The sequence below is a fragment of the Danio aesculapii genome, chromosome 17 (genome assembly GCF_903798145.1).
Source record: "Danio aesculapii chromosome 17, fDanAes4.1, whole genome shotgun sequence".
Classification (NCBI taxonomy): domain Eukaryota; kingdom Metazoa; phylum Chordata; class Actinopteri; order Cypriniformes; family Danionidae; genus Danio; species Danio aesculapii.
In genome coordinates, this window is record NC_079451.1 from 34,677,653 (window position 1) to 34,923,390 (window position 245,738).

The 245,738-nt window shown below is 36.5% G+C and overlaps 5 protein-coding genes and 1 non-coding gene across 8 annotated transcripts in view; 2 read left to right on the forward strand and 4 right to left on the reverse strand.

Annotated features, from left to right (window-relative positions):
- The window catches only part of bcl11ba (BCL11 transcription factor B a), a 60,990-nt gene extending 55,621 nt beyond the window's left edge, over window positions 1-5,369 (reverse strand). For 2 of the 3 annotated variants that reach the window (XM_056476798.1, XM_056476795.1), the window contains exon 1: window positions 4,299-5,368. In XM_056476798.1, coding sequence (XP_056332773.1) covers window positions 4,299-4,356 — 58 coding nt within the window. In that variant the 5' untranslated portion in view covers window positions 4,357-5,368. Of the gene's footprint in view, window positions 1-4,298 lie in introns of all 3 variants that reach the window. The other variant, XM_056476796.1, reaches the window with a different exon arrangement.
- A 43,095-nt stretch (window positions 5,370-48,464) lies between these two features.
- Window positions 48,465-87,086, reverse strand: setd3 (SET domain containing 3, actin histidine methyltransferase). The gene is made up of 13 exons (XM_056476806.1): window positions 87,015-87,086; window positions 83,756-83,883; window positions 82,965-83,057; window positions 81,346-81,494; window positions 77,992-78,064; window positions 75,608-75,864; window positions 68,499-68,557; window positions 66,046-66,160; window positions 64,670-64,744; window positions 59,748-59,914; window positions 57,412-57,497; window positions 54,768-54,928; window positions 48,465-50,842 (listed from the first exon to the last, which is right to left on the reverse strand). The coding sequence occupies exons 2-13, from the start codon at window positions 83,856-83,858 to the stop codon at window positions 50,390-50,392; spliced, it is 1,791 nt and encodes a 596-aa protein (XP_056332781.1). The 5' UTR covers window positions 83,859-83,883; window positions 87,015-87,086; the 3' UTR covers window positions 48,465-50,389.
- Window positions 87,087-89,473: 2,387 nt separating this feature from the next.
- Window positions 89,474-172,070, reverse strand: ccdc85ca (coiled-coil domain containing 85C, a). Its single transcript, XM_056476802.1, has 6 exons — window positions 171,112-172,070; window positions 117,395-117,474; window positions 107,330-107,434; window positions 97,963-98,058; window positions 97,102-97,200; window positions 89,474-95,496 (listed from the first exon to the last, which is right to left on the reverse strand). Exons 1-6 carry the CDS (start codon window positions 171,815-171,817, stop codon window positions 95,407-95,409), a joined length of 1,176 nt encoding a protein of 391 aa, XP_056332777.1. The 5' UTR covers window positions 171,818-172,070; the 3' UTR covers window positions 89,474-95,406.
- Window positions 172,071-188,826: 16,756 nt separating this feature from the next.
- On the forward strand, window positions 188,827-199,314 carry hhipl1 (HHIP-like 1). The gene is made up of 9 exons (XM_056476799.1): window positions 188,827-189,382; window positions 192,141-192,787; window positions 193,753-193,896; window positions 193,996-194,324; window positions 194,499-194,625; window positions 196,363-196,508; window positions 196,648-196,729; window positions 197,208-197,290; window positions 198,481-199,314. Exons 1-9 carry the CDS (start codon window positions 189,092-189,094, stop codon window positions 199,038-199,040), a joined length of 2,409 nt encoding a protein of 802 aa, XP_056332774.1. The 5' UTR covers window positions 188,827-189,091; the 3' UTR covers window positions 199,041-199,314.
- Window positions 199,315-201,342: 2,028 nt separating this feature from the next.
- Window positions 201,343-201,415, forward strand: trnat-ugu (transfer RNA threonine (anticodon UGU)). The gene has a single exon. It is a non-coding gene; the product is annotated as a tRNA-Thr (tRNA).
- A 37,868-nt stretch (window positions 201,416-239,283) lies between these two features.
- ism2a (isthmin 2a) overlaps window positions 239,284-245,738 on the reverse strand; it is a 39,179-nt gene continuing 32,724 nt past the window's right edge. The window contains exon 6 of the mRNA XM_056476801.1: window positions 239,284-242,916. Within this exon, the coding sequence (XP_056332776.1) occupies window positions 242,399-242,916 (518 nt within the window). The 3' untranslated portion in view covers window positions 239,284-242,398. The remainder of the gene's footprint in view (window positions 242,917-245,738) is intronic.

Here is a 245,738-nt window from a genome sequence, read left to right on the forward strand (position 1 = left end):
CGACTTACCCATTTAAGTACATTTAGGAAATATGTTTTTACACTTTTTCAGCACTGCCTTCCACCCCCTCTGGCAGACTTAGAGCTCCCCCTAGCAGGTCACAGCCTGCACAGGCTGCACTGCAAATGTAAGGTGGCCCAGTTCAGCATACAGAGAAATGAAATAAAAACAAAGATGTTTGACTGCCTGAAGTCTAAACTAAATCAATAATATGAGAATTCAAAAAGGAAGCATATTGTAACATCGGTTTAGTTTAAAAATGTGCCAATTTCTTTTTTATTCTAAATAAAATCCTGGGTTTTTAAATTTACTTTGAATATGCAAACAAATAGTATATAAAACATAAGAAAAAAAAGGGGGAGACTATTTATAATGGATTTCTGCAGCTGCACACTTTTCTAGTTATTAACACTGTTAAAAAAAAGAATTCCTCATTTAGTTACTATAATCAAATCTTACTGTTTCTATACAAACAGGTAAGAATGAATTTAAGTTCTCTCATAAATTAAATTCTCTCAGATGTGATGACATGGAGTCATGGCTAAAATTTATGCTCTAAATGTAATTCAAAGCAAAGTTTGGATAAAGAGAGTTTCCTGTGCTGGCAGGTCTAATGTCAAACATGCATCTCAAGCAAGAGCTGAAAATTTATGTTACAACTTTATAATTCTGCAGCTTACTGGAGGAAAATTACCTTCTCGCCATCATCCGATTTCCTTCATTTGAAGACGACATCTGTTAACTTGCTTTTAGATTTATTTTAAAGCACTGCAATATAAAATACACTACAGTACATGTGTGTGTGTGTGTGTGTGTGTGTGTGTGTGTGTGTGTGTGTGTGTGTGTGTGTGTGTGTGTGTGTAATGACATGAAAAATTGAACAGGTGTCAAAATCTAATTTAAATTTAGCCAGTTTGGTGATGAAATGTACGCATTTTCCTTTTATTATTAAATTGGCCAGAAAATATAGTAACTACTAAGGGTTAACGTGTAACATTCAAAAGCCCTTTTATATTAGAAATACTCTGCTATGCATTTTACCTCAGCCACCATAATAGAACATACAATTCAAACATAAATAAATAAAAATACACTAAACACTGCAACCGGTCGCATTTCACGCTGAACTAATAAAGCAGTGGCTTTATAGAAAATGCGTTTGAGTGGCGTAATGTAGCACACAACCACAGGCTGCTAAACCATTAAAACTACTGATGAACAGCATTGCAAAGTTTGCACACCGAGAACACATAAATTAACATGTGGACGTAAACTACACACACACACACTCTCTCTCCTGAACACTTGAGCAGACAAAAATTGCCTCTAACTTACTCGAGGCTAATCCAGCTAAGACAGCATGGTTAACAAAAGCTAAATACCACAGAAGACATGCTGACGAGCAGACATGCACACACACACTCACTCACACCCTTGTTTACAGCTTCAAATATGTCCCTAAAAAATTCACTTTTGAGGTCGGGACCCCATTGCATTTGACCTTGACATTTAAACGCAAAATTTGCCTGTTACACAGAAAAAATATAGCAAATTCCACATACTTTTTTCATGATCTAAAAGAAGATCTATCATATAATGAAGCCCATATCAAACAGAACACGAATGAGCAAGCTGGCACAGGGTGTTTAAACACACACACACACTCATGCCAGTGTGCATGAAGAGTTCATACAGTGCATACTTCGAAGAAAACACTCGTTACATCAAAATCATAGCCACAAACATCAATGTGATGAGAATTGAAAACTATGAGGACAGAACGCAGCCCTGAGCGCAGATGATATCTGCTAGCACCTGGCCTACATGCCCTCTGCATAAAAACCACTAAGGCATGATACGTTTGAGGAACCTCTCTGAAGTTTATATATTCATTCACCGGTGATGCAATGAACACCTTTCAATCTCTGGTGTCTAAAAAGGAGAAAGTCGACCCCCTTCCTTTCTCTCTCTCTCTCACTCACTCATTGAGTACATGTAAAAAAAATACACAAAAGCTTGATGTCTAAACTGGCGTCTGCTTTACCCTGTGCATGTCTGCATTTGTGTTCGTTTGTGTGTGTGTGTAGGTGTGTGTGAGAGAGATAGAGAGAAAGCACTCAGGGAAAGTTCTTTGGTGTAACTGGAGCATTCTGAAATTTAAAGCCCAAATTAATAACCACAGCCATTGTACATGCAATGACTGATGGGACATGTGATAACTATAGCGAGAGGAATTGAAAAAGGGCCGTTTTCTGCTCAAGCAGAATGATTGTTTTACATGCACATTGATCGGATGGTGTTTATGCACTGAAAAAATAAAATGGGTTTGCATGCATGCACATGCTGGTGCACGGGGAAAATATATAAAACTGACTGTCACAATTGCATACATGCAAAAAGGGACGCCATGCCCTGTGGCAAACCGAGCAATGCAAGCCAGATAATGTGAATTAAGCTTTCAATAACATCTCCATTCTAATTCGGTTATATGTCATAGTCATATTCATAAGACTCAGTCATATTTGTAAACTCGACAGCAAATTCAAACACACAACGCACAGGCATGCTAAATGTTTACAGTGCGACCGCGTACATATGTGTACGTACAGTTACAGATTAAGCCATTAGCGAAAGAATGGTGTGTGTTAGTGTGTATATGCACAGCAAACATGGCCCTAACTCTACAACACAAAACAGATTTGGGTGGCATTACATCACTGGGCTCTGCTATGAATTATCTATGCTCTGTAGACTATGCTTAAGAATGAATATAAAACTAAATCTGGATGGGTTTCATTGTTTTTTTGAGTTATCTGATTTTTTTGTATTATTACAACAGCGTTGCAGGACAAATGCAGACATTTTCAAATTAGTTGCTGAATATGTGTGTGTATATATTTATTTAGTCTCCTGCAAATGTTGTAAAAGTGTCTAAAATCTAAAAGCAGGAAAAGAATGTAAGCTGTCTGTATTTGTAACTAAAGTCATGACTTCTGTATTACATTACCTACACTTCACAGTCACAACCTTCACTCGGGGGCAAAGCCAAGTGTCAGAAACATTATTAAACCTGCTTTGTTTCTTTGTATACTCGGGCTGATTTTAAAAGCTGTTGTTTTTCCGCACAAAATTTTAAAGCAGTGCATAAAAAGTTGAATTGTGTAAGAAGCCAATTTTAAAAAAAGCTTTTTTTTTTTTTTTTTTTTGTATAACAGCTAAAGTGAAAGCAAGCTTGACATTTGTATAAAATCATTTGACATCAAGATGACAAATGAATTTCACTTTAATTATTTCCTTTGCTTTGACACATTTACATTCAAGTCTAACACTTGGAAGAAGTTATATTTCATTATTACAATCAATTTTAACTACTTAAAAAAAAAAAAAGCTTATTGCAACCGTGTGTGCGCTGCAAAAGCAAAACCTTTAACCGTCCATGTGCTTGGTGGTTACAGGTAGCTTCTCACCTTCAGTACAGAACTATTAAAAATGCCTTGCAAAAAGTGCAAAAGTCTAGTTTAAATCGAATCATGAAACATTGTTACAGTGCATCATGATTTGAGAAGACAGGCCTACAAGTTGAGCATAATACTTTTGAAAGCAAAAGGAAATGTTTTAAATATATATTTAAAATTGCAATAGATTATTTTAAAAATCAAACATATTCTAATAAATTGTCTAATTTATATTTCTCGATTAAAGCAGAGAAAGTAAAAAGATATCACATTGACTCTAAATTAGCATAATTTATTAAATTATGCTTATTTATTAAGATTACCCACACCTCACTAAACTGTTAAATTAACATTACAAAAACTTAGCAAATACTTAAATAACTACAATTTAAAGTTTTAAATCTAACCTCATGGCCTGCTAACAATTGTTACATTACATTAATTGTTAAAAATAAACTGTTTGCTATTAAAAACCAAACAACATAACTGGGAATAATAAAACTTTAAACAGAGACTAAATTAAAAGATTTGTATTTTTTATATAAAAGAGTCAGCGTAATTCTTCTTTTTTACTTTTTAATTATTTTAAGCAACACTAAGCCAGTAAATCCGACTTTTTGCTATAAGCAGAAATCATAAATTCATTAAGAATTAATTTAACAAATTTAGCTAACTTACTGCGTTACATTTTCTTGCATCTAAATGAATTTACGCATTTTAATAAAACCCGTTAATTAATAACACTATAAAAACTCTATAGTACATATCGTTCGTCTCATCACAATAAAAATGGCCAAACATCCTCTTAAAACACAAATAAGTAAAACAAAAAGACAGACTTACGTGTTATAATTTCTCTTTGCGACAAATGCTGAGGGTTTCCCTGCTTGCGACGGGACATTGCCCTGGCATTTACACTGGCATCGCCCAGAGACCCGCACAAGGAATAGTCGGCTAGCCTCTTCGGTCCTCCGTGTCCGTGGCGTGGGTTTTTTCCCCCCTCGGCAGCAAACTTTTCCCGGGACTTCCAAAGAACTGCCACAGCTCCGAGCCGTGGATAGAGATAGGGGTCCCGTGAATGTGAGAGAAGTGAAAGTGTCTTTGCGCTCCGGCTCTCCAGATGACCAGAGACGCGCTGACGCTCAGTACCTCAGCGGCACACACACATGCACTTCAGCGGTGTGCCGAGCGCGATCTGTCCGAGGGCGAAAATATCCTTGACGACTGACAGTTGTGAAGAAACCACTGGAAATGTCTTGGCGTGTAATGCCCGGTGCGTTTGGAAAGGTTGGACCCTCTAAAGTGTCTCTCTCTCTCTCTCTCTCTCTTTCTCTCTTCGTCCTGTGCCTTGTAGATCAGTCAAATTTTTTTCGAGTCCAAATAATTCTAAAAAACGGTCATTACTTATTAGATTGGATGAAATGAATCCAATTTCTCCTTGAGTTGGCACTTGAGCGTGCCAAGCACTGGACAGTTCTTCTTCTTCTCTCCTGGGCTCTAAGTGCATGCGATGCCCGGTTACTTTGCACTCTCTCCAACTCTTTGCACTTGCTCCCCTATTCGGCTTTGCGCACTGGAGACCAGGGACATGGACTTGCCACCTCCTTTCCAAATGAATGAAGCTTTTTTTTCTTCTTCCTTTTTCTGCCTGTATGAAGATGGCGGAGTCCTGCTTCTCCGGGAGCTCTCTGTGTCTCTGTGGCGAGGGCTGCCTCCGTACAATGGGATAAAATTCAAGTTCAAGTGCGGACGTGACGTTAAGTCTACAGTGGGAAAGAAAATTGGAGACTGCAAGAGCACTGGGGGCGACTAGTGGTGGCTTTTCACAACTATCGGATCACCAGAACAGTGGTGGAGAGCGTGGACATCGCGAGCCGCTGTATTACACACACACATACACACACGCACGCACACACACATACATACACGCGCACAAACACACGGCACCTGATAGACCGGCGCACTGCTTGTCTGAATCTGCTTTACAAATAAAACAATGCGCTACAACGATGCAATGAATTTAAAGGGGAAAAAGCTTCCACATGGCTTTTATTTTTTTAAAAATGCGTCTGAACGTGCATTAGATATTTTTAATAAATAAATAAATAAATAAATAATTGAATTAGATGATTTTGAAATTGACTTTCAGTCTTTAACTGTAAACATTAAAATCAGTAAAATCAGATGGAAAAGATTTAAAGCACGGATAGATGCACGAAAATACACTTCAGTGAGACATAAGTGTGATGTTTACCTCATAAGCAATAATTACACGAGACAAGACAAGCGCTGATATACTCGCAGATCACATTTCTTCTTATTGTGTTTTATGTCCTACAGAAATGACATTATTAAATTAAAGCGACATTTGTGGAGGGAGGAAAATCAGAAGGGAGAAAAATATTGTGATGTGTTCAGTCGACATTTCTTAATCCTTTCTAATGTACATTTTTATCACTTGAGTCAACATATTAGTGTCTTTTTTTTTTCAAATGAGATCAATGAATACTAGACTGTTGCACTTGTGGAAATGCAAGACTGAATACTAGAGGAAACGAAAACAGGGAGGTGTGTTGTGCAAATACTTGCATGATTTGAGTTTACTGGGTGAAATGCAAGCCATGTTTCTTTGCTTCTGTTTTACACTCCACGTATATGAAAGCGGGTCAGGTGGCTTAGAATGTTGTTGTTTTTTTATCATTTCTCATTGAGATTTAGAAGCTGTAAAGCAGAAAGATGATTTATTTGAGATTTAATGTGAGTGAAAATATAGGATAAAAGTTCTTCAGTTTTTCTTTTAGGCTCAGCTACATTTTTAATGTCTAATTTAAAATTATTTTAGTTTTTTTGACATTTATAAATCAGTTTTGGTATTGGTGTCTACTGCAGGTTATTAAAACAAGTTATTTAAAGGATTCTAAAGGTTTTTCTATTTTTTAAAACCTTTATTTAAAAACACTATTGACTGACATGTTGACAAATGACACACTGTGACAATTACTAATTAAAACCAATTCACTTTTGGGGTAACAATCTATTTTAAATGCAGGAAATTACCTGTAATCACCCTTGTTTGAGAGTCTTAGGGTTAAACAGGCGTTCTCACCGATGTCACAGTATATAACCAGCTAGTTTGTTCAAATTGACATTCCAATTAAAAAATTATAGGTCACACTTTAGCGTTCATAAATGTGTTAACACCGAGGCAAACTAATGAACTACATGCACTAAATGTGTAATTATTTTCTAGAACTGCGTGTAATTAGGCATTCTTTTTGTTATTGCTATAGCATTTAATTATAGCTACGTGTAATACGTGAACATGTTTAGTGTAAATTGAAACCAATTAGATAGACATTTGAAAACATGCTGCGGAAAAGTAAGTTAATGGTATGGGATTGAAGGGAAAAGGACGAGTTATTACCGTTTTTAATTCGCATGGAGACTATATCTACCTTCAACAGTTGATGTATAATAGAGGCAAGGCACTACCAAAGGCGTCCGACTTGTGCCAGTTCAGAGGCAGGTAGTTTTCAGGCGAATCGCCCAGATGAGAGCGCGTCTGCGTCGATCCATCTGCTCAAGATCCATCATAGGAGGTGACGCTGGGTGGCACAGCCTCGCCAACAATGCCATATATCCTGCCACTGTCTCTGATAAATCCTCCACCCTGAACTCTGTAAACCACACAACAACTTTAAGAATCACTTCTTTGAGGATAGATAGATAGATAGATAGATAGATAGATAGATAGATAGATAGATAGATAGATAGATAGATAGATAGATAGATAGATAGATAGATAGATAGATAGATAGATAGATAGATAGATAGATAGATAGATAGATAGATAGATGAGTTGACACATATCAAGGAAATAACCAGAGTGATTTTCATTTGAGGTGTTGTCAAAAAAAAACGAAATTTTCATGATTTACAAGAATGTTTAAAGCTAGAAACATCATCTTTCTGGAAATCAAGACTGGAGGAGGTTGTTGCTGATACGGGATGTGCTAGTGCTGGATTATTCTTCCTATAAAAAAAAGCATGAAATGTTCTCTGAAAGACAGTGTTGCTCACAGCTGAGAGTCCTGTTTTATTGCATGAATTCATTGGACACGTCCTGTACTTTGCATTGAATTATGTCAATAAATTTCTCTGTTACGACAGCTTTGGCTCAGATCACAAGTAGGAAACTCTGTGCACCAACTTTGTAAGCCATACATTACCAGAGAGAATGTGTGAATGATGTATTTGGTTCTTATTAGGATATATGTGGAGATAAATGTGAAGTCAAAGCATCTGAAATGATGATTAATATAAAATGATGAATTTATCCATTTGATTTCTGGTTGTAAATTTGCTTTTGAGGTTAATAACAATACCTGTATTTTCTCAAATGTTTATGACTAACTTGGCATTTTCATTAATGGTTCGTTTAATTGATTTTTATACATGTGCCGTTAAAATTCATTGTATGCATCTTAATTAAGTCCTAAATTTGAAATCATAAATGACTTAAAAACAAATAACTAACAGAGTAATTTGCAGCACAGACCACCTTGCTCAAAAATCAAATATTAAAAGCACAAACTTTAAATTGTAGTTTGCACCAGAATTTAAATCAGTGATGATTTTATATTTCAGTGCTTTTGTCATTTATATGTTATATAAAAAGCAGGATCCTAAACTCTCATATCTTTTGTTTCATTTGTGTGTCCAATACACTTTACAAGATGTATTTATTTGCAGTCTATCGCTCCGTGCTGAACTTGCTATGCAACAGTACCCTCTATTGGCCAGTTACTGACACGAAGATTTACAAGCATGGGTCTCAAACGCTTAAAAAAGCCACATTTGGTCCTGAGTTTTGGGTTAGAAATATTATAGTTCTTTGCTAAGGTTTACGATTGTGTTTTACTCACTGACCCAATGATAGCAATTTTTGGCTGGTGAGATTTTCTGGAGACTCTCAACCTAAATGTAAGGTTACCTGTGTTCATCATAGCTAAAGAAAAAAGTTATCCTCTTTTTTATGACTGGCTTCTTGGACTCACCTTCACTTCATATTTGGTAAGAATTGGATATACCTCTTCTGGGAACTCTGCAAAATGTAATAAAATATTGGATCTGGTCTTTTTTTTTCTAAAACACCATAAAGACTAATAGTGTTGTTTATTTTATAAAGATTTGTACGTTTTTTTTTTCTCTCTCTTTCTCTTTACATCCATAGCTGTGCCTTTTGAAGGTCATATATGCCTTGTATGTCACCAGTTTCCCATGTTTCATGCTTTATTTTACATTTTGCACAGATTGTTGTTTCATGATGGGTTTGTCTTGTCTGTTTCTCGTTTTTCTTTCTGCTAAAACCATAATAAAAAAAATACATTAAAAAAAAGCCACTAAAAAAACTAAGTTAATCGGACTAGCAAAATTACTGGGTCGAAATGGATTGTTTTTTTTCCTGAAAATACAAACTGACCCAATTAGTACACAGTTCTTGTTTTCCCTTGACCTGTTGTATTTAACTTAAGAAAGAGAATATAAAACTACATACAAATGAGAATAAATACTTTTTAAGAGGGTGTTCTAACAAATTTCTTTCATTACAAATTAGATTAATTCTGTTTAAAAAAGATGAGTTTTCCTTCAGTTTACAATATAGACTTGTCATATGTTGAACGGTGCAGTCTATTCACTTTGGGCCACTTTCATTTTATTTCATTTCAACATGATGATCAACATAAAATGATGAATTATTACACTATACTTATGTTGATTGTAAATTTGTTGTCAATGTTAATAACAATACCTGTATCTTCTCAAATGTTTATGACTAATCTGGCATTTTCATTAATGGTTTGTTTCATTGATTTTCATACATGTGCCATTCAAGATCATTGTATGCATCTTTGAAATCATAAATTGCTTGCTCAAAAATCGAATATTAAAGGCACAAAATTGTAGTTTGCACCAGAATTTTAATCAGTGATGCTTTTATACTTCAGTGCATTTGTCATTTAGATTTGTAAGTTTTTTTTTCTCTCTCTCTTTTTTTTTGTGGGTCATGTTTGTCTTGTATATGTTACCATTTTCCCTTGTTTCATGTTTTATTTTACATTTTGCACAGATTATTGTTTTATGATGGGTTTGTCTGTCTGTTCCTTGTTTTGCTATGTCTGCTAAAACTATGACAAATAATAAAAAAGCCAAAATAAAACAACCAAGTTAATTTGGAATATCAAAATGTATTGTGTCCAAATAGATTTTTGTTTAAATAAAAACTGACCCAATTAGTACACAGTTCTTGTTTTCTTCATCTTTAACTTAAGAAAACTAGAGAATATAAAAACTACATACAAATTAAAAAATACTTTTAAGTGGGTGATTTAAACAAATTTCTTTCATTACAATTATAATATTATGTGTAAACAAAAAAGATGAGTCTCATCAGTTTTACAATATAGACTTGCCATATGTTGAACGGTGCAGTCTATTCACTTTAAGGAACTTTCTTATTTTTACTCGACATTTTGTCATTCCTTAAACATAAATGCTACTTGGAAAAACCAACAACACACCAGCAAACACAAACATCTTCAATGTGTTTCTTCACAGAGGGCAGTTATTAGTTATTGAAATAAACATGCTGATGAAAACGGACATGTTTGCAAATGTGCATGTTGTTGTGCATATTAAACATGATTAAATATTCCGTAAAAAGTAACATGATGCAAATTGTGAGAAACAGCACAAATCTTCCTCCATTTTTAAAAATCCCAGAACAAAAAACCAAAATCGACTGAAAACGACAATGAATATGAATACAAACACAGCATCTCCTCATCATAGAGCTCATTATGTGCAGTCTATGAAGATCCATCTTATTTCATCTGTCCCAACTCTCTCTCTCCCTCACCCCTGCTATGTCACCAGTACGAGAGAAACATTAATCTAGTGAATCTGAAGGAATGTCAGCCTTAATTGCTGTTCATTGGGGGGAAAAAAGAGAGATAAAACGGAAAGACATGGCTTTGTCAAGCAATAAAAGATGTGAGCGATAAGACCGACTGATAAATCACATCTCAGCCTCCTGTCATCTCTCTGAGCTCAAGGCCCGGTGGCCATCTTGTGGGCGTCTCGCCTCTCCTCAGGCCTGCAAATGAATCCAAACAGGTTTGTTTCTGCCCAGGGGCTTCAGAACATCTCCTATCACCGACCCCTGTTGGGACAACACACTTTCCGGGACCCGACGAGTGGGTCCGGGGGGTAAAACATGATTGTTTGAAAAGAAAAATGGCAACAGAGTGTGACTAAATCGGTTTGCTTGGCAGCCGGACAAAGGCTCGATTCCTCCACTCCCGAGAGAGTACGCGGGCCCACAAATCCTGGCATCAGATCGGAAAGTTGAACGTTGCCAAAGCGGCACATTCACAACAATTAGCTACCTTTTCAGTCCCAGCCCCCTGGTTATCCATCCCCTAGGTGGTTATCTAATCGTCTGCTTTTGTTTAGAGGAACGGCTCTCTTTCACTCTGGGCTGACATCATTTACGGCTGCCGGCTGCGCTTCTCGAAATCTGCGGAGGAGTGGCGGCCCATCAACCAGTCTAAGCAGATAAACAGGGACGTTCACAACCTCTTAATGCAACTTCGTAGCCTCTCTGCTGCTCAAAGAGCTGCCAAATAGGGCGAGCGTCTACTTTTGTGGAGCAACTTTCAGGAGAGGTGGTGGAGAGCCGGCCTGTCTACTTAAAACCGCCACGGGGAGGGGAGATTCTGGCGTTGAGGAGACCACAGGGATTAAACTGAAGAAATACAGTATAGAAGATCTCGTCTTTATCCTTCAGCCTTATGGCTGATGTCAGACTGACTGCTGAGTTTTGCTAGGCTGTCCCCCTTTTCTGTACTTCAGCACATTTCTTCAATGCGGAATTTGTGGCATAAAGCTGTCCGGTGACACTTTACATTGAGGTTAGGTTAGTTAATGGGTTAACCTGTTAGCCAGCACTCACTTTTGGGGATTTACACCTACCTACATTTAAATAGTAACAGTTCTTGACTCCAGTAAGCTACAAACACAAATTAGGTATCATTGGAAAGAACTTTACTTTACTATGGTAAAGGGAGAAGTTTCATGCTCAAAAATACAAAAAGTTAGATTATGAAGTAATGAGAAAAATAAATAGTATTGTGTTCAATATTTGTTTTTCCATACACAAACACAGGAACACATTAATGTAATGTCCTAGAAAAAATATACATTGAAAGCCAAGTGTTTCATACGTTTATATTTCTATTGATGAAGATAGCAATGGGCAAAATAGATTTCTGTAAAAAGACTATATCAGTGTCCTTCTTTCCCTCACCATCAGAGGCACTTTCTCAAAAATGAACATCCCATACTAAAACATTAACAGTTGCTGAATTATTTGGTCTACATTCACAGTTCATGTATCTTTGGAAAGAAGACACTTTGGGCTTTATTATCCATCATCTAGAGTTTATAATGCTCAAAATGAAAAAAGTTATTAATGCTTAATCAACATTTACTAACAATAAGCAAAGCGTTTGTTATAGTTTTCCGAATCTCTGTGAGCAATATTGTTCATAAAACCCATACTGTTTATTGTTAGTTAATGTTAGCTCATGTCCGTTAATTAATACTTAATTAAAACTCATACAAATTTTAATTAGTTAAAATATGAATCTTCATTAATTTATAAAAAATTTTTCAGCTAAGTCCCTATTTATCATGGGTCGCTACAGTGGAATGAACCGCCACTATTCCACCATAGGGTTTTACACAGCGGATGCCCGTCCAGCCGCAACCCAGTACTGGGGACATATGAAATTTTGTCAGGCATAATAAAACAAGAATCATTTGATGACAAATTAAAACAGAAATTATTATTTAAGGATTATAAAAGCAACCCCAAAAATACTAATTAAATTATCATTTCTTTTTATCAAATCTTTTTACTTTCACCACTACTGCAAACTATTAGGTTATTCAAAAAGTCTGTTTGAGTTTAATGTATAATGTATGAGTTTAATGCAAAAATTATCATTTAAAGCAGAGATGTCCAAATAAGGGCCTGCGGGCTAAAGTTGGCCTATTGTAATATTTGATTTAACCCACCGTCCTATCTGAGAGGAGAATGAGAGATGATGGAGAGGGTTGGGGTGAATGTCTTTAAACACAGAGATCGTCATTTTAATTTAACGAAACTTTTTTGTTTGTTTTAATTGCTTTTTATTATTATATTTAGAGAAAACTGAAATGAAATGTTTCATTTAAATGTTGTAAATTAATCTTATTTCATTTTAAAATGTAAATACTGTCACTCGACAGATAAAGGACTATGCAGAACATAGGTGAGCAAATCAAGGCAAAGATTAGTGTAGTTCTGTTATAAATGAGATTGTTTTGTTTTAAGTTCATTATAAAATGTTTAAAAAATAAAAAAATAAAAAAATAACACTTAAGCTAATGTTTTCTAGTCATTGTTAAACATTATTAAATCAATTTGTTATTTAAATAAAATTACCCATAAAAAATATTTACCTTCGGCCCACTAGCCTCAATCAAGTTTGGTTTTTGGCCCTTTATAAGAAAACGTTTGGTCACATCTGATTTAAAAGGATAGCTTTTACTCACCCTTTACTTGTTTCAAAACCATTAACGTCCATACCAATTATTTTCCTACTATGATGGAAATGGATGGTTACAAATGTTCAGCTTTCTTCAAATATCTTCTGTGTGTTTAATTGAAGAAAGAAACAGGTAAAGGGTTTGAAATCACTTGAGGGTGAGTATATAGTGCATAAATTTTCACTGGGGGAATTATCCCTTTAAGGCATCTAAGACCTTTATCATTCATTCATTCATTCATTCATTCATTCATCATTCGGCTTAGTCCCTTATTTATCAGGGGCCGCCACAGTGGAATGATTCGCCACTTATCCAAAATGTATTTTACACAGCGGATGCCCTTCCAGCCTGAGAAACATCCATACACACTCATTCGCACACGTACACGATTGACAATTTAGCTTATTCAATTCACCAATACCGCATGTCTTTGGACTGTGTGGGAAACCAGAGCACCTGGAGGAAATCCACACAAACAAGATCTTAAAACACTTTAACCTTCTCATAGTATACATTCCACATCACTTCATTTCTCAGTCTCAAACATTTTTGGAGGGAACAATTAATTCTTTATAAACTTTCTGATATTCTACTTGTTCTATATTCTACTCGTTTCTGATATATCTACTTGCATGTTTTGGCAACTAAATGGCAGAATTTCAAGTCCAAGATGTTTCAACCATGAATCAAGGCCAATCAGAGACATTTTGATTAGTCACCTCTGAAAACATCAGATCGGTGCTTCAATTTTATGAAAGTCAGTAAGGCGTTACAAACATTTTATCACGTTGGTAAACTATTCTCGACATGATGTCAATAATTAGTATTTGAGAAGTGGTCAAGGCAGACGTTCACCAACAACCAGTGTAGACAAAGGCTGGCATTCTGCAAATGCATTACGGATCTACAAAAGGTCAGTTTACAGAAATGTAATATATTATTGACTACTCTTTTAGCCATTCAGCATCAGTTCCTTCTTTATTAGCATTTTCATTTTCTGTGCAATCTTTAAACTTTACTGAACCATTTGCATTCACACACAGCTATATACAAACTTCTATAAGCATATACTATTCAGCACAATCTCATGGAAAGTTACATTTGTAAGTTTACAATCTCATTCATAATGTGTCAATTGGTTCACTATAGTGCAGATTGAGTACGATGACAATATAGGGTGCTTTCACATCGGTGGTTCAGTTTATTTGGTCCGGAGCAAAGGCAACAAATTGTTGCATTTTTTCTGCCATTTTTTGGGTCCTTTTCACACCACATTGATTGCTTTGGTCCGAACAAGTTGAAAAAAAACCAAAATGCAGTCATGTGACAAAATCCACATCACTCATTGGCCAGGAGTTATTGAACGTATTATCCTAAACTGCTTTTCGATTAGTGAGAATTACATGCAAGAAAATGCCAATGGAACTACCACAAGTTGACAAACTGTAGACACAAAATGTCGCTTTTTACTATGGAGGGATGACTGGGAAGGCTGACTATATGCCTGGTCATAGTATACTATATAGTTTGTATACGTCACTTTAGACAAACTATACATTTTGAGAATGAAGTACAGCTGTGGCTGGAAAACATTTTTTTTAACCGGCAAAGGCGCATCGCGAGTCACTTTAGGAGGAGGCGTGAATTCATTTAGCTAAACTGCGACATGGTCATCTTCAGGAAATAATGGCAATGATCCATCAGGTAATGATTTTCCCTCTCTCTCTCTCTCTTGGTTTAAAACTAATGGTGAAGCACTGTCAACAAATATTTTTCCTCCACACCCCATGAGATGGGACAGCGTATCGGACTACGGCAGCTGGATTAGTCCAAAAAGGTGCAGTACTTTTTGTGGTTGGGTCTGTTTTACTTCGGACCACGTGCTAACCAAAAACGAACCACTCCAGGGTTCGTTTGTAAGCGTAGGTCAGTCGGTCGGTCGGTAGACAGACAGACAGACAGACAGACAGACAGACAGACAGACAGACAGACAGACAGACAGATAGACAGATAGATAGATAGATAGATAGATAGATAAATAGATAGATAGATAGATAGATAGATAGATAGATAGATAGATAGATAGATAGATAGATAGATAGATAGATAGATAGATAGATAGATATGATAGATAGATAGATAGATAGATAGATACTTTTTGCGGTTGGGTCTGTTTTACTTCGGACCACGTGTTAACCACAAACGAACCGATCCAGGGTTCGTTTGTAAGCGTTGGTCGGTCGACAGACAGACAGACAAACAGACAGAGCTGACCTATTTCCCTGCCCCTATGAATGAATGAATTAGTTTTTATTTATTTATTTTTTTTTATTAATTTATTTTCTACTGCTGTACTCTTTGCATATTTGTAATCATATATTTTCTGTATTGTTGTTTGGCCTAATATGTGTTACTTTTATCTATAATGTTATTTTAATTGTCTATCTTATTATTATATATTTTTTATTTGTTATGTATTTTTTTCTTAAAGAATATTTTATTGTATTACTTTTTCAGAGAGAGAAAAAAAAAGTGAGCAAAATTGTATTCTGCTGCTAGTTTGATGCAGTTGATGTCTAATGATTCTATATATTGGTGCTGTGGCTCTCTGACTAATATTTATTAATAAAAGCAGAGTTAAACTAAAAAAATCGTGCATTTTCATACAAATCAAATCACATAAAATCATATGAATTAGTCAATACATAAAATATTTATGTTTTCTTCTGATATCAGGTTGCAACATACCATAAAAAGTAACAAATTAACTTGGATTTGATGGTGACTTTAAATCTGTCGTAACATCTACATCTCCTCTGCGCATTGGTCAGGTGAGTGTGTGCGCAGAGGTTACCGTTAGATACAGTGATGAATAGCGCGTTCACCAACTCCTGCCGTCCTTACACAGAAGTCACTCCAGGTTCAACAGCGATAGCGCTGCTCCAGCCGTAAATATGGGGCTCATTTACATCAAGCGATGACAAATGTGTGTGGTGGGATTGCATACGCGCGTGTCCTCCCACCGAGAGCTCGCGGGATGGTTCGGGGCTGCACCATATCAAAAGGCCTGACACGCTTTCAACAAGAAGACCAGGCGCTACTGCTGCAAAATACTAAAATGATGACACAAATTAGTTCTCATTGTTTTCTTGTGGGCATGTTGCACTGATGCAATCATAAGCAACGCTCACTCTGCCATTTTTTAAGTGTCAGGGTACAGAAAACGATGGCAATATCCGGTTGTCTTACTATCACAACTGAGAAACAGCTTTGCCACATCCATACAGATATCTGCAAGGTGAATTAATAAAGCTGTAGATCATAAGAGGTCATGCATTACAGTGAGTTTTCCAAAGTTAAGCATAACATAAGGCATAACTGTGTCTTTACAGGGCCATTTCTTTTCTGAAATGAAGGTAGCTGCAATATATAAAAAAAAGATAGCAATATTCAATAAACAAAATCAGTGAGCTGTGTAATTTCAGCGTCACTAAAAGCAAACCCAATTTCAAAACAATACTCATTTTCAAAAGTTTTCGAAATTCTCCACTTTAAAGGTGATTTATATTGTCACTGTACTCAAGTTTGCACTATAGTGAACAAATGAACACATTGAATAATCAATAACGTACATTTCCCAGCTACTATTCAAGTAAAGCACATAATAAAGAAATAAATAAAGAAATGTGAGAAAATAAGTATTATCAATAAATAAACACCTACTTTTTTAAATAAATAATACTAATTTCTAATCTATTTAGATAAGTACAATTTTAAATATAATAAATATTTGTTCTTTAATAATTGCTCATTTTAAATGAAAAAAAAAATGGTCATACAATTATATGTATGAGCAATATCACACTCGTAGCAGTGCGATGTGGCTGTATATCAGCACTGGCGGGAGGCGTGCGCGTTGGCATGAGGCCGCAGGCTGAGTGCTTAGTGCCCTCACCAGTGATGATATACAGCCACATCGCACTGCTAAAAGTATGATATTGCACAAACTACCAGATTACTATGGTATAAATACAGCACTACAAATACTGGGAAATCTCTGTAGACTGATGGAATTTCATGCTGCAGCCTCATGCCAATGCATGCCTCCCACCAGTGCCGATATACAGCCACATCGCACTGTTACTCATGTGATATTGCTCATCTATCTATCTATCTATCTATCTATCTATCTATCTATCTATCTATCTATCTATCTATCTATCTATCTATCTATCTATCTATCTATCTATCTATCTATCTATCTAAATAATAGCATAAGTTAAACAATTATAATATAGTAATTATATAATATAATATAATAATAATAATAATAATAAATGTTTATTATTATTATTATTATTATTATTATAACTATAATTACAATATCATATCAAATACATGGATGAGTTGGCGGTTCAGCATAATAAGGGACTAAGCCGAAAAGAAATGAATGAATGATGATGATGATGATTTTTATTAATAGGCTAATATCTTTTTCCCAGTTATGATTCTAGTAATATAAAGACGTGCAAGTAATTAAATAAATACATACATATTGAAAAAAAAATATTATATTCTTAGACATTATTATATTTCAATTAAAGAGATGCAGTTTTAACTTTTTAATAAAACTCATTTAATTTTTTTTTAATCATTTTGTTTATGACATTAAAATAAGTTTCTATTTATTATTTTAGTATTAATAAGCAAGTAGACATACTAACTTTGACAGCCCTAAAAATATATTTCTTATATATATTATTCTTTTTTTATGTCAAATGACATGCAGAACCCAGGCACCTTTTTAAATACCCTCCATTTTCAGGATTTCTAGCAAATATTCAATTAATCTGCAGTCACAGATGTGCATGTATCAGGCAGTCCCTGAATGCGGCTCATCCAATCAGATTGTAACCTCAACTTTTTTATAATGTAAATAAAGTTTCCAAAAACCAGTCAGTGTTCACACCACCATTTTAGCAGTGATGCAGATTCTTTCACACCACACCATAAGCCATGGACAAACTTATCAACTTGTAACACACACACACACACACACACACACACAGTGACCCCACAGCTGAACCTGCTCTATTGTTTGTTGCTGTGACTTGTTATCAAGAATCAGCGTTTCGAGGGACACCATACATACTTTACACAAATAGGCCTTTGCGCACACACTATCTCTTAGACGCACACACAGACGCACAATCTTCGCAGGCCCTGCACTCTGATGGTGAATAATGGCGTCCTTTTTTGAAAGCGGCAGTTCCAGCCCTAGTCTTCTACATCCAGCACCATCAGCACTTTAGAAGATTAAGTCCTACCTTTCCTTATCACACCACGCTCCCTCCTGCAGGCTCGACACGGGGTCCTCGCAGGCCGGCCGTGTCCCCCTCTACTACCACTGTCTCGACAGGGCCTTAATTTTGGCCTCTCCGCAGACTATCTTCTTGTTTCGCATTTCTTTCCTCCAAGCTCATCTCTCTCAGCTTGTGCGATTCATCACCCCGGGATCAGCGGCAAACGGCCTCTCCGTCATTGAGCGTTATCATACCATCTCAATGTCAGACCCTTCAGCCAGTCGGTGCCACAGCGTGCTGCGAGGAAGAAGAATAAGTGGGAAAAAAACATCCTTGCTTAGTGCTAGGGCTTTGAATATAGTTAAAAATGGATAGTAAATATCAAAATGAGCGAACAGCATACGTATGAACGCTTGTTTTATTCTTCAGAATTAATGTCGTCTTTGTCAGTCAGAAAGAATTGAGGAATTTTGATTGTGGCTTCTAACATGTTTGTACAAACCAAGGCACTTCATTTTGTGAAAAACACAGTTATCGAAATTAGATAATAGCAATGATTGTATAGCATGAAGACAGATTACAGTTGAATAAATAAGTATGAAGTGAAAAATGACTCTTAATGGCTTTAGCACACCTGCGTCCATCACTAATCTTTTAGTGCTCTAGTATCGATCTTGATTCACTCTTCTTGAGTCTTTTCAACTGTTGTAGTTGGTTTCCTAGCCATAACTTTGTCAGCAATAATATTCCATAGATTTTCAATCAGGTTAGGATCAGGATTCTGGGCTGGCCATTTCATTATTTCAATGTCTTCAGTTACAAAAATTACTTTACTGGTTTTACTGTGTTTGAGGTTCATTGTCCTGCATTAAGGCCTTGTTTACACTAATACAGTTTAATTTTAAAACACCTAAGTTTTGCTACGGTTACACCATCCGTCAACACTACCCTGGAGTTTGAGCGCCAAAAATAGCTTTTTGAAAACGCTGAAGAGGCCGGTTTCATTTTAAAACGCTGCTGCTGTGTGTTAGTGTGGAGGGGGGAAAACGGAGACATCTGAAAAGGGTGTGGCTGAATGGGGCTTTTTTCTCAATATTAAAGGGCAGTTATGGTGAAAAATCTACTTTTCAAGCTGTTTGGATAGACATATGTGCATGTATGTGTGTATAGACCATCATATTGGGGGTGATATAAACACACCCAGTCCTTTTTTTTTCAATTTAGCAACATAAAAATGGTGGACAAATTGGAGTGGTTTTCAGACAGACTTTACGCAACTTTAAAATGTTTAAAACAGTGCACGTGTGTAATGAATTACAGCCATTTACTTCAGCTTTACTTCATCAGCACAGTCGCGTGTCACAACTATTTTAAAGGAATAAGCTTCAATCCCGGTTCGTGGACGTTAAATCAGGTTTATTTTGTACATTAACATAAAGAATTACATACAGCAGTGGATATTAACCTGTATCCTGTCACATTTGCGTGCAAAAGAGTGCAAGGCTAAACGGGCGCTCTGTTTGTCCGTGAGTGTTTGTGTTGTGTGCTGTCTGCTGCGGTGTGTGTGCGCGTGTGTGTTTGTGTGCGCGCGTGAACTTTGTGCGACTCTCGATGCAACTGCACAATAAATACTCATTGGTTTTTAGTTCTTACTGTAGTATTTCTCACCAACACTACGTGAGATCTGCTTCCTTTAAGTCTGTCTGTTGTCTGACGCAGCCGACGGAGGAGATTAGGGCAAGCAGAAAGGCACGTAGAAACGATGGGCGGGGAGGACTAGCCTTAAAGGCCGCAGTACAAACAAAATAGCCCCCTAGTGCAAAAATGTATAAAACAGAATCTTGCAAAAGGTATAATGAAAAATCTAATTGGTGTTTTGAGCTGGAAACTTTACAGACACATTCTGGAGACGCAAACACTTATATTAAATCTGAAAAAAGGGCTAACCTGGGTGCCTAGATTTTAATCAGGTTTAGATCAGGGTTCTGGGCTGGCCATTTCCTTATTTCAAAGTCTTCAGTTACAAGGAATTACTTTAGTGGTTTTGCTGTGTTTAGGGTTCATTGTCTTGCATTAAAATTGTTGGATGAATGCAGGAAACACTGAAAAAAAAGATTAATTAGATTTACTAAACTCTTTTTAAGGGGTTGCAAACAATTTAATGAGCTGATTTTAAACAAAACAAATTAAGTTGAACATTACTAAGGGTAATTTGTTTGTTTAAATTGAGCCCATAATTTGTTTGCAACCACTTACCTCAAATAATGTAGGAAATCCAATGAATTATTTTATTTCTACGAAGTGGCCTTCTACGTAACAGAAGAAAGAAACTCAAAGATCTAAAACCAGGGAAAAATGAGGGAGAATAAATTAAGTGATTTTTATTTTTAGATGAACTATCCCTTTAACTTTTTTAAACTGTGCTTCAATGAATTTAACTCATGAAATGTGATTAAGGGTAACCTAAAACTAAGCAGTTCTCTAATTTTTTATCTCCACTGTGTATATAGTCCATTTCCCTTCAGCTTAAAAGCATGAGCATGCACAGAAAATATCTTTCTGCAATGCATAAATCAACCACTTTATCCTAATAACGTTTGATAGGGACCACAGAGCGTGTGTCTCCCCTAATGTGTTCGTTAGAGGAATGTACTGCCTTGTATCCGAGTCCGCTTTAATCCCTTATCAATACAGTGCTTGCCCTTAATTATGCAGAGGTGACTGATAAATTAGTTTAGACAGAATTGTGATTATCAGTTCAATCGGCCCCTATCTGAATTAAAATCGATGGCTCATCAGCACACTACATGCTACACTGGTGCAAAAGGTGAAAAACACAATACAATAACGTAGGATGTGGGTGATATCACTTCATACTCCAGTTCACATACATTTAATTTGAAATAGATTTTTTTTTCCTTGTGGTCATTATGCAGTTGGTTAAACGGATGCCTCTTTGTTTTAGAAAAGTAGCAGGGAGTAATAAGACAATGACTTGTTGGGGTCGAGGTGAGATTTCTGAATTTGGATATAGAAAGCCATGACCCGGGACAGGAAAACAAGTGCTGGGAAAATACAACATGTGCTTCTATTATTATGAATCTCTTGCCATGTATGCCGATGTAAATGCCACAACAATAATAAGTTATTTTAGCTGTTTGTGATTTGCAGAATAATGATTAAGGAAAATGATTTAATTAATTAATAATGACTATGGCATGAGTTAAAAAAAATAATATCCATACTTAACACATATATGATGGGAACATTATTTTATTCTGGCTGTTTTTAAATAATTTTTATTGCTTAGTTTAGATGTTCACTTGAAACATTAGTTAATAATGTTTTTACTAGTACTATGTTTTAATGTGACTACGCTCTAGAAAATAACTCATTGGATGAACTCAATTTAATTGAGGGCAGGATTTCCATCCAATTAATTTGTTTAGCACCAACTACAACAACTATTTGCACAATTAAATGCAATTGAGTTGGTCCAACATGATTTTATCAAATAAAAGTTTAAATACAGTTGTATTTATATTTAACTTGAACTCAAGGTCTGATAATATCATGTATGTCTATTATGTGTCGTACATTGGAAGTCTCTTTTGGAAGTTTTGTTTGAAGTTATAATAAATGAACTAAAAGAGCCATTTTTAAAGCAAATTTCATGAGTTACATATACAGTTGATTGAGACTGATCTCAGAACTCATTTTAGGACAGTTATTGCTCACTGAGCAAAGCAACAAACTGCATTTTACTAATTAAGCTGCCAACATGGGTGCTTCTGTAAGGTGGTAACCTCAAACTCAAAGCATTACATGAACTCTACTAAATCTTCAAACTGAAGTGAATATTTAACTCTAACAAGTCTTCCTAATAACTTTAACCACCTGAGGTTACTTTTATTGTCAACATGTCACTCTCTTAATTCAATCCCAGGCAAAGCATGCTGGAAACTACAAATCCTCTAACCAGGTAGTTGGAATAAATGAAATTCCCTTCATGCTGTCCCAACACAAAATGCGTAAGTTAACTTACTGGTTTACAAATTTAAGTAGACTGAACATAAAACAAATAAAATAAAAACAAGAATTGTGTTATTTCAGCTCATTTTAAACAGGTAGTTTGAACAAGCAGCAGTAATCTTTTTTTTTTTGAGTGTAGATTTTTACAAGTGTAAAAATCTGTGTTATAAAAAAAGTGTTTTTAATACACAAATAAAATAAAGCACTGTGTCTCCTTTAATGCGTGAATAATTTAAATGAGAAATAAAATAATATATGTTTGATATTTAATGAATAATTTAAATGAGAAAATAAAAATGACCAAATATGGGTCAAATGACTATTTTCTGTCAATTTAATTCTGCCAGTTAAAGGTGTGTTGAAGGAGCAGTATCAACAGATATAAGCAGAGAGTCTACTAATACTCAAATAGACCATCAAAATAAAGTGTTAACAAGTGCACTATAAATAAAAATGATTATTATTATTGTTATTATTATTATTATATATTATTATTATTATTATTATTATTTATTAAATCATTCATTCAGCATAACAAAAACATGTCTCCTCACAAGTATTTGTTAAAATATATAAAAACATTGTAATACGGTATTTAAAAAAGGTTGCTACAATTATTGTTGGGTTCTGAAAGTCCAAACTTACCACAGGACCACCACAAAACATCAAAACCTACAAAGAAGAAGAAAAAAAAAACATTAAAGACCTCAGCATCCATTATTGCGCAAACTAAAATGAATAAATAAATAAAAATAAAACATACACAAGCATATCCAACATAAAAAAAGCTTTTCGTAAACAACTGGCCACTAAATTGTCGATGACAAAAATAATGGTCCATAATGAAGCAAAGCAACAGCATGCAATACACGGACATCCTTTGTTATCAAACTTTTGGTGGGCCAAACAGAAGAACTGTTAAGTGTTTTGGTTGTCAAATGTAGTCATGTTCAAAATGCGTGGATTATTTTTCAGCCTTCGAGTCAGATTTGAGCCGGACCCCTTCATTAATTACAGGATTTGACTCATTAACTACCCGCTACTGCCCTCCTCTGGTCGAATGCCTCACAGTGGTGAAACTGACAAGCCATTGTGCTCCACTGTACAAGTAATAAGTGAGAGGAATAATCATCTTTTAACTCAAATCTACACTCCCGCATGTCTCATTTAGGTATTATAGAGCTATTTGCAAAAGCAACAAGCAATCAGTCGTGTACAGAGCCTTAACACACCTCAATTGTATGATTGCCCGGGCTCCGTCTAATGCCAGTTCTGTTCATAACTCCTGCTGGTGTGTGTGCTTAGCACCACTCACTTTATTAACAACAGCCGAGGTAGCACAGTCACATTTAAAAAGGTTGCCATTCCACCAATATGAAAGCACAATTAAATATTATTTGCCTACTGAATAATAGATGAAGAGTATCTGTGTACAGTTCAGGAGCCTAATTCCTGTTAAAGTACAAGTCTTTAATCAAGCAGTAATGAGCACTGCTATGTCAACAGGCGTTGTGCCTATCAGCAAAGAATAGAGAGAATTACCATCGAAGGCCCGTGCTGCCGAGAGCCTGTATCAATTTTAATGTAATTATGCTTTACTAATAACATTCAACTCATTATAACAAGCGCTCGCAGAAATTGATTCTGTAAACAGCAGACATGCACGGTTCTATTGGATTATTCTCTAGAGGTTTGTCCTGCTGTGTGGTATTTCAGAGAGAACGCTGTATGCAAGAGCAGAGGAGACGCAGGACTGTGCTTTAACAGAGTCTTCCATTGACCTGTCGGGTGTCATTTCAGCCACTGTATACAAGACAGTTCAGTCCAAAATGGATAAATAGGGCCAATAAATTGCTTTCATTGTAGGGAGTTGTGTTTCAGACAGGAAAACTTTCTAACTTGCTTTAAGTGTGTTCTTTTATTTATGTATTCATTAAAATGTACAGAATTTTAATTAAATGACTACATTTGAATCACATTTCACTCCCTCAAGGATTTAGCAAATCAGATGGTTCTTAACCCTTTGACTGCCTGCTCTACTAAATGGTTGACCATGTTTTCCTGTTTTAAATAATGACTGTTAAAATCATTTAAAGAATGAATGTTGTAAATTGCTTACACACACACAGCATTGTTGGTTTACAAAAAATAAATGAATAAATCAAACAAACAAACATCCTGTTGCACTACTACACTTGATTTTGGTTAATTTGGTTTAAGAAAGCATGTTAAATGAGAATCTGAAATATTTTATGGCATTTAAAAAAAAAAAGATGATTAAGTATTCAAAAATGTTTTATTTTGATTGTCTTTTAAAATAAACAGGTCTTACACTTACAGATTTTTCATTAGTATATGTATTAATTCCGGTACTTTTACCATAAACTGAAACTGTGGGATGGGTTCAAAAAATCATTGAGCGACATTAGGAGTTAATAAATGCAATCCAAACATTTTTTCTTGGTGGGGTATTAAAGGGTTAAGATTAAAATGTTAAATGGTAATTTAAAATGTAAAGGATTTTTGTGTTTTTGCAATGCCATATGAGAGCAGTCAGTGCCATGAGAAGCAGACACAAAATCAGTCATTTGAGGCTGCAAACATTTATAAAAATAAAGTTAAATTCATTTATTCATTTTCCTCTGGCTTAGGTCCTTTTATTCATCAGGGGTTTGCCACAACGGAAATGAACCGCCCATATATCTAGCATAGATTTTACACAGCGGATGCCCTTCAGCTGCAAACCATCACTGGCAAACTCCACACAGAAATACCAACTGGCCCAGCCAGTACTCGAACCAGCGACCTTTTTGCTGTGAGGCGACAGTACTAACCAATGAGCCACCATGTCACCCCATTAAGTAAAATTATAAGTGAATTTTGTTATATGTGCATTTGGCAGAAATAAAGTGACACAATTTAAAAAAAAACATTTAATGTTATTTAATTTTATTAGATTATTTTATATTATCATTATTATAATATTTTGTGAGAAATTTTGCAGTCTTTAATGAGTTGAGTGACTAAACACAGTTTTTAAACCTGCAAAACTTCTTAAAAAGTTCCATTCTTGTGCATGTTCAATATATTCAGGGGCTAAAAGTAGGACAATGGTCATGACTAGTATCAAGTTAAATCATACAGTCATTTTAACCCTTTATCGAGCAAAGAACTATATATGGAAACTTCATTGACACTGATTACAATGCACTTTACATAGCAACAAATGCTGCTGCTAGATTTATTTGTAATAGTAGGAAATATGACCACAATACCCCTCTTCTAAGGGGCCTCCATTGGCTGACCATCCAATTCAGAATTGATTATTAAATGCTTTTACTGGTATTTAAATTCCTTCAAAATCTAACCCATCTCTCAGAGCTGTTGCATTTTTACTTGATCCCATAAATTCAAGGGATCAAAATGTTCTTTTAGTTCCTCAGTCCAGACTTACACATATAGGGGACAGAGCTTTCTCTGTGGCAGGTCTTCGGTTACCGAACACTTTGCCCCTTGAGATTAGAATATCTCCATCACTCTCTATTTTTTAATCACTCCTAAAAACGTACCTATTTAGCATGACTTTTTATTATTGGTTTAATAATCCTTTCTACTGCTTCATTTTTACATTTATTCAGTCGTTTCTCTTGGTGTATTTTTATGTTTTTATAATGTCTTTTTATTTTACTTTGACTTGTGTACAGCACTTTGGTCAGTCTTGTGACTGTTTTTAAATGTGCTCTATAAATAAATGAACTTAAACTTATTTTATTTAGTCATAAAAGTTCAGATAAAAAGTTCAAAAGTTGTGTAATAATCCTGGGTTCTTTAAATGAGTGCCCTATAAAGGCTTAAAAGCTTCATTGGCTAACAGCTATGTCATATATTTTCATATTGGTGCATGACATACAAGCACCCAGACACAACATAATATTGGGGAATTTTATTATTTATTTTTATTATTCGGGACATTACAGCTCACCTTCTAACTTATTTTGTATGGCTATTTGAGGCCTGATGCCTTTTGCTTTAATGGAAATGTGTAAACATTTTTGGTAACGTCAATTTGTGTAATACATGCTTCAGTCATTTATGTATTTATTTAAATTGCATCTAATTTATTAATAAACATATTTAGGTTTTAAGTGTTTTGAGGAATATTTTGTGTATTCTGACCTAAGTATTCTCCTTGTTTGTACAATTCTTGCTTGTTTGAAAGTCTTATTCGCTATGAAATCACAGTCTGATTTGGAAATCTGTCTGTTCAATTGAAAAAATAAATTGGTTCATACTCAAAAACAGCCATGAAAATCAAAGAAATAAAACAATACAAGCCCTTAATGACTCTGAACATACATATATGAACAGGCGGTCATGAGAAGAGCGTAAATATTAGTGCTGATTCCATCCTCTTTTCAGTGAATATCAGCTGTTACCATCAGGAAAAGACTGAGAACGCCAATGTGTAGAGCGAATAGATTGAAGTTTTCATTTGTTCCTACCTTGATAAAACTGTTGAACTCTATCAAGAACAATGCACCTGTAGTACATTAGCACCTGACTGTGTTCTGTGCTTTATATATTTCATATTTATATATGATCTTATTTTGTAAACAATGTATGTTCTTAATTATTTTGCTTGTTTTATTTATTTTATTGTCTGCTTAGAGCAATGTTGTAGCACTTTTTTGCCCAAGACAAATATCGTCTCGGGGACAAATAAAGTTTATCCTTATCCTTATTCTCTGATTAGCTATTTCAGAGGTTGTAGGTCAAACGATACATCTAATTTGGCTTTACTTTCAGGCTATATGTAAAAACAAACACCTATCTTACTGTGTCTATCGGTACTCTTAATCTGCAGTTTCAAACTGTTGAATGAATATTCTTTCTCGCATAGGCGGACTAGTGCATTCACAATGGTGTGAACCATAATAGGGGTGGTCAAATATATATTTATATTATCTAATATTTCAATTATTAACATTTATTTAAAATACAGATCAGAGCAAACTATTTCTCAGTATTAAAGGGCTGACCCCCCATGCATCTTGTTTTCATATCTAACCAACCTTCTGTTATCTAACCAACCTTCTGTCTTGCTACAATCCAACTCGCTCTTTAAGATCTCAAAACTCGGGGCTTCTGGTAGTACCTAGAATAGCAAAGTCAAGTAAAGGAGGTAGAGCCTTCTCATTTATAGCTCCTAAACTCTGGAATAGCTTTCCTAATGACGTCCGAGGCTCAGACACACTCCCAATTCAAAACTAGATTAAAGACTTATCTGTTTAGTAAAGCATATGCTCAGTGCACCACTTAGCGGGCTTCCACACAGGTTTCTGCATCTTGTTTATGTATACTATGGACAGCAGCTACGCTAATTATTCTCTTTTACTCTCCATTTCCTCCTGGGGATACTCTTCCTGAGGCCCTCAGACTTTGCAGAGTCACTGTTTCGATCCAAGTTTGGGGGCAAGCGTTAATTAGGGGGGTCAACCCCACCCCAACCCCCCCTGTAATTCGCACCCTGGCTATAAGTATATAATGATAAAAATTTCCAATAAAATGAGTACTAGGAGCTTTTCCAAAGTATAACACTGAGCAGCCCGGTTAGCCCCGCTCTTCCTCTGAAAATTGTTTTAGAAAGATCTTGTGTCCTGCCCCACTGAGCTTCTCCTTGAGCTGGAAAGACAGAGAGGAAGAGAGAGACGAGGTGATGCCACATTCACCTCTGATCAACTATGATTTTTCACACTGCACCGGTGAACTGCACTTTTCACAGTCCGCTCAAGAAAAATGGGAGATGCTTTAGTGTCCGACCGGATTCTGCATCACATCCACTTCCCCGCCGCCCTGACCTAGAAACAGAGGAGCCGGTGAGCCCGCTGACCGGTGAAGGGGGCGAGGGGCCGCTGAAGGGCCGCTCAGGTGGACGCACCAAGGAGAAGAAGACGAGATGGCTTGTGGCACACTGGATTTCCAGCTGACCAACTCTTGCCACTGTCAGGACGAATGTCTGTGGCAGAGGGGAGGCCAGTGGAGCTGAAGTCACACCTCAGGGACTGGAGCTACTCCGCAGGGTCACAGTGTTTGACTGGAGCAGTTCAGGAGAAGGTGAAGGAGAGGTTGATACTGAACATGTAGTCTTGTGTGGACACACTTTTGACCACAAGCTGAACCGGGTCAATGTAGGGTCAACAAATGTCCAGTTAGATTGGAAATGTTTACATTTTAAAGTGAGCAGTCACAGTTTAGAGGTGTTTTAAGGTAATTCAATAAAAAAAAAAATTATAATAGTATTAAAAATAATAATAATAATAATAATTCCAGAATTATGTTATTTGTACATTACAAAGACAAAAAAAATCTAATTAGTGTTTTGTAAATTATAATAATCATAAATATATAAATACATGTTAAAATACATTTTAAACAAAATTAAACATAAAAATTGTCACGATCATCAGCGATCCAGCCTGTGCAGATCGCTGGTAAACACACAGTATCGCATAGAACAACAAATCCACCATTATAGGGACTGGATTTGATTTATTTATCTGGCGTGGAGTCAAACTAGCCATGACTCCAAAAAGTGCGTGACTGAAGCAGACACGTATGATATATATTTTAGGGTCAAGTACTTGAATGAACAGCTGACAAACATGAAAGTAAGAAACAGTGATGTCAGGACTGTTTTACAAGTGTGAACAGTGTAACACAACATCTCACCCTCTTTGTACAGTTCCTAGTGTTTGGCACTGTTGACAGTCTCTCTTGAGGACTTCTTTCACCAGGTTTCATGTAGCTTGGTCTCAGAGGGCATGATGGTCTGACAGTTACAGTGTCCATCTGAAAGAGAGCATGACTTTTAATGGCTATATTCACACTGTGAGTGTTTAGGATTGACAGACACTTTTATGAACTGTAAATGTGTTTTAAATTGACTCGTTGACTCAGCAACCAACCAAAATGGCTTGAATACAGTCTATATGAATTGTGCAACTTAAAGGGAAAACTCATCCAGAAATAAAATTAGCTTTTGAATGGATAGGTAAACCAAAACGAGTTCCTCACAAATGGGTTTGGAATAAGCGGAGAGTGAGTAAATAGTGGCATTCAATTTAGAGTGAACGGTCTCTTAATTTATCTAACCTTAACATAAATAGTACAAGATTTAGGGGACATTTGTTAAGTAGAACATAATACTTAACAATTTGTAGTCCTTGGAGATTCATAAACCTGAAGACTAATAAAGTGAAATGATCACTCTTGGCAAGAAACTGAACATTATTTATTTATTTATCATTAATAATTTTAATCTAGCATTAGCAAACAATCCTTGGCCTGTTCACAATAGTCATGTTTACAAACTTACAGGTCAGCTGACGCTCTTTAGTTAAAAGTCTTTGTTTGTTATTGTGTTTGTTTATTTATATAGTGCTTTTTGTAGATTGTGTCATGGCAGCTTAACATAGTTCTAGTAAAGTCCAGATTTCAGAGTTGAAGTTCAGTTGGTTTAAATTTCATTTCTGAAAGTTCACCACCGAAGAGCAACTCCACCTAAGCCCAGCTCCACAAGTCCAATCCGAGCAAGCCAGTGGCGACAATTAAAAAAAAAAAAAAAAAAAAACTTCAAGTGACGAAGTGAGGTGAAAAAAAAGAAGAAGAAAAAAAAAGAGCAGCATCCAGGATAAGCACAAGTAACATTTAGATGAACAACTACACAACACAAACTTCCTCTCTAAACAAACACGATCAGCTCACGTGTAAGTTAGAATATATTATATGTACCTCTTCCAAATAAAACTAGGTTCTACTACAAAAAAAAGGTTGTACCATAGTAGGTAAAATATTCTTTGATATTCTACTGAAGACATGGTTACATCTTGGATGCCCTGGGGATGAGTAAACAGCACATATTTTTCACCCACATGGTTAAGTCTGCAATATTAGAACCTCTGATAAAATGTAAATATTAATATTATTCAAATTAAGTATTTTGTATCATTTTAAGGTCTCCCGCCATTATTTCTATTTTATTTACCTTTAAATAGCAAAACTCCCAAATTTTACGCTGCTGATAAAACCATCATATGCTAGTAAGGCATGTTTTGATGCTGGTTTTGCTGGTCTCAATGCTGGTCAAGACCAGCACTGAGACCAGCATTTGGACCTGCTAGACCAGCAAAACCAACATTTAAATCAGCAAGACCAGCATTAAAACCAGCAAGGCCAGTATTTAAACCAGTAAGACCAACAACAAAGCATATCTTACCAGCATATGTTGTTGTTTTTCAGCAGGGTACCATTTTGGCTGATGTCCTACTTTGGTTTGTGACTATCAAATATGTCAACGTCTAAAGCTTTAAACCTTATCATATCTGACAACAAATTGTCTTTACTCAACGGATTTATCTGTTAAACCTTAAATCAACCGTCTGAAGAGTGTTTTTACCCCAGTAAAATTGTACAGCATTTGAGTTGCAAAACCGACGCGTCAGTGACGGTAGTGAATCTAAATCTTCGGACGACACATAACTCAAATCTGCATCTCTTTAAATGACTAAAACCACACATTAAATATTTTGACGATCGTCTCTTGCCCTTATGTGACGGGTCCATTTATACAGCAGGAATTCACGGAAAAGTCATCATGAGTTTTGAAAACGTACGAGGTTGAGTTCACATATTTCCCTCAGTTATGTCTCCCGTAAATAACCAAAATGTCTGAACGCAAGCGTATTAATGATTCAGATGGGCTCGACACCCTTAACTCAGCTGCTTTATGAACGTGGCCAATGTTTGTTCTCTCTGGAGAAAGTTTCATGCTCCTCAAAAAGCCACATACCGTAACACATGCCTCTTCTGTTTCTCTTCTCCTTATGTCTGTTCCGTGCAGTCGTAGGGTATATTGATCTCACAAAAGACCAAAATTCGTTTTCCCCTGCACAGAGATGTAATTCTTTTATTACAGAAATGTACCGAGTGAAAACAACACCAACACGCTCTCTATCACTTTCGGAGCGGCACGAGCCAAAATTCTATTATGGGAGAGCTGCACCAGATACAATGAAGTATTTTTCAGGGATCTTGAGGCAACAAAGTATATAAATGCCATAAATAAATCTATGGCAGACAATTTTAAGAGCATTAAAAGTTTGATCTCCTTCAGGGGAGGCCGCGGGGGACTTTTTGAAGCAGTAATTATTCATCAAAAATGAAATGTCATATTAGTTTGTCCCGGTCTAATTTGATTTCACGTTGATGAATTTTTTTTCCGCTTCGACAGGATTCAGTGGGACAAATGTGGTGCTCTCCTCACATCATTTTCTCTAATAAAGACAACATTTGTTTTGAATATACAGACGAGGAGTTCCGAACAATGACAGTAATTAAAAGCATGGAGCCAATCACTGATTATGTCTGTAATTGCATCTGATTACAGCGATAGGGAAAAATGCGAAACTACATGTCCAGTCTCACGTGATCCTTCAGAAATTATATGTGATTTGATTATCATGAAAGAATTGACTTAAATTGTTTTTACTCTTTTCATTAATAATAAAGCAGGTCTTAAGAGACAGTAAAAATGTTATTAATTTATCCACCCATGGAGGATGCCGTGTGTAAATTATTAAAGAAGAATTTTAGCCAAACTATGGAAATTTATAAAGGGCAAGTCAATGGCTACCGGCACTTTGAATGTCCAAAAATCTACACAGGTAAACAAAATAATATCCATGGCAGTACACTGAGGTTTTATGAAGTCTACAAGAAATAAAACATTGTTTGAATAATTTCTGCTTAATATACCTCAGCAAATTGTCATGAACACATTTGGCAACTACAGTATGAGGGACTCTTCATATAGAAGTTTAAAGAAATTCCATTTAACTAGAACTATTTTTTAATATCATGCAAGATTTTTATCTTAATGCATGACTAACTCAATGCATCCTTTAGTAAAGTGTTTCTTTATTAACCCTTATGTACTGGTGGGGAGGTTTTAACCTCTCTGGGGGTGATTATTAATTTGGCCATAAATTGTGTCTGTGTTCGAGCTAGTGGAATGATTTTTGGTGGACAATCTTATTTTGAGAAATAGCTTTGTATATATATAAAAAAAACTCAATACACAATGGACAAATTTGCTACCTTTTTGTTATGTTAGAGATGAAAACATCAATCTAAAATAAACTTGCTGTAAAATTGCATAAATAAATAAATATATATATATATATATATATAATATATATATATATATATATATATATATATATATATATATATATATCTATATATATATATAAAATATTTTTTCCATAAATCTAGATAGATCAAAACTACCAAATTGCTTAGAAATTACAGGATTTTAACTCTTTAATTGCCAAATTCATAAATGATGTCAACGATTTGGTGAAAAACACACAAAAATGATGTATTTTCAATATAAAAAGTAATTGTGGACCGCATTGCGTTTTGTTTTTAGTTTTTATCGAAGTCCTGCATATGTGAAACAATGATTGATTTCATCTTTTCTCCCTTATTACTGTCGGTGGCTGTTTTTGCCCTATTGACTTCCATTATAACCACAATTTTTTGACTGCAAAACCACGACACCATATAATCAAGCATTTTTGATTTTTGGTGATTTTTCCTGTTGGAAGAGGTTAAATTTGTCATTTTACTGTTGATCATAAATTGGCACCATTAACTCTTTAAATAGGCCTGCAAAAAAATTGATTCTGGATTTTACAGTGCATCTGGAAAGTATTCATAGCGCTTCACACACCTGTCTTTGGGAATTTTTGCCCATTCTCTTCGCAGTATCTCTTCAAGCTCTATCAGGTTGGATGGGAAGCGACGGTGTACAGCCATTTTCAGACCTCTCCAGGATGTTCAATTGGATTTAGGCCTGGGCCACTCAAGGACATTCACAGATTTGTTGTGAAGCCACTCCATTGATATTTTGGCAGTGTGATTTGGGTCATTGTCCTGCTGGCTGTGAATACTTATGTACATGTGATTTTTCAGGTTTTTTATTTTGAATAAATTTGCAACAATTTCAAAAAATATTTTTTCACATTGTCGTTATGGGGTATTGTGTGTAGAAATTTGAGGAAATAAATAAATTTAATCCATTTTCTAATAAGGCTGTAACATTAAAAAAAATGTGGAAAAAGTGAAGCGCTATGAATACTTTCCGGATGCATTATATAACAGCAAATTAAAGTGTGTGTATGTGTGTCTGAGTGTGTGAGAGTAACCTTTGTGCACTTACCTTGTTGTGTCTGAAAAAAACAAAATATGCATCTCAGCTCTCAGAACTACATGGAGTAAATAAAAACAAAGACTGTGTATTTATGCACCATCAAATGTGGTTATAATGGAAGTCAATGGGGCAAAAACAGCCACCAACAGTAAATAGGAAGAAAAAATGAAATCTAACAATGCATCAAAGCCAATGTGTTAGTAATCCTTCACATGATGTGAGAAAAGGTTAAAAAATCCAGTCCACAATTACTTTTTTATGTTGAAAATACATCATTTTGTGTGGTTTCTCACCACAATCAGTGACATAATTTGTGGAATTTGGCAATTAAAGATGTTTAAAATCCTGTAATTTTAAAAAACAATTAGCAGTTTTGAACATGACTAAGGCTGTTAACAGATTCTGCAACAACAAAAAGTATCTGATGCATTTTTACAACACTTTAATTTAGTGGATGTTTTTTATCCCTAACTAACAAAAGGGTAGTAAACTTCAACAGTGCACAAGGGTTTAAAACAGAGCTACATAAAAGATAAAACAAAACTTAAACAGTGTTCTAAATGACGACACCTTATCACAGGAAACTGCAATAAATTCAGTGAGATATGTAATCTTTCCATACTTGTACATAGCAGCCCACAAGGTATGGATGAAATGAAGTCTGAATCATCACCTTTCTGATCAGCATATAAAGCACAGAGGATACCTGCATGGACAATTTATTTCAGCATGTAATTCTGTTTTGCAACCACATAGCAATCCGACTTGGCTGCTTTCAAATATTTGACATTTCTTACTTATCTTCATCTACGATCTGGTCTGTTTATCATCCATGGTGGACCACTGATGCTGGCTACATTAGCACCAATCCAAGCAGATAATGAGGCGAACATACTGTAGACCTGCATTGCAGAAAAGATGCAAAGTGAGACCACTATAGTGGGCTGACATGTCCTTTGAGTCCCAGACATACCTTGTTAAGGGTATTAGGATCAACATAGTGATTGATCTACATGTCAGATCAGTAAGTGAAGGCTGTTTAGAGTCAGCTGTCCGCAGCTCATTTTCCATCTAGAGGTCAATTAAGACACAGAGAGGTGAAGAAAGGACTAGGACGACTCCTTTGCAGTGCATAGACCCAAACATGGAGCCCGTATTACACAGCCACATGCATTGCAGAAACACAAACCAGGTCATTTGATTGCCCAATGTCACTGCATGGGGGAGGGTTCTGTCAGGATTGACAGAGATTCTTCACTATGAAGTACACAGAAAAACAAAAGGAGGGGTGGTGGATGAAAAGATGGTATGAACGCAGGTAGAGCTTCATCTTGACTGGGCTGAAGGCTGTCTGTAGTCATTCAGTACTGCCTCATTTCCATGTAACGCACGGGGCTTTTCTTTTTCATTAGCGGCGCTGGTGAGCACACAAGGAGTCAACCGTGTGGATATTCTGACACCCCTACAGCACTCTATTTACCACAGCTCTTCAGTGATGTATCAAGGGGAACGTCTTCCCGGCATAAATATAGATGCAGTCGGATTAACATATCAGGAGGAGAGCATGATTAATGTGAGATTACACCGGATAGCACTGCTGCTTTTTCCATCCTGTTGAGTAATGGACTTTGATTTGATTCAAATCATCCTTTGCCCATCAACATAAGCAGCTGCACTTAAGAGAGAGATGGGACGCTTGACTGCTCTGACCGCATGAAATGCAAATAATATATGCACGTTTGTGAATAAAGTTGTGTTCAATTCGCTCGCTTATCACAGGTCTAGGACGGCGTTTGTTGGTCTTGCAAATCTCGGAAGAAAAATGTGCTGGACATGAACAATGCAACTGTTTTGTTTAATATAGATGTTTTCACTAGGTTGGTGATTAAATGTAGATAACATGTCATATATCTAGCAGAGACATTCGGAAATAAAAACCTTAACACACACACATTAACAGCCAGACAATAACATGCCTATCAACTGCAGAGTCACATCAACAATTTTAGTCCAGCCAAGTCACATTATCCTCTAAAAACGTCTACCACATTGTCAGTACTGAACATTAACCCAATACACATTAACAACATTTAGGAACATGCTAATCACCACAAATCATGTCAACAACTTTTGCACATCATCTTTAGAAAAATGCAAAAATTCAGTACGACCGTACTAAACATCCAATAGCAATATCCAACAGGCCAGGGGGGGTTCGGGTGGTTTGAAAGACCCATCCCTTACTGACAAAGGTCCAGAATTTGTCCATACATGAGCTCATTTGTCCTACTTTGAATGCTAATCCAAAATGAATTGTGAAAATAACCCATCATAAAAGGCTTTAAGACTGTCGGTACGGGATTTGGGATGCTGAATTTTCCATTCTGGAGTCACACCATGCCAAATTCAGCATCCCAAATTCTGACTGAGGAAAGCTGAATGTGCTGGCCAGTTTGTTATTTGGCTAATAAATGACAATAGGCTACAGTTTTTCATTTAAATCTTAAACAAATTCCTATTTTTTTCTAATGATATATGCTGATATAAATCAGTATTTTAAAAATAAATATTGTTTTCATAATTCTTTATTCTGAATCTTTAGGAAATGTTTTTGGTACATCAAAAAGTGTGGTAATGATGACCATCCGACAAGCTAATCCCTCTCAGAGTAGTACTTAAAATGTCCCTAAAATGCATATTTAAATCTCATAATTAAATATAAAATGGCAAATAACTTCAAAAAGAGCCACGTTTTGAAAAAAAGGAAACACCCCTTTCATAGCCCCCTGGCTATAGGCCTGTTCAAGCATACTTAGCAACCACCAACAAACATGTTATCCACAACATAACACATTAAACATGGCGCAGAACCTGTTTAAGACTACTTTTGGCTGGACAAGTACGACCTCTTGTCTTTATAAATTGGTAAAATCTCAATTGTAAATTGCATGTTAACATCCTAACTACTGTAAAATCCAATAAGTTAAGGCAACTCCAACCATTTGAGGGAACCTATTGCAACAAACTATTTGAGTTTAAAATCTAATCTATATGAGTACTGTGAACTTACTCCATTTAAGTTGAAGTAATGAGGTATTTAATTAACTGATTGCCTTCAACGCGGAGTTCAAAACTCTTTTCAAATGAGTAGAATTAACCTTCAGTAAATTGAGTAAAACTACACTCATTTCATTTGATACAGTTGACTGTTGACTTTTACAGTGTACTCAAAATACTCTACCTCTGAAATTTTATCCAAGTAATATATTTAAAAAGAACTATTTGTGAGTACTAATTGTCCTTGTATTGCATCAACATGGTATAACCACTATAAAATCCTTAACAACTTTTACAAGTACTACACTGTAAAACCCAACAGTCAACTTTATCAATTGAAATGAGTGTATTTAACTCAAAATTTACTGAAAGTTAATTATGAAAAAAAAGAGTTTAAAAAAAGAGTTTTGAACTCATTGTTGAAGGAAATGAGTAAATTAAATACCTCTTTACTTCAACCTAAATAGAGTTCACAGTCCTCATATAGATTAGTTTTTTTAACTCAAATGGTTAGCAATCGGTTTCCTTAAACGGTTTTAGTTGCCTTAACTTATTGGGTTTACAGTGTACTTATTATTTCTTTAAAAAAAAGCTTGTGAGTAGGTACAGCGGATGCCCTTCCTGCTGCAACCCATTACACTCATTTACACACATACACTACAGCCAATTTAGCTTACCCAATTCACCTATAGCGCATGTCTTTGGACCTGTGGGGTAAACCGGAACACCCGAAGGAACCCCATGCAAACACAGGGAGAACATGCAAACTCCACACAGAAATGAAAACGAGGCTGGGGGGTGACAGTGCTAACCACTGAGCCACTGTGTCACCCCCTGCAGAATCATTTGAACAATTTTTGCCCAGCCAAATCACGTCATCTTCTGAAAATGCCTGTAACTTTGTGAGCTATCATGCTAGCAAGCTACTACAAACTTAACCCGATATACATAACCCGAACAACATGCTAATCACAGAAATAATGTCAAAAACTTTTCCACACCATCATTACAAAAAAACTAAGATTCATTATGACAGTACTAAACATCCAATAGCAATATACAAGCATACCTTAGCAACAACCAACAACACATTAGCCACAACAGAATTATGATCCTGATCAGTGTTTCTCAACCACATTCCTGGAGGACTACCAGCACTGCATGTTTTGGATATCTCCTTCATCTGTCACACCCATTTTAGGTCTTTCAGTCTCTGCTACTGAGCTGATGATCTGAATCAGGTGTTGTTAGGGAGTTGGTTATGAAGACAGGAAAATGTGCTGAGTTGGTGGTCCATCATGAACATGGTTGAGAAATACTGACTTAGACTATTTTCGACAGGACAAATACTACTCATGTCTTTATAAATTGCAAAAATCTCATTTGCAAATCGCATATGCTAACTACTCAAATGACTCACAGGAAATATTTTAAGAGAACTTTATTTCTGAGAACTAAACATCCTCGAAACACATTAACATGCTAACCAGTTAACAGTCTACCCAAATATACTAATAAACAGTATATTAATAGAAATCTTGTTTGTTGCCATTATAAAAACACTTCAAATGAAGATTTTTTGGGGGGCTATTACCATATTATCAGCTTCATTTCAGTAATTGTTAACAAAAAGTGCCTCTTAAGTGAACTGTTCATTCCAGAAAACACGAAAGGTACAAAATGAACATGACACGTTGTGGTGCATAAGAAACCCAATAACCTGCCCAGCCCCTGACCATCTCATTTATTTTAGTTGCTCTCTACACCTTAAGAGATACATCACAAGTCTGCGTGTGCATATTGAATTTCGCATCCTCCAATAAATTGCCGGGGCCAACATATTGATATTTTCAGGCCTGATCCCTGTTTTGCCTCCTTTCTCCTTGAGAGAGAGAGACACCCGCAAAGGGTTAAATCCTCCCCCTGTTCTGCCCCGTGCCACTGCGTCGCTCTCGCTCCCTCACTGTGTCTCCCTGCATCCATTTGCAAATGATCTCGCTTGTCTGCATATTGTCACTTGCAGCCTGCCCACACATTCATCAACTGTCGGCCGGCTCGCCGCGCACTCCCCGCGCCCTCTACACTTAATTGTTCCCACTCTGACCTGGGAGAATAGAGAATGATGTTTCCCTCATTCATGCCGGTGCAGGGCGAGGAGAATTAACAACTCTGTGGGGATGGCCGAGCTGTGGTACGGTCGGTCAGGCTCTCGCCTCTTCCCCCCTCTTTGTGTTTCTGGGGCACGGTCCTAGCCTATTATCAGAGGCAGGCGAAGATTCTCTAGTCCTATATGAATAAATGAGACAGAAGATAGGTGGAGATCTTTCTTGGGCCGCAAGTTGGAGATCTAGATATAGCGGTGTAAACAAATGGACAAGGTTATAAGAAGTTTCAATAGGGAGTCATACTAGTATTTTCAATGATTAAACATTTAAAAGCCAATCAGAATCAACATTACTTTAAAGTGCTAAAGCATTTAAAGCAGCAGATATTTGCAACACTGAATGTCATCATCTGTTAAGGTGTGGACAATGTTAATGTATTATCCCAGTTGCCTTTATAATGCCAAACTTACGCTGTGAAGGTAGTATAGAAGCACTTCTGAAGTGGCATTTATAAGACTTTGTTGCTGCTTAGAGGTGGCATGAATGGATTTACACAGCAATTACATTTGTAAATTTTGATACTAAAAACTAAAGCAGGTCTAAGCCATAATGGCATTTCCAGCTATTTCATTTACACAGCATCCCCTAGGGGTTGAGGAGGAGTTGAGCAGGCATATTTGAATGTGGCTTGGTTGAACTGAAAATGAAGCTGAACATCTCCCATGGCCTGCACAATCACCAGATCTAAATATTATTGAACCACTTTGGGATGTTTTACCCATGTTTGGTTTGTCCATATTTGACCCAACATTTTTTTAGTGTAGACCCACTAAATGAATGGCAAACCCATGGCAACAGAATAAGTGTTGCTTTGTTGGGCTGGATTAATTAATTAATTTTCTTTTCGGCTTAGTCCCTTAATTATTCCGGGGTCGCCACAACAGAATGAACTGGCAACTTATCTAACACATGTTTCACGCAGCGGATGCCCTTCCAGCTGCAACCCATCTCTGGGAAACATCCATACACACTCACTCACACTCATACACTATGGACAATTTAGCTGCATGTCTTTGAACTGTGGGGGAAACCGAAGCACCCGGAGGAAACATGCAAACTCCACACAAAAATGCCAACTGACCCAGCCGAGGCTCGAACCAGCGACCTTCTTGCTGTGAGGCGACAGCACTACCTACTGCGCCACTGGATTAATTGATTACTTAGTTATTTCTTTGCACATTACAGAGGGATAGTAATAGTACACTGTTTTTAATTAAACAGTTTTAAAATTAGTATCCTTGAAAGAAAGTGGCGAGAAACAACACTAACATTTTTACAAAGAAATTTTAGCAGGCACAAAAGTAACCTCAACTTGTCTGCATAAAGATGCCTTCATGCCACAGCAAATGTGCAACAGAAACGATTATAAAATGGCATTTTGGTGACTTTATTGCTATTTTTTTCATATCATGCAACAATCAAGTGTTTTTTTTTACAAGAAGCTGTTAAAAGTAAAGTTTAAAACCACTAAACACATGCTTTTGTTTTTATTTTTTGTAGTGTAGCAGTTTTGAACATGCTGCACTCTACACTACCTGACAAAAGTCTTTTCCAGTTAAGAGCAAAAAATTCTAGTTAATCATTTGGAAAATTTAACTGCATCCCAATCCTCACAAATACTGCAGAAGACCTATTGGAACCAGCATGGACGCAAGATTCTCATAGAAATCAGTCAAGTTTGGTGCAGGAAAAAAATCATGGTTTGGGGTTCCATTCAGTAAGGGGGCGTGCGAGAGATCTGCAAAGTGGATGGCAACATTAACAGCCTGAGGTATCAAGACATTTGTGCTGCCCATTACATAACAAACCACAGGAGAGGGCAAATTCTTCAGCAGGATAGCGGTGCTCCAGCCTCCACATCAAAGTTCCTGAAAGCAAAGAAGGTCAATGTGCTCAAGGATTGACCAGCCCAGTCACAAGACATGAACATTATCGAGCATGGAGTAAGAAGAAGGAAGAGGCATTATAGATGAATCAAAAGAATCTTGATGAACTCTGGGATTCCTGAATGAACTCTTTCTAAGCCATTCCAGATGACTTTATTCATAAATTACTTGAGTCATTGCAGAGATGTATGGATGCAGTCCTCCAAGCTCAAGTCATACACAATATTAATTCTTTTTCCACTGCACCATGACTTTATATTCTATACTGTATATTATTTCTGTTAAGTGACAAGACTTTTGTCTAAGCAAAGTCAGAGCTTACTGTCCTAATTAAATAATTAAATATCAAGGCATGATCATATTTTATTTTGGTAAAATAAGCGTAATCTAGAGGTCTTTGCCTTTCATATAAGCCACTTCTGATACCAAATGATCAATTAGAAGTTATTATTTGTTGTTCCTTAATCTTCTATAGGCAACAAGACTTTTGTCAGGTAGTGTACAAAAGTTATTACTATATTTTTGGTGGGCAAAATTAGTATTAATGTATTAGTGACCAGTCATTTTTAAACCTGGCCCAAATTAAACATTTCTTAATTAATTAAAATGTAATTTACAACACCATTACATTTTTTTAAAACAACAGTTCAGTCGACATTCTTTCAATTTTTGACTTGCGCATTTTCTTCGCTCAAAAAGACACAACTATGTTTTGCATAAATCCCAAATCACTGGACAATTTAATAAGCATAAGCAAAATTAATGTTCTGTTTTCAGTCCTGTTAACGATTAAACAGAAGGCAATAAATAAAATATGACCAGTCTTTTTCACGGAAGACAGTAAAATTGTATGTCATGTCAACTGCCCGTCCAAATATATAACCATCGTCCCCACTGGGGCCTCTGCTCTGCTCTGACGGCGAGGGGTCAGTCTGCGTATGCATGTCACAGGCGAACAAGCCTGCACTGGGAACGTCACACACAATGGATTTATGGTTTCTTATCAGCATGCCATTTGCATTTGCGAGGAGATCTGCAGCACGGGCCCATTTTCTCTGTCTGGATAGCAGAGCGGCCTCCGCCGGTGCCCAGGGGCTCCTCAATGCATCACTCGCTCCCTCCTTCGGCTGCTAAACATTCCCACTGCATTAGCTAAGACAAGACATCAATTATACATGCCGTGGTTTCACTGTTGCAAAATACTATTTCCAGTTGGCTTAAATAGGATTAAAAATTAAATATTGCTTGCTGAAAAGGAATATGAAATCAGCTTGAACTTCTGCTACTTTCAAGCAGGACGTTTGGGGCCAGTGCAGAGCAAAGGGTCTGTTTTAGACGAGCCGCGTGTGTGTGTGTTGTCCATGTGATGGCAAAAAAGGGAAGACTTTTAATTAGCTGTTTTTTTGGTCTAGCAAATATTTACTCGAGCATCTCACAAACAAGTGCTTTTAAAAGTTTGATTTAAAGCAGCCCTAACAGATGGTGAACCAGGCGCTGGCTCGTAACTCAACTCCTAGCCGACTTTCAGTGTGACCACAGGGTACCATTGCATATGTTAACTCGGAGGAAAAAGACGCTAATATTGGTATCAGTTCAGCCATTAAAACCATAAACAGCATATTCAGAGCTACAGCATGAGAATGAGTTTGCTAAGAAATAAAGAGCCTACCTACCACCGCCACCAAATGTTCCTCACACTTCTCTTCATAGACCAGAATGCTGCTCTTTCCGCATGTCAGATTCATAAAGAGCAGAGGTCGAGAGTGGTGTGGGCCGGTCACGCCAGGCCAGGCCTCATGTCTCATCCCCAGACCTTCAGTCCTGCCTCTTCAATTATGAATAGCTACTTCCATTACGAGTGCCACATCTGCTTTAAAAGGGCACACTTGCTCTAAGGAAAGCGCATTTTGGCAGTCATCCTGGTGTTGTTTTTTTCTCTGCACTTTCTTACACAGATACTAACTTTAAAAGGAAACTGTTTAATTAAAAACAGTGTACTATGCCTGCCTAATGTGCAAAGGGATAAATTAAAGTAAACAATTGGTCCAGTCCAACAAAGCAATACTGCTTCTGCTGCCTTGGCTTTGGAATAGGAATTGAACGTCACGTTTGTCAATTCACTTAGTGGGTTTACACTCTAAATAAATGTTGGGTCAAATACGAACAAACCCAACACTGGTTCAAGACTTGTGGAGCTGCGCATCAATGGATTTGCTCTTCAGTGTTTGGACTTTCAGCAGTGAAAAGTAAACCACAATGAACTGAACTAAACTGAACTTCAACACTGAAAACTGGACTGACACAGAACATTATAGTAAATTGAAACTATGTTGAGCTACTTTGACACAATCTACATTGTAAAAGCGCTATAGAAAGAAAGAAGAAATTAGGCTTGCTGTGTGTATTGGTACATTATCATCCTGGCACCGTCTTATGTTTGACCAATTAGTTGCACATGGTGCTCCAGAATGGTTTGGTAGTCTTTGGCAGTGATGCGCCCATTTAGCACAAGTATTGGGTCTAGGGAAAGCCATGATATTGGAACACAAACCATCACTAATCCACCCCCATTCTTCATTCTGAGGCAAAAATCTGGATGGTATGCTTCATTGGGGTTTCTCCACACCATAACTCTCCTGGATGTGGGAGGTATTGTGAAGGTGGATTCATCAGAGAACAATAAATGTTTCACATGGTCCACAGCCCAAGATTTTTGCTACTGACACCACTGAAAGTTACGTATGGCATAGACACGAGTGACCAAAGGTTTGGCTATAGCAGCCCGGCCATGTATAGCTCCCTATGAACCGTTTTGGTGGAAACAGAACGGTTGAGGTGCATATTTAATTATGCAGTGAGTTGGGCAGCTGTGGTTTTAGTTTTTTTTTTTTGGATAATCCAGGTTAGCTTCAAGACATCCCTTTCAAACAGCTTCCTCTTGCGTCCGCGATTACTCCAGTTAGATGTGGATCATCCTTCTTAACAGTATGCTGACATTACCCTGGATATCTTGCTGTCTTGGTCACAAATGCACGCCAACAATTTGTCCTCTGATACGTCATACAATGTCGTGTGCATTGCAATATTTTAAGCAAAACTGTGCTATTAAGCTGCAGTCACACTAGAGTTTTCCAAATTCTGTAGTACAGCGCTACGAAAAGGGGCTGGATTAAACTAAATCATTAGACATTTAAATAAGCGATAATGGTGATTGGTCCATATTTTAAATTTTAAGGTCATGTTTTGATCCTCGATTGGTCTCATGCCATCAAGTGATGCGATTTCACAGGTCAGAGTTCACCGAGGTTGAACTTCACAATGCAGCAAACTGCGAAACTTGTCACACGAGCTTGCGTTTCCAGTCTGACGCATTTGCGTACGTATGAATGGAAGTATATAGGGAGAAAAGTCCAGTGTGACTGCAGCTTTACTCTGCTAATTAGACCTTCATATTCTGCTCTTATTGGTGGAATGTGCAATCAATAAAGATGGGCCACCAGCCTAGCCATGAAACCTCCAACATTAAATTGGCCAGCATTTCAGCTTCATTGTCCAACCCCTGTATATCATCATATAATATTATCAGTGTAAGCATCTGTTGGAGATGGAGATTCAAATAGGACCTCATCTTTATTGGGTATTGTTTAAACTCGAGATATTGTGACACGAACACTCTCAGAGGAAAACTCAGGACTACAATAAAGCCATTTGATGGAGTTCAGAAAGGCCACCTACTGCTATAGATAACTCACGTTGCAGGGAACTATATTCTTTGTAACAAAGCAGATCTTTTTCTTGTTCAAAAAGCAACATTACACACTTTAAAGCAGAAAGCGTAATGAGCATAATATGACTGCTTTATATGCTGTGCAGTCAGGCCTTTACAGAGATATGGGTGACTAGTTTGAATATCTATAAAGACAAAAAAAAATCTTCAACAGTATGGCCTTAAAGAAAGAAGACGTTGATCTGTGAGGCAAGAGATTATTTCAATAAAGCTGCATCTACAAAAATAAAGAAAATGTATACACCGCCCTCATAAAATATACCTTAGATGCAAGGTCAGAAAAAACCACAGTAGCTACATGAAGTTACATTTTCTTCTCAGAGGACACCCAAAAATACACCTAATGGTGACCACGTTAAAGGGTGGGAGAACACAAGACAGTTCCTCTGTGATTCTTCAAGGGCACTTTATAAATATGACCGTTAACACGTTCCAGCCACGCAACATCTTAGCAGCAGCTGAAAAACCACGAGACGGAAGTAGACTCAAGTATTCTCACACAAGAACAAAATTGCCTTCTCTCACCTCCGTGGCTCTTTGCCTCAACTGGAAAATATATCTAACCACCTAATGTTGAATATACCAAACTGTTTACAGAGGTAGCTTTGGGGGGGCTTTCCACAGGTAGAGTAGTACAGTACAATTTACCAATAATCTTCAATTTGAAACAGGCCTTGTGTGTGAACTGTAGACCTGCTCTTCTATATCTAGATGACAAAGACCACAAACAATGGTTCTGAATTAAAAAAAAAGAAAACAGCTTAAGAGACTGCACACTTTCATGACACATTTTTGCCATTTTGGATTAAGGTTTGGGAATTGAAAACTAGGTGGGAGATTCGTCAAAAAATAGAAAGAAAACAAATAAATAAAATAAAGTTCCTCAGCAGTACTTGTAGGCATGTGTGGGTAGTTGAGTTGGATTCAATACTCCATCAGACTATCAACACTGATCAGAAGGTGCATTATGGAAGTGTTAAACCAAGTACAAAAACAAACAAGTTCACAAAATTTCATAGTTATGTCTGTGAATGTCAATTATCTGTAAGTGTATCAGTATATTAGATCAGTGACACTGCTTCTGTTGAACTAGGAGGACGTGGAGATTCAACCAGGCAAAAACAAGTTCCTCAGTGGTTATGACCCAGCAAGCATTTAAAAAAAAAAGAGGTCTAATAGATGTCTAAACATAGTCATTTTGGCGAAAAAAAGGCTAAATTTGGTCTGTCAGTGAAAATGTAATAGACATCCAAGAATAGGCCAAAACTAGACTAGTCATCAAATAAAAGGAAACGAATGACTTCACATCAAAAGTCTGTCTATTTGACAACTAGTCTAGTTTTGGGCTATTCTTAGGTTGCATTTACACTCCAGATCTTGATGGTCAATTCCGATTTTGTGACTGTATCAGATTTTTTTTATTTTTTTTTGCTGACCTGCTTGCACCATCTTTTAAAAGTGATTCGTATCCGATTGTCTGCATTTACACTGCACACGGCAAAGGCGCAATGACCTGGGAAAAAAAAAATATAAAAAAATTTTTTAAAAAAGAAATTTAAAAAAAAAAAAAAAAAAAAAAAAAAAAAAGAGCGGGCGCTGACTGACAGCTGATAATAAGAGCGTTCTTTTCTCAATTCCTGTATTTAATCTATTTGCAAGGTTACATTTAATTTTTTTTTGTAATCCTTTTTGACAAGTTGTTTTACTATAGATTTTGACAGAAAAGTCCGCATTTTGCCATCCTCTCTTAATCTAGGCTTTTTTAAATCAGTGGGCATTTTAAATGTCATGTCCATAGCGTGATTTGTTCATGTGATGTATGCAACAGTTTTATATTAGCTTATATCGTTTACATGATTGATATTGCGCTCTCTCTCGCTCTCGTTAACATGCTTAAATACTTGTTCTACATGTCAATATAAAGCTTTTTAGTTCTCGTGTGTGAGACTTAAGGTTTGCTGAGGTCTGTTCTGAAATGAAAGCGTCAGAGTTGATGTCATTCGCTGTGGGTTTTTAATGATGCGTGATTCACATTGACAGGTGAAATTCCAATCTACCTGCTTACACTGCAAACACGAGGGCACAGATCCGATTCATATCGGATACATTTCAACATATGAACAAGGCCTGAATCTGATTTGAGTAAATCGGAATCCATGTGATTTTTTCCTGTTTACATGTACAATGAAAATCTGATTCTGAACTCAAAACATGAGATTCACCTCCTAAATAAAAATGTTTTTTGCTGTATTTGAGTCAATGGGTTGCTATGTGGATATTTTAAATAAATAATAAACAACTTTTACATTATAACTGCATTATTGGTAGTTCGGTGAATCTTGTTGACTAACAGTGGACTGTTACTCTTGGTTCTCAGAAACACTCCCTAAATCTGAAGCCAAATTTCATCACTTTACCAGAATCAAATGTAAACATTTCTTGCCTCCAAAAGCACAAAATCTGGACTTAGAACTTGAGATGCAGCTTGGTTCAGACTACACAATATCAGTATCATCTTAGCACAATCAGTTTGATATAGTCACAGTCATTCGTAAATGACAATGGGCATCAAGATGCAATAATTAATAATCGTTTTCTATTTTTATATGGTGCATCACAGTGAGTGAAAACCGAGAATTTGTCTGGGATGCTACACAACACTCTAACAAAAAGACTTTTAGTCATCCATCACAGGTTTCATTACATCTTTGACGCTGACAAGTCGGAGCACGGAAACTCTCCTGTACACAACTTTCAAAAATGTGAGGAAAGGATTCTGGAGCAAAATACTCCAGTCAGTCGCTAATTCCACCTTCTCAATTATCATCACACAAATTGTTAAAGTAGGCAAATGAAAATTAGTCATGAAGCAATGTGTAATCTCACAACTATTGACTACAGAATACGAATTTAAGACTCAGGAGTTAATAACCCAACACACTGCAACAGATAAAAAGGAAATTGTGCAGTTTGAACCCATCATGAAGTGTTGCAGTCTGTACAAGAGCAATATGAAACATTTAGCAATTAATTTGGAATTTTAAAATCAAATTGTTATAGAAATGAGTTGAAACTCTGGATGCCAATGTAGATGGTTTCCCAAGGCCCAGAAAAACCCTGAAATGGGCTCTCCAGTGGCACTGGGCTATAAAACCCTTTCTTGAACATTTCTTTGCCATTTAAACCGTCATCTCTCCATGTTGATAACAGTACTGGTAGGGCGTCTACCACTTAACGTGCATGTAAATGTGACCTTGTAACCTCTGAAAAAAGCCCATCTCTCTGAAGTACGGCACGTGTGACATGTATTGGTAAATACTTGCATGACAATGGGCCCTCTGCCCGGGGCCTGACGGCATTCTATATTAATAGAAGCGCTGTGTATTATTCATAGGCAGAATTACTTTGGTGGCATGGTCCCAGGCCAAAGGGAGCTCCATGCACTCCTGCTCTCAACCCTGACAAGAGGAATACTAACAATACCGGACATGTGCAGGGCTGCCCGAGTTTACCACTGCCCACACTATCGCCCATTATAATAATCTATTCAAGGATTAAAGGGGTTTTATCTTGAGCCCATGAATAATGAATGTGGAATTTCAAAATTTAATTGCCCCGAATTAAATGATTCAAGATAATGTTTCTTTTATAAATTTGTAATGGGGCTTGGGGGGCAAAGAATGAAAAAAAAAAAATACATTAAATAAAACCTTTCTTCCTCCCTCCAAATGAAAGGACAATGGACGAGTGCCCTTATGTCTCCTAATGTTAATTTTCTTTCCGTCTTCTTTAAGACAGAAAGACAGGTTAAAGATTTTTTTTTTAAACAAGAAAGCACTCCACCTTATTCGAGTCAGGTGAAAAATGCACAGAAGTTTAATCTTGAACTCCTTGAAGACAGACTCTAATGGCTCTTACCTATACAGTTGCACTGGTGTACTGCAATCCGCTGTGTATCTTCCTTATGGCTAGATCACATTAAAGATTTGAGAATAAGTGTATTAAAGCTGTTAGCTTTCCAAAGCTATAAATCTATATACAGAAGCAGCAAGAACAAGTGACAGGCTTCTCAAACATCTTTCAACAAAAAAAAAAACCATTCTGAAGAGTACATTGAACAGTGCGGTTTAGTTGGGCAGAACACTTGAACAGAAATGCTGTTTCAATTTCAATATATGTAACAGGGAAAAAACAACAACATAACAGTGGGGACATGTTTTGCTTAAAGACTTTTAGAATAATATTGGATCCCCTTTACTGTTCAAAGTCTTCTAAAGCCATACAATAGGTTTGTATGAGGAGATCATCACGGTAATATATGGACTTAAAGGGTTAATTTACCCCCCAAAAAATGTAAATTACCTCACCATTTCCTCTCCTCCATGTGGTTTTTATAGTTTCGTTCTTATGTTGAACACAAAGAGAAGATATTTTGGTGGTTGATGGTATCCATTGACTTTTATAGTAGGAAAAAATGCTATGCAAGTCAATGGGTGCAATCAACCAGTATTCTTCAAAAGACCTTCTTTCGTGTTCAACAGAAGAAAGAGAAGTGAATGGTGAGTAAATGTAGATGTAATTTTTGGGTGATCTGTCCCTTTAAATTGAAATCTGTTTAGTCCAAATCAAATCCATCATATGATTTTAGAAAACGTATAATATTGTGCGTAATTTGTACATTTGGAATAAGAAGCCAAAAAATTTAAGCTTTGTAACTGTAGAACTTTCATTTATGGGTGACACATTCCTTTTATTAAAAGTCCCCAATGTTTTGTTGTTTAAAAGTTGACAAACCTGCACATTAGCCAGTGGAAAAAGTCTTTCTGTATCTGGAAACCAACTAAATGACATTCGTTAAGGCTTAAAGATGGCTGCAAAAGTTGCAAGACAAATGCGAGAGGATTTTGGTGTTGCGGTGAATACTTACATAAAAATCAACGAAATAAAAATAGATTTCCCAAAGATCAGGAAGAAGAGAAGTTCGTTCTCCGAGATCAAAGTCTCCATGTCTATTGACTGCAAAACGGTCTTGTGAACACCTAATAAAAACATACTCAAGAGTGAATGGTTTTAACACACAAACTTTGAAGTACATTCACAGCAAGTAATAACCATACGGCCATTAACAACTTCTTATCTTCTAGTTCAGGTCGCAACTAACTAATGCTCACTTTGAGAATGACTGTTTTCTGAAGTGCACGAAAATAGAACTGTTTCGGTAAGCTTACTTTTTATGCAAGTAAAGTAGCTAGCGTGCAGCGAGGCAGTGACGATCTCTCCACAGATCGATGACAGAACATAAGAGTAATGATTGTCAAGCGGCACTAAACGTCAAGCGTGTTTCTGGCATGATCTGTAGGAAAATTCCCCAAGTCAGCATTTTGGATGGCTAAGCAGAAACATCCTTGGCAACATTACCATGTTAAAGTCTTCGATATACATTTTTCTCATTTTGTGAAGTCCAAGCAAGCCTTCATCTAGTCCATATGATTGGTTACTTCCTCAACTTGTTGTCTGGCAACACGAGCAAAGCTACTACAAAGGAAACCAAATGTGGCACCGATTAAAAACTCAAACAAAACAACAAAAATAAAACAACAGGCTCTTTATAACTTAAGCTAGCTCACACTTAAGCTGCATTTAATAAAAAAAAAAAACATAATTAAACCTAAATCCTTTTTTTTTTAGTTTAGAAAGCGTTTGCTCCTACTTGTCAGTCTCTTAAACCAAAATAAATAAATAGCAGGAACTAAGATAGCCAGCGAGATCTGATCAGGACTATTTGTCAGCATCTTTTGGTTCACCTTCAGTCCGTTTGGCACTTGGGTCATGCTTCTCAATCTCCTTTACCACTGCGCCGCCTCCTGGAGGATCCTCTTGAGTACCGTTGAGATCTTTACACTGCCCGTTCAGGACAGGGATTTTGGAGGAGTTCATGCAGACAGCGTCAGGTGTGAGTTGGTTCATCTCCTCAACATGCTCCTCTTCTTCTTCTTCCAATTTGCGCAAGATGATGGGGAGTTTGGCATCTGCGTTCTCCAAAAGGGCGATGTCGCTTTCTTCATACAGAGGAATCTGCGCTCCTTCGTCCAGCTGCTTCTGGAAGTGCAGGCGTTTGGCCCGACCGCAGGACACAGCATGCTCCAGAATCTCTTTTTCTGCTAGCCGTAGCTTTATAGCGATGCGGGAGTGCAGGGACAGGTCAGGCTTCTCCAGCATAGAGCGATCCTCCTAAACAAAAGAACAAAAGAGATCTTAACTCATGATTGCCCTATGGGATCATTGTTTGTTAACCAATTAACTGCTTATTATAAAATCATGTGTCATACAACTCTTCCGATCAGTTTAAAGACCTTTTTTTAAACTCTGACTGGATGAAACACCTTTAGTCTCCTAGTGCAAACACTGCCCAAAGTTTATTCAGCACTTTTTTAAAAAGAACAAATATAAAGAGTATGAATATAGCCTTTAAGATATATATATATATATATATATATATATATATATATATATATATATATATATATATATATATATATATATATATATATATATATATATATATATATATATATATAAAATGGAGATGGGGAGAGGGATGGATGGATAAAGGCATAGTGCGGGATGGATGAATAGATGGAAGGATAGAAAGATAGATGGATGAATGGAGGGATAGAGTGATGGACGGATGCATAGATAGAGCAAGATGGATGGATAGATGAAGTGATAGTAATCGATGGATGGAGAGATAGATGGATGGATGGATGAATAGATAGATGGAGAGCGAGAGATGGATGGATTGATGGATGGAGAGATTGATGGAGGTATGGATAGATGGACAGTAAGAGAAGGATGGATGGAATAATGGAGTGAAAGCAAGTGAATGATGGACCGATGGAGGGAGAGTGAGATGGATAGATAGATGGAGGGATTGAGAGATGGATGGAGGCATAGAGCAAGATGGATGGAGGGATAGAGTGAAATGGATGGATTAATGGATGGAGGGATAGAGTAATAGATGGATTGACAGCGAGAGACGGATGGAGGGATGGATAGATGGACAGTAAGAGAAGGATGGATAGATGGAGAGAAAGCAAGAGAAGGATGGACAGATGAAAGGAGAGTGAGATGGATAGATGGAGGGATAGGGAGATGGATGGATGGAGGAATAAAGCGAGATGGATAAAGGGAAAGAGTGAGATGGATGGGTAGATGGAGGGAGGGATGGATGAATGGATGGATGGATAGATAGATAGAGATGGATGGATGGATTAAGGCATAGCGCAAGATGGATGAATAGATGGAAGGATGGATGAATGAAGGGATAGATGAATAGATCGAGATGGACAGATGAAGGTATAAAGGGATAGAATAATGGATGGAAAGCGAGAGATGGATGGATTGATAGCGAGAGATGGATGGACAGATGGAGGAAGATGGATGGATATATGGAGGGATAGGGAGATGGATGGAGGGATAGAGCGAGATGGATGGAGGGAGAGATGGATGGAGGGTAGAGAAATAGATGGATGGAGAGACAGAGATGGATGGATAGATGAAAAGCGAGAGATGGATGGATTGATAGCGAGAGATGGATGGAGGGACAGTAAGAGAAGGATGGATGTAAAGATGGAGGGAAAGCAAGAAAAGGATGGACAGATGGAAGGAGAGTGAGATGGATGGATGGATAGTTAGAGATGGATGAAAAAAGGCATAGTGGAAGATGGATGAATAGAGAGATGGATGGATGGAGGGAGAGATGGATGGAGGAGTAGAGAAATAGATGGATGGATGGCGAGACAGAGAGATGGATGGATAGATGAAAAGCGAGAGATGGATGGAGGGATGGATAGATGGACAGTAAGAGAAGGATGGATGAAAAGATAGAGGGAAAGCAAGAGAAGGATGGACAGATGGAGGGAGAGTGAGATGGATGGATGGATAGTTAGAGATGGATGAATAAAGGCATAGTGGAAGATGGATGAATAGAGAGATGGATGGATGAAGGGATAGATGAATAGATTGAGATGGATAGATGAAGGGATAGAGGGATAGAATAATGGATGGAGAGATGAGAGATGGATGGAAAGCGAGAGATGGATGAAGGGATGATAGAGGGACAGCAAGAGAAGGATGAACGGAAAGAGGGAGATGGATGGATAGATGAAGGAATAGAGATGGATGGATGGATAGATAGAGCGAGATGGATGGATAGAAAGAAGGATAGAGGGATAGATGGAGGGATGGATAGAGAGATGGTAAGAAAAAGATGGATAGAAGAATGCAGGGACAGCAAGAGAAGACTGGATGGAGGGACAGCAAGAGAAAGATGGATGGATGGATGGATAGAGTGAGATGCATGAATAGATGGAGAGATGGAGATATGAATGAAGGGATAGAGCAAAATGGATAGAGGGATAGATAGATAGATTGATGGAGGGATAGAGTGAGATGGATGGATAGACTAAGGAATAGAGAGATGGATGGGGGATAGAGTAATAGATGGATGGATGGACAGTCAGAGAAGGAAGGATTCATGGAGAGATGGAGGGACAGCAAGAGATGGATGGATGGATGGAGGGACAGCGAGAGAAAGATAGTTGGAGGGATAGAAAATGTTCAATGAATGAGGCTGAAGGATAGAGGGAAAGAGAAAGAGGGATTGCTGGACAGAGAGGAATGGATGAAGAGAGAGGGTGTATGTATATGGATAGCGTGATAAAAATGAATGGATGACAGAGAGGAATGGGTATATGACAGAAATAGAGTAGTAGATGGATGGGTGGATGAAAAATGAGAGGGGAAAGGATTGGTGGATAGATGAATGGAAAGAGATCGATGGGTGCGAGTGCGAGTAAACATTTTTAATGTTACAACATATTGCTAATTATAATAAATGGGGTTCATTAGATCTTTATCCTCACAGGACATTATTGGGAAGGAAAACATAAGTTTCAATGAAAACAGTTGAGAACCATTTCTTGATCAGCATATTGCAATAGATGCTATATTAGACTGATTTCACGCGGCCGCCATTTAAAAAGTGAAATTGAGGCATGCGGTGGGAAGAAACCCGGAAGTATCTCCTGAGTGACACAGGAATGTTGTGTTCCTGGAGAACTCAAGAGAACACAAGAGAACTAGAGAAATCAACACAAAGTTATCATTTCACCATCTTCCGAGTGACCCGAAGGTCCGTTCTGAATGATTAATAAAAAGGGATGTCAGACTTCATTTTCAGCTAAGTTAAGGGAAATGGCACTAGTTAGCTAACGTTATCTTTCCCAAAAACACATGGTTTAGATGCCATTTATCAAACTCAAATTAATAGACTGATTCTGTTACTATATTAGACCCATTACAATACTGAATTTTAGTACTGAAATTTATAAAAACCGTTTAATTTCCCGCTAACATATAAGCACTGTAGAACGCAACACCACTGATTTGCTATAGTGTTTACCGGTGCTCAACAGAAATGACTGTGATTGGCAGTGAAGGTCATCAGTTCATTGCACTTCAGCAATGTTTACCGAGTGCAATCCGCTGATGAATCGACTGATCTTTGCGACTTTAAAACGCTCCTGTGTCTGTCTATCTGTGTTTGCACTCAGTGAAGAACGGTGAACTGATGACCTTTACGGCCAATCACAGACGTTTCTGTTGAGCACTGGTGAATACTATGGCAAATCAGCGGTGTTTAGGAAGGTGCTCAGCGGCGCTTAAATTTTAATGGACATTTTTAAAAGTTCACCACCGGGACAACACTATTACAGGTATTACGGTGTTTACCTGGTGCCATGAACTGAAGCCTTGGAGGACTCTCTTTAAGAGATTGTGATTTTGTTTGATGCTTGTAATTGTTTAAATTAAATGTAACTGAATGATATTAAAGTGATGTTTACACCATATCTGCACTTTGAAACCGCACCAACAACTGGACGTTTGTAGTCAACAGCATGTTGTTGCAATCTTTACAGAACTCATCCTATACTTCCGGTCTTCTTCCCACCGCAACCCCGCTTTCATATTTTAAAATGGCAGCCGCGTAAAATAAGCTTTTGGTTCTCCTTTCAATTACACCTTTTAGACGACTTCAAAATGTCTAATAACAAGTGTGTGAAAAGTTCAGGGATTGTTTGCACTGTTCTAGCACCTCTGAGGCCGTCTTGTAGGTTTTGAGCAGCAGCGCAGCGCGTGTTTCCAGGAACGTCCACAGCTTGATTTCGTTCTCCCAGCTGACAGGGAACTCGGTGTTGCCCAGGGTGAAGATCTTGTTGATGGCGTGATCGCCCACCAGGTAGTCCCTGAGTTCCTCTGCAATCAGAAACGCACACCTCTCTGGTTAAGGGAGTAATCTGGCGTGCGAGAGAGCCGGCAGGTCTGATCTGCGGCGATTATGTAAGGTATGATTACACGGCTGCTAACGAGATGAAAGAGCTTGCCGAATGAGTGCTTTTGCGCGTGCACATCGCTGAATCCTGTCACACCAGTAACATAGAAGCCCCCAGCACAGGGGCTTCGCTTCGTTTAAAAATTAACATAAAAATTCTGAATAATAGATCAGCTCAGACTTAAGAGGTCTTGCCAGAGGACATGGCCTTGCTTTATGGGATTTATGACAAAAACTTCTTCTACATGGATGCTTATAAATATTTGACTGTGGCAGATGTGTGGAAGGACTGATCCAGAGTCAGTGTCTTAATCAATTAAACACCTGAGGGGCACTTGTTTAGCCTTCGTTGTCCCTTTTAGTTGAGTGTACGATTGTGATACACTCAAAAAGGATTTTGCAGCTTCTTCAAACTACTTATTTAAAATGAGCTGAAAAACAATTCTTAAGGTTTTTTTGGGGACAACTTAATTGTTTTATGTCTAATCCACTTAAATTTGTAAAAATGATTACAAGTTAACTTAAGACAACATGAAGGAATTGTGTGGAAGCCATCTTTTTTTATTTTTACAGTGTAGGAAATAAGGCATCTTGCTTTCTATTTTAAGACTCACAGGAAAGGCTGGGTAATCAATTGAAAAAAAAAAATCCAAAATGAAATTCCTAAACTCTAACCTATGTAATTTTCTCATGTTGGTCATTTTGTTTTTTAATCCTTAAGCATTCTTTTGCGTGTGGACAAACTGAGTGCCTGACAGTGTCCCTGAAAACGCAGTGAGAATGTTGTTCATATAAATGCGGCAACCTGACCAAAAAAACAAAAAAGAGGAGAACGCAAGTCTATCATACTACAGGTAATTCATATTCTTTGTTCCTGGTTTATTAAGTATTGCCCCCCCCCGAATAGTTCCCGAATTTGTGTATCATGTGCATTTTTTCCTTGAGCAAATCAGTTCGAGGGAACACAGACAATGTAATTAATATTTAGAAGTCAGAAAGTTTATTAGAAGTAATAGTTATTTTTATTTTTTTTAATGAGCTATAACTTATCTACCATCACTCACTCAGCTTCAGCGTTTCCCTAAATTTGTAATATTATAAAGAATAGAAACATGCCCTATCATTAGAAAAAAACCTTTAATAGTTGAGTAAAACGCTAACAATGAAATATGGGGTGGGGTGGGGGGTGTTTTCATATTCACAATATAATAAATATTTACAAGGCAACCAGCTGAATCGAAAGAGAAATTTAGAGAACATTTAATTTAATTAATGATAATCTAAACAATAAAGATATGCTTTTTCAGAAGAAAAAGACGTTTAATATTTGAGTGTAGAATGCTAACAGTGAAATATAAGGGAGAAAAAAATAAGTAAATAAATAATTACACTGAAAACAAAATAATCGTTCAATATTACGTGTTTGTAGGGATGGATTTTACTCAGAATTAGATGTTCCCTGTAATAAAACAACAAGAACTCTGGAATCTGAAGAAAAAGGCCCAGGATAGACTTTGACACATTCATGCCCTCTTTCCTGAACTTTCCTTCAATCTAGTATTGATAAATACTCAGGTGTGACTGGTAACGAGGTTTTGTTCACCATCTTTGATAAATTTTGATAAAATCCAAACAGATGAGTACATTTTTAAGTCTCTGGTTAACTTTGAGAAAAAAGCATTCATTGCTTTCATACTGCTCTCAAGCTCAACACTATGTTTAATTTGGATTTCCATCTATACTCTTAGATTAATCTTTGAGTAACTGATGTTGTGCATTTACTTCTAAACTGGCTTTAATCTTTTGATTCTGTAATTGGCATGATACACCTTCATCTGGAAAAGGTGTTACGTTTTCGTGCATTCTGAATTCTCCTGAAAACGTTTATATTCAGTAGATTATGTGGAGGCTGCTGCTACATTGAAAAATCCAAACGAATTGCATGAGACTGTTTGGAGAAGTCGGCACTTCAGGTCGGAGCTATTCGATTTCTGGCTATCGCTGGTTTAGCAAGTTGTATGGAAATGACTAAATCAACTACACTTTTAGTACGAGTGAGCAAGAGGCAACCGGACTAATTGGGTATAAATTAACCCTGCCTCCTTCGTGAAACACACGTAAACCATGAGACGTGAAAACTCTGTGCAGCATTGGGTCTCTAATGAACATGTAACTGATGTATAACTAAATTGATTCATGAACGACAAATGTGACCCGTTCCTAATCTAAATTTGTCACTTAAAAATGGACTCAGATTGAATTCGAAGTTGAAAACAGCTATAAATACATAGTAATAGGTAACAATTATTTTCAGAAGCGCTAAAAAGGCTTACATGCATTTAACCTTAGACCATTCAGACGGATTCCATCTGGTATGGTGTAGTTTAAGGACAACCACAGATCTCACCTTCAGTCATGCAGAAGACTCGCAGGAAGGCCAGAAGTTGAGCAGATATAGGCGGCTCGCTGCAGTGCAGGGCAAAGATACTGGACCTGAGGAGGAGAAGAACCAGAAAGGGTTCAAAGCAGCATATGACTTCCCCCCCCCCCCCACCTCTCTCAAATTAAACCCCAATTAACTCCAGCGGAACGGGCAGGTGCTAATGGAAACCTCCTGCCTGCACGAGACCGCGGCGCTGCTCCCCGTCGCATGACAACTGATTGATCTGAAGCGATGAGAGGCCACTGAACCTGATGCATTTTTAAAAACACGCTCAATCATTTATAATTTACCGTTTAATTACTGGAGCATATCTATGGCCTCTTCCTGGCTGACTTACAGTGGGATGAAAAGCAGCATCTCGGATCTAACCTGAATCAAAAGGTAATTTCATATACGGCTGTTTGTGGATGTGTTTTCCTTTTTTGGAGACTTAAAGGACATTGATCTGTGTGACAGAAAGATCACTGATAGTATTACGCTACAGTAGAAGAGGTTTTACACCACTGTAATTCTGTTACACTTGGATGATGATTCCAAGAGCTGTATAACTCACTACTGAGATGTCTAGGACTGAAGGGAATGTGAACATCTTACACATTACATTTACAAAAAGAAAACTGATTTTCTATGTATACTAAAAATAGATGATGTAAGTTGTGTGTGAAATGTTAACAAGAATAATAAATGATCTGCATAGTAATATTTACTTTGAGTGCCCAGTTAAATAATCTATCCACAAGATTTTTTATATAATTGATTATTAATTACATTTTTTATGATTCAAATGTTTTTATTTTATTCAATAATTGAACAGTACCATCATTCATTCATTTTCTTTTCGGCTTAGTCCCTTTATTAATTTGGGGTCGCCACAGCGGAATGAACCGCCAACTTATCCAGCACATGTTTTTTACTCAGCGGATGCCCGTCTAACACTGGGAAACATCCACACAAACACTATGGACAATTTAGTTAATTCAATTCACCTATAGCGCATGTCTTTGGACTGTGGGGGAAACCAGAGCACCCAGTAGAAACCCACGTGAACACAGAGAGAACATGCAAACTCCACACAGAAATGCCTACTAACCCAGCCAGGGCTCGAACCAGCGACCTTCTTGCTGTGAGGCGATTGTGCTACCCACTGCACCACCGCGCTGCCCACAGTACCATCAGTTTACACATTTTTACACTCTTTTAACACCTTTCCCCTCCCCTCTGTAACAGCAGCAGTTACAGTAATTAGATTAGTTGCTATCATAAATCAATAAATCCAGTAAATACAGATATATAATATAGTCTTAGGAGTGGCACGGTGGCACAGCGGGTAGCGTTGTCGTCTCACAGCAAGAAGGTCACTGGTTTTAGCCTCGGCTGGGTCAGTTGTTATTTCTGTGTGCAGTTTTCATGTTCCCCCCGTGTTTGTGTGGGTTTCCTCTGGGTGCTCCGGTTTCCCCAACAAGTCCAAAGACATGCGCTATTGGTGAATTGGGTAAGCTAAATTGTGCGTAGTGTGTGTGTGTGTGTGTGTGTGTGTGAATGAGAGTGTATAGATGTTCCCCGTGATGGGTTGCAGCTGGAAGGGCATTCGCTGCATAAACCATATGCTGGACAAGTTGGTGGTTCATTCCGCTGTAGTGACCCCTGACTAATAAAGGGACTAAGCCAAAGGAAAATGAATGAAGGAATGAATGAATGAATATGAACTCCACAAATAAAAAAAGCACAAATACAGGTAATAATAATAGTAAAAAAAATAAAAAATCATCACAATAATAATAGTAATACATAAAAAAATTAAATAAGATAATTTCACTTTTACCTTGCGTCTCACCAGTGACCTTCTTCATCCTCCAAAAACACCAAGTAGTTTCCTCATCTTCTCTGACAAGCGTTCAATTTAATCTAATGTCATTTTTTTTCTATATGCTGCCATATTTGCTTCCGTAACTTATTTTTGAAATGATGGTGGACCTGCTGAACGCCATCCTATTGCTTTTTTTTATGTAACCAATTGTTTGAATAATTGTTTTATATTTAGCCGTTTTCACTTTTTTTCATTTTTATAGTTTATTTTTATGTCTAGATATTTTACTCTTTTAGTTGTACTAAATTAATAAAGTGCTTCAAATAAAAAAATTTATAATAAAAAAAAAAGTTTACTTTGCAACTAGCTGAATAAAAACAAAGTTTAAATATTAGCGTACAATTAAATGTATTTTATCTAACATAAATTTAATTTAAGAGGTCTAATAATATATCTGTAAACTGTGGACTATATTTCTGTACAGGATACTCACGCAGGAATCCCTGCACGTGCCAGAACCTCGGCCTTCATGGCATACAGGCGCTCACTCTTGCTTACGCCCAGCTTAATCTTCACACGGTCGTGTGCATTGTCCTCAAAGAAGAAGCCATTGTGGATCACAAACTCTGCATTGGATCTTGTACCATAGAATATGTATATCTGAGGGAAAACAAACAAGAAAGGGTATAGTTCATCCAAAAACAAATGATCTATTAATTCTCAAGTGTTTCAAAAGATTTGTTAGTTTCCTTTTTTGTTGTTGAACATAAAAGATATTCTGAAAAATGTTGGTAGTCATTGAAATTAGTGCTGTGCAATTAATCAAAATCAAACCGTAATCATGATTTTAAAGACTGCAATTACTTACAAAATTTTTTTTAAAAATAAATAAAAAACATTGCAAAAGGCATATGTAGTTGAAGTCAGAATTATTAACCCCCATATAATTTTTTTTCTTTTTAAAATATTTTCCAAATGATGTTTAAAAGAGCAAAAGAAATTTTCACAGTATGTCTGATAATATTTTTTCTTCTGGAGAAAGTCTTATTTGTTTTATTTTGGCTAGAATAAAAGCTGTTTTTAATTTTTTTAAAAACCATTTTAAGGTCAAAATTATTAGCCCCTTTAAGATATCTATTTTTTCGCTAGTCTACAGAACAAACCATCGTTATACAATAACTTGCCTAATTACCCTAACCTGCCTAGTTAACCAAATTTTAGTTAAGCCTTTAAATGTCACTTTAAGCTGTATAGAAGTGTCTTGAAAAATATCTAGTGAAATATTATTTACTGTCATCAAGGTAAAGATCAAATAAATCAGTTATTAGAGACGAGTTATTAAAACTATTATATTTAGAAATGTGTTGAAAAAATCTGCTCTCCGGTAAAACAGAAATTGGGGAAAAAATAAGCAGGGGGCTAATAATTCTGACTTCACCTGTATATAACACAAATACTGAATGCACCCAAGAGAAAGAGCCTAACTGTCCTCTTTGTGTGAAAGGCTTGCTAGCCAATTGAATTAGCACTCTCGTTCTGCCCAATCACCATTGCCCAAATCAAACATGTGCCGTGCACGATTTAAAAAAATAACTACTACAACTACTTTGTGGAATAAGGATGTTTATAAATTATACAAGTCTACATGGTATATACAGTAGGCTGTAGTTATATAGAAAGTCAGTGTGGCCAGACTGGGTGGTTTCCCGCTCAATTGGGCGAATATGAATTTGATAGTAGGGGTAAAAACTGGTATAGGTGGGTTTAGAAAATTTGGTATTGGTATGGTAAAGCCGTGTTTCCCAACCCTGTTCCTGGAGGCACACCAACAGTAAATATTTTGGATATCTCCCTTATCTGACCTATTTATTTCAGGTTTTTGAGTCTCTTTTAATGTTCTGATGAGGTGATTCAGGTGTGTTTGATAAGGGAGAGGTTTAAAATGTGTACTGTTGGTGTGCCTTCAGGAACAGGGTTGGGAAACACTGTGGTAAACTATGGTAAACTTTATATGCAACTTATTAACAAAACATAACTGTGCGCTCCTACTCCATTCAGTTAGTAGTCACCCGTGCATAGCGCAAACCACGTGGACCCACCTGCAAGAGGAGGTAAAGGAAATTTCTATCGAAATCTGACTCCCCGGTTAATTTCGATTTAAATAAATTAAATTAAATATTGATCTAATATTTTGGTCGTTTTTCTGTGCGTTTGGGCAGGTTTTGGACAGAAAAAGTCAGCTATATCTGAAAACACTATAGAAAGTGAGTAATAGTCTTGTGTTCCTTTCATTTAAAGAATTTTGAGAATATTGAGCTGCTTATTAAATTAAATCACAAACCGAATTGAAGTCAGAAAAATTGCCCCAAATCGCACAGCCCTAATTGACATCCAATACTGGTGGGATACTTTGATACTCTACACGTCAATGTTTAATGGTTTCCAATATTTAACCCCAACAGAAAAAAAAAATAAAAAATCTCATGCAGGTTTGGAGCAAGACTAAAATGGGGACAATTTTCATTTTTGAGAGAACTATGCAGTTAATGATCCTATAGGCAATGTCTTTCACTTCAAGATGAAAGAAAAATAGAAAGGACAGGTCTATGGCGACAGATGTACCATCACCCAGTAGCCCTAACAAGACAATCTTTTCAGACACCGCTCACGCCTTCCTCTCAACACTACATCCACAACATTTACAGATAGTGCTGTGCAGAGAGAGAAAGAAAGGGAGATAAAACTGTGCTGGAGAGAAAGAGAGAAGCACAGTTCAATCCTGTTCTCAACCCCTCCACATGGAGCTCCGGCCCAGTGCGAAATCAGCAGCAGGAATCAGGGATCAAACGGCTCTGTACGGAGCGACGGCCCCTCCTACTCCCCCAACACTTGTCCGAGTGCTACACTCCGGCCCCCGCACTCGCTTTCTTCTTACACTGGCTGTCTCTGCGAATCTTATCAAATAATTCACATTCTGGAGAGAGTGGGGGTTTATACCTGGCCTGTCACTGTGTGCCCCGTATATCCGCTCTCCCCATGGCTGGATCTGAATGCCTGCGCTCTGATATTACCCCCGGGCCTGCGTAATGGCCACTGGCTGATAAATGCATCACGGAAGCACAAGCATAGAGCAATAGCGCTGAGGTGAGAGTATTCAAATGGAAATTGAAAAATGTATTTGGTGGACAGAGCATGGCATGAATCCAACTGCTGATTTTTTTGTACCAGTCATATTGAGAGATTGAGATATTTCTGCTGTGAAGACCAAAGGTCACCCTAATCGTAGCTATAAAGGATTAGTTCACTTACAGAATAAAACTTTCCATATAACTGTATCACCCCTTGGCATCTAAGATGTTAATTTCTTTCTTTATTCACACACGCACATTTACTGATACCATGCGGGTGTGGTGATTCCAGTGATTATGAATAACATATGGATTTTATGGTCTTTACTTTATTACGGTTTTAAACTTGCAACACTCAGATTGTGCAGTTGATCACAGAGAGTTGGAACAGATCTTTTAATCCAAGTTTCTTTGCAAATCCTGTTCTGTGGACATGTTTATACGCGTAACTATGGAGATATGTTAATGCGCTCCTGTCAATCAATTGGTTAGGTGTGGAAAACCGCACTCCTACATCACATTGCGGTGGGCCTCAAAATCCCTGGGATTTGGATCCTATTTTAAAGGTGCTGTGTGCAAGTTTTTGACTCTTCATAAGCATAAAAATACCATAGTATGTTTGTAGATATTTAAGAAACATGCCAAGTGAACATTCTTGCTTATCTAAAAAACAAGTCAGATAGTCAGCTTTGAAAATGTGCTTTTGGAACGCTGTCTTTGTATTGGTTCTCTGGTCCCGCAAACTGCCAGTTTAGCCTATCAAATTTCAGCACCCTGGGTTGCCTTCATGGAAATAAATTGCATATTTCATTCATCCATTCAGAAAAGCTCTCAAAGTATGCGTCTGTGACCGAAATGCGACCTCCAGTGGACAGTAGCAGACTACGAAATGAGACGCAGATTTAGAGTTCCACATGAGGTTATTAATTAGCAAGTAATACAAATATTATGAATGTAAACATTAGGTGAGCAGGTTACATTGTAACCCTGTGTCCTAACAACATGCTGCATGACCAGATTTGCAGTGATCAGCAATTTGGCTGTTTGCACCAGACGAAACACGACAGAAATTTACAAACAGCCATTCAAAAGCACAGAATATGCACTCACTCATGAAATGGTACGATTTATAATCTAATTAATACATATTAAACCTCTTTAACATCATTAAATGTAGATGCTGATTCACTGATATGTGTTGGTTTACATTATTTCACAGTTCTAAAGTTCAATTTTAAACGATTTATTTTATTTTCAACATCTGAAGTGAACTATCTGCTGCGGCTATCAGTAGTATGGCCTTAAATGTCATTTAAAATGGCATTCAAACTCACATTATAAGCATTTTACACTGCATAAAGCACTACCCAATTCCCCTATACCACATGTCTTTGGACTGTGGGGTAACCGGAGCACCCGAAGGAAACCCACGCAAACACGGGGAGAACATGCAAACTGCACACAGAAATGCCAACTGACCCAGCCGGGGCACGAACCAGTGACCTTCTTGCTGTGAGGCGATTGTGCTACCCTCTGCACCACCGTGCTGCCCTAAAGCCTATATTTCTAATATATCAATTCGAAATGTTAACAAGAACAAAAACTCCTTTTAATATGGAAAATATTCCTTCTATCGCGTGCCGTTGCTTTTATATAGAACACGATTTAAACCAGCCTTGTTGGTCCTCAATCTGTCAACCTGCAATTGCGTTTCTTTTGATCCAGGAATGTAATACCTAGTTCAACCACTGGGTGCCAAACTTACATACTGCACCTTTAACATCAGGAAATTTTTAAAAATACATTTATTTCACTCAAATATGACAGTGGATATACTATAGCTACACAGTTTTGTCCAAACAGCTTCCAAAAGTTTTTTGTTTTTATGCGGTAAACATGCAAGTTTTTTTTCCTCATACATTATTTTGGACTTATGGGGTTCTCAGAGGTTTGAACATCCACACTGCAGTTTAAATATAGCTTCAAAGGGCTCCAAATTATCTCATCTGAGGCCTTTCCAAGCCAAACAATCAGTTAGTTGTGCACATGCACAAAGAATAGATAAATTTATCTGTTTCCTTATTCTGCATTGAAACCAACCACATTCAAACCACTGAGGTACACTATATGGAGCATAATCCTACAACATTTTTGTTAAACTTAATTTCTTTGTGACTGAAAAAAGAAAGAAATCTTTGATGACAAGGGGGTGAATATTTTATCAGGAACTTTTCATTCTGGACAAGAGTTAATCTTGTAGGACGGTGGATCTGTTGTGGGGACTCACCTGTTCGCCCTCTTTGTAATCTTTGAGAGCCACGCATTCACATCGGTCATCTTCTAGATTGTAGCCAGTTGTTATCTATAATAGAAGAGAAAATAGTTTATTATTGTTAGCTTCTGAATTACATTAATACTTTGGGGCTGTGTGTACTGTATGAAAAGAATACTTTTATTCAGCATCGAAGCATTAAATTGATGAAAAACGACAGTAAAGACTTTCTAAGAAGTTTGCATTTGTATTGTATTCTGTTTACAACATTAATAAGACAAATGTGTGACCAGAATCTTTTCAGTGGTCATGTACATGAACGGTATTTCAAATGGAGAAACAAATGGAAAACGAGTCTCTAATATAAAGCAGAACAAATGACACAAATTTGTAAGAGCCTTACAGACGTTTTCCATTTGCTCTACCACTTATTTAATATAAAATAAAACATAAAAAGAATAACATCTAGCTGGCGACATCAATATCAAATGCATCAAGACAAATAGCTGAGCCACAATGATGTGTTCCTTGAATGTAATCTGAGCAAAACCCTTTTAAGCCCGTTTACATATTATCACCATCCATTTGTTACCGAATTGCTTAAAATAGATGTCAAAATTAGGTGTATTAAGGTCAGGAGTAAAAAAAAAAAATCTAATTTTTGTGCTAAATGTTAAATACAAAAAATTTAGGCATAGAATTGCAAGACTATTTTATGAATTCTTTTTCCACCTACAGAAATATTATAACAGCAAAAAAACTAAAACAAATAAATGTCACTTAATAATGCTTATAGGGACAACCTACTGAAATAACACACCCTAACAAATGCAATCCTTCACTATTAAATCTCTCAAAATCCTAAGAAATCAAATAAACTTTGAGCAAATTGTACGAAAAACAGCTACAACACATACAATATGTTTTTATTAAACATTAACCAGGGGATTACCAGAAAACCATTTCATTACACATTTTAATGACCGTGATTTTCAATGCACACAATAATTTGAAAAACAAAACTTCATTTTAGGATATAAGTGCATTATGGAGTCATATGAACAGAGGCGATATATTGCTCTGTGGCAAGAGCTTCTAAGCGCAATCAAAGACAAATTATCCAAATAAATATAAAAGATCCCTTGGGTCAAAGGCATAATCTACCGAAAAATCACATTAGGCTTTGCCTCTGCATTGCTTAAAAGTAAATGTTTTTTTTTTCCATGTGCTTCTAGACTACAAGTGAAAGCACTGTAAACATGCAAGTCATGTAGTTATGATTAATGTGCATGTATGCAATGCATATGGTTGAAAAAAAATAAGGCTCAAAAGCCTTCTGTTTTAATGAATTCTGATGTGGAGTTCTCCATTTGTCACAGTGTTGCACTCACCAGGCCATTGGTGTGGTTGCACATGTCCCAGAGAGGGATGAGAGCCAGTGTGACACGACTACCGTCTGCTGTAGGTATCTGGTTCTGACGGGTCATCACAGAGGACACTGCCCACCTGATACACAAATGATACATTGCTTCATTACAGATTCAAAAGTGCTCTATGACATAACTAGTTAAACATATAAAACGAGTTCAAAAGATAGAGTATCCGTCTCATTTCAAACAGTCATCCCTGCATTTGGACTAAAATTGCTGCACATGTTAAAGAGTGAAAAACAAATGGAAAACACACTGTTGCACTTTTGAAATTTAAAGAGTTTAATGTGGATCAGTTTTTTAATAAAGGTGCAGTATGTAAATTTGACACCCAGTGGTTGAACTGGGTATTGCACTCCTGGATCAAAACACACGCAAGTGCAGGTTGCCAGATTGATGCCTGTGTACCTGACAAACGAGCCTAAAGGCTTATTTGAACCGTTTTCTAACTAAAAAGCAACGACACGCAATAGAAGAAATATTTTTTTTCATACTAAAAGGTGTTTTTGTCCTAACCAACACCTGAAAAACTTCTATTTTAGAAGTGGCTTCTATTTCAACAGGATGAACTATGATCATCTCAGGTACACCTCATGATCTTTATACAGTGTTAAATGCTAACAATGCGAGTTTGAATGGCATTTTACATTACATTTATTGCCATACTAACTTTAGAACTGTGACAAGTTACAAAACAAATATCAATCATTCAGCATGTACATATAATAATGTTAAAATGCTTAGTTTTTTGTTAGTCTTTTCTGAAATTATGTGCTATTTGATCAAGCATCTATTTCAGCATTTTTAAAAGTTCTTCCTTTGCATTTTCTAGCTTTTTTTTCTCTCCAGATGAATCTCATACTGCCTATAATTAGGCTTGGGATGATAACAGCCATTAAGGTATACTGCTGTTTCGAAAAGTTAAGGTTTTAAAACCGCCAAAACTTTCCCGTTCCTATGGTACATGTAAGATTTTTAAAAATGTTTTTAAGACATCCCAGTATCTCCAGCAGAAAAGATATTTAAAGATGCCGTTTTAAATTGTGAAGAAATCTGCCTTTACATACTGTATATAATATTCAGGTCTGGACTCTGTGGAGGCCATTTTATTAGTCTTTGTTTCATCAGCTGCTTTTCTCCCCAAATATGATTTCATTACGTTAGCAGTGTGTTTAGGATCATTTTCGTGCTGAAAAATAATATTTAAAAAAAGGGTGCTTTCTTGCAGGATTTAAATGACTGTCTGTACTTTCAGTATTCACGACCTCATCAATTTAAGCAATATTGACAAGAGCTCTGGCAGAAATGCATATCAAACAAAGGCAGAAACTCAGTATTTTTCATTCATTCTTCCATCTTTCTCTAACATCTTTCGCATGTCTTTCACACCCCCAAAAAAATCCAACTAGAACCTGTATTTTCTGGTTGTATTTTAATAAAGAAGAATGAGAAGTAATATATAATGTCATTACACCCTCATTAAAACAACAAATGTAACTGGGAGCCTTAGACTTTTACATAGTACTGTATAATAAAAAACTAAATTCTGTAGAAATTAACTAACACTTACAGTTTTGAACTACTGAGAATAAATACTCCAGACTTAAAACTTAAGCTTTCCATCACTCTTTAAGCCTCCATTGGCTAGTATACCCATTACAGTATGCTAACAAATTTAATTTTTGGAATTATTTAATTAATTTAATAAATTTTCATTTCAGGAGTACAGTAACATGACTTAAACACAAAGATCTTTATTATTTAGTAAAGGCAATGCTGATGTATTTATATGCAAAAAAAGTTCAACAAATCAAAACATTTGCATACTGAATTCTTAAATGTACATTGAGCCCAAAAAAATTATTGTTTCATATCTGGGGCTAGAGAGGATAAAAAGTGTAAATTACCAAGGAAAAGAAATATTATTATGTCATGAGCTGATATTACAGGGGGGGAACCCTTCAAAAAAGTACTTTAATAGTCCATATATCAGGCAACATAATGACCTTAGATCTGAATTAGCCTTGAAAAAAAGAAAAAAAAAAGCGTCTAACTAATCTAATCTAAATAATCTGGACATAATTTATTAAAAGAAACCTCACAAAGTCCACCGAAGACAACATTAGCTCTGACAAGACACTATTCCATTCTCTTCACACATTACCCAAAGGGAGCACAGACTTGCATCATATTCAACAATCTGAAGATGAAAGGGGACCAATGATAAATTATTCCTTCACAGATAATTTGGTGCTAATGAAAGAACAATGAGAACAAACACCTCATTTTTAAAGGCCATCGCGCAGCCCTACAACCAACCTACAGCTCGTCTTCCTGCTCTTTTCTTTTTTCTTGAACCTCAGCAGGGAAGAGAAGCTCCACTTTTTTTAACATGGTAGGACATTTCAACCAACCTGTAGTCGTCAAAGGTAAAAGCATCCTTCAAGGGCAGTTTGCTGGCGTTCGGATGAGTCTGGGAATTGAAGATGAAGAACACAGAAGAAAAAAGACAGAGTAAAGGACAAGAGAGAAGGAGATATGGAGGTAGAGGGGTAAAAGAGGAAAGAAAGAGAGGGAGGAGAAGAAAAAAAAACACAAATCAGTCAGTGGAATTTCATTATGTGGCTGCCTAACAGATCCTAACAAGAGTGTAGCCAGGCAGAGAGCGTCCAGTGGTGCTATGCAAGGATCATGGTGGCATTAGCCCCCCATACATCACTGTCAACTTAATTTGTTGTGCCCAGCAGCCGTCATAAATCTGCTTCATCAATTTGTGTGACAGAGAGCCACTGGTGCCACAGAAATCTACATTTAAAGCCACAGTCTCGCTCCCTCCAAGGGCTCATTTGCAGCGGGTGTCATGGAGAAGAAAAAAAAAAAGAAAGAAAGAAGCTACAATCCCGTAGAAAGGGAGAGAGAGCGAAAAAAAGAAGTAGGGAGCAAAGAATGCCAGGGTCTAATTCAGCCGGCCCGTAGCACCCTCCTGAACATGCAAAATGAGCCATAAAAATAGACGTAGGTATGAAGCTGAGAGTGAAGGATATTCTTCTTTTCCCCCACAGGTGCTCTCACGGCTGTGTGTGTGGCGCTTGTCCTGTGAAATGAAGCACTGTACTCCACAATGAGGCACTGTGCAAACTGTAATGGTGCTGATATGTATATAACACAATACATCAAAAAAGCTTGCGCTTGAATATCATAATCACGACTCAGGTGATCAGTCCATCACACAGAATGAGTGAGAAAATTGCCCAACAGACACCGGAACCAAAACAACATCAAAGAAAAAGTGAACTTGGTTGACTTCAAATGACATAAATCACTTATGCATCTGAATATAAAAGAACCACAAGAACAAGACTTCTCTTAGACGTGAGGTTTTTGCTCATCTACATTGCTAAAATGTCATATAAAGAATGCAACAAAGGTTTGTTTGCATCTTAGTTTTTTTTTTTTAGGAGCAAAGGCATCATTTCAAACATCTCATACACAATGGCATAAAGAACTTAATAAAAAATATATATAAAATGATTAACAATTATAAATTATTAGTAGTACACTACCTGACAAAAGTCTTGTTGTCGTTCCTAGTTGTAAGAGCAACAAATAATAACTTGACTTCTAGTTGATCATTTGGAAAAGTGGCAGAAGGTCGATTTTTCTGATGAATCATCTGTTAAACTGCATCCCAATCATCCCAAATAATGCAAAAGACCCATTGGAACACTGTATGGTCCCAAGATACTCACAGAAATCAGTCAAGTTTGGTGAAGGAAAAAAATCATGGTTTGGGGTTACATTCAGTATGTGGGCATGAGGGAAATCTGCAGAGTGGATGGCAACATCAACAGCCTGAGGTATCAAGACATTTGTGCTGCCCATTACATTACAAACCGCAGGAGAGGGCAAATTCTTCAGCAGGATAGCACTGCTCCTCATACTTCAGCCTCCACATCAAAGTTCCTGAAAGCAAAGAAGGCCAAGGTGCTCCAGGATTGGCCAGCCCAGTCACCAGATATGAACATTATTGAGCATGTCTGGGGTAAGATGAAGGAAGAGGCATTGAAGATAAATCCAAAGAATCTTGATGAACTCTGGGAGTCCTGCAAGAACACTTTCTTTGCTATTCCAGATGACTTTATTGATACATTATTTGAGTCGTTGTAGAGATGTATGGATGCAGTGCTCCAAGCTCATGGGAGTCATACACAATATTAAATCTTTTTCCACTGCACCATGACTTTATATTCTATACTGTACATTATTTCTGACAAGTGACAAGCCTTTGTCTAAGCAAAGTCAGACCTTACTGTCCTAATTAAATAATTAAAATCAAGGCATGATCATATTTTATTTTGGTAGAATAAGCAAAATCTAGAGGCCTTTGCCTTTCATATAAGCCACTTCTGATACCAAATGATCAACTAGAAGTCAAGTTATTATTTGTTGTTCCTAAAACTTGGATAGATGACAAGACTTTTGTAACAGAGTTTGATAGATTTTAAAATGATGGCAAATCTAAATTACTATGTTCACCTGCATCTTATGTGAATAACAAATATCAAAAACTGGGAATTTGTTTTTAATTTATTAGCATATAAAAATATAACAGAATTAACGAATAATGCTAAAAAGCTCAAAGACGTCTTGTTGTACAGACATCCAGTCAACACGCTGGAATACACGCAAGGATTTATTCACCGTGACGCAGCTTCAAACATTCGTTTTAAACCGGAAGAACGAATTTGCTCGAAATAATGCAAAAACAACCAATTTTCTCATTTTTAGTTAAATATATGTGTTCTAATAGTGTTATTAGCAATGTGAGACACATATATGGCTGTCAACATCTCAAAAAATGTGTTTTGATGTTTCGTGACCCTATAAAATCAAAAAGAGCATCATGCACACTCTACAAAACGCCTTAATTAAAAAAAAGGGTTCCCTATTAAATATAATGTGAGTGTTTCCAGGTAAAGCATTCCATCACAAATGTCTCTAAGATGTTTGTGTGCTTACTGGAAAAAGGAAACTTCTGTGAACCAAGCTGCGCCATTAGGCTTGCAAAGTGATGAACAGAAACATGAAATGTAAGCGGTCAGAAGTAGAGCCCAACTTTTACCTTCCACGTCTCTCCCCATTAATCAATTTCTCTGACACTAATTGAGCCCTGTATTCCCCCTCGCTGCTCTGGGAACCACACACACTGCTGGCGTAGACGCTGATATCGTGTGGTCACATCATATCTCTGCCTGTGACTCAGTGTGTCGGCGGAGTAGAGTCCAGTTTTGACACCGTTGATGTAGCCCTAGAGTAGCGCATGTGAAGTTGTAGTTCAGCTAGCCCTGCTGTGAGCAACCAGCCAAAGGTGTAACATGCACAGGTGGGTGAAGGTCTACAGGTCAGCAGAGAATTTGTAAAGCATGATATAATAACGGCAAAGCCTGACCAACGCCTTTCATCTGAAGCCCAACTCTGGAAACGGAGTGACTTGGAAGCATTGCTCACGAACGGTGATGGACAACCATTAAAAGATAAGAACAGGGTAAAGCCGGTGAGTCAGACTTCAGTGTCCTGAGCTTGAGCCTCACATTGCAGATGAAGAGAAGTGGTTCATGTTAGGATGTGGGGAGAGCCAAAAAAAATGGTTTTGACGAAAGTAATAGGGCAAATCTCCAGAGAGTGTCAAGCAGTTCTCTGCAGGAGGATTTGCTGAAGCCAGCTACAAAAATAAAAGGAAAAAAATGCATATTTGAGAATCAGTAACCATTAAAGGCCACCTGAAAAGGGTTAAACTGCTTTTAATGATATTTTCAGCCCTCTGAGAGCCAACATACTCGAGTGGCCAAGTACCGTAGTAGATTTAATTAAGGCCATAATTAGCTGAACACAGTGATAAACCTAAGGGGGGAGAGGGTGAAACTGGCTCCAGAAAGGCCACAGAGAGGTCCAGCTGGATCCCTCAGAGCTCTCTAGGCCTCTAGTCTAGGAAACATCCGTACACATGGTACCGAGGTTGTTTGAGACGAAACGGAGGTAGTTTTAGATGGCACGTTTGATGAGGTGTAGTTTTTGGAGATAAAGGGCAGCTGCACTGCTGCAGGTTCAGCTTGTGATGCATTAGCATCACCAGAGAGAGGTAATTCATCATGTGCCACAATGGCACTGCGGCTCAGAGAGAGACGAGGGGGGAACGGCCCTGTAAATCAATTAGAAAACAAAAGCTCCCACCACGAGTGCCTGCTCTCCTTAACGAGGACGGCGGGAAACGCAGCTAATTGGGCGGTGGCCTCCAGGAGGTCTTTCTGGATCCGAGATCCCCAAGCACCCCATCCGCCACACTGGCCGGCATTAGAGAGCTCGGCATCAGTGCGCATGCTGGGGTTCAAACGGGATTGATTTTACTACATCCTTTATATTAACGGTTTCAACAGTCCACTTAATGCACAAAACAAATGAAGTATACTTATAGGTCTACGTTGTCGTTCAACTCTGCACACTCTCCCTCATTTTTCGAGCTGCATCAGGAAGGTCAGACTGATATCTTCCCAGGTGCAAGAAGAGGGGGTGGGATGAGAGTGTACCACTGGGACCCCGTTCATTTCTCATCAACAGCGGCAGATGCAGCACACCAAGGTTACTTTGCATTCGCTGCATACCGGGGTCACCTTATGAGGTTCACCTCCCCCACACGTGCGCATCCAGCCCCAGCGAGGAAGGCACGACTATCATTGGTCCCCCGCGGACACAGGAGGCGCTTGGATAGTCCTCGGAGGGCGCCCGGCGTTGACAACAGCCTATCCCTCTTCACGCAGGCAAATATATATAAAAAGCTCCACAATTCCAGCAGGTGAAGGGCCTTGCTTTCTCAGTTCTTCCCGAGGAAAAGCAGGGAGGAGGGGGTGGCAGAGAGCAGATAAAGAAGGGGCGGTGAGAGGAAGCAGAGGAGAGGGGGGCTGGGGTTGTCAGTCATGTGTGGAAGGTACAATCAGGTCAATTCAATTCAAAGCCAATGCGACAAGCTAATTTTCCAGCCCGGTCATCTGCGGCCGCCTCAGAAGAGAGGCTGACATTGACAGTAGTCATTACAGTGACACTGGCTCCCAACCTGAAGTGCCGAGAGGAGAAGAGCGGACAGGACACTCACCAAAGGGCCAGCAAGACAACCCTCCCCCCATCTCAAGCTCTCTTTAGATGATCAAAAAGAGTTATATGTTCATTTCACTCTCAACTCCTGCTTGAGTGCACACAGAATGAATCTTTCTGTTCATTAAAAGGTTTACACGGTGCGATCAGTGTGTAATTCATTACGGCAAGAGGTCAGCAGGTCCTCCAGCATTATTAGAAACTTTAACAAAGTTCGCTTTGGAGGAAGTAACGTTTCATTTAGACTTGAATCCTTAGAAGCTTAACTCACTTCTGCCACCTAATGGACAATAAAACAATCACCGCATATATGAATTGATTAACTTTTTGATGACTGATGCCGAAGGCTTAAAGTAGCAAATGCATACATTTCCGTTTATTGTGCATCCTATTATTCGTCTCAGCTGCTGTATGGAAAACTGTATAAATACACTTGATTAAAAGTTATTAACAGAGTGCGAGGAACAATAATACCACTCCTAATTACGCTCTCACACTCCCACCCCTTTCATAAACTAGAAAACGTTTAATAAAGAAAATGTCAACAAAATGACAAATACATTAACCATTTGCATGAATATTTGATGCCTTATCTTGACAGTAATGTGAAATATTAGTTTCTTTTCTCTAATTGACAGTCATCTAATGAAAGAAACAAAATGTACCGGTAGAGATTTTGAATGAAAAGTGGGGAGAGCGTATTATTGCTTCCTTAATAGCCACGAGGAGGTCCAAGAACCAGCATAAATTTTATTGGACAGATCACAGTGCCGTTAAAATGAACTGCCATCTCAACGTGTCATTTAATAATTGTAAATCTGCATACTCAAGATTCGCATCATAACAGTGAAATTACATTTTATAGTAATATTATGCACTTTTTGCAAATAAAGTACACAAGGTTATGCTACCACTGAATATTAAGCTTGCATATTTGAGTGGACTTATGTAAAAGCTATGTTTTCCTGATTATGTTTTTTTTTATTAGTGAAAAATAATCAGATCATCACATTTGAAGTGATACAATTTTTACTTTACCTAAAATTAAATCCTTATTAATTCCTTTTGATTCTTTTCAAGCTCCCAGATCTAAAACATATGGACATGCAATTATTTTTCATAAGAAAGAATCCTAATGAATGACCATTCATGTTTTGCTTTGAGCGCTACTTTAAGGGACAAACATCTCCCCCTGCTGGCCAGAGGTTGCCACCGCAGCACCATCTCTGAGCCATGTCAATGGCAGCTTATCAGGGGCCCTGAAATTGGGTGCAAGAGGGCATTATAAAGCTCCTTTTACCCATCTCCAATGTGCCTTCTACGGCAGGGATCCTTTTAAAACTGGATTTCCTCACCTCAGCAGACAGCAGTGTAAAGGACAGCTATTCATGTGGCTTGAGAGTCTGAATAACTTGTGGCGCTGATTGCTTAAAGAGCTCTGCACTCAAACGGCTAGGAGTCCATGTATGAGACACAGATAGGGCTATCAGTCACCGCACTCATCAAAACTGCCATACGCATGGGCATAACTTGGAGTTTACCGAAGAAAGTTTGTATTTTTCGGTCTATTTTGAAGTGTATTCAAGGACATCCACAGCTGAAATGCTAGAGATGCTTCTTAAAGGGACATTTTACCATTTACTCACCCTCAAGTTTGCCCAAACAGATTTTTTTCTGTTGAGCACAAAATAAGATATTTTGAAGAATGTTGAAGATTGAAAGCACCATAGACATACGTGACGAGAAAAAAAAAATGGAAGTATCTGGCTACCGGTTTACAAAATGATTCAATATACATTTCTTTCTGTCCAATAAATAAAAAACCTGTGATGGCGAGTAAATAAATCATTAAAAGAGGTGCGTGATGGGTAAATGCCATAATATTTGGGTTAGCTATAACTTTAAATCAGGCCTATACAAATCCCAAAGTTATTTTTTACTGAATAATTAGAAAATAAATATGTAAAACAGTGTGCAGAATGAATTATTAACTGATTTAAGCCATAATATATTAAGATTAATTACATATTTTAAAGCGAGTTGGAATATTATTTAGATTGTCTGGATCAGCGTTTCCCCAACCCTGTTCCTGGAGGCACACCAACAGCGCATGTCTCTCTTACCCGACCCATTGACTTCAGGTCTTGGAGTCTCTTCTTATGTTCTGATGGGTTGATTCAGGTGTGTTTGATTAGACATAGGCTGGAAATGCGTGTTGTCGGTCTGCCTTTAGGAACAGGGTTGGGAAACACTGATCTTGATTACAGTTTATTGCAAATTCCTTTTCATTTGCCACTCTAAATTAAATAAAACCTAATGACTAAGTGATAAAAGCATTAAAATTCACACACACAGTGAGAGATGCAGTGTGACTTACATGAATGACTTTATAGAAGTAGGCGTATTGTCGCGCTGTGTTTTTGTATTGACTGAGCACGTCCTGTATAGCTTGTGTGGCCAGCAGGTGGCGCACTTCCTCCTCTTCAAAATACAGGGGTGTGTCGTACTCAGAAGGCAGGGTCTTGATGTAGGGCAGCCAGGGCGAGCTAGGATTGGCCCGTTCACATAACAAATGTAGAGCTAGAGTCACATTTCCCATAGCCTGGAGGATCCGGTCCTGGCTGTACAGTGGCCCTGTGAATAAAAGGTAAAGATGGGGGTATGTCTTTAAATGTTTTGCAGACAATTAAACACAGCTGTAATTGTTTTAATTACAGTTATGCTCATTTCACTCTAGGTTTCAGTGTGTACATGTATTTACAATATCAGAAATCTTGATATGTGCAAGACGTGACAGCTCTCATGATAAGCAAAAGGAGAAATTGGTTTACATAAATGGTAAACTAAGTTGTATTCTATCCTGTGGTGCTGCTGTGAACTAAAACAGTAACAAATTAACTTAAAAGTTTAAACTCTGGTGCATCGCCTTTATGCAACAGATGTAAGAAATATAAGAACACCATTATGCATATTTTTTGGAACTGTGAAAAGCTAAATGAGTTTTAGGAAACTGTACATATGTTTTCTGTGATGGTCCTGGGAAAGAAATATCACAAGACTCCTCTAATATATGTAATATATAGATACTTGGATAAAACATCAGACCCTTTTTTTACTAAAAGGGTAGGTCTGATTTCTTATGCATCTAGAAAATGTATTCTGTTAAACTGGAAACAGGAACACCCCTCCAACATTTGATTTATTTAAAAATATTATAAATGACGTGGGTGGCGCAGAGGGTAACAGTGTCGCCTTACAACAAGAAGGTCGCTTGTTCGAGCCTCGGCTTGGTCAGTTGGCATTTCTGTGTGGAATTTGCATGTTCTCCCTGTGTTTGTGTGGGTTTACCCCACAGTCCGAATACATGTGGTACAGGTGAATTGGGTAAGCTAAATTTGCCGTAGTGTATGTGTGTGAATGAGAGTGTATCGGTGTTTCCCAGTGATTGGTTGCAGCTGGAAGGGCATTCGTTGCGTAAAAACATGTGCTAGATAAGTTGGCGGTTCATTCCGCTGTGGCGACCCTGGATTAATAAAGGGACTAAGCAGAAAAAAAAAAAGATCAATGAATTATAAATGACACAGTGTATTTGGAATATTTAACAGAGTTTAAAAAACAAAACACACATATATTTAGAAACCTGTAATATTTTTTTGGACCCTTTATAAACACTTTGACCTGTACCTGCTGCCTATATAATGACCATTGTTATCACACTGACCAGTCATATGTTGTTATTTGATTCCTGTTTTACTGAACTTGATGTATATGTTTTTACATTTGTATACTCTGATGTTATTTAATGCTGAATATTCCCCTTGAATGTGCTGATTGTTATATTCATTGATTCATTTTCTTTTCGGCTTAGTCCCTTTATTAATCGGGGATTGCCAAAGTGGAATGAACCATCAACTTATCTCGCATAAGTTTTATGCAGCAGATGCCCTTCCAGCCGCAAGCCAGCACTGGGAAACACCCATACACTCTCGCATTCACACTCGCACATACACTACGGCCAATTTAGCTTATTTAATTCACCTACTGTATACTGCATGTGTTTGGACTGTGAAGGAAACAGGAGCTCCTGGAGGAAACCCATGCAAACATGGGGAGAACATGCAAACTTCACACAGAAATGCCAACTGACACAGCCAGGGATCAAACCTGCGACCTTCATGCTGTAAGGTGACAGGGATACCCACTGCGCCACCGTGTCACCCCAATTGCTTTATTGTAAAATGATAAATAATAAAAATGTTTATATAAAAAAAACTTGTAAACTGAAGTACTAAATGACTAGAACAACTAGAACAAGTTAAAAAGTCAAAAAGAAATATTAAAAAGTTGAAAATAAACACTGAAAACAGAAGAATACAAAAAGAGGTACATTTTAAGCTTTTAATATTTGTAAAAAAATGCTGACATTAAATAAGACATTAGAATATAACCAGAAATAATTAAATTTTGATATATATTTTTATAATAATAACATTTTAAAAATGATTTTAATTATCCATATTTTAAATATTTTTTATTATCTCAATTTGTGTTGCATGTTAGCACTATACACCTCCATGTCACTTGCATGTTCTACCAAATGCTGATCAAGTCAAATATGAGTTAAACATGCTGCTGATGGAACATTTCTAGTTTATTAAAGCAACATTTATATGACTGTGCTCTGCATATTCTATTTACAGATTTTTAGCGTGACATGTCATTGCCAAAGCTCACTATAAAGACTGACATTTCAGCACTCACCAAGGACAGAATTCTTGGCAGATTCCACAGTCATAAGCATTTTCCTAGGGATCCACAGAAACAGCTCCTCAGCCTGAAATGGACAGAAAGACCAAGAAAAAAATAAATAAAAATCACTGTCAGAAAACCCATTCAAATGCACCACCTCTTCCAATCTACAGTTTAATAATAACAACAACAACAACCACAACATTATTATTATTATTATTATTATTATTAACAACTCAATAAGATTACAGAGCTAGTCTTAAATGCAGTCATTTAAAATAAAATCTATATACTGTGTAAAATATTTAAGTAACATCTAGCAAAAGAAACTGACAATGTCAATGTCAAACCCCTATTAAAGGGTTGGTTCACCCAAATATCCAAATGACCTGTTTGGTTTTAAATCTTTCAGTTTCTTTCTTCTGTTGAACACAAAAAGAGATATTTTAAATAATGTTGATTACTGGTACCCATCCATTTCCAATAGAAGGAAAAAAATACTATAGTCAGCCAGCAACATTTTTTGAAACATCTTCTTTCATGTTTAACAGAAGTAAGAAACCTAAATAGGTTTTGAACAAGTGAAGAGTAAGTAAATAGAATTTTCATTTTTGGGTGAACTATCCCTTTAAGCCAGGATGTAAACGGTGACCTGTCATGATCAATATTCTCTATAGTCAATCAAGACTGAAAATTCCTCCTTAAAAAGATGAGAAACAGCTATGATCACCAAGCACAGGTCTGTAATTAACACTTAGTCACTGACCAACAAAATCATCCACACAAATGATTATCTACAGCATCAACTGCCAATATACGAGTGGGGTTATTCATTTCAAACACTCAGGATTTGACAGAATGCTCTGTTTGTGGGAGAAAAAGACAGAACATTTCACAAATAATTCCTAATGGATTGAATCGCGATAATTTGGGCTGCAAAATATATAATTTCAGCAGTGATATTATAATGTGTGAATCTGCATTGTTGCGCAGGCAATGTGATTAATCAAAAACCTCAGTTCAAAACACATGAGATTTGTGTAGCCTTTGCAAAATTTATCATAATAGAGTGAAAGATTTTCCATTTCTTTTTTAAGGCCTGTGACTGTGTAATTTCAAGCAAATTTAAATAATTGGGGGACAAGCAGAAATAAAATCTGTATCCAACAAAGATTAATAGTGTTTAATGATTTACAGTGACATTTTACCGTTAGGATCTATGGAAAACCACAAATCACTGTTTATTAATTGATTATTGATTTGATTCTTGATTTTCTGTACCTCAATGCTGTTGAAATCAACTTTCCTATATCATGCAGCCATTTTTGGAAGTGTGTGTGAAGCCAGGATGACTATCATTATTATGGCATTTGGTTGCATTGTATCTTTTTAGCCCAGTAAGCGAGAGAGAGAAAAAAAACAAAAAAAAAAAAAAAAACAAAGAGCTATCAGACCAACTTACAATTGAATGTTTGCACATTGCCATTGATGATGCACAAAATTCATAAGGAGAGCAGGAAGTGATTCTTCTACATTGGAATCTCTATCTGAACATAATTTTTGTTGTTGTTGTTGCTTATAATTATTTAAATCGACAAAAATGAAAAACACCATGCTGCTTTTAGAGTTCCAATCGTTTTTTGATAATAAAGGGGAAAAGGTTAAGAAACTGATTGACAAACGGAAAAAAAGATCTCTTCTAATAAACATTTTCTCAATACATCCATGTGTATAAACTTTATTTGAATGCCATAATTCATTTGACAGCAATAATAAAGATTATACAATATGCAGGAGAACGTAAATAACTTACCCTGCCATGAAATTGCTGCAATTAAATCTGTTTTGCAATAACAATTCATTATTGCCGTTTGGCGGAATAGAGTAAAGAACCATAACGTTAACCTCGAGATGTGCAGCAGTGCTGAATGTTTGTTGTTGGTCAAGTTCATCGACCAAACATAAAATAAATGCTACCCTTGTGAGCAAATCGAGATAATCGTTATGTAATGTGTGTAACACACTAGTGTTTACAATAATAATCGCTATGCGTCCACACTTTTGTATGCTTTCATTTGTTTTTTCTTGTATAAAGATACCTGGAAGATAATGTTATCTGCAAGAAAAAGTAAGTTATTTAGACTAAATAATATAGTTTTTTTAACCACATTAAAGTGTTTAATGTAGTTTATCTTTGTTAATTAATGCTACAACATACTGTAGTATGGTAATCTGATAAACTGTAATGAACACTGTAGTGTAAACTGTGGTGTATTTTGATGGTGTATAATTGTGGTGTAGAAAACTGTACAGTAGCCTATTGAATAATTTGTTTATTCCTATAGTTGTGTACAGCAAACATATAATTACTACAACAATTAAATTCAAGTAATTAACTATAGTATGGTTCAAAACCACTATAGTATTTTTTCATGCAAGTAGCTTACATTATCTACTGCCTCAATGGCAGGCAATTATACTATAGTTCAGTAGAACTATCATGCCCAACATATGTGGTTATTTTCTATTTAAATTTCTTTTAATATAAGATATAAATTACATAATAGGTCTGCACAATATATCGTTTCACCATTGATATCGCAATGTGTGCGTCTGCAATAGTCACATGGCAGGATCTTCAATGTTGAGTCGGCTTTACAGTTGATTATAATGAATGCAGAGTTGAAATATAATAAAGTAAAAATGGTAGTTCACACAAAAATTCAACTTTACTCACCATTTTCAAATATTTATAAGTTTCTTTTTTATGTTCAACACAAATAGAAGATATTTTAATAACTCATAAACAAATGAAGGGTGAGTAAATAATGAGTACATTGTCATTTTTGGGTGAACTATCCCTTTAAGGCCTGTGACTGTGTGAACCTTACAACATGTAAAACATCCGGCCACAAGACATTATAATGTTTGTAACTTTAATAAAGACTACATTATATACAATAAAGACTATGCAGCGTTGATTACTCAATATCTGTACCTGAATACTTAAGCCTCTCCAGAAATCTGTAAGTCACTTTTATCTTTGCTATATTTTATTTATCTATGCTTTTAAGTTATTTGTTATATATTATCTGAGATCCAATCCCCTCCAAAAATCACCCTAAAATGAGGAATTTTCCAAATAAAGCTGTATTCATAACGCAAAATAAATCCCAGAAATAGAAAACACTGCAATGTCTAATTTTTCTAATATCATGCTTTCCATGCATTCAGTCCTCCATCTGAATTTTGCGGGTCACCAGAATCACGTGATTGCAAACAACCTATACACCAAAATTATTTTTGCCCAAATAAAGAAAAAAGAAACCATCTCTAACCTATGAATTAGTTGTGAAAGTCACAAACCTTGATATCTTTGGTGGCCTTCAGACCATATCCTTCGTCAGCAAAGTTGGAGATCTCAAAACCATCACAGGAAGCTCTGCATTCCGCAGCCCAGGCCATCAGCTCAGAGAAAAAGTCCTCCCTGATTCCCTCAAACGATACAGACATCCCTAAGGAAATAATACAACCCTTTTTACAAGCTGATTTAGTTATTGCATGTATATTAAACATCAGCGTGAGAAGTTCTCTCTGTAATGATTTCCATTATTCTACGGCGCTCAGCTTTATTATGTAGCTGTAACACCACACAAGTGGACCTAAACGCTGCTACCTATTCCTCTTGTGTATCCTACTGCATAATATGCTGTCTAACATTTAATCTAATGGAAATGTATATGCTCTAATGCACATTGCGAGACTCCCGCTGAGTTAACTACTGCAATATACATCTTGGCATCACTATAACTGAAGCTATTTCTGTTTGCTACATCAACTTACTACATGTTATATGTTTTACATATTCGTTTCACGTTCTACTAATTAAACGAAACGCATTATCTTTTACGCTAATATGACTTCTTGTACTATCTTAAGAATGTTGTGCGTGAGAAATAATTCAGCTCCTCGGAAGACGTGGATTATTATTTTACTTTCTCGGTTTCTTGTTAAAAAACATAAGCTGTTTCTTGTGATCTCAACACCAAAGTTTTTTTTTGTTTTTTTCTAAACTAACCAAATGGTCTAGTACATCCAATATAATAAACCTGTTTCTTAACAAACAATGCTTTTTGCATTATAAAACTGACTTTTTTTTTGCTTTTTTTTTCATGTTACTTTTAGTCAATATAACTTATAAGTCAAAGAGGCTACTGATAGAACATCTCTAGAATATTATTATTTCAATAACTGTGCTCCCTAAATTCTATTTACACATTTTTCTTCAGTGGGAAATGTCATTGTATTTTATATTCACATAAAAAAATTAATCAGCTGTGATTCCTTTTCCTACATTCATTTACAGTGCATATGGAAAGTATTCATAGCTCTTCACATTTCCACAGTTTTATGTTACAGCCTTATTCCAAAATGGATTAAGTTCTTTTTTTCCTCAAAACTCTAATTAGCTGCTGAAACATCTCAAGAATGATCAGTGGAAACAGAACGTACCTGAGTTCAATCAGCTTTACAGCAAAGGCTGTGAATACTTATGTACATGTGATTTTTCAGGTTTTTTATTTTTAATAAATTTGCAACAATTTCAAAAAATCTTTTTTCACATTGTCATTATGGGGTATTGTGTGTAGAATTGAGGAAATAAATCAATCCATTTCGGAATAAGGCTGTAACATAAAGAAATGTGGAAAAAGTGAAGAGATATGAATATTTTCCAGAAAGCACGGTAATTAAGCTACTAATTTTATTCTGCTTTTTCTTTATGTTTTGCAATTGGACAACATTCAATCCCATTCACTAACATGGTGTGTAAAGAAATACAAAGATATTTTACAAAAGGTTAAATTTTGTGCTTCACAGAAAAGAGAAAACTATAAAAGCAATTAAACAATTCAATGGCAAATCACACAACAAAACAAATGCCCCCCATAACTGCTAAATCATATTAATGTGAAGCGATCGTGTACCTTTCTGCTTCTTGCGGATCTTCTCCACCAGAGCTCGAATCTGAACATATTCCTCCCACTCTTTCCCGGGAGAAGGAGCAGCGCTGCTACACTCTGAACAGGAGGAAGAAAAATGGAACATTCCAATAAATACTTATTTACCATTGACTTATTCTTAAATGAACAAAACCCAACAGGGGACTGCGAGGAAATAGGTTAGTGTTCCATATTAAGCAGAGTAAATGCTGATTAGTTCATTTTCTCTATCTGCTGTTTTTGTGAAATTTTGCAACATCTATTGGTTTGGTAGTCCTTGTACAAGAGTGCAAATTGCATTTCAAATAAACAAATGCAGATTCTCCAAAAATAGCATAACATTTTGGGTAGATGCATGACGTAGTAGTTCAAATCTGGATTGATTGAGCCAAATTAATCTATGAAAAACCACCTTACTCTTGACACTTAGCCTCAGATGACTACATTAATACAACAGTTTTAACTTGTTGAAATCACTGAGGCTCAACTGCAATAATAAATATTTTTACAATCCCATGATGTGATTATATAGCAAAATTCAAGCATTTGTGTGGTAGTGGTGCACATATGCAGTGTTGCTCCTCATACGAGTAATTCATAGCAACAATATTTCAGAGCCGTATTAATAACAATAACAACAAGTTCATTTTATACATACTTTAAGACAATAAAAATAAAAAAATAGAATAGAAAAAAGGAAACAGAAACATCCACAGAACTTAATGATTGTAACATTCATAAACTTCATATGTAAGTTTATAACGCTTTATACTCACTCTGCAGCAGTTCAGAGATTAAATTCATCATTTCTTTTGGAGAAACCACAGCGGTGGCTCCGGTGCCCGATTTCTGGGTCTTCACTCTGCTCTTCTTGCCCATCTTGCTGGTTTGGGAGAGAGGATGGCTGTGGAAAATATAAACTTAAGATTAAATATATTTCCTGTATTTAAAATTAAGCTAAAAACAGCTCCTTCATGCATCATAGAAGGTTGTGCAGTAAATGAACCAACAGTCTGAAAAGTACAGCACTCCACATCTCTTTAATAAATATTTACATTCAGCGGACTAGATGCCATATATTCAGAAATATATGGCAGAAACGTGCAAATGTTTGACATCTAAAATAATCTCTGAACCTGGAATTACTGCCAAGGAAGGTTAAAGGTCTCTGCGAGGGATTAAACGGATGGCTAAAGTGAGCCAAAGGGCACTAAATCAGGTACTTGATTGTAAACACTAAGAACATGAATTACATGAAGCTCATCAAATACAACATACTCGTGTCGTTTACAACAAATGAGTTCTGCAGCTAAAGTGAGCACTAAATAGGGCTGTAAGCAACCTTAATTGAGCACATGGATTACATGAAACCCATCAAATATAACATATGTATTATACTTACATGAAACATTTATGTTGTTAACTTTACAAATACTTTGGTATCTTTACTTTACAAACTTGCGCATAACACAAAAAGACGACTACAAGAACATTTATGTTAAGAGCAAGACATCAATCTTGAAAAACCCAATACAGTACTAGCAAAATCAAAGTGCAAAAGAAACATGGATTACACAATTGAGGTAAAGCTGGTTTTACATTCGCACATTCAGACTATCTCCTCAAAAATATAATTTCATAAAAGTATTCTTTGCCATTTCTAAACAAATCATATTAGAAGCCCATGACTATTGAAGTACAAACTTGTTCACGATCAGTTAAATAGTGCTAATGTTGTTTAAGTCATCCTTGCATGATATTTCAGACCAAATATTCAAAGTAGTGTAGTAAACAATATAGGGAGTATGTTACAAGTTGTTACTTTCCAAATTCATTCTTTCCTAATTCTCAATAGGAAATCAAATTAGCAGCCAATAGACTACCAAAAGTACAATATTGTTCAGAGTCAATAAAATTGTGCTAATGTTGTTTTGCAGTCATACTTAAATTCTATTTCAGATCGAATATTCAAGGTAATGTAGTAAACAGTATAGATAGTGGAGACCGAGTCACAAGTTGTCACTGAACGAAAGTGTTAATATAAAACCAACTTTACCTCAATGACTTCACAGAGATGAATCCAAAGGCACCCTTAAAACATCACTAACACTGTTTTTATTGGGGTAAAGTTTCATTCATTGTCCAAATTCATTCTTTCCTAATTCTTAATAGGGAAATCATAGTAGCAGCTAAAAGACTATCAATGTACAACATTGTTTAGAGTCAATAAAATACTGCTAATGTTGTTTTGAAGTCATACTTTACAGACCGAATATTAAAAGTAGTATAGTAAACAATATAGGGAGCATGTAACAAGCTGTCACTGAATGAACGTGTGAACATAAACCAACTTTACCTTAATGATTTCACAGAGATGAATCCAGAGGCCATCAAAACATCCCTAACATCGTTTTTATTGGGGTAAACTTTCCAAATTCATAATATCCTAATTCTAAATAGGGAAATCATATTAGCAGCCAATTGACTACCAAAGTACAACATTGTTCAGAGTCAATAAATAGCGCTAATGTTGTTTTGAAGTCATACTTGCATGATATTTCAGACCGAATATTCAAAGTAGTGTAGTAAACAACATAGGGAGCAAGTCACAACTTGTCACTGAACTAATGTGTGAATATAAACCAACTTTACCTCAGTGACTTCACAGAGATGAATCTAAAGGCCATCAAAACATCCCTAACTATGTATTTATTTGGGTAACGTTTCAAATTCGTTCTTTACAAATTCTAAATAGGGAAATCATATTAGCAGCCAAATGACTATCAAAAAGTACAACATAGTTCAAGGTCAGTTAAATAGTGCTTATGTTGTTTTTAAGTCACACTTGCATGCTGTTTCAGACTGAATATTAAAATTAGTGTGGTAAACAATATAGGCAGCATGTCACAAGTTAACACTGAATGAATGTGTGAATATAAAAAAAACTTCACCTTAGTGATTTCACAAAAATAAATCCACAGGCCATCAAAATATCCCTAACATTGTTTTTATTGGGGTAAAGTTTCATTTACTTTCAAGATTCATTATTTCCCAACTCCAAATAGATAAAATCATATTAGCAGCCAAAAGACTATCAAAGAACAACATTGGTCAGTGATTTAAATAGTGCCATTAATGTTTTTGAGTCACAATTACATGTGATTTCAGACATCACATAACTTTGCGTGGTAAACAAAACCGTGTCACAAGATGTCACAGCTCAAACTAACTAATGTGTATTATTATTGAATAAAAAAAACAACTTTATCTCAATAGTTGATGTTTTTTACTAAATGGCAGGCCAAATAGTATCACTGAAGAGCAAATTGGATTGGACACTCAAAAGTAAGCTACTTACGGTTGTAAACCAGCAGAGAACAGCGATGTAAATACACTGGCTGACAGAATTACTCAGTAGAAACATTCAACATAAACTCTGAAGACAAGATCAGAAAATTAGATAATGATTTCAGCAGCTTGATGCCTTAAATAACCCAGCCTGGCCCAACGCATCCATTCAAAACCACCAGTAGATGCTTCATCTTACACTGCACGCCAGTCTTCTTTTTAAACAATGAATTGTCCTGCGTTTAGACGCACGACTTAAAACCCTTAACATACACCCATTCATTCATTCATTCATATTTATTTGTATTCATCAAGCTATCTGTATGCCATGGCCCAAGTGTCTCAAAACCTGCTTAGTTACTTACACAGACATCATTGTAAAGCATTATAGCGCATTTACAACGTTTAAACAGCATTTAAAACATACAGAGTTGTACTGGACGCTTCAAGCAAGTCTAGGGCGGTCGGATATGTTCTCTAGATAGGCAGCTTACTAGGTTTTGAGACACATTCACTGAGTTAATATCCAGCATGTCTGTGTTTCGCAATTTGCTGAAATAGACACCCTCACAGCGAACATTTGTGACGCATCTGCAGCTATGGTGTTGATTATATGTTGGTTAATTAGAATAAACACCGTGTGCGTATTTGCAAACTATATTGATTGTAAATAAGCACCGAAACTACCTTCCAATTGACTGCAGGGATCCTCCTGTCAACCTGGAATTCAATCCTCTTCTGCTCGGTCTGCTGGTAAAACCTAACTTCCTCTGAGGTTGAGCAACGCCCCAATAAGATTTTCAAATAGCGTATTGGGCCGTAGTAGCGGTCCTCCCGCCCTAAGCTCGTATTGTGATTGGCTACTGTGCCGTACGTAACTATAAACGTGTGAGATGATTGGTGTAAATTGGTGGTTATGTCGCCTTGCCGAATTGAAGGCAATTTATTGGTTTGCGCTGAGGCGGTACCCGTTAACTGGGAGTTCACTGGTCGCGAGAGGAGTCGATCTGTGCCGTCGGATTGATAAGGTTGGTTTGACTACACAAACAGAAGACTTGTGTGTCTTGTGATTGGAAGTTTACTTTGGGTTCATAAAGTGACCATAAAAGGATAAAGTTTGCACATCGTGATTCGCGGAGGAAGACGTCAGTCACTGACACAATACACAAAAGGTATCGCTGGACTTTTTAAGCTGGGGTCTAGTGACCCCCTGAAGGGAGTCCGTGCAAATGTTTGGAGATACAGCTGAAAAACAAGTACCTGTAATACTTTTAATTGGCTGTAAAATTTAATGTATATAAATTAAAGACTAAGTAATAAATAATAAAAATAAACAAATGCATAAATAAATAACCCCATTACAAATACAAATAAATAAAAATAGGATTAAAAGAACATAAAAGTACATGATCATTAATAAAATATATCAAAAATGAATAATCAACTAATAAATTAATGTTAAAAACTTTTCCTCGTGTTGGCGTGGGTTTCCTCTGGGTGCTCCGGTTTCACCAAAGTCCAGACGGTATCCGTTAACTTGTTAGGTGAATTGGGCAAACTAAATTGGCTGTAGTGTATGTGTGTGAATGAGAGTATATGGGTGTTTCCCAGTGATGGGTTGCGGCTGGAAGGACATCCGCTGCGTAAAAACGTGCTGGATAAATTGGTGGTTCATTCAGCTGTGGCGACGCCAGATTAATAAAGGGACTAAGCCGAAAAGATAATAAATAAATATGTAGTAATTAAATTTTATATTACATTAAGTAATATTAAAAACATATCAACTTAATATTAAAACAAAATTGGGAAAAATAAAAGAAATGATTGATTTCATGAATATATTCTAAAATAATAATAACAATATTGTTTAAAAACAGATTGGCAAAAAGAATATGACTAGTAGGATGTGCGATAATCTGGATGATGTAGAAATATATTAAAGATAAAAGCGAGTGAACAATAGTGCTACACTGAAAAATAATCCTTGGGTTTACTCAATTTTTTTAAGTGGTTGTAAACAATTTATTTGGGCTGAATTAAAACAAACTAATTAAGTTGAACATTACTCATTTTAATTTGTTTGTTTAAACTGAGGCGACGCAGTGACACAGTAGGTAGTGCTGTCGCACAGGAAGAAGGTGGCCAGTTCGAGCCTCGGCTGGGTCGGTTGGTGTTTCTGTGTGGAGTTTGCATGTTCTCCCTGTTTTTGCGTGGGTTTCCTCCGGGTGCCCCGGTTTCCCCCACAGTCCAAATACATGCGGTACAGGTGAATTGGGTAAGCTAAATTGTCCATAATGTATGAGTGTGGGTGAGTATGGATGTTTCCCAGAGATGGGTTGCGGCTGGAAGGGCATCCGCTGCATAAAACATGTGCTGGATAAATTGGTGGTTCATTCCGCTGTTTTGACCCTGGATTATTAAAGGGACTGAGCCGAAAAGAAAATGAATAAATGAATGTTTCAACTGAAACCATACAAATTGTTTGCAACAACTTTGCAGACATTTTTTTTCAGTGTATATGAGAAATAGTTTACCAGAGTCTAGTTTGCCTTTCACACAACATACCTCTGAAAACAAACAGGGGAATTACATTTAGTAATTAAACATTATTTAACAAATAACATTTTTTCCAAGTCTTTCTCCAAGTACCAGATGGAAAAGATGGAACATCCTTTTATAAGAGCATCTGTGCAGTTGCAGTAAATCTCCAGCAGATGGCAGGCTCAACCTTCTTTTTGTTCATTTTATTCATTCATTCATGTTCTTTTTGGCTTTGTCTCTATTAATCTGAGGTCGCCTCAGCGGAATGAACCGCCAACTTATCCAGCATATGTTTTAAACATCGAATGTCCTTCCAGCTGCAACCCATCATTGGGAAAAACCCACACACATACACTACGGAGAATTTAGTTTACCCAATTCACCTATAGCACATGCCTTTGGACTGTGGGGGAAACTTGAGCACCCGGAGGAAACCCACGCCAACACACAGAGAACATGCAAACTCCACACAGAAATGCCAACAGACCCAGCCGGGGATTGAACCTTCTTGCTGTGAGGCGATCATGCAACCCATTGCGCCACCTTGTTCATTTCAATCAATTAAAAATAAACAGACATCCTACCAAGAGAAGGATTCTTTGTTTTATTTAAAATCTACAAGAGGGTTATTTGCAATTTATTTAGAATTTTATTAGCTAAAATACAGGTCCATTCTCAGCTACATACAGCTTAATAAAAAATATATAAAGGCATGCTAGTTACAGGTATTCTACAGTAAGAGTAGTTATTTACACAGCGCTGAATTGTCCTGTCCTAGAATACAACTTCATTGTTTCACATACAGATGAGCTACACAGGACATCCAAACATCAAATCCTCACTCGCAAAAGAAGCAGTGCGTTTGAAAAAAAAAAAGAAAACAGCCAAACGTCAGCATTTCAGATTCTGTTGTGCTTTAAACTTAAATACAAAATAAAAGTCAGTAGTTGCGAAGACTAGATCTGTTTGTAAAGGACACTTTTAAATGAGTTTCAAAAAAATAGTTTGAATAAACGATTATTTCCGGTAGTGTGTTCGCAATAAACACTTCACAGTTTAACCGAGACAATATTCACTGTTGTTAACAGCACATACTGTGATACTGACCCAAATTCAACGCATATTCTTACCATTAAAAGAAATAAGACATTATTTGATGTACTTATTGAAATGTTTGCTGCTCATTGTGTTCCCACACAAAACAAAAATAAAAAACACACACCACCAAAAGTCACCTGCTGCATCCAGTGTGAACAAAACCATCCGGATGTTATTTCAATCCAGCACTGCTCTCATAAATAAACAGTTTTCAATGAAAATCTGGACAGCTTCAATACAAAAATAACTAGATCGGCTGAGGGATTTCGGCGATGCTGGAAATAGCTTCGATTTAAACGAACAATACAAAATTATGGCTTATCGGGTCAGTGGTTTTGAAAAATGAGAGCTTTTGTGGGAATGCAGCAAGCATCTTTTGAGGCAGTTCTTGTGTCCGCAGATAATGGATCTGAATTGGAACACACAAAACTCAAAAGACACCTCATTTACTGCCCTCTTATTCATAAGACTTCGCTATGCCTTGTACAGCACGTACACACACACACACAAATGACAAAATATTGCTCAATAATTCTCATGAACTTTAGCTGAATTAGACATTGTACACAAAATGAGCTCATTATTAATAATGCAAACCTTAAACTTTCTCCAGTTTCTATCGCCGCATACTGTATGCTCAGATTTCATTTAGTATATGTAGAAACGTTAAAGGGATAGTTCACCTAAAAATAACATTTGTTTTGATATTCTTATCTTTAGGATAAAATTATTCGCCCTCCTGTGAATTTTTAATTATTTAAAGTGCTGTTTAACGGAGAGAGGATATTAATGAACATAATAGTTTTAATAAGTAATTGCTAGTGACTAATTTCTTTAGTCTTTGCATGGTGACAGTTCATAATGTTTTACTAGTTGTTTTGCAAGATATTAGCATTCAGCTTAAAGTGCAATTTAAAGGTTGATTAGGTTAACTAGGCAAGTCATCAAAAAATTGTTTCCTAAAGGGGCTAATATTATTGACCCAAGCAGTTTTATATATGTATTCATACACTCACCACCCACTTTATTAGGTATACCTTACTAGTACCGGGCTGGACCCTCTTTTGCTTTGAGAACTGCCTTAATCCTTCGTGGCATAGATTTTAACAGGGTACTGGAAATATTCCTCCAGGATTTTGCTCCATATTGACATGATAGCATCACACAGTTGCTGCAGATTTGTCGGCTGCACATCCATGATGCGAATCTCCCGTTCCTCCACTTCCCAAAGGTGCTCTATTGGATTGAGATCTGGTGACTGTGGAGGCCATTTGAGTACAGTAAACTCATTGTCATGTTCAACAAACCAGTCTGAGATGATTCGTGCTTTATGACATGACACCTGCTGGAAGTAGCCATCAGAAGATGGGTACACTGTGGTCATAAAGAGATGGATATGGTCAGTTACAATACTCAACACTCAGGTAGGCTGAGGCTTTGACAATATGCTCAATTGATACTAATAGGCCCAAAGCGTTCCAAGAAAATCCCCCATTTTTAAAATCCCCCACACCATTACACCACCACCAGTAGCCTGAACCGTTAATGCAAGGCAGGATGAATCCATGTTTTCATGTTGTTGAATTCTGACCCTACCATCCAAATGTCGCAGCAGAAATTGAGACTCATCAGACCAGGCAACGTTTTCCCAATCTTCTATTGTCCAATTTTGGTGAACCTGTGCAAATTGTAGCCTCAGTTTCCTGTTCTTAGCTGACAGGAGTGGCACCCGGTGTGATCTTCTGCTGCTGTTGCCCAACCACCTCAAGGTTCAACATGTTGTGCATTTAGAGATGCTCTTCTGCATACCTCAGTTATAACAAGTGGTTATTTGATTTGCTGTTGCCTTTCTATCAGCTAAAACCAGTCCGACCATTCTCCGCTGACCTCTGGCATCCACAAGGCATTTGCACCCACAGAACTGCCACTCACTGGCTATTTTGCAGTTGACAGGTGTACCTAATAAAGTGGCCGGTGAGTGTATATATTCTAGCTAATCAAAAAGAAACAAATAAATAAATTTACATTAAGCTTATTGACCTTATTCTTCAATGCGGGAGTGCGCTCGTTTTACGATTGTTTTAGAACTTCCGATTCAGTTGCCTATGGGAGAAATGACTAGAAATAATGAACAGCAGGAAATAGTCAAACTACTCGCTCTACAAACAAGTGTGCTCATGACTATACAAACAAAGCCGAATAATATAAAAAGAAAAGATCAGTTTGGAACATCAAGCAGCAGAACGAGCTGTTTTTAACATCTAACAATGAATGGAAGTAAATGAGAACGGAAGTCTTGAGCCAAAAAGATTCAAATGGCTGCGCCCGCTCGTACGCAAAGAATAAGGTGAATAGGAAATAATGTAAAAATGTCCTTGCTTTGTTAAACTGAACTTGGTAAAGAATACAAATTTCACGGGAGGGCTAAAAAGTTGGCCTTCAACTATAATGACTTTTTATTTTTATTATTCATTAGAAAATTAAACACTTTTTTGTTCCTTAAACTGTGGTCCTTGGTGATTCATAAAATACTGAGATACTGGTATGAGATACTGGTATAAGATACTGGCATTTTAAAGAGTAAAACATATACAGGCAACACTAAATTAATACATCTGAGTAAAAGGTAATAATGTTATATATAATGTTCAGTTTTTTGCACAGGTCGATTGTTCTGCTTCATAAGATCTCAGTGTTTAGTCAAGAGTTTTGGGTATCAATTTATTTGTATCCTTTGACTTGCATTTTATTTATCACCAATGACTAGCTTCAAATTTTTTCTAATATTTATAATAGTCATCTCGAATGCTCTGAGGATGAATAAACCACCAGCAAATGTCCATATTTGGGTGAACTGTCCCTTTAAGCTTGATGTATATCATCTGTTATTTCAGACTGAACAGAAAAACACACACAACACTTCCATATCTCCATTCATCTGGTGCAGTTTCTCTATTGCACCTATTCAGTATCTACAACCTTAAACTGCTGTCCAGTTCTTTACAGTTCACTCAACCTGTTGACCTAAAAAATATTCAACAGTCCTTGCAATTATATTATGATACCACAAAGGTCTCATATGCAATCGGAAGCACTCCACTGGGACACATTAGACTTCATCTGCTATCATTTGATAGACATAAATGAATGATTAAAAGCAGCTTTAGTTAATCACGATTGTCAGTTTACAGCTTAAAGTACATTTAGTATTATACTTTGAAATTTGAGCTGGCATTTATAATTATTGTTCAGAAAAATACTTATTTGAAGCTTCATGAGCTGACCTGCAAGGATCTTTAAAATAATAACTGTGCAGTCATTAGCTTTTTGTTATTTGCATTTATGAACTGTTTCAAAAGCTACTTCTTTACTTTTCTTTTGCAAGTTTACTGCTTTATATGCTATTTTTTATCTGAATGATCCAAAAAGAACACCCATTAAGCCCAGGTAAACAGAATTGATAACAAAATAAAACTTGGCAGGCAATTGTATAATTATTATGATAAAAGAAATATTTTGGTTTGAGTGGTTCAAATAAAACACTGTACAGTATTTAACCGTTCAGAAGTTTGGGCTTAGTAAGACTTCTTCAAATTAATCAAAAGTTAAAACACGTAATGTTGAATCTTTTTTTTTTTTTAAAGGGGACCTGTTCAGCCCCATTTTACAAGATGGTGTCCCTAGAGTGTGTATGTGAAGTTTCAGCTCAAAATAACCCACAAATAATGTTTTATAACTCTTTGAAAAAGACCCTTTTAGGCTTTGATACTAATTGTGCCGTTTTGGTGACTGTCGCTTTAAATTCAAATGAGATTGTGGCCCTAGCCCACTTTTCAAAAGAGGGCGGAGCTATAAATGCCTATATGTCAGCATAATAGCAGATTCAAAAACAAGACAAACATCCTATCCAAATAAGGAAGAGATCGTCACTAATGGGTGGGACTTTCCCTCTCTGATGACACGTACAAAGGGAGAATGTCAATCAAAGTGTTTCTGCAGACATTTCTGCTGATATCCCTAGAGTCTGTATGTGATGTTTTCAGCTCAAAATACACCACAAATAATGTTTAATAACTATTTGAAACTGCCTGTTTTAAGCTTTGATCCAAATTGTGCCGTTTTTGATCCAAATTGTGCCGTTTTGACGGTCACTTTAAATTCAAATGAGATTGTGTCTTTTCAAAATAAGGTAGAGCTACAAATGCCTATGTGTCAGAATAATTCAAAAACAAGAATAGCGTCCAATGCTAATAAGGGAGAGATCATCAGTAATGGGTGGGGCTTTCCCCCTCTGATGGCACGTACAAAGGGAAAATGTCAATCAAAGTGTTTCTGCCGACTGTTTTTATCAAGTTAGATAAGAAACTAATGTCCTTAGAGTGTGTATGTGAAGTTTTAGCTCAAAATACCCCACAAATAATGTCTTTAACTCTTTGAAACTGCCTCTTTTAGGCTTTGATCCTAATTGTGCCGTTTTGGAGACTGTCACTTTAAATTCAAATGAGATTGTGTCTTTTCAAAAGAGCTACAAATGCCTGTGTGTCAGCATAGTGGCAGATTTAAAAACAAGACTAATATCCTATGCTAAGATCCTCACTAATGGGTGGGACTTTCCCCCTCTGATGACATGTACAAAGGGAGAATGTCAACCAAAGTGTTTCTGCAGACTGTTTTTATCATGTGTGATAATAAAAAATTTGATGAATTAATTTGTACCAGTAGAAGCTGGTTATATTCACAGACTGTTGCCACACAACTGTGTTTATAGCCCTTATAAAAGTGATTTTTGCATAATAAGTCCCCTTTACATCCTGGTCTTCTGAATTTGGCATTTTATATTCACATTTTTTAGATGACATGAATCTTCAAATATGATCATCTTTGTATGTTTTTCTTTTTTATTAAGTTTTTTAAATATAATATCATACAATATTAGCATTTTACAGTATTTCGACCAAATAAATGCTACATTTAATTATTTATTTTCTCTTTTTTATTATTACTTTGTTTTTTAATCTTACAAACTCAACTTTTGAACGGTACTGTAAAGGCTCTATGAAAAATCGTGTTATAACTAAATAACATGGAGCGGTCTTGTGCTAAAATAAGAAAGCTTTCAGGAGTGGAAACTAAGGTTGTAATCTTTGTGTCTTCATCTATCTGTGTGCTCAGGAATGAGAAACGAATCCATTAAGCTGCCTCTTATGAATACTTGGATGGTATGCACATAAATAGAGCTACGATTCAGCTTGTGCTAATCGTGAGTCTGGGATATTTTAAACCTGGTGTTGTAGGTAACAGGTGTGAAATTTCTGGAATGAATGAACGCCATAGGCTGAGAGAAGCTGGCAGTAGAAGTGAAGTTGCCCAGATCTGAGACTGTGGTCATTTTCACAGATTAGTTTGTTTGCTGGAGGCTCTGCCGCTCACTGGCATGGAGCTACAAAGGGCCTTTGAACTGGTTTCCAGAAAGATGTTGGCGGATGGAGGGCTTGGTTCCTGCTGCATCGCCCAGTTTACGCCACACCACCTGAACACACACACACAAAACAACAACACACAGGTCAGATGCTTCCACTTTCAATCTTGAGAAATTACAAATGTCTTTAAGCTACTGCTTCTGTGCTCCTGTTTTAAAATAAATAAATGGAAAATTGTGCGTGATGGTAAATAATTCATTTATTTATTTAGTGTTTACTTTTAAACTTTAATTTATTTGTGTTTATATATATATATATAAATATATGTAATGATGTTTAACAGAGCAAGGAAATGTTCACAGTATGTCTGATAATATTTTTTCTTCTGAAGAAAGTCTTATTTGTTTTAGTTCGGCTAGAATAAAAGCAGTTTTTAATTTTTTAAAACCCATTTTATGCTAAAAATTATTAGCCCTTTTAAGCTATATATTTTTTTCAATAGTCTTAAGAACAAACCATCATTATACAATAACCTAATTGTATAATTACCTCTGTTAATTACTTAATTGCCTAATTACCCTAACCTGCCTAGTTAACGTAATTAACCTAGTTAAACCTTTAAATGTCTTGAAAAATATCTAGTAAAATATTATTTACTCTCATCATGGCAAAGATAAGATAAATCAGTTATTAGAGATGAGTTATTGAAACTATTATGTTTAGAAATCTGTTGATAAACTCTTCTCTCTGCTAAACAGAAATTGGGAAAAAAAATGTACAGGGGGCCTAATAATTCAGGGGGCTAATAATTGTATATATATATATAATATATATATATATTATATATATAATAACTGTATATATATATATATATATATATTCTATTCAGCGCTTCATTCCGCTGTGGCATCCCCAGATTAATAAAGGGACTAAGCTGTAAAGAAAATGAATGAAAGAATATATACAGTAACTTTACAAGTGTACAAATAAATATATAATATATATACTACATAATAGATAATAATATATATTATAAGGCCTTAAAAAATATAAAAAGCGAGATTTTGGTAAATGTATTATTTTATTATTCTTATTTCTTTTTTTTATTAATTTTACATACTAAGGAAAAAGTCACATAAGGCAAATATGTATAATATCAGAAAATCTACTATGTCAAAATGCTAATTATAATCAATTTTATAATAACGTTTATGTATTTATTAGACGGGAAATTCAGAACAAGCCTCAAAAATATATATACATTTTAAAAGCACTATATATAAAGCTATGGACAAGGTCAAAAATAGATAAACATATGGTTATTATTATTATTTATTAGAACATATATATTTCTAATGGGACTGTAGACTAATTGTGATGATAAAAGAAAGCAGCTCTTGTGTGCTGTCAGAGATTATGCTTTGACAGGAACACAGCACAGGTCCCGGACTCCAGAGGCCCTTCAGAGAGCTGATAAACCTGCATTGTTTCACTGATCAAGTTATTTTAATTGCACAGACAACTGTGCGGTAAACACTCTGAGGACTTTTGCCAAGGCCTCTCATTAAAGTGGTCTGAAAGTGGGTCTCTGTTGTGAAACATTGAAACAGTGTCCTCCATCAGAGCTTGTGTAATTATCCAGAGTGACAGGACAACAAACGCTCAGCTTCTCTCTCTGCTCAACAGGGCTTTATTAATGGACCACAGAGACTCACGTTACACATCTCTCTGACAATGGCTTTCTCTTTCTCGCTCAGATCCTCCTCATAGTCCTCTGGGATCTTCCTGTCCAGGTTCTCATGCACTTCTAATACCTACAGAGACAACCAACACAGGGTTAAATGATTAGCCGTGGCTGCTAAAGCTTCATTATTACCGAATGAGAAGATATCAAAAACTTAATACTGAGCATTTACACTGTGCAACTCATTTGATAACATCTGTACTATGAATATTATTGGTGAAAAACAATGATAAACAGACGTAACAACTAAAAAGTTGCTATTTTTGGCTAAAACTAGAACTGTAAATAGTGTCCATAATGAAAAACAAGCTTCTAAAGAATAGCAGCAGTGTATTTATGCAATAAAAATTATTAAAGAGGATTTTAAGTTCCACAACACAAAAAAACAAGTCTGTCCGATTTACTTTTAAAATGAAAATAATTAAAGTTAAAAATTAAAAGCTTCAAAATGTGAATAAAAATACTAATAAATAATAGTTTTACTAAAAATACTAAAAAAAAATTATAGTTTTAATAATAGAATAATAGAAGTCCAATTCTTTTTTTTAGAGGTAAAAATAATACTCTTTAATATTGCTGTTGACCAAAAAGTCCTCTAGGTGGCGGTATTATTATTATTATTAGTAGTGGATCCAAAACCTACAATACACTATGAGATTTAGCTGTAACATTTTATATTCAGTATAGTGTCTGCGAAAATAGACTTTTAAAAGTTGTTTGCAGTTGTTTTATTGACTAATGTCAAGGCATAAAAAAACACAAGAAAGAGAAACATGTTTGAACAGTTATCAAAATATGACTTCATTTAGCATAATTAGCATCAGCATCTTACTTTCATGGCATGTACAACAGCCTCAGGTTTCTGTGCTGCGGGCAGGTATCCTGTGACGGCGGGTGCCAGATCACCTCCAGTCATCCGTATAGACCCCTAGAAAAAGACAGACATTTATTTATTAGGGATGCCAATTTACACAAATTCCCATGATCAATCAATCTTAAAAGTAATCTTAAATTAACAATTAATTAATTGATTAATCATAAACTCAAATAATGTAAGATGAGTGTACATTACAGTGCAAATGACAATCAAAATGCAAAAATCCTTGCCCAAAGAGTGACTATAAATACTGTATTACAAATTTATATATACAGTTTATTATATATTCAATATACAGTGGTGTATATTGAAATACAACTTGTATGTTGAAATAAGGCTCTGTAAATTTGTAATACAATATTTATACAATACAATATTTATACAAGCAGTGTATATTGAAATAAGACAGTATAAAAGATATAAAAATTAATATAACCATTTAATAATGAGGTGTAATTACTAATGCAACAATAAGCATCAATATGAGAAAATATGTGTGTTATTTTGTTACAAAATGTGAAGATATTGTGCTAATTAAAGGGATAGTTCACCCAAAGATGGAATTCTGTCACCATTGACTCTTCACTTGTTCCAAACCTTACTGTAAAAAATGTTGGCTCAAGAATTGTGTTGTTTCAGCTTATTATAAATAAGTAGTTTAAACAAAACGCAAACATTATTTTTTGAGTGCTGCGTGACTTTCTTTCTTCTGTTAAACACAAAAGATATTTTGAAGAAAGCTGGAAACCTGTAACCATTAGCTTTGTTTTCATCTACCGATTTTTATGCGCATTTTGGATATGCGCATCCAAAGGAAACAACAAGATGTGCATCAATTTTGAAAATGCGCATAAAATATGTGCATAACTGAGTAGGATAACCTTTTTATTAGATAAGAAATGATGCGTATAAACTACGATGGAAACACTTTCATTGAACAAATTCCAATATGTGCATAAAAAAATCGTGATTTTGTTATAAGAGATTATATGATGATAAAAATGTGTGTGAATGGACAAACCAGCAGGTTGAGCACATTGTAAAACATCTGAAATGTTGTTTTAGTCATTCGGTTTCAGTATTGGTGTTATTATATTATTAATTACCTCCAGAATTGTCAAGAGCATCTGTGCTCCACGTCTAACGCCTTCAAACGCCACCACGAGTTTATTGTTTGTCAGCATTTGTCTTCTGAGGCGTAATTTATTAAATAAGGAAAAGATTCACGCAGCTTTTCCTGCCGCAGAAAATTCAATTTTTACTGTTAATATTTGGCGGAAGTCATGAAAGTTAATCATGATAAGACAATTTTGTTCTCTTTGGCTACTTGGATGGAAACGCTGCTGTATTCTCATGTCTTATATGAAATATTCCAGTTTTGCGCATAAATTTAATTAGCATCTTTGGATGGAAACATAGCTAGTGACTTCCATGGTAGTTGGTTTTCCTACACTATGGAAGTCAATAGTTATAGGGTTCCAGCTGTCCTAAAATATCTTGTCTGTGCAACTGAATAAAAAAAATTATAGGTTTGGAACCACTTGAGGGCAAATATATAGTACTTATAGATACAAAAACTATACACAACCATTCCCAAAATTAAAATAAAATCCACTGAAAATTCTGATTAATCTAATTAAAAATGCTAATCATTTGACAGCCCTAATAAATAAATATTTAACTTACAAATTCTACTGTAAAAACAACAACAACAAAAGTCCATGTTGTCCTTAAAAAGTGTAATACCCAAAGTGATTTTAGAAATCCAGTATATCATGCATCTCTATTGACAGTCAACAATAAATTTGATTGATTTATATAGTCGACAAGGTGGCTCAGTGGTTAGCCCTATGGCCTCACAGCAAGAAGGTCACTGGTTCGAGTCCCGGCTAGATCAGTTGGCATTTCTGTGTGGAGTTTGCATGTTCTCCTCGTGTTTGCATGGGTTTCCTCTGGGTGCTCCGGTTTTCCCCACAGTCCAAGGGCATGTGCTATAGGTGAATTGAATAAATAACATTGTCCTTAGCGTATTTGTGTAAATGTGAGACTGTATGGGTGTTTCCCAATACTGGGTTGCAGCTGGAAGGGCATCCGCTGTGTAAAACATATGCTGGATAAGTTGGCAGCTCATTCCACTGTGGCGACCCCTGATGAATAAAGAGACTAAGCCTAAGGAAAATAAACGAATGAATGATTTACATAGATTATCGACAATTAAGTAATCATTGATTATACGTTGTTATCCCTAATATTCATTCACAACACACAAAATCTCTTACGGTTTATCAGCAGACATGCACAACACTGAAAAAGCCTGTAGCCGTTTCTCTGAATCAACTGGAAATGGGTTAAAGCATCTCATTATAACTCATCTCTGCTTGTACCCCTTCGTGGCTCCACATCAACAAAGAGCTCTTTCAGCACACACGGGGTCCAGTGAGCCCCTGTTTAGACACAGCCCTTTGAGTCCCATTCTAGCGTTAAATCCACAACAATTGAGCTGGCATTTCAGCACCGGGGTCGAGAGAGGAGCCCTGGATGGAAACGGCAGCTCGCTTTTGGCCTGCTTGAGCAGGATTGTGCTGCTCACTTTCAGCTGCCAGCAGGTTTATTGAGGACTTTACCCTGGACTGACCCGAGAACATCCAGACCCAGTGGCCGCTGTCAAGCATCGCCCCGCAGCCTGATTAGAGAAGCCCAGGAGTCCCACAATTCATTTCGCATGAATTCGTTTGCTAGTACTAACAAGCGGTGGTCAACTGATATGGATTTTTATACAGCAAATGCCAATGCCTATTTATTCAACCCCTTTCGATTGAACTCATTTAATAATGAGAAAACTATACTGCAATTGAATTATATCAGATTAATCAAATTCCTGCCTAATTAATTGTATACATTATAATGTAATGCTTTTAAAGGTTCAAGACACCTTGGAGTACTTTTTTGAAATTTGAACAGATTTGTGTTTGTTGAGCATTAGTTAGGACAACTTAGTACCCGTCAGCTTTAATTGTGGGGAAAACTGGATAATTTTGAGCTTTTGTCAGCTAATTTTATCTTCCGGGTTTAAAATAATTTTTGGGGTGTGATCAAAATCGGTGACGTAGTGCGTATCTGCTAGTGGAGTGATGACGTGTCAGTTTCTCATTATTATTCATAGCGGAGTTTTCTTATCCTATTAAGAAGACCCTGCTTCTTAATTATTCATGCGAGCACGTGCTTTCCGAAGGCAAGGCAGACCTGCCAAGCTGTGAGACCCAATGACTGGATAAGACAGCGTCCGCACACGGCAAAGGTCATATGTTTCCATGATCCACAGGGTTTGTTGCATGTTTTTCCCAGCAATTCTGTCAGGGCCGATACAGCAAACCTTGTGGTTTGCAACAAGCATTTTTGTCGAGAGAGCTGTACGAGAATTGGAAAATGGCGGACTTTGTCTTTTAACAGTTGAGTTTGTTACCATTCAGATACATTGCTTATATCCCTGCGTGTTCACCTATGTTTAAAATCCTCCAGATTATATATAACAAATTGTGGTTATGTGTGTATGAAACTATCAAGAACAAATGTAACAGGACATTACATTACTAACTATTTATTAACTTTGTAAACTATAAAATCATGGGTCTCCTCACATTTTGTGTCTCATTTTGTGCGCCAACAGACAACAGCTGTTCACTCCCTTCTTTTTCCCCTGCTTTGCTGGCCACATCCACTCCTCCCTCTGCTGCAGCACTTCACGATGATCACGGAGCATTTTTTTTTTAAATTCTAAGGTATACTTGAACCGAAAGAGGGGGGTTTCATAGCCCTTTAATGATATACAATTAATTATTGATATGGTCAATTAGTAAATATTAGCTTACTAATATTAATGAGTCATTGAGTAAAATGAACTAATAAAGAGCAAAACAATAGTTATTTAATATCTGTTAAATTCGATAGACAATTGAATTGTTAATATGATGAAGATTTTACACTTTTAGTTTGGCAATATTTACTTTAATACGTAACCACAAAACCAATCATGAATAAATGATAAGCTTTCAATCGATGTATGGTGTGTTAGGACATGACAATATTTGCAACAGATTACTTTAAGAGACAACTGTTTAAAAATTTGGAATCTGAAAATTAAAAAAATCTAAATATTGAGAATATCGCCTTTGATGGTGTCCAAATTAAGTTCTTAGCAATTTATAATACAAAGAATTACATATAATAAAGGTAAAAAATCTATAAAATGGCTTAATGGAACATGATGTTTACTTAATCAAATTATTTTTGGCATAAAAGGAAAATTGATCATTTTGATATTCCTATATAGGCTATTCTAATATATTTTGAATATTGAGTTTCACAGAATCCATTTTAATAAAGAAAAAACAGAAATAAATAAAAATAATATAATGATTTAAAAATCAATTTTGGGCGACACGGTGGCTCAGCAGTTAGCACTGTCGCCTCACAGCAAGAAGGTCGCTGGTTCGTGTCCCGGCTGGGTCAGTTGGCATTTCTGTGTGGAATTTGCATGTTCTCCCCATGTTGGCGTGGGTTTCCTCCAGGTGCTCCGGTTTCCCCCACAGTCCAAACACATGTGCTATATAATGTGTGTGCATGGATGTTTCCCAGTACTGGGTTGCAGCTGGAAGTGCATCCACTGTGTAAAACATATGCTGGATAAGTTGGCAGTTCCTTCCACTGTGGTGACCCCTGATGAATAAAGGGACTAAGCCGAAGGAAAATGAATGAATGAATGAATGAATGAATGAATGAATAAAATAAATTTTACGCAATGCTCACAATCTACTGTGTTTAAACAAGTAGTCAGTGATACATATGGACAAGTCATAGTTAGAATATGTGTCTCTACAATCAAGTATTTATGTTCCAGTAAGCTGAAATAGACATATAATGCTGCTGAATGGCCTTCAGATTCATCAGATTATCGATTATTCAAAAATAATCCATTAAGGAGCAAAATGCATCTGAAGGTATTAACAGAAAATGACTGATCATCCAATTTTGGATTTGGTGCCCAGTTTTTTTTTAAGCTTTGCCATGAGGAATATCTGTGTGACTGGCTAGAGTATGTATAAGATATGACTACCACTGATGCTGCCAAATTAAATCAAAATAAGATTTTTTTTAGGCCTATCAAATCTGTGACCATTAATATAGGATATTCTGAACAGGGATAGTAATGCCTTCATAAACACTCACAGCTAATCTCTCATCTGTTTAATCCACAAAATACATTGATCATAAACCGCACTTGAACATCAGAAGCAGGTCACAGCCTGGATTAAACAAATCCATCGATTAGAGCACATGCAGAATCTGATGGGGAAAGAGGAGCAGGAAATGTGGATGTTGGTATAAAAGTACTTAACATTATTAAAAATGGTTCTTTTAATAAAAGGTATGTGTATTGAACATTTATTTTGATCCCAAATAAACATTTATCAGTTCTTTATTTTATTTTTAAAATACAAAATGAATATTTCTATCCCCCAATTTTGAGATAAAACTCCAAATTCCATGTTTGTTTTGTGAAATTCTGAGAAAAAGTCAGAATTTTGAATTTATATCTCACATTTCTGTTACTGTATACAGCTGAAGTCAGAATTATTAGCCCCCCTTTGATTTTTTTTTTCTTTTTTAAATATTTCCCAAATGATGTTTAACAGATCAAGGGAATTTTCACAGTATGTCTGATAATATCTTTTCTTCTGTAGAAAGTCTTATTTGTTTTAGTTTGGCTAGAATAAAAGCAGTTTTAATGTTTTAAAAAACATTTTAAGGTCAAAATTATTAGCCCTTTTAAGCTATATATTTTTTTCGACTGTCTACAGAACAAACCATCATTATACAATAACTTGCCTAATTACCCTAACCTGCCTAGTCAATCTAATTAACCTAGTTAAGCCTTTAAATGTCACTTTAAGCTGTATAGAAGTGTCTTGACAATATCTAGTCAAATATTATTCACATCATGGCAAAGATAAAATAAATCAGTTATTAAAAGTGAGTTATTAAAACTATTATATTTAGAAATGTGTTGAAAAAAATCTCTCTGTTAAACAGAAATTGGGGGAAAAAATAAAGAGGGGGGACTAATAATTCTTACTTCAACTGTATCTTGCATATTTAACCTGTCGAATTGCACTATTTTTTTTATACATATGACTCAAACATTTTTAAGCAACTGGAATACAACAAATTTATAATTTACTTAATTAACTAAATCCATTAATATAGTAAAATAATAAAAAATGCGTAAATGTGATAGGGAATAGTCAAACAGTCAAAAATAGGTACAGTAGGAGTCTTTAAGTTAATATCTTCAAGACAAAACACTTCTAAATACACATGCAAACATTAGTTTTACAAATACATTCAAACCTGACCCATTAAAGTATTTGTTTTTGAAAAATAATTGAAATTTTATTTTGGAGATTCTAAATGTACCCGCAATTAGAACCATATTAAAAAATAGCTGGAAATAGTTTGAAATTGCATGTAATATTCTACTATATTTCTAAATTTGATCATATTTCTGAACCATTCATATTTCTATTTCTGTATCCACAGTACATCTTCACTAAAAAAAGGTTTCATTAGATTTATTACATTTTTTAAGGTGGTTTAAAGTGGTTGAAAACTATTTATATGGGCTGAATTTAAACAAACAAATTGAGTTAAACATTACTAAATTTATATTGTTTAAATTGAGCCCATAGAAATTGTTGGCAACCACTTACCCTTAAAAAAATGTAGTAAATCCAATGAATAATTTTTTCAGTGAAAGCTCTGGTAAGCAACTGTAAAAGTGCTGGAGCGCCTCTGAAACTCCTCTGATTAGCTCTCCTCGTGTAACCTCGACCGCATCGCTCCTACAGCCTGATTATTGTTTCAACAGCTCTCCGCTGCATTATTCAGTGCCATCTCGCCCCGTGATTAAAGCGAAAGTTCAAAGCCATGCTAATGAAGCCGTGAGCTGGTAGACAGAGACGAGCTGTGATAAAATAAGGCCAGTAGCCTCTGAGGACGAGACCCTCTAATTGATTTCTCTTTGCTGTGGAAACTGTCCCTCATATTAAAGTGGAGCAGCTGTGCTGTTTCTGCCTGTCATTGCTGATGACTGCGCTGATGAGCTCACGCACAGGTTCACGGATGACCTTTACTGAGGATACGAGCGAAGGGGAATCATGATGATGACAATGATGATTATGATGATAATAATATCTCAGGAGTAAAGACAGACACAGAGAGAGAGAGAGAGAGAGAGAGAGAGAGAGAGAGAGAGAGAGAGAGAGAGAGAGAGAGAGAGAGATAGGATAAAAGAAGGAAGTTTTAATAAAAGAACTATTGGATTTGTTTAATAAAACCTGTATACTACATTTTGTTTTTTCCCCCAAATAAAAATTGTATTAAATAATCATAAGTTAATTTATTAGTAATGCATTATTTCTTTTCTCAGAGATAGGTTGCAGTTGGAAGGGCATCCGCTGCGTAAAACATGTGCTGGATAAGTTGGCGGTTCATTCCGCTGTGGCAACCCTGCATTAATAAAGAGACTAAGCTGAAAAGAAAATGAATGAATGAATGAATGAATGCATTATCTCTGATTAATCAGATTAATGCACTATCCTTGCTATGACTATTAATGCATTATCAACTTCACATTAAAAAACAAGATATTATTTAAAATATCTAATTACACATTTACACCATCACACAAATCTAATTATACATACAAAAATATATATGTATCTGCAATATATGTGTCTACAATCTATGATGCAAAAAAAAAAATAAATAAATAAAAAATAAATAAATAAATATATATATATGACCAATATTACACGAGTGGCTGTATATCGGCACTGGTGGGAGGTGTCCACATCGCAGTGCTACAAGTGTGATATTGCGTTTATACAACAGTTCTACGGCATAATCGTGTATATAAAAAAGAAAATCTAACATAAGAGTGTCCTCTGCTTGTTGCTGTGTGTGGGCTGCACATCTGTAATACACAAGGGTAAAGGGGCGGTATGAGTGCTGTTACTGGCAGAATATTGCACAGCTATTAACCAATCAAAATTAAAAACCAGACAGAACTGTTGTATGTATATGTATACACACACACACACACACACACACACACAATTGAGTTCAGAATTATTAGCTGCCTTTGAATTTTTTTTCTTTCTAAAATATTTTCCAAATGATGTTTAACAGAGCAAGGAGAGCAATTTTCACAGTATGTCTGATAATCTTTTTTCTTCTAGGGAAAGTCTTTTTTGTTTTATTTCGGCTAGAACAAAAGCAGTTTTTAATTTTTTAAAAAACATTTTAGGGTCAAAAGTTTTGATGCATCCATTCCGGCTTTCAAAGAAGGAATGGATGCACTAAGAGTCTACAGCAGAGATCAAAACACAGTCCACAGGAAATGATCTAGGAGAAAAAACATCTTTCATGCCTCTACTTTCTGGCATTATAAAATATAAACAATTCTCATCATATTACCAAAAAGAATGACATGTCTAATAAGGAAAATACACTATACCCTTCAAAAAGTTTGGGGGAGAATGTGGTTTAATATTATAAAAATATGATGAAATTTAATATAATCCATTTTCTATTTATAAATTTTACACATGTATAAGAATTAGTTTGTTGTTTCTTTTTATGTAAATATATCTGTTAAGTCAAATAATGATGTAACATTGCATATTGTTATAAAAAGCATTGAATATGCTTTCAATGTAAAAACAACATTTTTTTGTTAATTTCACAGCAAAGCACATCTCTGAATCACAAACTACTGTACAAAATGTGTATAATTTATAAAAGTTAAAACTATAAAAAAGTTCAAACAAAAAAACCTGTAAAATATAAATAAATTAAATTAAAATAATGAAAAAAATCTATTAATATATAAAAAAAATCTAAAATAAAATACAATTAATTAAAATGAATAAATAAAATAAAATGAATGAATGAATTAATAAAAAGTAAGCAAATAAATAAGGCATGAAAAAAAAATAAAATAAAAAATCATGAAGCCCTGTCCTGATCTGGACTTTCCCTTGTCATTGAGGCTGATGTATTAATCTCCTCGGCTCTGGTCAATTCTCATCTGCTTCAACAAAGAGCACACTGAATCCTACAACCAGCTGGAACTGCGACAGCTAATTGTAGTCAAATCTCCTTCAAATCGGCTCAACATGACAAATCTTTTTAAGCTTGGATGTGTTTTAAGTTTTGGCTCTGGCTGTAAATAATGTGCTGATGTCAGACGGCGTATACGTACGTTTTGTAAGGTGTCCTGAAACTGTGAAAGCGAGGAGAGCTGAGACTCCGAGTGATACAGAGAAAGACCTTTCCGGAGCATCTTCAGGTCACCCACGTTGCCCTGCTGTGAAAACAAGCAGAAGTGTCAAACACAGATCTTTAATATTATTATTAATATTATTATTAGAGGGATTAATGGCAAAATAAAAATAACAACTAAAAACTATAGTTCTCTAGATATACCGTATCAAAAGGAGAACCAAAAATGATACAATACAGTACTGTGCATAAAAGAATGTAAAAGTAATATTTTCAGTGTCACATGATTCTTCAGAAATCCTTATATAATGATTTGATGGTCGATGTCATATAAACATTCGAAATTACAGTGGGCTGCATGGTGGCGCAGTTGGTAGCACGTTCACCTCACAGCAAGAATGTTGCTGGTTCAAGCCTCCGCTGGGTCAGTTGGCATTTCTGTGTGGATTTTGTATGTTCTCCACGTACGGTACAGATGAATTGTTTAGGCTAAATTGTTTGTATGTGTGTGAACGAGTGTGTTTGGATGTTTCCCAGTGATGGGTTGCAGCTGGAAGGGCATCCGCTGCGTAAAACATATGCTGGATAAGTTGGCAGCTCATTCTGCTGTGGCGACCCCAGAAAAGGGACTAAGTCGGAAAGAAAATGAATGAATGAATGAATGAATGAATGAATGCAAATTACTGCAAATTAAATATTTTCATTCATTCATTCATTCATTTTCTTTTCGGCTTAGTCCCTTTATTAATCTGGGGTCGCCACAGCGGAATGAACCGCCGACTCATCCAGCACGTTTTACACAGCGGATGCCCTTCCAGCAGTAACCCATCACTGGGAAACATCCATACACTCTCATTCACACACATACACTATGGACAATTTAGCTTACCCAATTCACCTTTACCGCATGTCTTTGGATTTGAGAGGGAAACCGGAGCACATAGAGGGAACCTACGCCAACACGGAGAGAACATGCAAACTCCACACTGAAATGCCAAGTGACCCAGCCAGGGTTCGAACCAGTGACGTTCTTGTTGTGAGGTGAGAGTGCTACTCACTGTGCCAAATTAAATATTTTTTCCAAATAAATTTTTTCCTGACCTGGTTTTAATAATTAAATTTAGTCATCAAAAGCATGTCTATTTAATTCAAATTAAAAAATGCATCTAGTTTTTCAGCTTTTTATTTTTGCAGTTTCATTTCTTCCTTCCCTTTCTTCCCTTCCTTTTCAAATTTCATTTATTTATTATTTTGTTTATTGAATTTTATCTGGATTCTGTATTTTTGGTTTTAACTTTGTAAAGTTATATTACAGTGTCATAATTAAAAAGCTTGTCTAATTAAGTGAAATCACTAAACAGTTTTTTTTACAGTTGGACATAATTACTTTTTAACTTCTATTTTACTTAAAATGTAAAAATGTGTGATTCACTTAATTGTTTTTACAAATGTAAATGGATTGAACATAAAACAATTAAGTTGTCCCAAGATATCCTCAAGAATTGTGTTGATTCGGCTCATTTAAAATAAGCAGTTTAAACAAGCAGTAAAAATCCTTTTTTGAGTGTTCATCAAGCTTCATTTCTATAGTACACTGTAAAACCCAATAGTCAACTTTATCAAATGAAATGAGTGTAGTTAACTCAAAATTTGCTTAAAGTTAATTCTACTCATTTAAAAAGAGTTTTGAACTCAGTGTTGAAGGTAATCAGTTAATTAAATACCTCATTACTTCAACTTAAATAGAGTAAGTTCACAGTACTCATATAAATTAGTTTTTTTTTTAACTCAAATGGTTTGTAGCAATCGGTTTCCTCAAAGGTTTGAGTTGCCTTAACTTATTGGGTTTTACAGTACTCAGTTGGTTTGAGTTCACTTCATTTATTGGGTTTTACTATGCTCAAATTGCTTTATTTACTCAAATGGATTAAGTTCACAGTACTCATTAGGATTAGTTTTTGAACTTAAATGGTTTGTTCCAATCAGTTTCCCTTAAATAGTTTGAGTTACCTTAACTTACTGGGTTTTACAGTGTGTTAATACTACTTCTGCGACTACTGTGAAATTAATAGGCAGCGATTTCTGTTACAATTTCATCAAATTAAACTGAATTAGTGTGCTTGAGTATGTCTATAGTAAATAAAACCAGTCCATTCCTTCTCACAAACATGTAGGTTTCAAAGTAGTGGTTTTACAGTTCACAAACACTAGTTCATATCACAATTTATTTAGCAGTAGAGTGACCTTCATTTATTCACTCAAAAAAACTGCCAAAATTCCATGGTTTTGAGCAAATCCCATTTTCATAACTGCAGAAAACACAGGAGCATAAGAAATGACCAAACATTAGCTGCTCAATACAAGCCTCTGTGTGGCAAACATGACTTAATTTGAAATAATAAAGAATGTCCGTATCTGCCAACACAGAAACCGTCCAGACAGATTTACTTCCACTTGCTTTCTTCCAGATTTTTGGCATGAGTCGGACAGACGCTGAGGGACCCACAGAGCATTAACACACACTGAGTTTATAAATACAGCTGCTGCCTGACCTCTTCTCACCAACAACACCAAATCTCATCAGATTTACTCGAACAACGTCAACAAAAACAATGAGAAAGATCCAGCAGTCCAAGCACAGCGAAACCACAGTTTGTCTAGCATTCTTCAATTAGTTATAATTTAACTTTAATTCAAATTATTTTTGTGAACTTGTCATGGACACTTCTTTTTCCTGTTTGGATAATATATTATGGGCCAAAAAAACCTGTAAAAGCAACAGTCATGATTGATAATGGAGCAGAATGTGCTGTCTTCAACATATCTGACTTCAGGGTGATAATAAAACCCTTGCGAAAATGTTTGCGAATGAAAAATGGATAGCGGATGGCACGTGAGATCATTTCCTGAGTAGTGATCTGAGAAGAGGGTAAAAGGTAAAAGAAAGCAAAACGGAGAGGATAATGTCAGTCACGCTTCATAAATAATGACCCAAGAAATTCAGCCAAAAGGCACCTGTCCGCAAAACTCTTACCACTGCATATTTGAGTGTCACAGGCCATAAAATACCTTCTAAACAACTGAGGCTGCTGAAAAAAATCATCTCATATCCTGATAAAGATATATATTACGATCAGTAATAGGTAAAGCGTTATAAGTAACGTTACGTAATAATATTATTTTTCCAAAGTAACGGGTAAAGTAACACATTACTTTTAAAAAGAAGTCATATTATTTGAGTTACTTTTTACTTCGCTTAATTGGCTTTTAAAAAATATATTTGGGAATAAAAATGACCTTAGGTTGAATCCCACACTCAATGAGAGAGCGTGCTGCAAGGGAACAGACAGTTGACATGCATTCACCATCATCATCAGGTCTCTAATTTACAGCAGATGAGTCTGTGTACTGTTCTAGTAACTGAATAACTCAGGATATTGGTTTATTTCGAGTCAAAGGGGGTATCCGGTATGTTAAAATGTAGGGATGTCCAGATCCGATCACGTGATCGGAAATTGGGCCTGATAATGCGGTTTCAGACTCGATCAGAATCGGACGTTACCTCACAATCAGAACTCGAATATACTGTATATGTTGTATTCTCATTATTTTTTAATCTACAGTTATGTTGTGGCACAGAGTTAGACCTCTTTCTAGAATTCACACAGAAACAGCAAAGCATGAGGCATGGCATCACTTTATTGCAAAGATGTTATTGGTTTAATGCCCGCAAAGTAGAACACGGAAGCAGCTTGAAGTGGAAAGCGTGAGTATGTCTGCAATCTGGAGGTATATAAAGTTGATGACGACAACATTGCCATAGCAAACTGTGAGATATTTAATCTTGGGATAGCCTGCCGGGTATTTTAAGTTGAGGTATTATTTGTTTTCATATGAGATGGTTTTTTTTATATTTACTGTTGCACCAAAGTCCAAAAGTGAAGAATTGATGTTATTTATTGCTTGATTGTTCAATCTACCTCACAGAAGTGCTCTGTTTGTTAACAAAGTTGTTGAATGTTTAAAAAGGTGAATTAAATAAAAAATAAGGATCATCCTGGATCTGTTTCTTCGCTCTTCTTTCTTTTTTTTAATGTATTATATTATATATTATGTATTACAGAAGTATTGGATCGGGTTTCGGTATTGGTAGATACTCAAAATCAAATGACTCGAGGGCAAAAAACCTGATCGGGACCTCCCTATTAAAAAGTAAGCAATTAAGTATTTACTGAAGACGCAAACCGTTTTACGACAACTCAGTTCAATTTAATGAACTGGTTCGACCGGTTCACTTAGAAGATCTGGTTAAACCAAGCGATTAATTCCCGAATCGCCCGTCATCACTACAGACAATCAGAAACAGAAACAATGGCAGGCTGAATACTTACATTTTTGCAATGGATTCTTTTTATTTTGAACTCATTGAAGTAAATAAGTGGATTGTTGTTAAGTGTAGATTATGTGTAAGTAAAACTCTTGACAACTGCAAGAAACATGACATTGAAAAAAAACAACCAAAACAAAACAAAACTGCATGCAAAGCACTACACCCGCATCCCACCTCTGGCTAAACAACGAATGATTGACATCAGATCACGTTCTCCAGGTAAAACAATCAATTCGACTAAACTAAAAAAAAACGGTTATTTATTGTATTGTTGAGGGGATGCAGTCACTGTCTGCTGTAGAACTGACTACTTATTTGTAATATAGTAAAAAAATTCTCTTTTGGGAAACGATTTACACATTTGTTAAGGCCACGTGAATCAATTTATTCAATGTATTAAGTTCAAAGATAGGTTGTTAAATGCAGAACTTCTCTATAAAAAAGGGGAAAAAACACCTGCAAGTTCTGAAAGAGATCAAACCTCAGCCAGGTAAGGAAAGGTAACGCAAAAGTAACTTAAAAGTAGTATAATGCATTACTTTTTTTTCATAAAAAGTAACTAAGTAATGCAATTAGCTACTTTTTGGGGGGGATTAACTCTATACTTTAATGCATTACTTTCAAAATAACTTTTTCCCACACTGATTACGATAGTACCATTTCTGTAAATTCAGTCATTTAATAGTTTACATATATTGACCAACGCATGTAAAGGCCTATTTATTTTTTATACTTTGAAGTATATCCTGGAAAATCTACTCATTGTGATCATAGTTCACAACTTCAGGGCAAATGTTTGATTAAAAGGTAGAAATAAATGAAAAATAATAATTAAATATAAAACACTTTTAAAAACTTAATGATTACAGTCCCCACAATAAACTAATATCTAAAGAGATATAACTAATATAAATAAAATGTCAAATGTAAACATTGTACTTTCAAAATTACAACTTTCTCACGATGCTGTTATTCATGTTTGTCTGCATCCTGATAATGGCATGTAATATTTATGATACTGCAAATTATGTAAAAGTATTACAGTATACAATGTATTGAACGATAGACTTTTTATTTTGTCCATAAAATATATTTTGTCATATTGCACCATATATATGGCTTCATAAAAGGGCATAATCTTCTATTCTTAAACAGAAACAAAACATCTAAGTGTCTCAACACAATGAGAATTGAATCTATTTCCTCTGGAGTAAAAGTATCTGTGTGTGATTATCCCCATTTTGGCCTTTCCATTGATGACTGGTGTGTGCAAACAGCTCACAAAGGGATTACAGGAGCTTAATAGAGGTTATGAACTTTCTCAGGGAAAAGTGTGTTCTTTCAAAAGTTTCCTTCTGTCTGTTGTGCAATAGGATATATGCACAGGAACTTTTCATTTTCAGTAAGCCAGCTCAAGCGCTTCTAGTCAACTGTCATGCCATTATAAAATCGCCACGTTTAAAATCTGGTTTCTTTAAAAATCAATGATCTTCACCACCTGATTGATATGCGTTGATATAAAGTGGGTCTCAAAAAGCACTGCATTAAATTCCATTGTTCTGCACTATGATATATTGATATAATATGATTTATATCAAATTTCTTTGCTTGAGTAAAATTTTAAAATGTAAATTCTGAGGGGGAAAAAATCTATATTTATAGGTTTTACTTTTTGAGAAAAAGTTTCATATTTAACCTCAATTCTGAGGAAAACGTTTTAGAAAAGTAAATATAAACTGCCTATTAGAAGATTTTTAATTGCAAGGTCATAAATGTAGGATTTCTGAGGAAAAAAGTAAGAATGTTGAGTCGAAAACTAACTTTTAAATGAAACAATGTTAGATGTTGTAATCTGAGAGCAAAAAGTGGAATGTAAACTCAAACACTAATATGAAAACTTAACTGTGAGATGTGAACTGCAAAGAAAAAATATGTGAAATGTAAAAAAGAATTAAAAAACGTAAAGTAAAAATTCTGTGATGTTGTTACGACAACTCAAATTTCTTTGCTGGAGTAGAATTGTAAAATATAAGTGTATATGTAGGAAATTTCATGTATAAAAGAGGGTTTCACAAAAAAAAAAAAAACTTTAGTTTCTTTCTTTATTTGTTGTTGAACACAAAAGAAGATATTCTGAAGAATGCTGGAAACCTGTAATCATTGGTATCCATAGTAGAAAAAACAAATTCTGTTCTGTGAAAGTCAATGGTTACAGATATTTACCATTTATCTAAATATCTTTTTTGTTGTTGTTGTTGTTGTTGTTGAACACAAAAGAATATATTCTAAACAATGCTGGACACCTGTAACCATAGTGGGAAAAACACATCCTGTTCTGTTGAAATCAATAATTAGATGTGTTTAACATTTTTCTAAATATCCTTTTTTTGTTTAACACAAAATATATTATGAAGAATGCTGGAAACCTGTAGCCACTGATATGAATAGTAGGATAAACAAATACTGTTCTGTGAAAGACAATGGTTACATGTTTTCAACATTTTTCTAATTTTTTTTTTTTTGTTGAACACAAAAGATATTATGAAGAATGCTGGAAACCTGTTACCATTGATATCCATAGTAGGAAAAACAAATTCTGTTCTGTGGATGTCAATGGTTACAGATTTTTAACGTTTATCTAAATATCCTTTTTTGTTCTTATTGAACAGAAAAGAAGATAGTCTGAAGAATGCTGGAAATCTGTAGCCATTGACATCCATAGTAGGAAACACAAATACTGTTCTGTGAAAGTCAATGGTTACAGTTTTCAACATTTTTCAAAAAAAATTTTTGTTGAACACAAAAGATATTATGAAGAATGCTGGAAACCTGTAGCCACTGATATCAATAGTAGGATAAACAAATACTGTTCTGTGGAAGTCAATGGTTACAGGTTTTCAACATTTTTCTAAATATCTTCTTTTGTGTTCATCAGAAACTGTAAATTGTAAACTGTAAAATATAAATTCTGAAAAAAAAATCTATATATTCTACTTTTTACTAAGAACTAAACTCAATTCTGAGAAAATTAATTTAAGAAGAGTAAAATGTAAACTCCCAATTATAAGATTCTCAATTTGTATTATGAGACATACATTTTGCAATTGTAAGGAAACATTTTATGCTATGTATTTATATTTATTCTTTAATTATGTGACAGGAACACATAACAGGAACAAGCTTCATCTAAGAAACAATTTCACTCCCTTTAAAAATAGTCTTTTAGTATGAACTAGCTCAGTGAAATGAAATCCTTCCTGCTCACGATGTTTTAGCAAGCATGCATAATTGAACACAGGTTTGACCCCATGAACGAGATCTACGGCACGACCCGATGACCCCAGGTAACGGCATTCTTCTCCTTTTAAGCCCTAAATTACACAGCTGAACGCGGCTTACTATCTGCTTTACTACTTGCTTGTGAAATAGTGACCGAGTTATAGCTAAATGATTGTTTTAAAAACCCCTTCAGCTAAAAACACGCAATAAAACATTCATGCTTCCAATGCCTTTGACTGACCATTCTTGAAGCTTACCAGCCACAATATACAAATACTTGCATATCCTAAAACATCTTTCCTCGCAGAATTGAGTTATCTATGAAGGCAATAAAAACAAAACGATGCTCCATCCATCATCAGAGAAGAAAAAAATATGAAGAAGTAGCATTAGAATATCAGAGATGAGCGTATGCAATTAAACTGACAGTGACTATAGTCACCTGTGCTGTTTATTATATTGAGATGGATGTGCGCTCACAGCCTGTAAATCGGGCTCAGACAATGAGAGATGAAGACTGTCTGAAAATGAATATTGTTAGTGACAGATCTGTATCTTTGTCTCATATAACAGTCAGAGCTCTAGGGTCTTTTCTTCACAGCCTTGACATTGTTATAATATGAAATCAGGATCTCATTTCAACATCTAAGTCTTGGAGCAGTGGAATGAATTAACAGTGCAGGAGGAATGCAATTAAAAATGTAGCATCTTTGCTAATGGGTGATAAGCAAAAGGGATGATCACCTGAGGAGTGTAAGTCATCTGACTAAATTCGTAAAATATCCAATGGAATGTTTACTTAAACATTATCATTATCTTGTATTACAATATTACAATAAACAACATAAACACAAACAATTGCAAATGCTATTGCATGGGCCCAAGCTGACTTTCTGTTCATTTTCAGTAAACTGATGATCACGTGCCGTTTAAGCTAACAGCATTTTTAAACATTACTTCATTAAAATCCATTAGGAGGCTATTTGGAAAACTTTCCTTTGTGTTAAAGAAGGTTTTACTCAAAAATAACCTTTAGTTTTTTTCTTTTGTTGTTGTTGAACACAAAAGAAGATATTCTGAAGAATGCTGGAAACATGTAACCATTGATATCCATAGTAGGAAAAACAAATTCTGTTCTGTGGAAGTCAATGGTTACAGGTTTTTAATATTTTTCTATACATCTTTTTTTTTTGTTGAACACAAAGGAAGATATTCTGAGGAATGTTGGAGACCTGTAACCCTTGATATCCATGGTAGGAAAAACTAATTCTGTTCTATGGAAGTCAATGGTTACAGGTTTTTAACATTTTTCTAAATATCCTTGTTTGATGTTGAACACAAAATAAGATATTCTAATGAATGTTGGAGACCTGTAACCACTGAAATCCTTAGTAGCAAAAACAAATACTGTTCTGTGGAAGTCAATGGTTACAGTGTTTTTTTTAATAACATTTTTCTAAATAACTGTTTTAGTTGTTGTTGAACACAAAAGAAGATATTCTGAAGAATGTTGGAAACCTGTAACCATTGATATCCACAGTAGGAATAACAAATTCTGTTCTGTGGGAGTCAATGGTTACAGATAAAAAAAAAATATATATATATATATACATATCTTTTTTTGTTGTTGTTAAACACAAAAGAAGATATTCTGAAGAATGTTGGAAAACTGTAAACACTGATATCCATAACAGGAAAAATAATTCTGTTCTGCTGGAGTCAATGGTTACAGATTTATATATTTATCTAAATAACGTTTTTTGTTGTTATTAAACAGAAAAGAAGATATTCTGAAGAATGCTGGAAACCTGTAATCATTGACATCCATAATATAAAAATATTATTCTGTGGAAGTCAATGGTTACAGGTTTTCAACATTTTTCTAAATATCTTTTTTTTGTTGAATACAAGAGAAGATATTCTGAAGAATGTTGGAGACTTGTAACCATTGGTAGTAGGAAAACAAATACTTTTCTATGGAAGTCAATGGTTACAGGATTACAACATATTTTAAAATGTCATATTTTGTGTTCAACAGAAGACAAATACTCAAACAAGTTTAGAACAAATGAGTAAATGGTGACAAAATTTGTATAGTTAGGTGAACTATCCCTTTAATTGCTTTATGAAACTTCCGATGTTGTTTATGCAAGCTTGTAGACTGATTTTTATCCTTAATGAAGGACATTTTTCGAGAAAAAAAATATTTATTTTACTGTATACTTTACTCCTATTATTACAATTATTCTTCTATTATGTGTTTAACAGCAGATCCACATTGCTACTTTTCACCTTGACCTATTGATTAAAATTGTCTATATGCAAATTATTCCATTCTGATTGGGCTGTTATCAGTTTTAGCGTTTAGACTCTTACCTGAGATAACAATTGCTTGTTGTCATCCTCTAAAATCCGCACTTTGGTCTCCAGTTGGCGGATGTAATTTGATGATGAATCTGAAAAATAGAAAAAGAAAATGTATTAGAAAAAGGGAAGCTTTTAATGTAGAGCATTATAGAATGCAATTGAAAAGATTTGGGAAACATAAGATTTCTTTCCGGAAAAAAAAGGGTATTTTATGTTCACAATTACTTTTATTTCATTGAAAATATAATAAAGAGTAATATGCTGTGCTTTACACAGGTAAGTGGGCTTGACAAACCATCTCTATGAGACACCCTTTCCTCTCCATATGCACCAGACACTTTCTTATTAACATGTTTTCCAGATTTTTAAGTCATTTTGGATAACACATCTGGTAAATAAATAAATGTAAATGTAAAATATATTAATATTAAATACTATTGCAACCAGAGTTGGAACCAGAGTTCCACAGTAATGCGTTACTGTATTCTAATTACATCTTTGGGGAATGCATTAATGTAACACATTACATTTTCAATTTGTGTAATTTGAGTACAGTTACTGCAGCCAATGCAACTGGGTTAATAAAGTTACATATATAGTATGTACAAAATATATACAAAAAAATCACGTTTTCCACTGCAATGTCAGTTAATGAGTATGCGCTTGTAAATTGCTGGAGAAGGCAAGCTGAAATGGTAGTCGAGAGTGGTTGCTTCTTTGATATCATTAAGCGTAAAAATAAGGGATGTAATTTTACATCCCTTACACACTCAAAGCCCTTCTAAAAGAGACCAAGAGGTGCTTACACTATTCACTGGATTTACTAACATTTTTAAGGTAAGTGGCTGCAAACAATTTAAATGGCTGAATTTAAACAAATTAAGTTGAACATTAATAAATGTAATTTGTTTGTTTAAATTCAGTACATATCAACACTGTAAAAACCAACAGTTAACTTTATCAAATGAAATGAGTGTAGTTAACGCAAAATTGACTGAAAGGTAATTCTACTCATTTGAAGTGTTGAAGGTAATCAGTTAATTAAATACCTCATTACTTCAACTTAAATGGAGTAAGTTCACAGTACTCTTTTTTTTTTACTCAAATGGCTTGTTGCAATCGGTTTCCTCAAATGTTTGAGTTGCCTTAAGTTATTGGGTTTTTCAGTTCTCGGTTGGTTTAAGTTTTCTTCATTTATTGGGTTTTACTGTGCTCAAATTGCTTCATTTACTCAAATGGATTAAGTTCACAGTACTCGCTAGGATTAGTTTTTGAACTTAAATGGTTTGTTGCAATCGGTTTCCTCAAACGGTTTGAGTTACCTTAACTTTTTGGGTTTTATAGTGAATTGGTTGCAACCACTTACATTTCATTGAGCGTAAAAACAAAAATATTGCTGTGAAATGCAGTCTATGTCCAATCTCTAAAGAACTTTCGACTGCTTTTAACTCGACCAGCAACTTGTTCAAGCCCTTGAATAGGAAGCATTCTACGACAATAATCGTCACCAAGAAATGACACTAGCGCCCAAAAACCCTGCGGTCTAACTCAGCCTTGTGGGGCTTATGCTTATGGGGCTGTTCACATATCGCATCTTTTGTGTACACAAGTTCGTTATTTCCAATTGAGACGCATATTCTGACGGGGTATATTGTCGCATTTACCAGGTGCACCTGTTGAAAACCGCAAGTAACGCGACAAGAACTGACCGATCAGCTTTATGCTTTGTATAGAATATATATTTCAGTAGACTAATTAACTCAGACAAACACAGAACACCCAAACACTGCAGTGCTTTTGCATACTATGGAAGTCAATCGCTACAGGTAGCCAGTTTTCTTCTAAATGTCTTCTTTTGTGTTAAAAACAAAAAACAAACAGGTTTGCAACAAGTGAATGATGAGAGAATTTTATGTTTTGGGCAGAGTCTTTAAGTCTTTTAAATATGCCAAGCTGCTGCGATCAACCCATTGTATTGTTTCTCAGTGAATATTAAATTACTGAAAGAGCTGCAGTTTATTTTGGATTTCATAGGTATATGCTTTAAAGGTAACTTCAAAGTAAAGTAATTAGTAATCTGATTACTTTTTACATCAAGTAATTAGTAATGTAATCAGATTACAATTTTCCAGTAGTAATCAGTAATTTGTAATCTATTAATTTTTAAGTAACTTACCCAACACTGATTTAACTTGCTGTTTTGGTGTCAAAGGAACATTATTATTGTTAATAGTAAAAACAATGATTTCTGCTTAAAGGGCACTGATTTTAACCATTTTTAAGATATAATATAAATCTTTTGTGTCTCCAGAATGTGTCTGTAAAGTTTCAGCTCAAAATACCCATCATATTATTAATTATACCTTTTTAAATCTGGAAAATGGGTGCTGTTTTGAGATTGTAGCTGTTTTTGTTGCCTGTGCCTTTAATGCTAATGAGTTGGTTCTCCCCGCCCACCGTTCCCACGTGCTTGTCACAGCCATATCCTTCACGTAGACAAACAGCTCAGTGACAGAAAAGAATAAAGCAGATCTCCCTTACTACTAAGAACTTTCACAACAGATATTTGATATATTTGTTTTGGAGTTAATTTAAGCCAGAAGCGTTGAGTCACACACAATGTTGTTATAAAGGTCGCTCGCACACACACACACACGTTAGCTTTACACTGTTTTTGCACGGTAAATGTGATAGGGTACATGTAAATATCCACTGCTATATGGATATCTGTTATGTTCATGTACAATATAAACCGGATTTAAGTCCACAAACCGGGATTGAAGCACCTTCTTTCATTATTTTATTGACGCTATGGGGCTGTGGTGATGTATTACGTAGCAATTTTACAGTCTTTATCACAAACATGCACTGTTTTAAAAACATTTTGAAGTTGTAAAACTCATTCTCGATCATATTTGATGATGATTGATGATCACAGCGAGCTGAACTGATCTTTTATTCCCGGTTGCTTTGCGCACATCCTGTCTTGTAGATGTGATTATACTCATTACAATGGAGACATGTCAATACGCGGCTATTATTCAATGCAGTGGGCGGGGAAACCACACTCCTACGTCAAGTTGTGTTCGGCCTCAAAATAGGAGGGGTTTGGATCCTATTTTACGTCAGGAAATTAAAAAAAAGAGACTTATTGTCTTTATATCACCCCAATATGACTGTTTACACAATATACCTACACACACTTCTGTCCAAACAGCTTACAAAAGAGGATTTTTATCATAGGTGCCCTTTAAAATTACACTGCTTAAATGTTTAAATGAACAAAGTTTAAAAGAACATGGTGAATATGAAACAACATTTTTATTTCCACTTTATATAAATTTAATATAAAATTGCTGAATAAAAGTATTAATTTCACATTTAATATGTATCTGAATCTGATCTATAATATATGTTCACTCTTCACACATTCTTTGCAGAGTCAGGATGAACTTCAGTTCTTGTGTGGCCCATCATTTTTCATCCCCAGCTTGTTTTTTCTTCTTCTTTCAGCCTTACTCAAGTTTCTCCAAACACAATTTCTTATGTTATGAAAACCGGTTTACTCTGAAAACTCCCTAAAAGTGATTTGGTCATCCTGCAATCTGAGTCATTTCGAAATCGTGCTGCTTTCTATTAGGCACTGTCATACAATACCCCGTCCCAGAATGCACCGCAGCTACACAAGTTAAATAGAAGACATCTGTCAAAGCAAAAGAAAGACACAGAAAGATGAACATTTAGCGCAGTTCACATCCGACATGACCACATAAAGGCTTATACTTTAAAGAACAAGTTTGACAACAAAGAGATCTCAAATCAGGAAATCTACACTGACTTCAACACATACACACACTCACACACACATACACACACAAGTGGATTTCATTGAAGCCATCTGACATTTGGCTGGAACATAATCAGATGTCAGAGAAACTGAAGGCAGGGCTAAACAAACTGATTTCACGTCTGTGAAGTAAAAGCCAATAAATCAGGATAAAAGAACAGTCCTGGAGTAGTAAAGGAGGATCTGGAAGTGTCTGTTTTTTTGTGTGCAGCATTCCCAAAATGCCTGTCATGACCTTTTTGGTAATGGAGGCCTGAGGAGATGCCAAAGGAGTGTGTGCAAGTGTGTGTTGTAATTCTTGTATCCCTTACACACTCCCTTACACACTCAAAGCCCTTCTAAAAGAAAGAGGTGCTTACACTGAAAAAAAAAAATATTCATTGGATTTACTAAAATTTTTAAGGTAAGTGGCTGCAAACAATTAATAAAAACCAAAACCCAACAGTCAACTTAATCAAATTAAATAAGTGTAGTTAACGCAAAATTGACCGAAAGTTAATTCTACTCATTTGAAAAGAGTTTTGAACTCAGTGTTGAAGGTAATCAGTTAATTAAATACCTTATTGTTCAACCTAAATGGAGTAAGTTCACAGTACTCATGGGTTAGTTTTTTTTAACTCAAATGGTTTGTAGCAATCGGTTTCCTCAAACGGTTTGAGTTGCCCTAACTTATTGGGTTTTACAGTACTCAGTTGGATTGAGTTCTCTTCATTTATTGGGTTTTACAGTGCTCAAATTGCTTCATTTACTCAAATAGATTAAGTTCACTGTACTCATTAGGATTAGTTTTTTTAACTTAAATGGTTTGTTGCAATCGGTTTCCTCAAATGGTTTGAGTTACCTTAACTTACTGGGTTTTACAGTGAATTGTTTGTAACCCCTTACGTTAAAAAAAATGTGTAAATCCAATGAATCTTTTTTTTTCAGTGTAGTTATGTAAACATACACTGTAAAATGCAAAAAGGTAACTCAAACTATTTGAGGAAACCGATTGCAACAAACCATTTAAGTTAAAAAAAAACTAATCCTAGTGAGTACTGTGAACTTAATCCATTTGAGTAAACGAAGAAATTTAAGCATAGTAAAACCCAATAAATGAAGAGAACTCAATCCAACTGAGTACTGTAAAACCCAATAAGTTAAGGCAACTCAAACCATTTGAGGAAACCGATTGTTACAAACCATTTGAGTCAAAAAAAATCATCTATGTGAGTACTGTGAACGTACTCCATTTAAGTTGAAGTAATGAGGTATTTAATTTACTGATTCCTTTCAACACTGAGTTCAAAACTCTTTTCAAATGAGTAGAATTAACTTTCAGTCAATTTTGAGTTAACTACACTCAGTTCATTTGATAAAGTTGACTGTTGGGTTTTACAGTGTACTAAAACATCTAAATCTAATAATACATATATTTGCTAATTGAAGAAAATACAGAAATTGACAGAATTAAGTGCTCCCAGGGAGAAATATTTCCTTTTTTGTTTATTTGAATTACATGTTGTCAACGATGCATTCTTTTAACTATGAACTGAAGACAGGAATGATGAGGGTGATGTGGGTGCCAAGGATTGGCATCATCTGAAGGGATTAGCTGTTTGAGAGCATGTAAACACTCACGTATACAAACACACAGACATTGTGTGGCACTCAGGAATAATGAGGATTGTGGGATTGGACAAGGCAACAGGGGTCTTCTTAATAGGAACCCTAGTTAAATAAATATTCATTAAAAGTAGTAGTAGTAGTAGTAAACTTTTCCTTGACAGGAAAATACAGTACTTACAATAATAATAATGATAATTAAGATAAGCGCTTGTTAAATAAACCCACTGAAACAGGTACAAAGGATCTCTTATATTGATTCAACCTACACTTAGGGACTATATCTCCTACCAGAGTGAAGCAGTTCAGAAGGTGGATACAAAAATGAGTTGGATCATTCAGAATCCTTCCCACCTGATTAAGCACACAATTCTTTGGATTAAAATATTCATCATGCCCAAGAATTTTCCATCCTGTCTTTAAGAGATGCATCAACTTAGATTTGTCAAACCACACTGTGAAACCATACCCAACGATGCTTTCAAGAACAGCTTTATAAAACAACATCATGAGCTTGTTGTTCACTCCAAAAAGACGTAACCTCGGTAACTATTTTACTTTAATATAACATTTATTATAGGATTTTATATAAGACCATAATAATGTATTTACACAACAAAAATATTTAAATATCTACATTTAAACTGCCATTGAAAAGCTTCGGGTCAGTAAAGTTTTTAAAAGAAGTTGACAGTAAAAAAAAGTTAAAAGAAAGTTACAGTAGAAATCCTTAGTTCTGTATGTATTCGTGTTTATATGGGTAGTACTGTGTATAGGCATGCGACGATAACCGTTTTCAAGGTATACCGCAGTTTGCAATAGTCAAGGATTTAAAACCGGCAAAATTGTCTGCTATATAGTTCCTAAGGTATGTTTAAGATTTTTTTATTTATGTATATATATATATATATATATATATATATATATATATTTTATGTTTTTTAGGACAACAGTATGTCATGTATGTCATTTTAAATTGTAAAGAAGTCTGTGATTTGAAACTAATGAAGACAGTAGGAGTCAATTATTGGTTTTATTTTAAGCCTGACATGTTTACAGCTCCAAAATATTATAAATGTTTCTCAAAATAAAATATATTGTGTTGAAAGGGGAGAAAAGTTTTTGTTTTGTAACTAGTTATTGTTTTGTTATAAAGAGTTAAAAGCACTGAAACAAATGAATTATTTTACATACAATTTCAAATACTGTTTTAACTTTATATTTATCGTAGAACCCTGAAAAGAAATGCATGAAAAACTCTACAAAATTAACCAACAGTTTTTTTACACTGATTATAGGGAATAATAATTATTATTTCTGATTTTAATTCCAATGTGATTCAATCTGATTATTGGCTAAAACTCAGCTTACGGTTATAATAAATTGTAATCATTTATATACTACTACCATTTCATGCTTAATCAAATACATTTGGCCCTGGTAAACATAAGAGACCTCTTTTAAACACGTTAATCTTAAAAACCACTGAATGGAAGACATTTTGACACACAATAGTTTGCAATTAGTCACAGATGTTTCTGCCTACACTATCTATCTGATACCCTTCGAAAGATCAGAAAGCGGTTAACAGCATCAGTCAAGGATGGGCCATCCAACTCTTTGAAATGAGATGGAAAGGTTCACCCCTGTGCCCTTTACACCCAGAGCCAATAAACCATAGCCAATCCTCATTCTCCAATCAATCAGCTCAGGCTTTCCCGCGCCATTTTGTATGTTTTATCACAGTGATCAAAACCATCTCACCACCAGATGTCACTATAGCCTCTAATTTGCTTAGAATATCTGATGAGCCCTTAATGAGCCCCAAACGAACTGCTGCGTTTCTTTTACATTCATATCATCTCTGTTTTTATATTAATCTCACCTTTCATTTCATACATGAAGACGGTGATCTGACAGCTTGTTTTATCTTAACTCGCGGTTGTGGGCCTATCAGAACCTTAGTGGTAGGCAGAGGTCCTGCTTCGTTAATCCTCTTTGCCAATCCTTGTGACCCTTTAATCTAACTACAGTACATCTGATCACCTGACACGCTGCCAAGCTGATTAGCGAGGCTGTCTACAAAGCTTGAGTGAGTCCATAACCCCGTCTCAATCCACCTCCAGTGTTCCCCATCGCTGACCGGAGGAAGACTGCTCCATTCACTGAGTCTTTCATCTCCGCAGGACTGCAATGCAGCAGGAACTCTTTGAACATGCGAGGAAAATAGTTTTCTACACCCCTACATAATGTTTTGTTGAGTAACCCACAGAAATGAGGCCTACGCCCAGATTTGAATAGAACCACTGATAATGTAGAGGATTAAAGGGTTAGTTCATCCGCTGAAAGTCTATTCACCAGAAACATGAATCCGTCAAAACATTCATAAACTTTTAATAATAAATACAGAAGTCATAAAAAGAACAGAATTAGTTTAACATACAGTAGGGCTACACAATATTGGAAAATTTTGACATTGCGGTATTTTATTTTCCCTGCGATATATATTGCGATATAAATACAATTTCACCACATTACATAAATAGCTCTTTTTGGAAAGTCATTACTTTAGATTGATTGGGATGAATTGTATGGGAGTGAAATATAAATACATTTTATGTAATTTATTCTATCCATATAATAAACAAACTACAGTCATAAATAAACACAATGGAGCAAATGTTGAAGTGACGTAAACAAAGCTTTAATTGTTTTCTGGGGAGTTGCCTAACAGTATTCAGGTACAGAAATTAAATAATCGAATGTGAAAGAATTGTCAGCATCATATAAATTCAATAACATTTATTTTTAAACTTTTTAAACTTCTCTTAAAATGCTTTAAACTTCTAAAATGTTCACATAGGCCTTAAAAACACAAGAAAATGTTATACTGCACTCTACAATGGTACAGTTCTGCAGTGTCTCCACAAATCTCATGTATTTTGACCTGTGGATTCTGGTCAACTATATTCATAACTCAATATTGCAGATCTTGTGATGGGACTATTGCGGACACACACATTGCAATATCGATGCTCAAAGGATATATTGTGCAGCCCTTAAACAGAGTATCAAAAATGTTTACAGCAATCACAGACTTTGATCAATAAAGTGCTAAAGTCAGCCATTTATTGGACAGAAATGATAGCGCTCCCATGATGTGGTGTCTGCTGTGCAACTATCAGTTTGTCTGTCCGATAATCGGCCACTGCCAAAGTCTTATTGTACAAGCAAAAAAAATGTCTAGAAAAGCAAAAATAGAGTCTTGTTTTAAGAAATAATAAGGCAAATTGAAGTTAGTTTTTCCTTAAAACAAGCTGCCAATGGGGTAAGCCAAATAATCTTGCTTTTTTCTTTTGACATAAGATTATTTTGCTTACCCCATTGACATTATTTTGGAGATTATTTTGCTTGTTTTGAAGAAAAACTCACTTCATTTTTTCTTATTATTTCTTAAAACAAGATTTAAAAAAGCTTCTTGATTAAATAATTTAGATATTAGGACTAGAAACAAGACAAACATTCCAAGTAAAGCATTTTTTGCAATGTAGCTCCGAGGAACCGTTCACATGTCACGTCTTTTGCTCTTTAGTTCTTTGCTTCAAAACGTACCCAAATACAGAGCAACACGGTTGTGAAATGCATATTTTACTAATTTCAGCTATAACAGTAGACTAGTTACCTCAAACAAAGACAGAACAGTCAGAACAGTCTTTGACTATAGCTGGGCCATTGACTGGGGTTTGTTAGTGATTCACTGGAGAGCACAGCTGACGGATGCTTAGCAACAGTAGATGCCAGTGCACAACTCAAACTAAGGGATCCTGATAACTCAAAAAGCAAATGGCTTTCTGCAAATATGTTGGATTGAGATTGGCTCATATTCACACCAAAAACTAACCGTACAAGAGTTTTATGGAAGCATAATTCAGTCGAACCAAACAAGACTGAATTCACCCTTAAAACAAAAAACTGGCACCTGCAGCTGTTTCTCTTTGTTTTGCTCCTGAGTGTGTTTACATGCACAAAATAAGCAGAGAACAATTAAAAATCAGATTACTTCAGAAACAAATTTGTATGTGCTTACATAAGTTTTAAAGTAACAAACACTTGTATAACTCCTGTTATGAAAGAAAAGTATGAGAATGCTTTTAATACCTTATAACAGAGCTGGAGATCATTCAAAAACTGTTGTCACAGCTAATTTCTGATCTCACACACTCAAAAAGGATAAAAATACACACCCCGAGGTCATCAGGCAACATTTGACAGGCACAAGAGAACCCTGGTACAGTTGCCCATCTCTAGCAATTTTAGCTTAATTAGACATTCTCAACCGCAAGCATTGGCCTGTATGCGCACAAGCACTGTGGGCTCTCCAACAGAGCACGCAACTTAACATTCAACTCTAACAAGCTGTCCTGCTGTGTCTTTGCTGAAAAAGAGAGAAACACGTGTTTGCAGTAATGCTAGATCTATCTCCTATCGTGCTGGCAGCATCTCAGGGTGCGCTTGACTTAATTGGAGAGACACTGTGATGTGGAATAGCCTCAGAGAAAGTCTCTCTCTGTCTTATTTGATCCTGTCACTGAAGTGACCCAATTGCAGTGCCGTGTTTTTACTCTTCATGTCCAGTCCGTCTGGCTGAGGTGTGGTCAGTGTTATTAAGGCACTGATATACTCAAAGTGAAGCTCTGTAGTGTTCTCCTTTGCTTAGGACAGCAGCGTTCAGATTAATATTTAAATATATAATTTTTCTCAATAATGAAGTAAACACATTACAAAATAAAACTGATGAGAAAACAGCAGTTAAGAAAGCATTTGGTCATAGAGATGTGGATATGTTTACATCAGTTATGAAATTTGCCACTTTTTAAAGAGTTTTATAGAATGGATTACTTTAAAGCAAGCAGGTTTACAGTACTAAGCTTTGTAATACAGCATCAGTAATTTATAGCCTTTGTTCTGTGCGTTTATGTTTTCACAAATAGATCTCAATATATTGGAGGCTTTTAAAATTATTGAAAAGTAAATTAAAAGGATGCACAGATTGGCCAAATGAGAAAAATGGCCAAAAATATGAGACAGAGGGCTATGCTGTGCTTTGCTGCTGGTTTCACCCTCACTTCAACCACTGTCACTGTGTGAAGCAGCTTTCACACCAAACGCAGAAAGCACTGTGCTATGAAACCCATTCATTTTAATGGATTGTTGCAGCATTGACCAAAGTATAAAAGCACCATCAACTAGCTTGTGAGCACCTCAGTCAAAGTTTTTGGAATATTCCACTCTGTGGATATTCCACTCATATACTGCACATTCCGCTTGGTTTTTTTTTTAATTAGTAAAACTGGTCACTGAGTTAAATGGAAAAAAATCTTACAAAATCACTTTATATTATTTGATGAAATAATAACTAATTATTACAAAGCATTTTCGGGTTTGCTTTCCATTTCCGATTAAATGCATCCAGAATTTCTGATTTTGCTTTCAGCCCAGAATTTCCTTTTTAATGCATCCCCAGTAAATAAAACATGTTGGTAAAAATAGAAGGTAATGTATATTTTTTAAGGATCCTACAATTTATTCGGGTGTCCAAAAACTATTTATATTTAGGGAAAAAAAATTGTAAAGAAAATTGGCTCAAAATGTATCATTGTTTAAGTTTTTAGTATAATAGCTTTGCGAAAAGCACCACAGTATTGGATTATACATAAAATTCCACACACAACAATAACACATCACATGTTGATGAGAAATTTAACACCAACATTGATTTATCCTACTAAAATAAAAAAGCTGAAAATAAGCAGAAACTTATAAACTTATGTAGATGATGAAAATCTTAACTAAAGCCAAAAACTGTAAAGAAAAAAAACTTATTACAAAAACTTACGAATCAAACTAAAAGAAAAGAAGTCTAAACTTTGCAATATTTTTTCAACATTAAAACATTTACCATAATAACTCTTGCATAGCATGATAGCGTTAAATTAAAATAATCATTGATTACCAGTTATTCTAACGGAAACAATGTGAACTTGAACCAAATATATTTAGGATATTTATGATATTTAGATAATCTCTGATCTCAGTGGACATCCATCAGAAAAGATAAATACCAGCTCAGTGTGGTTTTCTTTGTAGTCGTCATTATATTACTCAAAGTCTTTATCTGTATGTTTATGTTTTGAACATTCCAAACACTCCAAACCAGCCAGGCATGAAAGCACCCTCAACTCTTATTTCCTAACATTACAATCAAAATAGAAGAAAAAGTGCAAAAAATTAAATAAAACACTTGTGGTAACTTCTATTTTGCACACTTTTTCTGAAACTATCACCCCTCGTAATACCAAACAAGGGTTTTTACAGAATAACTATTACCACATTCCCATTACTGGACAAAAAAGAATTGAAGAAAACATAATCAAAAGCAGCATAGTGTGTTCTTTACAGGTTGGACAAACATTAGCACTGGCCGAATGGACCTCATAACTCTAAGAGGGACTTTGATCTTCAACACACACTGGTTGCATAAGTTGTGTAATCTTATTTTTGTCATGTCTGGAGACGCTGAAAATAATACAGTAGGGAGGTGTGGTGGTACAGGTTTTTTTTTTGTGCATAGCCACCCAAGCAGGTTAACTGCTGGAATCAATAAAAAGCTCATTAGCTTTTCCAGTTGACCCCACATTCAATTCATACAGAAAGTAACACTCTACAAAAACAACTTTACACCCCTCCCACCTTTCGCTGGTGTACAGTCCCAGAGCAGCACAGGGAAATAAGCTTTGGTAGACTGGAGGCCAAGGAATGATTTCAATTACTGCAAGATGTGGAAGTGGAGCTAGTCAAACAGTGAGGCATTGTTTCACAGCACTGAGGTCTGTCTTGCTGGTGTTAAGCATTTCTCCATGAAACCTGATGCGGCTTGATATTCAAAGGGGCCTGGATACAGTCCACCCCATAATCTAGAACATTGATCCCCTCTAGCAAGAGTTGCCAGCAACTAAATACGATTCTCAGGTAACAACGGCTGCAGACCATGGGCGAGTTTCTCTGAATGATGTCAAGTGTGGTAAATGAGAGTGTTTAAGACAGGCAAGATGAAAAATGTAACTTTTATAGAAAGTGCCAGTTATTTGAAATAATACAATAAGAACCTACAAAATAAAAAAAATTTAAGAAAATAGATAATAAATGCATAATAAATATAAATTTAAATATTAAAAAAACATAAAGAAATTTTATATATATATACATTGCTCAGCATAACTGAGTACACCCCATTTAGAAAATGAATATTTTTATCCATTTCTCAGTGAATATAGGCAATTTATTATAGTGCATTTAAACAAAACAGATTTATTAAACAGATATATTTATTAAAATAATATTTTAGTCTCCAAACACATTTAGAAATTGATAGAAAATACAATTAATTTCAAGCAAAATATTGCAAAAAATAATTACGAACTACAAAATTTCAACAAAATTTTCTTATTTTTTTGCTTCTTTGATTTTTCCTCATTTTTAAATTTGTATTTGATATTTTTCTATAACATATACATTTGATTGTACTGGTTTCTGGACCATTATCGTAAGTTATTTTGTTTGATTAGTTCCAGGTTTGGCTTCAGTACTGACTAATCTAATCGATATGCACAAATATAACAGTGTATAGCTTACTATTAAAAATATGAATTTAAAAAAATTATTTGTGAGGGGTGTAATTATATATGCTGAGCACTGTATACAGTATATATATATATATATATATATATATATATATATATATATATATATATATATATATATATATATATATATATATATATATATATATAAAAAACTGAAAAATATTGACAGAACGCTTCAATTTTATTACTTGCAAACAAAATTAGTATGCACAGAAACAAAGCAACGCTAACATATCGAAGTCATTAATTGCCAGACTCCCGTGCAATCTGTCGAACAACGCGATTGTCATGGATTGGTCAGGCTCTCACGACCCCCACTCACGAAGATCACCATCACCTGACTTCTAATGAGCACACAGCTGCATCACATTCACGAGCACCAGATAAAAGCACAGCACTCCAGTCGCTCATTGTCCGGGCTCGTCTCGACGAAAGCGGACAACTGAGCGACCACTCAGCGTAGTCATCCTCAGCTAAAACAAACGATTTACTTACCTGTTCTCTTTGTATTCCTCCTAGTCTTCCTGGTCCTCCCGAATCGTCCTGTCTTCCAGTCCTTCCAAGTCTGTGTCATCCTCTGTCAGCTGTATCTGGTGTGTGCTGTCCATCCTCGTGTATTCCTGTTACCCAGCCACGGAGGAAAAGACCCCAACATCATTCCTGATCCTCCTGGCTATCCTTCATGTGCTCCTTGTTGTCATTTAATAAACACCCTAACGTTTCCTTACCTCTGTCTCCTGTCCGCTTCATAACAGAAGCCCGGACCCATAACGACGACAACATGAGCACCCCCGATCACCTTCAAGAGCTGGTGGACCAGTTGAAGCGGATTCTACAGCCACCAGCTCCACTTTCCAACGCACCACCAGCACCGAGCACTTCCACCTCCACAGTTTCTTCTTCGGCCCTTCCTTCCAGTCCCATGGCCCGACCAGCGCCCTACTCAGGCGGAGCGGGGGAGTGCAATGGTTTTCTGTTACAATGTTCCCTCATATTCGAAATGCAACCTTCTCTATATCCCACAGATAAGTCGAAGATCGCCTACATCGTATCTCTACTCTCTGGACCTGCACTTAAATGGGCTGAGACGATCTGGAACCAAGCCGGGCCGGTCATGAATTCCATCACTACCTTCACGGAGTATTTCAAAGAGGTGTTTGGACGTTCTGATGGGGAAGTAGCCGCTGGAGAGCAGCTGTATCATCTAAAGCAAGGTACTCTATCTACACAGGAATATGCTCTCCGGTTTCGCACTCTAGCAGCTGCAAGTGGATGGAATGAGAGATCGTTGTTGACCACGTACCGGCTCGGCTTGGAACCCACTCTCCGAATCCAACTGGCCACATTAGATGATACAATGGGTCTGGAGAGATTCATCCAACATTCTCTCCGATGTTCCGATCGTCTCCGTTCCTATCAACAGGACACCATCACCCCCTCGTCTGCACTCCTCCAATCGCCTGAGTCAACAGCCTCTCCAGAACCAGAACCCATGATAATAGAGTCTGGAAGACTGACATCAGCGGAACGACAGAGGAGGCTGACCCGGGGTCTGTGTCTATACTGCGGTGTCAGTGGACACACCCGTATGGAGTGTCCCCTTCGTCCCATTCGGACTTCAGTGAGTGTATTCAGTACGAATATTGAACAATGTAAACCACTTACTACCACCGTACAAATAACTACTGCCTCTATTTCTCTCCTTGTCACAGCCCTCATCGACTCCGGGTCAGCAGGGAACTTCATCTCCCAATCCCTCTGTCGTCAACTCCACCTCCGTACTGAGGCGTCCTCGCATATATACCAGATACAACCGATAACCCAGTGCACTCGATCTTCGACCCGTATCCATCGACAATGCGAAGACATCCTTCTTCAAGTGGGGTTGTTACATCAAGAGAGGATTCAATTTCTGGTTCTGGAGGGTGCAAATATGGACATCATTCTAGGGCGCCCGTGGCTGGTGAAGCACGATCCCATCATCTCTTGGGGCACAGGAGAGATAAAGAAATGGGGATCTGGATGTACACCTGCCTGTTTTCCAAATCTCCCTCTTCAAGGTCGGAACCCCATTTCTTTGTTTGCAACATCGGTCGAGAGCCCTCCTGAGAAGCAGTCTATCCACATTCCTAAGGAGTACAGCTCCTTTCATGATGTCTTCTGCCCCAAGAGAGCTTCCCAGCTACCGCCGCATCGGCCATGGGACTGCGCGATCGACCTAGTTCCAGATGCCCAGTTGCCAAGAGGTAGGATCTACCCGCTCTCGCTTCCAGAGAATCAGGCAATGGAAGATTACATAAGGGAGGCTCTGAGTCAGGGGTACATACGTCACTCAAAATCACCAGCCGCCTCAAGCTTCTTCTTTGTGGCCAAGAAGGACGGAGGGCTGCGTCCATGCATCGACTACAGGGTCCTAAATAACGGTACAGTAAAATACCGATATCCCCTTCCTCTGGTACCAGCCGCTTTGGAACAGCTCCGAGAAGCTAAAGTCTTCACTAAATTGGACCTCCGCAGCGCGTATAATCTGATAAGAATACGTGAGGGGGACCAATGGAAGACAGCATTCGTGACCCCTACTGGCCACTATGAATATGAGGTCATGCCTTACGGTCTGGTTAACGCCCCCTCCGTATTCCAAAACTTCATTCATGAAGTCCTCCGGGAGTTTCTTCACCACTGTGTAATAGTGTACATAGATGACATCCTCATTTACTCCCGGAGTGAGGCCGAACATCGCCAACACGTTGCGGAGGTCCTACACACATTGAGAGAACATCACCTCTACCTCAAAGCGGAGAAATGCTCATTCCACCAGAAGTCGATTCATTTCTTGGGATACATCATTGACCAAACCGGTATACGTATGGATGGGAAGAAAATTGAGGCTGTTCTATCCTGGTCAGAACCCACTTCCATTAAGGAGCTCCAGAGGTTTCTTGGGTTTGCTAACTTTTATAGACGGTTTATCAAGGACTACAGCAGGATTACATCACCTCTCACTAATCTCCTCAAGGGTAAACCCAAAGGACTGGAGTGGACCAAAGAAGCAGCCGCAGCCTTCCGCCTTCTTAAGAAGGAGTTCACAAGGGCCCCACTCCTGACTCATCCTGACCCAAATCTTCCTTTCGTGGTGGAAGTGGACGCATCCACCACCGGCGTCGGGGCAGTATTATCTCAACATCATGATACACCGCCCCGACTGCATCCCTGTGCCTATTTCTCTCGGAAGTTGAGCCCGGCGGAGCAGAATTACAGCATAGGAGACAGGGAGCTTCTAGCAATCAAGCTAGCCTTGGAGGAGTGGCGTCACTGGTTGGAGGGAGCCAAACATCCGTTCCAGGTGATCACAGATCACAAAAACCTCCAATACATCAAAGAGGCCAAGAGACTATGTCCACGTCAAGCCAGATGGTCACTTTTCTTCTCACGTTTTGATTTCTCCATTTCCTATCGTCCAGGACCCAAGAATCTAAGAGCAGACGCTCTCTCTCGTTTACACGAGCATCACGATCATGAAGAACTCCCAACGAAGATTCTTCCCGAACACATCTCCATTTGTCCGATCACCTGGAACGCTCCTCCAGTCGTTGCCACTCCGGAAGCCCCTGCTCCGCCGGGATGCCCTCCTCATCGGCAGTTCATACCACCTGAACACCGGGTAGATCTGATCCACTCCTTACATACCTCGCTAGGCACTGGACATCCAGGGATCAACAATACTCTCTCGCTAGTATCCCAACGATTCTGGTGGCCAAACATGGCAAGGGATGTGAGGCAATATGTTCAGGGCTGTAAGGACTGTGCCCAATCCAAGAGCCCACGTCATCTACCCGCTGGAAAGCTCCATCCCTTGCCGATTCCGAACCGTCCCTGGTCACACCTAGGAGTGGACTTTATCACTGACCTCCCTTCGTCAGAAGGTAATACCTGTATTCTAGTCATAGTAGATAGATTCTCAAAGTTTGTCAAACTAATCCCTCTGAAAGGTCTTCCCACAGCCTTTGAAACTGCCGACAATATCTTTAATCAAGTCTTCAGGTCATTTGGTATTCCAGAAGATATTGTGTCGGACAGAGGTCCACAGTTCATCTCACGTCTATGGAAAGCCTTCTTCAAGCTCCTAGGTGTGGCCGTCAGCCTCTCTTCTGGATATCATCCCCAAACCAACGGGCAGACAGAGAGGAAGATTCAGGAGGTGGGACGGTTCCTGAGGACCTTCTGCAGTGGTCACCAGAACTCCTGGAGCCAGTATTTGGGCTGGGCAGAATATGCCCAAAATTCACTGCGGCAACCCTCCACCGGACTCACGCCATTCCAGTGCGTCCTGGGCTTCCAACCACCGCTCTTTCCCTGGGATGGCGAACCATCTGATGTCCCCGCAGTGGATCACTGGTTCCGGGAGAGCGAGAGAGTCTGGGACGAGGCTCATCAACATCTGCAGAGGGCAGTCCGTCGAAGCAAGGTAACCGCCGATAGGAGAAGGTCTGAAGAACCCAGATACACACCCGGACAAAAGGTGTGGCTATCCACCCGGGACATACGCATGCGACTGCCCTCTCGCAAGTTAAGTCCCCGATTTGTTGGTCCCTTCACCATCGTGGAACAGGTTAACCCCGTCACCTACAAACTACAATTACCCTCTCACTACCGTATTCACCCTACATTCCACGTATCACTCCTGAAACCCTATCACGATCCTGTTCTTCCCTCCACAGAGCCTGACCACGAAGAGGAACCCCCTCCTCCACTGCTCCTAGAAGAAGGAGCCGTCTACGCAGTGAAGGAGATCTTGCGTTCCCGACGTCGTGGTGGCCAGTTGGAGTACCTGGTGGACTGGGAAGGGTACGGCCCCGAAGAAAGGACATGGGTTCCCAGAGCTGATATTCTCGATCCTAGTCTCATGGTGGAGTTTCATGAGAGCCACCCTGAGTTCCCAGCGCCTAGAGGCAGAGGGAGACCACCACGGCGTCGGAGGTGTCGGCCCTCAGGAGCGGGCCCTGGGGAGGGGGGTACTGTCATGGATTGGTCAGGCTCTCACGACCCCCCACTCACGAAGATCACCATCACCTGACTTCTAATGAGCACACAGCTGCATCACATTCACGAGCACCAGATAAAAGCACAGCACTCCAGTCGCTCATTGTCCGGGCTCGTCTCGACGAAAGCGGACAACTGAGCGACCACTCAGCGTAGTCATCCTCAGCTAAAACAAACGATTTACTTACCTGTTCTCTTTGTATTCCTCCTAGTCTTCCTGGTCCTCCCGAATCGTCCTGTCTTCCAGTCCTTCCAAGTCTGTGTCATCCTCTGTCAGCTGTATCTGGTGTGTGCTGTCCATCCTCGTGTATTCCTGTTACCCAGCCACGGAGGAAAAGACCCCAACATCATTCCTGATCCTCCTGGCTATCCTTCATGTGCTCCTTGTTGTCATTTAATAAACACCCTAACGTTTCCTTACCTCTGTCTCCTGTCCGCTTCATAACAGCGATGAGTGTGTGGTGCGTCTTCTTGGCTCAGTACCATGTTTTTGAGAGTGATGATATTTTCAACAGTACGGGCAATGTGTGGACAACCACTACCCACCACACGACATAGTAATCCAATCCACCTTTTGTCCATTTTTTGTCGAAAATTCATGAAGAAAACGTGAAGCACTGTCAGTTCTCATTAACTTTTGATCAAACTCTTATCTTCCTTTGAAAATACCAACATTTTTTAAGGCTTAAGGCTGGTTTGAACTTCTGCATCAAGTGATCGGCGTGACCCATGGCGCCTGCCTTGCGCTTAGCCGTGCATTTATAGTTCTGGGTGCTGTTTGTGTTGCTCTGCAATAACACTTTCGAAACGCTAGCTGGCAGTAGGTTTATATGTTTCTCTGTGTCAAGTTTCTTCATTGGTATTTTTTTTTTTTCTGGATGCTACAATTAGCTAAAACTCGCTCCTTCAGTGGCAGGAACCGGCAGACGTGCAACAACTTCAATCATAAGGTAAACACAAAACTGAAGTTACCATCTGGAGCTCCTTCATGGGACTCGACACTTGTAAACACTCGCTCCATCGGGCCTGCAGCTCTAAGCACCGCCCACACTCGTCCAAGCTACCAAGCCGACCAATCACAGAGCTTTCTGTCTCTTAGTTAAATTTTTTGAGAGGTGCGTGTCAGTGTCGGCGTCAGCCACAGCGAGGGCTAAGCGACCGTGTGAAGGCTGCGCCGATGCGTACGAATACGCTTGACGCAGAAGTATAAATCAGCCTTTACGCAGCTAAAAATAAATATGTCATCATTATGTCATCACCAAAGAAAGTAAATAAAAGAATTATTCTAATTCAGAAATAGCACTGTTATTCCTGTAGTATAATAAGCAGTCTTATTTTTTTATGATGGTTTTTTGAGACACGTTAGATAGATAGGTAGGTAGGTAGGTAGGTAGGTAGGTAGGTAGGTAGGTAGGTAGGTAGGTAGGTAGATAGATAGATAGATAGATAGATAGATAGATAGATAGATAGATAGATAGATAGATAGATAGATAGATAGATAGATAGATAGATAGATAGATAGATAGATAGATAGATAGATAGATAGATAGATAGATAGATAGATAGATAGATAGATAGATAGATAGATAGATAGATAGATAGATAGATAGATAGATAGATAGATGCAAAAAGAATCTTGATATCACATTAAATATATTAAATGTATCATTGAAAAAAATAAAACTATTTAGTGCAATTCTAGAGTCTGAATACTTGAGGAATACTAGCGTACAACTACTTCTCATGGCTTTTGTTGGTGTTTCCTAAAATGACAATCTGACAAGTTTACAGACATCTCAGAATCAGTTACATAACATAATCTTTCTCTGTCATGTTCCCTACAGTGACTAGATAAGAGTTCAGCATTATTCATAGATACAGCCTCCCTGTAGGTCCCATAAACTACTCATGACTCAAGTCCACTCCATCAGAAATCATCCAGCCGTAAATGATACACGATTCTGTGAAAACTCTGGTCAAAGAGCTCAGTATACAAATACGATTATAATGTTACAAAGCATTTATATTTAATGAAACTGGTCAAATCAACACATTAGAATGATATTTGAAAAATCATATATTCAAATTTATACAACAGTTCTGTCTGGTTCTTGATTCTGATTGGCTGATAGCCGTGCGATATTCTGCCAGTAACAACAATTGTCCAGCCTCTTTACTCTTCACCCTTCTGTATTACTCCGCCCAAATACAGTGACAAGCAAATGACACTCTACAGTTTGACGAATAGTGCTGCTGTTGGGCAACTTAATTGTACTTTTGAGGCTTTTTTAGTCAAGAATGTAGTTGTCTAGATTGCAACTATGCAGTTTATTTATAAGTATAGTGCTTATATTTAAATATTTATAATTTCTGAGAGACAGCGCGCTGGCGGCCATTAGCCTGTCATTGAGCAAAGACGGTTGATGTTCATCCGCAAGATGGCGATAGTGACTGCATAATAAGCCCTAAGAGAAAAACTGCGTAATTTCAAACTACAGCTGATCAAATCATTATTAAACAGGTAAATGACTTTCTAAGTCGATCTCTCTCTTTTGTATGTTGTAGTGTTGTATTTCTACCATAGTAATATTTTGATCTCCCGATTGCAACAGAGAAATACTGGGAAATCTCTGTAGACTGATGGCATTTCATACCGTTCAACCTTATAATCTTAAAAAGTGAGCAAAATCACCTGTTTTGTCATCACTTTAGATATTACGCTAGAGAATCATTCAAATACTAGCTCTAAAGTGATGTTAGTGAATGAGCAACGTTTTCTGCTGTTCTGACGTCTGTGTTTGAATTTTTTTTATATACACAATTAAGCCGTCAAACTGTTGTATAAACACAATATCACACTTGTAGCACTGCGATGTGGATACCTCCCACCAGTGCCGATATACAGCCACTTGTGTGATATTGGTCATATATATGTCTATTAAAAAAAATAATAATAAATAATAATAATATATATATATATATATATATAATTTTTTTTTTTGCATTATAGATTGTAGACACATATATTCAGGGGCGCCACCGCCCCCAACTGTCTTCACATTTCCCCCGGTCTTCACTTTCATTTGCGATTCACCATACCCCCCCACTCCCCCCCTGCATATATTGCAGATACATCAATTTTTGTATGTATAATTATGTATATATAACGTCAGCTGCAGATGTGAAGGAATGCTGGAAGAAAGTAGTCTGTGTTTGATTTTTTTGATTTTTTATACATTATTATGCCGTCAAACTGTTGTATAAACACAATATCACACTTGTAGCACTGCGATGTGGCTGTATATCATCACTGGTGGGACATTAAGGCACTCGGCTGCATGCCTCCAGTGCTGATATACAGCTCATGAATATATAAAGTCATTTTATTTATTTACTTATTTATTAACTAAATATTATACACATTTCTACTTTTTATAAAAAATAAATGCAGCCTTGTTAAGCATATGATGTATTAAAAACATAAAAAGAAAATTACTGACTCCCATTTAAAAAACTTTTATGATTATTGCTTTTATACATCAAATTGTATTTTTAAGATGTCATAAAAAACTGGGTTTGGGGTCAGTAAGTTAATAAAAAAGTAATACCAATTTAAAGCAAGGACCCATTAAACTAAAGCAAAGTAATGGTAAAAGGCATTGATAATGTTACACAACAGAAAAGATATCCTTTCTCTCATCAATGAGGCCGACCAAATTACAGCAAAGTCACGAGCAGCTCTCTCTAAAGAGCAATCGCTAATGACAAGTATAGAATTAAACAGTCTGCTTCCTGTAAATCTAGCTTGGCACAGCTGCCAGTGTCAGGAAACTCTGGCGCAGGTATCCAGTTCAAATTGCGCAAGCTCAGCAGGGAGCGCGCCTCACACATTAACAATCACGAGATGTGCTGATTTCACTCATTAGCTGTGTTATGAAATAGGCTCCTGTCGTGGGCCTGCGGGCACGTCTGCAGCACTGCAGAGAGGGCAAATATAGAGCGCCTCCTGACACGAGCTGCAGTGACAGCAGTGAAACTACAGTGCATTAAATACACAGTGGAGGCATGTCCAGACTAATACTAATGTCAAAGTATATCCTATCACTCACTCATAGAGAAATATTACATAAGAGTTTCGTGCAGATTGTTATCTTTTTGGTCTTTAAAATAGCATATATTCTGTTCCAAAACAGACCACCATGGGATACTCCCGATTTTGGAGAAATTTGGAAGCAGAATCGTACTTTATGTCAAAATAGAAAATAAAAAAACAAATGTAAAATGTCAAATTAAAAAAAATTAAAGATATCTAAAAAATTTGAATCAACTTAAAAGTTACAACAAGAGCAAAACAACAGGAAAATACAGAGAAATATAGGGGTCTGTGATATTTGTTTTAAAAAGTTAAACTTTTATTAAATGCAAATGAATTAAAATGCACCATATATTGATCAAAAGTGACAGTGAACATACTTATTGAGTTACATAAATGTCCATTTAATGCAATCATGCAACACTGAAGGATGACAATTCATCCTGGCACAACAGGTCTAATAAATTAATTAAAAAAAAAAAAAAAAAAAAAAAAAATATATATATATATATATATATATATATATATATATACACATAAAATTAAATTAAATTAACATAAAATTAAATTTGAATTAAATTAAATAAAAATATATATATTAAATTAACATAAAATTAACAAAAATTTTTAAAAAATATTAAAGTAATTAAATTAGATTAGATTAACATAAAATAAAATTAAATGCAATTATATAAAAAAATAATTAAATTAACATTAAATAACATAAAATAAACATAGAAATATATAAATATAAAATAAATAAATAAATAAATAAATAAATAAATAATAAAACTAAATAAAATAAAACAAATTAACATAAAATAAAATCATTCATTCATTCATTTTCTTTTCAGCTTAGTCCCTTTATTAATCTGGGGTCGCCACAGCAGAATGAACCGCCAACTTATCCAGCATTTGTTTTATGCAGCGGATGCTCTTCCAGCCGCAACCCATCACTGGGAAACCCATACACACTCATTCACACACATACATACACTATGGACAATTTAGCCTAACCAATTCACCTGTACCGCATGTCTTTGGACTGTGGGGGAAACCAGAGCACCCGGAGGAAACCCACGCAAATGCAGGGAGAACATGCAAAATCCACACAGAAACGCCAACTGACTCAGCCGAGGCTCGAACCAGCGACCTTCTTGCTGTGAGGCAACAGCACTACCTACTGCGCCACTGCGTCACCATAAAATAAAATGAATCATAAAATATAAAATAAAAATAAAACAAAACAAATTAACATAAAATATAATAAAAAATCAATTAAATTAAAAGAATAAAATAAATAATAATAATAATTAAATTAACATAAAATTTACATGAAATAAAATTTAATTAAATTAACAAAGTTAAATGAAATAAAATGAAATAAAAAAATATTTAATTAACAAAAAATGTAATTAACATAAAATTAAATTAAATTTAACAAATTAAAAAATAAAAACAAAAACAAAATAAAGCAAAACAAAATAAAACAAATTAACATAAAATAAAATGAAATATAAAATAACAAAATAAAATTTCAATAAAATAAAACTAAGTAAATTAAATCAACATAAAATAATATAAAAATAAAACAATAAATTAAATTAACATAACATAAAATAAAATAACTAAACAAAACAAAATAAAACTAATTACATAAAATATCAAATAAAACAAAACAACATAAAATAAAACATAAAATACAATAAAATAAAACCTTTATTAAAAAAGGATTCATTAAATTGATAAAAAGGCACTTAAATGCACTTAAATCAGCATATTAAATTTCTGAAGACCATGTGACACTGACGACTTGAATAATGATGCTGAAAAGTCTACTACTTTGCCATTTTTAAAAAGGCATGCTATAATTATAAAATATGAAACTAATATATTACAAACAATACAGTTTTACTGCATTTTACAAAATCCAATCAGCTTTAGAAAGCATTATAAAAACAACACACAATAGACTGTGAAGTTTCTGACGATCCACATTTTAATCTCTTCTTTCTCCAAGCAAGCTTTAGTGCTACCTAGAGTCTACAAGGGCACCTTTCAAGATTTCCAAACGGCATGAAAGCATTTTAAAAATTCTTTGTAAAGTAGACTTTCAATGGTACATTAAACACATCATTGAAGATTTTGAGTTGTGCATCACTATCAATGCAAAAAAAAGACGGATGAGAAAGGTAAAACTATTCGCTATTTGTCTTCTAACACCTTGTGATTCATTCACACAGTCTACATTCACATCCTCAAAACAATGCTTCTTTGAAATAGCATTCTGGCAATGACATATCATGTTCAAGGAAACACCAGCAGGCTTCATTCGTTGTGGAGCTCAGTGTGTGTCAGCCTGCTTATATGACATGGCCAATGGGTGTATGTGAATGTCAACAAATGCTTTTCCGGCATCCTCAATGGGGTCCGCAGCCGAAACAGCCAAAGGCGGAGAAAAGACGGGTGAGGAAAAGAAAAAGAATGACAGAAAGATGAAGAACGGAGCGAAAAAGAGAAAAAGCATGCATGTGCCCTTGTGCGTGCAGCCTCGTGCAGAAACACCACTGTCACTATCAATCTCTGTCTGCGGCACTGAAGCGCAGGGGTGTAATAAGACAGCAAGGACGTGAGTCAGTCGTGCCCCCCCCGCCGCTTACACAAACATCACACACACCGCCTTAGCAACCACACCACGACCCTCGTGAGCAACGCACATCCCTTGATGCTCAGTCGAGACCCAGAATGCAGCAGTGCAACACGACGACCCACGCATTCCTAATGAATGCTGAGGGAATTGCGCAAGCACATTGTAAGGTGTGGATTCTTCCGGTCCATGTGTTTAAACAAACTGCTAACCCTAAATCATGCAGATTATTAAACTGCAAATAAAAAATTTGAGATAAATATGCAATTGGGGCAGGTTTGGGCACCTGCACGTACCTCCATGGTCAATAGCGACATTTTGTGTCTGCCGGTTTGTTTACCTGTGGGAGACTCATTGGCATTTTCCCACACATGAATTCTGACCAATCGAAAAGCAGTTTAGGATATATGTTCAACAACATCTGGCCAATGGGTGATGTGGATTTTGTTACATGACTGCATTTTGGTTCTTTTAAGCTGGTTCGGACCAAAGCAATCAGTGTGGTGTGAAAATGACCCAAAAATGACAGAAAATGCTACAATGTATCAATTATTGCTCTTGGTCCAGACCAAATGAAGCGAACTACAGATGTGAAAGCACTCTAAGATACAGTGCTTCCCACAGGTTTGAAATATACTTACGGTGGTAGCCGGATTGAAACACACCTTTTACCCATGGCACATGGTTAACTACATGCAACAAATAAGTGATTTTTAACAATATTTTTATTTATTATATCCCTGCTTCTCAATGAGTGGAACGTTTTGTTTTTTTGTTTGTTTGTTTGTTTGTTTGTTTGTTTGTTTGTTTGTTTTAAAGAAATCCACTACTTGTTTTACTTTTACTCTATTCAAAAACCATGTGCACACACTGACAGGTAAAATCTGCTGCTGACATTCTGTACAGTATTGCCAAAGCATGTTAGATATGTATAAAAATGTAATATATGAACATTATCAAATAAAAAAAATATACGGCAAATGAGAAATAAATGACATGAATGAAATCTAAATAAGAATAAAAGTGAAGATTATTTAAATAAGGCCTATGAGTTAATTAAGCATTTTTCATTTGATTGTTCAGTTTCTATATTTTAGTACTATTAGACTCCCTAGAAAACCATAAAGCAACCTTTATTTTTGCTGTGCCATTTTTATATATGCTTGTAATTTATTATATTTTATACAGATGGACTGCATAGAAAAAGGCTTGATCACCTCAGTTGACCTAATTAAGACAATATTTCCAGGAGAGTATTCATATCATCTGGTGAAATTATATTCGTATCGCAATATATATTGCAGCAAAACGAAATATCAAAATGTCAGATTTTTCGGTTTTATCTGTTTAAGGGCTCCGTGATGTTTTACACTGTTAAGCTGCAGAACGTTTTTTGGTAACCCTCCTACACCCCAGCTCCACCTGTATTAGATCTGGGGGCTACATATATCATGTTTCCAGCCGCATTTATTTCTCAGACGGCATGTCTGTGTATATACTGGCAGTAGCAGGTCTCTGTCTCTGACATAATAATCAAAGCAGCAGGAGTGTAGCAGATCTATAACGCCAAGATAAAATACATCAACACTGCCATATGAATATTCCTGACCATACTAAATCCCGAGAGTGTTCATGACAGGAATATAATATCAAGGCATTTTATACAATTATTGTGAGCAAAATTATATTGTGAGCTTGTGCATATTGTGAGCAAAATGAATGCTACATATTGCTTATGTTTGTTTTATGGTATCATTTCTGAATGCGGGTTCCTGAACGTGTCGCAGATGCAGGACATCAAATGAGTTTTCTTGCATGTCCATGTTTGGCACATCTTGACTGACGTTCGGTCTCAAAGTATGACATGAGGATCATGTTATTACAGTCTGGCAAGCAACAATCATAAAAAATTATTAAAAATCATGTGAGCCAGGCTTTAGCCACTAAATCCAAAAGTTTCGAATTGCTGTGAAATTGTGTTTGCCACACCAGATGCATATCGTGGGACATAAAACAAGTCGAACAAAGTACTTAAAACAAAGTAATAACTCATCAAAATCAAATCCAAACCATATAAAAAAAAATCAAATTGAATCACCAAACTGGTCACAATATCCACTTCTAATGTAGATGCCACATTAAATCCTTTCATTTGATGTGTCATGCATCCAAGATGTCACTGTATTGTGTGTTTTCCAAAATGTCACAGTATTGCGCAGTGACAGATATTCAAATTCCAGAAGAAATTAGATAATCTTTTACAGCTGAGGATGTGCTGCTTTTTGTTTTTATGTTTTAACGCAAAGGAAATACTTGTCTTGTTGTGCTGTGTTAGTTTAGCACATCATCCCTAGCGACTACTAGTCTGACAGTTCACCCAAAAACTGCACTTTTGCCATTATGTATCTGTATTTATTTATTCTCAAGTCATTTTGAGCATATTTGAACTATTTTCTACAAAAGTTTAAGTTAAGTAAATATAAAATTGGTACAAAAGAATCTTATCTAATGCCTTTATGGTGCTTTTGATTTAAAAACCACTTCAGATATTCTCCTCTATAGTTCCACAAAACAAACGTCAGCACATGGCTGAGTAAATAATGACCGAATTTTCATATTTGAGTGAACAGCCTCCTATGTCCCGCTGTTAGAAGATGCAAATTAAACCGCACAGTCCATTAGAAAGCAGCCGAGTAACAGCGAGCAACACAATTACGGCAAGAAACAATAAAGAAAAAAAATAGCTTTTTAAAGATTCCTTTGCAGTTTGACCCTGTACTGCGGAACAACCCACTGCTGAGTGTCTAATTAATGAGCTTCTCCCTGCCGGGGTGCAGAATTCACTTTAAATGCACAGTCGTTTCGGATGGACTATAGCAATTTTGCCTACTGTGTTTTTTCAAGCAGGCTCTGAAAGCTGTAATCATCTTACAGCTGAAATCTGAAGATTAGCAGAGGGGCATATGCTCTCTCCCACTAAATTTACCACTACTGTATCTATCTATCCATCCCTCTCTGCTCTATTGCCCTCTTTCCATGTTGAACTCAATGTTTGTCTGTTTAAAGAGGTGTAAATTGCCCTGGGGTCATCTGTTTGCTTTACTGAACTCATGAGAGTAAATCACGCTGTGTGTTCTCTTGCTGAAGAATGATTGCACAGTGTGCGTTTACAGCCCACCTAATTGTCACTGAGAGTTTTGTAAGTGACTTCGGAAAACACACACAGCAATAAAACTGCCCATGGCTATGCCACATTACAGGCTTATCTCATCGTGTGGTTATTTTATCGCTTATCTGCAGGCTTTAAACGGACACCAGGGAGTAAAGCACTTAATGGTGGCGAAGGAAAGCAGAGCATGTCTCCAGAAAGCACTCTGGGGAGGAGCCATCGGAAGATCTGCTGACACCTCGCTTGCCATGACTGTGAATGGAAAAGATCACAACTGGCATGCTCAGAATGCAATCCCACAGTGCTTACCGTCTGCAGTTTTAAAAATAGAAGGTGAAACAGGATGTAATATGCATAATACATGCTTTAAATAGCTGTGTGTTACTGATACTAAAATACAATTATTGACAAAAATAATGCTTGGAAATGTAAATTGATATTTCAAACTGATGTTAGGTCTGTCATGATAAAGAATTTTTACTGTGTGATATATACACTCGCCGGCCAATTTATTAGGTATACCTTACTAGTAGCGGGCTGGACCCTCTTTTGCTTTGAGAACAGCCTTAATCATTCGTGGCACAGATTTTAACGGTACTGGAAATATTCCTAAGAGATTTTGCTCAATACTGACAGGATAGCATAACGCAGTTGCTGCAGATTTGTCGGCTGCACGTCCATGATGCGAATCTCGCATTCCACCACATCCCAAAGGTGCTCTGCTAGATTGAGATCTGGTGACTGTAGAGGCCATTTGAGTACTGTGAATTCTCTGTCATGTTTAAGAAACCAATCTGAGATGATTTGTGCTTTATGACATGGCAGTTATCCTGCTGAAATTAGCCATCAGCAGATGGGTACACTGTGGTCATAAAGGGATGGACATGGTCAGCAACAAAACTCAGGTAGGCTATATTGTTAACACGATGCTCAAGTGTGCCAAGAAAATATCCCCCACACCATTACACCACCAGCAGCAGCCTGAACCGTTGATACAAGGCAGGATGGATAAATGCTTTCATGTTGTTAATGCTAAATTCTGACCCTACCATCCAAATGTCGCAGCAGAAATTAAGACTCATCAGACCAGGCAACTTTTTTCCAATCTTATATTGTCCAATTTTGATGAGCCTTTGCAAATTGTAGCCTCAGTTTCCTGTTCTTAGCTGACAGAAGTGGCACCCGGTGTGGTCTTCTGCTGCTGTAGCCCATCCGCCTCAATGTTTGACGTGTTGTGCGTTCAGAGATGCTCTTCTGCACACCTCAGTTGTAATAAGTGGTTATTTGAGTTACTGTTGCCTTTCTATCAGCTTGAATCAGTCTGGCCATTCTCCTCTTCTCAACAAGAAATTTGCGCCCACAGAACTGCCCCTCACTGGACATTTTCTCTTTTTCGGACCATTCTCTGTAAACCCTAGAAATGGTTGTGCATGAAAATCCCAGTAGATCAGCAGTTTCTGAAATACTCAGACCAACCCGTGTGGTACCAACAACCATGCCACGTTCAAAGTCACTTAAATCACCTTTCTTCCCCATTCTGATGCTCGGTTTGAACTGCAGCAGATCGTCTTGACCATGTCTACATGCCTAAATGCATTGAGTTGCTGCCATGTGATTGGCTGATTAGAAATTTGCATTAATGAGCAGTTGGACAGGTGTACCTAATAAAGTGGCGGGAGAGTGTATTGTCACAGAAACTGTTGTGATAAGCAATATTACTGTCATTTTGAGATCACTATATTCCACTAATTACAACACTATATTAATGTAAATACCCTTAAACACTTTCAAGGAACAAAAAGCTTTCATTCTTAATGTTATTTAGATTCGGTAATCTGATGTTAAAACAGTAAATTTCCTATTACATATGCTATTAAATGTCCTCTTAAGTAATTGTCGAATTAAAAACATTGACACCCATGAGGTAGAATGTAAATGTCCTTGTAAAATGGCTTCACTGTTATTTGTGAATTTGTAAATATATATTGAAACAACAAAAATTATTGTGGTCATGTCCAAGTATTGCACATTAAGTTGATATTGATTCAGGCCTAACTGATATGCTAGAGAACAATATATAAATATTTAATCTTTTTTGTTGAAAATACTTAAGACTTTTAGACTTTTTTTATTGTATATAATCGATTAAAAAAAAAACTTATGCAATATGTGTATATGCCCAAATGCTCCGACTAAGTAGTAATGATTTACATTGTAAGATGCACATTTTGGCATAAGTATTTAATCATCCACATATTTCATGCCTGCAGAAGATTTGCACACAATGCACATACATTACTGTATTCCTCAAGGAGTTTTTGCAGTAGTACTTCATTGACTTTCTGCTTACGGTAACTAAGGTATTGTTCTCATTGATCTTGTCCATCAAAGCACAAGGTCAATACAGTAAAAAAAAAAAAAAATTTAAAAAGGTAAAGATTCAGTTCATGGTTGAGCTAAAGTATTCAACACTTATTATCATGGTAGTATGAAGTAGAGTAAGCTGTCAAATCAAAAAAAGCAATTGCTGATAAGACCTGATCGCAAGAACTCAGCAGAGCTTTTAGTATGCCATATAGTCCATCGCTTCCGGTTCTTCCAGTCATGGTCACATTGTAAAAATGCAGCACTGTTTAATTATACTAAATATATTTTACACTTCTGTTATAATCCTCTTTTGTGCAGTCTAATAAAACACACAAGATGTTACAGCTTCTTTAATGTTAACCTGTTTTCTATAAAACCAAACTGGAAATTAAGGGTGTATGACATCGTTAGCATGGCGGCGCAATGATGTGGTCAGTGTCACAAGTTATAATTGCTTATTTCTCAGGATTTTAACATTCTTCAAAATATTTAGAATAATGTAATTACACAAGTCAGCAAAATATAGTCATTGTTTTTTTGGATATTCTAAAGAAAGTATCGTACATATTCTGCCATTAAAGGTCCCGTGAAGTGCTTTGAAATATGCATTTTTATTCGATGTTTGATGTAATCTCAACCGAAACATGATGAGAGTGTGGGACATAGTGTAGCTCCTCCCTTTTTAATTAAAAAAAGCCAATAGTGTTTTGTTTAATCACAGTTCTGCCAGTGACAGTGGTTGAGCTCAAGTGCATCAAATGAAAAGCAAATGAGAGTCTTAAAGAGGGCGGGGCATGTCAGATACTAGAGCATGTTTGATTGGTTACGGTGTGATGCGAAACTATAGTGTGAGGTGATGTGAATATAACCGTTAATCCATTTGGGTGAAAGTGACAAATTACAAGCTTTAAATGTTTATATCAGTTTTATATCTTCTAAATGCTAATTTTGTCACTGTCTTGGAGCACAGTAGGATATAGATATCCTAAAAAAAGAGTAATACTGATACTAACATCTAAAAAAATGTATTTTAATCTCATGGAACCATTAAAGAAATGCAATTGCTTTTTTAGCCTTCAATGACTTAAGGTCCATTTCCAGCAAACAATTTTGTGTTTATTAGACGTCTAATAGACATCTAAACATAGACAGCTTGGCTAAAACAAGGCTAAACTTGAGCTGTCAGTCAAAACCTAATAGACATCTAAGAATACTAGACTAGTCGTCAAATAGACAAGATTAGACAGACTTTATATGTGTAGTCATTTATTTCAGTTTATTTGATGAGTCTAATTTTGGCCTAATCTTAGACGTCTATTAGATTTTCACTGACAGCCCAAATTTAGCCTTGTTTTAGCCAAGATGACTATGTTTAGACGTCTATTAGACATCTATTAGAAATCTTTGAAAAACAAAAATGCTTGCTGGGTTCACATGACACATGTAATGATAACTGAAGTCTCACTTAGGACTCCATTACGCATTCTTTAAAGCAATATGAAGTCTGTTTGGCTGTTAATGTTTTCATCTTTCTGTCAATGTGTTTATTGTTGGGGAATAATTGTTCAGAAAGATATTTCAACATAATGTTCCTTTATGCTGTTATTTCTATAGTTGGGGTGTGGTCTATTTATTCTTTTATACTTATTAAAAACTAACATGTTTTTGTATAGTCATCCCTGACATGAACTGATCTTTAATAATGGCTAGGCTTTGTTTACTACATTGAAAACTGACTGAAGATATTACACTCAACAAAAGAAGAAAAGTCTCAACACTGACTGAAATGACTGAACACACACCCTCTGAAAATATGCAGACATGAGCAAAGTTCATCCCAATGAACGGTGATTTGAAGAATCCTCTTGTTTTCTTTCAGCACAGCAGTGTAAATATAAAAACTGAAAGAGAAAGAAATCTCACATAATCATTAATAGAGACTTAAAGTGGTTTCTACAAAACAAGTTAATGTATTCAGAAAAATGTGAAATAACAAAATCAGAGTACATTTCTTCAGAATGCACGAGCGTCTCGTCAACATTAAAAGTCAACACTGGGGTTTTGGGGTCTCCCAGCTTGCTGTAGACTTGGCTTGATTCAAAAATAGAGCAGTGAATAAGCGGGTGGCAGAGCGCAGCTTCGAGAAACGTGTGGGGAAGATAGACGGCATACCAAGGTATTGATAAGAATGTATCCTAGCAACAAGCCCTAGTGTTTGACTAAAGGGCCTGCCAGTTCTTTAGTATTACACCTCCAGCCTCTGCCAAATGAGCTTTCTCTTTCCTTCTTTCACTCTCTCTGTTTTCTCAGCACACACACATGAATTCAGCATGCACAGACGATCTAGAGAAATACTAGAGAAAACAGCAATATTGCCAGTACATTCTTGTTCAAATGTCCTTCTACAGGGAAACTGTTTTATGCATGATCTATATGCTGTAAACATGAGTCAGTGTTTGATGGAACATCTTATCCTGTGCAATCACATGATTACTGGGCAAACAGATCACACCCATAATGAAGACCAAATCTCAAAAACATACTATTACAGAGAACACAGTCACATGACATGGATTTCATTTCTCTACTTCTATGCCATTAGGTATTTCGTGCTTTAGAAGTAGGGAGTGTGTTTTAAAAATTTAGCCACACACTTCCTCAGCATACTGAATAGGTAAAGGAATCATTTGAGGGTTTGTCTGAAGAGATGAAATGAAAATTCTTTTATCATTACTTTCATCTGCTGAATACAAGAGTCAATAACCAAACCCCTTTGGTTCCCGTTGACTTTCTGTAATATTTTCCATATTATGCAATGCCAATGAATGTAATGTTCCACGGAAAAAAGAAAGTCATACAGATGTGTAATTACATGCAGGTTATTGATACAGAATTTACATTTTTTGTCTCGAAAGGCAAACCTTTATGTACAAAGTACTTAAGACAAATAAAGCTTATGCATTTTAGGTTTAAATTATTTAGTTTTAAGCCATATTTTTTAGGAAAAACATGTTAATTCAAGCCAAGCTCATTTTGAAAACGTACCTCTAGATATTTCTGGAGACTGGCAAATACGTCCCAGAAACGACTTTTTTTGTAGTTTTTGTATTCACAAATCCGCCAGAGGCTGCCATGTATGCTTTATCAGACCTCAAATTTCTCTTGCGTCATTTGCACCTGCTGTTCTCGCGTTAATCCACCAGAGGCCACTGTCGACTGACTGACTGAATGATTGACCGATCGACTGACCCACCTTCCTCCTTCCCTAAACCCAACCAACAGTGCTTTCAAAAGCACAGATTGACCTGACCACCCACTTCCCTAAACCCAACCGACAATTTTTAAAAGCAATTTAGAAAAAGATTTTACTACGTTTTCAGATTTTACCACATTCTCACCTAGTTATTTACTTGTCTATTTAGTTTTTTGGCTTCTGTTTTTGTCTTACCCGCTTTCTCTTCACCGCACTTAAACCTCGTCATAGTGGTCATTTCCTCTCTGTGTCTCAAGTCCACCGATGTACATGGCGAGCTAAGTGGACAAAATGGTAACAGCCGGAAAGCTGTCCATACGGAGGTAAACGGTCAGCTGGTAAGCGTGAAAAGGAACGGCGTCATACTGCCCCGTAGTGTTCATTTAAAAAATTAAATGCAGCCATACATACTTCTGGCTACATAATTCACGATTTCCAAAAATGTATATAGGGCTACGTTTTCAGAATGAGCCTATGTTGAAATTTTCTACCATAACACCCTGGCCTCATTCAGGAATAATGATTACACTATAAAGTAACATGTACTACTACAACCACCACAAATGTAGTGGTACTGTGAAGTGCATGATTCACAAAGCCCAGGAAATCAAGTACTGAGTAGCGATTCGCTTCAGTTGAAGCCTGACAATGTCACATTAAACCCATCTGACAATTCATAAACATTGCCATTGAGATATCATCCTACAGCAAATACTGTAATGCCACTCGAATTCATGTTCTCACAAGTCTGCCTTTACATAACAGCGGAAGGAAAGATTACAGCGTCTCTAAGGTCCTTCAGCAAACAGGGTTTAGGCACTAGATTGCAATCATGTAAAAGGAATAAAAAATAAAGTAGGAATGGGACAGGAAGCAAAGAGCAGGAAACGGAGATGCTCCAAAACTAGAAGACGCTCTCATGCTCAAGCAGAATGACGTTATGGCTCTATTCAGTTGGTGGTCTTTGAAGGACTCTTTCTCCTTTGTGTGCTAAACAATACCGTTGGACAGATGGTTCAAGTGAACCGAGTGCGCACAACCTCACACCCCCTCTAGACAGTCGCAGGGGTCCGTTAGCCCAGACTCCCCCTGTCTGACAACATACATGGACAATAGTTAGCAAGATCTATCCAAACACCTTCAAAACTGGTGACATGCACTGAACTGGTCTGGATAACAACTGTGAACATTGATTAATAGTAATTTAGCCGAGAAAAACACGTTCTATTTTGAAATAATAAAAAAAGATACATGTAAAAAGCTATAAAGTTAAAAATTTGAATTTTTCAAATATTTAAATATTTGAATCCTGCACAAGGAATGTCAGAATATGGGCCTGTAGACATACAATATAGGTGTGTGTTCAAAGTAAACTTTCTGGAATATCTAATTAACAGGAGAGCAAATGTCCAAAGAAAAAAATAATTCAGCAATAAAAGACTCATCCGACTGGAATCGTTCATGCTTGGCTAGTTTCCTCCAGAGGTTGCATGCCAAAACTAGGAACCTGAGTCAACAAGATTGGTGCAATGGAGCTGAAATCTGACCTTCCCTTTGACATCAACGAGTGCTTTAGGACCCGGGCTGCTCTCTGGAAAAAACTGACCCATTTCAGAGCTGGCAGGGAAAAAGGGGTCCCATTAAAGGGACATCAATTCACAAATGCATCCACTGAGCTATTACTGAAAAAGATGTGTCCTAATATTAGTACTTAACTAGGGCTGCACGATTAATCGAAAAAAGATCACAATCTCGATTCGACCCTACACACGATCTTAATTTAGCTTTTTCCATGAATCAGCCAATTATATTTTCAAGGTCAGGAGAGAAGCAAGCCAGTCACACAAGTCTTTACAGCAACATTAACACCTTCAAATGGTGTTAAAAGTGTCACATACTGTATTTGTAAGGTATAATTCATCCAAAAATGACATTTCTGTCTTCATGTAATGATGTATTTGCGTCCTCGAAATCACACGTGAGCTGACCGCCAGCTGTTTGTTTACTGGAGAGAATGACGCCTACTTTAGTGAACAGAACCTGCATAGGCTGTGAATAACAGGTAACAAAGTTTTAAATAATGTTCAGTTTGCTGCACAGAGCGATGCGAGAGGTTTGGTTTGCATGTATGTGTTTTTTTCTCACAGTGACCGCAGCAACGAGCCGCACTCAGAAGTGAAACCTGTGTGGACATCATTTAAATGATCATATCGCATTTTAGAGTCATGATTACGACAAGCATTTGATATATTTTTTCTTTCATAGCAAACACAATGTTGTGGATGAAAATAAATGTTTACTGTGTCAGTATAACAACATTAGCCTATATATATAATAGAAATATAATGTTCTAATAATGTTGTCAATGACAGATGCCAAGCACATGTCTTAAACATAATAAATCAACTTCAGAATTATGAACAGTTATATTCTGATGTCATCATTTCACTGTGAATTAAAAAACAGGACATATTGAAAGTCTGTTTAAGTCCACCATAATGACTGTACAAAATTTAGCATTTTAAGCAACAGTAGACCAACACAAAGGCCTAATATTATTATTGTTGTTTTACCATATGTTTGAAAATTAACAATAATAATGGGCTAATCATATTAACCTTCATTTTACATTAACAGAATCGTGAGAAAAATCTTGATCTTGATTTTAAGCAAAAAAAAAATTGTGATTCACATTTTTGCCAGAATCGTGCAGCCCTACTTATAACTCCTCTAGATTTTTTAAAATCAGGTCCAAGTATACCAAGTCAGAAAAAAAACAGCTAAAATGCTAATGATAATTATAATAATATTGAATAAAAAAATGTATAATAATAAGTGTGGATTAGAATGAAAAAATATGTTAAATATTAAAACATGACAAATGTTTGCTAAATATTAAACACTTTTTTTAATTAAAAGGAAATCCATAAATACATAATCATAATTATTCTGACACAGATCATACTGTCACTGATCTTTAAAAACCTAAAACAAGTTTTAAAACACCTGTTTTTAAAAAAAAATAAATAAATAAATTTTTCAGTCTGCCAAAATACCATTTTCATGTAAATAAAAAACTTATTCCATTGAAAATCGTATATTTCATTATTTTTGGCCACCTAAAAGTTAATTTTATTATTTTAAATGAAAATAAAACAGTTTGATACCTGACTAGTGAGCAGATAATTTTTTTAATAAACAAACCCAATTGATAATGATTAAAGTAAATCCACTATATGAAAAAATAGCCCCTAAATCCTCCACAAAATACATGCTGAGTGCATTCCCTTCATGTGGTCCAGAAACCCAAACATTCTTCCTCTCTGTCATCTCACCCCCGGTGCCCTCCAGTCTCGTGACCCACTATCTCTGAACACAAACAGAGCTGTCCCCATCCAGCTTCACAGGATCAATCAACCAGCTGATAATTACTGTTGCTATGGAACTCACCAACTACTCAGTAGAGCTACCCGCCCCATGACCCCTTTTCCATCCTTCATATTTTACACAGGATAGGAAAGCGAGGCTGTGAAAAAAGCCACAAAATCTATTAATTAAAAAGAACTTATTATGATGCTTTTCATAAAATAAATGTAATAAATCTTTGGTGTCAAGTTTCAGCTCAAAAAAACAGATAATTTATTATATCTTATCAAATTTGGGTTTGAACATGAACACATTGTTTTTGTGTGTGCCCATTTAAATGCAAATGAGATACTGCTTGCCAAAAGAGGGTGGAGCCTTTACACACTATTCTGACAGAAACAACAAAAACAGCAAATCCCACATATAGTCAATATGTCAGAAATAACCAGCAGAGGATAAAAGCCTAACATTATCACCCAAAAAGACAAATCGTTGGTGTAACTTTGTTTAATTATGACACATAATTTCCACACATTTGAATTGTGTTAGTTCAACTTGATTGAATTGTGTTATGGGCGATACGATGGCTCGGTGGGTAAGACTATCGCCTCACAGCAAGAAGATCGCTGGTTCGAGCCCCGGCTAGGTCAGTTGGCATTTCTTTGTGGAGTCTGCATGTTCTTCCCGTGTTAGCGTGGGTTTCCTCCGGGTGCTCTGGTTTCCGCCATGCACAGACCAAAGACATGCACTATAGGATAATTGAAAAAGCTAAATTGGCCGTAGTGTATGTGTGTGAATGCAACAGAGTTGGCGGTTCATTCTGCTGTGGCCCCAGATTAATAAAGGCACTAACCCAAAAAGAAAATGAATGAATAAATAAATTAATGAATGAATTGAGTATATATTTCATATTTTAGGCAAATAAAGCCTGTGAGCAAATCAATTTTGATACACTAATGTCTAGTAATTTTCATTTGAATTACCCTGGTGTATGAAGCTTACTCTTCAAAAGTCAATTTATTTCAAATTACCCAATTTGGACAACTGGAATTGTATGTTATTTACTGCAGCTCAAACTGAAACTGCTTTAATAATGCTCTATAATCTATAGGAATAATGGCTCATTTAAGTCACCAACACCCAAAGAATGAGTGCTACTCTTCTGTAAGGTGGTAACCTCAAAACTCAAAACATTACATGAAACTTACTAAATCTTCAAACGAAATGAAGATTAAACTCTAACAAGTCTTTTTCTTAGCTTTAAAACATCAAAGACTACTTTTATTGTCAAAACATCGCCATCTTAATTTATTCCCTCATAAAGCATACTGGGAACATCGTATACACTAATCAGGTAGTTACGCCAACACAATTCATTCATGTTGTCCCAACACAAGACACTTACAGTTTTACAAATAGAAGTGGATTGAACATAAAACAAATAAATTGTCTAAATAAATTACAAGAATAGTGTAAGTCACCACAGCGGAATGAACCAACAACTATTCCAACATATGTTTTACACAGCGTATGCCCTTCCAGCAGCAACCCACTATTGAGAAACACCCATACACTCTCGCACTCACACACACACACACACACTCATACACTATGACCAATTTAGTTAATCCAATTCACCTATAGTGCATGTCTTTGGACTGTGGAGGAAACCTACGCCAACACGGGGAAAACATGCAAACTCCACACAAAAATGCCACTAGGCCACCATGCCCACTCCCCCCTTTCAGGTAATTTTATACAATTAATTTGAACAAGCAGCAACAATAATTTTTTGACTGTTCAGTCAAACAGTTATGGAGAGGAAGAGCTTACAACTTCTAGAACGAACCAGAAACTTTCTGAACACTTAGTGGATGCATTTACTCAATAACTCATCGACGAGCATGAGTTAATGCTCTGTTCTGATATATGGCCTTTGCAATTAAACATTACACTATTACACTACTGAGTATTTTCAGTATTAATCTAATGAAAGCTCTGGTCTCTGTGAATAGTCGATGGTAACGATACCAGGTGAAATACTATGAAGTTAATAACTGAAGATATGAAGTTAGAACATGAAGCTCCAGTATTAATCCATCCTTTAGAAAATGTGGAACTGACCATAATTGATGAAGCAGTCTAGCACTGAATATATTTTGCCCAAAATATATAAAAATTGACTAATATCCTTCAGCACATTTCCTTCAGAAATTAAACTTCACACAATTTCCTCAGTAGCTCAGATGTTAAGTCTATGGAGACTCTTATGCTACAGCAAGTAAACAGAAATGGCGACTGCTGCAGTGGTGCTGTGAGTGGAAACATGCAGATTAATAGGTGGTTTTATATAATCAAATCCCCTTCATGTGTCAGTTGAGGAGCAAAATCTGAATTGTCTATTCTTTCACATGACTGCAAAGAAAGGCTCACCAAAAAACAAAGTTCATAATTTTGTCCTTTTTTCATTTCCTGCACTGTAAGAAATAGCCATAAATTGGCAGTTCAATAGGAATTACAGTTGACCACCCATTACAGTTAACAACATCATTTCAAACTTTAACCTGATGGAGTATACACTAACCTGCACATTATTCAGACACAAGATGATGCCAGTCACAAACTGCAGTGTGACAGAATGTGGATGCAATTAAATAAATGTGAACCTGAAATAAATTTAACCTTAGAATGAAACTTTATTATTTGCATCTGTTTTTAAGGCATGACTAAAAACAAACTTAAACATTTGGGCACAATAAATGAAACATTTGCAGCTTAAAGATTAATTGTACAATAGTACTCAATTAAAACGGTGTAGTGTTGTTTTTATTATTACTATAATACAGTGATTATTAAATTTCTGCTTCTCAATACTGTTTGACTCCCCAGAAAATCGAATTGGATTTGTGTATTTTTGAATTGTATTTTGAATTTGCGAATTGGATTTGTGTATTTTTGAATCGTGTTTTGAATTTATGAAAAGGATTTGTGTACTTTTAAATTGTGTTTTGTATTTGCGAATTGGATTTGAGTATTTTTGAATCGTGTCTTGAATTTACGGATTGAATTTGCGTTTTTTTGGAATCGTTTCTTGAATTTACGAATTGGATTTGCATGTTTTTGAATCGTGTTTTGAATTTACGAATTGGATTTGCATATTTTTGGAATTGTTTTTTGAATATACGGATTGGATTTGCGTGTTTTTGAATTATGTTTTAAATTTACGAATTGGATTTGTGTATTTTTGAACTGTGTTTTTAATTTACGAATAGGATTTGTGTATTTTTGAATCGTGTCTTGAATTTACAAATAGAATTTGTGTATTTTTGAATTGAGCTTTGAATTAACAAATTGGATTTGCATATTTTTTAATTGTGTTTTGAATTTACAAATTTAATTTATGTATTTTTGAATCGTATTTTGAATTTCCGAATTGGATTTGCGTATTTTTGGAATAGTGTCTTAAATTTACAGATTGGATTTGCATATTTTTGAAATTGTTTCTTGAATTTACGGATTGGATTTGCGTATTTTTGAAATCATGTTTTGATACAACAAATTGGATTTGCATATTTTTTTTATTGTGTTTTGAATTTACGGATTGGATTTGTGTATTTTTTTAATCGTGTTTTGATACAACAAATTGGATTTGCATATTTTTTTATTGTGTTTTGAATTTACAGATTGGATTTGCGTATTTTTGAATTGTGTTTTGAATTTACAAATTGGATTTTGTAAATGTGAATTGTGTTGTGGATGTATGAATTTTATTTTGTAAATGTATTATTTTTGAGACTGATCTGGCTACATAAGCCCTAGTTTGAAGTGATATATTGTCTCTCTTTGTGTTGTAAATTATGGAACCTAATTTTCTTTATATTATTTCTTAAACAATATCTTGTCTCAGACTGCTAAAATGCCACTAAAAAACACTTTATTAAACCGCAGTGTTGAATTTTCAACATCAAACATTGACAGTGCAGAGATAAAACTCCCATAATGCATTTCACAATAAACAGAAAACAATTAATTAACCGATTTGTTTACAGTCTGGGATAGTATAGATCTGATTATAGCTCTTAAACAAGGAAAAAGTCAGATTTTTATGACATGTCCCCTTTAATTCAATCTGGATGTTCTTCTGCTTCAGTGGGCAGAAATTTCAGGCTTGTGTAGGCATGTGTAAATGTATTTATTCAGCAGTGACTTCATTACCTTACATCTGTTCAGCTCTCTGACAGGGTTAACCAGTTCACTGACCACAGCTGATGACATTTCTTCATTCTGCACATCCAAACTACAACAGAATTCAACAGTTAAACCCTGACCCCCTCCGCCCTTTAGGCAATATTCACTCAGTAACAATGTGAAACTTCCACTATTGTTGTCAAGGAATGTAGAAACTCTGGACATCCAGCTTTTGAAATAGACACACGTTGCGATATCTCAACAAAAAAGGGAAACTCATTTGGGATGCTTCATTTTTACAAAGCATCCATAGGTTAGGCATAATGGCTAAAGATTGAAAAGCATTATGGGAAAACTACAGAACACAAAAGGAGATATTTATATTACAGGATGTCTTGGCTGCTTTTATCTATGCAACAAAAGAAAATGAGGACGCCCAAGCTTAAAAATGATTAAAGCACTGTTACAGTTACAGAAATTTGTCCACGTTACTCAGAAATCAATTGACATCTTGTAAGGATCAGACTGAAATTTAAAGGGTTATTCAGTAAAGCAGTAGTGCTGTTTATTTTTAACTTACTATTATAGTATTAGGGGTTCATTCTGCTGTGGTCACCCCTGATAAAGCAAGAAATAGGCCGAAAGAAAGTGGAGTGTAGAATGACTATACTCTGAACTTATTTTCCATCAATAGTAACTCACTAAAAGATTATTCAGAAACTTCCCAGTAATCCTAACCCTTTCAGTTTGACTCAGATCAGGTGGCTCTTTCCAAGAATGGCCAGGTCAGCTTTAACCATTGGCAATGTGCTGAAGACTGGAGTGACAGAGGACGGTAGGTGCGATTACATTCATTAACTTGAGAATCTGATTAAGGAGGTGATTTAGAGGATTCTCTACATGTAAAGTTAATTCATTCATTCATTCATTTTCTTTTCGGCTTAGTCCCTTTATTAATCAGGAGTCGCCACAGTGGAATGAACTGCCAACTTATCCAGCATATGTTTTACACGGTGTATGCCCTACCAGCTGCAACCCATCACTGGAAAACAGCCATACACTCCCGCATTCACACACATACACTACAGCCAATTTAGCTTATTCAATTCACCTATATTACATGTCTTTTGACTGTGGGGGAAACCGGAGCACCCTGAGGAAACCCACGCGAGCATGGGGAGAACATGCAAACTCCACAGAGAAATGCCAACCAGCGGCCTTCATGCTGTGAGGCAATCGTGCTACCCACTGCACCACCGTGATGCCCCATGTAATGTTCTGTGTGAGAAGATTAAGCTCTTTACATGATTTCTTCTTCCTAATTCCCAATTGGTAGGCCCACACGGAATCTGCGTGCGCAGAATTCCGCAGATTTTCTGCAGATTTCCGCAGATTTTTAGCCCATCATTAATTCTGTTTATTTACTTGAGTAAATGTGTGTAAACCTAAATTTATTCAGTTTTTAAATTACAGTAATATTATTGACTAATATGAAAATGTTCATCTGATTTTATGTACAATGCAGTGTGTAAAGTAATATTTTCTGTCTTTCAGTAGATATATTATATGAGAGACTTGCTTTGTTTACCAAATAAAGTGAATGTAATTGGATTTGCATTTTAAACATTAAATAAAAGGCAAAAAGTTATTATTTTTTATTTTATATATTAAGGTTTTAGTTATGATACTCCCAAAATAATTCCGCAGAAATCTGCAGATTTTTACCAAACTTCTCAGCAGAAATAGCGAAAAACGTCCGCAGATTCCATCAGGCCCTACCAATTGGTCAAGACTTTCTAGCTATTATCATAACAACACAACTCAGAGCTATAAAACTATCAACACAACAAGCACAAATCACATCAAATCTGATCACAAAACTAACAAAACCGCAACCCAAATAAATAATCTCAATGAATGACCCCAGATTTGCATTTAGAATACACTCTAAAAATGCTAGGTTATTTCAACCCAGTTTTGTTTTAATACAACTAAACCAACTGCTGGGTTAATTTTTAAAATTAAATTAATAGGACCAAATTTAACTCAATGTTTGGGTTAGTCCATATTTTACCAAATTTGGGTTTAAATAACCCATCATTTTTTAGAGTGTTTGTACTATTGTTCAAATATATGTGGATGGTGAATTTTATTTATGTACCTATTAATTTATCAATCTATTTTTTTTACTTATTTAGTTTTTAGAAGAAATTAATACTTTTATTCAATAAAGCCATGAAAAAAGTGACAAATTCATAATTAAAATTCAGAAAACTTTTCAATCATAGAATCCTAAAATCATATAATGAAAATCTTTAAAATCATGGTTTCCATAATTTAAATACATTCATTTTCAAATGAGACAATAATAATACATTTATTTGAGCAAAATTTTTACTTTGGATTCTGAAAAGCATGCTGAACTATTAATGAGCTGTTTATCCGTTTAAACAGAACTGCAAATTGACTGAACTGCAGTCTTGGTTTATCTGTTATTTCTCTCTATAATGTAAAGCCTATAATGCATAATTCTAGCCAACAGCTATGTATGAGAAAGTCTTACATATATTTGGTGACGATGTCTGTAGGTGTCACTATTCAAAATTAAATCGCAGCTTTTCGCTTATAATGTCTTATTGCTCATCGTCATAAGTTTAAACTAAAATAAAAACGCATGACATGACAGCTGAGCCAAACTCTGAAAAATAAACTGTGGAACTCTGACCAATGTGACGAGAGTTTACTTGCATCTGACTTGCTTTAACTGTCACAATTGTGTCATTATCGAATAATAAAAAGCGTTTTAGTACTAGTTGTAGTAGTAGTAATGGCAGCATAGTGAGAAGGACATTGTACTGTACAATAATCTTATATTTCTGTCACATATTCTTTAGGTTTAACCAAATTTTAAATTTGACCATTTTCAACAAATATGCATGCATTTCTGTGCTAACATAAAAAAGTCAATAGTTTTGCTTTAGTGGCTTTTACAGGTACAACATTTGCCATAGTGTTTAAGACTTTACATTTTATATACAGTCAGCAAATGTCATTTTTTTGGATTGGATGCCTGGAGCAAAAGCTTTGTTATAACAGGATTAAATTACATTATAAAATATATTAAAATAGACAAAAAACTTTTAAAATTGTAATAACATTTCACAGTATTAATTGGCAGCTTTTTCTAATAAATAAATGCATTAGAGTCTTCAAAATCATTTAAAACCTCCACATTTTTATACTCTCTTGACTGTAATGTACAAATGAGCCCATAATATTAACACAACACTAAACACCATCTTCCCCTCGGCCATAATCATCACTAGCATAATCTTCAGAGTTGCCGGTCCCGGGAGACCACTTTGTAAATGTCAGCGGACCGAAGTGGGACAGCCCAATTACAGGCCCATTTAAAACTCGCTCTGGCAAAACCGCCTCACAGGGACTTGCATGCTTTGTAAGATTATTATTTTCTTTAAGAGGCAAAGGCAAGCAGCAGGGAACAAGCAATAACACAGTAAACTTCAGATTCAGCAGAACCAAAGACCCCCTCCAACAAGTCTGAGCAGTTGTTTTTAAAAGAACAATGGCGTGCACCGACAGCTCAAAACGGTCTCAACCGCGACACACACTTACAGTCACTCGACTTGCCGCTGGGTCTGGAGAAAAACAGCTTTTAACTAGTATTGCTTTGATCTTTGCTGTTTGGTTACCACCTGAAAGCATGACTAAACAAGAAGTGACATGGGGAATTAAAAGGTGAAGTCTATATTTGGCATTCCCAGGAGAACAATTAAATTAAATGGGATTATGTGCGGGAATTCATGAGTTTCTGTTATTGTAGAAATCTGATATACAGTACAACAATATATGCAAATCACATATTTAACATGCAAGTTCATGTTTGGATTTTACATATATATACATATACATATACATATATATACATATATACATATATATATATATATATATATATATATATATATATATATATATATATATATATATATATATATATATATATACTATATACATATATATATATATATATATATACATATACATATACATATACATATATATATATATATATATACATATACATATATATATATATATACATATACATATATATATATATATATATATATATATAATGTTTTTCTGAGAACTTACTGATGCTTTACGTGCCATTTAAACAGATTAGTGAAAGTTTAAAGCAATGTGTTAGCTACTTTACTTTTTCGTCTTATTAGTTCAGTAAAATCACTGTCCACTGAGACAATCCCCTTTTCTTCCATGTGTTCAGAAAAATGAGAATACTTCCATCACAGAAATGTAAGGTTCTGCCGTCTTGGTTTTTGTCTGTTCCCGCGGGGAGTTCATTCTCTCATTGAGTTTGATTCAACGTGATTACACTCATTTTAATTCAGCAAATAATTTTTTAAAACCGAATTAATTAATTTAAAAAAGTAACTCTAATTACATTTTTTCTCAAATATTATTACTTAATTTTTTTAAAGTAATGCATTACTTTACTCGTAAAATTATTATGCTCTCAGAAATTACACTCTCAGAAATAAAGGTATGCGAGCTGTCACTGGGGTGGTAACTTTTCAAAACGTACACATTTGTACTTGAAGGGTCCATATTGGTACTTCAAAAGTATATATTAATACCTACAAATTTTAAAAGGAACACTTATGTACTTTTCAGGTACCAATATGTACCCTTGAGGTATTAATATGGACCTTTTAGGTACAAATTTGTACCTTTTGAAAAGGTACCACCACAGTGACAGCTTGCATACCTTTATTTCTGAGAGTGTACTTCTAATGCGTTACCCACAACACTGCTAATGGCCATACAGTATATCAGATTTCCGTATGGGTTGTTAAGAAAATGGCGAGCTATGTCTATTGTCAATGAATAATAAAACATTACCAACTCAAGTTCAATTAAACACAAGAAACTCAGAAAAACGGGGTAACCTCTACACTAAAAGCTTTACTCGTAAATTGGGATCTGTTTTATTACAAGCCAGACATCTGTACCTTTGAGTGTCGCAGAAGGCCTCTAAAGACCCGATGGAGGGTCTTGAATGGGGGCAACTGAAGGCCTTTTCACTCCAGCCGTGGGAAGAGTCAGCCAGGACTGTTATCTGAACTCTGAAACAGAATCTCGACCCCAGCCAATAAACCTTCAGTTCATTGGTGGCTTGCTGGGGGGCCAGAGTCTTTTCAAAGCAGGACAGAAGCACTTTTACCTCTCAAAGGGAGAGATACATGACCTCAAAGTCAGGTCTCGGGATGACTTAAAGGCTTAGTTCATCGCAAAATGAAAATTCTGTCATTGTTTACCCAACCCTAATGTTGGCTGAAAAGCCAAATATGTTCATCTTCAGAAGCACAGATGAAGATTTCTTTAATCAAAACTGAGATTGAAAGTTTGTTCACTCAAAACTGCGACGCTTCAAAACAATCATCAAGAGATTAAAAAATAAATCCATATGAATCGAGCGGTTTAATCCACGTCTTATGATGACATACAGTATAGCTTTATGAGGTGAACAGATTTAATTCACATATAAACAATATTTATCAAACATAAACAGAAGCCCACACTTCCTTGACACACACTAAAAAAAATGTTTTCTGTTTGTTCAAGCTACTCATTTAAAATTAGCTGAAACAACACAATTCTTTTTGGGCGAACAACTTAATTGTTTTCTGTTTAATCAATTTAAATTTGTACAAACTAATACGTTAACTAAATTCCTTCTTGTTGTCCCAACACAAATCGATTGAGTGGAACCCAACATTTTTTACAGTTCATGAAAACAAACCTCACTGGTTCTTGCAAAAGCTCAGACATGCTGGTGTGACGTGCAAGAATTAATCTCATTGGTTCTATACTATCATGACCGAATGCTGGAAACACTGTTCCCTTACCAAAGTTTATGTCAGAACAAAAGGGTAATATAAATCTGTTCATCGTATTAAGCGTACTGCAAAAAAATCTGTTATTTTAAGTTTTTTTCTGGCAGCTGGGGTGCCGGGGTAAAAAAGTAAATCAACGGCCGTTAAATTACAGACATTTACCGTTAAATAACAAATTTACCAGAAATTTTAATTTAAGGAAATTTTGGTAATTTAGCATCTGTTATTTTACAGTAAATGTCTGTAATTTAACAGCCGTTATTTCACCCCAGCTGCTGAAAAAAAGAAAGTAAAAATAACAGACTTCTTTTACAGTGCGATTATATCTTTCTAAATCTAAATTCCAAAATGGAATCCAAAGATAAACAAATTTTGAATCAGTTTGGAATGAGTGAATTGGTAAATGGTGAACAAATGTTATTTTTGGTGTGAACTAACACTTTAATCATATAATAATTCTGAACTACAAAAAATCATATGGTGGGTTCCACTTAAAAGGAATTGGTCACCCAAAAATAATGGCAATTTATTTTTTACATTAATTTACTGACATGAAACATAAACTATAATATTTTAGATACCAACATTCTTTACAATATTTTCTTTTGTTTTCTGCAGAGGATAGAATGTCATTAAGATTTATAATAACAGGCTCATTAACAAAACTAAAAAATGTAAACAGTGTTAGCTATTCTTTTGACGAGAAAAAAAGCATGCATCCTTGAACTCAGCTTTTTAATTTCAATGCAAGCCACGTATAAGAATCTTCACGATCGGTCTATAAGCAATAGGGAGCAGGAATGTTCTGCTGGTTTGTTGGCAGTCCGTGTTGGTTGTTTTGAGTTTTGTAAACAAGGAGAGATGCAACCTGTGGCTCAGATTAACTCATCAGGGGGTCAGGCCTGGGAAAGAGAACTCCAGCCAGGCTAATCTCCCTCCCTGACGGAACACTGACATAAATACAACACTACCAGCAGTGCTGCAAATCTGAGAATGCATCACAGTTTACCATTCACAATATTAAAATGAACACAGGGTTTTCTACTTTTCCTTTTCCCATGAAAATCTAGATGACATGATGCCAGGACGCTGCTATGTGGTTGCTAAGATATTCTGGGTATTTGCTTAGCTTATCAAGAACCATTAATTACTATTACTAAATTTATAAGTTATTCCACACACTGAGCTTTGGAATTTATGTGTAATCATAAAAATCAAAAGTGTAATCCTATAGTGTATCACGTATATAACATAAGCTTTTGTTTTATTTATTACTATACATTAATCAGGTTTTTGCAAGAAAGTTTAATATATCAAGAACAGCCATGCGTAATTGAAATATAATAGTTACATAGTGAGATAAAGTAACAATTACTTAATATGTTTTTCACTCTTAAGGTTTCCATAAACTCTCAAGTAAACAATGCACTAAAACTCTGAAGAAAATCCAAAATGGCTAATCTGTCTAAACCATTTGCAGTGCTCTATACACGTGACTAACAGCACGGATGCGTTGGCATCATGTCAAGATGGGAGGAAGGTTGGCCTGGGCAAAATAACAGACCAAGGATCAAACTAACAGACAAACTAAGGATCACTGAACAATTAGATGAAAGCAGCTTGGCAGGCATTGGTCAAATTGCTCGCTCGCCAATAACGGGCATCTGAAGGGGCAAAAAATGCATGTAAAATCTAAAAGCATTCTTAGGATTCCTACGTTCTCTAACACTGAATATGAAAATCACATTTTCACTCACTTTTCTCAGACTAAAACAACACAACAGAAAGCCACATCTTTAATGATGTGCTTCCAGCTGACACTATTAGCACAAGTAACGGCCATTTTTCTGCTACAACTACTGTATGTGCTGCACTAGAGCTGTGCTTGTCATCAATCACATGGCAAGTACTGGTGTGAACAGAGAACCTACTGTTAGGGCCCTATCATAGACCCAGCGTAATAAGGCGCAAGACATGTTTCCATGACGTGTTGCTAGTTTCAGACCAGCGCAATCCTAATTTTAAAAGGAAAAGGAACTAAAATAGCTCAATTGACCATCTTAAAGCAGGTCTAAAGTCCAGTGCAGATTGGTTTGTTCTCAAAACACACCTGCAACTCATTAAGAGAATAAGCTCAACCCTGTTAAACCATGCGCCGCAGCGAATTTTCCCATCCTTAAAATAGCAAAAGTGGATTCGGACACGCCCTTAATGCTTTTGCGCCCAGCACTTCATACTTTGCGCCAAGACCGTTAAAATAGAGTCTTTAGTCTTTAATGAATTTTACTAATGGAATACTGTTTGCTGCTGAGTGAATATAGCTAATACTTACTTTTATTTTCACTAAAATTTGCATATTATGAAATGTAACCACCTCCTTTTGCACTAAAGCATTATGATTTTAAAGTAGAATTTAGACCTTGCAAAGAATCATATTGAATTGCATGTTAGCATTTAAATTCCTATAATTCAATTCATAGCACTCTTCTGAATATATGTGGTGGGTGTATACATACAATGCTCAGCACAAGTGTGTACACCCCATTTTGAAAATGAATATATTTACCCATTTCTCAGTGAATATAGGTACACCGTAAAAGTATATATATATATATATATATATATATATATATATATATATATATATATATGTCTAATGTGAAATGTCTATATATGTCTAGGCTGTCTAATGTGAAACATTGCGATGGACTTAACTATTTGTAGCCTTTCGATTCAACTACCTGACCCGCATGGTCTTTGTTTTTCCCATAACCAAACCATAAATATTTAATTTACACACAAATGACTACCTGTCAATCAATTTTCAGCAGGACTCTGACATGAATAGGCAGAGTGATCTGTGTCGTTATAATGGTGCTGACAAACTTGGTTGGTTAAAAAAAGGTGCACAACCAACAGGAACCAACCAACAGTATCTGAGGTTTTCGACAAAATGATTAAGTACAAGCGTGAAAGCGAACGATTGAAGCAGTGTACTGACGCTGTGACACGTTACCTGATAGATTCAAAAGACTGAAGAGTCGTTAGATAGAGACAAAATTAATTAAATATCACATTTAACAACTATAGTGAGACGTGATCCAGCGGTACATCCTTGATAAACTGTCCGACGTGCACTGCTCTCTTGGCTGACTGCTGGAGCTCAGACTCTGCAACGCATGACCGATTGTTTATGCGAGTGTGTGGTCATGTGATGTGAGTTTTCAGAGGTACAGTGTGGAAAGGAGGCTTTTCAGAAATTCTAGATGAAACGCCAGTGTTGACATGGATCGTTTTCGTTCTAAAATGCCATTTTTAACTAAGACGTATTCGTGTAAACAAGGCCTAAGTGTGTATTTTTTGCGAGCCTTCAATTTTTTTTGTTAAATCAAATGACCTTATCCAATCATTTCATCTTATATCAATAGAGCTGACTAAAAATATTAAGTTAAACATTGTATAACTTAGAAAAATGTTGAAACCTGATTATTAATCTATTAAAATAAGTTTTATTTGTTGTCATGACTTTTTGTCTTATAATCTTTATCAGTGTAATATATTTTGGAGTATTTGAACATAACAGATTTATTAAACAGATGTATTTATTAAAATGACATTTTAGTCACTGAACACCTTTAGAAATAGAAAGAAAATACATTTAAATTCAAGCAAAATATTGCAAAAAAAATTACAAACTACAAAATTTCAACTTAATTTTATATTTTTTGTTGCTTCTCTTAATTTCCTTTTTTTCCATATGTTTCCATAACATATACAACTGTTTTAACATAAATGCACAAACTAATGTATATGCACGAATAAAATACTGTAAATTATGTTGTAGAAAATATTAATTTGAAAGATAGATTTGTGAGCACTGCATATTTGCAAATAAAAAACAACTATAAGGCCATATTGTTTCTGTATAACTTACTTAACCCTTGGAAGGTTTTGGAGATGCACACAGAAGTATTGGAACAAGTGTATCAAGGTACAGTAATAAAAAACCCATTACAGTTTGGAATATGGCCAAATAGCCAAATGTGACGCTATGACATCAGATAATTTGCTATCTGTCTATGCAAACCAAAGGTAAACACACAAAGTACATAACGTAATTGCACCTTCAGACACTAGTAAATGATACACACCCTCTCTAGGATCAGCGCTAGTCAAGACATTCATAATGAAAAAGTACTTTGTGTTAATCAAAGAATCAAAGAACAGTGATAATAGGAAATGTTTTTTGAACCTCAAACTACTGATGAATGAAGTAATGCTGATAAAAAACCATCAGGTAATAATTTATCAATTTTCACAATATTATATTTTAAACCAATAAATGCAAGATGAGCATAAAAGATTCAGAAAAAAAACATTTTTAAAATCTCACTGACTGCAAACTTTTAAATAGTATATCAATTTTCACCACGATTGACTTTCTCAGCTGTTTGTAAGAATGAAATGCCTGTTATCTCAATGAAGTGTCTGATACTCTATTGACAGAACTGACAGCCTGTAGCAAACCCACAAGGCTAAGAGAGCATTAAATCCTCATTAGTTCTGACTTCACGAGTAAAGCAAGGCAGTAGCATCTGTTTGGTTAAGTTGTTTGGTAAAGTGTTCATTCTGTCACATTCAAAGTCCACAAGTCGTTGTATAATCTGGTCTTCTCTAGAAACTCCTATTCTCAATGAATGGTATTTCCCATCAGCATAAAAGAGTGAGAATCATTTTCTATATATAGACACCAGTGCACACAATCGCATACTTTTAAAGCTGCAAGTTCACTTCAAAAATCTGCACAAGATTTTTTAAATGCACAGTTTGTTGGTCATTTATCAAATATGATCACTGAATCATACCAATAATAGTTCATCCCAAAATGTATTTAATTTACTCACTATAAGACCATCCAAAATGTAGGTGGCTTTCAGCTGAAACTGGGGTCTTTAGTGGTTCATGAAATTCAAGTCAATGGCGGTCCAAAAAAACAAAAATATAAATGAGCAATAGAAATTAATACCTGTGGTTTCAGATGATACACAGAGGTCTAATATTATGAAATGATCCGTGCAAGAAACTGCACATTATTTACAACATTTTTAACTTTCCACAGCTCTGGTAAACAGTCCTGGCAAAGTTGTGTTACTTCAAAAGACATCAATGTGTCATCAGGAGCCACAGGTATTTATTTTGTTTTACCTAGTGTGTTTTTGGAAGCCATGGTAGCTGCAAACATGCATTTAATAAATCACCAAACACTAAAAAGTGTCTTTAATGTTCTACTTATGTAAAAACATTACCTAGGAGCTATTTTTGTGTGATCCTTTTAAAGGGATAGTTCACCAAAAACTGAAAATTCTGTCATTTACTCACCTTTCACTTGTCACTATCCTGTCTTGAGTTTTAATTTTTTCTGTTGAACACAACAAAGTTATTTTAAAAAATGTTGGAAACCTGTAACCATTGACTTCTGTAGTATTTGTTGTTGTTTTTACTATGGAAGTCAATAGTTACAAGTTTCAAACATTACTCAAAATATATTTTTTGTTCAACAGAAAATAAAAATTTACTCAAGGTTTGAAAAAAATTGAGGGAGAATAAACCTAGCAGACACAACGTCATAAGACATTCATATTAGGTTACATTTAGGTTGCCAACATCTCATCAATGTTATTTTGACGTCCAATAACGATGTGAAATGACGTTGATATTTGCTTGATTTTAGGTTGTGTTAGAAAGTGACCAAAATGCACCGTCCAGACAACATCATAAACCAACGTCATATTAACGTCAAATACTGACATTTATTTGTCAGGTATGGCAACCAAAATCCAACGTCTGATGGACGTCAAAGTGGTAAAGTCCACAGAACGTCTAGCTGTAACATCATTTGACATTGATATTTAGTTCTTTTTAGGTTGTGTTGGAAAGTAACCTTAATTCAATATCTGTCCGACATTGGACATTGATGTTGACCTGACGTTGGGTTCCGAGGTCAACCTGATTTTTATTTCCAAACAAAATGCAATGTCCCACGACGTTGGGGTACAACGTCAATCTGACGTCATGTTGACGTCCTGTGCCTGCTAGGAATAGTGAGTGGCGGTTCATTCTGCTGTGGCGACCCCTGATTAATAAAGGGACTAAGCCGAAAAGAAAATGAATGAATGAATGAATGAATGAATGAATGAATGAACGAATAGTGAGTAAATTTATATTTCTGGGTGAACTATCCCTTTAAGACATATTGATTTTTTTACACCTTCAATTAAACAATTATGTTCCACTAATATCATTTTAAATTCTTGATTTATTGAATAAATATTTAGCTTTTTGTGCTTAAATCTACCTCATGTTCATTCTACCAAACCAACACTCCTGATGAGACACTCCAAATCCCATCTCCTCTGAGATGAACTGCTTCTTCAAGAAAACAGCTAAAACATGAAACTTTGAGAGTCTTTCCACCAAAACCCCTCAATCGAAAAGCCCAAACTCACCATTCAGCCCATTCGGGATGTTTCTAAGAAGATGGTTAGTCGATAAATCATCCATAGACCTTCTAATAGACGTGATCTTTCCCTCTGTGGGCTTGTGAATATGACTGTGGTGGTGATCAGGGCTTCCAGCACTGCCTGTACTAGATGTACTGCTTCCATCCCCAACATCCCTGACAGTGGCAGAACCTCCATTCAGATTGCTCAGACTCGACTGACTGTCTATGGAGCTTCTGGATCCGGCTCCGTTCCTCTCATCGTCCAACATAATGATGATCTCCTTGAGCTCCACGTTCTCCCTCATCACACTGTCCTGATTGCTCTCCAGCTCTTTCAGTTTTTGCTGAAACACGCCGACCTCCTTCCACATCACGCTGGCAGTGTATCTCCCAAACCTCTGCCATTCCCTGGACAGCTTCTTCCCTTTCTGCCGATCATCATCCAAGAAGCAGCAGAGTTCCCTGAGCTCCTGGTTGTCCTCTTGCAGCTTCTGGTTAACCTCCTTCAAGCTCCTTATTTCGTGCAGATGTACTTGCAGTCTCCGGTTGACGTCCTTCATCATGTTGCCGTGCTCCAGCATTAAGTTCATCTTTTCGCCGTCCACTTTTCGGAGTCTCCTCAGCAACTCCTCTTTGCTACATTTCTGCAGTTCCTCCTCCGACACCTTGCTTAAATCATCCCTCAAGACGTCTGTAATGTTTTTGGCCATAGTTCTGTCGTTAAAAAAGTGGTCTGGTGCGATAGATCAGGTCACTTATTAATCATTCCTTCGCGTAAACGGAACGAGAAATATCAAACTCATGATTAAAATTAATCCAGTTATCGAAAAGATGAAAGCAGAACTCCGCTACGAAGTACTCGCGTAACTGACCCCCTAAAAAGAAACAGTGAGAAACAGTGTTTGATATAATTTCCTCTTCTGTGGTTATTTCATATTTCTGTGAGCTGGAATCTCCTCTTTCTGATAGCGCTGAGCAGATGAATGGTGAGAAAATGCGCCCGTAGTTGCGCTTCAGCTCAACGCTCAGTGACGTCAACGTCGTCAGCGCTGCATTGCCTGCTGATATAATGGTCTTTACCTATAGGGGGCGCTTGACGGCTCAAAATTGAACAGTTGAAATTAGAATTATTAGCCCCCCTGTTGTTTTTTATTTATTTTTATTTCTGTTTAACGGAGAGAAGTTTTTTTTACACATTTCTAAACATAATAGTTTAAATAACTGATTTCTAATAACTGATTTCTTTTATCTTTGCCATGATGACAGTAAATAATATTTTACTAGATATTTTTCAAGACACTTCTATACAGCTTAAAGTGACATTTAAAGGCTTAACTAGGTTAATTAGGTTAACTAGGCAGGTTAGGGTAATTAGGCAAGGTATTGTATAACGATGGTTTGTTCTGTAGACTATGAAAAAATTATAGCTTAAAGGGGCTAATAATTTTGACCTTAGAATGGTTTTTAAAAAATTAAAAACTGCTTTTATTCTAGCGGAAAAAAAAACCAAATAAGACTTTCTCCAGAAGAAAAAATATTATCAGACATACTGTGAAAAATTCCTTGCTCTGTTAAACATTATTTGGGAAATATTTTAAAAAAGAAAAAAAAAATCAAAGAGGGTTAATTATTCTGACTTCAACTGTATATAAAACATTTTACAATTGTTAGAATAAATACAATCAAGTCAATTAAAAGGTTAAAACATAATAGAGTATATTTAAATATACATGTTCTTTATAAAAGTGCTATAAAACTGAATTGTATAAAAAATAACTTAAGAAAACAAATAAACACGGATATAGGGAAATATTAGACAGACATGCACTAAAGTAGTGCTTTTAATAATAATAATAATAATAATAATAATAATAATAATAATAATAATAATAATAATAATAATAATAATAATAATATTAATAATAATATAATGATAATAATAAAAAAATTATATTAATAATAATAATAATAATAATAATAATAATAATAATAATAATAATAATAATAATAATAATAATAATAATAATAATATTCATTCCACTGTGGCGACCCCTGCTTAATAAAGGGACTAAGGCGAAAATAAAATGATGATGATGATGATGATGATAATAATAATAATAATAATAATAATAATAATAATACTTAAGTTGAATTTCTGAAAAAAACACTAGTTTGACTTTTAAGACACTTTTTTATCATTTTTTCATAAAAGCTGAAACAAAAATAATGATGATGATTACTAGAACTTCTATGTTAAGCTGCTTTGACACAATCTACATTGTAAAAAAGCTATATATAAAGATGAATGAAGGTTATAATAATAATAATACTAATACTAATAATAATAATAATACTAATACTAATAATAATAATAATAATAATCATCATTTATAATAACTTTCTAAAATTGTACAGCATGAAAGAAAATATATTGGATAATTTTTGAAAAATGTTATATAAAAAGAATTTTATTTTTTATTTTTTACCTGTATTTTCTGTTTACCCACAATTTATATTATGCATTGATTTTTTTGTTTGCTTTTAGTTTTTCAATTTACATCCAAAGATGAAAACTATATATAGGATTTTATGCGATTTAGCATAAATATTTCTGAATATAATATTTAGCCATTAAACAAGGGGTGCCAAAACATTTTCATATGAAGGGCCAAAAACCAAATATCATTGACATTGGGTCGAAGGTAAATATACTAGACTATATTACATTAAAGTTGCCATGGGTAGTTTCCTAATTTATTTCACAATATTTCAAAATAAGTAGAAAACATTACTTCAAATTATTATCTAATGCAGTATAACTTTTTAAATGATAACTTACATTTATAACATAGTGGAGTTCAATGTTGAATCAAGCAGAATCTTCCTTCCACTTGATTTGCTCACAATTTTTCTGCATTGTCGGGTAACAGTATGGTAACGGTATGTACATTTAAACAAAATATGATTAATACAATTTAATTAAAACATTCTCCCTCTCTTCTCAGATGGCATGGCAGGCCAAATCAAAGTCAGCTTTGGCCCGCAGTCCCTAGTTTGGGCATCTCTGCATTAAACACCACAAAACAACACATGAAATGCATTAAATAGAAAATATATTTAAAATTCCACTGGCTCTGTCACACTGTAATCTCAAAATCACACAGAAGGAATGCAGAATTTCACAATCTGATATTATTAATTCAAATAAGCTGACAATTATAGGACCCCTCACATTACACCACAGGCTCCTCACAACAAAAAATACAAACTAATGGCTAGAATTTTAGATGTGTAATATAAGCCTACATATTATTTTCCAGTAGCTTTAAGCTAAATTGTGCATGTAAGATAAGGGCTCTGCCACCATGCATGTTGTACAACATAAAATAGGGACCCGGGGGCTTCTAATTGAAACATTAAATCGCCAGATAAGATTAAACAGATTAAAACGCTTTAAAAAAAAACACACTATTCGTTAGCAATGTCAGTGACACATTAAGTATAAAGCCAATAATGTGGTGGTATTTAAAGCTGTACCAAGTGCTTGATTACACCACTTGAGAGGTGTGAATGACAAATGATAGGGTTGAAAACAAGTAAAGAGAGGTAGGCATGTTTCAGCCAATAGGGAATCAGTAAAACTCAGCTCTCAAAGGCTGTTCATAATTTTCATGTGAACGCGGCTCTAAAAATAGGCGCCAAGCTTTCTGGGAGAATTCAAATGAGCTTAATTTTGTTAATAATAAAGCTCTGCAATTTTTTGACCTATATTTATACAATGAAGCATTATGGCAGGAACATTCCGGTGGATACCAAAGACTAGAATAACACCAAATTGGCTATTCATGCGTTAATACATTCTGTAATGTGAATGAATGCGAGAAAATTTAAATATCAAATGATCTCACCCTTTTAAAAAGCAGATGCCCTTTTAATCTGCGTGGGTACTGAATTTACTCACTTCCTATGCTGTCGTGTGAACACATCGCCATCTAATGGCTGACTCGATGTGTCTGCAAATGCATTCATTAATCAGCTGGAAACACTCAGGGACGGCTGAATGACCCTTACATAAAAAATAAAAGCTGCAACTGACCCAAAGATTGCAAAACCAATTCGAGAAAACCTGCTTTCAAAAAATGTAGGCTGTGAATTACAACACAGATTTGATTTAAACTGGGTTTACATAGTTCAGTTTAATTTGCATCATGCACACTGCACATATAATTACCTGTTTTAAATAATGACTGTTAGTCATTTAAAGAATGAATGTTTTAAATAATGGCGTATACACAGAGCATTGTTGGTGTACAAAAAAGAAACAATTAAATATATCAAACAAACCTAATCCGGTTGCACTACACCTGATTTTGGTTTAAAAAAAAAAAGAAAACTTGTTAAATGATAATCTGAAATATTTTATGGCATACTTCAAAAAATAAAGGTGATTTAGTATTCAAAAATGTTTTATTTTGATTATGTTTTAAAATAAACTGGTCTTACACGTCATATCTTTTTAGATTTTTCATAGTATATGTATTAATTCCGGTACTTTTACCATAAACCGACGTATCAACCATTTGGTAGAGGTTGATATTTTAGAAATTGTGGGATGTGTTGGAAAAAATGCATTGAGTGTGTTAACTAGCAACATTAGGAGTTAAATATTGCAGCAAGCTCTCTGCAATTCCAGCCTGATCTCACAAGAAAACGTAAGTATTTTATGTTCTGTCAGTTTAGTGACTAATTCGAACAAATTTGTACGAGTTCAGTCGTACGAAATTGTATGATTTTAAAAAGCCTAAACCCAACCGTCATTGGGGTATGAGCAAATCGTACTGAACTGTATGAATTAGATTGTACGAATTCATACGACTAAGCCACTAAATCAAAAAGTTACGAATTGCCGTTGTCACGGATTGGTCAGGCTCTCACGATCCCCACTCACGAAGATCACCATCACCTGACTTCTAATGAGCACACAGCTGCATCACATTCACGAGCACCAGATAAAAGCACAGCACTCCAGTCGCTCATTGTCCGGGCTCGTCTCGACGAAAGCGGACAACTGAGCGACCACTCAGCGTAGTCATCCTCAGCTAAAACAAACGCTTTACTTACCTGTTCTCTTTGTATTCCTCCTAGTCTTCCTGGTCCACCCGAATCGTCCTGTCTTCCAGTCCTTCCAAGTCTGTGTCATCCTCTGTCAGCTGTATCTGGTGTGTGCTGTCCATCCTCGTGTATTCCTGTTACCCAGCCACGGAGGAAAAGACCCCAACATCATTCCTGATCCTCCTGGCTATCCTTCATGTGCTCCTTGTTGTCATTTAATAAACACCCTAACGTTTCCTTACCTCTGTCTCCTGTCCGCTTCATAACAGAAGCCCGGACCAATAACGACGACAACATGAGCACCCCCGATCACTTTCAAGAGCTGGTGGACCAGTTGAAGCGGATTCTACAGCCACCAGCTCCACTTTCCAGCGCACCACCAGCACCGAGCACTTCCGCCTCCACAGTTTCTTCTTCGGCCCTTCCTTCCAGTCCCATGGCCGATGCGGCGGTAGCTGGGAAGCTCTCTTGGGGCAGAAGACATCATGAAAGGAGCTGTACTCCTTAGGAATGTGGATAGACTGCTTCTCAGGAGGACTCTCGACCGATGTTGTAAACAAAGAAATGGGGTTCCGACCTTGAAGAGGGAGATTTGGAAAACAGGTAGGTGTACATCCAGATCCCCATTTCTTTATCTCTCCTGTGCCCCAAGAGATGATGGGATCGTGCTTCACCAGCCACGGGCGCCCTAGAATGATGTCCATATTTGCACCCTCCAGAACCAGAAATTGAATCCTCTCTTGATGTAACAACCCCACTTGAAGAAGGATGTCTTCGCATTGTCGATGGATACGGGTCGAAGATCGAGTGCACTGGGTTATCGGTTGTATCTGGTATATATGCGAGGACGCCTCAGTACGTAGGTGGAGTTGACGACAGAGGGATTGGGAGATGAAGTTCCCTGCTGACCCGGAGTCGATGAGGGCTGTGACAAGGAGAGAAATAGAGGCAGTAGTTATTTGTACGGTGGTAGTAAGTGGTTTACATTGTTCAATATTCGTACTGAATACACTCACTGAAGTCCGAATGGGACGAAGGGGACACTCCATACGGGTGTGTCCACTGACACCGCAGTATAGACACAGACCCCGGGTCAGCCTCCTCTGTCGTTCCGCTGATGTCAGTCTTCCAGACTCTATTATCATGGGTTCTGGTTCTGGAGAGGCTGTTGACTCAGGCGATTGGAGGAGTGCAGACGAGGGGGTGATGGTGTCCTGTTGATAGGAACGGAGACGATCGGAACATCGGAGAGAATGTTGGATGAATCTCTCCAGACCCATAGTATCATCTAATGTGGCCAGCTGGATTCGGAGAGTGGGTTCCAAGCCGAGCCGGTACGTGGTCAACAACGATCTCTCATTCCATCCACTTGCAGCTGCTAGAGTGCGAAACCGGAGAGCATATTCCTGTGTAGATAGAGTACCTTGCTTTAGATGATACAGCTGCTCTCCCGCGGCTACTTCCCCATCAGAACGTCCAAACACCTCTTTGAAATACTCCGTGAAGGTAGTGATGGAATTCATGACCGGCCCGGCTTGGTTCCAGATCGTCTCAGCCCATTTAAGTGCAGGCCCAGAGAGTAGTGATACGATGTAGGCGATCTTTGACTTATCTGTGGGATATAGAGAAGGTTGCATTTCGAATATGAGGGAACATTGTAACAGAAAACCATTGCACTCCCCCGCTCCGCCTGAGTAGGGCGCTGGTCGGGCCATGGGACTGGACGATCGACCTAGTTCCAGATGCCCAGTTGCCAAGAGGTAGGATCTACCCGCTCTCGCTTCCAGAGAATCAGGCAATGGAAGATTACATAAGGGAGGCTCTGAGTCAGGGGTACATACGTCACTCAAAATCACCAGCCGCCTCAAGCTTCTTCTTTGTGGCCAAGAAGGACGGAGGGCTGCGTCCATGCATCGACTACAGGGTCCTAAATAACGGTACAGTAAAATACCGATATCCCCTTCCTCTGGTACCAGCCGCTTTGGAACAGCTCCGAGAAGCTAAAGTCTTCACTAAATTGGACCTCCGCAGCGCGTATAATCTGATAAGAATACGTGAGGGGGACCAATGGAAGACAGCATTCGTGACCCCTACTGGCCACTATGAATATGAGGTCATGCCTTACGGTCTGGTCAACGCCCCCTCCGTATTCCAAAACTTCATTCATGAAGTCCTCCGGGAGTTTCTTCACCACTTTGTAATAGTGTACATAGATGACATCCTCATTTACTCCCGGAGTGAGGCCGAACATCGCCAACACGTTGCGGAGGTCCTACACACATTGAGAGAACATCACCTCTACCTCAAAGCGGAGAAATGCTCATTCCACCAGAAGTCGATTCATTTCTTGGGATACATCATTGACCAAACCGGTATACGTATGGATGGGAAGAAAATTGAGGCTGTTCTATCCTGGTCAGAACCCACTTCCATTAAGGAGCTCCAGAGGTTTCTTGGGTTTGCTAACTTTTATAGACGGTTTATCAAGGACTACAGCAGGATTACATCACCTCTCACTAATCTCCTCAAGGGTAAACCCAAAGGACTGGAGTGGACCAAAGAAGCAGCCGCAGCCTTCCGCCTTCTTAAGAAGGAGTTCACAAGGGCCCCACTCCTGACTCATCCTGACCCAAATCTTCCTTTCGTGGTGGAAGTGGACGCATCCACCACCGGCGTCGGGGCAGTATTATCCCAACATCATGATACACCGCCCCGACTGCATCCCTGTGCCTATTTCTCTCGGAAGTTGAGCCCGGCGGAGCAGAATTACAGCATAGGAGACAGGGAGCTTCTAGCAATCAAGCTAGCCTTGGAGGAGTGGCGTCACTGGTTGGAGGGAGCCAAACATCCGTTCCAGGTGATCACAGATCACAAAAACCTCCAATATATCAAAGAGGCCAAGAGACTATGTCCACGTCAAGCCAGATGGTCACTTTTCTTCTCACGTTTTGATTTCTCCATTTCCTATCGTCCAGGACCCAAGAATCTAAGAGCAGACGCTCTCTCTCGTTTACACGAGCATCACGATCATGAAGAACTCCCAACGAAGATTCTTCCCGAACACATCTCCATTTGTCCGATCACCTGGAACGCTCCTCCAGTCGTTGCCACTCCGGAAGCCCCTGCTCCGCCGGGATGCCCTCCTCATCGGCAGTTCATACCACCTGAACACCGGGTAGATCTGATCCACTCCTTACATACCTCGCTAGGCACTGGACATCCAGGGATCAACAATACTCTCTCGCTAGTATCCCAACGATTCTGGTGGCCAAACATGGCAAGGGATGTGAGGCAATATGTTCAGGGCTGTAAGGACTGTGCCCAATCCAAGAGCCCACGTCATCTACCCGCTGGAAAGCTCCATCCCTTGCCGATTCCGAACCGTCCCTGGTCACACCTAGGAGTGGACTTTATCACTGACCTCCCCTCGTCAGAAGGTAATACCTGTATTCTAGTCATCGTAGATAGATTCTCAAAGTTTGTCAAACTAATCCCTCTGAAAGGTCTTCCCACAGCCTTTGAAACAGCCGACAATATCTTTAATCAAGTCTTCAGGTCATTTGGTATTCCAGAAGATATTGTGTCGGACAGAGGTCCACAGTTCATCTCACGTCTATGGAAAGCCTTCTTCAAGCTCCTAGGTGTGGCCGTCAGCCTCTCTTCTGGATATCATCCCCAAACCAACGGGCAGACAGAGAGGAAGATTCAGGAGGTGGGACGGTTCCTGAGGACCTTCTGCAGTGGTCACCAGAGCTCCTGGAGCCAGTATTTGGGCTGGGCAGAATATGCCCAAAATTCACTGCGGCAACCCTCCACCGGACTCACGCCATTCCAGTGCGTCCTGGGCTTCCAACCACCGCTCTTTCCCTGGGATGGCGAACCATCTGATGTCCCCGCAGTGGATCACTGGTTCCGGGAGAGCGAGAGAGTCTGGGACGAGGCTCATCAACATCTGCAGAGGGCAGTCCGTCGAAGCAAGGTAACCGCCGATAGAAGAAGGTCTGAAGAACCCAGATACACACCCGGACAAAAGGTGTGGCTATCCACCCGGGACATACGCATGCGACTGCCCTCTCGCAAGTTAAGTCCCCGATTTGTTGGTCCCTTCACCATCGTGGAACAGGTTAACCCCGTCACCTACAAACTACAATTACCCTCTCACTACCGTATTCACCCTACATTCCACGTATCACTCCTGAAACCCTATCACGATCCTGTTCTTCCCTCCACAGAGCCTGACCACGAAGAGGAACCCCCTCCTCCACTGCTCCTAGAAGAAGGAGCCGTCTACGCAGTGAAGGAGATCTTGCGTTCCCGACGTCGTGGCGGCCAGTTGGAGTACCTGGTGGACTGGGAAGGGTACGGCCCCGAAGAAAGGACATGGGTTCCCAGAGCTGATATTCTCGATCCTAGTCTCATGGTGGAGTTTCATGAGAGCCACCCTGAGTTCCCAGCGCCTAGAGGCAGAGGGAGACCACCACGGCGTCGGAGGTGTCGGCCCTCAGGAGCGGGCCCTGGGGAGGGGGGTACTGTCACGGATTGGTCAGGCTCTCACGATCCCCACTCACGAAGATCACCATCACCTGACTTCTAATGAGCACACAGCTGCATCACATTCACGAGCACCAGATAAAAGCACAGCACTCCAGTCGCTCATTGTCCGGGCTCGTCTCGACGAAAGCGGACAACTGAGCGACCACTCAGCGTAGTCATCCTCAGCTAAAACAAACGCTTTACTTACCTGTTCTCTTTGTATTCCTCCTAGTCTTCCTGGTCCACCCGAATCGTCCTGTCTTCCAGTCCTTCCAAGTCTGTGTCATCCTCTGTCAGCTGTATCTGGTGTGTGCTGTCCATCCTCGTGTATTCCTGTTACCCAGCCACGGAGGAAAAGACCCCAACATCATTCCTGATCCTCCTGGCTATCCTTCATGTGCTCCTTGTTGTCATTTAATAAACACCCTAACGTTTCCTTACCTCTGTCTCCTGTCCGCTTCATAACAGCCGTAAGATTGTGTTGGCAATTCTCACATGGTCATCCACTGAGAGATCACATGGGAAAGCTGGGTTGCTGCTAGGTATGCGATAACCGTTTTCAAGGTATACCGCGGTTTGGTATGTGTAAGATTTTTTATTTACTTTTTTTTTGTTTTTTAGGACAACAGTATCTCCAGCAGAAAAAATATCCAAAGATGCTGTTTTAAATTGTAAAAAAATCTGTTTTTTAAAACAAATGAAGACAGCAGATGTCAATTATTTATTTGAATTTATATGAATTTTATATATATAGAATTATATATAAAATCTTTTAAAAAATAGAATATATTGTTTATAAAGGGGAAAAAGTTTTTGTTTTTTAACCAGACATTTAAGAAGAATATATTTTAGAGCAGTAATCACAATACCTGTTATGAAGCGGACAGGAGACAGAGGTAAGGAAACGTTAGGGTGTTTATTAAATGACAACAAGGAGCACATGAAGGATAGCCAGGAGGATCAGGAATGATGTTGGGGTCTTTTCCTCCGTGGCTGGGTAACAGGAATACACGAGGATGGACAGCACACACCAGATACAGCTGACAGAGGATGACACAGACTTGGAAGGACTGGAAGACAGGACGATTCGGGTGGACCAGGAAGACTAGGAGGAATACAAAGAGAACAGGTAAGTAAAGCGTTTGTTTTAGCTGAGGATGACTACGCTGAGTGGTCGCTCAGTTGTCCGCTTTCGTCGAGACGAGCCCGGACAATGAGCGACTGGAGTGCTGTGCTTTTATCTGGTGCTCGTGAATGTGATGCAGCTGTGTGCTCATTAGAAGTCAGGTGATGGTGATCTTCGTGAGTGGGGATCGTGAGAGCCTGACCAATCCGTGACAGTACCCCCCTCCCCAGGGCCCGCTCCTGAGGGCCGACACCTCCGACGCCGTGGTGGTCTCCCTCTGCCTCTAGGCGCTGGGAACTCAGGGTGGCTCTCATGAAACTCCACCATGAGACTAGGATCGAGAATATCAGCTCTGGGAACCCATGTCCTTTCTTCGGGGGCCGTACCCTTCCCAGTCCACCAGGTACTCCAACTGGCCACCACGACGTCGGGAACGCAAGATCTCCTTCACTGCGTAGACGGCTCCTTCTTCTAGGAGCAGTGGAGGAGGGGGGTTCCTCTTCGTGGTCAGGCTCTGTGGAGGGAAGAACAGGATCGTGATAGGGTTTTCAGGAGTGATACGTGGAATGTAGGGTGAATACGGTAGTGAGAGGGTAATTGTAGTTTGTAGGTGACGGGGTTAACCTGTTCCACGATGGTGAAGGGACCAACAAATCGGGGACTTAACTTGCGAGAGGGCAGTCGCATGCGTATGTCCCGGGTGGATAGCCACACCTTTGTCCGGGTGTGTATCTGGGTTCTTCAGACCTTCTTCTATCGGCGGTTACCTTGCTTCGACGGACTGCCCTCTGCAGATGTTGATGAGCCTCGTCCCAGACTCTCTCGCTCTCCCCGGAACCAGTGATCCACTGCGGGGACATCAGATGGTTCGCCATCCCAGGGAAAGAGCGGTGGTTGGAAGCCCAGGACGCACTGGAATGGCGTGAGTCCGGTGGAGGGTTGCCGCAGTGAATTTTGGGCATATTCTGCCCAGCCCAAATACTGGCTCCAGGAGCTCTGGTGACCACTGCAGAAGGTCCTCAGGAACCGTCCCACCTCCTGAATCTTCCTCTCTGTCTGCCCGTTGGTTTGGGGATGATATCCAGAAGAGAGGCTGACGGCCACACCTAGGAGCTTGAAGAAGGCTTTCCATAGACGTGAGATGAACTGTGGACCTCTGTCCGACACAATATCTTCTGGAATACCAAATGACCTGAAGACTTGATTAAAGATATTGTCGGCTGTTTCAAAGGCTGTGGGAAGACCTTTCAGAGGGATTAGTTTGACAAACTTTGAGAATCTATCTACGATGACTAGAATACAGGTATTACCTTCTGACGAGGGGAGGTCAGTGATAAAGTCCACTCCTAGGTGTGACCAGGGACGGTTCGGAATCGGCAAGGGATGGAGCTTTCCAGCGGGTAGATGACGTGGGCTCTTGGATTGGGCACAGTCCTTACAGCCCTGAACATATTGCCTCACATCCCTTGCCATGTTTGGCCACCAGAATCGTTGGGATACTAGCGAGAGAGTATTGTTGATCCCTGGATGTCCAGTGCCTAGCGAGGTATGTAAGGAGTGGATCAGATCTACCCGGTGTTCAGGTGGTATGAACTGCCGATGAGGAGGGCATCCCGGCGGAGCAGGGGCTTCCGGAGTGGCAACGACTGGAGGAGCGTTCCAGGTGATCGGACAAATGGAGATGTGTTCGGGAAGAATCTTCGTTGGGAGTTCTTCATGATCGTGATGCTCGTGTAAACGAGAGAGAGCGTCTGCTCTTAGATTCTTGGGTCCTGGACGATAGGAAATGGAGAAATCAAAACGTGAGAAGAAAAAGTGACCATCTGGCTTGACGTGGACATAGTCTCTTGGCCTCTTTGATATATTGGAGGTTTTTGTGATCTGTGATCACCTGGAACGGATGTTGGCTCCCTCCAACCAGTGACGCCACTCCTCCAAGGCTAGCTTGATTGCTAGAAGCTCCCTGTCTCCTATGCTGTAATTCTGCTCCGCCGGGCTCAACTTCCGAGAGAAATAGGCACAGGGATGCAGTCGGGGCGGTGTATCATGATGTTGGGATAATACTGCCCCGACGCCGGTGGTGGATGCGTCCACTTCCACCACGAAAGGAAGATTTGGGTCAGGATGAGTCAGGAGTGGGGCCCTTGTGAACTCCTTCTTAAGAAGGCGGGAAGGCTGCGGCTGCTTCTTTGGTCCACTCCAGTCCTTTGGGTTTACCCTTGAGGAGATTAGTGAGAGGTGATGTAATCCTGCTGTAGTCCTTGATAAACCGTCTATAAAAGTTAGCAAACCCAAGAAACCTCTGGAGCTCCTTAATGGAAGTGGGTTCTGACCAGGATAGAACAGCCTCAATTTTCTTCCCATCCATACGTATACCGGTTTGGTCAATGATGTATCCCAAGAAATGAATCGACTTCTGGTGGAATGAGCATTTTCTCCGCTTTGAGGTAGAGGTGATGTTCTCTCAATGTGTGTAGGACCTCCGCAACGTGTTGGCGATGTTCGGCCTCACTCCGGGAGTAAATGAGGATGTCATCTATGTACACTATTACAAAGTGGTGAAGAAACTCCGGAGGACTTCATGAATGAAGTTTTGGAATACGGAGGGGGCGTTGACCAGACCGTAAGGCATGACCTCATATTCATAGTGGCCAGTAGGGGTCACGAATGCTGTCTTCCATTGGTCCCCCTCACGTATTCTTATCAGATTATACGCGCTGCGGAGGTCCAATTTAGTGAAGACTTTAGCTTCTCGGAGCTGTTCCAAAGCGGCTGGTACCAGAGGAAGGGGATATCGGTATTTTACTGTACCGTTATTTAGGACCCTGTAGTCGATGCATGGACGCAGCCCTCCGTCCTTCTTGGCCACAAAGAAGAAGCTTGAGGCGGCTGGTGATTTTGAGTGACGTATGTACCCCTGACTCAGAGCCTCCCTTATGTAATCTTCCATTGCCTGATTCTCTGGAAGCGAGAGCGGGTAGATCCTACCTCTTGGCAACTGGGCATCTGGAACTAGGTCGATCGCGCAGTCCCATGGCCGTGCGGCGGTAGCTGGGAAGCTCTCTTGGGGGCAGAAGACATCATGAAAAGGAGCTGTACTCCTTAGGAATGTGGATAGACTGCTTCTCAGGAGGACTCTCGACCGATGTTGTAAACAAAGAAATGGGGGTTTCCGACCTTGAAGAGGGAGATTTGGAAAACAGGTAGGTGTACATCCAGATCCCCATTTCTTTATCTCTCCTGTGCCCCAAGAGATGATGGGATCGTGCTTCACCAGCCACGGGCGCCCTAGAATGATGTCCCATATTTGCACCCTCCAGAACCAGAAATTGAATCCTCTCTTGATGTAACAACCCCACTTGAAGAAGGATGTCTTCGCATTGTCGATGGGATACGGGTACGAAGATCGAGTGCACTGGGTTATCGGTTGTATCTGGTATATATGCGAGGACGCCTCAGTACGTAGGTGGAGTTGACGACAGAGGGATTGGGAGATGAAGTTCCCTGCTGACCCGGAGTCGATGAGGGCTGTGACAAGGAGAGAAATAGAGGCAGTAGTTATTTGTACGGTGGTAGTAAGTGGTTTACATTGTTCAATATTCGTACTGAATACACTCACTGAAGTCCGAATGGGACGAAGGGGACACTCCATACGGGTGTGTCCACTGACACCGCAGTATAGACACAGACCCCGGGTCAGCCTCCTCTGTCGTTCCGCTGATGTCAGTCTTCCAGACTCTATTATCATGGGTTCTGGTTCTGGAGAGGCTGTTGACTCAGGCGATTGGAGGAGTGCAGACGTGGGGGGGGGTGGGGGTCCTGTTGATAGGAACGGAGACGATCGGAACATCGGAGAGAATGTTGGATGAATCTCTCCAGACCCATAGTATCATCTAATGTGGCCAGCTGGATTCGGAGAGTGGGTTCCAAGCCGAGCCGGTACGTGGTCAACAACGATCTCTCATTCCATCCACTTGCAGCTGCTAGAGTGCGAAACCGGAGAGCATATTCCTGTGTAGATAGAGTACCTTGCTTTAGATGATACAGCTGCTCTCCAGCGGCTACTTCCCCATCAGAACGTCCAAACACCTCTTTGAAATACTCCGTGAAGGTAGTGATGGAATTCATGACCGGCCCGGCTTGGTTCCAGATCGTCTCAGCCCATTTAAGTGCAGGCCCAGAGAGTAGTGATACGATGTAGGCGATCTTTGACTTATCTGTGGGATATAGAGAAGGTTGCATTTCGAATATGAGGGAACATTGTAACAGAAAACCATTGCAACTCCCCCGCTCCGCCTGAGTAGGGCGCTGGTCGGGCCATGGGACTGGAAGGAAGGGCCGAAGAAGAAACTGTGGAGGCGGAAGTGCTCGGTGCTGGTGGTGCGTTGGAAAGTGGAGCTGGTGGCTGTAGAATCCGCTTCAACTGGTCCACCAGCTCTTGAAAGTGATCGGGGGTGCTCATGTTGTCGTCGTTATTGGTCCGGGCTTCTGTTATGAAGCGGACAGGAGACAGAGGTAAGGAAACGTTAGGGTGTTTATTAAATGACAACAAGGAGCACATGAAGGATAGCCAGGAGGATCAGGAATGATGTTGGGGTCTTTTCCTCCGTGGCTGGGTAACAGGAATACACGAGGATGGACAGCACACACCAGATACAGCTGACAGAGGATGACACAGACTTGGAAGGACTGGAAGACAGGACGATTCGGGTGGACCAGGAAGACTAGGAGGAATACAAAGAGAACAGGTAAGTAAAGCGTTTGTTTTAGCTGAGGATGACTACGCTGAGTGGTCGCTCAGTTGTCCGCTTTCGTCGAGACGAGCCCGGACAATGAGCGACTGGAGTGCTGTGCTTTTATCTGGTGCTCGTGAATGTGATGCAGCTGTGTGCTCATTAGAAGTCAGGTGATGGTGATCTTCGTGAGTGGGGATCGTGAGAGCCTGACCAATCCGTGACAATACCATGATACAGTGAAACCGTGATATATTTATCGAAGGTTATCATACTGTCAGAATCTTATACCGGCCCATGCCTAGTTGCTGCCGGAAGTGGTGTTAGTAAGGCCAGCAGGGGGCACTCAACCTGCATTCTGCGTGGGTCCTAATGCCCCAGTATAGTGAAGGGGACTTTATACTGCTCAGTGAGCGCCGTCTTTTGGATAAGACGTTAAACCAAGGTTCTGACTCTCTGTGGTCTGTAAAAATCTCAGGATGTCCTTCAAAAAACAGTAGAGGTTTAACCCCAGCATCCTGGCCAAGTTTGCCCCCCTGGCCTCTGTCCTCCATGGCCTCCTAACCATCCCCACATCATAATTGGCCTCATCACTCTGTCTCCTCTCCACCAATCAGCTGGTGCGTGGTGTGCAGTCTGGCTTAATATGGCTGCCGTTGCGTCATCCAGGTGGATGCTGCACACTGGTGGTGGATGAGGAGATTGCGAGTGTCTATTTTTATTATTATTAATAATTTATTATTATTATTAAGAAATGCAATCCAGTTTTTTTTTTGTTGGGACAGTTAAGGGGTTAACAGACATTGGCCACGTATGTTTATTGTTATTGTGGTCCCAATTTATTTTTTCAACTTTTTCAATTTATGCATCAAAGACATTGATCTGCTGAGATTGACTTTACTTTCATTATATCCTAACCCAAAAAGGACACAAACTCCGGAACAACCTTTCCGAAAAGTTCCCAACTAGTCTAGGCTAAAGGGCTATAAAAGTGGGGGGCGGGGGGGATGGGTAAAAAGATTTTTACAAATTGAATTGAAAATATTAAGGAAATGTATTTTGAAATTACTATTACCAGTTGTGCACATCAAACATAAGGAAACCATTTTCAACAGAACAAGAGTTCTGAAAAAAATTTACTGAACAAAGTGAGGATATCCAAGTTTTTGAAATATTACTGATTGCATAACAGCAAAAACAGATGGAACAAAGATTATTGTTAAGTTTCCGCACATTCATAGCCAGTGTGCTATTGAGACTTACTTTGTTTTTATTATTTCTGGGTTTTTGTAGCCTATAAAATAATAATAATAATAATCATAATAATAATAATCATACACTGTAAAACCCAACACGTTAAGGTCACTCAAACATTCGACAAAACCGATTGCAACAAACCATTTAAGTTCAAAAACTACTGTGAACTTAATCCATTTGAGTAAATGAAGCAATTTGAGCAAAGTAAAAACCAATAAATGAAGAAAACTCAAACCAACTGAGTACTGTAAAACTCAATAAGTTAAGGCAACTCAAAATGTTTGAGGAAACCGATTGCTACAAACAATTTGAGTCAAAAAAACTAATCTATATGAGTACTGTGAACTTACTCCATTTAAGTTGAAGTTATAAGGTATTTAATTCACTCATTACCTTCAACACTGAAATCAAAATTCTTTTCAAATGAGTAGAATTAACTTTCAGTATATTTTGAGTTAACTACACTCATTTCATTAGATAAAGTTGGCTGTTGGGTTTTACAATGTAATAATAATAATAATAATAATAATAATAATAATAATAATAATAATAATGGACATTAATCACATTTTGTCTTTAAATTGTCATATGTTAATGCAATAAAACTAAAGAAAAATATTTAATGCTGCCATGCTCTTTTCAGAAATGTATCTGCATCCAAAATAAAGACATTTCTCTTTCACCTAAGCAAAACACATTCCAATGAACAACTTTGAACCATATTAAAAGCAATTAAACATTCATTTACTTCTCTGAAGTCTTTTGAAATTCGTAAGTTCTCCTAAAATACGTAAAAGACACGTGTTAACAGTTTACTTGAATGTCAAGCATGTTTTGCGTCCATAAAAAGGGGGCTTAAAGGGTTACAAACCCTAAATCCGTGGAAAGCTTTTTTGTCGTTTCTAATGGTAACTGCCGCATAACACAGGCTTGCTAGACATGAATTACAGTCGGAGAATTGCGGTTTGGACCTGTATGTGTGTCTCACATCTGCTAACACATCACATCTCGAGAGTCAAACGTGAAGGAGATGGTTTAGTTTTATATTTGCAAGGTCGCGACACAGTAAATAGGACGTGATTTTGTTTGGAAATGGTTGATCATTAAAATCAGGGCAAAGTGCACGACTACATAAGTCAGTGAGGACACGCGTCGAGTAGACTATCCTCTTGCATAACTTTTACTTCCATGCATCTGAAGTTGGGAGCCGAGATTTGAGCGTTATGTGGTATTTTTGCGATGTTTTCGGCCGTATATGGCAACCGCCGTTTATTTTATTTTATTTGTCTGCGTTTTGGATCGCACCTGTGTTCCTGCATCCGCAATGTTTGGATTTTAAACCCCCATTTCAGCCTCAACAGGAGCTTCAGTTTTGTCAAATGTATAAAAACTTTGGATGTTGTGACTATGCAAGAGACCAAGAGCTGATGAAAAAATACTATCGGGTAATGGATAACTTTGATTATTATGGATATTCGAACTGTGCCTCGTACGTGCAGGATCTGCTGTGTCAGGTAAGTTCGGTCGAAATCACAAAGTGTTCCGTTTCCTTGTAATGTACTCAAACTGTTGCATGTCTGCCTCTCAACACGTACCGCAGCCATAAATAGTCAACAATGATGTCCAACACTCCCTGTCAGCCTTTCCAATTGAAACACAGGCTTGGTGGTAGGGCAAATGACGTCATCAGGACACTATTTTGACACTATTTTTCAATTATAATAAAACAATAGAAAATTGCATCTTAATCTCCTTCCAGTCAAAAAAAGTGAAGCCAAATTTTAAAAGTAGTAGCTGCATATTGCGCTGATGACATCATTAGGAGCCAAAGTATTCATCATCACCACCACCACACTCCCACAGAAGATTACTTGAATGTACCTCAGCATGATGAGAACTACATACGTAGAATGATAGGAGAGCAGGGATGAAAGTAACATTTTTCATAAAAACCTAATTTTAACAGATAATGTTTTTAGCAGAAATATATTTTTGCTGTGGTTACTAACTCTATCAAAATCAAGTGTTATTTTGTATCAGTGTAAAAAAAAAAAAACTCCAATATAACTTCTCTTTAAACAAAAGTTGCACATTGTTACTTTTGACTCCATAGGCAGGGACAAAAGTAACACACAGGTGGGTCAAAGTAACACAACATTATTTGCTTTACTGGCTTAATCTTGTTTATTTTAAATATATCTGACTATGACCTTGTTAATGTTAACTACAAACATATTTTGTCCTTTTACTTTTGCAAAAAATAAAAAATAATAAATAAACAGTATTTTAATTTTACTTCCATCAAATGTTTCAAAAACAATCAACAATGCATTTTCTATATATATATAAAAAAATGTTATTGGCAATATGCATTAATCTTATTAAAACATATGAGTCACAACACTGGAAACTAATGTGGAAGTGAAAATAAGGCATGGCTATTAGCAATGGGACATAAATAACTGTACTTTTGTCCCCACAGGAACTCTTGCCATTTAAACCTGATTTACTTTTAAACTCAAAAGCTCAAACATTGCAAACTTAAGCATGTGTTATTGCACTAAAGAACCTATAGATTAATCATTAGTGTGACACATAAAAAGAGAAACACAACTTGTACACTGTAAAAAACGTTGGATTTTACACAACTGATTTGTGTTGGGACAACATGAAGAAATTACGTTAACTTGATAATTTTTACAAACTTAAGTTGATTAAACATAAAACAAATAAGTTGTCACTTATAAGCCCTTGAGAATTGTGTTGTTTTAGCTCATTTTAAATAAGTAGTTTGAACAAACAGCAAACAATTTCTTGAGTGTAATACAGAAAAAAAAACACTACAATAATTTACTTTTTTCACTTAAAAACTAAAATTTGGAGCTAACTGCAGGGCACGGTCCCAAAATCACATGATATTTGGCAGCTCCATCAAAGGTTGCATGCTGAATGTGCTGTTATAGCCCTGAAATCAAATGTTGTCAGGGCTTCGAGAAAATCGCTTTGTTACCTTCGTCCCATGTTACTTTCGTCCCTTCTCTCCCCTACATCTTTGGGAACATTTGGTATGTAATTTGAGTTTAAAATTTTGCCAGTGTGGTGCAAAAAACACCCCTACCAGATTATGCCCGCCCTCATTTGCCAGTATAGGATAAGGTTGGGATTAGGTGTGGGGCTATGGCTAGGATTAAGAGGTGTGGTCAGGCAATCAGGTAGCAAATTCAGCATAATTTGGCAGGGGTGCATTTCTTGACACAACACCGGTGGCTTCCCTGTCTTGAGAATGTAGGATATATGACATACTGCAGCCCACCACCCAGGGTGATCAAAATTTTTATAGCTTCACTTTTCAGATTGTGTAGTTGATTAAGATTAAATATAAGTAGGCCCACACAGAACCTGCGTGCGCAGAATTCCACAGATTTTTAGCCCATCATTGATTCTGTTTATTTACTTGTGTAAATGTGTTTAAATTTATATTTATTCAGTTTTTAAATTAATTTCAGTAATATTATTGACTAATATGAAAATATTCATATGATTTATTTACAATACAGTTTGTAAAGTAATATTTTCTGTCTTTTAGTAGATATATTATATGAGAGACTTGCTTTGTTTACCAAATAAAGTGGATATTATTGTATTTGCATTGTAAACATTAAACAAAAGTTTAAAAGGTATTACTTTTTATATCATATATTAAGGTTTTAGTTATGATACTCCCAAAATAATTCTGCATAAATCCTCAGATTTTTAACACAATTCTGCGCAGAAATAGCAAACAATGTGCGCAGATTCCATCTGGCCCTAAATATAAGTGATAATTTTCTATTATATATATTGTCAGAACACACAAGTAATCACTAGTTAAAAATAAAGCAATGCTTAGCAACCAGAAGAACCCACTAGCAACCATTTAAAACCATACTGTTTTAAATTTGACATTACAAGGCTAACGTTAGCTTTTAAGGTAGGGTAGATTGTTTATTCTAATGTCTTGAATTCATTACTTGAGTCTTTTGTCAAAAGACAGTCTTAACATAGAGTCTATGCTTTTGCAACTGGCAGCTTACGTAATTAAGCTATAGGGGTCAAATAGGGACTTCTGGGGTTGCTTCTCTCCCAATGCAGAGTGGCTTGCTATAAACACTACCTTGAGGTTTAAGCGGTTGTGGTCTTTCAAAGTGTTGCATGAAAGGCAGATATGACTAGTCAAGTACATTGTTTAAGAATGGCACAATTCAGTTCCATCCCCCCACTGTTTGTCCTCAGGAATGTTCTCCATATGCTGCTCATTTGTTTGATGCCGAAGACCCCAGTACGCCTTTACGGACAATACCTGGACTCTGCCCAGACTACTGCACTCAATTCCATTCCAAGTGCAGGTCTTTTCTTACCTTATTGTCTGATGATCCACGTCTTGCAGAACTTGAGCATGATCAACGCAAGCTTTGTCAGTATTTAGAACTGGACGACCCAGATTACTGCTATCCTCGTTTGCTGAGTAATGAACATTTGAATAAAAATCTGGGCCGCACTGCAGCAGACTCTGAAGGCTGCTTACAGTTATGTTTGGAAGAGGTGGCCAATGGACTCCGAAATCCTCTTGCCATGGTTCATGCCAATGATGGCACACACAGGTTTTTTGTTGCTGAACAAGTTGGCCTGGTCTGGGTGTACCTTCCAGATCGATCAAAGCTTGAAAAGCCCTTTCTAAACATCACAAAAGCCGTGTTGACATCTCCATGGGAAGGTGATGAACGAGGGTTTTTGGGGCTCACCTTTCACCCCCGCTTTAAATACAATGGGAAGGTGTACGTCTACTACTCTGTCGAAGTGGGCTTTGATGAGAGAATACGTATCAGTGAGTTCCGCATCTCTTCTACAGATATGAATGTGGTTGATCACACTTCTGAGAGGTGAGCAGCTGTTTTTTTTCTAACACACTCTTATGAAATAAAGGTTCCAAAATATGGCTTAGTTTTCAGTGCAGTAGAACAATTCTGGGTTGCTCAAAGAAGAATTCTTAAAGGTTTTATTTCTTAATGTGAGAAATATTTTAAATGGGTAACATTATGTTTTTCTACACTTGACAAAGCACAAATTCCATTTCAAATTGAGTAATCTAAATCAGATTCAGGGAGCACTGTTTATGAGCTCCCACAAACGCCTTAATGTTAGTCCTCTATTTTCATTCATTCATTCATTCATTAATACATTAATTTTCCTTCGGTTTAGTCTCTTATTTATCAGGGGTCGCTACAGCAGAATGAAGCACCAACTATGCATATGTTTTATGCAGCGGATGCCATTCCAGCCGCAGCCCAATAGTGGGAAACACCCATACACTCTCACATTCACGCATGCACTCATACACTACGGCCAATTTAGCTCATCCGATTCAACTTTACCGCATGTCTTTGGACTGTGGGGGATACCGGAACACCCGGAGGAAACCCACGCCAACAAACGAGACCATGCAAACTTCACACAGAAATGCCAACTGGCCCAGCCGGGACTCAAACCAGCGACCTACTTGCTGTGAGGCGAAAGTGTTAACCATTGAGTCTCCTAAATAAGGAGTTCATACTCACAGTATTTAAGCGCATACGCATATAAAAAGAGGCATAGTATAATACATGATCTGTGAAGTATTTTGAGATGAAAACTACGTCAAAGTACATTTTGCGGACACATGGGACATTGCATATTGTAGAAAAAGCATAATATTACTTATTATATATTTACTACAGTGTAATAATTTTTTCTTTTAAGTACTGTTGTGTGCAAAAGAACACCACCATGACTGATAAAGTTTCTTCATAAAACCATTAATGTCAGTATAGTGTCCATTATTACTCAAGTTGTCCTTACGCCTCATCAGAATCATTTTAGAGATCGACGAACCTGCTTCTAATCACAATGGTGGGCAGCTTCTCTTCGCCGATGATGGATACTTATACATCTTCACTGGGGATGGTGGAATGGCAGGAGATCCATTTGGGAAATTTGGAAATGCACAGAACAAGTATGTTAAAATTATTAGCTGACATTCCTTGAATATTCAGTTATGGCACAAAAACTACAGAGTGGTTATCATCTTCCATTTCTGGATGTTTTCTGCTAGATCTGCACTTTTGGGAAAGGTTCTTCGCATTGATGTAGATGACAATGAACGAGGGCCACTGTACAGGATCCCAGCAGACAATCCGTTTGTGCATGAACCCAAAGCTCGGCCGGAGGTGTATGCCTATGGTGTGAGGAACATGTGGAGATGTTCGGTGGACAGAGGAGATCCGATAACCAAGGAGGGACGAGGACGAATATTTTGTGGGGATGTGGGCCAGAATAAGTATGAGGAAGTGGACATTGTGGAAAAGGGCCGGAATTATGGTTGGAGAGCAAAAGAAGGCTTCTCTTGTTATGACAAAAAACTTTGCGCCAACAGTTCCTTAGGTAGGAATACTGTTACTGTACTACCAAAGACTGTCCTTTAAATTCTTAATGTATAGTAGAAAAATATTGATATGTTTGTTTGTTTGTTTGTTTGTTTGTTTGTTTGTTTGTTTGTTTGTTTGTTTGGATGAGTGTCTTTTACAACCCAGTAAGTCTGTAATCTTTTACTTCTAGATGATGTTCTTCCAATTTACGCATATCCACACAAAATGGGTAAATCTGTCACAGGTGGATATGTGTACAGAGGCTGTGAAAATCCTAATTTAAATGGCTTGTACATATTTGGGGATTTCATGAGTGGGTGAGTTATGATACATACTCTACCGATCAAAGGTTTTGGAACAGTACGATTTTTTATGTTTTTTAAAGACATCTTTCCTGCTGAAGTACAGAAAATACAGAACTGAGAGGCAATCACCATCTTAAAGGATTTCTAAACAATCATGTGATAATAAAAGTGCAGCCTTGAAATCACATTTACATTTGAAAATCTTATTTACATTTTGAAATCAATTTAAACAAAATATTCATCTTAAATAGTAAATATATTTTGTTACTGTTTTTGCTGTTCTCAGTGGTAGTAAGAGTACTGAAAAATACACACACACAAGTAAAAGTACCATTACTTGCCTAAAAATGTAGGGCAAGTAAAGTAAAAGTATCTGTTGTAACTATTACTCAAAGTATAATTAAAAGTAGCCCTTTTTAAAAAGTACTCAAAATTAGGGACTAGTGAGTATTACACTGTGAAAGGATGATGCATTTACATATAATTTGTCGATGTGTGAAAACGTAACATTCTGTAGTGGACTTTACGTTATTGCCCAGCAGGCACATAATGTCATAAGATGTCAATATTAGGTTTGACTTAGGTCGTGACTTCAGGTGAATAAAATTCAATGTCTAGCCAGTGTCTAAGGACAATGTTATTTTGATCACCAATAACAACGTCAAATGATGTTGATATTTGGTTGATTTTAGGTTGTTAAAAAGTGACCAAAATCCAACGTTGAACAAACATCTTAAATCATATTCACGTAATAAACTGACATTTATTCGTCAGTTATGGCAACCAAACACCAACGTCTGATAAATGTCATAGTGGTAACATCAACACGTCAAACTATAACATCATTAGACGTTGATATTTGGTTGATTTAGGTTGGATGTTGGACAGTGACGTTGACCTGACGTTGAGTATTGACGTCAAAACGATTTTCTTTTCCAAACAAAATGCATTGTCAATCTAACGTCATGTTGACATCTTGTGCCTGCTCTGTGTTTAAGGCCATTTTGGTCATCATACAGTAAACATCTGTCATCTTCTCATCAGTGACATGCATCTAAACAAATCTCTGGGTCCAAGTCTCTAGGTCAATGTGTGTAAAGATTTTGGACATCTTATTAGACACTTCTAATGCTTCCAAACAGTTTGCTTTAATTATAAATCGCTCATGTCTTGAGGTAGTTCATTATGAGGCGATTTACCTTCTATGTGTGATTTGGTTGGACAGGAATCACAGAACTGATTTTTTTAATCCCCATAGACAAGAAAAAATAGTCACTGCAGGTTGAAGGAAAGAAGTGGAGTAAAAGTACCAACATTGCACTAAAAATGTACTCAAGGGAAAGTAAAAGTACACATTTTAAAAGTACTCAGTAAATTATAATTTCTGTGAAAGACTACTCAATTACAGTAGTTTGAGTATTTGTAATTTGTTACTTTACACCCTCAGCTGTACTTTGGGTCAAATAAATGCGGAGGAGACTTCTTAAAAAACATAAAAAATCTTACTGTTTTGACTGATTCTGTTTAGACATAGAACATATTACAACCATTTAAATCTTTGGAGTAATTGGAATTTTAGTAAAAAAAAAAAAAAAAGAAAATTAAAATGTTTCTTAAACATCAGATCAACAAATATTAATAATCCCTGACATAAAAAGCTTACTTTTAATAATATTTCAATAATAATATTACTGATTTTTCCTGTACCAAAAATTACAAACAAAATGTGAACTATTTGAATTCCCACAGACGTCTGATGAGTTTAAAGGAGAACAGACAAACTGGCAACTGGGAATACAATGAGATTTGCATGGGTATAGGTCTGACTTGTTCATTTCCAGGACTCATCAACAATTACTATCCATATATTATATCCTTTGCCGAGGATGAGGCAGGTATGTATCCAGATTATCTATACATTTGCGCTTTTTAAATGCTGCTTGAATAACCTGCTAGTGGACAAAAACTATTCATCAATTTAAAATGAATTTGATCACTATTTAATGTGACTTATCCTGTGTTCTGTGTGACCAGGTGAACTCTATTTCATGTCCACTGAAATACCAAGTGCAACATCTCCGACAGGTGTTGTGTATAAGATTGTTGACCCCTCAAGGTATATCTATATATATTTTTATCACTCATAATAACTTGTCTTATGGTGTGCAAAGATCAGCTTGTGTTGCCTCCTAACAGACTTTAATCTCAAAAGACAAAAAAGGGCTGTGTTAGCAGCAATATGAGTTGCTGTAATCTATCTGTCATACTCTGAATTAAGACTTCACTAAGTACTAGGTTACAGGGAGACACAATGGATGTGAGTTGGGCCAATCCATAAAGTTAAACTGTTTCAAACGTATACCCACAAGATATAAACAATGTGTATGGCAACATGATTTTAGTATGAAAATTCCCCTTTGAATCACTGTGTAAAATTATACTCACATTTAGAATTTGGTCATTATAATCTGATGCCTAAATCATTCAAATTAAGGTAAAAATGAGAACATCATAGATTGTTTTGGGCTTAACTGGTATTGAATCTAAAATGTTCTAATCCTAATACTTAAGATGCTGTCCCTGCTTTATTACAGACGTGCACCTCCAGGAAAATGTCATTATGAACCACATTCAGTTCGGGTTAAGAGCAACATTATACCATTCGAGCCAAAAGAAAGTAAGTAATTTTTTTAGGAATCTAGGAGTCCTGTTCAACTAAAAGTGTGTTTTTCTAATCAAGTAATGTAGCTACTAAATTAAGCATTTTCATTACATTTGCCAAAGTGTTCTACAGGGATGGTATTTTTTGTAGGCCTAGCCAGAAGCCTATTAAAGGAAAAAGAAAAAAAGAAAAGTTTATGATTCTTAAACATGTTGTTTCTCATGATAATCTTCACAAAAAAGTCATCAATAGAATTAAACATTAAAATTATGCTGTAAATGAATGACATGGCTATCGGACCACGTCAACATCACCACAATTATGCTTTATATAATATTTTCATTAGAAATCATTTTAAAAAATATGCTTAAAATTCTGAATCCTGTATGTGTATCTTGATACATGTGTAGCATAATAGATAATGCACATTGGCCATACTACTGAATGGTATATTTTATGTTACAGAGAAAAACTATAATTGAGTTTTGTCATAAACCTAATTTATTTAAGTTTAAAGGTGCAGTATGTAAGTTTGACACCCAGTGGTTGAACTAGGTATTGCATACCTGGAGCAAAACAACGCACGATAGAGGGATTATTTTTCATATTAAAAGGAGTTTTTGTTATAACCAACACCTCAAATTGATATATTAGAAACAGTTTCCATTTCTCACAGCTGAACAACAGAAAACTGACAATGATCGCCTCAGGTACACCTCATGTGCTTTGTTCAGTGTCAAATGTTAACAATGTGAGTTTAAATGAAGTTTATTTATAAAAAAATTTGGAGAGAATCACGTGCTTATGATTGTTCACAGCTGTTCCACAATTAGCTCATGACTAATTATCCTATCAGACTATTCTTAACTCACTGTAAATAACCAGACTTTTCTCGTCTCAATATCTACGTCTTGAAGAAACAAAACCAAAACAAAGACAGCGTTCCAGCACGGAAAGCACATTTTCAAAGCAGAATAACTGACTTCAGCATTGTTTTTCAGATAAGCAAGACTGTTCACTTAGCATGTTATACCTGCAAACATATTGTGGTATTTTTTGCCTTAGAAAAATCAAAAACTTACATACAGCACCTTTAACTGACTTTGGAACATTAAAAAATGCTATCTTTTTAAGACTCAATGCTTTGGAACTCTATACTATCATAACTGAGTAATCGATTTCTCTATAAATCCTCCTGTTAACAGCACTGATAGGAGTCCATATTCCAACAAAGCAACCAGAACTATCAAACACAGAGGAACCCCCTCTTGTTACCACAAAAGACTGGCTTCAAGAGCTGCTAGACATCTTTAGGGAGGAAGATGGGCCGATCACCACAACACCATTCACCCCAACTACACCCAAACCCGTCAGGACATCAAGACAGCGGAAGGGCAGACGCAGGAAGGGCAAGCACAAGAATGGAGCAGTGAGGCTGGCTGGGGATGATGAGGGACGGAGGGATCGGGGAAGGGTGGAGGTTTACGCTAATGGAGAATGGGGGACCGTTTGTGACGACCTCTGGAACACCAAGAATGCTGTGGTTGTTTGCCGGCAGCTCGGGTTCCTCCATGCACTTAAGGCTGCCAAGCATGCTGAATTTGGGGAGGGAACGGGGCTGAAGATTATTCTGGATGATGTGCAATGCGAAGGGACTGAGGAAAATCTTTTGGACTGTCAGCATGCTGGGATTGGCACTCACAACTGTGCACACTATGAAGACGCAGGGGTAATATGTGGGAATTCAGTTTCCGGCCTGCAATGATCTTAACAGATTCTGAAAAGAACCATTTGTAGCACATAGGTCTACCTCATCCTTCCCAACTGCAATACAGACTAATAAAACATAATATTTCAATTTGGTTATAATTATAACAAAATATTCATAGTTTGATGCTTAAATTCATAGACCTATGTTTATGCTTTTGTCTGAATCAATAAATTAAATTGTATTCTCTTACAATTGTGATCACTGCATAACTTCTGTAACAGTTAATGGCATCATTCATTCACCAATAAATCTGAAATTATAAACCGTCTATGGTTATTTATTATTCACATACAAAACAACAGTTTTTCGCACTCACGATACAACTTACAACTTAAAAGCATTTCCTTCTCACCTTCATGCATGAGGTGTCTTTTTCTGGTAAACACAAATGATATTTAAAAGATTGTTGAAACTAATTGGAAACTAGACATAGGCCTAAATAGCTTATAAACAGGTTTTGGAACAAGTGTAGACTGAGTAATTGACTGAGTAATTTTTGGGTGAACTGAAGCAGTGGTTCCCAACCTTTTTTTGGAAAATATTGTAAGACCTTTGTAAGGTAAAATTTAATGATATTATCACTCATAAAAGTTTGCATTAAGGATGAAAAAAATTTGGTTTTCAAACAAACGGTATGTTTATTACTATATCTAGATATCTTAATGCACAAATAGTAGTCTAATGTAAAATCTAAAAGCAAAACATCAGCAGGCCATTTGTAACTGAAAAACATAACCTTTGGCTTTTAAATTGGGCTTATATTAGTTGCAAAGTTTCTTGTCTGTAGCTGTTACATCCCTCATCTCATTTTGGGTGTATGTCAATTATTTTGCAAAAAATGCTCTGGGCTTGTCGTGGTATTGAGGATGAATCGTCTGCAAATGTCTTATTAATTTAGATGGCCTCATGCAATCGTTAGCAAGAACTTTGGCACAGATAATACACTGTGGTTGGTTCAGGGAGTGTTTGTTTTGAGAAAATGGAATAAAACCATAGTTCAGGTAACTATCTTGTTATTTCCTGCATTTCGTGTTTCCAGTATTGCTAGCGATGCGACCCAAAATGTTTGGAGCTTCCTCAACTGGGTCCAGTATGCTAGGGGTCATTGGTATCAGCTCCTAAAGGCGAATCAGAGAGATTCTGTCTTTTTTGTGGAGGACAGATTACAAATTTGTCCATTTTTTTGGGTCAGCCAGGGGATGAAATGAACTAAGTCTACATCGTTCTCCTAATTGCACACAGCTAAAAAAAATTGAAAATATGACGCGACCCTCCACAGAGCTTGCTGAGGCCCTCTTGTGGGCCAGGACCCCCTGTTGGGAACCACTGAACTAAAGGACCTAAGAATATGATCACAATTACCATGTAAGGCAGAGTTGTCCAAACTAGGGCCCGTGGGCCACAGTTGGCCCATAGTAACCTTAGATTTGGCCTGCCATTCCATCTAAGAGAGGGAGAATTTTGGGGAGGGTTGGGGTTAATGCTTTTAATACGTGTTGTCATTTTTATTTAACGTAAGTTTTCATTTGTAAGTTTTATTATTAAACTACAAAAAAGGTACTTTGATTAATGATAAATTTTGTAAATTAATCAAATTTTTTTACGGTTGCTCAGCGGCAATTCAGCACAATTCAGAAGTCCTCAGTGAGCAAATCAAGGTGCAGCTTGACTAGTGAATTCAGCATTAAACTCAATAGTGTTATAAATGGAATTCTTATGTTTTCATTATAATAGGTTCATTATAAAATGTAAAAAAATATATATATGTTATGGGTCAGTTAATATGATTAAAGTATTGTTTTCTATTTTTAAATAAGCGAGGAAGTTCATGGAAACCTTGTAATACAGCTTGATACTTTTATCTTCGGCGCACGGCCTTCAATCAAGCTTGGTTTTTTACTCTTCATAAGAAAACTTTTGGGCACCCTTGATTTAAAGTGACACAATCAGCAACAATAAATGGCGATCGTAGCTACTTATTTAAGAGAGTATTTAAGTATTTGTGTAACTAGTGTAGCAAACTTAATTTGATTTTAATATAGTATATGCTGGTAGGAAGTTAATTTAATGCTATTGTTACAGTAGCTTATGTCTGTCAGCAATAACATCCTTCGTTAGCAAGTGTTTGTTTTTGTAGAGGTAATATGTAACTTTATTACTAACAGTTGCTAGTTAAACGTCTGAAGCATACGAGTTTAACGTAAATACATAATATTGAAAACAATAACTATATTTTACTTTTTTACGATGTAATAGCGCCTTCATTAGCTATGAGTCTGACACAAAACAGTAGCACGGCTCCATAGCTCAGTGGTTAGAGCACTGGTCTTGTAAACCAGGGGTCGCGAGTTCGATCCTCGCTGGGGCCTCTCTTTTTTTGCTCTCAGAATGAAACCGCAATAACAAGAATACTTGGCTACGGATATAAGCTGGGATGAAAAAAGCCGTTTATCAAAACGAAACTTAAACAAAGGACGTGTTTTAAAGTTCGGAAGAGTGCAACATTATGCTATTTTGGATAATATTATTTAAAATAAACATAATAATGTAAAAATATTGATGTTAAGCATAATTCTCGACTTTCTTGAGCATTGTTTGGGTAGTCATGTAATACTTGTCTTTAAATAATTCACATCCTAACAGGAGTTAATAAATTGTTCAATCCAAATGTGGGTCGATGACATTGTTCTCATTGCAAAAAGGATGTCTTTGTGAGCTGAATTCCAGCTCTGCTTTGAGCAAGGTCATTGATATGCTGAGCATTGAATCACGTAGGTAGTGCCAGCCTATCACTGCCAGCTTCTCTTCCAAAATTGGCATCCCTCTGAAAAGTAATTTAGCTCTCTGCCTCCAGAAACACATCGTTTAGAAAGCAATGAATGTCTTCTCGTCAAACAGACCAACAATGGAGTGATGAACATCGTTTAATAGATTTCTCTAAACGTGTTCCCCTGTAGCTGTACAGCGACTAGAATCCTTCGTTTAAGTCTACTGCACTATAACTATATGCTATCTACTGATATGTTATACTACACAATAAAAGCACAACACAAATAGGGCATAAAAAGCATAGGCGATATATATACACACACCATAACATTCACTATATAATTATAAGATTTCACAAAAAAGGTGTGCAGCCACATATAAAGTTCTGTTTTGCCAACATAAATCCACACAATATTTCTTTCAAAATAATTAATTGTGTAGTTAGAGCGACACCTACTGGTTGAATAAGTGAACTGATTGTGAAAATACATTTGAGTAGCTACTGTTACCATCTCCTGCCAATAGATGTCAGTGTTGCACTGCAATAATTATTTGCTTAATAATAAAGATTTGCTTAAAAGATTTTAAACAGAGCAGTAACATCCTTGTTATGAATTATTAGTATTTAGTTGATATTCATTAAATGACTGTACATTTATTTTTATATTCTACTTCTCCTGGCACACTTTTAAATTCATATTTTATTGTAGCCTTTTTACGTTACTGGATTTATTGATTATGAAAAGTTTATTATGAGTTCATTTTTGCAGATTTAGCTAATGAATAAGGTTAATGTTTCTTGGGGAAGAAGAAGACACAGTTAGGTGAAACTGGGAGAGAAAAACCTTGTAAATGTGAACTTATTTTATTATGAATTTATATTATGTTTAAGTAATTCATCATTGCACGAATGTAATGCAAGAACATTTTAATTCTATACATACCTAAAACTGGAAAATAATCAAGAGACCACACAATCTGTTTCTTTGGATTTGTTTGGTGTGGGTTTGAGCAAAGTTAATGCTAGTTTTGTATTCTATAAACACGTTTTACATGGTTTTACTTTATTTGTCTTCAAAATTACAGTTGTTCAGAATAATAAATGTTGCATTTTGTTATGGCTGAAAAATATTCCACCACATATAGATTTCTCCTCTACAGTTTAAATATGGAGGAAATGTCATCAGAATAGTTTACAGAATAAAATAAAAATGATTATTTAACATATAAATTGTAAATCCAGTCTCTGTGTGAAGTGTATGTATATATATATATAATATATATATATATATATATATATCAATATATATATATATATATATAGTATATATATTATATTATATATATATATATATATATTATATACACTCACCGGCCACTTTAATAGGTACACCTGTCCAACTGCTCGTTAACGCAAATTTCTAATCAGCCGATAAGATGGCAGCAACATCATGCATTAGGCATGTAGACATGGTCAAGACGAGCTGCTGAAGTTCAAAACCGAGCATCAGAATGGGGGAAGAAAGGTGATTTAAGTGACTTTGAAACATGGCATGGGTTGTTTCAGAAACTGCTGATCTACGGGATTTTCATGCACAACCATCTCTAGGGAATGGAACAGGAGAATGGTCTGAAAAAAAGACAAAAATATCCAGTGAGGCAGCAGGTTCTGTGATCGCAAATGCCTTGTTGATTCCAGAGGTCAGAGGAGAATGGCCAGACCTGGTTGGAGCTGATAGAATGACAACAGTATCTCAAAAGTAACCACTCATTACCACTGGGGTATGCAGAAGAGTCATATTTGAATGCACAACATGTTCAACCTTGAGGCGGAATGGTTACAGCAGCAGAAAGACTACACCGGGTGCCACACCTGGAAACTACAGGCTACAATTCGCACAGGCTCACCAAAATTGGATAATAGAAGGATTGGAAAAGACGTTGCCTGGCTGATAGTTCTCGATTTCTGCTGCAGCATTCAGATGGTAGGGACAGAAATTGGTGTCACACGTGAAATCCATATATCTATATATATATATATATAGTATATGATATATATTATATATATATATATATATATATATATATATACATATACATATATATACATATATATATATATATATATATATATATATATATACATATACATATATATACATATACATATATATACATATCATTACATATACATATAATATATATATATATATATATATATATATATATATATATATATATATATATATATATACATATATATACAAATATACATATACATATATATATATATATAGATTATATATATAATGAATCTGACACTGAATGTTCATAGAATTAAAAAAAAAAAATAGTCTGCCAAACCATCTTGCCCGTTCCAAGAGAATTAAAGGTGTGCCTTAAAAAAAATCCTCTCATTAAATCTTAAATATTATTTATTTTCCTTATGAATCACATTGGATTAAAAGCATCAGCAACTAAAGCAGAAAACTTCACGACTGAAAACTGAGCTTCCTTCTGTGTGGAATATATTTTTTCCAGACGAAGACACACGGATTATTACACATGATGTGAAATCAGCAAACGTTGAAAGGTTGATGATTAGACCTGTAAGGGTCGTTTCGAAACATTTCAAAACAAGAACAATCATGTCACCTCAGCATGAAACCCATTTCATATTACACATCAGTCACTCGCTCTTCCTGCTAATTATGCTCAATTAATGGGACACTAGTGAGTGCTCTCCTCTAGCAAGCTTTAAGTGGAGCGCTGAACCTGAACAAATCCCATTTCCTGTCACTTCCCTCACTTCTTAATCAATGGCCCACAGACCCGGATCCTGACTTCTGTTGTCATGTGTCACTGCTCATCCCTGTGGACACATCATCAACCCCAGAACATTCAGCAGGCCACAATAGCTAAAGATCACTTCTCTCAAATATAATGTAGTGTGCATGTTGTTTTTGTTAGTGGCCTCCAATAATTTTTGGACACTTACACACATTAACTCTAATAATATTGTTTTTGTTATTATTATTTATTGATGTTATCATCATAATTGAATTATTATATTATATTATATTATATTATATTATATTATATTATATTATATTATATTATATTATATTATATTATATTATATTATATTATATTATATTATATTATATTATATTATTCATTCTTTCATTTTCCTTTGGCTTAGTCCCATCAGGGGTTCATAGTAGAATAAACTGCCAACTTATCCAGCATGTTTTACACAGCGGATGCCCTTCCAGCTGCAAACTCAGTACTGGGAAACATCCATACACACTCATTCACACACATACACCATGACCAATTTAGTTTATTCAATTCACCTATACCGCATGTATTTGGACTTGTGGTGGAAACCGGAGCATCTGGATGAAACCCACATGAACATGGGAAGAACATGCAAACTCCACACAGAAATGCCAACTGACCCAGCCTGGACTCAAACCAGTGACCTTCTTGCTGTGAGGCCACAGTGCCAACCACTGAGCTTTTCATATTATATTATATTACATTACATTACATTACATTACATTACATTACATTGCATTGCATTGCATTGCATTGCATTGCATTGCATTGCATTGCATTGCATTGCATTGCATTGCATTGCATTGCATTGCATTGCATTGCATTGTATTGTATTGTATTGTATTGTATTATATTTATACCATTATATTATATTATATTGTATTATTATTATTATTATATTATATTAATTATATTATATCCATTATATTATTTTATTATTTATATTATTTATATACCATTATATTATTATATTATATTATATATTTATATTATATTATTATATTATATTATATATTTTATTATATTATATTATATTATATACCATTAATTATATTATTTAATTATATATATTATATTATATTAATACCATTTATTATATATTATATTAATGTATTATATTATATTATATTATATTATATTTATTATATTATATTATATTTTATTATATTATATACCATTATTATATACCATTATATTATTATTTATTTATTATTATTATTTATATTATATTATATTATTTATACCATTATATTATATACCATATATTATATTATATTATATTATATTATTTATATTATATTATTTATATATTATATTATATTATATTATATTATATATATTATTTATGGCTATACTTTCATAAATTAAGTTTCTTTAATTGTTTTTCATTTATTAATCCCTCAATTTTATCTTTTGAACAATTTTGATTCATGTTCTGAATAGCCTAAAAGTTGCCTGCATTTTGCATATATTTGCTCTGCACCTTACAGCTTGATTCTGAATTATAATAATTCAAAACCTTATTATATTACCATAATAATTATATTATTATAAATCTTGATTTATAAAAAAAAATCATCTGTTCAAAGATAATCCATTACATTTAGTTTTTTTTTTATTCGCATTGTAGTTTCACTCCAAACGTGACTTTGTGGTTTAGTGTTGGAAAACAAATGACAATAGTATTTTTTCTTCTAGTATAGCATGTATATTTGCAGTATGTCTTGCTGGATTGATCACATTAAAGCAGAATACTTTAAATTCATTTATTATATATTAATTCAGTTAATATATTTGTTTCCCAAAAACACAACCAATGTTTCATTTGTTGTGCTTCTTTGTCTACAGTTACAGTTATAAATATCAATTCATAATTAATTGTCTATTAAATACTGCTTTTGTGCCTTGTATCAATTTATTCAGTGAATTTATTTGTTTTTATGTCATTTGCACATTTCCTCAGTCATTTGACTTTAAAAGCAAACATTTCTTAGTGTATGTCTCGTTACCATAGCGACGCATAGAATGTGTTCTAAGAATTGAATGTTCCAAAGTGTACATAAAGTCTTGTATCAGAGAGAAGCTCTTGTTGGTTTATTGTAGTGGCAGTGAACTGGTGGTGTGTCTTGGCTTTGCAGTGTTTTTGAATACTTGTGTTTTCCAGTGTTTCAAGGCTGTCTTAGCAATAGAACATCCCCGTTCAATGAGTGATTCACGGTGCAAGACCGAAATCCTCACCCTATATTAACTGTCCAGCGAATGCAAACCCCGAACATCTGAGTGGTTCAAGGTGAACGCCCGAAACCCTTTAATGGCCGACCAGTGTGATAACAATATCACACACGCCAGACTGGGTCTCGAACCTCCAACAACGGTTGTTGAAATGGAGGAAGACAGAGTGGAACTTGAGAAGATCTCCCAGAGCCAGAAAAAAGTGCAGCTCAAAACACCTATAAACAGCAATAGTAGTAAGTCATATTTACATTGAGATATGAATATTCAGGATTTTTCTGCCATAACATACTTACTTTTAAAAAATAATGTTTGTAGAGTGTAAATGTTTAAATGTGTAAATGTTTGTACAGTATAATAGACAGCTGGTTGAATTGCTGTTTTCCTAAAGAGGCTATAGCAGGATGCAATGTGATAAATATTTGTTTATAATAAACTACTGGCATTATTAGTTCATATTTACGATATTGGCCAAATCGAGAGATTTGAAATGAGACTATCTAGCCTACAGAGAACAGATCTTGTCAACAACTGTTACAGCTGCCATTGATAAGCAGTAATGAAATTTGTAATGACTTTTTATCAATGTGTTTTTAAAACTTATTTTAAGCAATCTGAGGGCAAAACAAGATTTACAAAAGCTAGAAATAGATTTCCTTTCATCCATAAATGTACACAAAAATGTAAACTGTCTATAAAATCACTTTTTAGTAAGGCATTTCATACTCTTTTTGTTTTATAACATGTGTTTAGATATCCAAGTAAAATAAACCTAATCCATACATTTAATCTGGAGATTTCTTTTAAAACTGTCCTGCCATTATCAGCACGCAATGAATCTGGTGAACACTGGTTGTGTCCTTCAATACCTGGGAAACAAAGGATGCATTTGGAGGAACCTTCGATTTTTTTTTGGAAATTTTGAAAATTTGGAAATTTTTGGCACTTTCGAATGCATCCTCCGGAGGATGCAGCCTCTGAAATGAGACACAGTTATTATTTTATCAGTGGGTTCATTACTGTGCTACACAGCTAATGCATAGCAGAAACAGTATATGCTGAATTAGTGAAGGTTGAATATTACTATACTTAATAATTCATATATTGAATGGTGAATATTCACTTGAATAATATCGGGCTATTATTGCATTAAAGTGCATCTTAATAAAACGATCCTGTAAATTAATGTTATTTCTCATTTTCAGATGTTCTGATACGACTTTACTCTCCAATCTCTTAATAAAACTAAATATTTACTTATCTTGGTTTTTGGTTAATGTTAATAATGGATATTTAAAACATAAACAGTCTTAATTTCCTCAAATGACTGTGAAAAAGTGTGTAAAGATGTGCAATTTTTTTCTCTTTTAACAGATGAGGAGAAGGGGAAAGTGAAGGAAAAGAAAAAGAAGAAGAAAAAGAGCAGGATTGCCTCTTTCTTTAGAGCTGTGGGCAGGATGTTTTGTTTCACTGCAAGGAAAGAGCAGCTCAGTAGTTTAGCAGAACCATGCTCTGATGGTAAATGATTGTTTTTGAATCTACATATTTTTTAGACTATAAACAAACTGTATCTTTACTTCCCCTTATCTGGAGTTTCATGTCTCCTTGAAAATAACTGGGTACAATGTGTACATTTCTCTTTTAACAGATGATGAGAATCAGATCTATGAGCAGACGATTATGGTGGAAGTGGAGGAGGAGGAGATGGTGGAGGAGGAAGAGATAAAAAAGGAGGAGGAGGTAATAGAAGAGGAGAAGGAGATGATGGAAGAGGAGGAGGTGATGGAGACGGAGATGAAGGAGGAAATGACAAAGAATGAGAGGATGGAAAAGGAGGAGAATATGATGATGGAGGAGGAGGAGCAAAAGACAAGGAAGGAAAAGACTGATGAAGGGTGGACAATGGTGGATGATAAGCAGCGGAGGAAAACTGAGTGGCCACTGTGGAAGCCGAAACCCATCGCTACTGTTCCCCACAATCCCTGAACTGGGAGAAAGTGATATGTGGTCTTAAAAATAAGCAAGCTGAAAAGTTGCAAAACAAACAAAAGGAGGAGGAGAAGAGACTCAAGGAAAACATCAGTAGACAGATAACAGTGGCAAAGTTTATCAGTCTGAAAATTAAGGAGGAGAATGAAAAGATGAGGGCGGAAGAGAAGAGACAAATGAAAACAATAAGCAGAAGGGTCTCCATCGCAAAGACTTTGACATTGAAAATTAAGGAGGAGGAGGAAAAGAAAGTAAGGATGATGAAAACGAGATGGATAACATAGAGAAGGTTAAGAGAAGGAGGAGGAGGGACACGGAGAAAATCACAAGATGAAAGAGGAGGAGAAGAAGGAAGAGGAGAAGGAGGAGGAAAAGGAGGAGGAAAAGGAGGAGGAGAATAAAGATAAAGTGAAGAAGAAGAGAAGGAGGAGGCCAAGGGGAAATTCCACAAAGGAGGAGGAGGAAAAGACAGAGAATAAGAAAGAGAATGCAGAGAAGAAGTGCATGGGGAATCCAGATCCCCACAACAGAAGTGATAGAAATCACCAAAGGCCCCTCACCAGACCTGCTCCAGTGTGGAGGCAGCAGGAAAGACCACAAGGAAGAGCAGGAAAGACTACAAGCTTTTATTCTGGTGTTGGGGGAAAATTTAAAGAAGTGGAGAAGGCAAAGACTCCCACAGATTCCCACAAAAGAAGTGAGAGAAATCATCAATGGCCCCACATCAGACCTGCTCCAATGTGGAGGCATCTTTAAGAGCAGGAAAGGCTGTAACCTTTTATTCTGGTGGTGGAGAAGGAGGGGATGAAAAAGAATGGAAATAAACTTGTGTTGTACAAGAATGTTTGTTGGTTTGTTTTTCTGTGTGTCGAGTTTATCTGCTCAATTGTTTGTTTCAAAAGTGTTGAATTATGTGTACGGTGATGTGTTTCTGGTTATTTCGTCATTTTAAAAAAACGAACACATTGCAAAACTTAAATATTATTATCATCCTTCCACTTCTTTTATTTTCATGCTTTCTCCCCATTTTACCCTGAAAGAGGGGATATGGTAATGTATGTAATATTCACCTACTTTACAAAGCCTAAAAAGTTAAGACTATATAGTAGTTTTCCATATTAAAGCAATTTACTTGAATCAAGAGCTGACTGTTAATGATTATTATTAAATAATCATATGGTTATTTAAGGGAAGGGACTTATTTCTTTAAGGTAATAGATCTGTGGCATCTGTAAGTTTTTTATATTGAGTATAATTGATCATATGTTTGGTTGAAACTGTGGGTAAACTCTATGATGCTACATTGGAGTTGCTGCTGAAGAACAGAGAGTGAAGGTGAACAACATTATTTGTAATATCACATACTTGTCTTAATACTTGTCTTAATGTAAATAATATGTCTAAGACTATCTTGTAAAATTAATATATTTTTAATGTTATTAATAATACAATTATTATTGCTGTCATTTTATTATTTGTAACGTAGCAGATGCTGAGAAAAGACTTACGGATCCAAATACAGTTTAATAACCGAGATCGTACAGGCAGAGGTCATAAATAGGAGCAAAGCAATAGTACAAGGGAAATCCAAAAGACATGGTCAGTATACAGGTGAGATGTCAGACAAGGCAGCAATGAATCAAAACAAGTAATAAGACAACGATCAATACACAGGAAAGCAAACCAGGAAACCACCTTGTTCAAACTGAAACAAGACTCGGCAATGTGTGATTGAAGGTGAGGTGTATCTATAATCCTTGTAATCAGTGTAGATGATCAGCAGCTGTGTCTGTGTGAGTGTCTGGATTATTGCCAGCTGCTGTAGGAATTGATGAGCGCAGGGAGTTCTGAGAGTTGTAGTTCATTCAGCAGTAATCTCCAATATAGAAAACCTCACTGGCAGTTGGAACAAACTACAGGAAGTAAGTCGCCAGTGGAGACAACACCACTGGCAATCATAACAATTATTATTACTTAACTAAACAAATATCACCAATACTGATAAAATGTCTATAATAATAATAGTAGTAGTAGAATTAATAATAAAAATTATTATTATTATTATTATCATTATCAAAATCATTATTATTTCTGTTGTTATTCATTATTATAAAAGTACATTTTACACATTAGCACCCCTCATGCCATATTAACCATGAAGATCTTCATCTATAGTTACTTAATTGTCCAAATGGATTTTTAGGCCACTTTAAATCTGCAGTTTTTCTTTAGTTTTTGTGAAATAATGTGACCAACGGTTTATCAGGCTATGAAATACAGATTTGTTCAGGTCTGTTGTTGTCATGCCTAAGGGTTTTCCTTTCAGAAGTGTGGCGCTGCAGGTCTAGTCTATTATCAATCCTGGGGTTACTCACACGAACGGGTCAGTGAGTGAAGCAGGGGTCTATGGCTGGCTCCAGACCGCCAGGAGATCCTACATACAGCTGTTTACTCACAGCTTGAGGCCTTCCTGAGGATCGGCCCCCTCCAGAGACCCTGAGCACAGTGCCGCTACTGACCCCACACACAAACCCTCCCCCAGACTAACAGCAGGTTTACACTGCAAAGCTGCAAACATACAGGCAGTATATAAAATGTTCCTTTATTTTAAAAGTGCTGTATGTTTATCAGATATTTCTTGAATGATGTCTAAAAATATTGTATAATATGTGTAACATAATAGTTTGAATAATTTTAGAAGTTAAGAGTCAGAGGTTGACTGCTCTGGGATCTGAGAGGTGGGTTAATTTGTGAAAGTATTAGCACTAAGAATATATAAACAACAGGAAACTGTACGATCAGGATATTAAAATCAACAACAACAAAGAATCATTGGGCCTGTCATGATATCTATTTTTTGTTGTTTGATATATTTCACCAAAATATATTGCGATAAATGATATTATTGTCATTCAAAGACCATTTTTGATGCCACTCATTATATAATGCCAATATGCCAATATAATATCATCACAATGCAAGTAGACTCTTCCAAAGAACACATAATCTTTTATTCTTAAGAATATTTCATTAAATTATAGTCATTTTAACAATTTAATAGCTAGGCATTGGAATCAGAAGGTGAAAGTGCATATCCTGAAAAAATAATAATAAATATTAACAAAAAAGTGCAAGGTAAAAAGTAAAAGAGGCTGTGATATCTGCTACCAGATGTATTTTCAGTCGTCAGACACCCACATGAAAATATACTATAGTAATTTATAGTAAATACTATAGTGTTTTTAACCATACTGACACCTCCAATAGTGACAGAGATGTTGACAATCAGAATTGGTTGCTAGAATTGGTTTTTATGTATGGCTGATATTTATTGCATCACCAAAAGTAATTGAGGTCATGTCCATGTGTTGTGCGATAAGTCGACATACTGATTATTGTGACAGGCCTAAGAATCATCTCTCAATCAAGTCAAACTTAAGCACTTTTCAAGCACCCTAAAGATGGATTTTTTAACTTATTTTATTACAATATTTATCAATAAAATGCTATTGTTATAGTATCCTACAGTATATCATAACTAGACCTATGCGGAATCTGCGCGTGCATTAGCCTATCATTGAGTCTATTTATTTACTTGTGTAAATGTGTCTAAATTTATATTTATTCAGTTTTTAAATTAATTTCAGTAATAATATTGACTAATATGAAAATGTTCATATGAATTATTTACAATACAGTTTGTAAACTAAAGTAATATTTTCTGTCTTTTAGTAGTTGTATTATATGAGACACTTGCTTTGTTTACCAAATAAAAGGATCTGGGGTCCGTCCGGTCCTTGTACCTCGCTTAAATGATCCAAGATGATTTGAAAGATCCTGGATCTATTAATCTTGATAACTGATCTCTGGCTGATTTCGTTCTTCAAACAAATTCGCGAATCGGATTAAAATGCCTGGATGAACTGATCTGAGATCATTGCGTGCGTTATGAAGCACATATCTATCGATCCTCGAAATCATGATCAGGAATGCAACGATTGGATGACGGCACAGCAGCATAATGACATCATCTGATTAATATTCAATTATCCATGTGAGCAAAATTACTTAAAAATCGTTGTACATGGTTTGTTAAATATGATACGCAATAACATGTGGGCTATAGTACAGGCTTTACACTTTCATGTGTCGAGAGTATTTAACAATTTATTTAGTTTATATTTAGAGCGAATATTTCTTTATTATAGTAGCATAGGCATATTCAAGTTTCTTGATCCATGTAAGGAATAACTGGATGTTTACCTTTTTGCATCAAAAAAGCATTTTGATATCGGTAAAGGTGTCATTAAATCATCGGCATATTAGCAGTCAAAAACATGTGCATGACTGCATAAATTATTATTTTTTTTAAAAAACAGTTGAATATTGTGCATGTCTATTATCATACACAAAATGTACTAAAGCTAGTACCTTAAAATAGTAAGCATTTGTAGCTTTAAAGTCCATATTAATAAATGTTCTATTTGAACCCCTTGGGGAGAACCACCCCATGTCTTTGTAGGCCCTACTTTTATTTGTTCAGATTGCATAAGTATTTTTTTACAACTTATATAACTTATATAATTTAACAGTTTAACTGTTTACTATTTTCCCAAGTGTATATAACTACTACTGTAAGAAAATATCAGCATTCGGTACATACTTTCAGTATTACCTTTGCTTGAAAAGACCAGATCTAATCCAATATGAAATAAACCTGCTCGCGAGTAGGTTTGAGCTAGCACACCTGTTGCTATGACAACCACTATCGGAAGAGTTTTGAAGAACGAAACCCAGCTTATTGAGTAATCCACGTTTAAAGAACAGACCCCTGATTGGATTCGCATTGCAAACATTAAATAAAAGTTAAAAAGGTATTATTTTTAATTCATATAATAAGTTTTTAGTTATGATACTAATAAAATCCAAATGAAATGTAAAATAACACCGCAAAAGTCCTTACTGTATAAATAAATTAATAAAATTTTTATTTTAAAAAGCTACAACAGTAACATTTCTCCCCTAAATACTTTGAACTTTGAAACGATATATTGTGCAGCCCTAGCAAGTATACATAGATATATATACACTAGATATCGCATACGGACCCTGAGCACACGTCAATAGCGCCACCACATTTGTACAGTGCTCCCAGGACAAATGTCATTCAACCGCAGTCAAGACTAAAGCTAGATGCTAAAGATGCTGGACTTTAGTGGTGTACGGGTGTAGTAACGAGCAAACAAAGAAAACAAAGCACAAGGCATAACATTTTATAGATAAGATTTAGTTTTTTACGTATTTGTACGTTACAAACTTTTGTGCTAAACAGGTAACGTTATTGATGATAATACAGTCACTTAGTGCCCTGACCATAAGTAGCACCAACTCGCACTAAATATTAGGCTTATGCTGTTTTGTTAAAATAAAATAAGTAAACAATGTAAATAAATATGACAACAAGATGCTGAGTTGCTAGAAACTTGTATTACTGTTGGCTAAGTGAACGAGTCGTTCATAACAGACATTTATTCACAAAACTGATCGCTCGATCCGTTAGAATGAGAAGTGAAAGCGGGAGAGGGAGTGTGTTTCAGGACACAGATTAGATCAAATTTAACAGGGAGGCAGGATAACACATTTCCATGCACAAAAACACATGCTCTTTATCTGCAATGCCCATGCGGACACGTATCCATCGATGTATAAAAGTATACATGTATACATATAAAAGTATACATATAAAAGATGTATAAAATTATAATTTTCGTAATAAAAAAAATCTTTGCATACTGACCATGGGGACACTTCCGATCATAGATATATGCATATATGTGTATATATCTCTAGCTCTGGATGGCTCAGTCTTCTACTGCACCTTGGTCCAGCATTAATTTCAAATGAGCGCTACCCTGTACTAAAATGGCAACTCTATTGACGCATTCCTTCCAAGAAACAACAATAGCGTGGGCAGCATCTGATGTAAATATCTATTGGAAGTATTGCTCAAAGAATCATTTTAGGCCATGTGATCTGAGAGTATGTAATGGTAATGAGTGACCTCTGGTGGTGAGTAGACATAAGAGCATAACTAAGATTTGTAACACATACTGTACATTGAATAATCAAATGTAAAATAACACTGCATAGTCTTCATAGTATAAATCAGTGGTTCTCAAATTGTGGCTTCTCTCTAGTGGTACGCGGAAGAATCGCTGAATAATTAAAGAATAACACACTTTTAACCCTTTGACATGTATGATAACACTAAGACTCATGTGATCAGACAGCATTGGCTGTTCCCTGAAGTGTACAATTAGACCGGTGTGCTTAAAATGTTTACTTTAGTGCATCCCGTCATCAAATGTTAAAAATCAGTCCGCTTGGCGCAGAGCCAGAGGAAGAGGTGCGTGGCGCTTGCGGAGCAGATATACACGCACTAGAGAAGCCCTTCTGCAGACCAATGCTGTTTTGTTGGCATTTCAGTTACTGCAAACTCAGGAATTTCCTCATGCTGCAATCTCTGGTAAAATAATTATTACAAATGTGTTCAAACGTGTGCTTGTAGTTGTGTAAAATAATGCATGTTTTCAATATATAAAGTTATTTGTTTTGTAAAGCAGCGTGGCTTTCGGTTTAGCTTGTTTCCTCAAATTTAAGCTAATTATTTTGGATGTGATTCAAATGGTGCGAGACACAGATCATAGACTCAAACTTCGCCATACTTGAAGCTTAGAGGTAGATTAAAGTTAGTCTCCTTGTGCACAGATGGAGGGACAGCGAACTGTACCAGAGTCTGCTTAAAAACAGTGGTCAGTGCTCGGTTAACGTGAAGTTCACATCTTAAGTGAAGCGTGATCTCATTCACTCCAAATCACAAAAACACAATACGTATGAGTTGGTCAAGCACTGTATATGTGCCTTTAATCACTCGCTTTTCTGACACACGTAGGCCTACTGTAATTGATGTGCAGCAGAACTAATTTCTCATTTAAATATGTAATTCTAAATCATATTAAAATACAAGTTAATGTTTAGATTTCAAAGATATACAAATATGTCATATTTACATGCAACTTATATTTCAAAATGTATACCATTTTTTATTAATTTTAAAAAGCACATTTTAATTTAAACGGTGAATTATTTTTTTTTGTCTGCAAGCTCAGTTAATGTTCAAACTATTTATAATGTTTAAAGTGGCTGCCAATAATACATATTCTTAATAATAGTAATTAATCTGCCTCGTTTTTAAACTGTGCAGTGCTGTAGCTGCTTAATTAGGCCTACTACGCTACTATATTTCAATACCAGTTATTATGGTGGTACTTGGAGACAATTTTTTTCTGAGGTGGTACTTGGTGAAAAAAGTTTGAGAAGCACTGGTATAAATAATTCAATGAAATACATATAAACAGAACAATTTCTTGTGCCTGAATACTTTAAACTCTCTTCAGATGTTTAGTCGCAGGCCTAACAAAAACATTCATTCATTCATTCATTCATTTTCTATTCGGCTTAGTCAATCCGTCATCAATCCGGGGTCGCAACAGCGGAATGAACGGCCAGATGTTTTACGCAGCGGACACCCTTTGGACTGCCTTTGTCTTTGGACTGTGGGGGAAACCGGAGCACCCGGAGGAAACCCACACGAACGCAGGGAGAACACGCAAACTCCACACAGAAACGCCAACTGACCCAGCTGAGGCTCGAACCAGCGGCCTTCTTGCTGTGAGGCGACAGCATTACCTACTGCGCCACTGCATTGCCCCTTACAAACAGATGCGAATGATAAACTTTCACTGCATTATAGTTAAACTCTGCAGTGACCACATATCGCATGTCTTCTGAACTGTGGCTCTTGGTCCACTAATCCTAAAAATTGTGATATCGATGCAAAAATGATATATTTTGCAGCCCTACTAGCTAGCTTTTCTTCTCATGGTAGTTACATCATTTATCCAGAAAGGCGTTCTCCGACCAATCTGTCATCGTAGGGGTGAGATTAGCACAAGTAAGCAAAATCCAAAATAGTTTGCACTGCTTTTCTTTGGTTGACTGAGAAAGACTGAAAAGTTCTCAAGGGCTACGCACACGCTTTTAAGTGGTCAGCTTCATGTCTGAAGCACCACGGATCAAGGGTTGCCCTTTGGAGGCCGTAAAAGCTTGCTAAACACACGGCTGTAAAGCATCCATAAAGAAAATAAACAGTCATAAGGACCGTGGAGCTCAGCAGATGTGGCGCCGCATGTAGAAAGCCAGCAGCAAACATTTGGTTAACTCCGAACAATGAAAGATCTGGCTCTACAGCATTCGCACTAGTCCATTGTCCCCATGGTCAGGTGAGTTATCTTCTGCTATTGTGCTCTGTGAATGGGAATAGCTGCGAAACCCTCCCCAAGTGAGTGATAACATCTTCTGTGTAGAGGTTTTATGTAGAGCCAAATGTGCAGCACACAATAGACTGACCCCGAGAGGTTGAGTTCTGGCCGCTCTGATGGGCCGCGCTGGGATTTTGTGAAGACCTCGGGATCTGGCTGAAAACAACAGGTTCTTACAAAAGTCTGGGTGGCCAGCAGTTGCTGTGGGTTTAGAAAAGAATGGACTACAATTTAGGGCTGTTTTAGAAATTGCAATTGTAGGACATCTCGGTTAGTTGCTGAATGTGTGGCTTGAGAAGAGACAGATATTAAGAAATTTTCAGCTGCTCAATGAAAATGAGATATATTAACAAAACAAAAATATTACAAAAAAAAAATTATTGATTATAATTTTCTAATATCTATGCCAATGAATGCTTTTAGATACAACTTTTGTACTTCACACATATATGGATTTTCTACATTCAGTTGAAGTCAGAATTATTATGCCCCCAGTTTATTTTTTTCCCCCAATTTCTGTTTAATGGAGAGATTTTTTTCAACACATTTCTAAACATAATAGTTTTAATAACTCATTTATAATAACTGATTTATTTTATCTTCTCATGATGACAGTACATAATATTTTACTACATATTTTTCAAGACACTTCTATACAGCTTAACGTGACATTTAAAGACTTAACTACGTTAATTAGGTTAACTAGGCAGGTTAGGGTAATTTGGCAATTTATTGTATAACGATGGTTTGTTCTGTAGACAATCAAAAAAAAAAACTTCTTAAAGAGGCTAATAATTTTGATCTTAAAATGGTTTTAAAAAATTTTAAACTGCTTTTATTTTAGCCAAAAGAAAATCCAGAAAAAAAAAATATTATCAGACAGACTGTGAAATTTTCCTTGCTCTGTTCAACATCATTTGGGAAATATTGAAAAAAGAAAAAAAATTCAAAGGGTGCTAATAATTCTGACTTCAACTGTATATTCTAGTGTATTTTGATGTAATATAAACTGCTTCACAAATTTAAAACACCAACAAATTTATTACAGGGTACATGCAGGAATCCTAAAGGTAATTTCAATACATTTTTAAGACTTTTTCAAGACCTCAGAATAATTTAAGACCTCATCGCCACTTCAAGTTCTAATCAGTATCAAACCTTTAACTTAATAAACAGTTGTTAATAAACAGTTGTAGTTAAATAAATCAATAGAGCATAACCCTGCAACAGAACTCAGATAAGCTCGGAAAAAACAAAGATTGAAAGAAATAAATTACACGGTTGTTTTCAGCGACAGGCTTCAGCCACTGTTTAAACTTATCTTTCTTCAACCAGGAGTTCACAAACTTACATTTTCCCATTTTGTTGTCGGTTTCGCTCTATACCTTCGCTACATGTGGAGAGCGTCACATCACATTCCCGCGTTTATCTGTCGCAAATTACGTGACATCACCTGAATGGAGGAACTTGGTTCAGCCTGAACCAATTGTGTGGATCGAGCACGCCGTTGTTAATATTAAAAAATATATTTATGCTTTTTTTAAGTCAAACACTTTGATTTAAGACTTTTTAATACCTTTTAATGACCCTAATTTTCTCATAAATGATTTATCAACTTTTAATACTTTTTAAGACCCTGTGGACACCATGTATTAGACCACCACAGATGTCATAAACTAACAGTATTAGTGATTACAAAAGTTAATCTACCGATATGTGAAAGCTTTTGAGTCACAGTAATCTTTCTAATGCTGAAATATAAATATTGTTGTTAATAATCAATTTTCGAAATTTTAGAGGCCAAAAAAAATACTAAAGGAATTTATTATTGTTTTTATTTTTATCATTTCTATATTAAAAAATACATTTTAGTATATGAAAAGTTACATTTGATTAATTTCTAACTTCAAAAATTGTAAAAAAAAAAATATAATTTTATTTATTTAATTTATTTAGCCCTATTTATATTATCCCAAGTACATTGATTGATTCATTTAAGGTGCAGTGGGTGATCTGTCACAATGCTAACCGGTAAGCATAATATCTTTGAAACACAGTCCCTCCCTCCCCTGCCATCCAAAGCCATGCCTCCTGAAATCACGAACGTGCGCACCTTAAAGACAACAGACAACCCACTCTCACTTGCTGTGCTAAAGCAACTCTGCTTAGTGGTTGGCTGGCAGCATGCAGGAATTACACTTATTATTATGCCATACTTACATGATATTTCAGATTAAACATTCAGAGTAGCATGGTAAACAATATAGGAACCGTATATCCAATTTCGGGAATATAAAACCAACTTCAGCTGAGTAAAGCAGGGTAGGCGAAATAGCGCTATTTAGTCATGTTTTCTTGTTAAACTAAATAAAAATCTACATTATCGATGCTGTAAAAGGCACCTTATGAAACTGAAAATAGTCAAATCAATCTATCGCTGGAAGATTTTAGTGTTTCTGTGTATATAACCCATTCATAATACAACACAATTTGTATTATTGCCAGACTGAAATAGTTTTCAAACATAACCTGTCTAAAAGAAATAATTCAGCCATGGTGTCATCCTTCCTCCAGCGTGCAAAAGTAACTCCAATATTGATTCAGGATTTTAAAAAGTTATGATTCAGCATGTTTTTACCGCTTTCTCTCTCGTATGCACATGAAACGCAGCACGTGTACACACAAATGCGCAGATGTAAAAATCTGCATTTGCTGACAGTTTGGGCTACTTATCAGAATTATGGGAATTATCAGCCTGACAGTATTATATAAACACATTTAGATCATTTACTTGAATCATTACTATTGGAACGTGAAGAGACTTTCAACCAGCACAACAAAAAATGTTTCTGAAGACAATCACCTGCTGCACCTTTAAGCTCTTCTAGTAATCTATAGATTGAAATGCTATTTTGAATTATGTTAGAGAAGAAGTAGGAAATAACAGAGACAGGGCAAAAACGGAACAACTGCAGATAATCAAGGCTGACATCATCGGTCTGTCTGTTATTCGTTTCATTTGTGCCTGTGGAGGAATGAACCTGAGCGTAACATATGAGCTGAAATCCCCAACCGATAAAAAAATCAACCTCAGCTGTGAACTGACCGGCAGGGTCAAAACACACATTCCAAAACAAACACATGTACGTTGCAGTTTGTTTTGCAGACCTAAACTTTTTTGTATTTTCTATTTATTTATTAGAAATAAGTCTAAGTCTACTCATTTATTTTTTGGTCTTACACCATATTTCTGCAAAAACTTTCTCCTTATGCTGGCCACACACTACACATTAAGGTTTTGAAGGGCTCTTAAATGCATAAATCATCTGCTGCTGTCATAGTTCTATGTAGTTTTGGTGAAAATAAAATAACTTAATTAGATTTGATTTCCAAAAAAGTTGAACCAGTGACAGTTTAATTGGCGAGCTATTAAACACATAAATCACCTGCTGCCTTCACAGCTCAGTGTAATGACTAATAAATCCATGTTGTGGTGCAAAATAAAACTAAATAAAAACTTCACCCATGAATAAAGATAACATTTAAAATCATATTAAATCAATAATGAATGGCAATGCCAAAATACAGCTTTCTATAGACCGTACAGACATTCTTGGTTTTAATCCACCAATCTGTGAGCATGTGGGCTTTTTTATGCATTCATTAAAGCCATATAAGCCAGTTTTTGTGTGGATTTATGGACATATATTACAAGCACAAATATGCATGTACACTGGTCTTTTTGTGAGGGACAGAGACCTGGTGGCCAGTCTGATCACTCATATGCATTTGTGGCTCTCTTGCAGGATGCTTTAAGGAAATCTGGGATTCCTGTTGGTCTAGAAAAGTAAACATGGCGTTAACCACCAGCCACTGGCAGTGGACCTGTGCCTGTTCTGTCAGCACACAAACAGAAGCTCCTCTCTCATGAGCTGGCTAGCGAACCACAAACTATGACTTAAAGCTGATGGCATTGGGGGAAAAGCTGGGATTTCGCTCCCAGGCAGGTGGAGGCTACATAAACTAAAGGGAACATTCACCAATAATAAAACTTTGCTGTTAATTTATGCACCATCCAAGATGCAGGTCCACTTTATTTCTTCAGTTGAACATTAAAGTTTTTGAGTTCAAATTGTGATCTTTGATTATTGCAATAATTCAAGTCAGTGGCTGCTGGCAGTTTGAGAGTCAAAAAGTTTATACAGGCAAAACAAAAGGAATACCTGAGGTTCCAGATGATATATCAAGGTCTTATAAAGCCGAATGACTGCACTCAGGACCATTAGACAAGGCTGTGGACAAAAAGCAAGAAAGGTGTTCAGTTTCTTGTACAGATTGTTTCACTTAATCAGACCTAATGTATGATCACGAGTAGGAATGCCAACATTGTATTAACAATCAAACTTGCGGCTGCATCGTGGTGCAGTGGGTAGCACAATCGCCTCACAGCAAGAAGGTTGCTGGTTCGAGCCTCAGCTGGGTCATTTGTCGTTTCTGTGTGGAGTTTGCATGTTCTCCCCATGTTCGCGTTTCCCCCACAGTCCAAAGACATGTGCTATAGATGAATTTGGTAAGCTAAATTGTCCATAGTGTATGTGTGTGAATGAGTGTGTATGGAAGTATGGAAGTTTCACAGTGATGGGTTGCAGCTGGAAGGGCATCCGCTGCGTAAAACATATGCTGGATAGGTTGGTGGTTCATTCTGCTGTGGTGACCCCAGGTTAATAAAAGGAATAAGCCAAAAAGAGAATGAATGAATGAATGAATGAATGATGAATGAATGAATGAATAAACTTAAATGACCATAAACCAAAGTGTGGGGTGCATAATATGTTTCAGCATCGATATCGCAATGTGCCCATCTACAATATAACAACGCAAAGATATGTAATGTCCAGTCTGAATTATAGTTGACCAGGAGCTACAGAATTGTAGTTAATCACTGTATTTATATGCAAATAAAATGATTTATGTAAATGCCTTACTTAGAATTTTTGTCTTTTTTCTAGTCCAAATATCTACATGTCAATAAGAAAGCAAGACTATTTCACTTACCCCACTGGCAGATAGTTTCCTTAAAACTCTTAATTTTCACTTTTTTTCTTCTGATAATGAAAAATAAACAAAATTTTTACTTGGTCAAGGATTTGTTTTGATATTTGGACTAAAAACAAAGACGAAACAAAGAATAGCATTTTTTTTTACATTGCGATTATTAAACTTCTGTACCTGAATACTATTAGACTCCCCAGAAAACCATCAAACAGAGCTCTTCAAACCATCTTCTGAAACTGTATTCATATCTAAATATTTGACGCAGAAAAAACAAGATATTGCAATATCAGATTTTTCCAATATTGTGCAGTCCTAAACCAAAGATTTATTTTTTGTGTTTTTGTCTTACCACGGAACAGTAGTCAGACAGGAAGCAAAGTTGGAAAGAGAGAGAGAGATTTGATTTTTAAATTTACTTTATTTCACACCATATTAAAAAAATCATTTTTAAATTCTTCAATATTCTTGACATTCTTATGAAAAACTAAATCAAAATAGATTCTCACTTTAATTAAACTCTGAAAAACTTGCACCACATCTTGACAAACTTCACTCTCTATCCTTTCATGTTGTGTAAATTGCCATTTTGGCTTTTCCTACAACAAAATTAATGATTTGCTTATTTTCTTTTTTTTTTTTTGCAAATATGTACAGATTGTTTCACCTGATCAGACCTCAATGTATGGTCAGGAGTAGGAATATAAATATTATATTAACAAACATAAAGCTTAATTGACCATAGACCAAAGATTTATTCTTGTATTTTTGTCTTACCACAGAACAGTAGCTAGAAAGGAAGCAAAGAGAGAGTATTGGAAAAGCTCTGTGACCTCTGTGATGTAAGCATGCAACACAGTGATGCTATGTCGATGCACTGCCCACTAGGTTGTCTATGCCAGTGGTTCTAATTTATTTTCATAGGATTGGTGCATTTACATTAGATTAACAACACAGCAATGGCGTCAGCTGCTGCAGATTGATTTTATAGCACCAGATTAAACTTTCCGACACCTTAATGGCAATCAAATACAATAAAATAAATACAGGCCACTACAGAACATTGAGGATGATCATGGTGGTGGTCTCCAAAATTAAACCAAGAATAGACTTGTGCTGAAAATATTGTGCCCACCAGTCTCATTAGGTGAGGTTAATTTTAAATTAAACAAATTAATAAATGACTATATAAATTATATGGTTGTTAGACTGTCAACTTATTTGAGTTGTCAATATGCTCGTGTTTACATAGGCCTATTGTTGTGCTTGCAATATTTGTATGTTTATAACCACCTCGGAGAAATGTGGGGGTCACGAGTCACTAGCATTGTTATTTTGGGGGTCGTGGCTGAAAAGTTTGAGAACCCCTGGTCTGTGCCCACTGGCACAGACATTGAGCACATTTGCAACTAAAAATTGTCTGTAATGTCACTGAAGCAAAAAAAAATCCCTTTGGAAATTCTGAGGGTGCGTAAATTAATTTAAAAATATATAATTTCTGTGTAAACTATCCCTTTAACTGCTTAAGGTAAAAATATTACCCATCATCATTATGTAATATAACTCTAAAGTGCATTAAAACATACAAAATCCATTTAAACCTTATCTAAACAATGGATTTATGAATATTATGAGTTTTCCAGCTTAGATGATGACTTACTATGACATACACTGAACCTTGATGCAATTAACCCCACCGCTTTCCCTTTACTCATTTTCCCTCAATGGTCTACGCATCTGTTGATGATTTCTCATCTTTTCCAAGGACTTCAATGTGGTCTGCATATGTTTGGCTGCATTTCCTTGTGCATTTAGCCCCGATTCCCTCTGAATTAGTAATGTGTTGAATTAGTAATGTGCTTTATGCCACCATGCAGATGTCCACCAGCAGGCAGTTCTCTCAAATCATATTTGGATCGACCCTTTTCAAAGCTAATTGGTGATGAATTAGTATGACGCACCATTGCTCAGGCTCCTCTTCGCATCAGATGTTAAATGTGGGCTTGTGTTCCTGTCTTTCTAATGCTCCATGTCACAAATTTGGTGGTCTGACCATCTGAGGTTTCACTACAAAAGCGGGCTTTTCATGCAGCGACATTCAGTGGATGTAACGGAGCAAAGCTTTCAGGCACATGTCATTCATTTTATCTGCAGCTACAGACTCATGGAACCCTCCCAGCCTGCTGAGGAATAAATTATATCAGTTCTGGGAAGCTGCTGTAATGCAAACAAACAGCAATGTGCTAATGGCTGGAACATTTCACACCTAGCAAACCAGTGTAGTGTATGAGACTGTAAACTTTGATTAACCATGGCAGATGTGTATTTTGTCTCATTTTTAAATGAGTTAGCCTATGTGTCAGATTATTTAGGAATAAATATATATATATTTATAAACAATAATCAGCATTTAAACCAGGGGTGCCCAAACTTTTTTCTATGAAGGGCTAAAAAACAAATTGATTGAGGGTGGTGGGCCAGAGGTAAATATCCTAAACTGTATTACATTAAAATTGTCGTGGTCATTTCATAATTTTTATTAATATATATATTTTTAAAAATTAGAAAAAAAAAACCTGAATTATAATAATAATCATACATTTTTGTACATTTTATAATGAACTTCTTACAATAAAAAACATGAACAATCCCATTTATAACACAATGGATTTCAATACCGAATCAGGCCCGGCGCTACAGGGAGGCAAATGGGGGCATTGCCCTCTCAGAAAGAATCTGTGCCCCCTCAGTTTTCATAAAGGATTAGTTTACTCAAAAGTAAAGATTCTTTCTGTCATTACTAACACTCCCGTCATTCCAACCTTCAGAATCACACATTGAGATATTTTATATTATGAATTAAATTATGAAAATTGTGAAATTATAGCAATAGTCCAGAGATAATGCACCTGTTTATGCGCCCGTTTAAACAGGAGAAAACTGGACTACTGGATATGAAGGCAAGCAGCCTAATTCATTACATGTTTTGGTTAACTAATTCTTTAAATACAACTCTCTTGACCTCTAAAGGGATGAAACACATGAGAAATTTGCCGTTAAATTAATTTTAGCAAAGACGCAGCTGCCAGTCATTTTCACATTAGTTTTTCAGTTAGGGATTAATATTAGTGTAGCCTAATAAAAATGTGTAGTTGGACACTGCACAGTCCCACAGCAGTCTACACTATAAATAATATTATAATTTATTATTCATTATTATTAATATTATTAAAATTTAATTATAAAATTGACAAAACGTACTTTAACAGTTGTTAAAAGAAAGCATCTTAGATGATGCAAAGTCAAGTTTACAGTGATAAATGAAATAGGTATATAGGCCTAGTGTGTGATGTGGAGTTGCTGTGGATCAACCTCATGCGCTGCAGGTAGGATGAATGATAATATTAAAAAATATTTAGTTTAGGCTATACTGCTATTTCCTCATGCAAAATTAAACACCAGGAAATATATTGTAGGCCTATTTTAGCAGCAAAAATACAGTTAGCATATTGATTTTATTTTGATTTGTAGCTCATGGCCCTAAAAATGAAAATGTAACCTAAAAACAAGTTATTAAAATAGGCTAAATAAAAAAATAAAATCATGAGTAGGCCTAATAGCCTGATGGTTTCTGGTGGCGTTTTTACAAATGCCAACTAGAAAATTTCATGAAAAAAAAACCCCCACTTATGATAACACAACATAATTAACTCTTTATTTTTACCTTTACCTATAAACTATTATATTATTTGACATAAAACGGAAATAAATAAGAAGAATAAAATATCATTTAAACCACTTGTTTGGTGCTGAAGCCATCCGTCTGCGTTTTAAACAGTACTTCTGCATAAACTTCATTGATATATAGCAAAACTGTGCATATTATTATTCCTATAAAAAGTATATTACTGCCACAGTAATAATAAATAAGTGAATAAATAGCATAAATAAAAGGAACAAGAGGGACCAAAATTAGTCACCAGGTCTAGTACCCCCCCCCCCCTTCTATGGGATTAAAATGCTCCCTTAGTTATGACATCCTGCTGCCGGACATGTACCGAATACACATAAAAGCTGCATGATGTCTTCTGCGATGTCCCCTATCCATTGAGTGACAGTATTTAACATTTTCTTTAATCTGATTCATTCACATTTGATTGAAACATTTAATTTTATTTACTTTTTGTAGCTCAACAATTAAACAAACAAAAGGTTATGTTAAATTAGAAATGACAATCTATGTTAAAGGCATTCCCCGTCATTCTTCCACTCTTCTCAGATGGGATGGCGTGCCAAATCAAAGGTTACCATGGGCCTAGTTTGGGTATCTCTGATTTAAACAGTCAGAAAGTGAGGGTTTTTACTTTTAAAGCGAGCTTACAACACACACTAACACACAAACTATAGGTGGCGACATTATCTTGACGAATGAATAACTTCTTAATTAACTCAACCAATCTTTAACAAAGAGTCCCTCAGGGCCAATAGTGTTTGTTTATGCAGTGTTAGTGAGAGATGTCGCGTGACGGTTATGCTTCGGCTTGTTTGGAACTTAGTTTGAGAGAAAAAACGAAGAAAAATGTCAACTTAAGTCCACAGAATAAATAAATAAATAAATAACCTATGCATGTTTACTCATATTTTCACAGGTGAAATCTTGCGATTTCAGTCGGAATCAGCTAAAATGAGTAGAAAAGTAAAGAGTAGTAGTAATGAAACCGCAGTGAATTTGACTGCACTTGTAAGTTTAGTGTAAAGGTGTTTTAGAAAACTTGCTAAAGTAAACTCTTAATTAGCTATTTTCTGTGTAACGTTAACTTACCCATCGGGAAAATCATCCGTGCTTGTTTTCAAATCCTATCAGCTAACGTAAGTCACAGAGAAATGAATGGCCCAAAATAGTAATGGTTGACTCGAGATCCGCTATATGACCAATTTAATCTGATTAATGAATAAATCAAATTGTATTGAGTGGTTTATGAAAGAAAATACGATTAAAAAAACCATACGAAGGTGTTTGTTTCCGCCTCTGCCTGATCTACCATGATGATGAACCTGATGAACGCGATAATATCACGTGACCACATTATAAAGTTAATTATTCAAGCACATCTATGGACCTTGTGTTTTTTACTGGCGTGATCTGTATATTCAAAAAGGTTTTTATGTCGATGGAAATATATAACCTAACAAAAATATTCTATTCTTTAAAATGTTTTTTTCTTAAACATGATTTCTCTTTTTATTTAACTGTCTTTGTCACTGTGCTGCAACACTGGTGAGAGTATCAAGAAAGCACATTTTGATTGACAAAAATTTGATATGATATAATTTAAGTCATCAAACTGTAAATATGACAGGAAAGATCATCTAACTGCAATGAAAGATTAGTCACATCGAAATGCTTTACAAAATCACTATTTCTGATCATGTTCTTCTTTTTCTTTCTTTACCTGATTCTGTTCATCTGCATGACATGGTTTGAGTCATCACAATGCCAAACATGGTAAGAAAGACCATGTGATAATGTCAAAAACCTGTAATAAATGGGAAGTGGTCAAAAAAGGGGGCAAAAGCATGGTAAGATTGACCAGAAACCTTTATTGTTACTTGTTTTAAAAGTTTTCTTTTCTTTGCATGATGGAAGGAATTATCACGTGACTGCAATAAAATACTCTTGCATATGCAGAAATTTAGCATTTACTTCACATAATCTGACACAATAAACTTAAGAAATTTGAAATAATAAGCTCATAAATTCCTAATATAAAAATATAAATAAAGCGATACAGAACCTAGCAATAGCAGAACACAGGCATCTCTTTTTGCTGGAATCTGCTGTTAGCAGTGGTGTAAAGTAACAAATTACAAATACTCAAATTACTATAATTGAGTAGTTTTTCTCAGAAATTGTAGTTTACTAAGTAGTTTTAAAAATGTGTGCTTTTACTTTTCCTTGAGTACATTTTTTTTACTGCTGTATTGGTACTTTTACTCCACTACTTTCCTTCAACCTGCAGTCACTACATTATTTTTTTCTTGTCTATGGGGATTAGAAAAATCAGTCCTTTAATTCCTGTCCAATTAAATGGCACATAGAAGGTAAATCGCATCTTAATGAACTACCTCAAGACATGGGCGATTTATAACTGCAGCAAACAGTTTGGAAGCATTAAAAGTGTCCAAGAAGATGTCCAAAATCTCTACACGCATTAACCCAGAGACTGTTTAGATGCACATGACTGATGAGAAGATGACAGATGTTTACTGTATGAAGACCGAAATGGCCTTAAACATCCAGCAGGCACAAGACATCAACAAGTTGTACCTCAATGTCGTGGAGACATTGGGTTTTGTTTGGAAATGAAAATCGGTTTGACGTCAGAACTCAACGTCAGGCCGACATCAATGTCCAACCTAAAATCAACCAAATATCAGTGTCTAATGATGTTACAGCTTGACATTGTGTGGGCGTTACCACTATGATGTCTATTAGACGTTGGATTTTGGTTGCCATACCTGATGAATAAATGTCAGTATTTGACGTTGATCAAGACGTCATTTGACGTCGTTAAGATGTTGGCTCGACGTTGGATTTTGATCACTTTCCAACACAACCTAAAATCAACCAAAATATCAATGTTATTTGACGTTATTGTTGATCAAAATAATGTTGTCCTTAGACACTGGCTAGACATTGAACTTTGGTCACCTGACGTCACGACCTAAATCTAACCTAATAACTGGGCAATAACTAAATGACTACATGATGTTACATTTACACACATCCACAAATTAGATGTGAATGCATCAGCTTTTTAAAGCGTAATACTCACTACTCTTGAGTATATTAAAAAGGCTACTTTTTTCTCATACTTTGAGTAATATTTATAACAGATACTTTTACTCGCACAACATTTTTAGGCAAGTAAGGGTACTTTAACATAAGTAAGATTTTTCAGTACTCTTTCCACCACTGGCTGTTAGTAAAAGGAGCCTGAAGTGGTCGAGTTTGCGCTGGAAGCCGTACCCATTCAGAGCAGGAGGCTTTGATCTTGGCTCATCACGGGCCATTCCCTCAGCACCCATATGGACTCACTTTTCTCAGGTCTGTTTTGGATCTCTCTCTCTCCCTTATTTATAGCTCCAAGAGAGGTTGTAAAACAAGTCCCTCTCAAATGTTGCTCTCATTCACCAATACTCGCTGTGAAACTTTTGCCCTGCCATTCAGCAGCTTTTACTGCAGTTTAAGGGACACAAACGTCATCGTAAACCTGAAAACGTCAGCCTAGTTTTGCTACATTCGTTCATCACAACAAAATATGGCAAAATTATATCCACAGGTTTGGTATAATGGGATTTCGTAACCAAATAAATCAAATGAAAACATTTTTAAACAATTAAGTATTGAGATATAAATGGATTGGTTTCACAAGCCCCTAAATATTGCCCCATTGTGTATTCAACAGTAATTACACCTCCTAATGCATTAATGGTTTGCAGTACATTGAGAAGACATATGCTTGGAAATGGACTTCCTAATTATTCGTAATGTATGGGCAAGAGTAAAGGCCAGAGTCATCCACGAAATAACCCAATTTGGTTGTCTGTCTTTAGAGCCCGGTCTTTATGTTCGCGCAATGTCCTGTGACCATTCACTCTTGTATTTATTTTTGTTTCCTCTCGTTGTGAGGGACAAAGAGCAGGCGTCCCTCTGGCCTCCAGGGGCTCTCAGTAAGGGGGTGTTTTCTGTGCAAACAACGCCAAATTCAGGTACAGTTATCTTTGCCTGACTCCCTGCACCCATTTCCAAGCCGCTGATGCTTTGAGTTCAGTATGGGAGCCATGAAAGCCTGACCTCTAATAAATATTCTGTTTTAAGTCTGTAGTGAGTGTAATTCATGCTTGTTATGTCCACTGATAGAAAAAGAAGGCAAGGCAAGGCAAGGCAAGTTTATTTATATAGCACATTTCATACACAGTGGCAATTCAAAGTGCTTTACATAAACAGGAATAAAAGAAACAATTATAAGAGAAATAAAAACAAACATAAAAATGGTAAGAATAAAAATAAAATAAAAGCTGATAAAATGTGTTATAAAAGAATTAAAAAGAAGAGAAAAACATAGTAGTCGGACGTAGCACAGTGCTCATTCAGTAAAGGCACAGCTAAACAGATGTGTTTTCAGTCTTGATTTGAATGTGCCTAATGTTGGAGCACATCTGATCATTTCTGGAAGCTGATTCCAGCAACGAGGGGCGTAGTAGCTGAAAGCCGATTCACCCTGCTTTGACTGAACTCTTGGGATTTCTAATCTATTTGATCCTAAAGATCTGAGTGATCTGTTAGGTTTGTATTCAGTGAGCATATCTGTAATGTATTGAGGTCCTAGGCCATTTAGTGATTTATAGACCAGTAATAATACTTTAAAATCTATTCTGAATGTAACTGGGAGCCAGTGTAAAGACCTGAGGACAGGTGTGATGTGCTCTGATTTCCTGGTTCTGGTCAGAATTCTGGCCGGCGTTCTGGATGAGCTGCAACTGTCTGACTGTCTTTTTGGGAAGGCCAGTGAGGAGGCCATTACAGTAATCCACCCTGCTGCTGATAAAAGCATGAACAAGTTTCTCTAAGTCTTCACTGGAAACAAAGCATCTAATTCTTGCAATGTTTTTGAGATGATAGTATGCTGATTTACTAACTGCTTTGATATGACTATTGAAACTCAGATCTGACTCCAGAGTCACACCAAGATTCTTGACCTTATGTTTTGTTGTTTGACCCTTAGAGCCAAGGTACGCATTCACCTTGAGAACCTCATCTCTGTTCCCAAACGCAATGACTTCAGTTTTCTCTTTGTTTAACTGAAGAAAGTTTTGGCACATCCAATTGTTAATTTCATCAATGCATTGGCAGAGGGTGTCAATGGGGCTGTAGTCATCAAGAAACATTACGACAAGGGCTGTGGGAGAGCTAGAGAGTGCCATGTTCACTTCAAAGGGCTTCAAACACATTTTTTGGAATTGAAAAAATGTTACCAACAATAAAACATTTTCTGCTAACTCTGTATGATGGTTTATTGATTTCTGTAAGTGTTTCAAAGCAATTCTAACTTAACTTCATTGGGATTGCCATCACAATGCTGAGGTGTTGTGCGTAGGAATGGTTCATTTTGCCTCCAGAACTGGCTTAAATGAAGTTTCATAAACTAATTTCTAAGCACGTGATATGATTGAGCACGTCTGGCCACTCATCTGTAATCAGTAATAATCCAATCAGAGTGATCCTAGTTTACTATAAATGGATCATTTTCTCCCTACTGTTCCATCTTCGTTTGGAAGAATCCCACCTTCCACCCCATCTCCTCCTTTTCTAAAGGGGGAGCTCTCGAGACCTACCTGATCTCGGATCTCCTGATATGCTTACCGACCGGGCGGGAGCCCTGAGCTCAAATATCTCTGAGCTCAGGGTTCTGTCCCGGGACAGCATGCCAAACCTGCTTTATAGGCCAAGCATATCTAAGTGGGAACTCTTGAAGTCTTTGTAGCATATTGACTTGATAATCCCGAAGGTGCTCTACTGGATTGAGTTTTTTTGGGGGGGGGCTTTGATTATTGAGAACTCACTGTCATGTTCAACAAACCAGCTGGATTTTTTTTTACTTTTACTGATTAAATTACCCATTAAATTGTTTTTTAAAGTATTATTAACTTTTACACCAACCCCTCAGAGTAAAAGCCAACCTAATTGTTGTGCCGTCAGTATCACAATATTAGGGTAAACTGTAAAAAGCGATTAGTATATTTAAAAAGTTAGTTGCTTTAAAAGTGACTTAATAAAAGTGAGAAAACCCTTGGAAACGTGAACTGTTAAGTTGACTTAACTTTTTTTTCCACTTCAAGTCAACTTATAATTTTAAAAGCAATTTTGGTGCCAATTTTCATTCATTCATTTATTTTCTTTTCAGCTTAGTCCCTTTATTAATCCGGGGTCGCCACAGCGGAATAAACCGCCAACATATCCAGCACATGTTCTACGCAGCGGATGCTCTTCCAGCCGCAACCCATCTCTGACTTAATAAAAAAATCATACTTAAGTAAACGTACAATTACTTGCCTAAAAATGTGGTGCAAGTAGAGTGAAAGTATCTGTTATAAATATTACTCAAAGTACGAGTAAAAAGTAGCCCTTTCAATAGTACTCAAGAGTTGTGAGTATTACACTGTAAAAAGCTGATGCATTTATATGTATTTTGCGGATGTGTGTAAACGTAACATTCTGTAGTGCATTTAGTTATTGCGCAGCAGGCACACATTGTCATAAGATATTAATATTAGGTTAGATTTAAGTTGTGACGTCAAGTGGCCAAAGTTCAATGTCTAACCAGCATCAATAGACAACGTTATTTTGATGTCCAATAACAACATCACACGACAAATGACTCTGAAATTTGGTTGATTTTAGGTTGTGTTGGAAAGAGATCAAAATTCAACATCGAGCCAACATCTTAAACCAATGTCATATTAATGTCAAATACTGACATTTATTTATTCGTCAGGTATGGCAACCAAAATCCAACATCTGATAGACGTCACAGTGGTAACATTCACACAACCTCAAGCTGTAACATCATTAGACGTTGATATTTGGTTGATTTTAGCTGCAACGTTGGACTTGACTTTGGCTTGATGTTGGGTTCTGACGTAAACCCAATTTTCATTTCCAAACAAAATGCAACATCCCCTTGACGTTGCGGTATGTAGTTCATTATGATGCGATTTACCTTCTATGTGCAAGAAATAATAAAATAGTGACTGCAGGTAAAAGGAAAGTAGCACTAAAATGTACTCAAGGGAAAGTAAAGTACACATTTTTTAAACTACTTAGTAAAGTACAATAGTTTCAGGAAAAACTACCCAGTTAAAGTAGTTTGAGTATTTGTAATTTGTTACTTTACACATAAATGACAAAACTACTCTGAAAACAATTCAAAGCATATTTGCAATCTAGAAAAAATAGGTGGTGCACATATACAGTATCCATGTACTGTTCTGAAGAAGAAAAAAAATGCATTTTGGGTTTTAATGACAACCATTAATGACAGAACAAAAAAAAAGGTCATCAGGCACTAATGCCAGTGAAAAATGCATCTGCCAAAACCACTGAGGAAATCCACTAAGTGGGCTTCCCAGAGAACAGAAGGGGGAGAAGGAAAAGGTTACTGACCTCCATTGCAGCACCTGACTTGGACTCGGTTCAGGTTGTGTCCTGGCTGAGGCATTCAAGCGATGCTTAATGTGAAGGCAATTAGATTATTAGCGCACCAGATGGCAGTTACATAGCGAGATCGCTATTCAGTGATAAGCACTGCAGAAACCCTTCAGGGCTCCAATCTTTGCTCAGCTTTGTTACCCAATATGTAACAATAAGCAGTTTTAATAAAGACATTCTACCAAGCCAGTTGTCTAATTCATTTTGCATTAGCAAGACTTAAAACTAATGCTTCTTTTCGTCCAAAAACAAAATGTTCCTCTTCTTAATTGGTAATTGAGAAAAGGAGCACATGTGTTCAAGGCAACGGTATCTGCGAGGGCATGTAAGCTCCATCATGCTCGAATTAAAAACCACTGGTGCTGGTGTCCATTTACTGTGACAGCTGTAGGCACTTTATGTTTTTGTGCTATTTAAAACATTTATGAGACGTGCAACCATTTTACACTTCATTTTCGAGGTTATTAATACAAATAAGACTGTTTTTTGGGCTTTGAGAAGGGCGTGGATGGAACAGAATCATTTGGTATAAAGTATTAAAAAACTTTAACCACATTTTACTGAAATCATAAAAAGCTGCACATCGATTTAGGAGCAGTTGAGGGGTTGTAATTGACTCTAGTTTTAACATATTCATACACAAATGAAATAAACATGCTTTTGTAATTCAAGCACACACGGAAAGTATCAAAGTTTAATTTATTATATCTGCTATCAGAGGGTTTAATACAAAGAAAGATGACTTTAGAAGCATTATTGAAGTAGAACGGTGTGTGGCATTACACTTTGCATTTCACAGACCACCAGAAATCCCCTATAGGACAAATAACTGGGATTCATATAGTGCATAAAATTATTTGATTATCCACTTCATAGCAATGAGTTACAAAATCAAAGACAATAAATACTGTACAATGATAAATCTGAAGTAAAAAATGACTTGCCAACATTTTACATTACAAAACACATCCTTAAACAATGCAGCATTCGTCCCTTTACAATAACAATTTTTTTTCAAATCAGTTAATTGTACACGTATAATTCAATATATGATTGTATACACACAAATAGTATGCATATCAATATTTAAATAAAGTGCCTTTCTTTTTGAAGCTCTGAAAGGTGAAATCTTACTATAAAATGTACCTAGAAAAGATTTTAATGTAAACTTCATTATCAGTATAGTGAATATGAAAAAAGTATTGAGTTTTCTATTTTAGTCAACCAAAATACCCCTATTCGTCAGTTTATTTAGCTGTAATATTACAATCAACCAACCCTTATTAGAAAAAAAATTACCGGTTGGAACATTTTTCCAAATTGCGTTCGTTCATATAAACCAATCTCATTCACAATCTCATTCCTGGAGGTCAGGTGCCCTGTAAGGTTTAGCTCCAACTGGCCTCAACACACCTGCCTGGATGTTTCAATTATACCTAGTAAGACCTTGATTAGCTTGTTCAGGTGTGTTTGATTAGGGTTGGAGCTAAAATCTGCAGGACACCGGACCTCCAGGAACAAGTTTGGTGATCCCTGATCTAAACAGATGAACCCTACTGCAAACCTGATAGTGTTACACAAGTTGAGAAAATACATTTGGCTATAAAGCATCCAAAAGGGAAATTTGCAAGTAATTTACTCGCCCTCAGGTTTTCCAAAATATAGTCAAACTCCCTTTAAGGCAAGTCATTTCACTATGAGGCCTTCTTTGAAATGCCTCTCGGGCAACATCAAATTCTGCAAGATTGCTTGCCAAGCTTACGATTAAATTTCATATTAGGAAACACCAATAAAATTAAAAAACAACTGTCTCTTTAACATAATTTCTAAATATTTGAGTCACATAAATCTGTAGAAATTTACATCTGGTCTAAGCCCCTCCCCCAGAGAATCATCAGTCTATAGTGATCACTGATTGGCTCTTGAACTAGCTGTCAGGGCCTAATTCGTTATGTTGACCACTACACCTTTCCCTACTCAAAACTATATGAGTAACACGTCTTGTGTATTCTATTGTCTTTGATATACAGTTGAAGTCAGAATTTTTTTTAAAATTTTTAAAATATTTCCCAAATGATGTTTAACAGAGCAAAAAAAAATTCACAGTATGTCTGATAATATTTTTTTCTGGAGAAAGTCTTATTTGTTTTAGTTCAGCTAGAATAAAAGCAGTTTTTAATGTTTTAAAAAACTTTTTAAGGTCAAAATTATTAGCCCCTTTTAGCTATATATATTTTTTTCCGATATTCAACAGAACAAACTATCATTATACAATAACTTGTCTAATTACCCTAACCTGCCTAGTTAACCTAATTAACATAGTTATGTCTTTAAATGTCACTTTAAGCTGTACTGAAGTGTCTTGAAAATATCTAGTCAAAATATTATTTACTGTCATTATGGCAAAGATAAAATAAATCAGTTATTAGAAATGAGTTATTTAAACTATTATGTTTAGAAATGTGTTGAAAAAAAACTTCTCTCCGTTAAACAGAAATTGGGGGGAAAAAAATAACAGGGGGCTAATAATTCTGACTTCTACTGTAGTTAACTTGTGGGTCATGTCCGAGAGCCATGGGAATTAGAGTACTAGAAAAACGAGTAGTCATCTGTGAGGGCCGCCCATTTGTTTTCGGTTTATTTTGATATTAACGTTTAAAACATTCACCAGTTTCTGTCTCCTTATAACAGTCTACTTAAAATCTGTTGAGAATTAGTTGACATGTAGATACAATGCAACTTCAATTCAACAAACAGACCATCAAAATAAAGTGTGACCAAAAAATATCCGTAAATTAGCAGTTTTCTGTATTTTGTGATCCATGTTTTTAATTTTCCCCGTTTATTTATGGTTTTAAATTGCATTATTGGACCTTGACATTCCTTCCAACAACTTTTATCTTTGAAGAGTTCCTTTTATTAATATTTTCAATAGTTTAAAGTGAAATACTGTCTGGGTTGGTGTTGTATATCACAGTACAAAAACCTTGTAATACACTCTCAGAAATAAAGGTACGTGAGCTGTCACTGGGGTGGTACCTTTTCAAAATGTACATATTTGTCATTAAAGGGCATATACTGGTACCTAAACAATTCAGGAGGTACATTTTTGTACTTTTTAAGTACTAATATGTACCCTCAAGGTATTAATAAGGACCCTTTAAGCACAAATATGTAGGAACTCATGGTGTGCCTCAAGATTCTGTCCTAGGCCCTCTTCTTTTTAATCTATATATGCTCCCTCACAGCAAGATTATCAGTAGTTTTAAAGGTATATCTTACCACTGCTATGCAGATGATGTACAATTATATTTTTCTTTTAGCCCTGACAGGCTAGACAAACTGTCTCTCTTGCAGGATTGTTTAGTCTCCATTAACAAATGGATGGCAGACAATTTTCTGCAACTGAACCCTGATAAAACAGAAATGTTAATATTTGCTCCAGATAGCATCACCCCAATGATCAGGCACGTTTGGGGGAGCTTGTCATCTTCAAATTGTAGTGAAATTAGAAATCTTGTGGTCATTTTTGATCGAGCTCTGTGTTTTAACAGCCATGTTATATCTGTTGTTACTACATGCTTTTTTCACCTGAGGAACATTGCAAAAATAAGAGATATTGTGTCAAAGGAAGAGAGGAAGATGCTTGTCCATGCCTTCATCTCTTCTCGATTGGATTAATGTAACGTTCTGTTCACTTGTCTGAACAAATCCTCTATGGAGCGATTGCAAGTTGTGCAGAATGCAGCGGCGAGTCTTTTAACCAACACCAGTAAGAGGTCACATATTACACCTGTGCTTAAGGCACTTCACTGGCTTCCTATAAGTTTTAGAGTAAATTTTAAGATTCTGGTCATTACATATAGAGCTCTGCATGGTCAAGCACCCCTGTATATTCAAGATCTTTTAAGCAGTCACTCTTGTAGCTGGTCTCTGAGGTCTTCTGGCAAAGACCTTTTAGCCATTCCCAGAACTCGTCTTAAGACTAAAAGGTGACTGTGCTTTCTGTGTGGTGGCCCCACGGCTCTGGAACTCCCTCCCAATAGCACTGAGAACTCTGTGATCAGTTGAACTTTTTAAAAAGCATTTAAAAGACACACCTTTTTGATCAAGCTTTTAATTAATAGTATTAGTGTTTCTGTATTTGGATTTTAACTAGTTTTAATATGTTTTAACATGCCTTCTTTTATTGTCATGTTCTTTTACTTGTTTTCTCTTATTGTAAAGCACTTTGTGATTCAATGTCTGGGAAAGGTGCTATATAAATAAACCTTTACTTACTTACTTACAAATATGTACCTTTCGAAAAGGTAACACACCAGTGACAGCGCTTGTACCTTTATTTCTGACTTATTTCTCAATATATTATTTCTTATGCATTGTATTATTTCAAACTACTAAAATGTCAATAGAAGTCACTTTGTTAAACTGTAGAGTTGAATTTTCAACATCAAAAGTCAACAAAGCAAAGATCAACATCCCATAATGCAATTCACAACTGTAAATAAACATAAACCACTTGTGAATCAAAAAATATAGAAACTGTTAATTAACAGATATTTTTTACAGTCTGGTTGTGATGCAATGATGCAAAAGTAATGATTTACAATTCATATAACTTGTTTTCAGGCCATAACAGTGTTTTGCAAGCAATCACACTAAAATACCAACACAATCTCATGGCAATTCGTAACTTTTTGATTTAGTGGCTAATTCGTATGATCTAATTCGTAAATTTTCGGACGATTTGCTTATTCCCCAATGACGGTTGGGTTTAGGGCTGGGTTAGGTGCCACGCCTCCTTTTTTAAATCGTACAATTTCGTACGACTGAACTCGAATTAGCCACTAAACTGACAAAACGTAAAATACTTACGTTTTCTCGTGAGATCAGGCTGAAAATACGTCTATTACGTTATTACAAATACGTTATTAATCAGTAATGTCAATGAAATTTCTGGGAAAAGACAAGTTGGCATTTTACTGCCTCTATTGAAATATATTCATGATGACATTTTTCCTTAAATGTAGGTGGGGGTCAAAGTTGGACAGAACCCATGCAACATACCACAACAATCATAAAATTCATGTCTGTAATATTTAAGGCAAATACACCATATCAGTAAGAGCGGTTTATCTGAATGTTCACAGCTGGACTGAACCATCTTTTCACGGCTGGCATTTATTGTATATCTCAATGAAAATATCTTTACGGTTTTGCTCAGGTCTGACAGGGATCATAAGCGATGCTAATGTGCACTTGGCTCAATTCTTAACTTGGAGATCTTTTCTTGCACAGTTTACGTTTTTTTTACAACCTGTCTGTATTTTTCACGCACACGCAAATGCCTTCATTATCTTTTTCACAAGATAATCTTTCTCAGTTTAAACGTTTATTCAGAGTCTGATCTAAACTCTTCTGGAATGTTGATCTTGAGATGAACCAAGTATGAACTGTGATTTGTTTGTGAGCTTCTGGATGATTTATGATTTACATTTTTGTGTTTGAGTAAAACGTAAATTGTTTTATTCTGTAAACTGCTGATGGCATTTCTTTAAAATTTGAAATAAACATTTATTTAGAGTATTTTTTGTGAAAAAAAACTAACAAAAAAGATATCATGTTTTCAGACATTTATCTAAACTCAACACAATACCAAATTTTTAGCTTAGGAAAAGTTTAGAAATCAATATTTGGAGAAATAAACCTAATTTGTAATCACAACAAATGAAAAGGTAGATATCTTAAGTCATTTTCTGGAAAAAGAAAAGCTATAAATGACAATATTTTTATTTGAAATTTGGAAGAAACATTATAAAATATGCAACATAGGCTCATTCTGAAAGCATCCCCCAACATACATTTTTGGAGATCATGAATTACGTAGCCAGAAGTACGTATGGCTGCATTTCGTCTTTAAAACTAATGCTAGGGTGCGGTATGACACAATTCCTTTTTGCGTTTAGCAACTGACCACTTACCTCCGTATGGGCGGCTTTCCAGCTGTTACCAGTAAGTCTAGTTAGCTCGCCATGTACGTTGGTCAATCAGTGCTTTTTTAAAACACTATTGGTTGGGTTTAGGGAAGGAGGAGGGTGGGTCAGTTGATCGGTCAATCAATCAGTAAGTCAGTCGACAGTGACCCCAGGTGGATTTACGTGAGAACAGCAGGCACGAATGGCACTTGCTAGAGAAATTTGAGATCTGAAAAAAGCATACACAGCGGCCTCTAGAGGATTCGCAAAAGAAAAAACCTGCAACAAAACGTAGCTCTTGGGACATATTTGGCGCTCTCCAGAAATGTAAATAGTTATACATTTTCAAAATGAGCCTGGGTTGCAAATTTTTATAGAATAAAATAAATATTAACATTTTACTCAAACTCATTTTGGATCTAGAGTGAATTTAGAGAATTTTCAAGTGGTCTCCAATTATTTTTTTGCTTTTCCATAGCTGAATATTGCTATATTCAATCCTTAGCTAAAACAACCTAGGATTTGAAGCATGAATCCTTTGTTTCAGTTTCAACAACAATCAATGAGCATTTTCATTCATTTATGTAGTGAAAAAAAGTCTAAAAGCAGTTTTGATACTGAGCTGAAAGGTGGATGTGATTTTGCAAAGTACGTTGCGATCCTGGATTAACATCTTTGTTGATCCTGGAAAGTAATTCTTGTCTAAAAATGTAATCCATACCTATTCCCTAACCTTTAAACCCAACCATAACTGTAAATTAATCCCAAAATCATAGGGGAATAATAGTTGCATAACAATCATATAGAAGTACATAACACTAACCAGCACAAAACCTAGCATGAACGGTAATCGTATCCCTTAATTTTGATTGGCTGATTGTCATGTTGCTCCAGGATCAACATAGATTTCAATCTAGTAACATGTCCCACTTGGTGAAATCACACTAACTAAAATCACCCAGTTATTAAAGGTGGATGTTTATAGTTACATAGAACAGTCGTCTGTCAGCGGGAATTTGGGAATCAAATCTCCAGAATTTCATGTCAACAACTCGCAAAGACATTTTGATAACACTTGTGCTGAAAGGGGCGGCTTAGGCTCTTCAAACTACATCCCATGTAAACCTCCAGGCTTTGATTGGGACTCAAGGATGAACGGAGCCACTGAAAGAGCCATTGTATTTAAAGAGACTGTTTGTGTCAAGTGTCACCTCGATCTCACCTTTGGAGGAAGACTTCAATCCATCAACGGAGCTCCGACAGCACCCCTGTACTGCTGTCTCATATTGCATGCAATACAAAGCTGGGTTGTGTTGAAAGGCGAAAAAGAAAACAGAATGGGATCCAATTATATCTGAGATTTCTAAAAAAACAAGATTCTCGTTGCTGAGGGATGTCATGTTTAAAAAAAAAAACTCAGATTTCCCCTTAAAAACTTAGGTCAAAGGTCAAACGTTATTCCATAAATATCTTATCCACGGTTTATACATATTTTTGAGTAACAATCCCCAAGAAGAGCTGTTCTCAGAAATGTGTTGAATTGCTTTGCGAGTGGTGCGGCTTGTGTTTGATTTGTTTGGACTGACCTCACATGGATTGGAGCGAGGCCAGGTTGGAGCTTCAGGTTCAAAGACAACAAAAATCAGCATTCTGTCGCATTTTTGAGCATCTCGCAATTCTAGCAGCTTTGCTGGAATTCCTTTAATGGCATATTGGAGGACACTGAAGGAAAACAAGCACCGATCCAATGAAAATAGTGTGATCTCGTTCCAGAGAATGCCATTGAAGAACTGTCGCTGAACTCGGTGCAGAGCACGTACCTAACGTCACAGAAGACAGAGAAGAAATTAGCATCGTGATCTTCCAATCTGGGCTTCGGGCCAACGTGTTCAATCAGTTGAGCAGTACGAAACAGCTTGTGACAGTATCTTAACTACAGTTTCCAGACGAATCTCCCCAAAAGTTCCATTTAATATCAATTAAATTTGAGAGAACATCTGTGAAACAGTCACCCGATCAGAAAGCACTGTATGAGGCTTCATTTGCCTTTAAGATGTCCACTATGGTAGGTTTTCTTGAATTCAATACTCTCCGGTCTCTTCTAGCAAGTTCATGTAGACGCCTTCCTGCGGTTAAAATAAAACTCAATGGCCTTTGATCAAATGTCATTGTAAAGACTTGCTTTCTTAACTCTTCATTTGATTTAAAAAGCTGCTATTGTGTTGTTTAAATTTACTTGCTCTATTTAAATTAGCATCATGATCGGCCAATCTGCAATTTAGGCCAACATATTCAATCAGTTGAGCTGTACGTAACAGCTTAACTGTTTCTCCTAACTACAATTTCCAGACGAATCTCCAGGCAAAGTTCCATTTAAAATTTATTAAATTCGAGAACCCAATCAGAAAGTATTGTACAAGGCTTCAATTGCTTTCAAGACGTCCACTCTGGTAGGTTTTTGATGTAATATTCAGTACTCATTGGATACTTCTAGCTCGTACATATTGACGTATTCCTGCTGGTAAAATAAAACTCAGTGACAATTGATCAAATGTCATTTTGTAATGACTGAAAATCAGGGTTATTCCATCAAATCTTGCTTTCTTGATTTTTTTTACATTTGATTGATTTTATTATTTGGGCTTCGGTCCAACATGTTCAATCAGTTGAGCTGTACGAAACAGCTTGTGACAGTATCTTAACTACAGTTTCCAGACGAATCTCTCCAAAGTTCCATTTAGTATCAATTAAATTCGAGAGAACATCTGTGAAACAGTCACCCGATCAGAAATCAGGCTTCCATTGCCTTCAAGACATCCACTCTGGTAAGTTTTCTTGAATTCAATACTCTCTGGCCTCTTCTAGCTCACTGATATAGACGTCTTCCTGTGGATTCTCAACACACTGTAAACCGTTATTGGGAGGCCGAACCGAATGAAAGCGGCTCCAGTCTCCTTTACAAAGGATCCATGGGAGCACATCCACTTTGTAATGAAGCTCCGGGGAGAACTCTGTACTGATGAGGTTTGGGGCTCCGGCGCCTTTTCCTCGAGTGATAAGCTTCATGTGATCATCGTAGCAGCAGTGTTGAGCCGCCAGAGTGGTGCTGTCGAAGGAGAGCATGGAGCGAATGCAGAACCTGGCGGAGGGCTTGTAGATGTCCAGTCTCTCTTTGGGGCCGCTGGCGTCTCGCCATCGATAGGTCTTCTGCAGCTTCCTGTCGAAAACGTTGACAGCACTGTAGACCACCTCGGATGGGTAGACGCAGGGGCAGTTGGGTAACTCGGTCAGGACTTTGTGTAGGTATTTCTGGAGGAAGTCGTTCTTGCAGTTCAGCCACTTCTCACAGCTGTCGACATCTATGGGGGGGATTTAGATCAGTTTAGTGAAAGGCAGCAAAAATTATTTTTTGTGTGACTAATAATAGCTGAGAAATCCTAAAACTAAACATAAAATACATGATCACACTTTAAAATAAAGGTTTATCAATTAATGTTAGTTCATATATCTAATAACACGAACTAATAAGGAACAATACTTGTACCGCATTTATTAACAAAATGTCATGTCTCACAGGACAACAGTGCTACATAAATTAATCATGAATACGAACACAACACTGGACATAAGAGCTATTTAAAATAACATGCATAACTAACATATACAACATGATACTTAACTATACACATAAGACAGGCTATATAAGTACTTTTACATGAGACTAAACAATGTTGTGCAGGATACTGTGCAAAAGAGGTATTAAAGGTGAATATTGTGCAAAAGCAGTGCAACATTATTGTGGTAAATTTATAGTAAACAATGTTTTCAGTATTGATTCTCGTAAGATGGAGTTTAGATAAAGTGTCAGGTACATACAAGAGAAGAGTGTTTCTACAGGTGGTTTGTCGAGCCCACTCACCTGAATGAAGCACAATTTGAAACGCACAGTGTTTCCAAGAGACATTGGGTGATTAGGAAAGTGTCTATAGTGCAAATGTGCAATCTGGTGCAAGAGTCAGAGAGATGATAAGAGACCCTTTTGGATAAAAGCGTCTGCTAAATGACAATGTAAAATGTAAATGTAAATGTAGATGAGAGGTGTCATTTCTACAGATGATTTGTTAAGCCCACTCACTTATATGGGACATGTATGAGTACGTTGTTAATGTGTTTTATTTTATAATGATTTTATTACAACTCTTCCTAATTTTTAATTCAAATAAAAATCAATGGAAATAGATTAAAGTAGTAGATGTTTTCACTAGCTACATTTCCATCCACCTATTTTATGCACATTTTGGATATGCGCATAAAAAAAAAACAGTTGATGGAAACACCAAGATGCGTTTCAGTATTAGTGTTATTATATTTATTAATGGCCTCCAGAATCAAGAGCATCTGTGCTCCGCATCTCATACCTTCAAACATCACCATGCGTTTACTGCGTTTCAGGATTTTCTTGTGAGGCGCATGTCATTTATTAAATAAAGAAAAGATTCATGCATCTTCTCCTACTGCAGCAAATTCAGTTTTTACTGTTGATATTTGGCACCAGAAAATCAGGAAGTGACTATTTTGTTCGCTTTGACTCGTTGGATGGACATGCTGCTTTATTTGCACATCTTTTATGCGATAATCCAGTTTTGCACAAAGTTAATTCGCATTTTTGGATGGAAACATAGCTAGTGTCATTTTGCTTGCTATCTTGACTTCAGTTAATTTAAAAAGCTGCTATTGTTATCAGTCCTCTATTTATTTTAAATTTAGACGAAATATCATTAGTTGTTTGCAGAAAAAAGTTTTATTTAAAACATAATTAGAAATTCAGAAAAACTGGCCTCTCATATACATCTTTATGTTGTTGTTTTTATTTATAAATATAAATAGTTATTACATATAAAACTATACAAATAACGAGAAAAAATGTTTTAGTTTTCCAGTAAGAATATCTCATCTTTATTGATAGATGATTATGTCATGAAAAAGTGTCATAAAATTGGCCATATTGAGATCTGTGGTTTAACACGCAATGGGGGGTTGTCTCTTTTTCCTGCCAAAACATAAAAAATATGTGAAGGCAGCAGCGGTCAGGCTAAAGCACGGTTGTTATTAACATTTATGTTCCATTGTGAGGAGATATTAAAAAAAAACACTTTATCCTGTTATGTTTTTAAATTACTTTCATTATTATTATTATTATGGTTAAACGAAAAGAGCTATTACAATTAAAGTTTAATGCCAAAAGCGAAAGACCGAAAAAATAAATAAATAAAATAAAAACTCCAAAGCAAATAGTGGTGGTTTTGGAAAAGGACTCTGTACTTTGTGGTCTCAAGAAGACTCTCTGTGGAGCATTTGTGAAAAATCTGAATGTCAGATCTTTTACAGTCTAACCAGACTCCCACAGAGTTCCTCATAGTCTCAGAGGAGCAGTTTCTACAACCATGCTGATTAAAAGCCTTTTAAACAAGACATTAAGATGAATGAAAGCTAAGGCAAATCAATAAACATTTTAACTAATAAAAAAGTGCATTAGAAGCTTGAAAGGCAATTAACTAAGCCTCCATTAAGAGATCCAGTAGTGCCTATATGACAATGGCAAAACATCAACAAAACATTTCAATAATGGATTTTTGTACATGTACCTTGTAAATATTTATGGATTTTTTTCTCCCCCCAGCAACTAGTGGTACAATAACAATACAGCCTACATACAAAACAGCCACCTAATCCACCCCCATTCTTATACACTGTAAAACCCGATAATTTAAGGCAACTCAAACCATTTGAGGACACCGATTGCTACAAATCATGTGAGTTAAAAATCTAATCTATATGAGTACTGTGAACTTACTCCATTTAAGATGAAGTAATGATGTATTTCATTAACTCATTACCTTCAAAACTAAGTTCAAAACTCTTAACTTTCAGTAAATTTTAAGTTGTCTACACTCATTTCATTTTATAAAGTTGACTGTTGGATTTTACAGTGTAAATGTGTTTATACATATACACATACACATTGAAATGACATAACTGGAAAAAAATAAAATAAGTAAAATAAAAATAATAAAGAAATAAAAATAATGAATTGAAACATTGAAAAAAAATTACATAATGATAAAATAACAAAAACATATCATACAATTAAATGTAAAACAAATATGCTATTCATTTGTTG

Excerpts from the sequence above, each read along its gene's own strand:
- hhipl1 (XM_056476799.1), top strand. The coding sequence starts at position 189,092 with ATGTGGTATTTTTGCGATGTTTTCGGCCGTATATGGCAACCGCCGTTT. Across the intron at positions 193,897-193,995 it reads TTTGGAAATGCACAGAACAA|ATCTGCACTTTTGGGAAAGG; the intron begins GTATGTTAAAAT and ends GTTTTCTGCTAG. Across the intron at positions 196,730-197,207 it reads AAGATTGTTGACCCCTCAAG|ACGTGCACCTCCAGGAAAAT; the intron begins GTATATCTATAT and ends GCTTTATTACAG.
- ccdc85ca (XM_056476802.1), bottom strand. The coding sequence starts at position 171,817 with ATGGCCAAAAACATTACAGACGTCTTGAGGGATGATTTAAGCAAGGTG. Across the intron at positions 98,059-107,329 it reads TTCAGGACACCTTACAAAAC|GGGTCTATACGGATGACTGG; the intron begins GTACGTATACGC and ends GTCTTTTTCTAG. Across the intron at positions 95,497-97,101 it reads TTGTCAGAGAGATGTGTAAC|GTGGTGTGGCGTAAACTGGG; the intron begins GTGAGTCTCTGT and ends GTGTGTGTTCAG.
- setd3 (XM_056476806.1), bottom strand. The coding sequence starts at position 83,858 with ATGGGCAAGAAGAGCAGAGTGAAGACCCAGAAATCGGGCACCGGAGCC. Across the intron at positions 66,161-68,498 it reads TTTACCTTTGACGACTACAG|GTGGGCAGTGTCCTCTGTGA; the intron begins GTTGGTTGAAAT and ends TTTGTGTATCAG. Across the intron at positions 59,915-64,669 it reads ATTACAAAGAGGGCGAACAG|ATATACATATTCTATGGTAC; the intron begins GTGAGTCCCCAC and ends GTTTTCCCTCAG.